The sequence below is a fragment of the Mixophyes fleayi genome, chromosome 3, assembly GCF_038048845.1.
Source record: "Mixophyes fleayi isolate aMixFle1 chromosome 3, aMixFle1.hap1, whole genome shotgun sequence".
Lineage (NCBI taxonomy): Eukaryota > Metazoa > Chordata > Amphibia > Anura > Limnodynastidae > Mixophyes > Mixophyes fleayi.
In genome coordinates, this window is record NC_134404.1 from 340,970,615 (window position 1) to 341,219,452 (window position 248,838).

General features: G+C 43.5%; 1 protein-coding gene across 4 annotated transcripts; it reads left to right on the forward strand.

Annotated features, from left to right (window-relative positions):
• Positions 1 to 23,909: 23,909 nt before the first annotated feature.
• DAAM2 (dishevelled associated activator of morphogenesis 2) lies at positions 23,910 to 230,092 on the forward strand. 4 transcript variants are annotated; one of them, XM_075204422.1, is made up of 26 exons: positions 23,910 to 24,122; positions 70,541 to 70,743; positions 92,939 to 93,028; positions 126,476 to 126,550; positions 134,892 to 134,986; positions 149,263 to 149,596; positions 164,557 to 164,667; positions 169,854 to 169,957; positions 170,541 to 170,607; positions 172,559 to 172,676; positions 173,408 to 173,546; positions 175,181 to 175,239; positions 175,386 to 175,570; positions 175,854 to 176,150; positions 183,336 to 183,443; positions 184,885 to 184,914; positions 187,560 to 187,666; positions 197,885 to 197,969; positions 202,571 to 202,677; positions 203,501 to 203,589; positions 204,581 to 204,749; positions 205,048 to 205,155; positions 205,834 to 205,894; positions 213,135 to 213,266; positions 222,190 to 222,360; positions 225,445 to 230,092. In XM_075204422.1, exons 2-26 carry the CDS (start codon positions 70,570 to 70,572, stop codon positions 225,658 to 225,660), a joined length of 3,231 nt encoding a protein of 1,076 aa, XP_075060523.1. In that variant the 5' UTR covers positions 23,910 to 24,122; positions 70,541 to 70,569; the 3' UTR covers positions 225,661 to 230,092. The 4 variants fall into 4 exon arrangements, with proteins under 4 accessions (XP_075060523.1, XP_075060527.1, XP_075060526.1 ...); XM_075204425.1 differs by lacking the exon at positions 23,910 to 24,122 and adding an exon at positions 42,199 to 42,324; XM_075204424.1 differs by lacking the exon at positions 23,910 to 24,122 and adding an exon at positions 47,641 to 47,994.
• Positions 230,093 to 248,838: the final 18,746 nt, after the last annotated feature.

Here is a 248,838-nt window from a genome sequence, read left to right on the forward strand (position 1 = left end):
GAGCCAAAGAGAGGTGTGAGTAAAAAGGAAAGTACTGAAAACAAATAAGCAGTATAGAGATCTGTAACATCACACTAAACAGACTGAGCTATGTACTGAGAACAGTGTGAGAGGAGAGAAAATAGAGAGGTCTGTGAATACACACAAAAGAGACTGTGTAATACAAAAGATCATCAGCTTATTTGGCGTGAAAAAGTAATTTATGGGCCCCAACCACGTGCAGCACTTCTACTAAATTCCTGTGCACAGTTCAACCCAGGACTGAGTGTAAACTATGGTAACGTTACCAAGATAATATTGGTGCACCAAATGTTTTAGTTGAATATTAATGTTAAGTGATTTACCTGAAAATTGATTTATTATTATATGTTAAATGCTATTGTGCTCTATGTTGATCAAATGAGTGTTTTGTCATTGCCATTGAGTTGAAGGGGTCAGTGGCGCGGTGGATTACCAAAATTATCTTTACCGCATTATTATTAAGCCCAAGTTATTTGACCAATCCTTGTCCCTCTCATTGAAGTATTTATCTCCTGACCACCGGATGTCCGAATAAAAAAGAACCTGACTCGTGTCTGGAGGACAAGGTAAGGGAAGGGAATCCCATTATACTCGGCCACCACACACCTCTGCCTCACAGCGCTGGGGTCATTGGTTCAATCCCTGACCAGGACCTATCTGTGTTGAAGGTTATATGTTTGAACTTGAGGAACGTGGTAGGAGATGACATTCTAAGTACTGTTGTCTCTTAACAAATTAAATTAACAAATTAAAAACATATAGATACACCCCAGGGTACTCAGATTTTGGGGCACCACAGGTGCATATATAATTGCTAGCATAATACACAGAGTGTGGTTCCAATTTAATAAGGAAATGTCCTATGCATAACACCTGATAATGTCAGAGACATAGTAGAAATCCCCTATATTACCGCACTGATCACATCCACCTCTAGGAAGTTGGCGTCTCAGACTATACTCAGCCCCCCAAACTAGTGAACGATGATTAGGTTGTCCAGGTCCGCAGGCAAATGGGGTTTCCAGTGATACATAGAAAAGTGCTGTAAATATTTCAGTTCATGAAAGAAAGCAGCAACCACTCGTCTGTACTGTAAAACAAAGCTGTGTATCCTCACGACGTCTCCTAACAATGACACAGCTGAGAGCTGCACTTTATCTACGCGTTTTCCCACGCGCCAATTGCAGATGTAACAATCATTATGTTGCATTTTGTTTACTAAACTGCAATACTGGACTTTCTGTCAGACCAGGGAAAATGTTTTGCCAAAGGTGAGAAGAATTGTTCGTGTTTCCCCAACCGAGTCCATTGTTTGTATCAATAAATTCTCCCCGTCATCTTGTGTCACATGACTCGCGTCTTTAGGTTCCCGCATTAGTCATTTACACACTGTATTATTAGAGTGCTAGGTAGAAGTTAGTGAGTACACAAAATGTGTCAACACCAAATATATTTAGAGTCCACGATGTCGGGTGCCAAAGTGCTTGGAAGTACGCACAGCCAAACACTGCGGTGATGTTCAGCGACACATCAAGCAGAATTGTATCACCAGAGCGATATTGGCAATCTTACCACCTCAACTCGCTAGTCTCTGTAGCCGGCAGATGCCCAGTGGAAATAAAATCCCAGATTTGAGCCTTTGCTCCCGCCAAGAAAATAAAACAATAAACAATTTGTAAGAAAAATAGTCCTATAGAGACAAAGGGGCATATTTAACTACTAGTGAAGTAACACTTTTGGACACTTACCGTAAAATTGCGCATCGGTTTTCAGATATCATGGAGATCTGCTGCTTTGCATTCTGCTTCGTTTTTTTGGGAGCAGTCACCATTCTACAGTATGGTGACTGCTCCCTCTCGCAATCCAACAAGTTCCGAAATATATTTTTTTTCGGTAACTGGCTGGCGTACATTAACATAATTGAAAAATGTCAGTGCTGTCAGCTCTGCTCCAAAGAGCGCATCTGTGGAGGGATCACATGATCCCTCCCTGTCACTCACCGCTCGCTCTCTGCAACTATAGTTGCAGAGACAGAGCGGAGATGTTTGTGCACATGTCCAGGTCTTCAAACTTCACATGCGCAATTGCAGTATGAAGGAAAACAAAGAGGATGAGGAAGAGATCCGGAGACAGCGCATTCCGAAGAGGAGAGGTAAGTATGATTTTTTTATCACAGAAACAGTACTTTATCGGAACTGCTGTTTCTGTGTTGGGTTCTTCATAAATTTGAGAAATAGTTCAATCCTTATCAATGCGATAAGGATTGAAAACAATTTTTCACTTTATGCAAACATTGATAAATGTGTCCCATAATATGAAAGAAATAAAGCATTCTCTCAATCATTTTCATGTGTTATGACCCTCCTGAGATGCCACGTTTTTGTTAAACAGACAAAGGCATCTCTCTCACCGGCGGTAACAATTTGGTATATTGGATGACGCAGAATAAAGTCCTGTTGTCAGTGTCCTGTTTTTGCCGCAAACAGAGCGAGTTTCTACATGATAGAGCACATTGTACCGTAGAGCAAGGACAGAACCTGACAATAGCCGCATGCTGCATGTTATCTGACACTACAAAAACAGGGATACCAACAGTCCCTCATTTACAGGAACAGCCCCGGATTTTACAGACCTGCCCCTGAAGAGTTTTTACCTCTTTGTTTTTCAGTATTCACCAACTGCACAATGTACGCTGGACAGTCACAGTAACTCTCTTTATATGTCCTAATCCATGGACTTTGTCATTTAATATGTATTAAAAGGAATATTGTGATGCCAAATGATATAATGCTGTAACCAAGCGTAGTAGTCGTGCCGTGCTGGGAACTGTAGTCCTCCAAAGTTCTTCTGGATGGCACCGTATGTGACAGACTCACCTTAGCCGTCATTGCCGTATCTCCCAGAATGTCACAGATTAGCGAAAAACGCACATACATCGAGTATACGCTCGTCCGTATCCAACAAGCAGCGGATCTGAAGATACATCTGGTGATGAATACGGGTCTAGGTCCGCTCTGCTCTTACAGACAACACACTGCAGGATACGTCCAATACATATGTGGAATATTAAGTCACAAAAAAAAACACAGATAAAAAAAACTATTCAATTAATGTCACCTGTTAATAATATAGGGCCTGATTCATTAAGGATCTTAAATTAAGAAGTTTCTTATTTCAGTCTCCTGAATAAAACCATGTTACAATGCAAGGGGTGCTGTTTTTTCACGTAGCACACAAATACTTGATAGCTTATTTGTACACTGAAACTTAAAGTTGATATTTGTGTGCTACATGAAAAAACAGTCAGTATTTAACTTATGTGCAAAACAGAATACTAATTTGCACCCCTTGCATTGTAACATGGTTTTATTCAGGAGACTGAAATAAGAAACTCCTTAATTTAAGATCCTTAATGAATCAGGCCCATAGTCGAAAAAAACATTAAAAAAATTCAAATAATTGTTTTTTTCATCATTCACCCCCCCCCCCCCCCCCCCATAATATACATGTATATTATATACATGTATATTATGGGATGTTATTAATGTCTACTGTATATAAAATACATTGTTACAGTTGCTCCTGATTACAAACACATGTTCTAGCTGTATACACAGCCGTCATCACTAGTAATCAGCACTTACACCTGACCTGTAACTGGTGCCATTGATACGGCAGAAAATCACGTTCCTTAGAGATGCCCAAAGCTTGAATCAGACGCTGTTGCATGCGTTCGTGCTTGGCACGTCCTACCTGCACACTAACTACGGGCATACGCCCAGTCTCCTCCCCGATCCGCCCCTGAAATCATAGGCTGTAATAAGGGTCCTTTGTGCTCAAAGATGAATTGGACGTTGCTGCGTTCTCTGGCGTACTGTCCGGTCCTAGGGATGTGCAGAGCGATTTTGCACTAAATAAGGCTCATATTGGCATTTACGTTCCTTAATGAATCAGAGCCCGAGTGAGCAGGGGTCAGGGGAGCAATGACATCATTAGCGTTATCATATACTTTATCCCGATCGCTCGATGACAAAAATATCATCCTCAAATCACACCCAGCTCTTCCTTTTATACCTGACCCAGATTTGGGGAACTAAAAGGGGGCAATTATCTCATACTGCAATAAGAGATACACATGTAACAATATTTATTTACTAAGAACCATTCCCTTCTCCACCATCGGGATCCTCCGGACAGTCTCAGGATCTCCATTCTGTCGGCACAGCCAGAGGGGAGTCCCGGTGCCCAGCACTAGTCAGGTGACTTCTAGTAGAGTGTCAGCCCCTCAGGCAGCCCCGGGTACACCGTACACCGCTGTATATTCTGGCAGACACCACAGGAAGCAGCTGCGTGAGGTGTGAGCAGGTGAGTCAGTGTTATTCTATCAAACAGAACCTGATGTGTCTACGAGGAGCATTTAGCAGAACAGCAAAAAATAATTACAATGTAATCCCTGCAGACTATCACATCCTGGACAGGACCAAGCTGCAGCATATCCCGACCGACTAACCTCTCGGTGCTGAGACGCTTCCGTGTGACAGTGATGCACTATTTTATGTCCCATGTGCATTCTGTAATAATAAGAAGCTTCTCACTCACAGTATCATTCACACATTGGGGTCATTTCAGAAGAGACCGAACTAATGCGCCCCATGGTTTGCAAAAGTAACTAAAACATCCCGCAGTATCGCCTGCTCGCACTGTGGGGCCACCCGATGGTTAAATTGAACATTTTCTGATTTCTTCCAATGTACAGGGGCCTGATTCATTAAGGATCTTAAATGAAGAGGTATCTTATTTCAGTCTCCTGGACAAAACCATGTAACAATGCAAGGGGTGCAAATTAGTATTCTGTTTTGCACATAAGTTAAATACTGACTGTTTTTTCATGTAACACACAAATATCAACTTTAAATTTCAGTGTACAAATAAGCTATCAAGTATTTGTGTGCTACATGAAAAAACAGTCAGTATTTAACTTATGTGCAAAACAGAATACTAATTTGCACCCCTTGCATTGTAACATGGTTTTGTCCAGGAGACTGAAATAAGATACCTCTTCATTTAAGATCCATAATGAATCAGGCCCCAGGTTCTTACACTTTCGAAATTGGATTAGAAAAAAGTTTCAATAATAAGGGAACAGAGTCTCACTGTCTTTATCTCAAATGTCAGATTTGTGTTGTTTAAACAGTGAAATATATTGCTATTTTAGTGCCTTAATGCAGGATTGTGTGCCTGGACTAAGCAAACAAAACTATGGAGAAAAAGTTGTTCCTCGTCTTAGAAATCAGAAAATTCCTTTACATTTGCCTTAAAGAGAATCTGTCACCTTTGAGTATATTTGTCTTTTTTAAACAGCGTTGTGCATTAAGAGGCAAAACAACCATGTAAGCAGAGGGTTCAGCTGCTAAGGGGCCTGAAGTCAAAGCCCCACGTAGAAGCAGTTTAACTTTATACAATTTCTCACCTCCTCCGGCTTACTGAAGCTCCCTCTAATGATCATGTCGTGGCTGCTGTCACGGTAAACAAAACAAAGCCTCTGATTGGTTTAGAGTGTCGTGTGTTTCCTATTGGTAACAGCAGCCATGGACTGATCAGTACAGGGAGCTTCAGTAAGCCACAGGAGGTGAGAAATTGTCTACTTCATCAGCATGGGTGCCAATAAAATATTTTGTTTTGGGCCAACAAACATCAAATCACACCCCGGTATGCATAATATATGTGTAAAAGAAAACCCAGGGTTTATCTATGTCCCGTTCACTTCAGGGAGACAACAGAAAAGCAGATCTTACGGTAAGTGCCCACTCTGCTTGAGAGGTGGGTAAATCTGTTCTCACTCCCAGGTTACTCTACCCCATGTGTACTGCCATGGCAGGGGAGATACAACATAGGAAGACTGCTGTCCAGGAGACAAAATAATTTAGAATTCAGCCCCACTCTCAAGCCGAGTTAGGACTTTTGCACTCAGCATGCGGAAAAAGCAATCTGGGTTTTTAACACTTACATAACGCACAAGAAACTGCGTAATAACGAATGTGCTTCAACGTGACAGGCTCCCTTGATGTATCTTATTGCTCCAATTTGGGTGCTGAGACATAATTGCAGCTAATTAGTTATCCATACAATGATCTCTATCTCCTTATCCTATCAACCTGAGAAGAAAGAGAATACTTGTCACCGTTACTCCTTTCCCCTCTGGGCGGTCACAAGGGGAAGGTCAAGCGGCTCTGTGACTGGCGTAAGAACAGTTTGCAAATTATCTTCCATGTTGCTCTGAGCGTATATCAGCAGTAAGACAGGATTGTCCGAGCAAACTTCTCCTAAGTCTATAGTAAAAATTCTGCCTCATGTCACCTGGTGAAACATGCTCTGTGCCCAAACCATTTATCAGGATAGAAATAGGTAATTGATGTTTAAAAACATCCTACCAGTAAATTAATCCATCCAGCCTAGATAACTGCAATATAAATGTGTGGGAAGTTCTGGAGCAGAGCATGTTGTACAGGGTAGAAGGCGCAGAGCATGTTGTACTGGGTAGAAGGCGCAGAGCATGCTGTGTTAGGTAGAAGGTGCAGAGCATGTTGTACTGGGGAGAAGGCGCAGAGCATGTTGTACTAGATAGAAGGTGCAGAGCTTGTTGTACTGGGTAGAAGGTTTACTAGGTCTTCACCAAGGCTCCTTGACCGCAGGTCAATATGTGGCACAATTTCGGACCTTAGCCTCCGAGCTTCGCTGGAATAATGAGGCTCTAGTAGCCACCTTTTGGCAGGGGCTTAATGAACGCATCAAAGATGATCTGGCCTCTAGTGACCTTCCAGGTAGTCTGGCCGATTTAATCTCCCTTTGCATTAAGGTGGATATACGTCACCGGGAACGCTCCCAGGAGAAGAAACACAGTTTCAGTCACCAATTACACCCCTTGAGGAAACCATGCAATTAGGTCACTCTCGTTTCTCAGGAGGAACATGACAGACATATTTGAAACCGACTTTGTGTTTATTGTGGAGAATCCGGTCACATTCTTTCTTCATGCTCCAAGAGACCGGGAAACGCCCCATCCTAGGCGATGATAGGAGGGTCGTCCTAAGATCCAGGTCCATTACATCCTACTCTTCTAAAGACTCCGAATTTCTTATGCCAGCATTTCTTTTTTCTCCAGATGGCCCTCAGCTATTGTCAGTCTTCGTGGATTCTGGATCCACTGGAAAATTCATATCCGCCGAGTTGGCTACCAAGCTCCATCTCTCCATCCAACATTTGCCACAGCCTTTGGCCCTGACTGCGATTGATGGTAATCATGTCGCCAACGGCTCCATCGGTCACATTACCAGTTCCTTGTGGCTGTCGGTAGGCGCTCTCCACTCTGAATAGATACGTTTTCTAATTATTCCTCAGTCCATCAATCCGCTGATTTTGGGTCTGCCTTGGCTTAGGGCACATTTTCCACAGTTCGATTGGCTCTGTGCTCAAGTCATCTCTTGGGGACCTACCTGCAAACATAAATGTCTATCCCCAGTACTTACTGTTACGGCATCGGTCTCTTGCCTGGCTTCCACTCCCCAGCTTAGTCTTTCGGAGGACTATACTGAATTCCTGGATGTCTTTAGCAAAGCAGCCGCTGAGTTCTTGCCGCCTCACTGATCCTGGGATTGTCCCATCGATCTTATTCTCGGTAAGAGGATTCCTGGGGCAGAGTGTTTCCTCTTTCCTTACCAGAGACTCAGGCTATGACTGAATATATTTCTGAAAACCTTGAATGCGGGTTTATCTGTAAATCTAATTCCTGCACTGGGGCTGGATTCTTTTTGTCAAGAAGAAAGACGGATCTCTCAGGCCTTTGTACTGATTACCGTAATTTGAATGTCATTAGTGTTAAGATCCGCTATTCCCTTCCTCTTATAACGGAACTTTTTGATCGTATCAGTGGTGCCCAAATTTTTACCAAATTGGACCTCAGGGGTGCCTACAACTTGATTCGGAGTGGCCAGTGTGACGAATGAAAGACCACCTTCAAAACCAGGGATGGGTTCTACGAGTACCTTGTCATGCCCTTTGTACTCTGCAATGCCCGGGCGGTCTTCCAGGAGTTTATTAATGACATTTTTCGACACTTGTTATATTCATCAGTGGTGGTTTACCTCAAAAACATCTTGGTCTTTTCTCAAGATCTTCCCCCACATCGTAAGCATGTCAAGACAGTACTATCCCTTCTCCAAGAGAACCACTTGTATTGTAAGTTGGAAAAATGTTTGTTTGAGCAATCTCAAGTACCTTTCCTCGAATACTGGTGTGGGGTTGCAGATGGATCCCAAAAAAGTGAGGGCTATTCTTGATTGGCCTCAACCCTCCGGCCTCAAAGTCACTCAACGTTTCATCGGTTTCTAAAATTATTACCGGCAGTTCATCAAGAACTTTTACTCCTTAATTGCACCGCAAGTGGGGACATGCTAAAGACTGGCCTCAAGAAGCTATCGCCGCCTTTATAGCCTGGAAGGAAACCTTTCGAGATGCCCCTATTCTGAGACAACAGGATCATCTTCAATCGTTTTTTCTTGAAGTGGACGCTTCCTCTGTGGGGGTGGGGGCCGTCCTTTCCACTGGCACCTTCCTCTCCAAGAAATGTTCTCTTTGCGAGGCTAACTATGGCATCGGACATAAGAAACTTCTCGCTATCAAGGTAGCTTTGGAGGAGTGGCGGTATCTTCTGGAAGGAGCCCTCCATCCTATTACGGTTTTTACGGATCCTAAGAATCTCAAGTATTTACAGTCAGCGAAATGTCTGAATCCTCGGAAGACCCGTTGGTCACTTTTTTTCTCCAGATTCCAACTAAACTTGACCTTTCGTGCGGGGTCCAAGAATGCCAGGGCTGATGCCCTTTCTAGGTCCTTTGATCCGTCCGATTCCTGCCCTCCAGAGCCTACATCTATTATCAGCCCACTCAAGATCCTAGCTTTGACCAAGTCCTCCCCGAAGACTCCTCCTGTTGGGCGTTCCTTTGTGGATGTTCACCTTCACCCCTGTCACTCACCGGACTGTGAGTGCTTCTTCCCGGACATTCAGGAACCGTGGCCGTCCTCCATCCTGAGGGTCTGCGCATGCGCAGCCCTTTCAAACCCTTCAGTACATGTTCCTTTAACTTAATTGGCAGATCAGGCAACACTCCCTATATTAAGCACCTGTGGTCAATACCACGTTGCCTGATCTTGGAGTCTCATTCCCCATGAGTCTCTGAAGGTGTTCCTGTGTTTCCTCGTGTATTCAGCGCTGCTGATTCCTGTGGTTTCCAAACCACTTCTACCTCTGTGGTTTCCAAACCACTTCTACTCCTGTGGTTTCCATACCACTTCTACCCTCCTGTGTATCATCGTGACTGTTAGCTGATTCCTATCCGCTGCCTCCGTGCACTACAGTCTTCAAGCCACTTCAACTCTACTATATATCATTGTGACTGTTAGCTGATTCCTATCCGCTGCCTCCGTGCACTACAGTCTTCAATCTACATCAACTCACCTGTGCATCATCCTGACTGTTAGCTGATTCCTATCCGCTGCCTCCGTGCACTACAGTCTTCAACCTTCAACTCGTCTGTGTTTCATCGTGACTGTTTGGCTGATTCCTATCCGCTGCCTCTGTGCGCTTCAGTCTTCAGCCCATCTCAACTCTCCCGTGTTTCCTCGAGACTGCTACAACTATTCCTATCCGCTACTCTCCGTGATCAACAGTTCCAGCTCAGCTCTGCTCTCTCGTGTTCCATCGTTACTGCACCTGCTGGTTGCTATTGGCTACCTCCGTGTGTCTGCAGAGTCCTGCTGCTGCTACTCCTCAGCTCTACTCGTCCTTCAACAGCTGATCCGCTCTCCATGCTTTCCTGTGTTCCCGCTGGTCTCTACACGCCTGTCAGCATCGGATCTGCGCCTCACTACTTTCCTCTCAGCTAGACCATCGCTACTCTTCAGGGTCCTCCAGGAGTCCAGTTCTACATACTACTGCTTCCTGAGTATTTGTTCCCCTGCTGGTCTACCTACCTGTGCGCTGCACCTACTTGACTACCGCTTCACCCATCCAGGGACTTCGCATCATGCCGGCCTCCAGCCGTTCAGGTATCTCTGCACTCCTGTCTGACAGCCTGCTTCTGAACCACGGTATGCATACTTCTCATTGACTGTGCTGGTGTATTGCATATCTTGCTGGACTGTGTTGGTTCTCCTCTGGAGTTTGCTATCCGCTGAGTCTATTGCCATCATTGACTGTGTTATCTTGTGCCGGATTACCTCAAGTGACTTTCTATTATTGCAGTGCTGTTCAGTCATTTATATATTGTGCATATTATTGTGGATCAAGTTTAAGGTGCCCGTGTATCTCCTGTATTGCAGTCTCTCCCCGTGCTCCTCCTCACATATATATTCAGTGGTACAACTTGCTAGAGGCAGACCACTGATCCCTGTTTCCTGTGTCACCTGTTCCAGTATCCTCTCACATAGCAGTGGTGCAACTTGCTAACGCAGACCACTGACTCCCCGGATACCTTCACCTGGATCTCATTCCTTCACCCAGACAGCGGTACAACTTGCTATCCGCAGACCGCTGACTCTCATCACCTCCTCGTTTCTGTTGGACATTCCTCCTCACTATAGCAGTGGTACAACTTGCTACCGCAGACCACTGACTACCTTCACTTGTCCTTTGTCCATACAGTTCCTCGTGTATTACTACCTCCATATTACCAGTGCTGCTAGTCATAGACTTTCCTGAGCATCTCATCATCTGCTATTTCCTGTTCCGTGATCACCCTGCTACCAGAGTACCATATTACCACCTATACTGCTCTGGTAAGCCTATCACCTGGTGATCCCTGGGTAAAGACTCCTAGTGCCCGTGACAGTAAGATCAGGCCATGACAGACCCAGATACGGAACCTACAGCCAAAGAGATGCTGCAGCATCTGGTCACCCGTGTGGAGCAACAGGATGCTCGCCAACAGCTGTTACTTCAATGTTACCAATCGTTAACCTCCCAAGGAACATCTGGACAGACTGTTACAGCTAATATTGAAGCTCCTGTGCTTTCCTCCGTTTCCCCAGTGCCATCCCAGGTGTCTACAGCTCCCACGCTTCACCTGCCTACTCCGTCAAAATACGATGGAGATCCCAAAACTTGTAGGGGTTTTCTTAACCAATGCTCAGTTCATTTTGAGCTCCAACCTCAAAATTTTTCTACCCATCGTTCCAGAGTGGCCTATCTTATCTCATTGTTCTCTGGACAAGCTCTGGCTTGGGCCTCCCCTCTGTGGGAGAGAAACGATCCTATACTACAAGATAGTGCCAAATTCATTTCTACGTTCCGAAGTGTGTTCGATGAACCAGGTCGTGTGACCTCCGCTGCTTCCAGCATTCTTCGTTTACGACAAGGTTCTCATACAGTAGGCCAGTACGTCATTCAATTTAGGATTTTAGCCTCTGAACTTCAGTGGAACACTGAAGCATTAATTGCCGCCTTCTGGCAGGGGCTCTCCGATAAAATTAAAGATGCACTGACTACCCAAGAGCTTCCTTCGTCACTAGAAGATTTGATCTCTCTTTGCCATCGTGTAGACATGAGATTTCGTGAAAGAGAATCTGAGAAAACAACTTCTGTTAAAGCACCTCTTTGTTCAACCCCTCAATTTCGTCCAACTTCACCTTCTGTGATTCCCATGGAGATAGGACGTTCCAAATTATCTTTAGAAGAGAGGAAACGAAGAGTAAAGAATAGACTCTGTATCTATTGTGCTGATTCCACACATATGCTCAGTTCTTGCCCTAAGAAATCGGAAAATGCCAGGCCCTAACTAGTTCTGGAGAGGTGAAGTTAGGGTCCCTGGAGTCCTCTCCATCTTCTATGAAATTAAAAGTCTGCGCTTTTGATGTTACGATTTCCTTTGCTACCAAATCCTTTGAGTCACAGGCATTGATTGATTCTGGAGCAGCAGGAAATTTCATTTCTAAATCCCTAGTAAATCAATGGTCCCTACCAGTGATTACTTTAAAAACACCGATTACTGTGACTGCTATAGATGGATCACGTCTCATCAATGGTCTCATCACCCAGAGTACGTCTCCAGTAACACTTCAGATTGGTGTGCTGCACCATGAAGAAATTTCGTTTTTAATTCTTCCAGTTACGACAAGTCCGATTGTCTTAGGCCTTCCATGGCTTCAGTGTCACTCTCCCCAGATTGACTGGCGCACTCCTCAAGTTACGTCTTGGGGAGCTGAATGTCATCATCGTTGCCTTTCCCAAGTCATTCCTCTTAAAGTACAGCAATCTTCCATCTCATCTTCCTCACCGGGACTCCCTCCTCAGTATGCTTCATTTGCCGATGTGTTTGATAAAGCTCAGTCTGAACGTCTTCCTCCTCATCGTTCTTGGGATTGTCCGATCGATCTTCTACCAGGCAAGACTCCTCCCAGGGGTCGGGTCTATCCACTTTCGTTACCTGAAACTCAAGCCACATCTGAGTACATACAGGAGAATCTCCAGCGAGGGTTTATTCGACCTTCCACCTCTCCCGCTGGAGCCGGGTTCTTCTTCGTTAAAAAGTAGGATGGATCACTACGCCCCTGTATAGATTTTCGTGGACTCAACGCCATTACTATTAAGAATCGGTATCCCATTCCGCTGATCACTGAGTTATTTGATCGCATCAAGGGAGCTCGGATCTTTACAATGTTGGATCTTCGCGGTGCCTACAATTTAATTAGAATCCGTTCCGGTGACGAATGGAAGACAGCGTTCAACACCAGAGATGGGCATTATGAATATCTAGTAATGCCTTTCGGGTTGTGCAATGCCCCCGCTGTTTTCCAAGGCTTCATTAATGAGATCTTTCGGGACTTATTATATGTATGTGTCGTTGTCTACCTGGACGACATATTGATCTTTTCACAGGACCTGCCTTCTCATCACCAACATGTGGCAGAGGTCCTCTCCAGACTCCGGAAAAATTCATTGTTCTGTAAATTAGAAAAATGTTCATTCGAGTTGCCCCAGATTCCATTCTTGGGGTATATAGTTTCCGGAGTTGGCCTGAAGATGGATCCAGACAAGGTGAATGCTGTATTACATTGGCCCCAGCCAACTACTCTTCGTGCTATCCAGCGTTTTTTAGGTTTCGCCAATTACTATAGACGCTTCATTCAAGACTTCTCATCCATTGCATCTCCTATTGTGGCCCTGACTCGTAAAGGGGCTAATACTAAGCAATGGTCATCTGAGGCTCTCCAAGCCTTTCAAATTCTTAAAGAGTCCTTCTCCTCTGCTCCCATTCTTCGACAGCCTGATGTGACACTTCCCTTCTTCCTAGAAGTAGATGCCTCTAATGTGGGCTTAGGAGCCATTCTCTCCCAACGCTCGGAGCAACAAAAATTCCATCCTTGTGCCTTCTACTCTCGGGGTCTCCTGCCTGCAGAGAAAAATTATACGATCGGGGACAAGGAGTTGCTGGCTATCAAAGTTGCATTAGAGGAGTGGAGATACTTATTGGAAGGAGCTCGTCATCCGGTGACGATTTTCACGGATCATAAGAACCTGTCATATCTACAATCTGCCCAATGCTTGAATCCTCGTCAAGCAAGATGGTCTCTTTTCTTTTCCCGTTTTGAATTAATTATAACCTTCAAACCAGCTGCCAAGAACAAAAAAGCTGACGCTCTATCTCGAGCTTTTGTGACGTCCTCTGACGTTGAAGAGGTTCCCAACCATTCTATTCTAGACCCCAAATGTATCTCGCTGGCTGCTTCGTCCACCAAAATGCTACCATTTGGGAAGACCCTCGTGCCTCCTACTCTGAGGAGGAAAATCCTTACGTGGTTCCATGCCTCTCGTTTTTCTGGACACGCTGGTGAACGCAAGACCTTTGAGATTCTCTCTCGAAGTTACTGGTGGCCTTCGATGAGGAGAGACGTCAAAGAGTTTATTGCTTCCTGTGATTTATGTTCTCAGTTTAAATCCTCCCGCAGAACTCCAGCAGGGTTGCTGCGACCACTACCCATTCCGTCCAAGCCCTGGACCCATATTAGTATGGATTTCGTTACTGATTTGCCACCTAGTAAGAATTATAATACTATTTGGGTAGTGGTAGACAGATTTTCGAAGATGGCTCATTTTGTCCCTTTGTCTGGTTTGCCTTCCTCGTCTACTCTGGCTGAACATTTCATTAAAGAAATCTTTCGTATCCATGGATGTCCATCTGAGATTGTGTCAGATAGAGGAGTACAATTCGTTTCCAGATTCTGGCGGGCCCTTTGTAAAACCTTGGGCATACGATTAGCACTCTCATCTTCTTACCATCCGCAATCTAACGGACAAACTGAACGGGTCAATCAAGATCTCGAGACCTTTATAAGGATGTTCTCATCAGCCAATCAAGACAACTGGGTAGAATTGCTTCCTTGGGCTGAATTCGCCCATAACAACATGTACCATGAGTCATCATCAAAAACTCCATTCTTTGTGGTTTACGGTCACCATCCGTCTTTTCCGGAATTTCCTGCCCTCCCTCCCACCCAAGTTCCTGCTGTGGAGACTGCTTGTCAGACCTTCAAAAATATCTGGTCTCAGGTCAAAACCTGTTTAAAGAAGACATCTAACAAATATAAGTCTTTCGCAGATAAGAAGAGGCGGGCTATTCCACCACTAAAAATTGGAGATCGTGTCTGGTTATCTACCAAAAATATTCGTTTGAAGGTCCCATCTATGAAATTCGCTCCTCGTTTTATTGGTCCATATAGGATCATTCAAGTAATCAATCCAGTGTGTGTTAAACTTCTACTCCCTAAGAATCTTCGTATTTCCAATGCCTTCCATGTGTCCTTGCTCAAACCTCTCATCATCAACCGTTTCTCGACTCCTCCTTCAGCACCTCAGCCAGTTCAAGTTCATTAGGAGGAAGATTTCGAGATTACTGAGGTATTGGATGCAAAAATTTCGCGAGGAGTTCTCCGTTTCCTCGTTCATTGGAAGGGCTTTGGTCCTGAAGAGCGTTCATGGATCAAAGCTGAAGATCTCAACGGCCCAGCTCTTCTGAAGAAGTTTTATTCCAAAAATCCGGACAAGCCCGGTTCCAGGCGTTCTGTGCCCACCTTTAAAAGGGGGGGTACTGTCACTCACCGGACTGTGAGTGCTTCTTCCCGGACATTCAGGAACCGTGGCCGTCCTCCATCCTAAGGGTCTGCGCATGCGCAGCCCTTTCAAACCCTTCAGTACATGTTCCTTTAACTTAATTGGCAGATCAGGCAACACTCCCTATATTAAGCACCTGTGGTCAATACCACGTTGCCTGATCTTGGAGTCTCATTCCCCATGAGTCTCTGAAGGTGTTCCTGTGTTTCCTCGTGTATTCAGCGCTGCTGATTCCTGTGGTTTCCAAACCACTTCTACCTCTGTGGTTTCCAAACCACTTCTACTCCTGTGGTTTCCATACCACTTCTACCCTCCTGTGTATCATCGTGACTGTTAGCTGATTCCTATCCGCTGCCTCCGTGCACTACAGTCTTCAAGCCACTTCAACTCTACTATATATCATTGTGACTGTTAGCTGATTCCTATCCGCTGCCTCCGTGCACTACAGTCTTCAATCTACATCAATTCACCTGTGCATCATCCTGACTGTTAGCTGATTCCTATCCGCTGCCTCCGTGCACTACAGTCTTCAACCTTCAACTCGTCTGTGTTTCATCGTGACTGTTTGGCTGATTCCTATCCGTTGCCTCTGTGCGCTTCAGTCTTCAGCCCATCTCAACTCTCCCGTGTTTCCTCGAGACTGCTACAACTATTCCTATCCGCTACTCTCCGTGATCAACAGTTCCAGCTCAGCTCTGCTCTCTCGTGTTCCATCGTTACTGCACCTGCTGGTTGCTATTGGCTACCTCCGTGTGTCTGCAGAGTCCTGCTGCTGCTACTCCTCAGCTCTACTCGTCCTTCAACAGCTGATCCGCTCTCCATGCTTTCCTGTGTTCCCGCTGGTCTCTACACGCCTGTCAGCATCGGATCTGCGCCTCACTACTTTCCTCTCAGCTAGACCATCGCTACTCTTTAGGGTCCTCCAGGAGTCCAGTTCTACATACTACTGCTTCCTGAGTATTTGTTCCCCTGCTGGTCTACCTACCTGTGCGCTGCACCTACTTGACTACCGCTTCACCCATCCAGGGACTTCGCATCCTGCCGGCCTCCAGCCGTTCAGGTATCTCTGCACTCCTGTCTGACAGCCTGCTTCTGAACCACGGTATGCATACTTCTCATTGACTGTGCTGGTGTATTGCATATCTTGCTGGACTGTGTTGGTTCTCCTCTGGAGTTTGCTATCCGCTGAGTCTATTGCCATCATTGACTGTGTTATCTTGTGCCGGATTACCTCAAGTGACTTTCTATTATTGCAGTGCTGTTCAGTCATTTATATATTGTGCATATTATTGTGGATCAAGTTTAAGGTGCCCGTGTATCTCCTGTATTGCAGTCTCTCCCCGTGCTCCTCCTCACATATATATTCAGTGGTACAACTTGCTAGAGGCAGACCACTGATCCCTGTTTCCTGTGTCACCTGTTCCAGTATCCTCTCACATAGCAGTGGTGCAACTTGCTAACGCAGACCACTGACTCCCCGGATACCTCCACTTGGATTCCATTCCTTCACTCAGACAGCGGTACAACTTGCTATCCGCAGACCGCTGACTCTCATCACCTCCTCGTTTCTGTTGGACATTCCTCCTCACTATAGCAGTGGTACAACTTGCTACCGCAGACCACTGACTACCTTCACTTGTCCTTTGTCCATACAGTTCCTCGTGTATTACTACCTCCATATTACCAGTGCTGCTAGTCATAGACTTTCCTGAGCATCTCATCATCTGCTATTTCCTGTTCCGTGATCACCCTGCTACCAGAGTACCATATTACCACCTATACTGCTCTGGTAAGCCTATCACCTGGTGATCCCTGGGTAAAGACTCCTAGTGCCCGTGACAACCCCAAACTTTTAGCCTGGGCCCATGACTCCAAATATGCCGGTCACGCTGGAACCAGGAAAACTATTGCTCTTCTATCCCGCAATTATTGATGGCCTTCCTTAAGCTCTGATTTTCATAAGTTTGTAGCTGTTTGTGACATTTGTGCACGCCATAAGAACCCCAGGCGGTCCCTTGCCAGTCTTCTTCTACCCCTTCCGGTTCCAGAATCACAATGGACCAGTATCTCTATGGACTTTATTACGGACCTTCCTTATAGTCATGGTTTTAACGCTATTTGGGTGATAGTGGACCACTTTTCTAAATAGGCACACTTCATCCCTCTTAAGAAGTTACCTTCTGCTTCAGAACTTGCTCTTCTTGTCATCAAGAAGAGCTTCCGTCTTCATGGTTGCCCAGGAGATCATTTCTGATTGGGGTGTACAATTTATCTCCAAGTTTTGGAGATCCTTTTGTGGTTATCTTGGGATCCAGTTAAAATTCTCTTCATAATACCATCCACAGACCAATGGTCAAACCGTGCGGGTAAACCAGGATTTGTAGAACTTTCTTTGTTGTTAGTGCTCCGACCACCAAGCCTCTTGGAGGGATCACCTCCCTTGGGCGGAATTTTCACATAATAACCATCAGCACGAATCCACCGGAGAATCTCCGTCCTTTACCATTTTTTTCAGACACCCTATTTTACATACCCTCTCTGACGAATCCAGGTTATCCATACCTGCAGTTCAAGAAGTAATCCATGACTTCTCCAAGATTTGGACTGAGGTACAGGATAAATTACTACAAGCTTCGAACCGGCACAAACACTTTGCGGATCGCCATCGCAGAATTCAGCCGGTTTTACATGTAGGGGACAAGGTGTGATTGTCTACCCATAACTTCAAACTCAGGGTTCGGTTCCATCTATGAAGTTTACACCACGCTACATTGATCCTTTCAGCATCTCGCAGGTTATCAACCCAGTCACTTACAAATTTCGGCTGCCTTACTCTTTTCATGTGCACAACTCCTTTCATCTCTTTACTCAAACCTTTGGTTCTCAACGAGTTCTCCAAAGATCATATTCCACCTCCCCCATTAAGACGTTCCTGGGTGACGAGTATAAGGTAGATCGTATCCTGGATTCTCGTATTCTCGTTCTATCCGTGGCAGAGAACAGTTCTTTGTCCATTGGAAGGGTTACGGCCCAGAGGAGAGATCTTGGGTGGACAAAAAGGACTTACATGCACCTCGTCTTCTTTCCAGGTTTCTCAAGGACCTGTCCACTCTTCCTTCTACTCCAGAAAGTAGGGAGGGGGGTACTGTCATGCGGCGTCTCCGCACTGCCTCTCCTGCTGGAGGCGGCCACCCGACTCTCCTCGATCACTGCGTCCCGATGCAGAGCAACGCTTCCGGCTCCACGTATCGTCTCATGCTGCGCACACATGCCCAGTGAAGCCTTGCTCCTGTTACTAGGCAATGTGACCCCTCACCTGTCGGCGGCCTGTTAGGCTCTATTTGTAGTTGCCTCTAGCACCACTACGGTGCCAGAGTACCGGTTCCTACCTGCTCCAGAAACTTGTTGTCTCAGTGTCTGTTCCTGTTGTGACCCGGCTTTTCTCCTCGGACCTCCCTTATGAATTCCGTTTTGTACCTCACTACCTGTTCTGGTTCCTGACTCCAGACTTGCCTTTGACCATTCTTCAGATCTTCCCTTGTTCTACATTTGGTTCCGACCCTGCTTGATTGACTATGCACCGTCCACTCCGTAACTACGCTGGTGGCTGACTTGGAGAACCGCGAACTGCGCACCCATTTGCAGCGAAGTCTAAACTCCCTTGCGGGGGTCCCTGGTGAACACTGGGGGTGCGTTAGACTCCACGCCTCCCTTCTCAGCAGCGCATATACCAGCTAGTACCTATCCCACAGCTTGTGACAGCGTGACAGTAGACCACTATGGCTCCCTGCCCCCCATCCCCCAGACCCTGCGTCTCAAGGAGTAGTAAGTTGGCAGCAGAGCATTTTGTATCAGATGAAAGGTGTCATGCTTGAGGGAGGTCAATTGAGTAGCAGAGCTTATTGTATATGACATATAGGTAGCTTAATTGGCTACCAGCTTAAATGGACAATAGTGTGTGGCGTGGAATTTAGATTGTAATCTCCAGAGGGACAGGGACTGATTAATTGGCGCTATATACATATACGATAATATCTTTATCCCTCCTGTTCTGTCTGCTTGTCCGGAGTAATATTTCGGGATTGTACAACGGTGATTCCTGTACATTATTTATATCTATTTTCCATACAGCATTTTATCTACATTGCCACAAATCAGGTAAGATGTAAGGCGGAACATACAGCGGACGTAGGTGGGAAAGTGTAGAATCGACTATGACACTTAATTTACAAGGATCTGACAAATTCCCTTTAATTAACAATTAGTTACGATACACTCAGAATGCCCGTAACATTGTATCAGTGCCGAATCACTTCTTAATATTTAATTTGACTCATTTGTCTCTTTAATATTTAATCAGCTAAATCTTCTTTCACCGCTGTGTCCTTCGTGGAGAATTTACACCCAGCTCTCACTGGAGGAAACTCTACAATGTTGGTAATTTCAAGGTGTCCAGTGCGCCATATGTTAAATTGAACGCTCTACCTAAAATATTCTCCTTCTGCCAAGTCCATTTTTTTTTACACTCTACAATCTCCAAATATTGTGGAACTACAAATCCCAGCATGATACAACTTATACAATAGCTGGGGAACCACATGATGACCCAGCAGGTGCAAAACAGTTTATTGCGGGCCCATAGCTAAATTTAGGTAAGAACCCAGGCTTTGCCACTTTAGCCAATATGACCCCCTCTACTCTCAAAAGACAGTGCAGAGGCACTGTGTGGTACGGGGTGTGGAGAAATGCCCAGGCGACGAGGCGGCCGAGAGGAAGGAGAAGGAAGACGCTACTCACCATTCCAGCGGTGGGTATTCCTTCCTCCCTGCAGGTCCCGACGCCAGAGCCAATCATGGCTCACTTACCGCTGCTGGCCAATGGATGGCCAGATCGGCAAGCCGATCCTGGCTCGCCTCCGGCCATTTGAACTACTGGGCGCCGACATGCGGGCAGTCTGGCGGCGGAGAGGAAGAAGGAGGACGTCTCCAGATGTCCAGCAGCGGCGGAAGCGGCAGGGAGCCCTTGTAAGGGCTGTGAGCTACCCTGCCGCCCGAAGACTGCAAGAAAGACGCCGGTGAGGATATCGTCGGCGGGGAGTCCTTGTAAGGGCTAAGAGCGCCCCCGCCAAGCAGCCTTCAGTAGCGCAAACAGGAGAAGAGGCGCCGGTGGCTGGAGAGCCTGGAAGACCCAAAGACGGCGAGTCAAGCTGAGTTTCCTGCACGGAGCAGGTGAGTACAAATTACTCTTTTAGGACGGGCACAAGGCCCGGGGGCACCGTTCAGGCACTAGACCTGTGGCACAGGTAGCTGTGGCCATTGTAGGTGTTTAGTGGGCACAAGGCCCCCAGAGTTTTCTGATTAGGGCACAAGGCCCTTAGTTAGGCACAGGGCACAAGGTCCTTAGAGAGTCTCTGGTTTTAGGCCTGAGTAGGTAGGAGCTTGCCTTCCCCGCAGGGCACAAGGCCCTTAAGTAAGCCCGGGCGCAAGGCCCTGAGGTGTAGTTGGGCGCAAGGCCCTGAGCTGTAGATGTGCGCAAGGCCCTGAGCTGTAGGAGGGCGCAAGGTCCTGATCTGTAGGAGGGCGCAAGGCCCTGAGCTGTAGTTGGGCACAAGGCCCTGAGCTGTAGGGGGGCGCAAGGCCCTAATCTGTAGGTGGGCGCAAGGCCCTGAGCTGTAGGAGGGCGCAAGGCCCTTTAGTGCAGAGTGGCACAGGCCTCTGGTTAAGGGAAGCGATAGGCTTCCGTGAGCGTAGCAGGGCGGCTGCCGTGTAGCGTAGCAGGACTCTGGGTCCTTGCTGGTAGAGGGACGTAAGGTCCCTGATGGTGAGTGGGCAGTAGGCCCTTATAGGTGGAAGTGGGCATTTGGCCCAGATCTAGCAGGACGCTATGTCCTGACATAGAGTAGGGAACACTCGGTTCCTAAGTAGGCACTAATTCGAGTCCTGGAGCAGTTTATAGAACCCCTCCATCCGTCCGGAAGGGCATCTAAGTTCTGAGCCCCAGGACAAAGCGGGCTTAAAGGCCGGGGCTCGGGCCGTGGGCGAAGGCCTGTGGGGTACAGCGTCTCAGGACGTTAGAGTGGTCTGTGTGAGGGGAAGTACGGTGTGGTGAGTACCATAGCGGTCCCTTGGGATTGAGTAAGTATCAGGGGTGTTGGGAAGGGTTGTCTTTGTGCTGTCTCTCGTCTTACAGGTGCTGATCGGAAGACAAGGTATGTGGAAGGAGCAAAGGGGGCACCATCGCAGAGTCGCGTACGTGACTATAGCCGCGGCGAGGGCTGTCCCCTTGGTGCACTCACCTTGTGGAGCTGTCCTTCCCCTGCGCCGTTTGGGGCGCTCGAACATCCCCCATCCCTCCCCCTGTGGGCACCTCACAGGGGGACTTGGCCCACCAGATCTTCCACGTCCCCCTTACCTCCAGGTCCCGTAAAAGCCTCAGTCCCTGCAGTGACGTTAGTCTGCCACTGTGACTAGGTGTATAGGATGCCCATGTGGCATGCTGGGCCTGACAGTCCTCCAACAACTGGACAGTCACAAGTTTGCCAAGCCAGCCAGGATGTGCTGGCACTTGTAGTTCCACCATTGCTGGAATGTCACTGGTTGCCTCATTCTATCGTACGGATACTGACACTACCCAGGAATAAGTCATCCCAATCTCCTGTTAATTGGTGGTTTCTTTAACCTGATTTTGTACCAGAAGCTGCCATAAAAGAATATTATACCGAACGGTTGTATATCTAACTCCTGGAGAAGACAACCAGCCGATAGACTCAACACTCAGACAGTATAACACATTCCTGCAGAATATAACATTGTTCCACATCTGCCCTAGAGCCATCCATTCATCCCACCAGGATCTATGTTTAGCATGAAGATCTAATACCAGAGGATGTGACATCATCCCTGACACTTTCAATGTCACATACATGTACTTTCCACAAGCACAGAGCATTAGTGACATTAATACACAACATGGCTCTTAAGAAACAGCTGGACCCAGAATAGCGTCAGGAAGTGAAATATCATTAGTCAGGTATGTTGGCCACAGTTTCCTTTTCTGCTGAGTTCTGAGCATTATTAAATTATTTTGTTACAAATGTTGATATTTTTATTATACTGTTGCAAGTGAGTAACCGCTTTCTTTATGCTAAAAATAAACACTATTCATTCTCTCCATTATGTACAAAGAGGCATGAGATGAAGAATATCATAATATAACTATCTCTTCTTTAATGCTGCAAGACTCACATTACAGGAGAAGGTACTGAGAATTTCATTCAGCAAACTGAGAAGTGGTACTGTGCAGTTCTCCATACCTGCATGATAACAACATGTACTAAGGAGACCATCAATATGCATCCCTGCAAATACTTTACTGCTTCACCAGCGAATGGAGAAGGTGCTGAGCGCACAGCGATTCCCTGTTGAGTGATCCGCTGGATCCCACTGAGAAAGACCTGAGATTGTGTTACTTTGCTAATAAATTAACAAACGCTGCTGTTTCTAAAGATGTCTATGGGGACAGTCGTAAGCTCCTATAATGAGGTTAATGCCGGAGAAATCAGAAATGAACCCTTTAATAAATAACAAAATGCAGTGAAAATGCCTTTGCAGCATTTATACTGGTATTTGGCTCATCACCACTTCTTCAATAGACCCCTAAGGGGGGTATTCAATTGTTAGCGTTAACGGAAAAAAACGAGCGCTCAAAAAATATTACCGTTTATACGGTAATATTGCGCGAGAAAAGCGTTAATACGGTAGTTTACTCGGGGAATTTCAGCTCGCCGCTCAGGGAGCGGCGAGCTGAAATTCCGCGAGTAATTACCGTATTAACGCTAAGATTTTTTGAGCACTCGTTTTTTTTCCGCTAACAATTGAATACCCCCCTAAGAATGATATTCACTACGCTGCCAGAGAAGTGGTACTGTGCAGTTACATACATAACATCACGAACAAGAAAACAACAATAAAATTACACGTAGGACAAGTTGCTGGTTCTGCGCTCATGAGAACATGATAAGAACAGATACTGAGAATTACATCCAACATACAGGACAAGGAAAGTGCTACTGTGCAGGTAACAGTGCATACAGAAAAAGAAACTGTACACAACATACAGGACATGGTACTGTGCAGGCGCCAATACACGCACAATAGCATGATAAGAACAAATACTGAGAATTACTTCCAACATACAGGACAAGGGAAGTGCTACTGTGCAGATGTCAGTGCATGCAGAATAAGAAACTGCATACAGAACATGGTACTGTGAATGTGCTAATACACGGATGATAGCATAAGAACAGATACTGAGAATTACATCCAACATACAGGACTTGGGAAGTGCTACTGTGCAGGTAACAGTGCATACAACATACTGTGCAGGTGACCCAGGCTGGGAATAGTGTGATACTCAGCATAGAGCCGAGTGACCCTGTGACAACATGCAACACGGGAAAGGTCGGGGCTATATTTGGCATTACACATATTAGACGTATTAACCCTCCCAGCATCATGCTACCAGGGGATTACTGCATTACACAGACTTAACTGCATTTTGGTGGCAGTAAAGTGAATTATTGAGAGAGGAACAGAACACACCATCTAATCTGAGCTGGTGACTACTAGTAATAAGGCTATAATCCAGCTGGTGTGTGCTGGGAACTGTGCCTTTAAGGATTGCAGCACAGTAGCTGCAGGAATAGCCCAGCCTACCAGAGAGACTCCTCGCTGGGCTCAGGAATGGCAAACAGTTCCTGAAGGGATCTGCAGCAACACACACACACCCTGAGCTCTGAGATGGAGCCACTGCCAGCCTGAGATCACCCAGCACCACTGGTGAGACCCACAGACCCCCAGCCTGGGCTGTGCCCCCCTCTGCTCCTGTCTCTGGCTTGTTTGTTCCTGTTATCCTGAAAACACAACAGCTGCATAAACAAGTAAGGAGACACTTGCACCCCTCTGGGGCTGGGGGGGTTGTGAGGACCTGTCCTGTGGTATTAACCCTCCAGCATCTGGCTGGTATCGTGCATGGCAGGTCCGGGCATTTGATGGGTAACATTTGCAGGGCTTGGAAGGTCTTGGCATGTCATGAGCTGTGCCTGCTTCTCATGTAAGAGGGAGAAGCTGGGGACATGTTCTGTCATACTGCTTGTAAATGGCAATATTTGGTGTTATCAGTGCCCCTGATGTACTGTGATGCTGCTGCCCAATATCACATCTTACCCCCCCCCCCCCTCCCCCCGTATCAGTGACCCTCGGGGGGGGGCAATACTAAGCTGCTGATGTGCTGCATTCAGATATCTGTACTGTGTCACATATTCTGCCCCTGAGGAGACTGACACAAGGGATGTTTGTACATCTCCATTGTAACTTGTCACTGAAAGGAGAGAAGAATATAATATTTATTGTATATTTGGTACCCATGTGTAGGGGGGAGATGAGCAAACTATGAACCACTTGAAACTCTAGATAAGAATCAAAATGCTGGTTTGTTATCTGAAACAAAAATAAATGTAACCCTTTCACTGCTGTCATGAACTGCTCTTATCAAAGGGTTAACTTGCTGTTTTGTTACATTATATAAAATAACTTTGTTTTTATATAGAACTGATGTCTTTACCGTTACTGATTATTACATAGACTATAAATGACATGAAAGCTGTGGTGATATGTGACTTGGTGAAGCGTTAACAACCCCACAGAGAGACCAGCTCAGTGTGATAGTTGTGCAGGTGCTTGTGATTTTGGCAGTGAGGGATGTGCACAGTTGCACAATATATAGGTTTGCAGCAGAGATGTATTCGACCATCTGTGAAAGTAGCAGAGTACAGGTGACCCCGGCACAGAAGGTGTTAACGCAGCAGAAAGTTTCTGCAGAGCAGAGGTGGGCAAGCTGTGGTAGGCTGGCACCTTGGTACTCCTAGTACCACAGCTGGCGAGCCACAGCTTGTCCTGAGCCTGCTATAGATAAACCAGAGTCTATTTGTATATTCTATCACGGGCGTTTTATTTTGGAAGAGCTGGAAGCATTTCCTCTGTAATTGCACTGTTTAGATTTTTATGTTGTCCAGAAGAGAATGTGGTTGTCAGAGGCAGTACCCGATCAGTCAGGTAGGGGGCGCTGCTGCCTCATGCTGCTGAGTGCAGGGAGCCCCATCTGAGCTCACAGAACAGTGACAAGAGGCTGCCCCATGGGGCACTTAGAGAGTTGGCTTAATCCATAAACTTTTCCCCATGATTCCTTCTGGGTGTTGGTTCTAGGATCCTGTTCTGTGATTCTGCTCTCCAGCTGCTTGTGATTGTCAGTGGTAAAACCAGAACTGTCCTAGAAAACCAGGACTCCTGGAAGCCCAGAAAGTGGGACATTGCTTGTATCTTAGGGAGGTGACGTCTTAGGGTGCACATTGCTCTGTGTACATATATCTGAGAGGGGGGCTTGGTGAGACTGATAATGCAGATTTTTGGTGTTACATAGTGAGTGCGGATGTGGAGGGGCCACAGTGAGTGAGGGGGACACAGTGAGTGCGGAGGGGGCACAGTGAGTGCAGATGGGATGGAGCACAGTAAGTGCGGATGTGGAGGGGGCACAGTGAGTGCAGATGGGATGGAGCACAGTGAGTGCGGATGTGGAGGGGGCACAGTGAGTGCAGATGGGATGGAGCACAGTGAGTGCGGATGTGGAGGGGGCACAGTGAGTGCAGATGGGATGGAGCACAGTGAGTGCGGATGTGGAGGGGGCACAGTGAGTGCAGATGGGATGGAGCACAGTGAGTGCGGATGTGGATGGAGCACAGTGAGTGCGAATGTGGAGGGGGCGCAGTGAGTGAGGGGGGCACAGTGAGTACGGATGCGGAGGGGGCACAGTGAGTGCGGATGTGGATGGAGCACAGTGAGTGCAGATGGGATGGAGCACAGTGAGTGCGGATGTGAAGGGGGCACAGTGAGTATGGATGGGGAGGGGGCACAGTGAGTGCGGATGTGGATGGAGCACAGTTAGTGCAGATGCGGAGGGGGCACAGTGAGTGCAGATGGAATGGAGCACAGTGAGTGCGGATGTGGAGGGGGCACAGTGAGTGAGGGGGGGGCACAGTGAGTGAGGGGGGGGCACAGTGAGTATGGATGTGGAGGGGGCACAGTGAGTGCAGATGGGATGGAGCACAGTGAGTGCGGATATGGAGGGGGGCACAGTGAGTGCGGATGTGGATGGAGCACAGTGAGTGCGGATGCGGAGGGGGCACAGTGAGTGCAGATGGGATGGAGCACAGTGAGTGCGGATGTGGATGGAGCACAGTGAGTGCGGATGTGAAGGGGGCGCAGTGAGTGAGGGGGGCACAGTGAGTACGGATGCGGAGGGGGCACAGTGAGTGCGGATGTGGATGGAGCACAGTGAGTGCAGATGGGATGGAGCACAGTGAGTGCGGATGTGAAGGGGGCACAGTGAGTATGGATGGGGAGGGGGCACAGTGAGTGCAGATGCGGAGGGGGCACAGTGAGTGCAGATGTGGATGGAGCACAGTGAGTGCGGATGTGGAGGGGGCACAGTGAGTGAGGGGGGCACAGTGAGTATGGATGCGGAGGGGGCACAGTGAGTGCAGATGTGGATGGAGCACAGTGAGTGCAGATGGGATGGAGCACAGTGAGTGCGGATGGAGCACAGTGAGTGCGGATGTGGAGGGGGCACAGTGAGTGAGGGGGGCACAGTGAGTGCGGATGTGGATTGAGCACAGTGAGTGTGGATGTGGAGGGGGCACAGTGAGTGAGGAGGGCACAGTGAGTACGGATGTGGATGGAGCACAGTGAGTACGGATGTGGATGGAGCACAGTGCGTACGGATGTGGAGAGGGCTCAGTGATGGTGAATGGCACTTATTTAATTCAGGTGGTGAGAATGGCGCAGGGGGCATACTGAGCACACAGATGTTATTTGCAGATGAGAGGGGAGTGCAGGACATGCGGGACTAATATAATCTGGGGGTAGGGGGTGCAGATGTTATGGGGACACATACAGTCATTAGATACAGCTTTACATATGGAGAGAATGACATAACCTAGAGGGGAGGCGAGCAATGTATAATTAGAGGTGGGTGTGGCTTGGTGACTTCATTTGCATCATCAAGTAGGTGGGGCAAGTCTTCATGTAGATACTCAGTGTTCCTTTGGGATGGGCGGAGCTTGAAGACATGATTTGCATCATGCAGCACGGTGGCTCAGTGGTAAGCACTTCTGCCTCAGCGCTGGGGTCATGAGTTCAATTCACGACCATGGCCTTATCTGTGAGGAGTTCTCTCTCTGTCTCTGTCTCTGTCTCTGTCTCTGTCTCTGTCTCTCTCTCTCTCTCTCTCTGTCTCTCTCTCCTTCCTGTAAGCTCCAATTAGGCAGGGACTGATGTGAATGAGTTCTCTGTACAGCGCTGCGGAATTATATTATAAATAGGTGTTTTTAGGGAAGGGGGCTGGGGACATTGCAATGCTTCTAAAGCCGAAAGCACCACCCTCAGGGGTGTGACATGCACCCCATTGTCATGTGATCCCAACACTTCTATTGTGACTGCGCCAATTTGTTGTACAACTCATTGCGGGCTCCACAGTCTCTAATCCTCCATCTTTGGCGCTGGGAGGTAACTGTGATGGTAACTGAAATAGCAGAAGCTGAATCTGGGAAATTCTGATTCTCTCACTGATTTTCTGTGTAGACACGAGCCATGAACGGACAGTGTGTAGACGGAGTCCATGGACCTTGTGTCATGTGGCCGTTTGTATATATATATAGATGATCTTCCACACAGGAGGGTTTATTTACTGATTTCTGTATCTAATAGAATGTATCAGACCACGTGTTTCTGGCTTTTATAGGTAATTAATTGTGGTATTAAACATCATTGAACAGAATTCTACTTTACTGACCGTTCAGAATCCTGAGGCACCGGGATTAACAGATTCTCTCCATAACTTAGTGCACTTGGCAACCGACGGGAATACTGGGAAGCTGTACAGGATGCTTGGCATACACTGCTGAAAAATCAGCTTATATTACAGCTCGAGCAATCATCATCATCATCATTTATTTAGATAGCGCCACTAATTCCGCAGAAGTGTACAGAGAACTCACTCACATCAGTCCCTGCCCCATGGAGCTTACAGTCTAAATTCCCTAACATTAGTAGCACCAATGCCATTACTGAATAAATTCGGCACCATTGGCGGCACCTGTTCTCCGCTGCTCTGACATGACACATACCTCCCAAACTTCCGACCCACGGGACAAAGCTGTCCCAATTGAGCTGGCGAGACAGAACCCTCAAATTGAGACTGTCTCCCCTATATCAGGAGGTATGGCTGTGCGCCTACACTACTGGGATCATTCAGAGACCATGTGATAAAAGTTGATGATGTTAACGGATGTTTCTCAGGAGCACACTGAGCGCGCTCCCGTCAGTACACAGACCACGCCCACTCATTATTACTCATGAATATTCAGAGCTGCCCAGAACTCTGGCTCCGTGCAGACATGTAGAGAGCTGCATGTAGAAGAAACTATACATATGTAACACACACAATGTAACGTGTTTTGTTCTGTGTTAACTTTTCACATATATGTTTAAGATACAAGTTACAGGTCAGCTTTAACTGGTGGAGAAAACAGGTTTTGGAGAAATGATGTTGCTTCATTTTTGATACGAGTGCATCAATATTGGGGCATTTTGATGTCAGAGCAATTTGGATACAGTCTTCAGCGTCCAATCGATTTCTCTGCTTTGCTTTTATGTTCGTTAGAGTGGAAAATCCTTGTTCGCAAAGTTAGGTTGTTGCAAAAGGCAGCAACTTTTTGACTGCCTCCTCATGTGCAATTTTGATGCCTTTGCAGCTGTTGACATCCAAAAATATGACCGATCTGCTTTGTTTTCAAATGCAATACGTGCTTCATTATTGCATCGAGGCTCAAGAAGTGCCTCTGCCAACCCTTGAGGCTCTTCTGGTACAACAGCAATTTAAAGGGGTCTACAATCCAACTGACAGCATGTGAATCGGCAGCATTACCCCCAGGAATTTCATTTTTACCCCATTTGAGGTAATTTACCCCTGTTTCCTGACCACTGGTCTATATGTAGCAGCCCCCAGTGCTCCGGTACTTCTGTATACAGCTCTGTATTGCTGACTCGTACTATGATATATAAAATCACACACATCAGAAGTATAATGTTCCAGTTACTGACATGATATAGACAGACGGTGGGGGATATCAGGAAAGCTTGTCGCAGTGAGGGTATAGCTGTCATTGCTTTGTGCTCTGCAGATCTGGGACTGAAACGCTGATTGTACGTTCCTGCTACAGGAGTGATACAGGTCTGTGTACTGTGTGTTCCATGTGAGATGGCTCCCAGCCTGTCATGTTCAGACTGCACGGACATGCGTGTGTGGATATGGTATATAGTCTACGCTCTGATTTCACAGCTATGCATGAATTGATTCCACGGAGCAGGTTCGTCCCGGTGTCTGTTCCTGATCACTAATGACGTTTCTAATTAGGACATTTGGCAGTGGATAACATGCAACGGATCAGTCTTGTTTCAGCATGTGCATGTTATGACTGGGGGAGATATTGTCTATTACTGAGATGTACAGGGACTGCCAAGTGGGATCAGCTTGGAAGAAATGAAACAACCACTTTCTTTTATACAGTTGTAGATTGTGGGGCTGTTTTTGGCAATGTTTGGACAGTGAGAAAAATGGATATAAGTAATTACATTCCTGGATGCAGAGACAAGAATAACCTATATGGTATATATCAGAACTGGTCTCTGTGCTGTCCTGCGGTATATATCAGAACTGGTCTCTGTGCCGTCCTGCAGTATATATCAGTGCTGGTCTCTGTGCTGTCCTGCAGTATATATCAGAACTGGTCTCTGTGCTGTCCTGCAGTATATGTCAGAACTGGTCTCTTTGCCGTCCTGCAGTATATATCAGAACTGGTCTCTGTGCTGTCCTGCGGTATATATCAGAACTGGTCTCTGTGCTGTCCTGCAGTATATATCAGAACTGGTCTCTGCTGTCCTGCAGTATATATCAGAACTGGTCTCTGTGCTGTCCTGCGGTATATATCAGAACTGGTCTCTGTGCTGTCCTGCGGTATATATCAGAACTGGTCTCTGTGCTGTCCTGTGGTATATATCAGAACTGGTCTCTGCTGTCCTGCAGTATATATCAGAACTGGTCTCTGCTGTCCTGCAGTATATATCAGAACTGGTCTCTGCTGTCCTGCAGTATATATCAGAACTGGTCTCTGTGCTGTCCTGCGGTATATATCAGAACTGGTCTCTGTGCTGTCCTGCGGTATATATCAGAACTGGTCTCTGTGCTGTCCTGCGGTATATATCAGAACTGGTCTCTGTGCTGTCCTGCAGTATATATCAGAACTGGTCTCTGTGCAGTCCTGCGGTATATATCAGAACTGGTCTCTGTGCGGTCCTGCGGTATATATCAGAACTGGTCTCTGTGCGGTCCTGCGGTATATATCAGAACTGGTCTCTGCTGTCCTGCGGTATATATCAGAGCTGGTCTCTGTGCGGTCCTGCGGTATATATCAGAGCTGGTCTCTCTGCGGTCCTGCGGTATATATCAGAGCTGGTCTCTGTGCGGTCCTGCGGTATATATCAGAACTGGTCTCTGTGCTGTCCTGCGGTATATATCAGAACTGGTCTCTGTGCTGTCCTGCGGTATATATCAGAACTGGTCTCTGTGCTGTCCTGCGGTATATATCAGTGCTGGTCTCTGTGCTGTCCTGCGGTATATATCAGAACTGGTCTCTGTGCTGTCCTGCAGTATATATCAGAGCTGGTCTCTCTGCGGTCCTGCGGTATATATCAGAGCTGGTCTCTCTGCGGTCCTGCGGTATATATCAGAGCTGGTCTCTCTGCGGTCCTGCGGTATATATCAGAGCTGGTCTCTCTGCGGTCCTGCGGTATATATCAGAACTGGTCTCTGTGCTGTCCTGCGGTATATATCAGAGCTGGTCTCTGTGCTGTCCTGCGGTATATATCAGAACTGGTCTCTGTGCTGTCCTGCGGTATATATCAGAACTGGTCTCTGTGCTGTCCTGCGGTATATATCAGAACTGGTCTCTGTGCTGTCCTGCGGTATATATCAGAACTGGTCTCTGTGCTGTCCTGCGGTATATATCAGAACTGGTCTCTGTGCTGTCCTGCAGTATATATCAGTGCTGGTCTTTGTGCTGTCCTGCGGTATATATCAGAACTGGTCTCTGTGCTGTCCTGCAGTATATATCAGTGCTGGTCTCTGTGCTGTCCTGCGGTATATATCAGAACTGGTCTCTGTGCCGTCCTGCAGTATATATCAGAACTGGTCTCTGTGCTGTCCTGCGGTATATATCAGAGCTGGTCTCTGTGCTGTCCTGCAGTATATATCAGAACTGGTCTCTGTGCTGTCCTGCGGTATATATCAGAGCTGGTCTCTGTGCTGTCCTGCAGTATATATCAGAACTGGTCTCTGTGCTGTCCTGCGGTATATATCAGAACTGGTCTCTGTGCTGTCCTGCGGTATATATCAGAACTGGTCTCTGTGCTGTCCTGCGGTATATATCAGAACTGGTCTCTGTGCTGTCCTGCGGTATATATCAGAACTGGTCTCTGTGCTGTCCTGCGGTATATATCAGAACTGGTCTCTGTGCTGTCCTGCAGTATATATCAGTGCTGGTCTTTGTGCTGTCCTGCGGTATATATCAGAACTGGTCTCTGTGCTGTCCTGCAGTATATATCAGTGCTGGTCTCTGTGCTGTCCTGCGGTATATATCAGAACTGGTCTCTGTGCCGTCCTGCAGTATATATCAGAACTGGTCTCTGTGCTGTCCTGCGGTATATATCAGAGCTGGTCTCTGTGCTGTCCTGCAGTATATATCAGAACTGGTCTCTGTGCTGTCCTGCGGTATATATCAGAACTGGTCTCTGTGCTGTCCTGCGGTATATATCAGTGCTGGTCTCTGTGCTGTCCTGCGGTATATATCAGAACTGGTCTCTGTGCTGTCCTGCAGTATATATCAGTGCTGGTCTCTGTGCGGTATATATCAGAACTGGTCTCTGTGCTGTCCTGCGGTATATATCAGAACTGGTCTCTGTGCTGTCCTGCGGTATATATCAGAACTGGTCTCTGTGCTGTCCTGCGGTATATATCAGAACTGGTCTCTGTGCTGTCCTGCGGTATATATCAGAACTGGTCTCTGTGCTGTCCTGCGGTATATATCAGTGCTGGTCTCTGTGCGGTATATATCAGAACTGGTCTCTGTGCTGTCCTGCGGTATATATCAGAACTGGTCTCTGTGCTGTCCTGCGGTATATATCAGAACTGGTCTCTCTGCGGTCCTGCAGTATATATCAGAACTGGTCTCTCTGCGGTCCTGCAGTATATATCAGAACTGGTCTCTGTGCTGTCCTGCAGTATATATCAGAACTGGTCTCTGTGCTGTCCTGCGGTATATATCAGAACTGGTCTCTGTGCTGTCCTGCGGTATATATCAGAACTGGTCTCTGTGCTGTCCTGCGGTATATATCAGAACTGGTCTCTGTGCTGTCCTGCGGTATATATCAGAACTGGTCTTTGTGCTGTCCTGCGGTATATATCAGAACTGGTCTCTGTGCTGTCCTGCGGTATATATCAGAACTGGTCTCTCTGCGGTCCTGCAGTATATATCAGAACTGGTCTCTCTGCGGTCCTGCAGTATATATCAGAACTGGTCTCTGTGCTGTCCTGCAGTATATATCAGAACTGGTCTCTGTGCTGTCCTGCGGTATATATCAGAACTGGTCTCTGTGCTGTCCTGCGGTATATATCAGAACTGGTCTCTGTGCTGTCCTGCGGTATATATCAGAACTGGTCTCTGTGCTGTCCTGCGGTATATATCAGAACTGGTCTTTGTGCTGTCCTGCGGTATATATCAGTGCTGGTCTCTGTGCTGTCCTGCGGTATATATCAGAACTGGTCTCTGTGCTGTCCTGCGGTATATATCAGTGCTGGTCTCTGTGCTGTCCTGCGGTATATATCAGAACTGGTCTCTGTGCTGTCCTGCGGTATATATCAGAACTGGTCTCTGTGCTGTCCTGCAGTATATATCAGTGCTGGTCTCTGTGCGGTATATATCAGAACTGGTCTCTGTGCTGTCCTGCAGTATGGAGGACTCTGACCGGGCCGTTCGCGTGGAGAATGTCAATCTGTTGTCACAGAAAATTCAGCTCAGCGTCAGACACTGAGATCCACCACGGGGCTTAGACAGACATCATCCATGTAAACATTGGTTGGATAATCAATAATCGTGACACCACGCGTTTCACAGGACATTCTTGGACCTCTGTCTTTTACAATCCTACATATATTGTCAGAAGATGTTTCCAGACATTAGAACCAGACACTACATTGAGGAAACCAGTCACCACAGGACTGGGGGTAACACAAAGAGAAGATGGGGGAAAAGAAGAGCCGACCGCAGACCCCTTGGAGTATAGAGCCCCCTGTGCTTCCAGCCTGTGGGAGGGATGTGCTTCGCACCCTCGCTCCTTACAGTAACACTATCTGCCCCCTTCAGTATACCCCGGGCAAGTGGCAGCAGGTGAATATCAACCAGTGGCTGCACAGCACTCACTCTACCATTGATCAGTAAGCTGCTCACTGGATACAATTGTATCCAATAAGAATACTGTATTATATCACATGGCCGCAATAATAACACGTCTGGCTGGCGATATTATCACGTGGCTAAAAATTGCATTTATACAAAAAAACTGTGTATTTCATAACAGTTGCAGGAAGTTAAATACACCTGTAGGTAGAAACCCCACTTTAAAAAGATGGAAATATCAGTAAAATATACTTAAAATGAATGATTGAAATAACCTAATAATCTCCATTGCTCGCCCTCTGAGCTGTGTATGATGACTGTGCTGGAAATAGAGCTGTACTAAGTATTACAGGATGGTTTGTGGCCTGAGTGAGCCAGAGAGCGTCTGTCTCATGTCCTCAATGTCCTGAGAGTCACAATCCCAGGGTCTGTGCGGACCACAAACCAGCTGCCTAAATATAGCATTAATAGAGTTATTGTTCCTTCGTTTAGAAAAACAGACTGGGGAGGTTGGAGCTAGTTCAGGACATGTTGTATGACACATACTGGGGAGGTTGGGGTCTGTATATGACATGTTGTATGACACAGACTGCGGAGGTTGGGGTCTGTATATGACATGTTGTATGACACAGACTGGGGAGGTTGGGGCCTGTATATGACATGTTGTATGACACAGACTGGGGAGGATGGAGCCTGTATATGACATGTTGTATGACACAGACTGCGGAGGTTGGGGTCTGTATATGACATGTTGTATGACACAGACTGGGGAGGATGGAGCCTGTATATGACATGTTGTATGACACAGACTGGGGAGGTTGGGGCCTGTATATGACATGTTGTATGACACAGACTGGGGAGGATGGAGCCTGTATATGACATGTTGTATGACACAGACTGGGGAGGTTGGGGCCTGTATATGACATGTTGTATGACACAGACTGCGGAGGTTGGGGCCTGTATATGACATGTTGTATGACACAGACTGGGGAGGTTGGGGCCTGTATATGACATGTTGTATGACACAGACTGCGGAGGATGGAGCCTGTATATGACATGTTGTATGACACAGACTGGGGAGGTTGGGGCCTGTATATGACATGTTGTATGACACAGACTGGGGAGGTTGGGGCCTGTATATGACATGTTGTATGACACATACTGGGGAGGTTGGGGTCTGTATATGACATGTTGTATGACACAGACTGCGGAGGTTGGGGTCTGTATATGACATGTTGTATGACACAGACTGGGGAGGTTGGGGTCTGTATATGACATGTTGTATGACACAGACTGCGGAGGTTGGGGTCTGTATATGACATGTTGTATGACACAGACTGGGGAGGTTGGGGCCTGTATATGACATGTTGTATGACACAGACTGGGGAGGTTGGGGCCTGTATATGACATGTTGTATGACACATACTGGGGAGGATGGAGCCTGTATATGACATGTTGTATGACACAGACTGCGGAGGTTGGGGTCTGTATATGACATGTTGTATGACACAGACTGGGGAGGTTGGGGCCTGTATATGACATGTTGTATGACACATACTGGGGAGGTTGGGGCCTGTATATGACATGTTGTATGACACATACTGGGGAGGTTGGGGTCTGTATATGACATGTTGTATGACACATACTGGGGAGGTTGGGGTCTGTATATGACATGTTGTATGACACAGACTGGGGAGGATGGAGCCTGTATATGACATGTTGTATGACACAGACTGGGGAGGATGGAGCCTGTATATGACATGTTGTATGACACAGACTGGGGAGGATGGAGCCTGTATATGACATGTTGTATGACACAGACTGGGGAGGTTGGGGCCTGTATATGACATGTTGTATGACACAGACTGGGGAGGTTGGGGCCTGTATATGACATGTTGTATGACACAGACTGCGGAGGTTGGAGCCTGTATATGACATGTTGTATGACACAGACTGGGGAGGTTGGGGCCTGTATATGACATGTTGTATGACACATACTGGGGAGGTTGGGGTCTGTATATGACATGTTGTATGACACAGACTGGGGAGGATGGAGCCTGTATATGACATGTTGTATGACACAGACTGGGGAGGTTGGGGCCTGTATATGACATGTTGTATGACACATACTGGGGAGGTTGGGGTCTGTATATGACATGTTGTATGACACAGACTGCGGAGGTTGGGGTCTGTATATGACATGTTGTATGACACAGACTGGGGAGGATGGAGCCTGTATATGACATGTTGTATGACACAGACTGCGGAGGTTGGGGCCTGTATATGACATGTTGTATGACACAGACTGCGGAGGTTGGGGCCTGTCTATGACATGTTGTATGACACAGACTGCGGAGGTTGGAGCCTGTATATGACATGTTGTATGACACAGACTGGGGAGGTTGGGTCTGTATATGACATGTTGTATGACACATACTGGGGAGGTTGGAGCCTGTATATGACATGTTGTATGACAGACTGCGGAGGTTGGAGCCTGTATATGACATGTTGTATGACACAGACTGGGGAGGTTGGGTCTGTATATGACATGTTGTATGACACATACTGGGGAGGTTGGAGCCTGTATATGACATGTTGTATGACAGACTGCGGAAGGAGGGGCCTGTATATGACATGTTGTATGACACAGACTGCGGAGGTTGGGGCCTGTATATGACATGTTGTATGACACAGACTGGGGAGGATGGAGCCTGTATATGACATGTTGTATGACAGACTGCGGAAGGAGGGGCCTGTATATGACATGTTGTATGACACAGACTGCGGAGGTTGGAGCCTGTATATGACATGTTGTATGACACAGACTGGGGAGGTTGGGTCTGTATATGACATGTTGTATGACACAGACTGGGGAGGTTGGGTCTGTATATGACATGTTGTATGACACAGACTGCGGAGGTTGGGGCCTGTATATAACATGTTTCTATGACATGGTCAGTTGGTTCTCACCCATATATCCTCCCCCCATGTCTGAGGTGATTTCCCACCTTTCTCAGCAGTGTTTCAGGGATGTTGAGGGTGACGTGAGATTTGTCCTCATCTCGGTTACATTGGTGACTCGTACATTTGGGAAACGTCACAGTTGCAGGTTGTGTTTATTGATCTCTCCTCTTGTTCTGGTTCCTATGTGTCCGTCCTACTGTTTATTATTATACCAGGAAAGATAAAGTCATCCGGTGCCTACAATGAGGGGACCACCCCTCTAATCACTGCCCCCCATATAGAGCAGTTAACCTAGTAATTAATACTCCATGCCAAGTATTCCAAACCCGTTGCCTCCAAATCTGGGATAAGGACTATTTCCCCATCGTGCTGGTGACCCGGGGTCCTGGGAGCCTGCTCCATTCCAGAGACACAATGTCATCCAGATGGGGAGGCTGAGCAGCCGCTCGGTGGGATCCTTACATCATGGAAACTACTCTCACTCCAATGACTTACAAGCTGGAATTTCACTAATGCAACTTAATGTGCTCCGCTTCCATGTAAGGCTGTGCCCTATCATCTATACCCCTCGCCTTAACCCCTCCGCTGCCAGACAAGGGCTCATCCTTACAGAAACATGAGATTATCACTTGCAAGAAAATTATTTATTGTAAGAGTCTTGTATCAGAAAGGCCGAGCTGTTGTTGGACCTGGGCCGCGGTCCGAGACCTGGGCAAACATGAATCTAACTCTGCTCTGGGTAACAGAGAGTTAAATCCTTTACAGTCTGAACAACATGGCTCCTCAGTGGGTCTCTGGGCTTATGTGACTTAGATCTTAAGGCTTAGGGCCTAGGCAGCTGTGCCTCGCCGTAACAGCATATAACCGTATGCTTGGACTTGTGGTTCCACAACAGTTGGCGAGCCATGGCTTACCTGACTTTAGACTACGCTATGTCTTAGAATTGCTAATGGCAGTACCTGCGCTCACATTATTAGCAAAACAAATAGCACTGCTATTAAGGCTATCTGTGAGCCACAGCTACATACATTTTATGTACAATCAAAACATGACGAGTATTGTGCTTACACCCTGGATCAGAACTACAGAGTTTTGTAAATTACTTTATTAGATGTTGTTGGATCTTCAGTATGAACAGAGGTATTTATTTATATTGACAATGAGATCAGGAATTTGGCATTTAAAGGCAGAACCCCCTGTATAATGAGGTGTTTTTCTTTAAAACAAATCACTTTGGTTACCTATAAGGCTATTTTTCCCCTGCAGGCTTGTGTCAGCAGATTATTATTATTAATTTTTATTTATAAGGCGTCCGCAGCGCCGTACAGAGACAAACAAATTACAATACAATGGGAGTCAGCACAGTACAGTAAACACAGCAACTCAGTAAGCTCAATGCACAGCTAGAGAGGGCGGGGAAGGGGGAGGGAGGATCCGCAAACGACGGGGCCCAAGAAGGAGGGCGCGGAAGACAGGGAGACCCCCAGGGGGGAGGAGGGAGCGAGAGTGGACGTGGGGTGGAGGACCCTCGAGGAAGAGGGCTAAGTAGCTGGAGAGCAGAGTTAGAAGTGATGGAAACAGGAGGAGAGATGGCCCTGCTCAGAGGAGCGTACAATCTAAGGGATTGTAATCTAAGATTATGATGGCAAATCACAGTCACTTGAGACATAATGTAGTAAGCAGAGAGGTTTTGGAACAATCATAGCATAAAACATGACTCCTCCTTTCTCTGCATCATGTGACTAACTCGGAGCTTCCTGACTGACTGGCTCAGACTAAGAGATCTGATTACAGTCCTGGGAATAGGCCTGTACCAAATGTTTCCTTGAGAGAGAGATTTTTTTCAAAGGGAACTCTGGTAAGGTACAAAACATGTCAATATATGCACCTGTAGAAGAAATTAAATGCTGAACAAACCTATGCACCAGCACATGTGTCTTCCTGAGTTAAATACGTGGGTGAACATTTAATATTTATTTATATATCTATTATTTGTTTGCTGTCCTAATGCAATAAGTGTCTATATTTTAAAAGCTAAACAATTTTGTTTTGGGTGAAATTAAGTAAAATAAGATAAGCAAGAAAATCTTAGTTATCTGCGTTCTCTAGGGGCCCTGCGTTACCTCCAGTGGTCCTAGGTAGAAGGTCCTCATCCTTGGTGGACTTTTTCCACAATACCGATTTAGATCAGAGGGACACAGAAAAATTAGATTTTCTTGTGTAACCTCATTCGCCTACTTCAACCCAAATACATAGAGCCCCTGTGCTCCGTTTTTGAAGTAGAACAACGTCATCTGTAACGTTTAATTCAGTTAATTTATACATTTATATAAAGACACTTTACAAGTAATTATCTCTCATAAATGCATGAAGACAATTTTGTCCATACACCCATAAGACCACTGGTTGATGAACCTGAGTCTGGTGACATAATAGACACACAAGCGATGACTCTATGTTCATCTGGGTTCCTCGGATCTCTCCTGACGCTGTGAACATCTGATAGTGGTTTTCACACTTCAGCCGGCACAGTTATGGTTTAGCGGTGGTGAAAGAACTGACAGATTAGAGGAACTTGATTAGATACTTTACAGGCTGCACCGCTGGGATTTCGTCTAATCACAGAGCTACAGAATAAGTTCATTCAAGTCAACGCTGCAAATAGTTCATATCCGACCAGGAGTGAAATTCAAAAGAGGCATAAACTGTATTCTAGATGTTTTCTAAGGTAACTGGAATATGATCAGAATAAAGGACAATAGCTGGCCTATTATATTTCTCTGCTGACATTACTCAGCGTCGCTGGTCTATTACACACTCTTTGGGACATATGTGTTAAGCCATAAATCACGCGAAAGCCCCTTTTTCTATATGGTTTAGGCATTTTTAAGTGTCACTTAAATCTAACAAAAGCGTAACGTAGACATCTCTCCTGCATTAGGCTAAATTTCGCATTAATCCGCAGTCCTCATAATTTTCAATGGGAACCGTGGTTTGGACCAACAAAACAAGCCCCAAAAAGCCTAGCTTTTCGGAGCTTGAGCCCGGTGGTTAACGCCATTTGAAGTTGGTGTTGGCTGTTCTACTCTATGTGATAAGGGATGATATTTAATCGGGGCATATATGTGGCCATTAATGAATAGGCCCCTTTGTTTGTCCTGAGAGAATAAATTGCAATCTGTAGGTGATGGGGCAAGCAATGGAGACACGTGTACACTGATGACCTCACACACAACGCGTACGTGATGTCCACCGCTAGTGACTTTAGATTGTCCTGTTGAGTGGCGGCGTGCGCTTACACTCTCGGGAGATGAGTCCGCAGACTGGGAGCACAGAGGAGGCAGGAAAATCAGAAGCAGTTCACCGTGCAAAAGTGTTCTCTACATTAAAGTTTTGTTAAATGGCTTCATCCTTAGGTGGACAGGAGGTCAAAAATAGCGAACCAAGAATGTTCAAAGCAGCGGTTTCTTCCACACGTGCGGCTAACGGGATAAACAGTCAAATAATATCCTATTGTGGTTATGGATATTCTGTGCGACCTACTTGCTTATGACTTGTGACCTGCCTGTGTCTGTAGAGGGGAGCAGACATCTGTTCCCAGTTCTAGACCATAAATTGGTTCATTGGTTCATCGAATGGGAATCGCGGCCATGATCTGCATATTGGAATTGATGACGTACAAATAACGTTAGAACTGAATATTAAATGGTGAAATTCGTTGAGGTTGCTGTTTGCTCAGAAACCTGAGTACTATTAGTAAGGTTATAAAACGAGAGATGATAATTGGGGCGGGTTTATTGCACCTCAGTTACCCTAAGAGGAGAATGATTGTGGGGATACATCTATCAGAAGCTTCAGTGATGGAGACGGGTAAGAGAGCTGCAGCTTCAACAGTAACATCGTTCACCAAGGGGCCTATTTATAGCCGCATATTCCCTCCATTAAATATCATCTCTTATCACAATGATTAGAGATGATATTCTGTGCCCCTGTATTAAGAAATCATCCCGGGACAGCGCGTCTGATTGGATGCTGTGCCGGCTATAACTTTCCTTCCGAAGGTCCCCTACTTGTAGTGCTCAACCCATAGGGTAGAAGGACTAACGAGAGGGCGTTGGACATCAGGATCAAGCTTCAAAAAGCTTGTTAAATTGACCCAGACCGCAGTAACCATTAGAAAATGTGGAGAGTGCGGTTTTAATGCGAAATTTAGTCTAATGCAGGAGATATCTATGATATTGTTAGATAGAAGTGATACTTATCATCATCATCATCATCATCATTTATTTATATAGCGCCACTAATTCCGCAGCGCTGTACAGAGAACTCGCATCCTGCCCTATTGGAGCTTACAGTCTAAATAATACTAATAATACTTATAAATGCTGTTTACGCATAGTTTATGGCTTGATACATAGGCCCCCAAGGGTCACAGCAATTTTTGACCTTGACCTTTGTCATGATTCATGGGTACGGGTGAAAGGCCCTCAACCCATAGAGCTTGCAATCATAAACACATAATGAATGGCATGCACGGCAGCTATATATATTTATTGCTCATTCTGGGTTGAACTCAGTGAATAAAAAATGTGAAATTGTGTGCCGTGCAGAGATAAATATCATTTGTAAAAGTTCCGCAGGTATTTGTCTGCTAAATTTTTGCTAAATTTTCCGCGTTTTACCGGCGGAATTTGACCTTAAATGATCCCAGTCCTGCCGCCACTGCGCCGCGCAGCGGGATGAACTGACCGTACCGGTTCTCTTTGTTCCACAAAATGCAAATTTAATTCTGTGTTCAATTCGTTTTGTCAAATGACCTCTGTAGATTTTAGTTTATGTTTAGCAAATAGTTGCAAGTTGTTTTTAAATTTTAAGAAAGTTTATTATTGAGGGTTTGAGCAGTCTGTGTACATTGCAACTATTGTTTACATGTAAATTGTAGTAGAAAACTTTCTTGTCTGTAAAGGGTCACGGTGGTCTATTTATTTCTAAAAATAGTGACAATATTGTAAATAGAAAAATAACCTAGTGGTGTGTTTTCCTTTCCTGTGCACCATTCAGTGTGTTATTTAGATCCAAAACTTCATTTTGCATCAAGAATTGAAAAAATGAGAAACATGACAGGCAATCCGTCCGCCCCCGAGCGAAGGCCGTGTACACGGCTTACACACATGTTGTTGTTTAATAATAGAAACATCTTTCATGGACTTGTAGTTCAGCGGGTGGGAATGTGCAGGACGATGTGGTCCCTCTGCCCCTCGCACAGATCTATGGTGTCTGTAAAACGCAGGGTCAGAGGGAGCTGGGATATTTGGGCTGTGGAATGCTCAGCATGCTGGGGGGGGGGGGGGGGTGAGACCACAGATCAGTGACATTACTGTGAAATCAGCCCCTCTCTGTCCCACTCGCTGCCTCTACGCAAACAGCTTGTGGGGATCAGTGCGTTTCATAAAGGACATGGTTTCATAGATGTGTGTAGGGGCCCCGGGCTCCTGGGAGCAGATTCATTAACTTGTGATGTTACTCACTGATGTTGTCAGCTAATTTATACAAGGTAAGGACCCCGGTATATTCGTATCTATCTATCTATCTATCTATCTATCTATCTATCTATCTATCTATCTATCGTATTGCAATGTGTACAATCCCTGGAATCAGAGGCACTGTGTAGGTGGTAGAAGGGGCAGTTTGTAGGTGGTAGAAGGGGCAGTTTGTAGGTGGTAGAAGGGGCAGTTGGTAGCTATGTACATGTCCTGCCTGCAGTCAGCATTAAAGGACAAATATATCAACCTCTGATGACCTCTTACATGTTCTGTGGGGGGGTCATAGATTTGGAGGTGTTTGTGCTCCTTCTATAGCACTGACCTAAATGCACCTTATCATTGTTTGCACCTGTCAAACAGCTGTGATACAATACTATATAATGTGATATACAGTGATACAATGTGATACAAAGTGATACAATGCTATATAATGTGATACACAGTGATATACTGTGATACAAAGTGATACAATGTAATACAATGCTATATAATGTAATACACAGTGATACAATGTGACACAATACTATATAATGTGATACAATGCTATATAATGTTATACAAGTGATACAATACTATATAATGTGATACAATGCTATATAATGTTATACAAGTGATACAATACTATATAATGTGACACAATACTATATAATGTTATACAAGTGATACAATACTATATAATGTTATACAATGTGACACAATACTATATATTGTTATACAATGTGACACAATACTATATAATGTTATACAAGTGATACAATGCTATATAATGTTATACAATGTGATACAATACTATATAATGTTATACAAGTGATACAATGCTATATAATGTTATACAATGTGATACAATACTATATAATGTGACACAATACTATATAATGTTATACAATGTGACACAATACTATATAATGTGATACAATGCTATATAATGTTATACAATGTGACACATTACTATATAATGTTATACAATGTGACACAATACTATATAATGTTATACAATGTGACACAATACTATATAATGTTATACAATGTGACACATTACTATATAATGTTATACAATGTGATACAATGCTATATAATGTTATACAATGTGATACAATACTATATAATGTTATACAAGTGATACAATGCTATATAATGTTATACAATGTGATACAATACTATATAATGTGACACAATACTATATAATGTTATACAATGTGACACAATACTATATAATGTTATACAATGTGACACAATACTATATAATGTTATACAATGTGACACAATACTATATAATGTTATACAAGTGATACAATGCTATATAATGTTATACAATGTGATACAATACTATATAATGTGACACAATACTATATAATGTTATACAATGTGACACAATACTATATAATGTGATACAATGCTATATAATGTTATACAATGTGACACATTACTATATAATGTTATACAATGTGACACAATACTATATAATGTTATACAATGTGACACAATACTATATAATGTTATACAATGTGACACAATACTATATAATGTTATACAAGTGATACAATGCTTCCTGTGATATGGAGACATCAGTGAGAACAGTCTCAGCAGTTGCTGTTTCCCATGACCAGATCCTGCGCTCTGTGTTCTACAGATAGAGGCAGCCATACTGGGATGTGATATAGTGACATTATGTGAGGCACCGAGGTGAATCCTATAGAGCAGATAAATCTCCTAGATCAGCCTGTGTGAGGCTGGGGCAGCAGGTTTAGCAGCCAAGTGGGGAACAATAGCCGTCCGTGGGCCGCACAGATCTGCATCTGCCTACACAGCATCAGTAATCCGGACCAGTAACTATTTGCTGCCGCTGCAGAAAGCTGCAGCCCAGAGAAAGGGGTCTTGTTGTATGTGTGATACAAGCCAGAGCTGGTACCGCTCGTTGGCACTGACACTGGAAACATTCTGAGATACACAATGATCAGAGCTGTGGAGCAATGTCCACTGGTTACTGAATTATCTCTCTCAGAAATATCCACATGTATCTTATATCCCAATTATAGTGATGGATGGTTGGTGATGAAGGGTTAATTATAGAAGATGAGAGGTTTATGAGAGTGATAATGATGGAGGATGAATAGTTCACGGTGGAGGGTTAGTGATGGAGAATGAGGGGTTGATGAAGGGTTAATGATGGGGATGAGGGGTTGATGAAGGGTTAATGATGGGGATGAGGGGTTGATGAAGGGTTAATGATGGGGATGAGGGGTTGATGAAGGGTTAATGATGGGGATGAGGGATTGTTGATTAAGGGTTAATGATGGGGATGAGGGATTGTTGATGAAGGGTTAATGATGGAAAGTGAGGGATTGTTGATGAAGGGTTAATGAGGGGTTGATGAAGAGTTAATGATGGGGGATGAGGGGTTGTTGATGAAGGGTTAATGATGGAAAGTGAGGGATTGTTGATGAAGGGTTAATGGGGGATGACGGGTTGATGATGAAGGGTTAATGATGGGGGATGAGGGGTTGATGATGGGGGATGAGGGGTTGATGATGAAGGGTTAATGATGGGGGATGAGGGGTTAATGATGGAGGATGAGGGGTTGATGATGGGAGATAAGGGGTTGATGATGAAGGGTTAATGATGGAGGATGAGGGGTTGATGATGGGAGATAAGGGGTTGATGATGAAGGGTTAATGATGAGGGATTGATGATGAAGGGTTAATGATGGAGGATGAGGGGTTGATGATGGGAGATAAGGGGTTGATGATGAAGGGTTAATGATGGGGGATGAGGGGTTGATGATGGGGGATGAGGGGTTGATGATGGGGGATGACGGGTTGATGATGGGGGATGAGGGGTTGTTGATGAAGGGTTAATCATGGGGGATCAGTGGTTGATGAAGGGTTAATGATGGGAGATGTGGGGTTGATGATGAAGGGTTAATGATGGGGATGAGGGGTTGATGAAGGGTTAATGATGGGAGATGTGGGGTTAATGATGAGGGGTTGATGATGAAGGGTTAATGATGGGGGATGAGGGGTTGATTGATAGCAAAATGTTTGCTTATGTGTATTTGGTCCTAATATACTATATATACATTAATGAAACATAATATATAGAGAATCTGTGCAGTTTTTACCTTATTAGAGCAGTAGATGCTCTGAGTGACATTGATCAAATAGTATTATTGCTTTTTTTTTGTCATTTTTCTTTTGTATTGTGCATTTTTTGATTGAAGAAGGACACACAGACTCTGATGTGCATTAGTTATATGCAGCTGATACATTAGAATAAGTGGAATGAGCCCCCGGGTTTACAGTGCACTAGATGCATTTATTTACTATACTTATCCGGGGACGTAAACAGCTGGGACGTACTCTGGAAACGTCCGTCCGTTCAGCCAGCATTTATAATATACACAGAGGTCAATGTCAATGGCTGAACGGCAGCAGTGACAGAGCCGTACAGCTGGGAGAGTTTATGTTACACAATCCCTTGAAATAAAACAGTATATAACATGTGCAGCAGCCACAGTACATTCTCTGCAACGTGCTGTGCTGGTAACATGCCCCACGGATGGGGGACATATGACGCCAATAGATTTAGAATTCTTAGACAAAATGTTTTTCCTCTGCATTGTTATATGTCCAAGTTCTCTCTAAACACCAAGGGGTAGATGTATCAAACCTTCTATATAGGAGAAGTGGAGGTGTGGCCATAGCAACCAATCAGATTCTAGCCATCATTTATCAAGTACATTTTATAAAATAATAGCTAGAGTCTGATTGGTTGCTGTGGCCAACACCTCCACTTCTCCTTTCTAGAAGGCTTTATAAATCTACCTGCAACATGGAAATTTTTAGATATGAAAAATACATTGTTCATACTCTATTAAAGACTGCCACATCCTTAGCTCTGTGTCTTAATGGAACCTGACATTTTGAATTTCTGTGACTGGCCCTGTTTTGAACGACCAAGGCATATACATATCCGCAAAGCACGTCTGTCCAAGTGTCAGTCAATCTGTGTCTGCTGTGTTAGATACCTCCTTCTGAACATCATACTTTCTGACTTTTTGATGATCCCCTCCGGGAACATGGTGGGGGGTGTGGAAAGAGGGGGCGAGGCTTGAAGAATAGCGTCTTTTTGGCCCCGCCTCCGTGAAGTAACGACACGTAATGTTACCATGGGGGTGAGTTGACAGGTATGACTAACATGTCAATCTGCTGCAGAGGAGTGAAACATATCTAGTACAAATGCTCTGTATTTAGGACCGTAACAGCCTTTTACATATATCAATGTCAAACTTGCTCTTTATTTGCTCTTAGAAGAGAAGGTTATTTACTAATACTGCACTGAAACCATAACAGCCAATCAGCGAGTAGATTTTATCTGCCTAGGACCAGTTTGACAATGAAAGCAAATGTCTGATTGGTTGCTCTGAATGCAGTGGCTGCCAGTTGAATGACACCAGGTAAGAAGTGTGTTATAGTGTTATAATACACTGCATTATAGGACTGACACTAAATGATGTTGGCTGCATCACAATGCGGCGTGGCCACGCCCTCCGGGGGCTACCTAGCGCTTCGTAAGTAGTGAGCTGTCCTCAGCCACTTTTCCTCCACCAAATATACCCTTATCCTGGTACACTTACCGGTGGCACACCATCACGGGACATACCCCTACATTCCTAGTAGTCAGGACCAATGTCCTGGCTGTTGGGGGAGCAGGACAGCATGCCAAAAATAGGGACTGTTTGGGCATTTTACAGCAAATGAAGCATATAACATTATAGGATAATGTATGATATTATTATTATTATTGTTAATTAATGATCATAATAATATACACTATTATAGAATATACAAAATATTAATAATATGAGATATTGCGCTCCCTACTGTAAATTCTATGTGTATTGCAGTTATTGTGGAGTAGTTTTATATAAGTCACAGTAATCTAATATGTTATAATTTACAGTGGGTGTGTATTATTCCTCTTAATACACATTTTCCTAATTAAGAAGCATTTTTTTCATCACTTGTATTATAATAATAATAATAATAATAATAATAGGAACAAATACTAATAGTAGTATAATAATAGAATAACAATGCATGTAATGCCCATTTCAGTTCATACTTTCTAGGGGTTCAGCCTTTATTGCAGCTGGTATGCCCGCCTTGTGAGATGCCAGTGGAGCTGCAGATGCCAGGCAATGTCTGCATTAGAGCTCAGACAGTTGCAGCCTTTGTCTCTCTCTCTCTCTCTGCACCTCTAAGTGTCATGTTCCTATAACAGAAATCTCCATTCATGTCTGCCAGCCTCCTTCTTCCAGCGAGCAGCGGCAGCTCTTGTTGGCACAAGGGGGTAGAGTGGCACAGCCTGTCTTTCATAGTGAGGCGTCTTCTGGTGGAAGCTGGCGCGGAGGTTTCTGTGCAGATATTCTGCAGATGTCTCCAGACCCCCAGACCCTGGGGCAGGAATCGCCGGCCTTCCCTTGAAGTGCTGCCAGGAAGAAGGTCTCCCAGACCTGGGGGCAGCATTGGGGCATCGTCCTCCTCTATAGGATCCATCGTCCTCATGGACATTAGGGGTACAGTGCATGGTATCTGCAGGATAGATCCGGCTGAAGCTCTTATGTGAGATGTATAGTGTAACCCTCAGATGTCACTGATCTGTGGTCACTGAGGAACAAGGAGGTAAGAGAAAGAATCACATTATGTTTGTAACTGTCAGTATCAATATTCTGGACAGATTTCAGTTGTATCTTGTGTTCAATTTGTGACACTTTGGTGGTAATTTGAGCTGTAGAAGCTGATAAATCCTCATATTCAGCATGTTTGTATCTGTGTATTGAGCCGTCCGTGTGTGTGTGTGTGTGTGTGTATGTGTGTGTATGTATGTATGTATGTATGTGTATGTGTATATATATGTGTGTGTATATATATATATATATATATATATATATATATATATATATATATATATATATATATATATATATATATATATATATATATATATATTGTGTATATATATATATATATTGTATATGTATGTCTGACTGGTATTCTGTAATTAACCAAATCTTTATTATGCATAATCAGATTGAATGGGTTAAACTGATTTCGAATCTATTATGTTTTACTGTACAAATACATTTATTACTTGTTATTAGGTCTGTCTGACTAGGATCTGAGTATCTTATTTTAGCAATTATTTGTTTCCTGCTAATCCAGGATGTCCCCAGCTTTGAGGTAGGTGGAGTTAGAATGACCAGGGTGAATTAGACTATCAGTGTGCTCACGGCATCGCAGAATATTTCAGGATATAAGTGAACTGACTTTGTGGTAGTAGTGCCCTGATCTCTCCCGTGATTACATTAGTGAGGACAGGACTGCATGTGACAGGGGCAGTGACATGATGTGAGGAGGGGAATGGAGACAGCAGGAAGCCACAGACTGAGACTTATATAGTGTAAGGAGCAGGATGCTCCAACAACACAGTGTAGTGATGTGAGGCTCCTATCACACTGATACAAGGTTGTTGTGTTAAATGCACCACTATATGAAACATATTTCATATATACAACCTGTATTTATATAGCTCCAACCTAGTCTATAGTTCTGTACAAAATCAGAGAATGTTTATTCTTTCACATCAGTCACTGCCCCTTAAGAGCTTACAATCTAATTTCCCTACAACAGGAACCCATTTCTACGTGTACAAATTGTTTAAAAATGTTCGTCTGGGCCATCTTGGAGCATTAATATATGTAAGACAGCACAAAGCGTTTCACTTGAGTATTTAACTGGTCATGAGACCTCGCCCCCTCCGTAGTCCACGTGCCAGAAGCTAGGAGTTTACAGATTACCTGCTCTAAATTCACCAATAGCCAAAAATTCCAATTCTCCAGTGCACAGCCCTCCATTCAGATGGATGACATCATCCACTAGTCACTTGGCTAATAGCCAGGTGAGTGATCAGATTACCGGGGAGAGAGAGGAGGCTGGGACTGTGCGAGTAATCCCCTCTATTGTAACATTATATATATATATATATATATATATATATATATATATATATATATATATATATATATATATATATATATATATATATATATATTATATATATGTGTGTTAACCCGTGCATGATACTCATGCATTCTAGTCAAATCAAGCTACTTAAGGTGTTAAAAAGGTTCTTGTCATGCATTTGGGGCTAGGCCAGGCCTCCTCAGGGGAAGAGCGTTACTTCCCGACATAAGCGCCCTTTTTTAACGTGGTTTTGTCCACATGTCACCACCTCATCATTCTTCTCCATCACCTCATCCTTTATCTTCATCGCCACATCCTTAATCTCCATCGTCTTACTGTTCTAAAACCTCTCGATACACAACGTTTCTGCTAAACACCTTATCGCTGTGCTCAATCAGTCTTCCTTGAAGGGCAGTATTCATAACCTGCACTTTCACATCACTGCTTCTCCGTACTCGTGAAAATGCGACATACAATTGTCCATGACCAAACACAGGCTCTGGTAAATAAATACCCACACGGTCAAGAGTTTGAGCCCTCAACTTGTAAATTTAGCCTTTAGTACCCTTCCCACGGGGGGAAGGGGGGATGATGGAAGTTAACTGACTTCACTATTATAATTTTTTTGTCAAATAATGTCAGTATACCAAATTTCAGGGCAATTGGATGAGCCCTTTCTGAGAAAATAGTTTTTTACACACACACACACTAACACAAGTCGCTAGGCTTATATATATATATATATATATATATATATATATATATATATATATATATATATATATATATATATATAAAATCTTTACTGCATATCACTAATATCAATTCCCATATTTAAAGATTGGGTTCCAGAAATAAGCTACAATTGAAACGGATAATGAAGATTAGAAAGAACCCGATCATTGGGCCAGTTACACGATAAACGGCCATCAGGTCCGATTTTGCGTTGGGGTGCACGCTCCCACGATCATGTTTTATCGTACCAAAGCACATCGTATCGTTTCATTTGATTTTATAACCAGACAAAAAATACCTCCATAAAGGATGGACCGATGTCGTTCCAATTCTGCAGTGTGTCTGCACTCAGGACCGGCAGTGTCCATAGATCTCTATGGGATGTGCAGAGTCAGGATCTTTTCAGCCGATGGTTATAACAGATGAAGAGCACAGGTCTGAAGGTAAATCATGTAAAACGTGTATAGTGTGTACACAGGAATCGGCTGCTGATCGGGACTTTCAGTCGTTGGTAAAATCGTTAATGATATCGCATCGGGAGAAATTTTCTGTAGTATGTGCCCAGCTTTAGATGTTAAAGGAAATGTATGAAAACTGGTGCTCTAGAAATTGGTGGTGTTGCCCCTAGCAACCAGATACTGCCTTTCCAGCGTGAAAACTATTGTGTGACAGGCAGCTATAGGTAGCAGTCCTTAATCGTACTTTAAGTAACTAGCGAGACGACTCCTATGACCCATTATTCCAGCTCTCTGTCTCAGGAATCCAACCTGCAGATTTTTTATCCCGCAATCTCTCTGGGCCACATCTGTTGGTCCAATGCTGACTGAGTGACACGGACGTGAGATTGCAAATGTACTGTTTTTTGTATTGTAAATGTGTTTATTTCTGAGACACTAAGCCAGTTTGGAGGAAATTTGTTTTTTGTAACCTTGATGAAGGCAGGAAGTCCAGCTACAAAGATGAGTTCATCTAAGAGTGACCAAAAGACTTAATTAGATTGGGATTTTCTTTAGAAGAGTTACTAAAACAAATTTCCCCCAACATAGCATACTGCCTCAGATATCAATACATCTACAATACAATACATATGCAATAATATACAATGACACGCTGTGCCACTAATTGAAATAAATGTATACAATAAGTTATTTCTAAGTGATCCATCCACAATCAGTGTTTCACTGTTGGCTTCATTCCTATCCAAAGATGAGGTGATCTGAGGATGAAAGTAACTAGTTTGTTAACGTTTAGCATTTTATTTTAAACGCTGAATTCCTCACCTACACTCTGTGAAACGCTGCATTCAGCCCTCCCTAATGAATGTTGTGTTCCGCTAATTCAGTCTCTGACATTTTGAGAATTCCTCAATTTTTAACACGACAAACAAAATGCGCGATACGTCAGGTGACCCAGCCATTTTCCGCAAATCAGACATATATCATAGGTTACTGATTTGTAGATTTCAAACACAAAGCGATTCTTTCTTGTATATAATTAAGGATGTAACACTTTTGTGTTACAATAAATCAGACTAACTTTCAGGGATTGTAGCAAGTTTTAAAGATTTCTCTCTGGCAATGTCCTCGTATTTGAATACAACTCATTGTTCTTTGAATGCTAAATGCAATTCTTACCAGCATTTTCTGAGCTTTATAAGTTAATATAGGAGGATTATTTAAAATGCACAAATTATGCTTGAAGTAAAGATAGTAAATTTATAATGATTAAGATTGTAGATCTTGGAGGTTATTACGGAGCGCGGTGTGCATGGAGACCGTTTAGAACGCTGATTATTCAGGCTATTAATATGCAGCCTGTCAGGCGGATTGTTCTCCTGATTTCCTGCCTCCAAGGATGAACTATGGTGGACTGAGGTGTTCACAGAAGGGAATGTCTTATTGGAGCCAACATCACACAGGGACACTGGGACATCCTGCTCCGGCTCCAGCCTGCGGCCTACTCTCATTGTGTGACCGGACAGGGCACATTATGTACGAGGTATAGGACGTAAATCTTCTTTTATTTCCTTTTATGGGAGAGAATTGAGCTTTGAAAGCCCCTCGGCTTCTCCAGTGACATAAAAGTGTCTGATTGCCGGGGGTCCTGGAGTGATTAGTGTCCCCCACTAGTTCCCAGGCTGGCCCGGCACTGAACCTCCTCCATAGCTCATTAGTCACTGCGGTGGGTAACGCTTGTGCAGCCAAATATGTTTCATCGTCCAGACGTAAACCGTAGTATAATGTGCCAGCTCTCAGTGAGATGAGACAGGACTCCCCTGGTAACTAGAGGGACGGAAACTTTTAGTTTTTCTATGATCGACTAATTCACACAGTTAAATAATTTTCAGATATTTCAAATTTAGTTTTGCATTGTGTTCAAAAATTACCTTTTGCTTTACTGATTCGTTCTTTCTCAATATCAAATTTATCTTAGTCAGACATTACATAGCTCAAACCTACACAGAACTACCCCTGTACCCAACCTGCCCTAGCCCCTCCCCCATGGAGCATTCTGTCACCTTACCCCATGCTAGCACCTCCCACATGCAGCATTCTGTCACCTGACCCCATCCTAGCACCTCCCACTTGCAGCATTCTGTCACCTGACCCCATCCTAGCCCCTCTCACATACAGCATTCTGTCACCTGACCCCATCCTAGCCCCTCTCCCATGCAGCATTCTGTCACCTGACCCAACCACAAGCCCTCCCCCATGAAGCATTCTGTCACCTGACCCAACCACAAGCCCTCCCCCTTGGAGCATTCTTTCACCTGACCCAACCACAACCCCTCCCCATGCAGCATTCTGTCACCTGACCCAACCACAACCCCTCCCCCATGCAGCATTCTGTCACCTGACCCAACCACAACCCCTCTCCCATGCAGCATTCTGTCACCTGACCCAACCACAACCCCTCCCCCATGAAGCATTCTGTCACCTGACCCAACCACAACTCCTCTCCCATGCAGCATTCTGTCACCTGACCCAACCACAACCCCTCTCCCATGCAGCATTCTGTCACCTGACCCAACCACAACCCCTCCCCCATGAAGCATTCTGTCACCTGACCCAACCACAACCCCTCCCCCTTGGAGCATTCTTTCACCTGACCCAACCACAACCCCTCCCCCATGAAGCATTCTGTCACCTGACCCCATCCTAGCCCCTCTCCCATGCAGCATTCTGTCACCTGACCCAACCACAAGCCCTCCCCCTTGGAGCATTCTTTCACCTGACCCAACCACAACCCCTCCCCATGCAGCATTCTGTCACCTGACCCAACCACAACCCCTCCCCCATGAAGCATTCTGTCACCTGATGCAACCACAACCCCTCTCCCATGAAGCATTCTGTCACCTGACCCAACCACAACCCCTCCCCCATGAAGCATTCTGTCACCTGACCCCATCCTAGCACCTTCCCCATGCAGCATTCTGTCACCTGACTCAACCACAACCCCTCCCCCATGAAGCATTCTGTCACCTGACCCAACCGCAATCCATCTCCCATGAAGCATTCTGTCACCTGACCCAACCACAACCCCTCCCCCATGAAGCATTCTGTCACCTGACCCAACCACAACCCCTCCCCCATGAAGCATTCTGTCACCTGATCCAACCACAACCCCTCCCCCATGAAGCATTCTGTCACCTGACCCAACCACAACCCCTCAGTGTGGTTAGATGCTGAGCACTAGAGCCTTGTTCCTGGATGTACTAATGTCGTCTGGTTTACGCTGTTTATACAGTTCCCTGATCGGCCAACACTTTGCAATACTCCATGATACTGTCACACGGTCTGCGTGACGTTACTCAGAGCTGCAATGCGTTACTTATAGTACATACGTCATGTGACCCTACACATGGAAGAGATGGGCGGCACTGGCTTCATAGCCGCCCGCCACCTATAGGAAATATACTGCGTTATATCTCTTCCTTCCTTTAGCGGCTTTCACCAAAGTCTATAGGTAATAGGTAGAGGTAGCAGCATCCAGTGGAACGTGCTGTTTCGGTGTAGCAGCATCCAGTGGAACGTGCTGTTTCGGTGTAGCAGCATCCAGTGGAACGTGCTGTTTCGGTGTAGTAGCATCCAGTAGAATGTGCTGTTTCGGTGTAGTAGCATCCAGTGGAACGTGCTGTTTCGGTGTAGTAGCATCCAGTGGAACGTGCTGGCCAAGGATGTGTTATGGAATCATCTGGTCAAGGATGGCTCCATCGATGGAACCTGCTGGTCCACATGATCTCCAATAGAATATACTGGTCTAGAATGGTATTATCCAGTGTTACCTGGTATTATCCAATGGAAGCCACTGGTCTTTGTTGCTATCCAATAGATATCACTGGTTTAGGCTGATCATACTTACACTCAGATTCAAATCATAAAGGATCTTGAGATACACTTGGATTTTAATACGGTCGGAAAGACACACAAGTTGCGCGCTCTTTTTAAACATGCAATTTAAGTGCAAGTTTCAATCGGACATGAATCGGGCCCTTAGTTGTCAACACAAACCAGGTATCGTTCAGCTAATCTCCATTTGAGACATGACCATCTCACTGTAGACGCCACAATGACTTCCGGCACAGACCGTCTGCTTACTTTGAATTTGAGAACAGGGACCATTCTTATCCGTCAGGCACCTGTATACAGGAAATATCTGCTGTCCAAGAATGGAGGATGTAATGTTCTCCTCAGGTGCCTGTGTGTACGTAACAATAAATCAACATTGACGTTAGTAGTCCAAGTAGCCTAGGGAAACCTCTCTAGGTCTATGAGTTGTCTTCCTGATGTCGAGCTGACCAGAATCGCACAAAGTTTCTGGTTCACTGCGCTCCAGACAAGCGTTGGGCCTCAGCTTAATAAAGTGGATCTTGCAGGAGAAAGCCGATCTTTGCACCGCCGCCTCAGGTCCTGCCCCTGCGTTGATAAATGGTTTCCCTGTGTTCAAATATTTAGAAACCTGATCAAGGAGAACATTTCTCAGGCACTTGTTCTAATTCTTAAAGACGTAGATAAAACGGTTCACTGAAAGGCACACAATTTATGGCATAGGCGTGTGTCCACGCTTCTGCGTTGACTGCAATAGTTGTATCCTCTCTGTGAAGCGTGTAAATTCCCCTCGTCTCCCAGACATGTGTAAAACTCGTGCAAAAACACAGTTTAGTTCCCAAGCGTGCGAGAGCCACTGCTAGGTAGTAACAGAGTTTTTTTCCAGCTAGGATTTCTATGGAGAACCAAAAACTCAGGCGCCAGGAGTTCTCCATCTGTAAATCCAGAGAAAGGTTTCAGAGACAAGTAGCTGTGTGTAGAAACGCCTATGGTTAAATAAATATTTGGTGATGTCAATCGGCAAAACTGATATTTCAATTCATGTTTTTCTATTCTCGCTCCGTATATCAGACCAGTTCCCAATGCTCAGCGACTAAGGGGATGTACATTACATTTTGTTATTATCGAGTGTGATTAAGGAATTTCTATACTTTTATTCTGTAGGCGTCCTTAGTACATAGTAACTTGTAGGAATAGTTTGTGTACAGCTATAGCGCAAGGATTGGAATCGCTAAAATTCCTGTAATATGAATGAGCAAACCACAACAATACAGGCTGACTCTGCACCAGTGGAGCATACAATCTAATTCCCCTGCCAGAGACTCGCACCAGACAACGGGGTCAATTCAATCAGGAGACAATTAACCCCACAGACTGTTATTGGAGTGTGGGAGGAAACCGGAGCCCAGATAGTATCTTGGTTGAAATAAAACCCAGTGACCTGGACAGTAATACTAACCACCGTGCCTGACATTGGTGGGTAAACAGAGGGATATAGCTGTATGAAATAAACATATAGCTATTAGGGTGACTTCTCTGGCTGAGCCGCAAAATAACAAAACATTTTCTCTCTTCAAAAGTAATTTTTATTATTTAGTTTGATGGGTCTACATTGGTATTGGCTCAAGAAACAATATAATAGGCTAAAAGTATTTTATTTAAACAATTTGGAGGGATTTTTGTATGTGTGTTTTTTTTATGCTTTTTAATGACTTTATGGTTTGTGCCTTGAAGCAAATATTTAATTTAACTTTTTTTTGTTACTAATAAATGTTTTTCATGTGAATTGTTGTCCAGGTTGATATGCAGTATTTTCTATACTGACGTAGTGACAGGATGAGCTGGTCTGATTGTTGTTTGGGTTCATTTAGTGCCAGTAACGTACCAGAACTGGACGCTTCTACTGGTGGTGATTAAACCACCAGACACGGGGAGTGTCTGGTGGTCAATCAGTTGGGGAAACTGTAAGTGCTAACTGTGCCCCGACGTGCTTCACCTGTAGGAATGGTAGTGACTGCCACCAGCAGACTCCTTCACTGGCTCCTAAGTGTAGTATCCTATCCTGTATGGTGTATCACCCAGTGCCTTGTGTGTGTGCCGGATGTAGTATCCTATCCTGTATGGTGTATCACCCAGTGCCTTGTGTGTGTGCCGGATGTAGTATCCTATCCTGTATGGTGTATCACCCAGTGCCTTGTGTGTGTGCCGGATGTAGTATCCTATCCTGTATGGTGTATCACCCAGTGCCTTGTGTGTGTGCCGGATGTAGTATCCTATCCTGTATGGTGTATCACCCAGTGCCTTGTGTGTGTGTGCCGGATGTAGAATCCTATCCTGTATGGTGTATCACCCAGTGCCTTGTGTGTGTGTGCCAGATGTAGTATCCTATCCTGTATGGTGTATCACCCAGTGCCTTGTGTGTGTGCCGGATGTAGTATCCTATCCTGTATGGTGTATCACCCAGTGCCTTGTGTGTGTGCCGGATGTAGTATCCTATCCTGTATGGTGTATCACCCAGTGCCTTGTGTGTGTGTGCCAAGTGTAGTATCCTATCCTGTATGGTGTATCACCCAGTGCCTTGTGTGTGTGCCAGATGTAGTATCCTATCCTGTATGGTGTATCACCCAGTGCCTTGTGTGTGTGCCAGATGTAGTATCCTATCCTGTATGGTGTATCACCCAGTGCCTTGTGTGTGTGCCGGATGTAGTATCCTATCCTGTATGGTGTATCACCCAGTGCCTTGTGTGTGTGTGACAGATGTAGTATCCTATCCTGTATGGTGTATCACCCAGTGCCTTGTGTGTGTGCCAAGTGTAGTATCCTATCCTGTATGGTGTATCACCCAGTGCCTTGTGTGTGTGCCGGATGTAGTATCCTATCCTGTATGGTGTATCACCCAGTGCCTTGTGTGTGTGCCAGATGTAGTATCCTATCCTGTATGGTGTATCACCCAGTGCCTTGTGTGTGTGCCAGATGTAGTATCCTATCCTGTATGGTGTATCACCCAGTGCCTTGTGTGTGTGCCGGATGTAGTATCCTATCCTGTATGGTGTATGACCCAGTGCCTTGTGTGTGTGCCGGATGTAGTATCCTATCCTGTATGGTGTATCACCCAGTGCCTTGTGTGTGTGCCGGATGTAGTATCCTATCCTGTATGGTGTATCACCCAGTGCCTTGTGTGTGTGCCGGATGTAGTATCCTATCCTGTATGGTGTATGACCCAGTGCCTTGTGTGTGTGCCGGATGTAGTATCCTATCCTGTATGGTGTATCACCCAGTGCCTTGTGTGTGTGCCGGATGTAGTATCCTATCCTGTATGGTGTATCACCCAGTGCCTTGTGTGTGTGCCGGATGTAGTATCCTATCCTGTATGGTGTATCACCCAGTGCCTTGTGTGTGTGCCGGATGTAGTATCCTATCCTGTATGGTGTATGACCCAGTGCCTTGTGTGTGTGCCGGATGTAGTATCCTATCCTGTATGGTGTATCACCCAGTGCCTTGTGTGTGTGCCGGATGTAGTATCCTATCCTGTATGGTGTATCACCCAGTGCCTTGTGTGTGTGCCAGATGTAGTATCCTATCCTGTATGGTGTATCACCCAGTGCCTTGTGTGTGTGCCGGATGTAGCATCCTATCCTGTATGGTGTATCACCCAGTGCCTTGTGTGTGTGCCGGATGTAGTATCCTATCCTGTATGGTGTATCACCCAGTGCCTTGTGTGTGTGCCGGATGTAGCATCCTATCCTGTATGGTGTATCACCCAGTGCCTTGTGTGTGTGCCGGATGTAGTATCCTATCCTGTATGGTGTATCACCCAGTGCCTTGTGTGTGTGCCGGATGTAGTATCCTATCCTGTATGGTGTATCACCCAGTGCCTTGTGTGTGTGCCGGATGTAGTATCCTATCCTGTATGGTGTATCACCCAGTGCCTTGTGTGTGTGTGCCAGATGTAGTATCCTATCCTGTATGTTGTATCACCCAGTGCCTTGTGTGTGTGCCAGATGTAGCATCCTATCCTGTATGGTGTATCACCCAGTGCCTTGTGTGTGTGCCAGATGTAATATCCTATCCTGTATGGTGTATCACCCAGTGCCTTGTGTGTGTGCCAGATGTAGCATCCTATCCTGTATGGTGTATCACCCAGTGCCTTGTGTGTGTGCCAGATGTAGCATCCTATCCTGTATGGTGTATCACCCAGTGCCTTGTGTGTGTGCCGGATGTAGTATCCTATCCTGTATGGTGTATCACCCAGTGCCTTGTGTGTGTGCCGGATGTAGTATCCTATCCTGTATGGTGTATCACCCAGTGCCTTGTGTGTGTGCCGGATGTAGTATCCTATCCTGTATGGTGTATCGCCCAGTGCCTTGTGTGTGTGCCGGATGTAGTATCCTATCCTGTATGGTGTATCGCCCAGTGCCTTGTGTGTGTGCCGGATGTAGTATCCTATCCTGTATGGTGTATCGCCCAGTGCCTTGTGTGTGTGCCGGATGTAGTATCCTATCCTGTATGGTGTATCGCCCAGTGCCTTGTGTGTGTGCCGGATGTAGTATCCTATCCTGTATGGTGTATCGCCCAGTGCCTTGTGTGTGTGCCGGATGTAGTATCCTATCCTGTATGGTGTATCGCCCAGTGCCTTGTGTGTGTGCCGGATGTAGCATCCTATCCTGTATGGTGTATCGCCCAGTGCCTTGTGTGTGTGCCAGATGTAGTATCCTATCCTGTATGGTGTATCACCCAGTGCCTTGTGTGTGTGCCGGATGTAGTATCCTATCCTGTATGGTGTATCACCCAGTGCCTTGTGTGTGTGCCGGATGTAGTATCCTATCCTGTATGGTGTATCACCCAGTGCCTTGTGTGTGTGCCGGATGTAGTATCCTATCCTGTATGGTGTATCACCCAGTGCCTTGTGTGTGTGCCGGATGTAGTATCCTATCCTGTATGTTGTATCACCCAGTGCTTGTGTGTGTGCCGGATGTTGTATCCTATCCTGTATGGTGTATCACCCAGTGCCTTGTGTGTGTGCCGGATGTAGCATCCTATCCTGTATGGTGTATCACCCAGTGCCTTGTGTGTGTGCCGGATGTAGTATCCTATCCTGTATGGTGTATCACCCAGTGCCTTGTGTGTGTGCCAAGTGTAGAATCCTATCCTGTATGTTGTATGATCCTACCTCCCAGGTGTAATATTATATCCGTGTGAACGGACCCCCTCATCTCACAAGTGTTCAGCAGATGAGTAAATCACTTGAGACTACTTAGGACCACAGACCACGCACGTCTCCTGCTGCGTCACGGGAAACGTAGCGGTCAGACAGGTGTAGTGTATTTGGTTTATACCGACGATGAAATTGGAATTTTAACTGTCTGTGAAATGTGGAATCCTATTTATTGACACGTCTGTACAGTTAGGAGTAAATGGGTCACAGAATGTCCTCATAAAGTGCAAATAACTGTCTATTAATCAGGTTATTCCTTAAGTCAGTCTGCTCTGTACCTCCAAAGATGTGTGTTCTGCATGTGGCTGGATATCCCCTTCACTATATACTTTTATTCTTGGTGCAGACAATTGTCACAGTTTTGGCGTTTCTATAATATTGCAGATTATTGGCTATATATTGTTCATTAAACGGACAATAAATCTATGCGCATTTGAATACCAGCATCACTGAATAACAATAGTAGATAATTATATATTTTGTATCTTCTGTGTTATTATTGTTGCAGTTAATTATTGGTTAATTAGCTAAGTGCCGCATTCATCACAATAGTGCCTGTTTCTTGGGAAGCAGATTGCAATGTATTCGAACGTACCGTAATTAGAATTTCTGAAATGTTTAACTTAATATGCCTTTTATTTGATTAAAAATAAACAGATAGTAGTAATAGGGTTACATAAAGTAGAAGGGGAGAGGGGAACTTATATCCAGATTCAAATGGAAATGTTTCTTGATGCAAATGTGTGTACCAGTTATGTGCGTGTTTTTAACGCAGTTTGTGTTCGAAGTTGAATCAGTCCCATTATATTTAGTTTCTGTAATGAAACCCTTGATATATAGTGAGTACTGTACATCTAAATAATTATTGAACGCTGCGTTTATTACGTATTTACAAACTAACGGGGAAATGGTTCTGTTCCTGATATGTCAAACACGTTTTTTACAGTTCTACAAATCTACATAAAAAACAGACCGTAAATCCTGCAAAGTCCCAGTGTGGATATGAACATGAAATAGGGTCTGGAGCCGGCGTATCCAGTGACCGAAGCCCAGATGGGCATCCAGTGGTGAGGTGATAAAACGGATCATTTACTCCCTTATAGTAAATTCCCGTCGGCCTAGTAAACCGCATTCTCTCCGCACATGTCTGTCAGCTGAGCCGCGTAGGACAACGTGATATGGCGATTATAGGGAATTAGATGTGTGCAGAATGGGCACTCGGCGACCCAGCCGGAGAATCCCCCAAAGAATTTCTCATAATGAGTCTGAATTCTGCTTTTCTGGGAGAGATCCTTGTGCTGGGACCACACAGGATTCCAGTAACCTCCAGCCTCTGTTTTGTAAACCTTTTATACCTCAGGGTAACCTCATAGGGTAACCTCACAGGCCATCCCTGCGTCTGTTATATTATATTTACTCCAGGTCTCTGCAGAACAGTTTCCTTTTCCCTCACTGGAAGCCTCATTGGTGCCAATGTAAACTCTGTGCCTGGCACATTGCGCTGACCAGTGGGTAGAAAAATCTTCATTCCTTTCAGTTAATTTGTCCTGTTTAAGGGGCTGTCCTCCTTTACTGGCTTCTATGCGCCCTCCCGCAACTTTTGGTATATCTGTATATGTGGGGGGAGGAAGGGGGGTTCTGTGCATTTCAGCTGTGTATTTGTATAATCAGGCAAACTTCTTAGTCTTTAATCCAGTGATGGACAACAGGTGCGGCCCTCCTGAGCCTTCATCCATGCCCCCCCCCCCCCCTCCAGCACCTTCCTACAATACTGACACTTTTATTATAGCATGTAACACATGTGTTAAATGCCTGCTGATGGGTTACAACATATATGTGTCTCTTTCTCTGATTAAATCTATTGTTTTCTACTGAGATTAAGGATTATGTTCGGGCCCTTTGCAGGTTAAAGGGCCGCCCCTGTGGCCCCCGCAGTGTATCAGGTTCCCTATCCCTGCTATAATCTGAGCACAGTAAGTATTAAAGAGTGTCATTCTTACGCTCTATTATAGGCGCTACTAGGTTATAGCTCACTGACGGCTGCATTCATATACTCTGTGGCTATAGTGTTATTATATAGATCACTTTTACTGTGAAATTATACGTATGGAAGAATATTAGGCTTTGGAGTAATGTTGGTGTGTATCCCTTTAAGATGCCGCCTCATTTGGAGGTATTCAGTTCCCCAGCATCAGCTGCCGGTCATCACAGCGATGTCCGGCTGCGCTCATTGGGGCCTATTTATCAAACGTTTCCCCCCTGTAAAATCCCCAAAAAATAAATACTAAATTGGTATTTATGATTGTAGCATCGCAGCAGATATAGATATCTGCTGCTTTGCATCTCCTATCGTTTTACTGAGCACTCCCCATAACAGTGTATGCGGAGTGCACAGTAACGCTATTTAATAATAACTGAAATAAACTTTTCAATCATGTTAATGTAAGTTTCAGTGCTGTCAGCTCTGCTCCGAAGAGCAGAGCTGGACAGCGCATGTGTGGAGGGATCACATGATCCCTCCCTGTCACTGATCACATGATCCCTCCCTGTCACTGATCACATGATCCCTCCCTGTCACTCACCGCTCGCTCTCTGCAACTATAATTGCGCAGAGAGAGCATAGATGTCTGTGCGCATGCCCGAGGGTTTCACTCGGCGCATGCGCACTGCAGTCAGCAGAGGAGCCCCGTGGAACGCATGCTGCTTCGGGAACAAAGAGGCCGTGGTAAGTATGTTTTCCACTTCACAACTGCTGTTCCTGTGTTGCTTTTCTAATACATATGAGAAATCGTTCAATCCTTATCAATGCGATAAGGATGGAAAACTATTTTTCATATTTTGTGAGTGTTGATAAATGTGCCCCATTACCAGGTACTAAGGTATCTGAACCTCACGGATTTTCCTGCACACCTCGATGGGGTGCGAGTAAAGATCTGCGATGTTACATAACCGCGGTGTGAGTGTTCCGGAGGCACCGCGCGGCTCAGACCGAGGAATTCAATTCCCCCCTTTGTCCGCTGTGAGATGAATCCTGCAGCAAATGTTTCCTGGCTAAATTGTAAATAGCGCTCATTCATCCCGGATCTCGCTGGTGATGCTGATTTTCTCTCTGTCCAGCTACACCCCCAGCTCTGTAAATCCGAACATCTTCCGTACATTATTTCCCATGAATACTCCGCACAGCCATTGGCAGAGATTGGACTTTATTAAAATATGAGCTTGAAGACGGAGACTTGATGTGAATATAAGAGCAGAATTAATTATTGTTCTGGGAGGGGAGGTGGGGTCTTAGCTCATATATATCTATATCTATCTCTCCTAGGAGCATTACATGGCGTTAGAGTGGGTGTCACTTTAACCCCTTCAGGGCTGGGGGTGGTTATGATGTACACGTGATGATTTTGCCCTGCAGACTGGGGCAATAGTAACAGAACAAAGCTCTGCACTCAGTGTAACAGAAGCACTAGACAGATATTCAGGGGGTGGATATGGGGGGGGGAAGGGTTTGATATAAATGCAAATATTTAATTTTGCTGTTAACTTTTTTGTTCAGTAATAGGGGAATGGTCAGGAGCTTAGTTAACGTAACAAATTATTGACAGGAATGGAGGTCTGTTAAGAATTGTAAATGCTAACAAAGCAATCTAGCAAACACCCAAAATGCTAGAACGTTTGCCTATGGTGCACTAGCTCACATGCTAGTGTACTACCTTTTACGCTGGCGCATTGGGATAGGTTCTTCTCACATACACACCCACCACTTGCTCTAGGTTCTTGTAGTCTAGACGAGTCCCCTCTTCTCTGTTTCGTGCTCTGTGAGGTTTAGGAGAGGCCATCTGCCCCCCCGGGCCGGTCCCATAGTTGGCTACCTGGGGCTGGGTCTCTGGACCACATGCATTTTTTTCCCTTTAAAATGTTCTTAATAGGCTGCAGAGCCGAGTCCTGCCCCCCAGCTAACATTTGCCAGCCCTCCCCTGGGGATGACACAGGTGTAGTACAAAATACAGATGTTAGAAGAATGGGCGCCAGACCACCTCTTACTGAAATTACATTTATTGAGTCCTCCAGGACGTCACTTAGCTGCACAGGTTTCCCTCTGAGCTGACACTCATTCCCTGGGGGATTGTCAGAGCACTTGTCCTTGGCATCTAGAGGCCAGCGGGCAGGATGAGCTTGGCACTGCACTACCTCTCATGACGGCGTAGTTCTAACATATACAGACAGAGCACCTTTCTTGTAGACATTTGGGGCACTCTAACAAACCCTGAAAAGAGGAAGTTGCGCCAAATTGCAGCAATAACGCGACACACTGCGGTGTACATCAATCATAGTGGGACGTGGTTACGTCTTAATCTAAATGGCCCTGACTTGAACTAAATCGATATTCTTTCTTACAAGACCTGCAATGTGCCGACATTTTATTTTGTTTCTTACTTCAAAAACATCTGCAGTTTGTAAAGGAATTCAGTTCCTACGAACATTTTATAGCAGGAACTGTGGTGCTGCCTCATTGAAATGCACAGAGGCCTCTCTTACTTACACAGCTGTCTCTGACATTAGTACCTAACGGATATAAAAATATAGAGAAGTTTTATGACGCAATGACAGAGTTTCTGGGAATGGTATCAGGCATTAGTAAAGTACTGAGTTCACTTACATTGTATGAATCCCGTCCCTTGTAGCTTATACTATAACCATCTACCTTGGTAGTTCTGTATGTCCAGGTATCACCTTGTCATGAACTGTGTACAATGCAGCCTCTTCATATCACCAGACTGTATGCTGGTTCCGGGAAGGATGGGATCATGTAATTCTATATTATGTTATTCTAAAGGGCTCTATCCTAGATGGTCTCTGATTTACGATTCAGGTAATTACAATAAGACAGTCACGTCTTAAATCTCTCAGGTGTGAAAGTACAAAGTCTTTGATGATTTAAAGTTCCAGTTCTAAATGAAAACTCAACTGGAAGCTTTCAGACTTGTTGAAAGCTGAGATTTTTTTTGGGGGGGGGGATTGCCCTCAATTTAGATTCACTGTGGAAGGCTGCGGAGATTGGCACGTTTAGGTTACAGTATCGGAGCTGGGGTTACACGAATACAGATAATGCTTTCACTCTTTTTACATTATAATATTTTTATTATTATTACCATTTATTTATATAAAGCCTCTAATTCCGCAGCGCTGTACAGAGAACTCACTCACATCAGTCCCTGCCCCATTGGGGCTTACAGTCTAAATTCCCCAACACACACAGACACACAGACTAGGGTCAATTTGTTAGCAGCCAATTAACCTACCAGTATGTTTTTGGAGGGTGGGAGGAAACCGGAGCACCCGGAGGAAACCCACGCAAACACGGGGAGAACATACAAACTCCACACAGATAAGGCCATGGCCGGGAATTAAACTCATGACCCCAGTGCTGTGAGGCAGAAGTGCTGACCACTGAGCCACCGTGCTGCCCACGGAACTCTGTACAGATTTAAAAAGAAATAATCCTAGAAATTGAAAATGAGACGATTTGTTATTAGTTGAAACGTTTTTTTAATTAACAAATATGTAGATGTTAAAGTTGTTTCTAACCTATTTACTGGTGAGCTGAATATTTCGCCTGATCTTTATCAAAGAACAATTCTCTGAGCTATTCAGTCCCCCTTCCTTCCTTATTCACTGCAATAGAACATTGCAGGCAGTCGGTTACTGTTAGTTGTTTTTGTATTGTTGAAACATTATTGCTGCAGTCTAAACAATTATTAACACTTAGGGGTCTATTTTAGTGGCTCTTTCACAGCGTTTTATTGTTTAAACATCTCAGGATGGCGCTACTTGTCTTGCTCAATCGGATCCAAATTTGTCGAGTGGAACGTCATAGACTGATTGAGCAAATCCAGATATTTTGGACAAAATATCCGGGATTGATAAAGTTACTGTTTTTCTTCAGTAGTTTGTGACAAATAGAAATGACAGAGGGTTAAGTAACAGAAAGTGAATAGCTCCCTCCTCGTTGGTATCGCTTACTGGCCGTGTCTGTATGTGTTTCCATCTGCAGCCGGAGCTGGCTGGCACTTATTGTGTAGTGCGATGGTTTAACAAGCCCCTCTGTTCCCATGATATGTGTGGAATGAACATGTTTGTGGAATCACTATGCTAAGCAGCCCTTTAAAAGATTCTGTAAATGTCAGATATGAATTCGGAGACTGTGAGCAGCGCAGGGCTTGGAGTAATGTCACGGCCATCGTTACATCCCAGGCAGAGAGTGTTACCCCGTACCTCTCCGCATCCTAATATTTACATTGTCTTTGGTTCTATTCCTATTCAATATCACCTTGAGAGGAATCTGCTTAATAAGCCATTTGCTAATGACCCCAGAGAGAGAAGCCCGACATCTGGTGGTTTCTATCCCTCGCATATTATAAGTCTCCTCTAGACCCCAACTGCTGGTTGTCCATGATCCTCATGATACCGAAACCTGGGAGGAACCAGACACATTCTGATAACTACAGGCCTGAGTCACTTTTACATGTTGATAGAATAATGTATTTCTACTCTTAATTCTTACTGATTAAATATGATTTGCCCCTGGTCAAGAAAATAGTTCCATGTGAGCTATCAACACCAGGTCAACATCGTCATAACCCTCTCATTAGATGCATGGTGACTCCATTTCCGATCAGTTAGAATCCAGGATAATGGCCCCTTGTCAGAGAATCCCAGATAACAAATGGTACCAGGTTGGGTTATCCTTTATCCCCTAAATTTTGTTTTTTCTCCTTGAAACTTTTGGTGGCTTCCAATCATTAAAGAACAGAAATTCCTGCCATCTAGGTGGGGTCTAGACACTATAATCTGGCTTTTCATGTCGACCATCTTTTGCTGTTTATCTCCTAACCCTTCTTATTCCTACTTGTTCTATTGAAACTTCTCTATCAATTTAGCAAACTGTCACTTTAAAATAAACTGTTTCAAATTGGAAGCCCTGAAGCTCCGTCAACTCCAAGCCCTGAAACTGGATTCTAAGTTCCATTGGAAGGCCGGCAATATTAAATACCTTGGAGTTTTCTTCCCATGTAGCCCAACAGATATTTTGAGGCTAAACTACAACCCAAATGTACAGCAGCTTCAAAGAGATGTAAATTCCTGTGGGGGTTAATGTATTAAAGAGCAATTTTTGCAAATTGCCGATATTCGATGACTTTGACAGCTTAATTTAAAACGGCCATGTGTTTAAAGGCAAATGTTGTTGATTTTTTTTTATTTGCTTTAACCCTGATTTTCTACCTGGTTTGCAGAAGGAAATGTTCACCAGTGTAATAACCCTGACTCTTGTATTTATCACTTTATCTCTGGTTCTGGAATTGTACATTCCAAGACTTGAAATAAGACTTAAACCTCCCATTAGGTCCATAGAAGATAGGTCAGAGCATTTCCTCTGAACATGGGGTGACTATATAAATGCCTAACGCTAAGTTCCTGCAGTATACATATCCTAGAAATTAACTATAATATCTTGGTAAGGTTGGGTCATACCCTGCTATCTCTTAGGTGGGCTCGGCCGGGACTCCTCCAATTCTCTGGTGCTGCTGAGTTACCGCTCATTGTTTCCTATAGTCCTGCCCTGTTGTTCTCCTTACTGGTAAATACCTTATAAATATTCCATGTAGATTAAGATTCAAAAACACATCTAATACATAACAACTCTCTTCCTATCGCTAAGTACAAGTGGTCTCTAATTAAACATCTGGTTTAAGGACTTTGCCGAGACACAGACTATTGAAGAAAGGTTTCATGACTGGTTTGGCCAATAGGAGAAATATTAGAGCTTTGGTTGCTCTGCTTATAATTCACTGAAACACAGGAGTATAAGTCTATAATATATACTATATATACTATATGGGGAGATGAGTTACAGATGTATTTTACGTACCTGACAGATATACCGATGATGAGTTGTATGATCTACATTGGTCATGTCAGTTTTTCATCCCTCCCCCCTCTTCTCTCCCTGTTTCCTGGAGTTGTGGTGTGGTAACACGCCGCAAAGTCAATCCACGGTACCGCAATAATGTGGATTTTCGTGCGCACTCCATAGGGTTGCGTAGGAAAATCTGCGTATTACCGTCAATACTGCACACTTTCCGCGGTAACGCGCCATACCGTGGACCGGAAACCTAATTAAATATGCCGCCATCATCATCATCATCATCATCATTTATATAGCGCCAACATATTCCATAGCGCTTTACAATTGGGGTCAAACATAGCAAACTAATAAACAAACTGGGTAAAACAGACAAAGAGGTGAGAAGGCCCTGCTCGCAGGCTTACAATCTTGTCTTTAAGTTATTTTTTTAGGTAACACTTTATGTTAAGTACCTTAGATGGGATGCGACGACTATAAATATTTCAGTTAGGCTGTTACTACTGTTTCTCTATACTTGTATGTTTTCTTTATTTGTCTGTTAAAACTCCCTAATAAAGAGGGACTTCGTAACCGACCCCCCCAGCACCTTATAACCCCCCATGTTATTGTTTTGTTAATATTGTCTAAACACAACACATTGGTATAAGTGCCTACAGCACTGCCCAGATAACAAACTAATGCTGATCTGCGCCCCCCCCCCCCCCTGCCGATGCAGAGAGGGGGGGGGTGAGGGTCACACGAAATCATCTGATAAGTCAGGGAATTTAGGACAGCTAGGTGCAGTCACTGAGCCGAGTGCATTGCAGCAGATCACGTCTTTGCTGTCAGCTCAGTGAATGTCTCCAGCATTTACCTCCTGCTGGGGGACGAGCGGCTTCACCTAACATTCTAACATTAACTGTTCTATCAGCCCCTCACACTGACAGTATGATCACTCTTCACTTAAAGGAACCCTGAACCTAACATGTAACCTGCGCTCCATCAATGACCCCCAGCGGAGGGGGACGTTCTGTTGTCTGAACCAATTCTATGTTCTCTGTACAGCGCTGCGCAATATGGTGGCGCTATATAAATACACAATAATAAATAAATAATATTCATCAGCATGCGGCCTACGGATTGGCAGTGACATTATTGGGGCATGACGCGCCTTCAGGCAGTGTCACGTCAATGTAAAATACAAATTGGATTACCCAGAATTCCCATTCCTATCACTCAGAATGGATGAAGCTCTAGGTGGGCAGACAGTGAGTGAGGGTCTCAGTGGTCTCTTGTCTTTATAATGGAGTTATCTTATGCACACGTGATATGAGTTAGCTGAGCAGCAGATCACAGGCCGGAGCGCAGCTTCCACAGGAGCCTCCGTTCACTGACAGGAGGATGTGTGGAAGGGGCCTCTGTCTGCTGGTAGGGGCTGCACGCTCCAGTGTCTAGCACAGTAATCATTCATGACAGAGGGGTCCGTCTCTGCACGCAGACCCTCATCCAGGCCGATGCTATTAAGTAACCTGTGTCCCATGTCCTAGGTCAGGCCGCCGCATCGCTGTGGGTGTGGCGTTCAATTCACTCAACAATTATTTTTTTTTAGCAAAATCTGTGTCAATTTTATTATTGACACTGAGGGTTATATTTACTAAACTGCAGGTTTGAACAAGTGGAGATGTTGCCCATAGCCCGTGATAGTACCTTGTAGCTATAACTGTTACTGAAATCATTTGGCGCTCGGAAGAATTTAAACACTGCCGGCGTTCAGCGGTGTTACCCCCAAAATGGTGCCGCTATCGGCCTTCTTGCATTGTTTCTTCATGGCCATTAAATGAAAAGTAATCGCTGCAGCATAAAAATCATATATATAAGTTGGTTTTTTTGCATTGTTCTAAAATCAAACATTTGGAAATTCCACATAGAGGTCTTACGTTTCTGGTAAGAGCAGCGCAATGGTGATAGCAGAGATTGAGGAACGTCTCTTAGTGATCTTATCTGTGCACTTCGCATAGTGGACAGCGATGCTCATTCACTAACCAATCATCTCCTTTGTCCTGTCTGTGTCTGACAAGTGGGGGTGACCGGTATTTAGTTGAGGAAGATACTTAGTAGCGCCCCCTAGATCTTGTCAGTAGAGCTGCAGTACACCCCTATATACTTTGTATTTGTTGATGAATATAATATTCAGTATAGTAGTTTGGGACTCAGACAGTGGGTGGACTGGTCTATTAGTGTATATCAGATGAACAGAGGGGGAGATCGATTATAACCTGAATCTGGGCCTTGTATGACCAGTGTAAAGCTATAAGTTGTGAGGAGAGTTGGAGCTGTCATAAAAACTCTTTATGTACGTAACCATTTCAAAGCCATATTAACTGCTTGGTAGAGACGCTGTTGTTAGTTTATTGTATTAAATGTTTTATTTATAGTTGCGATACTGCAATGTTATTACCAATTTTGATTATATAATCTTTGCCGATTGACAGTTTTCAGAACTTTTATACATATAACCATTATGATTTTTAACCATCATTTATTATGTATTATTTTAATTAATTGTTTTGTTTTGTCTTATACTATTATTTTATCCTTTTGCTAAATCTGCACTATTTATTTATCTACACGATGGTTACCCCTAATCTGAAAGGGAACCCCTGTATCACATTGCATTTTATCACACATGTATCCGTTTGTTGGATAGGAGGTGGCGGAGAACCACTGTAACTGAATAATTAGCAGGGTCCTCTTACCTCTCTGTCTGTATGTATTACCCAGTATTGTTTTGTTACTGTTTGTTCCCAATTGTAAAGCGCTACGGAATCTGCTGGCGCTATATAAATAAATGTTGATGATGAATAGCTATTATTGTCAACGCATTTCGCACCCAAAAGACGGCAAGAGTTGGCATTTACTGAGCGAGCTTCACCTGGTGGGATTGTCCCCATTTCGGGAGCTGATTGTGCTGTTGGGAGGGGGTTATAGAATGAAGGAACTAAGTGTGTCTCTGCTTTTCTCCAGATCATGATCAGCAGATAGCGCCGTACAGGATGACCATGGCTCCCCGGAAAAGAAGTCGTCATGCGTTGGGTTTCCTGTGCTGCTTTGGGAGCAGCGAACACCCTGAAATTAATCTCAAGGACAACAATCCGCTCCAGTTCCTGGAGTTTGCGGGGCCCATACCGTCTCCGGAGGAGCTTAACGCCAGGTTCTCCGAGCTGGTGGTAAGTTAAGGCTCTTTATCATACTGGTTCCTAAATATAAATATGATTTATAAAATTGTTGCACGGTGTCATATGAAACAGTTTCACGTAGAATTTAATCTAAGATTATTCCTGTCCTCTTGGTGCCCATCGTTCCTCTGCCAAACATCCCCGATGTCCCCTAATGCCCCTGAGCTTAATAAAAATCCCCCCTGTATGGTATAACTCCATCTGAAGCTGATAATTCTCTTTTATGTGGGGTGACTAAAGTTATACATTGATCCACTACATTACTTACCTGAGTATTGGCATTCCACCCTATCCAGCGGCCCCCTATGTCTGCCGAGGCCCGGGGACGCTCCTTACCCCTACTGGATGGACGATCTCTATGGAAAATCCTGGGAGTGAGGAGAACGTCACCGGAACTGGACAGACATTGGGTTCTGGGGTAGAGGTCGTAGTGGAAATTTAGTGGCAGTATGGAAATTGTAATGGGAATGTAAGTGATTGGAATGTGATAGTGTTACAATGTAGCAGTAGGAGAAGTGGTGGTATTACATACCCCGTATACCCACCACTTCCACCACTGTATATATAATATATAATGTAAGTGACTGTAATGTGTTAGTGTTACAATGTAGCAGTAGGAGAAGTGGTGGTGTTACATACCCCGTATACCCACCACTTCCACCACTGTATATATAATATATAATGTAAGTGATTGGCATGTGATAGTGTTACAATGTAGCAGTAGTGACGGTATGACGTACCCCTCACTTCCACCTCTGGTATTTAGTAATTAACCTGTGTTTCTATTTATCTTTTTGTTTTTCAAACCTATGAACTGATCGTCTGTTGTACAGGCCATTGCCCGGCCTGTGTCGGTGCTCCTTCAGTATTTCGATGTCACGTGAATTATAAGGGTCCCGCATTCACTGTTATTTCCATTAACATTACCTAATACCTTGTTTTCTGCTTTAAAAATAAACTGTATTTAGGACATTGAGTAGACCACCTGGGTAATACAGAGCACTTGTTTTGTATCACTCGTTAGGCTGCAATTTGTGCTGAAACCTGATTCATGTAGAACACAGTTTTGTACATTTTCAGCATATTTCGGTGGGCGAGGAACTTGCGGCGGTCGCCAAGAGACACTGAAACCGAATCCGCAGCTCTACCCGTGTCTATACGGGATAAGGGCTCATCAGGAGAACGATTTGGGAGTCCGTTCCTGGGAGGTTCCTTCTGTGTGGCTGATTTCAGCAAACCACTTTCTAAGGAGGACGTCTGATTGAGTTTCCTGACGAAATGAGAAAATCAGGCAGCTCTCCGTAAAGCCGTCGTTTCCAAAGAATGCAATAATCGTTTTTACCTTTACACAACCTTAGTTCTTTAGAACATTCTTTTTGGCTTTTCAAAATACTTGATTACTGTCCTTATGGATTAAATCAGGTATTTCTCAGTATCCGTTTCTCAGTTTTTGAATGGGCCTATTAGAACCATTTATACTGAAAAGCCCATTAACAGCTGATAATTAGACGTCACAAAACTCCTCAGACAAGCAGCTACTGTATAATTAGTAAAAGTTCCACAATTGGAGGACATTTGCCGGAATTTCTCTCTCCTTTCAGCATGAAGCGGTCCTGGCAGAATGTAGGATGCTTTCATCATCATCATCATCATCATTTATTTATATAGCGCCACTAATTCCACAGCGCTGTACAGAGGACTTACAGTCTAAATTCCCTAACATACACACAGAGAGAGAGAGAGAGACAGAGACTAGGGTTCATTTTTGATTGCAGCCAATTAACCTACTAGTATGGTTGTGGAGTGTGGGAGGAAACCGGAGCACCCAAAGGAAACCCACGCAAACACGGGGAGAACATACAAACTCCACACAGATAAGACCATGGTCGGGATTTGAACTCATGACCCCAGTGCTGTAAGGCAGAAGTGCTAACCACTGAGCCACCCTGCTGCCCATGTTTTCAGAATATAGCTCAGATTAGGAGAGTCCTGGGTCCTATTGGTTAATGGCTGATGATCACAGTGCAGTGTTTTTACTCACTTCACAGCTGGGCTGTATTATCCCATTAATCTGCTGTTTGGGATTTAATGGCCCCGCTTTCCCCCATCTCAGAGTTCAGCAGTGAGCGCTGACTAATGGCTGTGACAGCTCCATCTGTTAGCTGCAGCTCTCTGCGTGTCTGTCTCTCACACAGGAACAATACTGGTGTTATTAGATGGTGGCTGGCACCGACGCCCGTCGCTGGCTGTGTACGGCGGACGAGGGCTCTGCAGCTCATACATACAAAGGGCACCCGGGATTACTGTGTAATGACACCAATGTCACTGTGAATGGACCCTAGGTGTGACTGGACTCAGCGCTTATAGAGACTGGCATTACCAGCCTGTCCTGGGCACTGCTTGTATAGTTGTAGGTGCGCCCCCTGTAGTTACTACCCTCCGTGACATAAATACTCCCAGACCCGGAGCCTCCACTGCTTCCTGATAGCGGGCAGCCCCTCAGTAACAAACACTTACTGCTGAAGTCACACAAGCAAGCACAGAGCTTGTATACACAATATATGTTATGGGTTCTGCAGGCTTAATGAGGTTACACCTGCTGCTATAATGACTGCTGCTATAATGAGGTAATGATGCTGGTGTAATGAGGTAATGATATGACGTGGGCACTGTAATATGACGTGTGATCTATAATATGACGTGGGCACTATAATATGACGTGGGCACTGTAATATGACATGATGTGGGTACTATAATATGATGTGGGCACTATAATATAATATGATGTGGGTACTATAATATGACGTGGGCACTATAATATGATGTGGGCACTATAATATAATATGATGTGGGTACTATAATATGACGTGGGCACTATAATATGACGTGGGCACTATAATATAATATGATGTGGGTACTATAATATGACGTGGGCACTATAATATGATGTGGGCACTATAATATAATATGACGTGGGCACTACATGTGACCAGGTCTAGAACCACCACCGGCTCTTGTCTGACATTCCTTCGTCACTCCGCTCAGTGACTGGATGAATGGAAGAAATGCTGAGAGACGGCCAAACCATAACAATCATTGGTGAGATTCCTCTCCCAGCATCTGACACTGGAACAATTCCTCGTCTGTCTCCGTAGCCCACCCGGCATTCTGGAGAGGACTCTACGGCAGGATTGGAAACTATTATCCATTAACACATTGTTCTAAGGCAGCCAAGGAGAGAGGATCGTACCAGTGTCATTAAACCATCAAATAAGGAATAAGGATCAGTCTGGACTCAGCATTCTGGACTCACAGCACATAGGTTTGGTTTCTCACTGTTCCACCTATCAGGACCTCTCAACGCATTTCATGGTGCAGGACTGACTTCCAGCCACTGGAGACATCTCCACAAGAAAGCTGAGCGTCTAGGGTCACAGGAAGAATGGAGTACACCATCTGATCACTTCAGTACCGCACCTCATTAAATTATACTTGTCAGTGCTTCTCCTAAAATGCAGCTTTGGTTTAGCCTTATTAATGGCTTGGTGTAATTGTGAGAGTGGTGGGACCCCGGGACGGTCTATACTGCATGCAGCACTTTTGTGTGTTTGAAGCTGCACAAAACAAATTCTCATTTTTGCACAGCTCCCCATGCTGACACATGGAACAGCTCCTCCATCGGACAGGGAAAACTTTTTGCTCGTCTTCAACTTTTGCCATGTTACGTTTTGCGTTCTGTAGACCCACGCGCTTCTGTGCAAATCGAGGCACAGTTGTAATAACAATAATAATAGACAATTGTAATAGTAATAGAGGATTTCACACTGCAGTCATAAATTACTTTCTGTTGAGTTTTATTGTAGTTGCTGAAGCTACAGCGTCAGAGCTCATCTTTCTTTTTAGCCTACTTGATTTGCTGCTCAGTTTATCTCCTCTCTTTCTATTGCCTGCTAGAGCCACTTATATTAAGCAGGAAATACCAGAAAGAAGGGGAAGATCAGCATCATTGTTTATTTATAAGGCGCCACAAATTCCTCAGCGACGTACGCCAATCAATACACAACAAAATACATACAGTTGTCATACGTAAGAGCAGTAATATTAGCATACAGCAAATACGCGTAGCTAACAGAGTACATAGCACAACACAGAGTACCATATCCAGCCTTCAATATAAACACAGATATACAGACAAGGCGGACGTACAGGAGACAAAGGGTAGAGAAGACCTTGTCCCCAAGAACTTACATTCTAAAAGGCTAATAATATATAACTAAATGATCTGTTACGAATAAAGAGCAGCTATAAAATTGCATCTAAGTAGATTTCTACACACTGTTCAATCAGTAACTATACTGTATCATGATGACAGGTGATCTTTACTCTGATTTTAAGTGTAACTCATTTTTTATTATGTTCCCCAGTTGACAATAGAGAATAGTTGAATATGTTCCAGTGATATTATCCACTTGACAATTATATTATTTTTTCTGCTGTTTTATGGTTAAAAACGACATTTAAACGGATCCGTCTCTCTGCAGCCCGTTCACATGAGCTGATCCACACTGAGGCTGTTTTGAAATTGCTGCGAAAGTTTAGAAAATTAGGGTTTAATGACCATTCAGTCCCTCCGTGGGGTCAGCCCTCAGCATTCACAGCGACGTCTTATTGTGTGTATGACCCTAAGGGTTGACGGTTTTTGTAGAGTGCAGCCACAATGTTGCAACAAAGTTAAAAGAAAACCTAAAAGTATTCCTGGCTGGCGGCAGGAGTGAATAAGGAAAGTAGAGCTCAGACTATTGTCTTTTCAAACTTATTTGATACTTGTCAGTGCTTAATTTCAAGCAAAAGTTTTAAGAATAATGTAGAGAACTCTTCAGTTCATTGGTCGAGCAAGAGTCATAGACTCAGCTAAGTAATTTATTGCTGATGAATGGATAGGCCACCTATTGGTTAAGCCTACAAAATATCTGTCATCACTGTGCCTGATTAATCAACAGCAAGGGTGTGCCAAGCTGGAGTGCACACAGCAGCGTCCGATTCAGGCTTTGAGCATCTCTGTTACTTGTATTTTAGCCGTATCACTGGCACCAGCTACAGGTCAGGTGTAAGTGCTGATTACTAGTGATGACGGCTGTGTATACAGCTAGAACATGTGTCTGTAATCAGGAGCAACTGTAAATATGATTTTATGTACAGTAGACATAAATAACATCCCAATAAATGCATTTCATGGAAAAACAAAACAAACAAAAGTTTTTTTTTTTTTTTTAATGGTTTGTCATTAACTTGCGGCCTTAATTGAATAGTGTTCTTTTCTGTGGCTTTATATCCCACATATGTATTGGACATATCCTGCAGTGTATTGTCTGTTATAGCAGAGCGGACCTAGACTCGTGTTCATCACCAGACGTATCGTCAGATCCGCTGCTTGTTGAATACGGACGTGCGTGTACCCGATGTACATGCATGTTTTATAAAACGCACATTACGTTCATTTTGCGAATGTTAATGAATCGGGCTCTCTGTGTGTAGGTGACGTGCACTGTAAGGAGTAGTAACGTCCCTAGGCTGGGTTACAGCGTTACTATTAGTGGACAAGTGTAGGATTCTGGATACAGAGAGTAAGATCTTTCCTATTAACAGGTCTCTGGAATCCCGGGATCTTGCTGTGTAGGGATCAGAAGAGCCCAGCCACAGAGCTGACGTTTTGGCATTCATGATCCGTGCTTCGTTCTGTTGACTGATTAATAGATTTATACGCTGCTGTCAAACAGCATTTCCATCTAGAGAGACCCTTGGCAAATATCTGACTGTTTCCTGCAAGCGCTAAACTCCCCTGTTATCCGATGCGAGACGCTAGTGCCAGATGTATAGTTTATTTATTTTTCGTTTCAAATAAATGTTCCTTCTAGATTCCTGATGATTCAGCTGTCAGCAGAAGTTCGTACAGATAGATCCGTGTATCTCTTTTATTTACTCATTGTAAAGATCGGTTTAGAGCAGAGTTGTCCAAACCCAGAGCTCCAGAGATACCAACAGGTCATGTTCTCAGGATTTCTGTCTGTAGAAACAGGTGGAAGAATTACGACCCTAGAAAAATAATCTCACCTGTGCTCGAGTAAAGAATTCTTGAAAACATGATCCGCTGGCAGCTCCTGAGGACTGAGTTTGAGCTCTTCTGGTTTAGAGTATAGAGCCGAACGTTTGTGTTAACATAATTATTACAGGTTAAGACAAACGTTTAAAATTTAAATACAGGTTTGTTTGTTTATTTTAGAAAGTGTCGCTAATTATAGTATGAAATTAAACAATGTATATTTGTTTTAGGTGTTTTATTTGACAGGTTTACGGATGATCTACAGACTTAGGAAAAGGATTTGAAAGGCAGATAACAGACTGGTCTAGCTATTAACAAATGGCGCGACCAATGTTTTTTTTTGTCAGCGCGAAAAAAAATCTATTATTGATGCAATTTGTCAATAAATATCCACACCAGGCAGCTATATAATGAGTGGTAATGATTATCTTGTCCCTTCGCTGGGCTAGCTTCGGTAGATTTGCCACTGAATAAAGCCACATTGTTTACGCCAGGGCGCCGGATGTCCACCGAATGCATTTTATGGTGACTCTCCACGGTCTTTGGAAGCAGCATTTTCCCGGTGTTCTCCTGCACACACAGTGGTGTGTTCACTGCTTACACAATCTGCTCTGTGTCGTTCTCCTTATTGCAGACAGCTGGGAATTATTACCCTCTATTTTCAGGGTAAAGTACTTTAGACAGCTGCTGTGTATATACATTTTTATATGAATAAATCCATACATATAATTACATTTATTAATATTTTATACTGTGGCAGCTACACGGCGTCTAGACATAGTAACAAGCGTGATTATAAATTATAGCACCATTAAATCCATATGGGTCCTGCAGGAGAAGACGGATGTTAATTAGGATAAAGATGGTCACACTGTTCGACTGTAAGAAATGGTTTAACTAAGCAGAGGTTATTCTGTGGCCAATGGTAACATTGTTCTTTAATAATAATAATCTTAATAAGATCTGAGTGTCAGCTTCTCTGGCGAGACCGCTATTCTTACCGCGCACTTGCTCCGCTTCACATGTCATTCATAATTCATTGTAAGCAAACACAATTTGATTACAGCTTACCCAATTTAAGCTTAATCGATCTTCGTAATAAATGATATGTATGCAAATGATTACATCTTTTTCAAGAAATCAACTTGTTTGAATAAAACGCTTCATATGCTCATAAAACAAACGACTTAACATAATTAACCATTTTCTGATTTGCCCCACTAGACAACGGGTAAGTAATATCATTGAACTTAAACATTTTTAACGCATTTTACTAATTATATATACCTGACGCGCTTCGCTAATCAACATACATTAAAACGTCCATTACGTATGGGATGTGGGATAAGGGGGGGCCAGACGCATGATTTTTTTTAGAAACACATTTTTAATTTTGACGGTGTTGTATTTAGTTTTAGATCCTAACAATGGCTCCACGCTGGCATTGACACATAGTGAGGCTGTGTACCAAGGGGTTAATTTCATTAGCACAGAAATCCGGCCACACGGCTCCATTATTTTCTTTTAATGTTCTCCTTTTGCTTTTTTGGGCATTTCTGCTAAGCCCGACACCCTGAAACACACGGCCTAATTATTAGAATAACACACAAAAAAATGAATACAGCCTGATTTCTCTCAGTATTAAAAATTCATTAATCTGGAGTTCAGAGAGGACCAGCGCTTGTAGATTTCAGACAAGGTCCTGGCAAATATTTTCATTGGGTGCCGGTCAAAACGGGCCCTTTGTACTGAAATCCCCCGGTGCCAGAGTCCGCGCAGACTGCTGGAAAAATCAGGGGAAGGCGCGTGGTGATATTGTGTGCTGTTTTCTTACCCTCAGCGTCGGCCAGATGTACAGAGAGACCTGTGGTCCAGGCCAAGTGGTTGCAGTGTAATAATCCAACGCTGCTTCTGAGTGATCTAATGCAGACATCGCTGCGTTATCAGCGGGGAGGCCCGGTGCACGCAGATCAATTACTCAACCTGTGATTAGGAGCAATATAGTGTTACACGGGGTCTCTCCTTACATGTATGTAAATGGAAGAAAATAGATATTTCTGTATTACAAGTCATCCACCCAATGATGTGAGAGACTTTTTTTTTTAAGTTAACGGCACAATCCTATCCCCATTCACAGGCGTCAGACCAACTCCTGCGTTATATTACTATACCAAGCGTCATTTCAGATTCTGCTACTTTATAATATCCCGTCTAACCTGTTACTGTAGCTTCTACTGATAGTTACTTCTAATAATTATTATTATTATGACTTTTTTAATTAAAACTAAAATTATTATAAATGTTTTCCCAATATTCTTCTACTAAGATCCTATTTGCCAGTAGTTTAATGCTGCTCTCCTGGCATTTCTCTAGTTCCGTGTTAGATGTAACCCACAAAACAAACAAGATGTATTGAATTGCATCGAAAACATAAATTTCTTGAACGTTAAACAAGTCGAAACTATATTGGACATTTTGGATATATATATATATATATAGCAAACTCAAAAAAGCCGTTGGTGGTATATACAGTATATATTTATATATACGTACAGTGGATATGAAAAGTCTACACACACTTCAAATTGATCTTCCTTTTCTGAAACCAATCCTTGGTTGACCCTGGTAAGTGCTTTGGATCATTATCATGTTGGACGGGGAAATTCTTCTTCGTCTTCATGAGACCATCAGGTTTAATGCCGACATATCTTGATTTTGGAGCTGTTCACTATGCCCTGTATTCTGACTAAAAGCCCCTGTCCCAGCTGAAGAGAAGTAGCCCCCAAAGCATGACGATGCCAGCGCTATGCCCCTCAGTCGGTGTGGCGCTCTTTGGGTGATGACCAATGTTGTCTTTGTGCCAAAAATATTTTGTAGAATTAAGGTCGAAAAAGTTCAACTTTGGCCCTTTCAGACCATAAGACATTTGCCCGTATGGTTTGGGGCGAGTTCATTTTTTTTGCTGCAAAATTTAGACAGTCTTCCATGCTTCTGTGCTGCCAACCTGCCCTATAGCCTGGTCATGTGTAGAATACGGGAGATTGTTGTCCAGGGAGCGACCAGTTCCTGCCAGACTCCTGCAACTCCTGTAATATTACCGTAGACCTCTCAATAGCTCCCTGATCAGTTTTTTCCTCGTCCTGTTATCGTGTTTGGAAGGACGTCTTGATCTTGGCAATGTCCCTGATGTGCCACATTCTTTCCACTTATTGATTACAGTCCTCACAGTGCTCCATGGTACAGGTAATGCCTTATACCCCTCTCCTGATTGGTACCTTTCAGCAATGAGATCACGTAGAGGTATTGGATGCTCCTCATGAATCCAGGCTATCCCAGTAGGATGCATCCAAGAAAACTGAAAGGACATCCTACAGGAACAGCTGATCTTTATTGGGGATTAATCACAATTATATTCATTGCTGACAGGTATACGCTAACTACCTATGAACATCCTTTGGAATGTGATTGTTTACCTCCAAACACAGCTACAGCCCCATTATGAAAGGGTGTGTACACTTAAGCAACATCGGATTGTAGGTTTGTTTTCCCCCTAATATTGTCTATTTAAGTTTATTTGAATTTTGTTGGCTGCAAGGTCACATTAAAGGTGGAAAACGGTTTGACGTGATGTAACTTGATTTTAACATCACAAACACCTTCAATCTCCATAACGGTATGTAGACTTATTATATCCACTGTATGTAATATAATGTGGGACATTTTCTTTGGGACACTCTGGCGTATATTTATGAAAGCTTCTAACAATGAGAAGTGGAGGTGTTGCCCATAGCAACCAGTACATTCTAGAAAGTGATTGTTATCTGATCGGTTGCTATGGGCAACACCTCCACTTTTCCTTGTTAAAAGCTTTAATAAATATACTCCTCTGTGTGATGTGTACGCACGCTCAGCAGCAAATTGTCTTTTGCAATTTTGTAAATCTCAATGGATTCTCCTCTTAATACTCCTAAAAGGTCAGACCAGCTCCAGGATTTCTGTTCACGGCTCCTGAATTCTTCCTTATTTTGACCATGATTCTTTAAAAACATTTTTCAAAGTCTTCTTTTAAAATGACATTACAGTGAGTAAGCCCAGGCCTTTATGTTTAAAGTATCTCGTGCAGACAGTGCATGCCATGCTGTCCAGCTGTTACACTACAACTCCCAGCATGCTCAGTCAGCAGCTTGGAATAATGTTTCTGTTTTCCGTGTGGGGTTTACATGTCCATTCACTTGTGTTCTGTGGACGGGCTCAGCTCTGAGCTGTGTTTGAGCAGGAAGTTATCAGTGTGGTGGACGCCTGTGTACTTTGGCAAGGGCCGGGCTGCAAATTGCTTCAGCAAAGAGAAAAAAAAAGAAAAAAGAAATAGCCTCTTTTTCAGACGCCTGCTCTGCAGCTGAGCAGCGCCTTAGAGTGGCAGGAAAGGAAAGGTAGTGTGAGCTTACTTAGCAGTTTCCTCTTAACCTTTCCCACACCTTGCTTCCCATTCACTTCCAGGACTGATGGGCTGTGACACTAAATATTCCCTGGAGATGCCACAGGGGAAGGGCGAGGTCTGGGCAGAGCACAGCCGGCATACAGAAGGAGTCTTAGAGGCACATTGTGCCTCGGCACGCAGCAAGCAGCCCGGGGCATATTGCAAGTTGCCCTGTGTGGCCGTCAGAGCTACCAAAGTTTTAAAATAATTTCCACTTGCTGCACCTTAGGCCGCCGCGTACAGTCCTGATTATTCGTACCATGCTGTGCAACGTTAACTGATTATGTTTTATTTTTATATTCAATATAACACCTGGCTCCCAACTGTTCCGATTTAGTTGTTACAGTCCCGATTTGTCACCATTGCACCGTACCAGTCTCAGTGACATTGCTCAGTGACATTGCTCACACAGAAACAGGAGGGGTAGCAGTGTTCTTGTCACTCTCCAGTCTCCAGTGACATTGCTCAGTGACATTGCTCACACAGAAACAGGAGGGGTAGCCGTGTTCTTGTCACTCTCCAGTCTCCAGTGACATTGCTCACACAGAAACAGGGATAGCAGTGTTCTTGTCACTCTCCAGTCTCCAGTGACATTGCTCAGTGTCATTGCTCACACAGAAACAGGAGGGATAGCAGTGTTCTTGTCACTGGATAAAAATTGACTGGAAATGACTGGAAATTAATGTTATTGAGGGTAATAATAATGTATGAACAAAATAAGAGCCAAATGATGTGATTTTAGTAAAATAAATAGGGATTTTAGAAAAAAATAGGGATCCAAAACCAAAACACCCGAGGTTGGTTTTGCAAAAAAACCAAAACCAAAACATGGGGGTCAGTGAACATCTCTAAATTATACCCCTTTGCAGTGAGGTCCTACTGGATTGTCACAAAAATCTGGATTGAGATAAAAGGGAATTTCAAATTCCTAAAGGTTCCCAGGTTAGGGATATTGGCAGAAACCCATTATCAGGGCATTTGTGCTGTTATAGTTAATAGGTGTCAGCGTCGTTGGTGGTAGATGTTAAACCACAAGAAGCACAAGAAGCTTTTAGACTTAACCAATTTGATGGTTTTATATCAGAACTTGTTGTAACAATTGATTTATACATATACACAGTTACTCACAGTTGATACTGACTGCAACAGACAGGCAGTATGACAAACTTATGTAGTTAATCTACTTAACACTTTTATAGTGCATTCACATATGCAGGAGGTAAGCTTGTATTGTGGGCAATATTAGAGAAAAGGTTGCTCATATATATTTTGCGCCTCCGCTCACTTTATATATCTATATATAACATACTTACCAACTTTTTTAAGTTGGTGTCCGGGAGACTCTCTGTAGCAGGTGGGCGTGCGGGGGGCGGGGTGCCGAAATCGCGTCATTTTGGCCCCGCCCCCGCGACATAATGACGCAAATCGTGTCATTTGACAGTGGGGGCGGGGCTAAACGCTGCAATTCATCGGGAATCGCGGCGTTTGGGATCTAATTCTGCCCACTTCACTAGGAAGTGGGGCACTTCCTAGTGAAGTGGGCAGAAATCGGGAGATTGTCACACTCGCCCGGGAGTCCGGGAGACTCTCGCAAAATGCGGGAGTCTCCCGGACATTCCGGGAGAGTTGGCAAGTATGATATATAAGTATGTTTACACAAACAGGATGCAGCTCCAGTTATATACATCTTACAGTTCATCTGTCACTGGAAGAACAGCTAGGAGTGAACTTCCCGTCTGTACATGCTCAGTAGAGCGATGCAGAGGGCTGGAGGCTGCCCTACTTCCTGTCTTCACTAGATCACAGGGGACACCACCACCACCAAGATGGGAGATGGAGCGTAGTGCTCCATATTAACAAGGGAGAGGCGAAACCTCCCAGGAGAGTGGTCCATTGTCCTGGATTCACCTTCCAGGTAGGCGAACACATGCCATGATGACGGGAACAATATAAAGCCCCACCCAGATCTGCGAAAGCCAAGTGGGCAGAGGTGTGATGGCGCGACTAAGGTCGTCATACGCTTTTCTACGCCCACTTTTATGAGAGTGATGTCATCAAATCACACCCAACTCCTGGCATACAGTATATGTATTCTTGTGTACGGAGTCTTATGTCTAGTCTGGGAAACAGAAATATAGGGGCAAATTAAAGCGACCGAGATGTGTCTCCGGAACAGTCCGCAGAGACACATGGCAGCAGAGATATTAATAAAATCTCCGCTCTTTTTCCATCGCATGTCTATGGTATGCGAGGAAAAATTAGGTGCCCTCATCGGCACCTCGCGGCTAATTGAATCCGCTCCATAGAACATTCCTAACCTGCGCAGTGTCACACAATTGGACCTGTTTCTTGAGTGCATTTAGATGTATGCGACGTGATGCGAATCTCAGTCTTTGGCTTTCTTAGATTTATAGAGTAGAACATAAATTTGCACTCTCCAGCGCCTCTCTGTTGCTGTCATAGCACAGTCTCCGCACTCTGAGATTCATTCGCACGTAGCACAGTGAATTCCTTCCTGGAACGGGCCGCAGCCATCGCTGGAATCCGTGACAGGATATAGCACTCTCCACCCTGCCCCTGTTGCCGGGCAACACCATTTCCCAAATAAACAGATGAGTAGAATTATTTAGGAACTTGCAGCTTGGAAAATATGCAGAGATCTCAATTAAGAGATTGCTGATGTGAACTTCTGTGGTTTTATTTTTGGCCGGAACACGTTTCTTTTCTGCATATTTTCATACTGAGCGTGGAGGATTTTAGCGCTGAGTTCTAAAACCGTGTCAAACTAAATATTCGTTCTTTTTTTTTTTTTCTACAAGGCTACCAATTATTTTTAACTATTGGTTATAAGTGCAGGAGTCCACTTGTTCACCTATTCCTTTTCGAGTAGTATTTTAATATTTGACATGAGTTCTGTGGCTGGAGAGACGACCCAGTTATGAGAAAACATTTGCCTGAGCTGCTATTTCCTGTCCTTTGACTGAGTTACTCTGAGCTCAGTTTATCATTTGATATAGAACAAAACTTTTAAAGAGGAACTCCAAAACTAAAAATGTAGTATTGGCTTTGAATGAGTTAATATAAAAAATGATATTGTACTTGAGCCGTTCGCCAGATGCGCTTGGGTCTCCGATGGGTTTAGCGGTCCCATGCCCCATTACTATCACTACTCACCCTTTTTCAAGTGGGTCAGATGGTTGTTAATAACAACAGTCTCCCTTAACGACATCCCATTCACATGAAAGGGAAGTTCAGAGGAGAACGGCCTTCGTCAGCCTCTCGGCCGAGCAGTTGGAAGACAGAAGAGTAAAACAGGGACTACAACGCCCAACGGGAACCTCAGCCCCTAGGGCTAACGTCACCCACGGATTCGCATGTTAATCACCTTGGCGGCTACAAAATAGAATTGTGATTTATAATAATGAAATCGACACTTTCACATTTATTAGTAGAAACCTCTAATATATTTCCACATATTTGCATTTTGTTGTTGCCCGTAAAAGCATGTCAGTGGGTATTGTAATGGAACCTATCGGTCCCAGTGATCTCATACCCACCTCAGCCTCCATCTGTGGTCTGGAGCGGACCCCTGCTCTATTCACTCGCACGCACTGCAAGGGGTTCAAAAAAGCAACTTCCATTTTTTATTTTATTTTACATGAAATGCATAAATCTGGATGTTCTTAATGTGTATTTTACATAAAATGCATTTTTATAGTCTCACTTGCAAACAGATGTGATAGCATGCACACATGTCATCACTATCAGTCAGCACTTACACCTGCCATGTATCTGCATTCTCTGGTGTATGGTCCGTTCTGGCGCATGCGCAGAGTTTTTTTACATAAAATACGGCACGCATCTGGACTTACGACTGAACATGAATCAGGCCTTATATGCTGGTCACTATATGCTGATGCTGAGAGATATTTATCAATATATGCTAATGATAGAGATATGGTTACTTACTATATACTGGTCACTATATGCGGATATTAGGGATATTGGAGCTAGTCATTATATAGTAGTGTTAGAGATATTGGAGCTGGTCACTATATGCTGACATAAGAAATATTGGAGCGTGTTGCTATATACGCTGATCACTGCATACTCTTCATCTGCTTCTAATCTACATGGTTGTGGGGATGTTCTAGGAAGGAAGGTTCTGAACGGTACATGACAAGTTTCCCTGAACGATGAAGGTATATTTGCAGTATTGAATTGTGGCCTTTAATGGAAGTGGGTTTTTTGTTGAGTTACTTTTGCTGGAAATGGATTTCGCTAATTCAATGTGAGAATTTCTCTGCGTAGTATTTTCATGCTGTCTGTTGTAGAGATGCTCAGGCACCTTTTTCTGAAAACTGAACCCACACGAACTTAGGGGATCCGAGTAGGCTCGCGAGCCGGCTCGGTACTTTTGTGCGTCCTCGGATCTGAATCGAGGCAAAACGTCATTGTTGCATTGACGGATCTTGTGGGTTTTGGATTCCATAAGTACTTCCCTCCCCAGGAGATCCAGTGCCATTGCTCACACAGAACCAGGGGTAGCAGTGTTCTTGTCACTCTCCAGTCTCCAGTGCCATTGCTCACACAGAAACAGGAGAGGTGGCAGTGTTCTTGTCACTCTCCAGTGCCATTGCTCACACAGAAACAGGAGGGGTGGCAGTGTTCTTGTCACTCTCCAGTCTCCAGTGCCATTGCTCACACAGAAACAGGAGGGGTAGCAGTGTTCTTGTCACTTGACAAAAATTGTCTGGAAATGACTGGAAAGTAGTGTTATTGAGGTTAATAATAATGTAGGAACAAATAAAAGAGCCAAATCATGTGATTTTAGCAAAAAAATATATAGGGATTTTAGAAAAAAAATAGGGATCCAAAACATGCGAGGGTGGTTTTGAAGAAACCAAAACACTAAGTTAATTCAGATCCAAAACCAAATCACGGGGGTCAGTGAACATCTCTAGTCTGATATAGTTGACAGTTCTGAATGTTCTAATCCTCTATAAGGAATTATGTGTTTAGCTTTCCCTACATCATAGCTGCTAACACACGTACATCACTGAGTAACATAAGATTATAGTAGGTACTCTCACCTCACTGAACCTATAGGTACTCTCACCTCACTGATTGTCAAGGAAGATATCGGTCACTTGTGTTTCCAGTCTCACTAACTATGTAACTAATGTCACAGAAACTGAAGGGATCAAAGTTCTCGGTAGTAAATACCTTGTATAACCCTCAGCTCGCTGCCGGTGACAGGTGTAAATCCTCTTTGATTGACATGTCTGCAGGCAGTTGAGGGTTATACCAGAGGTGTAGGGCCACACAATGCCACAATTTTAGTATAAAACAACAACACACTTGTTCTATAATTGTATTTTTAAATATAAAACTGCTGACACAGAGTATCTGCAATATCTGCCTTTTGCATTTGGGTCCTTTGTCCATTTCCTAGACTTTGGCTCCTTTCTCTCTAGAGCTGGCTGGATGTGTCTAACGGGTGCCAGGGACACAGGACCTTAGAATAAAAGCTGCATTAATGTTGTCTTAAGATCCTGCCACACATCAAGCTGAAGGTTGTCCAAGACTCCGCGCTCTCCTGCTGCCCACAATCTGAGAAGTGGATTACCGCTTTATTAACTTTTCTAGCAGCGTGATGACAAATTTATGCTCCAACAGCCTTGGACCGGTGAACCCAGGAACCGAGGGACATCTGCCAGTTCTCTGCGTACCTTGTTGGATTAGCTGCTGGCTAGGGGGCCCTCTCCATCTCCGCTTTTCCATAGTGACATTTAAGAAAAATGAATCAATGTCATTGCTAAATAGACAATATACAGATAAATGACTATAAAAACAGCGCATGGTTTACTGACTAGACAGCTCACATGTCTGGGATATACCTTGTTTAAAGATTGTGGCTGACTAGAAAATGCAAGTATTAGTAATAGTTCATGATAACTTGGCCACAAGGGGGCACAGTTTCATTAAAACATAGACTTCTGAATGTGCAAAAGATAAAACACCTATATCTTTATTTAAGTCTTAAATGAATCATGTATGAGGGGAAATAAAGAGGTTTTTTTATTTTTTTATTATGGGTTTATATAAATTTATTTATTATGTCTACACACCTCCCAACACTGAGACTTGGAGAATTGGGATACAAAACAGCCTCAGCCAATTTGCCTTAACCCCACTTTAATCCACAAAAGCTCCGCCCAGTTTATCTCCCAAAATGCCCACTTTTAGGTGAAAGGCCGCCCATTTCATCTTATCCCCAAATCTTGTTTTTCTATGTAGGTACCAAAATAGTCTGAGAGCTTACGCCACAGCCGGCAGGCGACGGCCTCGATCCGCTCATCTCCTCCTGTCAACAATGCAAAATGTCACTCTCCCGCGGATGTGACCATCCTGCGCCACAAATCCGTGTCCTCCATCTGCTGGCGTGTGCTGGTACTAAGGGCGCAGGTAAAAACCAAGGTGTGCAACACATGTGTGTCGTTGCCTGCTCACCACTGCCACCTACAGCTCAGTATAACACAGCACGTTATAATATGAGCCATTAGTGGTAACTACTCACACGTTATTTATAGAGATGCTCCGGCTTGGTGTACTAGAAACCGAACCCACCCGAACTTAGGGGATCTGAGGAGGCTTGTGAGCCGGCTCGGTACTTTCGCACGTCCTCGGATCTGAATCGAGGCAAAACGTCATTGTTGCATTGTCAGATCTCACGGGTTTTGGATTCCATAAGTTCTTCCCTCCCCAGGACATCCAGCGCCATTGCTCAAACTCTCCAGTCTCCAGTGACATTGCTCACACTCTCCAGTGACATTGCTCAGTGCCATTGCTCACACAGAAACAGGGGTAGCAGTGTTCTTGTCACTCTCCAGTCTCCAGTGCCATTGCTCAGTGCCATTGCTCACACAGAAACAGGGGTAGCAGTGTTCTTGTCACTCTCCAGTCTCCAGTGACATTGCTCAGTGCCATTGCTCACACAGAAACAGGGGTAGCAGTGTTCTTGTCACTCTCCAGTCTCCAGTGACATTGCTCAGTGCCATTGCTCACACAGAAATAGGGGTTGCAGTGTTCTTATCACTTGACAAAAATTTACTGGCAATTACAGGATATTAATGTTATTGAAGATAATGATAATGTAGGAACAAAAAAAGATCTTAATTGTGTGATTTTAGACAAAAATAGGGATCCAGAACCAAAACAGGCGAGGGCGGTTTTTGCCAAAACCAAGACTAAAACACATGGATCAGTGAACATCTCTAATTATTTATATTCACTGGAACTTCACCCCAGGCAGTGGCTGGATCACTTTTGCTAGAATAAAGATAAAATCATAAACCCACAAATAAATAGGATATAGCTTTATAGTAGTAAACATGACCCCAAACATATTGTAAATCTAGATTCTCCCGATAACTTGAAGCTAAATATTTGGCACATTTTGGTAAATGAAATAACGGCGAGCTCTGTGACCAGGAGCAGGAATCAGGAGGAATGAATGCACAGAACGTGAATTATGATGAAAATATGCCCGCACACCACCTCTACTTGGCATGGAGCGCTGTGGCCAATGTCTGCGCCCAACTCAGGAGATTTCATTACTGTCTAATGCAGGAAAATAAAATCCTGGTGTTCAGTTTGTGTCTAGACTCTGTGCTCGGAGCAGTTCTGTGTCATACAGAGTTGGCACCAAGTCTGGTGATGTGTGGGCAGCACCCTGTGTAAAGACCAGCGCCCCCACCCTACTGTCCTGAGCCCTCCGGAACATCCCTATCAGGGAGAGTGCTGACATACCTGACGCAGGCCTGCAAATTAATAATAAACCGCCCAGCACTAAGCAGCCGGCTCAGGATTACTACTAATAAACTCTAACACTTTATTACAGCAGAGAAAGAACAACTTCACCAGGGCAAAGTGTGGAGCACAATTATCATAGTTCCCAACATTCTAAAATTGTTTCCAGGTTAATGTTGCCGCTAAACTTCCACGTAGGATACTCGGGCTACTGTCTCGGCAAAACCATGGAGCACTACAATTCCCAGCGTGCCATGTTTACTACATGTGATAATAGTGCCCTTTTCCTTGCATTTAAATTACTCCTTTTCCTTAAGTGTTTGTTTCTAAAGCCTGGAGAGTAAGGATAGATGGTAAGAATTCTATGTAACGTGCAGAAAAATGGGGGTCAAATTATGCACTTGGTCAAAAATGAAAAACAGGGACAGCAACACAATTCCCAGGGACAGCTATGGAAAGTCTGGGACTGTCCCTGGCTATTAAGGACAGTTGGCGTGTTTTCCATTTGGATTGCAGTGATTTTAGTTCTGTAATGTTTATTGCTGCGCTATGTTACTCGTCCTTTGCAGATAAGTTATTATTACACCACTAGTGTTGGATATGTGTTTATTTTGGCACATTAGTATAAGACAATAGCTTCTGACCTGTGCTGGAAACAGACTATAATGTGTTTTATAGCACTGATTAAAACCTTAGAACCGCTTTGCCGCGTCGAGTGCTCAGAAGCTGCGTCTCACTCATCGCCTGAGGCTCAGAGGATTGTTTAAAAATCAATGAAAAAGTAGTAAAGTTATTTGTGATCCCCCCTCACAGTGACATGAGACCACAGAGGCGCTAAAGGTCATTTACTAAAATGCAAAAGGCGATCGCACGACGCAGATCTTCAGCGGGAGATCCCAAAGGAGAGGTCCAAGGAGCGTGCGCAGGGGGCGTGAAGGCGCCATTTGTGACATCATGGCCCTGCCCCCGCTGTGCAATGATGACATCTACACAATCGTACAGTGGTGATTAAATTTTCATAATCAGGCCCCGCCCACCACTGTGTGATGACGCCCACTTCAAAAAGAAAGGCCTACTCTCCTGGGAGCTTGGGGGGACTCCCTGGAATTCAGGAGAGTAGACCAGTATAATGTCATACCTCTCAACATGCAAGTCCCTGGCAGCGGGGCATGGTCATGCCAGAGTGGGGGCGTGGTCACATCACACTAGGGGTGTGGTTACATCACGCCCGCAGTGGGCTGCCTAGCACTGTAAAGCGATAGGCTACCTGTTATATATCTCCCTTCCCTCAACATTTCCACCCTCAGGTCAAACATGTCTCCGGTGGACAGAGCCCTAAATTCGGGACTGTCCCACTGGAATGATAACTTTACCATTCACCTGTCCGTACACAGATGGAGGCAGCCATTTTGTCAACTGAACCAATGGCTATGGATTCATGAGGCACAAGTAATATCGCTGAGGTTCTTAGCGATGCCACCGGTGCCTCATGAATGATCGGCTGCAGTCTCACTGATGTCAGTATGTACTGGGGTGTCCTTATGAATGGTGGCTCATCCCACAAAATGGCGGCCTCCATTATCACTCTGTATATTTTTCACAATTTATATATAAGCAGCAGATCATCATTCTTCCCAAACCACACACATTGTTACAGCAGCTTTGTGCTGCGCAACAATTACTGTGAAGCTACAACTCTCATGATCCGAGATGATAGGGATCGCAGTCCAGCAGCAGCGTAGCCCTGTGGCAGGTTGTCTGAGAGGCTTCTACGGGCTGAATATCTAAACATCAGCAAACAAATTGCATGTCGGTTGCCTTCCATGTCTCCTTCCCTCTAAGCCCCCTGTCACCCCCCACCCAACCCCGCTTTACAAGCTCCCTGACCTCAGACAGCATTCCTTGGCTTATTTTTAGATCTGGAATTTCACTCTGGGCCCAGTAATCCTATGTAACATGGGTATAGCTCTTGTTTCACTCGTCTGCCCCGTAAGTTTGGGAAACCATCCTTTAAACATTTCCACATGTTTTGCTCGCTCGGCCGCAGCTAACTCTCACAAACCCTCTCTGCAAAACGCTTTAGGTTGGCAACGCTCTGCCCCGTGATTCTGTGGGATTCTTGTGTAGTCTCGCCCTGAGGGTCCCTGGGGTTGGGGGGGTTTAAGTTTGTCAACAGCTACTACCTGGCTCAGAAACTTTATCCTCTGATTTTCACCAGATTATACAACTGTCACCGACCAATGTCAGAGACTCTTTGTTCCCGGGTAATATAATGCACCCAGTAATAAAATCAACGTGAGTAACATTAGGAAGTGACTTCTCCGACATTTTCACCCACCCTTGACATTTTTATTATTACAATCTTTTATTTATAAGACGCCATAAAGGATCCGAAGCGCCGTCCATATTTACCGTGTAACACAGAGAACATTGTAGATTGTTCCTCTAGATCAGTATAACCTAAGTATTTATTTTTGTGTTGTCACTTTGTATCTCTGCAATAAAACGATTGTTAGGTATAATAATGATTTCTGGTGCTAGTACAGTGGCTCAGTGGTTAGCACTTCTGCCTCACAGTGCTGAGGTCATGAGTTCGATTCCCGACCATGGCCTTATGTGTGTGGAGTTTGTATGTTCTCCCCGTGTTTGCGTGGGTTTCCTCCGGGTGCTCCGGTTTCCTTCCAGACTCCAAAAACATACTGGTAGGTTAATTGGCTGCTATTAAAAAATTGCCCTTATTGTCTCCGGGTCTGTGTGTGTGTGTGTGTGTTAGGGAATTTAGACTGTAAGCTCCAATGGGGCAGGGACTGATATGAATGAGTTCTCTGTGTAGCGCTGCGGAATTAGTGGTGCTATATAAATAACTGATGATGATGACAGTGTGTGAGTCCGGCTGTATTATTTCTCAGTGATTGGGTAACTGTGGCACCGCCTACAGCGACATATCACACCCTCCCTCTAACAAGTTTATTCTGCAAATATAATCGCATCACAGCAACTATTATATCCAACCTTACGCCCCTTGTTGTAGTCGGAGTATAACGCAAAGGACGCAAGGCAGTTATTCACATACCGCTACTCACAATTCCTGGGTACCGGTGGTTTCCTCTATATTTTTATTTGATATATAAATAGCTTGCAGTGTTTTTACTATACTTTGTTTATAAATAAAATAATTAGTTTTTTTTTAGAGTTCATAAATCTAAATCCTACTTTGTCTACTACTAAAACTGTCACTTGGTTATTATAACACAAAGCAAAAATTCTGTAATGTGTCTTGACATGTAACAAGTGTGATATTTACAGTTATAAACAGTTATATCACTCTGCTCCTCTGCAAGATTTTATTAATAAATGATGGCGATGAGCAATTAGCGGCGATATAAAATAATCGCCGCCGCTGTACATTGATAAATAGACCTGTTGGTTTTGATCAGTCTGGTTCGATAGTGAAAGGGGACGTGTGATTAGTTGCTGTCTGCTACTGAACGTTTGCAGGATGGTATTAAATAACCGCCAACGTCTACAATGGAGACTGAGGGCTAGATTTACTAAGCTGCGGGTTTGAAAAAGTGGGGATGTTGCCTAAAGCAACCAATCAGATTCTAGCTTTCATTTATTTAGTACCTTCTACAAAATGACAGCTAGAATCTGATTGGTTGCTATAGGCAACATCCCCACTTTTTCAAACCCGTCCCTTAGTAAATCTAGCCCTGAGTATCTTGTATGTGTTCTTAACCCTTCGCCATAGAGGGCAGCGTTTTCCTCATCACTGACTCTTCTCTTTTGATTGACAGGATGAATTGGATCTCACAGACAAGAACAGAGAGGCCATGTTTGCGCTCCCTCCGGAGAAGAAATGGCAGATCTATTGCAGCAAGAAAAAGGTAATGACCCCCCCCATCTCACCCCCCACCCTTCCATCATGTCACAGGACTGCTGTGAGCTGCAAACTCTCGTTGTACAGAGAGAACACAGAATATTTGTGGTCTGAATTGTACTTGTTTTAGGCGGTCACGGTTAATGAATACAGTGCTCTCTGGACTAATCTTTGTGCTTGGGTAATAAATGTGCAATTCCAAGTATTCAGCATCTTATAATCAAAGTTACAGGGTCACTGAACCTAAGTTAAAATCTCCATATATAAAAGAAATATCGGCAACATTCACAAATATATTGGTAAAACTTATATCTGCACTCGAAGGTGAATTGAACGCCGCTGCGTTCTGTGGCCGGTTCTGGCCATGCGCAGAGTAATTGTGCATATTATTAGTTATGCCCCTTAATGAATCAGGCCCTTGATGTCCAAACTGAATCTGTTTCAGATGAGGCTGTGTTCTTTGGTGACAGATTGTCTTCCTATGACCACCAAAGTTCCTGTTTTGTACAATAAATTGAAGTTAGTCATAGAAGTCACAATGGCTGCGGTCACCATTTTGTCAGAGGGACAGGTGCCCACATGTGATATCATGAGTGGAGGGGCGGTGTGCCACGTCACATCACTGGCATCCATGCCCCGCTCTACGTTGATGGCTGTTATATTGGGGAGTGGAAGCTATTAATTGGAGTCCCAGTTTTTCCACGTCCTTCAGTTCCATCTAGAACCACCCGATGAACTTGTGCGCTCTGTGAAAGTTTCATATAGCGCACAAGTTCATCTCTGATTATGGACTATAAATTCCTGGAAATACACGATTTACAAACCCTCTTCAGTATAGCGAAGCAAACGCAGAACTCTGAAATTGTGGCACACCTCTGCGAAGCTGCTTCTTCCATCGTAAACTTGGAATAGCCATAAAACCACCAAATGTGCGTATGTCACTTGTAGCCCCCACATCCTTGTTAAATATAGTTGCACAAAAAGCAGGACTGTTGGGCAGTGTGCAATATTTAGCAATTTTTTTTTGAGAGGCCTAAACCTGTACAGGAACATTCGTCGAAAACAATCTGTACAAGTGGAACGGTGCGGTTCTGGATGATGCACGTTTATTGCTTGATATATTCACCAAAAGTTTTACTTCTTACCGTGTCCTCTCCAGAAATTAGAGAAATGAATTCTAATAGAAGCGGTTGCCGCATCTGCATAGTGTGAATGGTCCAGACTAGATTTCTTCTGTCAGACGTCCTGTACTTGGGAGCTGCACTGACACAGGTCAGACAAGTAGAACATTTCCTCTCTGCCCCAGCAATATGCTTCTATCTGCTGCCATGACAATACAACCATCTGGTATTCCAGGCTGCCAGCCAAGGGACAGAGCTGGCAAAACTCCTCTGTCATCACTGATTATGCCCCATACGTGACATTCTAATATCTTTCCATCGTGCTCATTACTTCCTGCTCTCAGCACCAGAGTCCACACTTATCACTGACGGTGCTGGAGACAAAGAACGGGCATCTGCCCATCACAGCAGGAGTCAGCCATTACCTTACCTCTCACAAAGCTCTCTGCGTGCCAGTCTCATGCCAACTAAAGCTGATGGGCAGAGACTTTTTGTTTTTCATTTTGCTATATATCGTACATTCACCACATTGACCACATTGACTCTATGTCTAAATCATGTTACATACATCTAAAAACATTTCCAGAATTCGCACATATCTTACACAAGACACTGCAAAAACCTTAATTCATGCACTTATCATCTCCCGCATTGACTATTGCAATTCCCTCCTTACTGGTCTTCCCCAAAACAGACTCAAATCCCTACAATCTATTTTGTATGCAGCGGCAAGATTGATTTTCCTTGCAAATCGTTATTCCTCTGTTGAATCACTCTGTCAGTCTCTACACTGGTTGCCTGTTTTCTACACAATCCAATATAAAATACATTTACTAACCTACAAGGCCATCAACAAAGCTGCACCAACATACATCTCCTCTCTTGTCTCAAAATATCTCCCAACTCGGCAACTCCGTTCTGCACAAGATCTGTGTCTCTGATCCACCCTCATTACATCCTCCCATTCCCGATTTACAGGACTTTTTTCGGGCTGCACCCACTCTATGGAATTCTACAAACTTTCAAGCGTTCTCTGAAAACATACTTCTTCAGACAAGCTTATAATATTCCTCAACCACCCTCTTAACCTCACTACCTTACCCTATTACCACCTGTTACACAAATTCACACACGACAACTACCCCCTGACCAACATTGTTGTGTGACGGGATCATTTAGCTTATGAGTCACTTTTACCTTTGCAGTCTGGCTGGGCCGAAATGGAAAATGTAGACTTAGCCTCATGTGCAGGGCCTTCTCACCTTCTTTGTCTGTTTTACCCAGTTTGTTTATTAGTTTACTGTGTTTGTCCCCAATTGTAAAGCGCTACGGAATATGTTGGCGCTATATAAATAAATGATGATGATGATGATCGTATTCTAAGTTGTCAATTAATAGGTAGGTTAAAAATAGTCATCCTTTGTAGCAGAGAGCTGGTACAGTGCAGACACGGACAGCGGATATTAGGGTGATGTGAGAGATGACTAAGAAGAAGAATATCTGGTCAATGGGTGGATAGACATAATAAATATTTAAGAGTCAAATGGAAACCTCTAGAGGGGGTGATGGTGACAACGCCATGTTTGTGGGTCACAAGTTGAGCGGTCAGTAGACCAATCGTTGACAAAGAACCATGAAGTTGAAGGACCTTGTTCTAGAATGTTGTATGCGCCAGGTCTTAGTTGTGGTAGGGAAGTCTTTGAGGAGAAGATAACAGAACCAATAGTATATGTAGACATCGGAATGACAGAGGTGAGGAACAGTTGCAGGCTACCTCTAAGGTGAGTACAACCTATATCATGAGATTTATGTGGAGGATCAGGAGGCACGTAAAGGGTGCGGCAGAGAAGAAGAATGGGATTTTTTTGTACAAAGGTGACAAGATTACAGAGAGTAATCATTTATTTTAAGAGGAATTAATTGAGTCTGAAATCTAAAAAAACTAAATTGTACTTACTATAGGTACGACAGTCATTGTATTCGCCAGGGCTCCTGATGGCTGTTAGAGTCCCACTAATAGACTCTTCTTTCCTCTTACCACTGGGCCTGTCTCATATACACGGAGAGGCTGGTGATGTCCCCTTCTCCCAGTGTGTGGCCGTAAGGACAGATTAGTTGTTTATCTCATTAAACTCCACCCAACACAAAGTTAAATATGTGTTAGTATTATGTACTAGAAGGCACAGTCTGGTCATGAAGTGAGTGGGTTACTTGATGAGCCAGTGTTCATATCCAGAGCAATGTAACAGTGTTATGGTGTTTAGTCTCTGGGGCATCTCTGTGAGGGTCAGATAAGCACATATCTGGCATTACTTAGATATAGTTTCTTTAATACGGGGGCAGATCCTTATAGATGGATACATATTCTGTCTTGTATACCCACCAGAGATTTGGGGGTCGATATTATATACCCACCAGAGATTTGGGGGTCTGTCTTGTATACCCACCAGAGATTTGAGGGCCTGTATTATATACCCACCAGAGATTTGAGGGCCTGTATTATATACCCACCAGAGATTTGGGGGTCGATATTATATACCCACCAGAGATTTCAGGGTCTGTCTTGTATACCCACCAGAGATTTGAGGGCCTGTATTATATACCCACCAGAGATTTGAGGGCCTGTATTATATACCCACCAGAGATTTGAGGGTCTGTATTATATACCCACCAGTGATTTGGGGGTCGGTATCATATACCCACCAGAGATTTGGGGGTCGGTATCATATACCCACCAGAGATTTCAGGGTCTGTCTTGTATACCCACCAGAGATTTGGGGGTCGATATTATATACCCACCAGAGATTTCAGGGTCTGTCTTGTATACCCACCAGAGATTTGAGGGCCTGTATTATATACCCACCAGAGATTTGAGGGTCTGTATTATATACCCACCAGTGATTTGGGGGTCGGTATCATATACCCACCAGAGATTTGGGGGTCGGTATCATATACCCACCAGAGATTTCAGGGTCTGTCTTGTATACCCACCAGAGATTTGGGGGTCGATATTATATACCCACCAGAGATTTCAGGGTCTGTCTTGTATACCCACCAGAGATTTGAGGGCCTGTATTATATACCCACCAGAGATTTGGGGGTCTGTATTATATACCCACCAGAGATTTGAGGGTCTGTATTATATACCCACCAGAGATTTGGGGGTCTGTATTATATACCCACCAGAGATTTGGGGGTCTGTATTATATACCCACCAGAGATTTGAGGGTCTGTATTATATACCCACCAGAGATTTCAGGGTCTGTCTTGTATACCCACCAGAGATTTAATCCATGTGCCTCAGTTATTTCCTTATGCTTCTGAGATGTCACTGGTTCCTTGTAAAGTGTCTGTTGATGTTGCCCCCTCCAGACTCTCAGCAGGACTCTCCTGTGTGGTTTTATAGGATTGAACTGATTATTAATAATGAATATGGAGTGGTGCTATTGTATGTGTGTAGTTACATGTATAGGGGCTAGCAGCACATACAGGATCTGTGCTCCGTTCAGGCTACTGATAGGAATGTACTCCAGGAACCAGTGGTTTGGATCCAGACCAGATGCCTGCCTGTGACCGGACCCCCTTCCCAAGTGGTTAATCACAGGCTTAATAAACGTAAAACATCCAAGGGCCTCCTGTTATTGGCTTCTGGCAGCGCCTCTTACTGTTAATTAACTTGGCAAGATCTCCCGGCGTTGCCTGTATACTTTGTGTCTTGCTAAGGGCTGTCCCCAGGCCAGAAGATGACTATCACCAAGAACTCTCCAGCTTTATTGCATATGGTAAAACGTTTGTCTTTTGTATCCTTCCAAATTCCAGGGACGAGTTCATTAGCCTCCGTTCGACCCCTGTCACTGCGCCTGAAATAAACCAAGCCTGGAGAACGTAGTGTATTGGCAGACTCAGCAGTAATGAGGAGAGCGATTCTATGGAGCTGGAGAATAGATCGTTACTGATGCAGTATAATGCTTGGAGATAATACCTGAGATACGGTCCTTGTGATGTTATATAGATTTATACTGCTCTCCTCTATGGGAAGCAGGGATGTCACATGTGTCATATGCTTGGTGTGAACGTCATCTGAGTATATATAACTGTACATACAGGTTCTTCTGTTTCATATGTAAATCTGTGTATTCTAAGGAATGCTGTTTCCTTACTGTAAGTTATAAATCACCAAGGAGACCATGATCTGTATAAGTAGTTGTACAGTGGACTTGTGCTAATATTTAGCCTTGGACCTTTCTGGTGACTTTTAATATGAATATTATTTGCAGAAGGGGTTAATAATTCTCTATGTGCTTCTCCAATGTTCTGTAATTTATAGAAATACCCAGGATATGCACCTGTATTTGAGTGCTTGTAGTTACGATGAAGGACTGTAATTCTTAGTGCTACTCTTCCAGATCCTGCTTCTCTTTCTTGAGAAATGGGCGGGGCCTTGATAATGTGATTGGCTGCGAAACGCGTCACCATGGGCCGTGTCCCCGCCGCATATCAATGCAAACTGCGGCATTGTGCAGCAGGTGAGGAAGCCCTGGTGATGTGATTTACATTGTCACATCCCTCACACTTGGCCCTTGGACCTCCCCACCAAGATCCCCCCATGGGGGGGCTCGGGGTATAACATGTAGGCAAGTATCCTTTACTGATTGAACTCACACACAGGAAGTCCTGACACAATAGAGGGGGATCTCCCAGAGAAAGTGTCTTTTATTTACTCTTGCGTGACGTTGTATTGCAAGAGAGACGTATATGCATACTTCCCAACTGTAAAGCTCTACGGAATATGTTGGCGCTATATAAATAAATGATACTTGCCAACTCTCCCTGAATGTCAGGGAGACTCCCTGAAATAGGGGTGATCTCCCTCACTCCCTGAAGAGTCTGGCATTCTCCCTGATGCTGAGCCAGTACAAGACGTGGTTGGCTTCGCCATCTGTGGCATGATGACACAGTTCAGAAATTGTGTCCTATGTCCATGTATTGATGCCTATGGAGGTGGCCATTTTCATGGAGACCAAGATTTAATCAAAAATTGAGAGGTTAGACAACATGACTTCAGTAATGGAGACAGAAATGTAAAAGACATTTCAGTCTCTAGAGACTCATTAGCTGCTTTTCTTCAACGCATAGTTGCCTATTCTCCCGGAATGTCCGGGAGACTTCCGCATTTCTGGGAGACCTCCCGGGAGCGCAGGGCAACCTCTCGGTTCTCGCCCCCGCAATGGATAAGTGGTGGGGGCGGGGCTTCATTTTGCAAATATCGAGTCATCTTAGCCCCGCCTCCTGTTGTAATTGGCCAAAATTGTGACAACCATTTAGGGGGTGGGGCCAAAATGATGAGATTCATCAAGCCCCACCCCCACACGCCCTACTCCCCCGGGATCTCCCTGAAGCCAACAAGTAAAAGTTGGCAAGTATGGGTATATGTCTAGAGATATATCTTGATGTCTCCACTGCAGTCTCCTTCAGTGAAAATCAACATGTGTAATTGTCATGTGTGGTAGATAGTAAGTTCTTTTCGCTAGCTGAAGACTGAGGTCCATTAGAACCTGTTTGCATTTCTCATGGAAAAAACAAATGAAAACATTCTGGTCCAATCCAGCTATGGTAGCCGGTCACTTTGTGGCTGACACCATAGGCAAACCGAGGGGCACTGTATAATTGAGGTGGCTGGACCCTGCCCCCGCTTCACACGTCTCTGCTTGAAAAGGGAGGTCTGCGTGCACCTAACAGTAGTGCATACAGCATTGTCCATGTATATTATGATGATAGGAAGTGTTGGAGAGCAGCCAATCACTGTCTAATATTATAGCCACGCCCCCATGCATGCTGGGGGTCACGCCCACTGGCGGCGTGGTGGGGAAACCTCCCTCTACAAAGTCTGCGTTTGCCCCTGGACCCAAAAGATGAGCTTCGAGGACCCATATATATACTGCAGTTGATATCCATTTCGTAACTACAGGAAATATTTAATTTCCTGTGTCTAGTTTATTATAAAAGTCAGTTCTAGACCTAAGGACATAAGAGTATATTTATCAAGATAAGACTTAGTGGTGCTAAGCGTTACAGAATTCGCCAGCGCTATATAAATGTTGATGATTGGTGTGATAAAACATTCACTTATCGCACTTTAACAATAATTTATCTTGATACTCATCTGCCACAACCAAAAATATCCACAGCTATAAGGATTACTGATCGCTCACTTAAAATTTGATTGAAAAGCGGCGGCATATGAGAATTCCATAGTCACGATTATTATATTTGAGGTTTGCACCCTCTTTGGTGAAGTGAGGACCTGGCAATTTGCTGTGTCTAGTGCCCCCTACTGTTGGGACACATGTATTGGAAGGCTGTAGTAGGGCAGATAAACCATTTGGATACAAGCAATTGAGAAACATTTCTGATTGAGATGATGGATATAAACCTTCACCATCTGATAAATAATATGAAGGGGTCATTACATCATATGCCATTAATGTAACGCAGCACAGGAAGGGATACAAACCCGGACTGAAGACATGTCCTCCGCACACGGCCTGAGATGATACTATCTGCATTTAAATACTTTCAAAGTTATTTAAGAGACGGGGTCAACAAAACAGGGACTTTAAATCTTTCCACTTGTTATGTTGTACTCTTGGCTTTCTGGGATGACAAATTGAGATTTTGATAAAATGCAGAATAATGTTGAACAGCAGAATGTTCTAATGTTCGAAGAAGCTACTTGGGGTCAGAGGAGAGAACACATTATTCTTGGAAAGAAGAAGGACAACTAGGAAAACAACATTTTTGGATATATTTTTGTTCTCATTCCTGGCTATTAAAAATTGTCACAGTATGTAAAACAGCTTTCTGTCATTAAAAGAAATATAAAGTCTACTTATAATGGGGCTTGCTTCCATCTCCGTGTTTCTGAAGTATCCTGATGCAGGACAATAGTCCAGTTGAGACCAGATCATTATCGGACATTAGGGATGAGCGCGCTCGGATTTCTGAAATCCGAGCCCACCCGAACGTTGCGGATCCGAGTCGGATCCGAGACAGATCCGGGTATTGGCGCCAAATTCAAAAGTGAAACTGAGGCTCTGACTCATAATCCCGTTGTCGGATCTCGCGATACTCGGATCCTATAAATTCCCCGCTAGTCGCCGCCATCTTCACTCGGGCATTGATCAGGGTAGAGGGAGGGTGTGTTAGGTGGTCCTCTGTGCTGTTTAGTTCTGTGCTGTTTAGTTCTGTGCTGTTTAGTGCTGTGCTGTGCTGTGCTGTGCTGTGCTGTGCTGTGCTGTGTTCTGCAGTATCAGTCCAGTGGTGCTGTGTGCTGTGCTCTGTCCTTCTGAGGTCAGTGGTGCTGCTGGGTCCTGTGCTGTGTCCTGTTCAGTCCAGTGGTGCTGTGTCCTGTGCTCTGTGCTTCTAAGGGCATAGTTATTTCCCCAATATTCCCCTGTGTTTAAAAAAATAAAAAAAAGTTTTTTTTATAAAATACCAAAAACTACTTTAATATTTTTTAATTACCACAAAATTTTCACAACCAATCCTGCAGTATAAGCCCATTGGTACTGCAATATTACCAAGTTCACACATTCAGCAGTAAAAGTCCAGTGGTACTGCAATATTACAAAGTTTACACATTCTGCAGTATCAGTCCAGTGGTGCTGTGTCCTGTGCTCTGTCCTGCTGAGTTCCGTAGTGCTGCTGGGTCCTGTGCCGTGTCCTGTTCAGTCCAGTGGTGCTGTGTCCTGTGCTCTGTGCTTCTAAGGGCATAGTTATTTCCCCATTATTCCCAAGTTTGTAAAAAATAAAAAAAAAGTAAAAAAAAATAAAAAATTAAAAAAAAAAAAAAATATATAATAATTATAACCAAATTTGCAAAACCAATCCAGCATTATAAGCCCATTGGTACTGCAATATTACCAAGTTCACACATTCAGCAGTAAAAGTCCAGTGGTACTGCAATATTACAAAGTTTACACATTCTGCAGTATCAGTCCAGTGGTGCTGTGTCCTGTGCTCTGTCCTGCTGAGTTCCGTAGTGCTTCTGGGTCCTGTGCCGTGTCCTGTTCAGTCCAGTGGTGCTGTGTCCTGTGCTCTGTGCTTCTAAGGGCATAGTTATTTCCCCATTATTCCCAAGTTTGTAAAAAATAAAAAAAAAGTAAAAAAAAATAAAAAATTAAAAAAAAAAAAAAAATATAATAATTATAACCAAATTTGCAAAACCAATCCAGCATTATAAGTCCATTGGTACTGCAATATTACCAAGTTCACACATTCTGCAGTATCTTGTGCTACATATAATGGAGAGCAAAAATTTGGAGGATAAAGTAGGGAAAGATCAAGACCCACTTCCTCCTAATGCTGAAGCTGCTGCCACTAGTCATGACATAGACGATGAAATGCCATCAACGTCGTCTGGCAAGCACGATGCCCAATCTCCTAGTACAGGGCATGTAAAATCCAAAAAGCCCAAGTTCTCAAAAAACAGCAAAAAAAGAAACTTAAAATCATCTGAGGAGAAACGTAAAGTTGGCAATATGCCAATTACGACAAGTAGTGGCAAGGAACGGCTTAGGCCCTGTCCCGTGTTCATGACTAGTGGTCCAACTTCACCCAAGGATCAAAGCCCTCCTCCCCCCCCCTACAAAAAATTTAAGAGAGTTATGCTGTCAGCAACAACAACAAAACAGCAAAGAACTCTGCCTTCTAAACAGATGACATCACAAATCCCCAAGGCGAGTCCAAGGGTGTTGTTGGTTGTGAACCCTGACCTTCCCATCACTGTACGGGAAGAGGTGACTCCATCCAGCATTTGCAGCACGCCCTCTGCATATGCTGGAAGGATCACCCACAGTCCAGTTACAGATTTGGCTAATGAAGGTGTGAATGTTGTGCACTGGGAGGAGGATATTGATGTAGCTGGCGCTGAGGAGGATGTTGATGATTATGATGCAGACAGATACCAAATTGCATTTCTCAATTTCTATTTATATTCTAGATTATATAACGGCTGAAAAGTTTTCTGTTTTACTCCTAGTGGAGAGGGGATCTGATGCAGACAGATATCAAACTGCCTTTGTCCATTTCTTTGTATATTTGAATTGCTAGTTCTACAGTCTATGCAGGCTGCTTTATTTATATTCAACTACAAGTGTAGGGCGGGGGGGGGGGGGGCATAGATAGCCACCAAAGTAACGTGGTCCATTTAATTTCACTTTCTAGCTCCACAGTCTGTGCAGCCTGCTTTTTTTTATCTTCAAAGTATTTATATTTACAAGCCTTGCAATCTAAATTAACTAGAGGTAGTGACGTGGTAGAACTCCAAAAGGCAGTTTGGAAGCCCCTGTACAAACTGGCTCTATTTTTTAACTGAGTTGTCCCCCCTCCAGTGTGTACTCGGAAAGAGTTTTTAGTGCAGCGGGGAACCTGGTCAGTGAGCGGCGAAGGAGGTTGCTTCCTCACAACGTTGAAAAAATGATGTTTATAAAAATGAATAATCAATTCCTCAATGAAGTACAGCACTGCCCTCCAGACAGTACAGAGGGACTGTGGTTGTGGAGTCCAGCGGGGACGAATTGATAATGTGTGAGGAGGAGGAAGTACACACTGTAGGGGGAGAGGAATCAGAGGTTGAGGATAAGGACGACATCTTTCCTCAGTAGAGCCTGTTTAGTTTGTACAGGGAGAGATGAATTGTTTTATTGGTGTGGGGGCCCAAACAAACCAATCATTTCAGCCACAGTTGTTTGGTAGGCCCTGTCGCTGAAATGATTGGTTTGTTAAAGTGTGCATGTCCTATTTCAACAACATAAGGGTGGGTGGGAGGACCCAAGGACAATTCCATCTTGCACCTTTTTTTTTGGCATTATGTGACCATTCAACAGTCGTTTGCCATGTTCAAAAAGTAAAAGAAAATGCCAACAAATTCAATAAATTAAATCAAAAGTTAAATGCCCTGTCATTATTTAAAACAAGAGGTTTTGACGTGCTAGAATTAGTGTAGTGTTAAGATGTTATAAACACTACACTTGGAAATTGGAGGAGGTAATGTGGCCCCGGTATCAAATTGGGTACCGGGGCCACCCCACTATGCAGTCCAGATACTTGTTTGGTGGAATTCCGACACGTGGAGGGTTTTTAAATTATATTGTGGCCTCGGTACCAAATTGTGTACCGGGGCCACCACACTACGCAGTCAAGATACTTGTTTGGTGGAATTCAGACCAGTTGAGGGTTTTATTATTATATTGTGTGGACCACTCTATCTATACCACACTACAACTCTATACCACTCTATTTCCTACTTTAATTCTATTTAATTCTATTTCCTACTTTAATTCTATTACTAATTAATTACCATAAAGAGGAACAAAAAAAACCAATTTTACCAAAAGTATAATATGACTTAGACTTACAAACACTACACTTGAAAGATCGTGCCTTTAAATGAAAAAGTCAGTCTTCATTGCACGACTATGTGCAAGTGCAACAGGGACATTTTTTTGGGTTTACAAAGTCAAACAATAACACTACGACCCTGTCTGTCTGGGGTCTGTCAATGACGAATTGTCTGGAGCATGTTTTGAGGAGGTATTGTGGCCCCGGTATCAAATTGGGTACCGGGGCCACCCCACTATGCAGTCCAGATACTTGTTTGGTGGAATTCCGACACGTGGAGGGTTTTTAAATTATATTGTGGCCTCGGTACCAAATTGTGTACCGGGGCCACCACACTACGCAGTCAAGATACTTGTTTGGTGGAATTCAGACCAGTTGAGGGTTTTATTATTATATTGTGTGGACCACTCTATCTATACCACACTACAACTCTATACCACTCTATTTCCTACTTTAATTCTATTTAATTCTATTTCCTACTTTAATTCTATTACTAATTAATTAACATAAAGAGTGTAACAGATTCTGGATACTATATTACTAATCTTGATTAGCGCTGGCTTACCTGAGGTGCGGAGTCTAACGATCTCCCCGGTGTTCACCAAGAACCGCCGCAAGGCGGGGTGGGCTTCGCTGCCAGGAGTCGCAGGTCGCGGTCCCCAGGTTCGCCTCAAGATGTAGTACAGCGGAGTGAAGCGGTGGTAGCGGAGTCAACGAGCCGGTTCGGTACACAGGAATGGAGTCAGGCAGAATCAGAAGGCAACTCGGAATCAACAAGCCAGGTTCGGTACACGGGTCACAAGAATAGGAGAATGGTCAGCAAGCCGGGTCGGTACACAGGGAATAGAGAGCCAGGGAAGTCAAACAGGCAGAGATCAGCACACAGGAGACACAGGAACAGGAAGACACTGCAATCCACGAAGAGCAGGAGCCAGGAACAGGTAAGTGTTGCTCTGACACTCAGCGAGTGTCAGAGTGAGGTTTTTATACAGAAGGGGATTCAAAATCCCCGCCTCTAGGTTGTGGTCATGTGACCGCCTCCGGGTGCGGTCACATGGTCCTGAATGCGGAAGTGCGGCTGGACGGAGCGGCGGGGATAAGGTAAGTCCGTAACAGTACCCCCTGCCATAAAGGTGGACTCCGAACACCTAATAGGGTTTCAAAGGAAATTTTTTATGGAAGGATTTAAGTAGACGGGGAGCATGTAGGTCAATGGCTCTTACCCATGAGCGCTCCTCAGGGCCGTAACCCTTCCAATCCACCAAGAACTGTATGGCACCTTGAACTTTACGAGAATCTAGGATAGTTTTAATCTCGTATTCCACTTGATCCCGATCCACAGCAGGAGGAGGAGTTCTGGATGAGGTGGAGAATCTGTTGGTTACCATCGGTTTTAACAAGGAGACATGGAAGACATTGGGTATGCGTAAGGAGGGAGGCAGACTCAATCTAAAGGCTACGGGATTAATAATCTCAGATATAGCAAATGGGCCAATAAACTTGGGAGCAAATTTTTTACTGGGAACCTTTAAACGAATGTTCTGGGTGGATAGCCATACCCTGTCACCAACTGCAAAACTTGGAGTCATTCTTCTCCTTTTATCGTAGAATTTTTTGGAACGAGTAGTTGCTTGTTTTAAGTTTGTCTTGGTTTGTTCCCAAATATCAGAGAAGTTACGAACCAGAGAGTCCACTGCTGGAACTTCAGAAGATGAGACTTGAGAGAAGGTGGGTAGTCTAGGATGGCAGCCATACAGAACAAAAAAGGGGGAGTTAGAGATGGCCTCATGAAAATGGTTGTTATGGGCGAACTCGGCCCAAGGGAGAAGGTCCACCCAGTTGTCTTGGTTACTAGAGATAAATATTCTGAGAAACTTCTCTAATTCTTGGTTGGTTCTCTCAGTAGCCCCATTGGACTGGGGATGATATGCGGAAGAGAAGTCAAGCTTGATCCCGGATTTATTGCAAAAAGACCGCCAAAATTTTGATATGAATTGTGATCCCCTATCGGAGACAATATGTTGAGGACAGCCATGGAGGCGAAATATTTCTTTAATAAAAATATCGGCTAAGGAGGAGGAAGAAGGAAGGCCTTTGAGAGCAATAAAGTGGGCTGTTTTAGAGAAGCGATCCGTGACCACAAGCACTACAGTACAGGATTTGGAAGGGGGAAGGTCCGTGATAAAATCCATGGAGATCTGTGACCAAGGGTAATCAGGAATGGGTAATGGGAGCAAGCATCCATAAGGCTTCTTCCTAGAGGTCTTGTGTTGAGCACATTTGGAACAAGCAGCAACAAATCTCTTCACGTCCTCCAGCAAGGAAGGCCACCAGTAGCTTCGGGACAATAAGTCCCAGGTCTTGCGAATGCCAGCATGCCCAGAGAAGAGTGAGTGATGAGCCCAGTGAAGGAGCCGGGTGCGTAGATGTGGCAAGATGAATGTTTTGCCTGGAGGACAACCCTTTTTCAGGTGTGTAGCTGCCAATACTTGACATGGATTTACAATGAATTTCTTATCTTCCGAGGATTCCATGTCAGCTGGATCAAAAGAGCGAGATAAGGCGTCTGCCTTCGTGTTCTTAGATCCTGAGTGAAAAGTGATGTTGAAATCAAAGCGTGAGAAGAATAAGGACCACCTTGCTTGACGAGGATTTAGACATCGGGCAGTGCGTAAGTAAAGCAAATTCTTATGGTCGGTATATATGGTGATAGGGAATTGCGCTCCTTCTAGTAAATGTCTCCATTCGGAGAGAGCCAATTTGATGGCCAGGAGCTCTTTGTCGCCAATCCCATAATTCCTCTCAGCAGGTAAAAAGCGACGGGAAAAGAATCCGCAGGGATGAAGTTTTCCAGAAGGACCTCGCTGTGATAGTACGGCTCCTGTGCCAACAGAAGAGGCGTCTACCTCCAGGACAAAGGGACGAGAACAATCTGGCTGTTGAAGAATGGGTGCGGATGAAAAGAGAGACTTTAATAATGTAAAGGCTTGGATAGCCTCAGAGGACCAAATACCAGCATCAGCAGATTTGCGGGTCAATGCTGTGATGGGAGCCACGAGAGAGGAGTACCCCTTGATAAATTGACGATAATAGTTGGAGAATCCTAGGAAGCGTTGAGTGGCTTTAAGGCCTGAAGGTTGGGGCCAGTCAAGTATGGCTTTCAATTTTGTGGGATCCATCTGTAGACCGGTGCCCGAAATAATATATCCCAGGAAGGGAATTTGTCTCTGCTCGAAGGTGCATTTCTCCAATTTGCAAAATAACTGATTTCTTCGGATACGAGAGAGGACCTCCAATACATGAGTACGATGAGATGCTAGATCTTGAGAAAAGATGAGAATGTCGTCCAAGTAGATGACTACAGATTGGTACAAGAGGTCTTGAAACAGCTCATTCATAAAGCTCTGAAATATGGCTGGGGCATTGCATAGCCCGAAAGGCATGACCAGATATTCAAAGTGGCCGTCTCGGGTGTTAAACGCCGTCTTCCATTCATCCCCCTCCTTAATGCGTATAAGGTTATACGCTCCTCTGAGGTCAAGTTTAGAAAAGATGGTGGCACCCTTGATCCGGTCGAATAGTTCAGAAATCAGTGGCAGTGGATACCGATTTTTAACGGTAATGGCATTCAGGCCTCTGTAATCAATGCAAGGGCGGAGGCCCCCATCTTTCTTTTTTACGAAGAAGAAGCCAGCCCCAGCTGGGGAGGCAGACTTGCGGATGAAGCCCCTGTTTAGATTTTCTTGGATGTACTCCTCCATAGCCTTAGATTCCGGGAGGGAAAGGGGGTAAACACGGCCCCTGGGAATGGGTTTACCAGGTATCAGATCAATGCCACAGTCCCAGATTCTGTGAGGGGGAAGTCTAGTGGCCTCTTGTTGACAGAAAACATCAGAGAAGGTTTGGTATGGCTCAGGCAGGAGAGTCACAGGAAATTCTTGGGTACGTCTGGGACTATTCGGGGGAACCACTCTCTGTAGGCAGCGAGAGAAGCAGGACTGTCCCCAGGACAATATGTGACCAGATTTCCAGTCCAAGGTGGGAGAGTGGGCACGAAACCAAGGAAGTCCTAGGATGACTGGGTTGGTAGATCTTTGTATTACTAAAAAAGAAATCTTCTCCCGATGAAGTGCTCCTATCTGAAGTAGAAGAGGAATAGTGCGTACCAGGATGGACCCCTCAGGGATTCTTCCTCCATCAATGGCCATCAGAGAGATGGGTTGTTCCAAGGCTTGTGTGGGAATAGCGAATTGTTTAACCACTGTGGCGGAAATGAAATTTCCTGCGGCTCCGGAATCTAGAAGAGCCGACTGCGGGAAGGTCTTTTGTCCTAACTGAAGGGAAATGGGAATAGACAGGCAATCATTACTATTGGGAACTGACTGACACTGAGAAAAGAGGCCCAACGACACAGCTCCAGAACTCGTTAGGCCCTGTCGTTTCCCGAGCGTTTGGGACAAGAACTCAGAAGATGGTCACTCTCTCCACAATATAAACACAGCTTGTTCCGAAATCTCCTCTCCCTCTCTTCGGCTGATAAGCGGGTCCTCCCAAGTTGCATGGGCTCTTCAGGGGGAAGAACAGGGGTTTGGAAGTTGGGGGCCAAGCGAATCATGCTACGCCGCGACTGTTCCTTCTCAGAATTACGTTCCTTGAAACGCAAATCAACTTTGACACAGAGGGAGATAATGTCGTCCAAAGACGTAGGGAGTTCCTGGGATACCAACTCGTCTTTGATTCGGTCTGAAAGGCCCTGCCAGAATGTAGCTACTAGAGCCTCATCGTTCCAGCGAAGTTCAGAGGCCATGGTTCTGAAGAGGACCGCATACTGCCCCACAGACTGGTTTCCCTGGCGGAGACGTAGTAAGCCGGAAGCGGCATTGGACACCCTTCCTGGCTCATCAAATATTTTCTTGAAGGTGGACAAGAAGAGGTTGAAGTTATGTAGAATGGGGTCGTCCCTCTCCCACAAGGGGGAAGCCCACGCCAAAGCTTGACCGGACAATAACGAAATCACATAGGCCACTTTCGTTTTTCCGGAGGGGAAGTTCCCAGGTAGAAGCTCGAATTGTATGGAGCATTGATTTAAAAAACCTCTGCAATTTTTAGGGTCTCCATCGAACTTAGGTGGGTTAGGCAACCGTAGCTGCGAGGAAGAAGCTGCTGCTGCGGCCTGAGGTACAGGGGCCACTGCCGGCCCAGGTGATCCACCAGCCACTAGGGTGTTCTGGACAACATCCAAGCGAGTGGATAGACTATTGAGGAATTTTAAAAGTTGCTCTTGGTTAGCTTCTTGTTTATCCATCCTTCCTACTAAATGCTCCAACAGATCTTTAGCTGTGGTATCCATGGTCAGAGCAAACTGTAACAGATTCTGGATACTATATTACTAATCTTGATTAGCGCTGGCTTACCTGAGGTGCGGAGTCTAACGATCTCCCCGGTGTTCACCAAGAACTGCCGCAAGGCGGGGTGGGCTTCGCTGCCAGGAGTCGCAGGTCGCGGTCCCCAGGTTCACCTCAAGATGTAGTACAGCAGAGTGAAGCGGTGGTAGCGGAGTCAACGAGCCGGTTCGGTACACAGGAATGGAGTCAGGCAGAATCAGAAGGCAACTTGGAATCAACAAGCCAGGTTCGGTACACGGGTCACAAGAATAGGAGAATGGTCAGCAAGCCGGGTCGGTACACAGGGAATAGAGAGCCAGGGAAGTCAAACAGGCAGAGATCAGCACACAGGAGACACAGGAACAGGAAGACACTGCAATCCACGAAGAGCAGGAGCCAGGAACAGGTAAGTGTTGCTCTGACACTCAGCGAGTGTCAGAGTGAGGTTTTTATACAGAAGGGGATTCAAAATCCCCGCCTCTAGGTTGTGGTCATGTGACCGCCTCCGGGTGCGGTCACATGGTCCTGAATGCGGAAGTGCGGCTGGACGGAGCGGCGGGGATAAGGTAAGTCCGTAACAAAGAGGAACAAAAAAAACCAATTTTACCAAAAGTATAATATGACTTAGACTTACAAACACTACACTTGAAAGATCGTGCCTTTAAATGAAAAAGTAAGTCTTCATTGCACGACTATGTGCAACAGGGACAGTTTTTTTCTTTACAAAGTCAACTAATAACACTTGGACCCTGTCTGTCTTTAACATACTTAATGGGATCTCAATGACGAATTGTCTGTAGCATGTTTGGAGGAGGTATTGTGGCCCCGGTATCAAGTTGGGTACCGGGGCCACCCCACTACGCAGTCCAGATACTTGTTTGGTGGAATTCTGACACGTGGAGGGTGTATTTATTTTATTGTGGCCCCGGTATCAAGTTGGGTACCGGGGCCACCCCACTACGCAGTCCAGATACTTGTTTGGTGGAATTCTGACACGTGGAGGGTGTATTTATTTTATTGTGGCCCCGGTATCAAGTTGGGTACCGGGGCCACCCCACTACGCAGTCCAGATACTTGTTTGGTGGAATTCTGACACGTGGAGGGTGTATTTATTTTATTGTGGCCCCGGTATCAAGTTGGGTACCGGGGCCACCCCACTACGCAGTCCAGATACTTGTTTGGTGGAATTCTGACACGTGGAGGGTGTATTTATTTTATTGTGGCCCCGGTATCAAGTTGGGTACCGGGGCCACCCCACTACGCAGTCCAGATACTTGTTTGGTGGAATTCTGACACGTGGAGGGTGTATTTATTTTATTGTGGCCCCGGTATCAAGTTGGGTACCGGGGCCACCCCACTACGCAGTCCAGATACTTGTTTGGTGGAATTCTGACACGTGGAGGGTGTATTTATTTTATTGTGGCCCCGGTATCAAGTTGGGTACCGGGGCCACCCCACTACGCAGTCCAGATACTTGTTTGGTGGAATTCTGACACGTGGAGGGTTTTTTAATTATATTGTGGCCTCGGTACCAAATTGTGTACCGGGGCCACCACACTACGCAGTCAAGATAGATAGATGCGTATCATAGATAAAGTACATTCAGTGGTGTGGGGCAAATTGAAAAATATTCAAAATGCACTGACATTATCAAAAACAAGAGGTTGTCACACGCTAAAACTCCAACATGTATATGATGGAGAGGATGGAGGAGCAGCCGTATGTGTAGTGTAATGCAGACCTGTTGAAGGTTTTTTATATATTTTATTGTGGTGCCCAGTGCCCACTCCTCTACGCAGTCCAGGTACATTTATTGGTGCGATTCATAAAAGTTCAGGATTTTTAATATATTGTGGTGACCCACTCCTCTACGCAGTCCAGGTACATTTATTGGTGCGATTCATAAAAGTTCAGGGTTTTTAATATATTGTGGTGACCCACTCCTCTACGCAGTCCAGGTACATTTATTGGTGCGATTCATAAAAGTTCAGGGTTTTTAATATATTGTGGTGACCCACTCCTCTACGCAGTCCAGGTACATTTATTGGTGCGAATCAAACAAGTTGATGGTTTTCTTATTATATATATTGTGGTGACCCACTCCTCTACGCAGTCCAGGTACATTTATTGGTGCGATTCATAAAAGTTCAGGGTTTTTAATATATTGTGGTGACCCACTCCTCTACGCAGTCCAGGTACATTTATTGGTGCGATTCATAAAAGTTCAGGGTTTTTAATATATTGTGGTGACCCACTCCTCTACGCAGTCCAGGTACAATTATTGGTGCGAATCATAAAAGTTCAGGGTTTTTAATATATATTGTGGTGACCCACTCCTCTACGCAGTCCAGGTACATTTATTGGTGCGAATCAAACAAGTTGATGGTTTTCTTATTATATATATTGTGGTGACCCACTCCTCTACGCAGTCCAGGTACATTTATTGGTGCGATTCATAAAAGTTCAGGGTTTTTAATATATTGTGGTGACCCACTCCTCTACGCAGTCCAGGTACATTTATTGGTGCGATTCATAAAAGTTCAGGGTTTTTAATATATTGTGGTGACCCACTCCTCTACGCAGTCCAGGTACAATTATTGGTGCGAATCATAAAAGTTCAGGGTTTTTAATATATATTGTGGTGACCCACTCCTCTACGCAGTCCAGGTACATTTATTGGTGCGAATCAAACAAGTTGATGGTTTTCTTATTATATATATTGTGGTGACCCACTCCTCTACGCAGTCCAGGTACATTTATTGGTGCGATTCATAAAAGTTCAGGGTTTTTAATATATTGTGGTGACCCACTCCTCTACGCAGTCCAGGTACATTTATTGGTGCGATTCATAAAAGTTCAGGGTTTTTAATATATTGTGGTGACCCACTCCTCTACGCAGTCCAGGTACATTTATTGGTGCGATTCATAAAAGTTCAGGGTTTTTAATATATTGTGGTGACCCACTCCTCTACGCAGTCCAGGTACAATTATTGGTGCGAATCATAAAAGTTCAGGGTTTTTAATATATATTGTGGTGACCCACTCCTCTACGCAGTCCAGGTACATTTATTGGTGCGAATCAAACAAGTTGATGGTTTTCTTATTATATATATTGTGGTGACCCACTCCTCTACGCAGTCCAGGTACATTTATTGGTGCGATTCATAAAAGTTCAGGGTTTTTAATATATTGTGGTGACCCACTCCTCTACGCAGTCCAGGTACATTTATTGGTGCGATTCATAAAAGTTCAGGGTTTTTAATATATTGTGGTGACCCACTCCTCTACGCAGTCCAGGTACATTTATTGGTGCGATTCATAAAAGTTCAGGGTTTTTAATATATTGTGGTGACCCACTCCTCTACGCAGTCCAGGTACAATTATTGGTGCGAATCATAAAAGTTCAGGGTTTTTAATATATATTGTGGTGACCCACTCCTCTACGCAGTCCAGAAAGATACCTTGTTGCAACGTTTTGGACTAATAACTATATTGTGAGGTGTTCAGAATACACTGTAAATTAGTGGAAATGCTTGTTATTGAATGTTATTGAGGTTAATAATAGCCTAGGAGTGAAAATAAGCCCAAAAACTTGATTTTTAAACTTTTTATGTTTTTTTCAAAAAAAATCCGAATCCAATACCTTAAATCCGAACCGAGACCTTTCGTCAAGTGTTTTGCGAGACAAATCCGAACCTCAAAAATAACGAAAATCCGGATCCAAAACACAAAACACGAGACCTCAAAAGTCGCCGGTGCACATCCCTATCGGACATGTATGTAAATATGACTGGGTGATAACCGCTGTATGCCGGCTCTCATCGTGTCCATTCCACTGCTTGTCCTTGTGGAGTTTCAGGGACTTTGTGTAGTAAGACTTAGGGCAATTGAGAATCAGATGGACTTAATCACAACGCTACTAAAAGCACCAGAATACAGCGTGGGAGCACCTAGTTCTCCAATTCTCCAATTCTCCTATTACTTCTTGCAAATTTTACTAAATTTTACTAAATGCATCCTGCTGTGCCTTACAGCCATGCATTTTGATCGTCAGAGTTGTTTATTCTCATTGTTTCTCTGCCTTCTACACAGTAGTATCCACAGCAGCTCTGTGACTTACGGCAATGACAATAAACAGCTCGCCCTGATGATATAAAGACAGGGATAAAGAGTGCAGAGGGAAGCCCTAACAATAGAATAAAAATTTGCAAGAAGATGTGCACAAGCCAGTACATTAAAGTCATCTGTAGGTGGACAAAACCCTTTCACTTGTACTAGAAATAGCACTGTAGCTTTGTAAATATGGCTTCCAGTCTAAAAGGCTCCGTCTGCAAATTTTTCCTTAAACCACAACAGCCAATGAGACTCCTGCTTTCTTTGTATAACTACCACTAGATAGGCGAATGCTAATTGCTGATTGGTTGCATACATCCAGCATGCTTATAGGAGCAGATTTGATTCCTCTCTGGTGGCATCACCAGGGCCCCCAATATTTTGCTTTAGGGCCCCGTACTGGACCCTAAAGCCCCCCCCCCCCCCCCACACACACACACACACTTGTGTCCCTCTATCTATGTCTCCAGACGGCTGTGAATTAAAATAGAATGTAATTATTAAATGTTTATCTTCAGTAAATTCTGTGGTAGGACAGTGAGGATTGTACTCTGTACATAGAATAAGAGGAATCAGGACTCTAAGACTTACAAGGAAAAATCCTAAAACCTGGGACTAATTAATGACCGTTACACAGTAACCCACTGGCTCGTTGTTATTAATAAAATGAACCCAATTCCCCTGATCTCACATATCTGTCCCTTCATCCTCCTCCACGTTCTTACATTAGCACAGTCATGTTTTTCTGTGTCTTATATAACAACATAATAACATTATAACAGAACAGCCCTAAGATAAAGTATCTTCATCCGTCCATTCTTCTGACCGGGTTTATAAAGCCGCGGGATTCAGCCATATTACATTTAGAAAACAAATGAAACAGATAATTTGCTAGTGTCAGACTGCTCGACGGGTTTATATTTCTCATGTGACTCTATAATTCTAAATATTATTGTACAAGTTCAGGCCGTTACCTCTGAGATTCGAGCAAAACCTTCTAATGTGATGGTGTTTGCTATTATAACTTTTTTTTATTTTTATAACTTTTATAAACCGCTATCATAACACACACAAATGTCAGCTGTGTACCCCAAACTGGATTCTGTTTGAGACATATCTATAACAAACTAAACTGAAGTATTACTAAGTCGGAAGAGTGGAAACACTTATTCTAAGACCATGTAAGAAGCATCGATATGTAAATGTGAAAGTGATAAATGACTATTTTTCTTACTAACGTACATATTGTATTATCTGTCTCTCTTCGCTGGGAGCTGCCACCAAGATGTGTCTGGAAGTAGCCGACTCAGTGTTTATAGGGCGCAGGGAGGATTCTGTGTCTGTGAAAATACTATTTTCTATTTGTTTTCTTTTTTTTGTAGCCGTTTCCTGCCTGCAAATTAATTTGGTCCGTCAGCCCTGCTTTTCTATTTATAACAAGTGATGTGCTTGATTTTTTGTTTTGTAAAAAAATATTTTATTTTCATTTTTTTTTTATTTTTTATTAACGGTTGATAAGAATGACTCGCTTTGACGTTGTCCACTTTTTTTGTGAGATTCGTTCTAGGGGGAAAATGTCACCGGAGGGTTGGTAAATATAGTAGGGCAGCACGATGGCTCAGTGGTTAGCACTTCTGCCTCACAGCACTGGGGTCATGAGTTCGATTCTTGACTATGGCCTTATCTGTGTGGAGTTTGTATGTTCTCCCCGTGTTTGCGTGGGTTTCCTCCGGGTGCTCCGGTTTCCTCCCACAATCCAAAAACATACTGGTAGGTTAATTGGCTGCTAACAAATTGACCCTAGTCTGTGTGTGTGTATATTAGGGAATTTAGACTGTAAGCTCCAATGGGGCAGGGACTGATGTGAATGAGTTCTCTGTACAGCGCTGCGGAATCAGTGGCGCTATATAAACAAATGATGATGATATAGTGCACAAGAAAAAAAAATATTTAGACAACTTCCATTACAAAATAGTTAAGATGACAGAGTAGGAAGCAAATGTCAGGACTCCTCCCCCAACGCAGCCTGCTGACAATTTCCATCGCGGTTACTATTGGCGCTGGCACATTCGTGTTTCTTCCCATTGGTCACTGAAGAGGCTTATTGATGCCTCAGGGGGTCAGACACGCCAATCATCTTCTTGTGACAGCTGAGGCAATTTTTATAAGTTATAATTAAGTTTAAAAGCTGGAATGTTCTTTTACATCAATGACTTGGGATATGGGATAAACTGCTTCATAAATATGGCAGCGTGCAGTAACCAACTTGGTTAGAATGGTTTTCTGAGCACACAGAGCTAACATTCCATGGAAAGGTTACACAGCGCAGTTCATCTTCTCTACAATAAATGTAAATAATGTTTGTTTTAGTTTGGTTTCACTTTAGGAATAGGCCTAGAAAACTTCTGAAGATAATGATCTTGGCTGCAGGCCCAACATCCCAGAATAGTAAATCCGAGTGCTTTAATAACCATAGAACAGTTCACTTTCTAGGTCTCCGCTCTCTGCCAATTTAACGGGCTGTTAAGATTTTCTTCTTCAATGTTTCAAATAATCCCTTAGTGTCAACTCATGTAGATTGCACTAAATATCGAGAGCCAGACGGCCGTGCACCGCATGTTCTAGATGTAAAACGAGAGATTAAATTCTGTAGATAAGGGAGGGTTATACCAGTTATGAAGTAGTTTTATATACCTTCATTATTTTATGAATGTTTAGTAAAACGTATCAACATTCTGCACAAATGGTGAAAAACTCTGCAAACCTAGGAGAGGTTTGTTCTACGTTTGTGTGAATGTTTATTTTTTGGGTAAGGAATTCTTATTTATGGAAAATCAGTTTTTGCAAATCCTGTATTACTGGAACCACAGCTGAGGACACAATGCTTCATTTATTGATGTGGTACGAGGTCTTGTAGCATTCCAGGTAAACGGTGTCCATTAAGTAAGCACGATGGCTCAGTGGTTAGCACTTCTGCCTCACAGCACTGGGGTCATGAGTTCAATTCACAACCAAGGCCTTATCTGTGTGGAGTTTGTATGTTCTCCCTGTGTTTGCGTGGGTTTCCTCCGGGTGCTCCGGTTTCCTCCCACACTCAAAAAAACATACTGGTAGGCTAATTGGCTGCTAACAAATTGGCCCTAGTGTGTGTATGTCTGTCTGTCTGTGTTAGGGAATTTAGACTGTAAGCCCAAAGGGGCAGGGACTGATGTGAATGAGTTCTCTGTACAGCGCTGCGGAATTAGTGGCGCTAGATAAATAAATGGTGATGATGATGATACATCTATAGACAGGTATAAATATAAGTGAGAATGGGTATAAGGTATTAAGGGGCCTATTTATCAAGCCTTAAATATATACAGATTACTTTATTTTAATTTACTATCAATTTAGCAAAAGCCTCCCACTAGAGATATTTTTGATACTGCTAAAACACATGGCGGGCATGAGGGCGGACGAGCAACCGGCATAACCAGCAACACTCCACAACGTTAGTGACGCCAGCATTAGTGCTACGAGAGAGGTGCTGGGCCGTAACTTGGGCTGTGAGAGAGGGGCAACTGCCCAGTGCCCGAATTTGCTTAGAGTTGACGGCAGTCGGGGGTCGTTTCTATGTTTTGCCTCAGGCGTTAAAATTTCTTCTTACAGGGTCTTTATCCAGCTCAGTTACAGCGTTCAGATACCTGTAGCTGGGGTGCACCATCCTGCAATATATTAATTTCTCTAGTGGAGAAATCCTCCTGGAAAATATGCCGTACACCACCAGCACAACATCAATGCCACCCGCAGCTGTGGTCACCGGCAGAACATGTTCATTGACAGCAGTTGCAAAATTGCGCCCCCTGGAGGCTATTAAAGCAGTTTGTCTAAACTACCTGGAGGCCCATCATAGCAGACCCTTCAAGAAACTAAAGGCGCAATTGTAATTCTGGAATTGTAACGGGCCTGATTCATAAAGGAAAGCAAAAGAAAAGGAGTACATTTGCACCTGCGCAAAACCATGTTGCATTGGAGGGGGAGGTAAATTAAATATGTACTGGCAGATTTATAGTTGGGGTAGGGCATGTACTAGATCAACTATAATTTTCAGAGTACAAATAAAGCTATCAAGTATTTGTGTGCTACATGAAACAGCCAGTATTTTTAACGTATGTACAAAATAATTAATTATAACTATAAATAAATAAGTTATAAACTTCCCCAGTTTCTGGATTGTTCTCTATGGTTGTCCTTCTCCGACCTGGGTGTCCCGGTCACTGGGAGGGGGAGGGGGGGCTCTGCCCTCTGTCAGGAAGGACCAGTTCTCAGCATAAAGGATTGAGTGGGGTCCTCAGACAAAGATCAGGGTTAGATGCGGCTGACACCAAATTGAGAAGTGAAAATACAATTAAGATAAATCTTCCTCCAGGGATGGGGGGGGGGGGCCTGGAATCTGCACGTCTAGGTCATGCCAACACGATGATCATTAACAACACGCAAGTTTATTAAATGATGTCTCCCTGGAGCATCGAGAGAGCAGATCAATGTGCAACAATAACAAGGCAACAATACGCTCGCTTAACCCTTCGTACCCAGTAATGCTGCAATAATTGAGGGTTTACATTATAACGTACAGGATAATGCATTCCCTACAGTAAAATAGGGATATTAGAAGTCACGGAGTGACTGAGTGCTTCTATACAGGTCAAAATAACCCCAGGTGGCTTCTAACACCCATATTAATTTATGGTAAAGGTGCATTATAGTCATTATAATATACAAGTGTTCCTAATAAATACTATGTGATAACATCAGAACTCACTGTTTATACAGATATTATATACAGGAGTCTATACCTATATACATGACGTGTACATAGGGGGCCTGATCCATTAAGGCCGGCAAAGGGAACTACAAGCGGTTCTGAAGAACGGTCTCTTGTTGAATGTGGGACTAGGTCCGCACTGCTTATACGGCACTTAATGTATTGAGACAGACGCAACACACTGCTAGGTACGTACAATACATATGTTCAGTATAAAGTCCCATCAGAACACACAGAAAAAATACAGTCAATTAATGTCACCTGTTAGTAATATATATAGTCATTAATGACAAAACATTACAAAAAATTATTTTTTTGTTCTTTTTTTTCCCCATGAAATACATTATTATTAATGTCTACTTTACATAAACTACATTGTTACAGTTGCTCCTGATTGCAAACACATGTTCTAGCTGTATACACAGCTGTCATCACTAGTAATCAGCACTTACACCTGACCTGTAGCTGCTGCCAGTGATACGACAGAAACACGCATACCTTAGAGATGCCCAAAGCTTGAATCAGACGTTGCTATGTGCGCGCCCTTACTGTACAATGACTACGTGCGTACGCTCATTCCCCCCCTCAAATCGTAGCCTGTAGTTTGGGCTCAAGGATGAATTGGGCATAGTTAGGTTCACCGGCGTATGGTCCGGTTGTGGGCATTGCGCAGAGAGGTTTTAGGCAAAATACGGCAAGTATCGGCATTTAGGCTCCTTAATAAATCAGACCCAGTAAGCATTATAGCCTCAACTAGAATGCAGGAATCCAGCGTTCCATACACAGGATTTATCTGCCTGATAACTGGGTACTTACCCTATAGGTAGTTATATGGGGGCAGCCTACAGGAACATCCGTCACAGTACAAGAAAGTTCACTGAGTGTTTTTGATAGTTGGTATCACACAAACATTTTATCAGAGTGTCAGCAGTAGATCCAGAACGTGGGAAAATCTTCTATTAACTAGACGCAAATTTATTCACGAGGGTCTACGTCAAGTATGTCCTAAGGGGCACTGAGCAATATCACTCAACTGCCGGGCAGTAATGCCCGAGGGCGCTAAGGGCTTACGTACGGCTTTGCTGTGCCAGGCTCCGATATGTACCGGATTTGGTCATTCACATACACTTGGTTAAAAAGAAATAAACAAAAAGAAAACTACTACAACAACAAAAGCAAAAACACCTCAATTTAAAGTAAACATGAATAAAATTTATGTAAAAAATATTAAAAAAAAATGTAATGTTTACTTTTCACATTAATGGTTTTGTTATGTCATTGCCGACAGAACAGGTTTCTCTTCAGTACAATACAATTCTTGGGGGTACGTGGACTTGGATGGGAATAAAAATGACATCTATATTTTCACTGATGTGAAGCATCTCCTACAAGAATGAACGTAGGTTACATAGTGCTGGCTGTACCAATAGAGATCACAGATTATCCATATCATATTCGTGAATAGGCGCAACGAGCAGGGCTCCATAGGCATCACCAGATCCATGGCAAAGAAAAGGTTTAGACCTTCAGTAGGATAATTCAACTCTACGATAGATCATACTCCTCCTAATATGTAACCGTACAATATTTAAAGTGTCCTGCGTGGCCGCTGTTTTATGGGCCTAACCAAAAATCGTGAGAATGCAGCGTGTCCCTCTACTGGGAAATTCATGCCTCGTGCCTCACTGGTGCCTCAGTCATGTCTCACAGTGAAATGATGGGCTGCAGAAAGCCACAAAAATGTGCGTAGGTGACGGAAGGTTTTAATTAATGACAGCGAGACTGACACACGCTGGAAACGGCACGCTCCTCTCCTGGTTCCTGTCTGTTTCTTTTACACCAGATATACGGCAGCTGTTTTCACGTTATTTATTAATGTATTGAGTGATATTTCATCATCTCTTCCCCAACAGTTACAATGTGTCTGTTATATATTACTCTCAGAGGACGCGTTGTATCTTTTCCTGACATAGTAAAGGCTGCGCACACATGGGTGTTATTATGTGCTGATTATTGCAGGTTATGTTTCCACTGCGTTTTTTAACTTTATTATAAACGCATCCTAAATTCATAATTGTACCTCCAGTGTGTATGTAGCCCAAGCTCTTATTGCTCCTTGTCAGTATTGCTAAATACACACTAAATACTTTGTAACCTTTGCATTCTAGCTGGACAAATATTCAATGTGATGTAGCACTTACTCTTTTGTATCAAACCATTGTCCCATAGATTGTAGGCTTGCGCGCAGGGCCCCCTTACCTCTGTATGTATGTATTACCCAGTATTGTTTTATTACTGTTTGTTCCCAATTGTAAAGCGCTACGGAATCTGCTGGCGCTATATCAATAAATGTTGATGATGATAACGCTCACGCCGCTATAGGGGCCATTTTCACTAATGACCGCCTAAGTACAGAGGGTCTCATCATACAAATTTCAGGCCTGATTCGTTAAGGAACGCAAAACAAACGTAAAAAACAATGCACATAATTCAGCGAAGCCTGATTCACTAGGGACATACGTCCCTAGTGAGTCAGGCCCCTGATGTTTGTGTGTTGGTTACATAATTCATATATTACCATATTGTCACGAGTGGGAACGACAGAGTGGGTTCCTTTTCCTTAAGACCTTTTTATATAATTTTCAGAAATGTTATTATTCCATTTTGAATTTGCTTTTTGGAAACAAATTACATTTGATTTCATATGTTCAGGATAACAAATGAGAGCGACTCTCTTTCCTCTTGTGTAACTGGATGTTGTCAGCGGGATCTGAGCCAGGCTGCGGTGTCTGGCGCTCGGTCCTAGCGCACCTTTACGTATTCCGAATCAGTGTGAAAGCCCAGATGTCAGGGGGATGCCAATTGGAAGAAACCTGTAAAAGTGTCATTCCAGTGAGATTAAGGAGAACAAAAGGTTCCAAACTCAGATATATCCATACGAGAGTGCTTTATATTCTGAGGGTCTTTAACTGTTTGTATCACCTGATATGTTGGTTGCGAATAGCTGATACAATTATGGCTCGTTCACACATATCCGCCGGTAAAATGGCTAAACGCACATGAAAACTGACGCACTTTACATGCGTCTTTGTCATACGTTTGGAATGCGTGATCCAGCGCATTGTACTGTAGCATTATTGACAAATAGTGCTGTGTTCTACAATTTGAAATGCAGCATTAGAATTTTAGAACACAACAGTGTGAATGACATCGATTGTTGTTGCCCAATGCACTTTTCATGTGTTTATTAAAAATCCAACATATGTTGGATGTATGTGTTCAGATTGCCAGCATGGATGTCGTGACCCGCGGACTGTGGTATATATTATACAGATGAACAGGAAGTGTGAGTGGAAAATGCAAATATTTCCCAGACTTGAGCATTCCTTTACCACGTAGACAGTCACTTCCATTTAAGTGCACTTTATGTGAATTAACGTTTGCTGTGAGAGCTGCTTGGTAAGGTTGTGCCAGACAGGCACTTACTCCACCTTGTACAGCTCCAGGAACGCAGTGTATGTCCTCCTCTTATACCTGCACATTGCAGGCGGTGTACACACTGGGGTCCTGTCACATTACTGGGGATACGCCCTATGAATGCTGACTGCAGTTAGCGCCCAGATCTGTTAGGTTACTGTTTTGTTCGCCCATTTGTGAATGTGATCCTTCCACACAAAGAGCTTTTGTCAAGTCCACATAAACCTAGGTCCAAATGCAACATTAGTTGGAGGTTACAGCGCTATCTGGCCTCCTTGATAACTTTGGTTGCTGAGAGTAACTCTGCTGTCCCCTGCGTAAGGAGGTCTAACGCACCCAGTCCTACGTCGCAGCTCATTCTGTGTTACCTTCTCAGCAGAATTCATACCCCACCTGGTCCGTCCAGGATACAGCCAGCTTGGTGGTGATCTAAGGTGACAGATACTGCTTAGTGCTACTGCAATGCATTAAGGTAGATGTAGTTTTCTGCCACAATCATTGCGCATAGAGCTCTGCTTTCACCACCAGGATTCCTTTTTGAAAAGATACAAAACCGGAAAATGGTTAATGATAGAAAGAGCATCTACTAAATGTATTTCTGGGTTCAGAATAAAAATAAAGTAAAAAACAGACACATGAATCTGACATATATTAGCGTTATTACAGAGAATATTTATAGATGGAATTTACGTCTATTTAATCACATTACTAATGTAACATAAATAAGTCATAAAACAATGAAACATCCAATCAGAGCCTCGATTCTGTGGTGGTGTTTGGGTCACGAAGTGTCGCCTGGGTCTCGTCTGATTTAGATGAATTATAATAAGTGCGGGTGAACCACAGGTGACAGGATACCAGTGTACCCCGATCCTCCTCAAAAGCTTGTGTTCCGTACCTGGATACACTGTATCCAAAACAGCCTTACTCTGTCCATCAGTAAAACAGAGGTACTCCCATTACCTCTGGCAGCAAAACGGACATTTCAAACCACTAAGCGACTTTATTACTGTTCAATAAGTTCCTAGTATCTGCAGCTCTGCTATTGCCGGGTTTATCGCACACAGATTCTTGCGGTTTTACTCGTAAAGAGTCATAAAACTTGTGGTGCAGAGAAGAAAGCCTTTTTCCGCTTTTAGTGCAGTGTAGACTCTTAGTATAATGTATAATGACAAATCCGCTGGCTGGGATAAAGATCTCCAAATAAAGAGGAATAAAGCGTAGAAGAGGTGACGAGCGAGAGAAGTGAGATTGCATCGTTGTGACCCCTGGGTGCGCTCTCAGATACAGGGGTGTGAACCGTAACCATGTAACCAAAGCCAGAAACAGTAATCTGCACAATATTTGAAATTTGCTGGACCTAATCCTTGGCCTGTACGGCTAACGAGGCACATGGAATAATCATTGTTGTATTAGAATGTCGGAGCCTGGCAGCTCGTACTGCAGCTCGTTCTCTTGTAGGCAACGTCTCCTGTTTTACTCTCAGCGGTGATTTATAAACGGCAAAATGTGAGCCCACCAATCGCATGTCCCGATCTAGGGGGGCCTATTTCTAAAAAAAACGTGGAGATAATGATGATATTTTTTATCCCCCCCCCCCCAATATCTCTCTCGGCCGTGTTGGAAATACAGGCCCAGAGATGCTTACCGCTGGGCCAGTCTCCAGCTTCTGCGCGAAGCACAGTTGAAAAGTCCAGGCTTTCAGATCTACTCTGTGAACAAAAAAAAGGAAAGCGTTTAAAGTAGATTAAAAAATAAAAATATATTTTAAAAAAATGTAAACATTGAACAAATGCTATATTTATAGAACAGCCCGTTGATAATTCTACCCCTCAATCTATAATTTAAAGCTTTTTCTATCAGTGCGCCCTCCTGCAAACACCCCTATCAGTGCGCCCTCCTGCAAACACCCCTATCAGTGCGCCCTCCTGCATACACCCCTATCAGTGCGCCCTCCTGCATACACCCCTATCAGTGCGCCCTCCTGCATACACCCCTATCAGTGCGCCCTCCTGCATACACCCCTATCAGTGCGCCCTCCTGCAAACACCCCTATCACTGCGCCCTCCTGCAAACACCCCTATCAGTGCGCCCTCCTGCATACACCCCTATCAGTGCGCCCTCCTGCATACACCCCTATCAGTGCGCCCTCCTGCATACACCCCTATCAGTGCGCCCTCCTGCATACACCCCTATCAGTGCGCTCTCTTCACCATTTCATCTTATTTACTTAAACCTGTCCTGTAATGTAACATCTCATTTCTATAGTGTGAAAGAAAGGAACACTCGTGCGCCCAATCCACACTTGGGGAGCTGACCTTGGCCTGCACATCCCCATTAGAAGTAGGCGCACACTTGTACAATAACAGCCACGTGACATCATAAACCAGCATTTGTGCTGCAGTTTTATACTATTGCCACAGATTAACGACCTTCTCTGTATCTCTGCTGTCGGCATCTAAAGCAGCGTTTCTAGGGGAATGTACGTTTGTGGTTCAGGTGTTGAAATAACCGTCTCCTGACCCCAAAAACTGATGACTCTGTTACGTACTGAATAAAGATGGGTTTAAATCATAACTTCACAGTGAAGGAATGCAGTGACGTACCCCATGAGCACACACTCTAATACTTAACCACCGCTTGCTGCTTTTTATCATTATTCAGACATTTATGTTCAATAATTTAAAGGTTTAATTAAAGAATAGATTACTGTTCCTTCAAACCATGTTAATAAACAAGACTTAACCTTATTTTGATTATATTTCCTTTGTTTTTTTTGTTATGGAAATGCTATGGGGTGAATGTATAATAAGATTCCTATTGCAGTTATTTACCTACCTTCTGTAAAGGTGTTACTAATTCTAGCCATACATATGCAGACCTGGTTGGCTAGTTTTGTCCCTTTTTTCACAGACATTATATGGGAGTACCCCCTAAATAATTCTATTGGATTTTACTGCTAAGAAGAGGTCATGCCTCTTGTGTATGTTTGGGATCATGGGCCAATCAGGAAGCCAGCTTACCATGCACTACAGAGCCATTGATTCAGTCATTGTCCATTAATTCCTTACACCCCTGCCCCCAAACCCTCTTCTTAGTATTATTCATGCTTGATAATCGTCTGACAGTAGAACAGTTTGGTGTGTCCTATTGTAGGGTAGGATCAGCTTTTATTCATGGTGTAGTTGATGTTCATGAGCTAAAAACACATTATAGACACATAAAATGAGACGCTAGAAAAGAACCGTTCGGCCCATCTAGTCTGCCTATTTTCTAACCTATGGTAATCTCAAATATTATTTGATCCTTCGTTCTTTGTAAGGATAACCTTATGTCTGTCCCAAGCATGTTTATATTGCTCTACTGTATTATCCACTGCTGCCTCTGATGGGAGCTATTCCACTCATCCACTACCCTTTAAATAAATGTATCCTAGAAGTTGAAATAATGCAGTGTGTTTCCCCCGGTACAGATTATGCTTTGTATTAGAAGCCAATCATTGGAAGGAGAAGATTATTCTCTTTAAAACAAGGGGCCTGATTAATTAAGGATCTTAAATTAAGAAGTTTCTTATTTCAGTCTCCTGGACAAAACCATGTTACAATACAAGGGGTGCAAACTAGTATTCTGTTTTGCACATAAGTTAAATGCTAACTGTTTTTTCATGTAACACACAAATACTTGATAGCTTATTTGTACACTGAAATTTAAAGTTGATATTTGTGTGCTACATGAAAAAACAGAAAACTCATTTGCACCCCTTGTATTGTAACATGGTTTTGTCCAGGAGACTGAAATAAGAAACTTCTTAATTTAAGATCCTTAATTATTCAGATCCAAGGAGTCTCTTCTCATCCTCAATTACCAGGGGGTCTGAGGCATAATCTCTTTTAGGTCCCTATCTATTACTGGGAGTGTAATGGTGTGCGCCCAGAGCGGAGGCCTCCTTTGTCCCTACGTTGGGAGCTTGGCCAGGTGGGAGAACAGACTATGGGGCTAGACACAAATAAGTTAACAGTATTGAGGCCTGTAGTGATTTACAATCAGTACAAGACGAAAATAAAGAGTAAACCGTGTACTGTAGACTGTAGAATATTAATGTATTTGCAGTTTCTTCTGGAATGTTTCTCACCTAATCTTTATATTTTTTGCAGGAACAAGAAGATCCCAACAAGTTGGCGACCAGTTGGCCAGATTATTATATCGACCGGATCAACTCCATGGCAGCAGTAAGTGAATTATCATTTAACATGACATGAAGGCGTGTGCACACAGACTTTATGCCGGGATAAACCTGTTCATTTCAATAAATGTGAACATCATTCAATAAACCTGAACTGAAACAACTGGCCCTCAAATACAGCGGAGGAGATTGCCAATAATCTACAAGTTTCTCCAGATTGCCAAGTAAGATATCCCTTGACAACCATCTATTTTGTCCAGTTGTCAGCTCCGCCCCTTTATACGGTAATGCAGTTTTCTCAGCCAGGAAAGCCGTTCACAAAACAGTCAGGAAGGGAGGTGGAGCTTAATGAACTGCACCATTTAGACCAGTGATTCCCAACCAGCGTGTCAGGACACACGTGTGTGTAACAGTGCTCATATGTGTGTGTCACAAGCATTCAGGTGTGATAGGTCATAAAACAGAAAAGTAAAAAAACAGTTTGTTGTGTTTTTTTCCTATTTCAGTTTTATTCATAAAATTATTTTGATGCAAATGTTGCCACAAAAATAAACTTCAAGGCGGGTGTGTCACAGTATTTGAAAGGTTGGGAAGTCAGAGATGTCAGAAGCCGTGATAGGTACATTATTCTGCAGTCGTGTATTGCAAAGTAGAAGGGGAGAATTGTGGTTGTATGTCAAAACTAAGATATGTTGCTGTAAAGCATAAATTGTGGCCGCTCAAGCTGTCGTGGGACTACAAGTCCCAGCAGGCCCCTCCAGCCGCCTTGTAGTTTGCCAAGAGCTGTTTGCCCAAGCCTGCCATAATAAAGAAATGTGTAAGGTGATTTAGTGTCTGGATGTTGCCGGACATGCGATAGCCAGGGCACCGTCTTTATACCGCGTGGTGATTTATGGACCTATTGTGCTGTTAGATGTTGGCTCAGACCATTTACCTTAATAAATGAGTGTATAGCGGAAGTAGATAATGAGATCGGTAATTGCTTTTCTTTCATCTGGCTCTTAATAAAAAAATCCTCTTCTGCCAGGGAACCCACAGATCTCTCTGTGCCCCCATTATATTACCTCCAGCTTCCTCATCCACCTAATGGGGGGGACGGTCACATCTGACGAGGGCCGTATGAGGGTCAGAGGAGGTGAATCACTCAATTACCAAAGACCTGTTCAGCATGATGATCACACCCGCACCTCTCTATCGGAGATGTGGGATCAGTGACATTCAGCATTTCAGGTGCTGCTTTATGTAGGAATTCCCTCCTGTTCTTTGTTAGTATCTTACAGTTTTGAGTCCGCGCTGCAGATGTCTGTGCTGAGTTTTTAGGCCTCACCCCTGCGTTGTTCATGTGCTCTGACTATAGCAGAAGAAGCCACAGGTATTGTTATGTAACCTGTTTATCTTGTAATGTTTTGGAATTGTCTTTGTTTTCACTTCTTTGTTTGCATCCAAAATGCATGAAAACCAACTGAAGCGACTTATTGCAGAATATCGTCCTTAGCGCTTTATAGCCACCCATAATGTATATTACATAGCGGTTCTTGGGGGCACATTTATCATCACTCGCAAAATATGAAAAATAGTTTTCACTCCTTATCGCATTGATAAGGATTGAACTATTTCTCATATTTATTAAAAAAGCAACACAGGAACAGAAGTTCCGAAGAACTGCTGTTCCTGTGAAGTGGAAATCATACTTACCACAGCTGCTTCGTTCCCGAAGCAGTATGTGGTCAATGGGGGGTCCTGTTCTGACTCCAGTGCGCATGTGCTGAGTGAAGCCCTCGTGCATGTGCACAGACATCTCTGCTCTCTCTCGGCAGTTAGAGTTTGCAGAGAGCGAGCGGTGAGTGACAGGGAGGGATCATGTGATCAGTGACAGGGAGGGATCATGTGATCAGTGACAGGGAGGGATCATGTGATCCCTCCACACATGCGCTGTCCAGCTCTGCTCTTCGGAGCAGATCTGACAGCACTGAAACTTTTCATTAATGGCGTACATTAACATGTTTGAAAAGTTAATTACATTTATTGTTAAATAGCGTTACTGAGCACTCCCTATACATTGTTATGGGGGATGCTCAGTAAACTGATAGGAGATGCAAAGCAGCAGATATCTATGATATCTGCTGCGATGCTACTATTATAAATACCAATTTAGTGTTTAATCCCCGTTCGGGGATTTTACAGGGGGAAAACCTTTAATAAATAGGCCCCTTGGAGCGGAGCAACCTCAGAGTAGTTATCAATAGATTACTGGGAGAAACATTAGGACCCGGGGAGCTTTCTTGTCCAAAAGCCATAAGTAGTCTAAATATATTGCTCTATTTTTGGTCTGTTTTGGTGCTTGGATAAAAGTACAGTTCGTACTGACACAACGTTCCTGTAGTGATCAATAGATAAGGTCCGTTTGAACTGTATCCAACATCCAGTTTAAGTGAAATGCTAATCCTTCTGAACGAGGCCCAGACTTCCCATAGTAAACAACCAAATAGCCATGAAAGTCTACGATAATTTGTTGGATTACCGTGGTCCTGTTTGTGAGGAAAGATAGTGCATTATGGGTAGATGCAGAGGTACCTGAGTAAGTGTGTCACACCTGTGATTTACTAGCAGTGCTTGATGTATCTGTAAAAAGCTGAAGATGTACTGTCAGCTCCTATCACTCATGTCTATAGAATCTGCTGTTTGCTGACGCACAGTGGGCCTCATCCAAAATTTTACGCATTTTACACTTTGAACGTATGCTTAAAGATTCTGTTCTGAAAAAAGTGTATTTATGTCTGCACTGCCAGTCACACATCTCTGCAGATAAATCATACCAGTTTCATGCTCTTTCCCTCCGGCATATCCCTACAGGGAGGTGGGGCGTGAGGACGAAGGGTAAGCTTTTCAGAGCTTTGTCCCCGATGGCTAACGCTATCTGAAGATGGCGATAGCTGCACAACGCTATGGAGAGAGCATCGCAGGAGAGGGAGCTCCGCCAGAGTTGCTGCTCTGCGCTGTTTACTGCAAACGGCAGCTGCGCATGGGCGACCCTAAGTTGTGAATGCGCAGTAAAGGCTCCGGGTCAGTGATAGAGCCAGACTCTTTCGCTATTCACAGGACGACACAGGGAGGTCAGAATCCGCAAATACAGCTGCTACCGGCTGTTTATTAATCTCTATTTATTAATCTCTTCTCCAGTTATAATAGTTAAGTGCTGAGAATAAAATGATTTGTGGACAAAAGCGGGAGTCTTCATTAGACAAAAGTCATCTCCTGCACACCGTCCTATGGGACGTGCTGTCCCGACGTGACTTGTTTATTAAATTGCCCCGAAAGTCACTTGTTATTGTTGTGATGACAGATGATACTTAGGGGCCTATTTATCAAAGATCTCCCCCCTGTAATTTAGAGGTAAATCCCCGAAAACTGCTGTTTTCGAGGATTTACCACTAAATTACTATGTATTATTCCAGCATCGCAGCAGATATCTGGTGCTTTGCTTCTTTCATCGTTTTACTGAGCACTCCCCATAATAATGTATGGGAAGTGCTCAGTAACGCTATGTATCAATGACTGATACTTATGTAACGCCCCCTAGTGGCGTTTTAGTAAAACCTAGACCTCAGTGAATACAGGAGGGGTCACCTAGAGGGTAAGCTAGAAGTTTATAGCCTGTGAGACTAAGTGAGAGGAAGGAGGGGCTGTCAGAAAGGGGGAAAAGAGATAGAGAGAGATAAGATAGGAGAGAAGAGAAGAGATGTAGCTGGGGACCTGGGAGAGAGTGGGGTGGAAGCTCCAGGATCCCCCAGTATTGCCTGGAAGTCTGAGCGTGGTGACTGAGCCAGGGCAAGGAATGTGTGCCCTGGATGAGGGGGAGAACTCCATGTCACTATAGATAACCCAAGAGAGAGGGGACACTTCACATGGAAGAGACCCTGGAGGAGGGTTGCTACAAGAGACATGGTAGCTGTATTGTCTGAGGCTGAGAGTACACAGAGTGAAGTGTCAGAGCCCACAGGAGACATCATCCCCGCAGAGGAGGGGTGAGCTGCAGTTGAGAGGTACACAGAGTGTGTCAGAGCTGCATGGAGAAGAAGTTGCCTGCCTGTAAGCATCCATGTGAGTGCCCCTGCAGAGGAGGGATGAGCTGCAGTTGAGAGGTACACAGAGTGTGTCAGAGCTGCATGGAGAAGAAGTTGCCTGCCTGTAAGCATCCATGTGAGTGCCCCTGCAGAGGAGGGATGAGCTGCAGTTGAGAGGTACACAGAGTGTGTCAGAGCTGCATGGAGGAGAAGCTGCCTGCCTGTTAGCATCCATGTGAGTGCCCCTGCAGAGGAGGGTGATCTGCAGTGAGTATGGAGTGTAAGAGACCTATGATTTATGTTATTTAACATCTGGATAACATTAAGAACTGTGCTGGAGAGAGTGAGGAGCTGTACATATATTTCTTTATTGCTGCAACCATTATGATTATCGTGCTGGAGGAAGAGGAGTGTAAATAAAGAGTTCAGTTTGTTATAGAGATGGTCTGGTGCCCAAATTATTGTGACTTTTACACTGCATTACAAAGTGACATTACCTGTGTCCCACTAATTACAGAGAAACACCTGCATGTGCAGGGACCCCCTGATCATTTACACCCATGCCCATCAGCTAGCCAGGGCTTGAGAAGGAGGTGCACTGTGTACCCTTTGCACCCCACACTACACACAGTGACAGGGGGTTACACTTAGTTTTCAATCATGTGAATGTACGCCCTCTGAAGCTGGCGCCCTCTGAAGCTGGCGCCCTCTGAAGCTGGCATACATTACCATGATTGAAAAGTTTCACTGAAAACTGCTCAGCTCCAAAGAGCAGAGCTGCACAGCGCATGTGTGGAGGGATCACATGATCCCTCCCTGTCACATGCCTCAGGTTCCTTCATTCGGGGATCTCTGTGCACTGCCTGAGGTTACCGGTCGGCGCATGCGCACAGGAATTGAAAGAGGGGCGAACAGCACCGCACAGGGAGGAGAAGAAAAGACTTCAGTGAAAGGTAAGTGTTACACTGCACAGGAGCAGCCGTTTATCGGAACGGCTGTTCCTGTGTTGATTTTTTAATACATATGAGAAACTTTTCAATCCGCATCTATGCGATGAGGATTAAAAAGTTTCATTCATATTCTGCGGTCATTGGTAAATAGACCCCTTAATGGGGGTAAAAACCCGATAATTATTAAATAGGCCCCTAAATGACATACATTTTATCACGCTTACCCCTATTTTCTGTTTCGTCATCCTTGCTCTGCGACGGAGCACCTCCGCAGGTAGCGCAGACACTGCGCAGTGCTCTGCAGCTGTCACTGTACCATGTGCTTTTAGGACATTTCTATAGCACACTGCGTTACTATTAAAAATGTTGATGGTAATTTTCACTATGTGTCTCGATACCAGACAGGAGCTGTCGCACTAGTTGTGTAATTGTTGCCTTTAGCGCATACACAGTGTATATTGTAACAGTAAATGTCTGTTGCCATAGACAGATCCCTAAGTGTAATAATCAACAACAGGTGGAGGACTGAAGCCTGGACTGCAGTACAGTGAGCTGTACCCCTACACGGGGAAAGACGGGGGACATCTGGAACCACCATCTGCGCTCATAGAGGACAGGACCCGCACACACATAGATACATACATCATACGTGCTGTTTATTCTGTGCAGACAGACACATATTTATATCCTTCCTGAAATGTTTTTGTGAAACTCAAGCTGCTTTTTTACTTTGACTGATATTTTCCAATCCATCCCGTCTCCGCGTTACGTCAGCTGTTCCATCTGTGCTGGACGTGGGAGAGAGTGATCGTTATTACAGCGTCCGCAGAATCATTTCGGCTGTCAGACCTTGGTATGAAGACTGAAAACAGAGCGTGGAGACCCCGACTCGTGTCTCTCAGCCAACAATTATATATTTCATACGTTTGTGTCTTCACTTCATATCTTTGTAATGTTCCAATCCATTTTGGCATCCAGGAATACCGCAGGTTGCGTTAGGCCACACCGCTTACAATCTAATGTCGTTGCCATAGACACGCTGGCAAGACTTAGCCGATCTGTATTTCTAACACACAGTGAAGTTGCCAGGAACTAATGAGATAATTATATGTTACATTGTTATTCATTTTGTTGCTACTTACACAATGGTGGCTTCTGTTGTCCGCTGGTGATTGGCGCAGTCTGACGTCTATTTATCAATGGTCAAAGAACGCTATTACTGGCAAAAATGGGTGTTTTCAGCTGTGATGGGGCTCGTTATGGCATTGCCCAATAGAGGAAAATGGTTACATTTTAGGATGTCCTGAATCCACAGTTGGAATCTTTAGGATGTTGTTTATTTCACTATGAATTTATCGCACAATACACCTGGGGATAAATGTATCAAGCTGAGAGTTTTCCAGCTGGTTTGAAAAGTGGAGATGTTGCCTATAGCAACCAGTTAGATTCTAGCTGTCATTTTGTAGAATGTACTAAATAAATGACAGCTAGAATCTGATTGGTTTTTCAAACCCGCCGAAAAACTCTCAGCTTGATACATTTACCCCCTGGGGTTAACAGCAGCCAGATTCTACCTCTAATTTCTTTTTTCTAATAATGTAATGATAATGAAAACTATTTGCTCCGGCTTCTTACACCTTTTAACTTGCGCATCAATCTTTAGGAGCGGCTCCCTGTGTGCTAAAGGACTCTCGTTTTTCATGACTGCAGATAAAAGATTAACAGATGTTTTTAATCTAAAAAGTGTTTTTCTCCGTTTCACATTTTCATTCTTTAAATACTGATGCAGGTTTCATAGAAAACCCCTGAGATCCTCTCACCCGGCCGGGCGACTCTGCCGCGTCCAGGTCTAGTGTTTGATTGAGTCGATTGGTGACCTGGTGTTGGTACCAGACTGTTTTACTATTCACAAGAGGGCAGAGGAAGGTTGGAATCCGCAAATACAGCTGCTACCGTCCGGCTCTCCTGTTTATTAAGCTCTTCCCCAGTCATAATAGTTTAGTATTGAGAGTAAAATGATTTGTGGACAGAACTGGGCCGTTCAATCATCTCACAGCTGCGTTCCTGGTAGATTAGGCAGGGACGAGCTTTGAATAATTCAACAGGTTTTGCGTTCAGTTGACGAGTGATTCAGGGAACCTCTGGCGTGGCAGCTGTTCTCATTGGTATTCAGGGGCTAGAGCTGGCATGTGACGTGTCCAAGGTTTCACCACTTCCCAGGGCATCTGGAAGACATTGCCAAGGCGATAGTGCAAGCAGCTGCCGGTATTTAACCCATCTTGTGATAGAGTCAAACGTTCTTCTGTTTTACCAGCTGATACACAACAGTCCAATATATGGAGCACGCTGTGTAAATAAACCTGAACTGAATCTTAATATGCAACTCCTCCGGCCAAGCACACAGATAGTACACTACCCTATTATGTGTGAGTACGGCCGATTCCCACCACTAGATCCCCAATAATGATAACATCACTGCGCGTATCGCATTAATCTGTTTATTGCAGGGCGACAACCCTCTCCACTCGCCCTGGCGAAAAAGGGTTTGGTGAAATCCTATTTGACAAGGATGGCAGTGGTACAAGTTGAAAATCATTGCAAAAAATACTTTATTGTTTAAATAAAGCACTTTTTCAATACTTTTATAATCGCGCAGCCACGGTGCATTGTGGCTTGGCCTTGCCCTCCAGAAGGCAGCTGTAAAGTGTTAACCTGCCCACTTTAAATACCTCCCTTCCTCCATCATTCCCACCTGCAGGACTAACATGTCCCTGTGCGTGACTGCAGGGCAGAGCCCAAAAATCGGGACTGTCCCACTGAAATTGAGACAGTTGGCAGGTGTGAGATTTTATTGATAAATTATGGTGATAGGTGAATATTTATCGCCGCACTAAAGAATTATCCCTATGGCCGTGTATTAATAAATAGACCTGGAAACCTAATGTTTCACAAATCGCAGAAGCAAGAGAATAAGTGTGTTCTTCTTTAAGAGTCTGGTATGTTGGTGTGACACTATTACTCTCCTGGTTTCAGCTGTGAACCTTTACATGTAACACACACTGAGATTGTCCCATACATCATCGATTCACATGTCAGAAGCATCTTTTTGTTTTTCTTGCACTGCCAGAAAGCCTGCTGAATCCACCTTGTCCCATTCATTCGCATAAAAGGGCGCTGGCATTAGTCAGGTATAGGAATGAAATAAAGATGCATTCTCTGTGCAACAAATGCTGCGCTGCCGCTTGTGAAGCTCTGTACAGATAATGTGTGTGACAACATAGTCAGCAATATCCTCTTTGTATCTGATGTAGACCTTTGATAGGACACAGTTGTTCTGCAGAGCCCGTAGTCATGTGATCTTGTGTCCCCGCAGATGCAGACGCTGTACGCCTTTGACGAAGAAGATACCGAGATGAGGAATAAGATTGTGGAAGACTTGAAGACAGCGCTACGGACTCAGCCAATGAGGTGCATTCATGTTGTGCAATATTCTATATTATGCTCTTGTCCCACAGCGGTCACGTTACCAGGTGGAGCTCTTCCTCTGGTCCTAAGCGCCAATGTGGTAACATGTTATCACGGTAGACCCGTTTCTTATCCCGCCTCGAATGAGGGTAACATTAATTTTGTACCTCAAATAAAACCAATTGGGTTTAAATGGAACTTTAACTACAGGTGGAGCGGATTTTATTGCGCACACTATGGTGCCAGGTAATGCTCATGTATTAGGTGCCACAGGCTATAACCACTGTTCTTCACTAGGCAAATAAGGAATTATCTCAGAGTCAGAGGATTTGAAACTGTTTCAGCTAACAGGATACTGTGACTGTCTTCATTTCCATACCTCCAAATTGCCCTAATTTTGGTGGTATAGTCCCAAATCTCGGACCCTTAAAAAGGGTGGAGCTTACACAAAAGTGGTAGATTTGGGAGGATCTGGGGTAGGGTTGGATGGATCAGTGTTGGGGGTTATTTAGTCCGTATTCGGCAGTGATGGGAGGTATGCGTTTCATGTGTCACTGTTAGATTTTTTTTATGTATTTAATCCACAGGTAGAACTGCGTCACTAAATGCGATTTCTGGCATCAAATTTGCCTGCTTTGCACAGAAGGTGCCCAGTAAACGTAGAGACTGAGTCTGATTACTGGCACCTTCGGGGTGGTATAATATCAGGTTATTTTGCAGAGAGAAAGAAACTCTGTCGCAGTGTAAGGCCTAATAAACAGGTTCAAACCCATATTTGCACTGCAGAGCTTGTAAATGGTCCATAGAGTCTTGGTTGGATATGACAGGCTGTTGTGTGGGCCAGTGCTTTAGTCCATATTTGTGGTTCTTGTACTGTGACACTTTCTCGGTCTCCGATGTGATATAATTACATGCACAAAACCGTGATTGTCCCATAGATCATGTAACATTGTGTTCTGCCCGTGTTTTATACCATGTCACGTGTCAGGATATCCTGCCTAAACACCGTCATCTGTTCTCCGTCTGTCGCTCCTGGTCCAGCTGTAACTTGGGATATTTGTTGTGTATTTTACGCTGTAGCTGAAGGTATTAAGTTATTGTAACTACATCGTTCTGTAAACTTTGCAGTGAGTTCCCCCTCAGGTGTATCGGATTACAGACAGGTATATAGCGGGACTGTACAGCACAGAGATGCATGTGGTATGACAGTGCAGTAGTTACCGGGATATGATATCAGACTTCAACATGACATTGTTGCACGGGTGACCATTTGTAAGGATCGTGTTGCTCCAACCGTAATTGCGCCCGAAGCGTCACTAGACCGTGGTAGAAAACAACGTTTATGTGAATAAAATGGTTCTTACCAGGGAATATTGTGTGAGAAGAGACAGGAAAAACACAGTCAATGGCATTAGATTCATACAAGATTTATGACTAATTTGACGAATTACCCTCTGGGGCCGATAAATAGACCCTTTTGTGGATGGAATTCCTCTCTCATTATCATCTACATCGGACCGTTCGCTGTTTTCTGGGTCATTAACCCTAATAACAGGATAAATGGCTACAAAACATTCCCACACTGTTTAATTTTAACAACACTCGATAAGTTTTAATTCCAGCCTTCATTAACTGCTGTAGTGCTGGAGAAACTCAACGCTAGCCCTCGAATATCATTTCCCTAAAGGAGCGACTAGAACTTCTAGAGATGTATTATTAGTATATGACGAGAGGCGCAGGTTATCTACTCTGTGGGTTCTAAGAGCGCTCGCTACACGAGAGTAATCCGTGTATCTGACGCAGTTCTGCTTCTCGTCCGGCTGAGGTGTCGCACGTCGGAGATATAGGGCCGCCCGTCTGAGCGCAGGTATTATTGTTAGGTTCCAGGAAAGTGGGGACATTACCACTGTGTCCACCCTAGAGCTGACTGGTAGCAAATGTAGTACCCTGGTGGTTTAGGGGAAATATTAGTTTCTTTGTACCAGGATGCCCGCGGTCTGGGAAAAACTGGAGAGGAAGCAGAAAGAGCCTCACTTCTCCTGCCGCTGACTGAGGACTATATTAGATGATAGAGCTGCAAGAAAACATTTCTGCAACGCGTTTCACAATCCGGACACTGAGTCCTTGCTAAGGTTCACTCCTTGGGCATCCTGCCCCTTCTTACATTGTATATTGTTGCTGTCTCACCAACACGGTAAAACGACATCAACCTTTGTTCAGGTCGTGATCGAGCAGTTGCGCATGGATGGGACGTAGTCACAGATACGGCTCAACAAGCAGTTTTATTTGCGAGTGATCAGGGGCAGATGTAATAGAGGATGAGGATGAGATCACCCGAACTTGGGAATTGCTTGTAAGTAGAGGTTTGTTCATTATTGGCAGACAATTATTGAGACTTTAGTAGTGGCTCGGCCATAGATTTGGGTTTGCCGAGACCGTTGAAAGAAACACGAGCTGCCAATCAACACAGTAAGACTATGGTTGGTCAGATTGTCCCAGCATTGTACGGTCTGTGATTCCAACCTAAGCATTCGATAGAGAAGTGTTGCTTGTTGGACTGTGGACATGGTAAATTAGGGGTGTAGCTGCTGGATCAGGGTGTGGTCTGGTGGGATCAGTTATGTGTCCAATTTTCCAATTTATTTTATTAGAAACTTTGGCAGTAATGAGGTGTCGGCTTTTACCAGGATACATTGCGCTATAAAACAGATAACGGATACAGCACGCTTCCTGTAAATCATAAGTATATTAGAGTTCACGTAGGAGTTCTGTCACCATGGAATGCCACAATTCGAGGCTGAGGGTTTTAACCATACCAACTTTTCGTTACTCACCTCGGGGCACATTTATCATTTAACGTTAAAATAGAGAAATGGTTATCAATCCTTATCGGACGGATAAGTATTGATTCATTTCTCAAATTTATCAAAACCGGAGTACAGAAACAGCAGTCCCGATAATCTGTTGTTTCTGTGAAAAAAAAAATCATACTTACCTGCCTCTTCGGAAGCGCTGTCTTCGGGTCTTCTCCTTACTCTTCAATTGCGCATGCGCACACAGATCCCCTCTCTGTCTCTGCAACGATAGTTGCAGAGAGAGAGCTGTGAGTGACAGGGAGGGATCATGTGATCCCTCCACACATGCGCTGTCCAGCTCTGCTCTCCGGAGCAGAGCTGACAGCATTAGATTTCCTCATGTACGCCAGCTGCAAGTTCCCGAAAAAAATGTTTTTTCGGGACTTGTTAGATTGCGGCCAGGAGCAGTCATCATTCTGTTGAATGGTGACTGCTCCCAAAAACGAAGAGGAGTGCAAAGCAGCAGATATCCATGATATCTGCTGCGATGCCCCCTTTATAAATTTGCGGAGGACACTGTGGGACCTTAATTATCCATTAAAAGCACTATCGTGCTTTATTAAATATGCCCCCAAGTTTGGTGACGGGGCGTAGTGATGCTATTGTGTCATCATGGCCACGCCCCCTGCCTTGCAGCGCCTCGTAACTGGGGTGGGACCACGATGAAACCAATCACGTCATTAAGTGCCGTCTCTGCTCGGGATCCAGGATGATTCCCGTTCTACCCGGGAGGGTCCACGTAATTTGTGGGCCTCCCAGGGGAGTAGGAAATGTGTTTTTTTTTTGCAGGTCACGGAAATCTGAGATGACTTCTAATATAAGTTATAATTTGCAGTAGGTGGCGTGTTATGTGTTATAATACACAAGTCCTTCTAATGACCTGTGAGGTATTACATGTATACAGTAATATGGATATTATTTATAGGAGCATCTCCATCCATCAGTATCTCTTCTGTATCATGGTATTATTTTCAGTTTATAACTATTATTTACCGGCCTGCCCTGACTGCACCAGCCCACTTCTGCTCATGGAAACGTGTTAAAGAAATAACTTAACAGAAGCTTTTATTTATTCGACAGTCCCTGTACCACTTATCCTGCTTCTGCCAAGCTAAATTTGAAGTCTCCAGAGGAGCGGTGTAGTCTTATCTTAATTACACCAGGCATAATGCGAGTTAATCAGTTCAAAGTGACAAATAAAATGTGTTTATGAGTTGGCACAGGAACCGTGTAGGAACACTCCCCCCCGCTTGGAAGGCGGCCATGTAAGTACCCGTGTTCGCTGGCAGCCGTTGCATGTATATGGAAATGCCGTCAGCTGCAGAAACCGACGGCTTTTCGAGGGTCTATCAGGAGAGCATTTACCAACGTAGGACTTCATCACCTCGAGTCAGGGAGCGCAGCCAAGACGAGTCTATCCGGCGTGCAGAGGGATAAGCTGTTGCAGCTGTGTTCATCTGATGAACTGGAATCGTCTCATCTGTTAATAATCACAATAAGTATCAGCTCCGCATCGCAAGCTCTTCACTCCGTTTTCAGCTAAACTCTTCTTTTAAGCCTTTGGCACGAACTTAAAACCTTTTTAATAGCTGGAAGCAGCCAAGTTTCTCGTTAAAGGCCTGTGTCTCAACTAATTTCTAAAGACTCAACTCGTTGGCTGCCAAGTGGGACTGCGTCCAGCGGCCGGACGGGAGCCAATTCTTAAAGGCTAATGGAAATAGTGCAGGCGAGCTGTGTAATATTAAAAGACCCTTCATCTAAGGACCCAGCACGACAATGTGTATAAATAAAACATAGGCCATGGGAAGGTGATGTTATAGATGTTGAGCGAAGCTTGAGTCTGAAGTGAATTAGCTGTGTAACGTTATATACTGCAGTCGTCTCCGTGTGCCATGTCTAGTGAGTCGGTGTCAAGAGATTATACGTGTTGTCTGCGCTTATTATATACTGATTAGTAACACGGTATCGTAAAAAGAAGGGCATTTACTGACACAGTGCCAAGCTGCGGTTACCCATAGGGGCTTATTCAGAGATGGATGCAATTAGATGGTATTTATGGAAAAGATACATATGAAAAATGCATATTGATATAGATGCGTCTATCTCAAATACAGCTGCATATGTACTAGATGTACAGTACATCAAGCGTAAAAAGTGTGTATCGTTACGCCCAACAATGGCGTAGAGAGAGCGCAGAGAGTGTTAGTAATAACTGCTAAAGTCGCATTACGCTATTTGCTGTTTGTACACTATAAAAATGTAATGACTGGTCACATACAGAAGTGAGACTACTGTGTGGATAGGTATTAGAGAGTCGCATTTTTAATATACAATGTGATTAAATACAAGCACAAAAATACAAGTATATATACACATTAAATTTAAATACAAACCTCTATTTTTGGTAACCTTCATTACTGCATTTGTCCAAATGGAAATGAGTTATGTAATCTGAATAGGCAACAGCGACGTCATGTAATATCACTGAGCGGTTATATTATGATTTCAGTACTATAAGCTGGGGCAGCCGATATGCAGTTGGAAGCAGCTAGTCTCCTGTAGTTACTGAGAATAAGCAGACACGGGGGCAGCTTTTATATCAGATGACGTTATTATTTAATTTCATTTGATATGTTGGTTTTCTGCACGTTGCGTACTAGCCCACACACGGATATTATGTAGCCTGGTGCATCTATTGCTCAGGTCCGCCATCATCCCAGCAGAGGGTACCCGCTCTGCAGTGGGCACCGTTTGTGCTTTCCTGGTGCCACAGTGGCGTTTGCGGTCCTCCTGACGTTCTGGAATAACGCTCAGGATCTGACGATATGATGCAGAGTTTTATATCTCAGATTTTATGGCCCAAGTGCCCGGTTCCATCAGCCCCGGACCAACTTCCTTTCTGCTATAACCGTCGCCTATGCTGTGTGGTGTTAGTTACCGTCAGTTGTCAGACACTTGTATCACATGACTTATTTATTGTGAAAACACCTACACCACATCCCTTCTGCAATATAAAGAAAATGGGACTAATTAGGCGACAGGCCCGACCAACCCAGACTACTCCCACACCCCGTCCAGGCCACACCCACAATCCATTTCACCACACACATAATCGACCAGTCACTCCCATTTTCCTGTGACGATGCTCAGAACTCATCCTTTTTGCTCATGAGAACTCGGGACAGATGGAAGTGCGGCTTGTATAGGCATATTGTATTAAAGTGTACTAGTTGCCTGCGTACAGGCATGACCGCCATTTTGTGAGCTGAATTGCTATTCAGCCTATCTGTTCTCAAGGAATCGGTGACATCACTGAGGGAGACGACACAGTGATGTCACTGGCTTCTAGTACATTGATAGGCTGAATTCTCATGTATATTGATCCAACGCACAAAATGGCCACCTAACAGACAACATGTACTTTTTAAACCACCTGCCCACAGGTCTTCCTCACCATCAGCAACACCACAATCTCCTCAGTCTCCCAATTCCGCTACCTTGGTGTCACCCTCTGCTTTATTCCTCCAACTTCGAAATATTGCCAGAATACGCCCTTTTCTTACCCAGATGTAACCAAACTCTTATGTTTTGGTTACATCTCCCCATCATCTCCCACCTTGACTACTGTAACCTCCTCTTATCTCGCATTCCCCTCAACCACCAATCCCTGTTTCAATCCCCTCCATACACACTGGCTCTCCGTGTCCTCCAGAATCCAATTTTGAGTTTTCCCCACTGTCCAGCAGTGTCTAATATAAACATTAATACATGAAGTTATAAAATGTTTTATTTGTGTCAGAGAGCGGATAAAGATGTACAAGATCCAGCACAGAGGTACAACATCAAACTGTAAGTTCAGGAAATTGTTCAGGTTGTGTCTGCAGATATGTAATAAAGCTTTTCTGATGTTAGTATCTAGATACAGAGACAGATTGGAGGCAGGTCCACCAGTAAATCTAGTTTAAAACTGTGATCCTTGTTTATCTTTAGTCGTTCCTGGCCACAGATTTACCACAAACTCCTTCAACTGGTCCTCTGGCCTTTATTAAGACCACTCTTCATGAAAGTCCAGTTTTCTCTCTTTGACCCTCTTGAACATACCCTGATCCTCTGATATCTTGAACTTACCTGGAACCTACCTACTGAAGTTACCAGGACTTGTGGGCAGTGAATATCCATCTTCCAGCCCTTCATGGTCTGTTCAGTCTGTTGTCCCTGGTATCGTACTCATTGATGTTTTACTGAGACTTGTTTTATCTTGTTGCTAACACTGTTGTGTTGCATTGTATTTAGATGCTTCATGTATCTATCTCTCAACATTATCAGTCTGCAGATTGTTACAGTGTAACTAATTTAATCCACCTCATGTCCTACTGTCTGTCATGCTGTCTTTCTTCTTTCCCCTTCCTTGCACCCTTCACCCACTTATTTTCAAGTCCATTCTCTCCCCTTCTATTCTTTCTCTGCCTACCCCCTTAGTCTTTCACCATGTCTCCTTCTTTCCCTCTAATACCCATTATCACCCCCCTGCCCTCATCTCCGTCCCAGATCCAGCCCACTCCTACGCACTGGCAACCCCCAATCTACCCTTACTGGATGAAGTTTTGTTGCTCCTGATCCTGCTATTTTGGCCTCTTCCCTTGAAACTCTCCTCTCCCCTCCACCCTGACCTGCCTCAACCAGACGACCTCTCTCTACAACTACACCCTCACCACACCTCTATACTCTGCTGCCCTGTCTCATCTGTCCATCTTCGCCACTCTAAGCCCCAACCTTCGCTCTCCAAATTTACCCAGTTCCTTCAAAATTACACACGTACCGCCGAACGGCATTGGAGGAAATCTCGTTCCTTGGAAGATTTTCTTCATGTCGAGTTGATCCCCTCATCCTACTTTTCCGCCCTCTCCCTCATTAAACAATCCTTCTTCAAGTTTCTCATCTCTTCACAGTTCTCCAGTCCCTCATCTATACTTAATCCTGCAGCTTGACTTATCTTCCTCTCTCCCTGCTCCTCCTCTGCCTCCCCTCTCTGCCAAATCTTACACCGGCTCCCCTTCCCCTACAGAATCCTCTTTAAACTCCTCATCCAAGGAGTTTAAAGAGGATTCTCTCCAACTCCACTGCTCCCTACATCTCCAACCTCATCTCCATACATGCTCCCTCACACCCTTTCTCATAGACATTCCTTCCCTCTGGTAACCACATATCACTCCCTGTATTCATGATATCTCCTGCACCCTCCTCCACCCCTGGACAGATCCCTTTTGTTCTATCAGACTATCCCAGAGCCTGTAGACGTCAAATGGTCATTGAAAACTCACCTGTTTATAAAACCCTACCAGCCCTCCACTCAAGGTCATCTTTCCGACTGGGCACGATGGGTAGGTGCCCGGCAGCCCAGTGGAGAAGGGGGCCCGATGAAGGACTCCTGAAGAAAAACAAAACAAAACCTTACCTTTTGCGGTCACCTCAGGTGGCGATCCGGCTGCCTCCCTGGTCCCCTCTTCCGTGCTGCGCTCTCAGTGAATGTCGGGCATGATGACATCATCATGCTCGACATCCACTGCGAGAACAGCGCGGAAGTGCGCAGGCAGCGACAACGACGAAGAAGAGAAGGGGATCGAACTCAGAGAACAAGGTGATTGAAAGGTAAGTTAAGGGGGATTTGAAAAAAAAAGTGATATATATATATTATAGGGGCCCCAGTGCACTGCTTTGCCCGGTGGCCCATAATGTTGTCATGTACTGTCTTCTTGTAATAATAATAGAATAATAGTCATAATATATTTCATGTAGAATGCCCCTTTCGGTACATTATTGCATATAACGTACAATACCTGGCTAATAGATTTGACAAATCAGACAAAAACAAAGTCACCGTTCCCACGTTTTCCCTGTTTCAAACATTGTTAAAGTTCTCACTAAGATTTGGGGTTAACAAGATGAGATCCTGTGTATAAAAGTGCTCTCAGCTGGTTCTATCCCCGTCCGCGTGTGATGTGGCATGTTTGTGTTATAACAAGGTCATGTTCCCTCTGAACATCGCTTGCTGTTTTTGGCTATTGCCGGCTACAAGTGCCGGCAATTCTTGAATTAATCGACGTCCGCCTCCTTGGTTGCTATGACAGTGTCCTGGTTTATAGCAACAATTGCTTGAAGGTGTCTGCTAACTCCTGTTTTTCCTCTAGCACCAGATTAAACAGTACCAGCTTCCAGATGTTCAGAATTTAAGGAGCAGGATGCAGTCACCAAAACTAATTATATACGCAAGTGATCCTCGCCTGAACCTCAAGTGCTGGTACCAGTGCAGAGATGGGGGGTGGTTTTTGCAAATACGTTTTCCAAGAACAAATTTGTACTCTGCTTTCTGAATAACAACTTAAATATACTGCATGAAAGGCCGTGTCCGAGAGACGTTCACAAGTTCATGTTTCGCTGTTCCGGCTGCTCCGTTCATCCAACTGGAAAATAAATTTGATGTCTCGTGGCTGGTTTTCATTACACAGTAAGCTCTATCTGCGGACAGCTGCCAGTGTCGCTATGAAATACTTACCTGAGTACATCACTTAGTGTCAGGATAGGGCCAGATGTTTTGTATCCACAGAATGTGGTTCAAAAAGCCTTCTTTTCTCTTTCTTTCTTTTTTTTTTTGCAAAAAGCAAGACTTGGAAACATAAAACAAAAGCGATTCTGTGTGAATACAATATACAGCCAGACAGAGAGAAGACCCCATTTGGTTGATAAAAGGATTTGTAGGCGGGGGGATTGGAGACATTCCTAACGGATTAGACAAATTAGTTTTACATCCACATGCAAAAAAAAAAATGTATTCCCCAAAAAAGGACTTGAGGATGACGGACAAGTGTAGGCCAAGCACATAAGGGCACATGCATTTATGTGCAACGAAATTAGCGTTGACCTATCCTTGGATACGTCTTAGGAGGCAGAGCTCTTGCGGGTGCTGGAGGGTTGCGAGTTGACGCAACGATACGTCATAATGATGACGACGGCGACCATCGTCACTATCTCGTCGCATCTGATGGGATGAAGTCGCAGCCATCTATTTGCATTACTTAGTTGACATTTCCATGTGGACCGCAGAAGAAAAGAAGATTCTTATTTTGATTTCGAAGGAGAAAACAACATTTCATTTCATTTACTTGTTTATATTTAATTACATTTTATATAGAAAGTGCGACTTTTGCATTTATTAATAATACTACCCAGCCTTATTTTTATGCTCTCTCTGCGTCATCTCTACACTATTGTGTTACGTAAGTATGGATGCTGGTGCATCTGATGTGTCTGGACCTACTGTATTACAACTGGACCTTGAGGTGCGTCCGACTGAACATACGGACGTTTGCTTTCATGCAGCTTTTTCTACGTACATTTTGGCCACAAATGCATCTGCCTCTAAGTGATCCCTGTTTTGTCCTATGAACCCCCACTCCGGTACCCCAGCAGTGGCCTGCGCTGGGAACACATGGACGGAGCGATCAATGGACTCTTGTCTAAGTTCTTCTTTCATCACCACTGTTGTGCTCCCTGTAACCGGTCTGTTATGCTGCACTGCTCCTCTTAGGTCCCATTAATCAACACTCTGATCTGATGCTATCATAAGCATTGGATACTTCTAATGAACAATAGAATCAACAGTGTCACCGCGTACTCACCTCCGTTCCCAAACTGCTGCAGGGACCAAAATTCAGGTTGGATCCGCAGCTGCCTCTATCCAAAATGTATACAGCTGACCTATGAGCTTAGGCTCGTATCACCATTTACAAGGCGATCAGCTTTCTACGCACTACCAGACTACTAAACCTGTGGAACCTGGCTAACCGCAGTTGTTGCTTTTAGAAGCCCCCTGTCCCTTAGAGATGAACGTGCCCGTCGATACTCAGCTGATCTTGCGCAGTAAGACTTTCCTCTAGTCTTCAAACCTACAAGCGTTCTCTAGAAACCCACCTCTTCAGACAAGCTTATGATATTCCTCAACCACCCTCTTAATCTCCCTAGATTACCCTATTACCACCCTCTACACAGCTAACACAAGACAACAACCCTCTGACCATGATTGCCACACACACAGCCCACTCAATACTTTTACCTTTGCATTCCAGCTGGTACAATGTGTAATATGATGTAGCACATGCCCTTCTGTTTCAAACTCCCATTCTCCCATAGATTGTAAGCTTGCGAGCAGGGTTCTCTTACCTCTCTGTCTGTATGTACTACCCAGTATTGTTTATTAATGTTTGCTCCCAATTGTAAAGTGCTACGGAATTTGCTGGCGCTATATAAATAAATGTTGATGATGATGATCCCAGTTCTTGTCTATGCAGCAGTAGAGTCTATTATAGGATAGTCCTAGTTGGCGAAATCCCAGTCAGTAGAACACCCCTGTGCTGTCCATGATCATATTAAAAGCTCCTGTTTATATGTACACTATCTATGTCTGTGCTCCAGTTCTGAGTTTAAATACTTATACTGCCCCCCCCCCCCCCCCCACTAATTCTCTGCATATTTCTTAATGCGGCCATTTCCCTAAATTTCCCACTCGTCCCAGGACAGCAAAAGAGGGATAAACATTAACTGGACCTTTACCGTGTAACATTGATTACAGGACACGCTAAAACACACGTGTAGGTGACTGCAGCTATTTTTAGACCAAGTAAAAACACAACTCTCGGGTTATTCTTGGAAAGCAACCAAAATAAACCTCTGACCGTACATTATAGTCTACTGTGAGCATAAACAGTCCTTGATTCATTGCAGAAACTGGTTGTTTTAATGTCGTCTCCAGTTCAGTTCAATTGTTGGTCACTGTGGGTCGTCTTTCCCAAACTTGCTTTTTAAGGAGATGTATGAGTTTTATCTGGGGTTACTTACAATACTGTATGGTGTGAAAATATATGCATGTTAGGCTGTGCTACAAACTGCTCTCTCTTTCTCGTAATGTCCCTTCTCTAGTCCCTTAGTGGGAGCTGGAGGACTGATCAAATCAAATCCCTACACTGGCTCCCTGTGTCCTCCAGAATCCAATTCACTTTACTCACCCTTACCTACAAAGCCCTCAACAACACTACCCCTGCATACATCTCATTTCTAAATACCCTCCCTCCCGCCCTCTTAGCTCTACCTCTGACCTGCACCTTGTCTCGTCTCTGGTACCCACCTCTCACTCCCGCCTACAAGACTTCTCCCGTGCTGCCCCCCACTTATGAAATTCCCTACCACACCCGAACAGACTTTCCCACAGCCTTCAAATCTTTAGATGCTCTTTGATCACCCATCTCTTTTTTTAGAGGTGACCTTATCCTCAATATCACTATTCACACTAATGCACCCTCACAACTATCCCAATCACCACTCTGAGCCACACTCGCTCCTCTTGTTTCAGCTGTGCCCTCTTCCCCTTAGAATGTAAGCTCTCTAATGAGCAGGGTCCTTCGTACCCTTTGTTTTCATGTCTGCATTTATTTTGTCTACCTTGTATGTCCCTGTTTTATCTATGTCCTGTTTTCCCTACTGTACGGAGCACTGTGGTGCCTCACAAATCTATGATAATAATAATAATAATAATAATAATAATAATATTAAGAGACTGTTTAAACCACACCTGCAATTGCAAATGAAGGACAAAAAGCGAGACTGTTGGTGTATACTGACAAACTATATCTGGTTTTCTAATTAATTCACAGAAGTTAGCTATTACTAATGAAATAAATTAGTCAGTTACAAGATGTATTAAATAGTGTTAAAAAAAACCAACATATTGACATGTCTTTAGCAGCTCTTTAGAGATGTATCGGTGGCTGTAACACCCAACAGGTCAAGTGATGCCTCTGATTTATGTCTAGACTTAGAGTACACATGCAATAAAAGTCCTTATACTGCCAATACTAACCTGATGCTTGGGGATACTATAGAGTGAGGGAGGAGAGGCTGTTTTAGCAGCGAGCCTGGATAATTGGAATATTCTGTGGTTTTAATAAACAATAATTAGAAAAATGATCAGTTTAACAACGCACTTGGCATAGTTCAGTGTAGTTTCTCTGACAGTTTCTGCTTTACATGGAATAAAGTTGAAGTTTGCATTTTCCTGGCAGTTTGTAAAGACTCTCCGGTTTCCAGTAAGATAAACCAGTTTGCTATAAGTGACTGAGTAAGTCTCCTCTAATCTAAACGTAATGCTGGGATTGTTAGAGAGCTGTCTCTCCTGTCTACATTCCAGTGTGCGTGTCTCATAACACAGAGCAGGTCTCGCTGGCGAGCACTCCATCGCTGTTTCGTGAACGTTATTCTGTAAACAACCAGCTTGGCATCACAAGAAAGTCCCCTAATATGTGCGGCCTTCGTTACGCCATCTTTACACTGGATAATGGCACAGGAGCTCCGTCATGGTGACACAAGGGAGTGTTACTGGTACCGTCCTGTGACTGATCGTATTTCTGTCCTTTGGAGCTACATATACTGAGATATCCATCCGTTGTACAAATAAAGCACAATATATTTATATATTGTGTTCTTTAAGCATGCATTGGCTTTTGTGTTAACTTTACTGTACACCATTTAAAGCAGGAATTCAGTTGAAATCTCTTATTACTGAATTGGCCGGAGTCTCATTTCTGGAAAGCTCACAGCCCCCGTTTCACTTTCCTTTGGCGTCGATAATGTTCCCTTCTGCAGAGTTTGACGCCGTAATCGGTTCTAAATGCAGCGGAGAATTGCGGTCCTGTAACGGGGACTGTTAGACCTTTGCCAGTGCTTGGTTGAGGGGTGATATATTCACTGGGTTTGTGGATATAGGAGCTTAAATACGAATAAGTTTGTCCATGATAAACATTTACTACCCCAAGGGGTCCAAATATCTTTCTATTTATTTGGATATTTTTCTACACATCCCAATATTATATAATCATTTCAAATGTCCACAGAATACATACTGTAGTCTATAGACCTTTTGAAACTGATTATACTTAAAATAACGTCCTATTTATATAAATGTGGGAAGAAATCTACCAAAGAGAACATCACCCAACAATCTGCAGCATCGTAATTACAGATTTTTGGGATTAATTACATTTATTTTAGGGAGAACAAAAAATATGGAAACAATAGCCACAGAGAACTGCAGAATTTCATAATAATTCCTTATAGCTTTATCCCCCCTTGATTCATGTGATAAAAAGTGACCGGGTGATTCCTGGGATTCCAATTAGTTACATTTATCCAAAACTCGTATTCAGCAATATTCTTTAAACAAATTAGTAACAAAGGTGAAACTTTGGCCATCGCTCCTGATATTGTAACATATTTCTGTACATTGTGTTTGTTTTAGGAATTTTCTCAACAGAATTGTGTTATTATGTATCATTATTCTATGTTGTGACCTGTCCCCGCCTTTTCTCCTCTCCCCAGGTTTGTGACCCGGTTCATTGAATTAGACGGTTTGACGTGTTTGCTGAACTTCTTGAAGAGTATGGATTATGAGACATTGGAGAGCCGCATTCACACATCCGTTATAGGATGTATAAAGGCATTGATGAATAACTCGCAGGGACGAGCTCACGTCCTCGCTCACCCCGAGAGCATCAACATCATCTCCCAGAGTTTACGGACTGAGAACATCAAAACCAAGATCGCCGTCCTGGAGATACTGGGGGCGGTCTGCCTGGTGCCTGACGGACATAAGAAGGTCCTACAAGCCATGCTTCATTACCAGGTCTATGCTGCCGAGAGGACAAGGTTCCAGGTACGTACTGAGTATGGTAATGGGATTGGATCAGTTACAGTACTCACATCTACAGGTACAGTACTCACATCTACAGTTACAGAACTCACATCTACAGTTGCAGTACTCACATCTACAGTTGCAGTACTCACATCTACAGTTGCAGTACTCACATCTACAGTTGCAGTACTCACATCTACAGTTACAGTACTCACATCTACTACATATGGCATCATTGACTGTGACTATTGCCAGCATTGCCGCATTACCAGACTTTCATTGCCTCATACACAAACCGCGATGTAGGACTAACAGGACTAACTGCTGACCACACGTTGCAGGTTATCTAGATTCTAGGCCGGGCGCTAAATGTGTCTCTTCCCATCTGTTGTATGGTTTCATAGGGCAATATGGAGGGAGGTCGGTCAACATAGGAATGTATATGGCAGTATGGCATAGCAGACACATATTTTTATTTATAGTACAATCTGTGTATGGTCCAGGGCAGGCCTGACCAACCTGTGGCTCTCCAGGTGTTGTGAAACTACAAGCCCCAGCATGATTTCCCAGCTGATATCCTTCTGGGACTTGTAGTTTCACCACACCTGGAGAGCCACGAATTGGCCAGGCCTGGTTTAGACACTTTTATCACAAGTAATATGGATGCACATCACAGTGATAGTTGGTGTAAATTCTCTTTCAGTTACCCTTTTATCTGCCTTCTCTCTGTGGACAGGTTCTAATAATATAAAAAATTATATGGAGATAATGTACCCCCCAATGTAAATTATATGGGGGATAATGTACCCCCCAATGTAAATTATATGGATATTAAGTCACTGACTAGTAGTTTGCTGAATGCTTTTCTACAGGTCACAGATCTCTGGGGTGATTTATATTATCTGGGATAATTTACGGTAGTAGTAACAATTATTCCTTATAATATGGATGTTTTACTAATGAATATTTAAGTCATGACATCAGCACTCACCAATTATAAGCGATGACATCAGCGCTCACCGTTGATACAGATATTATTTATACAAGTTTATACATAGTAGTAGCATGAATTATGTATTATAAATTATTTGTTTTCTATGCTCTTATTCTTGCATGTCCCGTTGGTCAGTAAATACACATTTGTTATTTTATACTTATAGTCACCAGTGAAGTCTTGTGGGGGGGGGGGGGTGTTAGGTCCACTGTAAGCCTTCTGTCATCCTCTGTATGAGAAAACTCCGCTTATATTCACGTGGAAACAAATTAAACACAGCACTTCACACAAGCGATTAATAATTTGTTTCAGATCAGCCTAATTCCCCACAGTTATTGCAGCAATGTTGCAGTTTTCACACATAACTTGGCCATTTATGAAGCTGAGAAAGTTAATTGTTGCAGACTTGTTGAGTCTGCATTGAAAACACATTGTATATGTTGGAAACTATTTATATAGATAGTAATTTTATATTATGGTATATTACATAATTACAGCTCAAACAAAAGTTGCTTCTGTATGTTAGCATTACATACATAGCACAAACATATGTGCTAAATTTATATACAGTGGCAATAAAAAGTCTTTTCTGCTCTGGTATTTACACGTTGTAATTCCTTACATCGTGGGATAATTGATTGCATTAATATTTATGCCGTTTGCTAAAAATATTGGCACCTTTACAGTTTTTCCTAATAATGCACCATTTCTTCCACAAAATTGTTGGAATTAAAACATATTTCGCTATCCACATATGTATTTATTTGGTTTTACAATGGAATAAAAGACAAAAAAAAAAAGAAAAATGTGCTAGATTATTCCACAGAGAAATCCTTAAATGGATCCGGGCAAAATTATTGGCTCCTTTTCAAAGTAGTTAGAAATAATTAGAATTCAAGCGGCTGATGCTCCTTTACTTTGGAGCTGAACTCACCTGTGGTGAGTAGCAAGTGCCTGCAATATAAAAATCACTAGTTAAACGAGTTTCTCATTCTCCTGTTTTGTGTCGCTGTGTGTACTGTAATGAGCATGTAGAAAAGTGAGAAAGCCAGAGAACTGTCTGATGACGTCAGATAGAAGATTGCGGACAAACGTGTGGACAATCCCAAGGCTACAAATCAATCGCCAGAGACCTTGATGTTCCCGTTTCCACCGTATGTAATGTTATTAGGGAGTTTAAGGTCTATGGCACTTTAGCCAAGCTCCCTGGAAAGAGAGAACTTGATTGAAGACTGCAGCCCAGGATTGTGGATTGGTGCAGAAAGCTCCAAGATCATCTGCCAAACAGATCAAGGTGACCTTTAGACACAGGGTACGACCCTTTTAACTTGCACCAACATTCTCAGTAAAAGAAGTTTATATGGTAGGAGGCCTTGAAGCTCCACTGCCGAGAGAGACTGAAGAAATCCCGATTGGAGTTTTCCAAAACACGGCTGAACAAGCTAAATCCCTGCCGTGAGAATGTCCTGTGGACACGTGAGACCAAGTTAGAGCTTTTTGGTAAAGAACATCATTCATATGTATACAGAACGCAGAATGAATCTTTCAAAGAAAAGAAAAGAGCACCTTCCCGGCAGCCAAACATGGAGGCGTTTGAGTGATGTTTTGCTGCGTCTGGTACTGGGTGTCTGGAGATCACCAGGACATTTTGGAGGGCAATGTTGAAATCAGTGTCAGAGAGCTGTGTCTCCGTCGAAGGTCAGGGGTCTTCCACCAGGACAATGACACCAAACACACTACAGAAAGCAGCCAGGAATGGTTGAAGACAGGATGCTGGACTTTTGGCAGCGATGAGTCCAGATCTAAATCCGATGGAGAACCTGTGGAGAGGTCAGAGAATGGCAGTGGGGAGAAGATGGCTTCACATCTGGGAGAACTGGAGCAGGTTGCACAAGTACAGGGTGATTCAAAAGTCGCAGTACACCCTTTTATTTCAAAAACTCTACAGGAAATTGGGAAACCTGAATACTCCAGTAAGGTATGGGTGACGTGGTCTATCTTTTACGGTATGTACCAAACATGGGCACCATCCTGAAATCGACCCAATTCCTGTAGAGTTTTTGAAATAAAAGGGTGTACTGCGACTTTTGAATCGCCCTGTAGAGCGGATCACACTGCCAGCAGAGAGGGGCAGGTATCTGCGCTAACAAACATTACGTCTACAGTGTCAATAATTTTGTCAATTCCAATGATTTTTTATTTTGTGATTTAAAGGTCTACATAGAACCTGATTCGTTAAGGAACGTAAATCCCGATACGGGCCGTATTTTGAATATAATTGCTCTTTGCATGCCCAGATACAGACTATATGCCAGTGAACACAAGTCTATGCATTCCTCGAACGCAGATGACAAGTCTGACAGCTTATAATATAAAGAGTGGAACAGGGAGGGGACTGGGCGTATGCATGTAGTCAATGTACAGTGAGGGCGTGCCAAGGCAGAGTGCACACACATCTGTCCAATTTATGCTCTCGGTATCTCTAAGGTACGTGATTAGCCGTATCATTTGCACCAGCTACAGGTCAAGTGCTGATTACTAGTGATGACGGCTGTGTATACATGCTGGAACATGTGTTTGTAAAGAAGAGCAACTGTTAAAATGCATTATTATGTACTGTAGGCATTAATACGATCCGAATATATAAACCGAAATATATTTTTTTAAGTATTTTTATCAATGACTATATTATTAACAGGTGTTAATGTCTGTAATAATTTTTTTTCTGTGCATTCTGATAGGACGTTATATTGCACATATGCATTGTGTGTTCTGTCTGTCTGCATATGCTAAGCGCTGCATAGCCAGACTGTGCTTTTACCTAGTATTTAACTAGACGCATTGTTTCAGATCCACGTGACCTTGAATCCAGGTCTACGTGCAGCAGTTTCCCTCCAATGTTAAAAAAAAATGCAAATTGCGTTCACTTTGTGTTCCTTAGTGGATCAGACCCACAGTGTTAAATCCAGGATCAGAAGCGAAGGTTATATAATATTATCAGAGAAAGACTTGTGGAGGCCAAATAGTGGTGTTAATTTCAATTTATCTTTAGAGGCAATTTGGATTATTTGAAAAATGTGCACGGGTGGTAATATTTTTGGCCACGTCTGTACATCTAAATAAACCGTGGAGCTATAGTGGCCTTCAAAGGTCACTTAACTAATGGATTACAGCCCGTGTGTGGACAATTAACGTTCATTTGATAATAAACACATTGTCCATGAGATGCCCCACAGTCAGTTACTGAATTTTCAAATAAAAGATTCACCATGAAGATCAAAGAATTTGCAAAGCAACTCTGAGAAAAGCTTAGTGAGAAGATACGATTAGGGGAAGGATAGGTAATAATATTGAAGAACTGTGAACATGTCTAAAATAGCCCGTAATCCATAACTGAGCATCCGCGTGAGAATAGCACTTGTCAGAGAGGCCACCAAGAGCTCTATAGCCCGGACACGTCACAAATCTGCGCTTTATAGGAGGGTGACAAATATTGTTAAAAAAAACACAGATAATATCTTACCAAGAGATTGCGAGAAAGCAGATTGGAGACCCTGATACCAAGCGGAAGAAGACTTTTGGATGGATGAGACCAGAATTGAACTTTTTGGCCTTGTTGTTAGGGTGCTCTGCTTAGTGCTAGCCTAACACCATACGACGTACCAAGAACGCTATATCTACCGTCAAACATGGGAGCTTAATAACGTGGAGCATACTGCTGCATGAATGGTTATGTTCTTCAGGGCTGGAAACTTGTGAGAAATAGGGAATAAAATGGATGAAGAAGGATATAGACATCATGGAGGAAAATCTGCTGCAGTCTCCAGGTGTAGGCGCCATAAATGTCAGAACTGCTCATGCTCATATGTGTGCGCCAGAACTGCTCAAGTCTGCACATGCTCATATGTGTGCGCCAGAACTGCTCAAGTCTGCACAGGCTCATATGTGTGCGCCAGAACTGCTCAAGTCTGCACAGACTCATATGTGTGCGCCAGAACTGCTCAAGTCTGCACATGCTCATATGTGTGCGCCAGAACTGCTCAAGTCTGCACAGACTCATATGTGTGCGCCAGAACTGCTCAAGTCTGCACAGGCTCATATGTGTGCGCCAGAACTGCTCACGTCTGCACAGGCTCATATGTGTGCGCCAGAACTGCTCAAGTCTGCACAGGCTCATATGTGTGCGCCAGAACTGCTCACGTCTGCACAGGCTCATATGTGTGCGCCAGAACTGCTCAAGTCTGTACAGGCTCATATGTGTGCGCCAGAACTGCTCAAGTCTGTACAGGCTCATATGTGTGCGCCAGAACTGCTCAAGTCTGCACAAGCTCATATGTGTGCGCCAGAACTGCTCACGTCTGCACAGGCTCATATGTGTGCGCCAGAACTGCTCACGTCTGCACAGGCTCATATGTGTGCGCCAGAACTGCTCACGTCTGCACAGGCTCATATGTGTGCGCCAGAACTGCTCAAGTCTGCACAGGCTCATATGTGTGCGCCAGAACTGCTCACGTCTGCACAGGCTCATATGTGTGCGCCAGAACTGCTCACGTCTGCACAGACTCATATGTGTGCGCCAGAACTGCTCAAGTCTGCACATGCTCATATGTGTGCGCCAGAACTGCTCAAGTCTGCACAGGCTCATATGTGTGCGCCAGAACTGCTCAAGTCTGTACAGGCTCATATGTGTGCGCCCACTTTCTGGACATGCGCAGAATGATTTTATGCAAGATGTGCTATGCCATTGGTTCCCAAACTGTGCGCAGCTATCTCACAGAAGTGCCGCAGCCAGGGCCGGTGAAAAGCGTGGCAGGGGACTACTTGCTAATTATTTTGGCTTAGGGGTACCTTGAAACAATTATGGAGACCCTAAGGGTCCCTCGAACTGAGAAAGTTTGGGATCCACTACGCTGTATATAAACCAAAACTTCCCCAATCTGTGATATCAATGAATACCCATCATGGCACCACCTAGGATGGTATTACACGATGTGTATGCCCTGGCCAAGCTCTATGGTAAGCAGCATGCACTAGATCCTGCCAAGTATCAGTCACGTAGGGGTCTACACTAACCACCCCTGAAATATTTCATGGCTTGTAGGATACACGCCTGCAGCGCTCCAGCAAAAACATCACAAACTCATTAAGTTCATCCTCTGATAATGAGATGCAATCTCTCAGCCAGAGGCAACAGGAACGCAAGCTTGCTCCAGAAATGGAGAGTGGAAAATGTAATGTGATTATTACAGCGCTGGATGGAAAGTGTAAAATCACATCATGGACATCTGGACTCCTCTGGAGATTGGACACATCCTGGCTCTGGGATTGAAGGTCTCCCATCGGTCTTTAGAAGACCCTTCAAGGTGGGGGCGTCCGCAGGGCACAATATTGCAGCAACTGTCCAGGGAGAACTCTTGTTGTCGTAAATTTGGAGTAAAAAAACAAATAAAATGTAGCAGTAGCACTGAAACCATAATGACCAGTCAGGAATTTGCTTACATTGTCTAACTTGTGCTAGAGAGATGAAAGCCAGTTGCTGATTGGTTGCTTTGCTTTTAGTTCAGATTTGCACCTCCTAGTAGTGTAATAGAAAGTCCTCAATGTGTTTGCTCAATGACTCATTCAGCCATGTAACCATGTCCTCTGTGTCCTTGTTCTGTCTAGTTGAATGGACATCATGAGACATAGAGAAGAACATGGATGTACCCGAGCATATGATTGCACCAGCTGAAGAGGCAAAAGCTTCTCAAAAGTAATAAACAGCTTTAAACACACAAAAGTGCTTTATGTCCCCTGACATTTAGGACACATGTAATACAGACAGTCCCGGTGTCCCCTCACTCTCAGGACACATGTAATACAGAGAGTCCCGATGTCCCCTCACTCTCAGGACACATATAATACAGACAGTCTCGGTGTCCCCTCACTCTCAGGACACATGTAATACAGACAGTCCCAGTGTCCCCTCACTCTCAGGACACATATAATACAGACAGTCCCGGTGTTCCCTCACTCTCAGGACACATGTAATACAGACAGTCCCGGTGTCCCCTCACTCTCAGGACACATGTAATACAGACAGTCTCGGTGTCCCCTCACTCTAAGGACACATGTAATACAGACAGTCTCGGTGTCCCCTCACTCTAAGGACACATGTAATACAGACAGTCCTGATGTCCCCTCACTCTCAGGACACATGTAATACAGATAGTCCCAATGTCCCCTCACTCTCAGGACACATGTAATACAGACAGTCCCGGTGTCCCCTCACTCTCAGGACACATGTAATACAGACAGTCCAGATGTCCCCTCACTCTCAGGACACATGTAATACAGACAGTCCCGGTGTCCCCTCACTCTCAGGACACATGTAATACAGACAGTCCCGGTGTCCCCTCACTCTCAGGACACATGTAATACAGACAGTCCCGGTGTCCCCTCACTCTCAGGACACATGTAATACAGACAGTCCCGGTGTCCCCTCACTCTCAGGACACATGTAATACAGACAGTCCCGGTGTCCCCTCACTCTCAGGACACATGTAATACAGACAGTCCCGATGTCCCCTCACTCTCAGGACACATGTAATACAGACAGTCTCGGTGTCCCCTCACTCTAAGGACACATGTAATACAGACAGTCCCAGTGTCCCCTCACTCTCAGGACACATGTAATACAGACAGTCCCGATATCCTCTCACTCTCAGGACACATGTAATACAGACAGTCCCAGTGTCCCCTCACTCTCAGGACACATGTAATACAGACAGTCCCGGTGTCCCCTCACTCTCAGGACACATGTAATACAGACAGTCCCGGTGTCCCCTCACTCTCAGGACACATGTAATACACACAGTCCTGATGTCCCCTCACTCTCAGGACACATGTAATACAGACAGTCTCAGTGTCCCCTCACTCTCAGGACACATGTAATAGACAGTCTCGGTGTCCCCTCACTCTCAGGACACATGTAATACAGACAGTCCCGATGTCCTCTCACTCTCAGGACACATGTAATACAGACAGTCCCGGTGTCCCCTCACTCTCAGGACACATGTAATACAGACAGTCCCGATGTCCTCTCACTCTCAGGACACATGTAATATAGACAGTCCCGATGTCCTCTCACTCTCAGGACACATGTAATACAGACAGTCCCGATGTCCTCTCACTCTCAGGACACGTGTAATACAGACAGTCCCAGTGTCCCCTCACTCTAAGGACACATGTAATATAGACAGTCCCGATGTCCTCTCACTCTCAGGACACATGTAATACAGACAGTCCCGATGTCCCCTCACTCTCAGGACACATGTAATACAGACAGTCCCGGTGTCCCCTCACTCTCAGGACACATGTAATACAGACAGTCCCGGTGTCCCCTCACTCTCAGGACACATGTAATATAGACAGTCCCGATGTCCTCTCACTCTCAGGACACATGTAATAGACAGTCTCGGTGTCCCCTCACTCTCAGGACACATGTAATACAGACAGTCCCGATGTCCTCTCACTCTCAGGACACGTGTAATACAGACAGTCCCGGTGAGGCGGTCGTCCTCAGGTAGTAGTAGGTTAGACTTTTTGTTTGACTTCTTACTGGTTCCGTCATGCTGGCGCATCCATGGTTTCCTAAGACTGCACTTCCGCAGATTTTGCGATGACCGTTGATGCGTCATAAATACCTGAATCTTTACTCATGTTCCTGCCAGCACATGACTGGTCACTCTCTCATTCCCTCGGGATACAGATTGTTTATAGAGTTGTTACCAATCATTATGATTCAGATCATTGACGTTCTGAGGGCACGAGCAGGAAGTGTTATCTAGTGTTACATGTGTGAGGAGCGGGAGATCAGGTGAGCCCACCGGGGACAGACCCCTGGAGGAGGTGGAGAGACGGACACTTAATCAGACACATTATCCGGCTGATGGGGAACACTAACTGACTTGTTTATTTAACCCTTGTGATGTGGCGTGTGTAGGGTGGGCTGTAACACATGGATTGCATTTTACGTCTTACGTTGGAATGAAGGCCAGACAGAGGTTGTGCTACATGACGGAATCATTATTATGACAGTCCTGGGACAAGGCTAATGATATATTTTGATCTTGGTCTTGACAAGCAGGATAATATCCCCTTGCAGCAGAATGAGTTGGTCATCATTTCCCCACCCCAATTATTGTCACCTGTTAGTAATATAGGCATTTATGATAAAACATTAAAAATAAAAAAGTTTTTTTTAATTTTATATTTTTTCATGAAACACAATTTTTAGGATGTTATTAATGTCTCCTGTACATAAGATACATTTTTACAGTTGCTCCTGATTACAAACACATGTTCATTAGTAAGCGGCACTTAGACTAGACCTGTAGCCGGAGCAAGACATACGGCTGAAAAAACAGTACTTTTGAGATGCCAGAGGTTGGATTGGACGCTGCTGTGTCTCTAGATTCTCACGCCCTTACTGTACATCGACTACTGACAAACGCCCCTTCTCCGCCCCGTTCCCTGTAATCCTAGGATGTAGTAAGTGACCTTTGCACTTGAGATGAATTGAACGTTCTGTGGCTTATGACTGTATCTGTATCTCCAGAAAGTCAGATTGTTCTGCAAAATGTCATTTGTGTAAAGTTTCGCTGCGATTCCATTCATCTTTACCAGTGATTTATATATTATGCTTCAGGTCTATTGTAAGCAGCTTCGTTTGTTACAGAGGAAATGTAGAAGTGATGTATCAGTATAAAATACTCTTGTGTCGCCCTCTTAGATGACGCTCTAGAGTTATAGGGTTCTGTTTTGTTGTTGTTAATTTCATGTTAAAATGGCGCAACTACATTTATGTAATATCACATTGGTATCTTTAAAAAAAGTAACATATCCATACTAACTAATTCGTGGTAAGACCCCCTACCCCAAATAACATTGTGGTGAGGGTCTCAGGTCTGGGTCTCAAGCTGGTCGGGGGACTCCCCTGGGCAATTGTGAATTACATCACTACTGATAATCCGGTAGGACAGCCAGTTATATATTTACATTATCCTCTGCTATCAAGTATGTTTTTGGAACGTGGGAGGAAACCCACACAAACACGGGGAGAACATGCAAACTCCACACAGATAAGGCCATGGTCGGGAATCGAATTCACGACCCCAGCACTGTGAGGCAGAAGTGCTAACCAATAAGTGCTAACCATGCTACTCTTACATTTTGGGGTGTCTCACTCACTCTGTGGTTGTCTGTTCCTCCAGTGCCAGTGGCTTCATATGCAAATGAAGCGAAAGGGACAGATTCAGCAGCATTCTACAAGTTTATCAATATAAATGGTCACTATGGATAAGGGGAGATGATAGATTTATAGTTTTGATTTTAGTTATACAGAAATATAAGAAAAGACGACCACAGAGATTTATATTTGGGTTCACAGGTCCACCTTAAAGTCACTATTATTCATGGCCATGTCTACAAGTCTTAAAAGAACAATAAGCCCTAACATTAATATATTTTCAGATGAACCGTAAAGGTAAAATGCATTGCTCAGTGTTACTCTGACATTCCCCCTCAGCTCTGCTAGAAATTAAAATATCACCTCCCCGCCCCTCCACGACAGGCAGATGAAGCCCCTCCCACATCTTTAGGACAGTGTTCTAGTGGTATCTCACTAGCCCCACCTCTGTTCGTGAATCAACCAATCACAACTGTGCAATTCTGCAAGGCAAGTCTACAAAGCTGTCAGTCCCTACCTTCTGTTCAGTTAGAGACGCTCCAACCTCCTGCTTCAGAGCATTGTGGACATATTTAGTGAAGTGTAAACATTCCGGTTATTTCATGTAAAGTATTCAGCTCAGCAATAAAAAGCATTTGATATATATTAATGTCAGAGTGGAGCTGAGACAGCCGCCTCCTCTGAGTCCATCATTGTTCAAATTGCAACATTTATAACACTGAATAAAATGTAATAAACGTCTTATATACAGTATAGTTTTACTCTTCATTTTTTTTCAAATCACATTCTAGTTTCGGGAGACCCGCTGGTTCAGAGCCTGTAATAAATGTGACATGTCAGAGAGTTCGGTTTTGTATTATACGACATTCCTATCACATTGTATCATTCTATAAAGGAATTTACATATATATATTCCTCAACTCTCCACAGGAAGCTCAATCTTACTTTCCTAACAGCACAATTATTTTTCTCTAGAATGACTGATGTTGTCCCCCAAGGTGGACGTTATTGTTCCTCATTTAGAGTTTAATGCAAATTCATTTGCGCCACCTAAAAATGTAACTTTGTTGCAATATTTGTATCCATTTTTTTGTTGCACGTGGAGAGTTCAAGTTGAGTTCCAGGGAAGATCATTCATTAGGCTCTCTAGGCTCCTGCTTAGGGCCAACTGGGCACTGAGGGGCCTGAATTATTCTATGCACATTTTTATTTTTTTATTTTTGCCAAACAGAGGCTGGGAAAGTGGGCACAAAAATATTTTTCCTAGGTCCCTAAGGAGCCTTAATCAGGCTCTTTTCTGTACAGTGACGGCTGTTAGAGATGCTTCTGATTTTGACTCTTTATGCTATGCCTTTTTGGGAGTCAAATCTTTGCATGACCCGCTGCTGCATGTTTACTCGTTGGTGAGGCCGGCAACATACATCTACACGTTAGTTTTAAGTCACAATTATGTTAAGATGCATGTGACCCACACAGAACTGTGTACACACCCTTTTTTATGTTTACGCAAAAGTCACCCATTATTTGCAACAATGTATCATTCTCATTATTAACAATGTTTTAACATTTTCTTGTAAATAATATATCAGAAACGCAAACATTTAATAGGTATTAAGGATAGAGCTTGCAGTACACAGGAGCTTGCAATCTAGTGTGTTGGAAAAGTTTGTGGCAATAGTTACACGATAATCGACGGTCACTACAAAGTTCTCTAAGGTGTGTGTGTTTGTATATGTGTGTGTGTGTGTGTGTGTGTATATGTGTGTGTGTGTGTATGTATGTGTGTGTGTATGTATGTGTGTGTGTATATATATATATATATATATATATATATATATATATATATATTATTACTAATTTTCTTTTTACCTAAGCATTTATTTTACAGCAGTTTTTACAGCAGGAATTTTTCATCCAGTGTTTACAATTGAATCCATGTGTCCTCTCGATAACTTAATGTCCCTGAAGCTCAAGAATTTTACCATCGGGGAAACACATAATTAATTTCACATGAAATATAGATACATCTAAATAATGGAGATTGTCCGTATCTCTCTGTATCACAGGAGATAGGAACATGTGTTCTGCGTTTAAGTGTCAGTGTGATAGTTATGAATTCCTGTATGAAAAAATGTCCAGAAAATCAGGCAGGAGCCGGGCTGATGTCGGCCACTGACGATGTTTTTCCTTCGTACTCACACAGTGCACAGGCTGCGTTATAGAGCGTGTTTATTAGAGCGCGGTTACTGGAAGCTGCGCACAGCTGCAGTAAACCAAAACCGCTCCCCAATTCAAAGGCGCAATCCTCTCTAATACAGAAAAAACAATGTCTGGCACACGGGGACAAAAAGATTTGCTTAAATAAGTGCACATAGGACCTCATTTAGAGTCGGACGCAAAGTCTGTTTTAGGCGCATCCAACAAAAAACCACTATCGTGCATGTGCAGAAAGCACCAAATCCGCCTGCATTTTGGACACTTGCGCCTAAAACAGATTTTGTGTCCGACTCTAAATGAGGTCCATAATGTATGACCGAGCGATGGGCCATCAGCACAAGAGGAGCAAGTGCCAGGAACCATCATCCGCTATTGGTACCTGCCCCTGACCACCTGCAAATAATACGCCTTTCTCAGGCGCGTCAGCATCTCTGTCCCCGTCTGCATCTGTTCGCCATCGACCCGCGCCGTCCCGGCTATCCAGTTGCTAGCAGGCGTAAGTGGCAGAATCACGCAAATCGTCCTGGGTGCATAACCAGATTTAAACTTACAAAAATTTGGTGAGATGCTTTATGGAGTGTCGAGCTGTTATAAGGTGCCGAGTGTTTCCTGATCTCTAGATCTTTATCACCTAATCTGTCTTTCTGATCCCTACATTTGCCCCATCCTGGTCCACTGCAAGTGCCAGTTCTGCTGAATGTCCCTGTGAGCAGTCCGTGTATAGTATTCGCAGACTTCAAATACATATTTATTCAAATGTGTCAATAACAATAATTCATCACCGCAATGTATCATGAAATGTTGCCTGGGCTCAGTACTCAGATGCCCCAGTGATACTGGTCTGGGGGGTAGGAGCCAGCGTCTGAGGGTATGCGCAGTGGAGCAGGACCATTTGGGTTTTCATAAATACACCTTTTTACCAGCATTAGTGCTTTACGCCCTGTGATAAATGCGCCAATAAGGATACTATACATGTATTTAATCTGCAGCGTAGATCAGTTGCCACATGATGACTCGATCCTTAGAGAACCTGGTCCCTATATGTAATATTATTTCCCCGATCTGATGAGAATCTCATCCAGGTTCCTTCTGTCTTACTGACATCACCAAAGCAGAGGATCTAAAGATAGATCAGTAATTGTATAATGATACCCTGCTCCTTTCATCCTTATTAACAATTACCATCCCGCTAAGTGGGCCGAGTTCCTGTGTATAACGTCAGCTGGCCTCTGCACATGGCCCTCCGGATCTGTCCCCTACACAACCTCTGTCCCCTTTCTCCATCAACATCGTCATCATTTATTTATATAGCGCCGCCAATTCCGCAGCGCTGTACAGAGAATATTTGTCATTCAAAATCATTTCATCTTAATGGGGCGTATTTCTGGCAGTTTAGAGGTTAACAATCAAGTGGCGCTGTTTATAGAATTATTATTATTACATATTTACAACCTTACAGGTTGTGAGAGAGGACAGGCGACACGATCTGATCCATAACTTAACTGGTCCACCCATACCTGAGAAGGGGCACGACAATGCCCACTGTAACCTCCTGGGCCTCTCCTGAACATGCGCGGTTCAGCGGCCTCGCCCACTCTACGTGCGCGGCTCAGCGGAGGTTTGCAATATGTGCTTGTTTCATATTATTGCTCATTTAACAGTTGCAGTTTAAATGATAAAAACATATTTGATGCTTTAATTATTTTTTTTTATATATTTTGATATATGTACATTTTGGAACAAGTGATGCGTGTTGTAAAAACACCCCGAAATAAGAAACAGAGGACAAGTTGGGTATATGCATCTCAAATAGACACACGACTAGCGCGTAGCTTTTTAATGTCAAGTCATGTCTGACCTATGAATGTTTTAATTCTCTGATTGGCTACAGGTTGTGTCAGGTACACTGATCAATTACAAAGCAAAAAACAAACATTATAGGCACTCAGATGCCATTGACAGGAGACTTATCAGCAGAGTATTTGAGGAAATTATATAATAGTATAATAATAATATATAATAGTATATAATATAATAATGGGCAGCACAGTGGCTCAGTGGTTAGCACTTCTGCCTCACAGCACTGGGGTCATGAGTTCAATTCCTGACCATGGCTTTATCTGTGTGGAGTTTGTATGTTCTCCCCGTGTTTGCATGGGTTTCCTCCGGGTGCTCCGGTTTCCTCCCACACTCCAAAAACATACTGGTAGGTTAATTGGCTGCTTTCAAAAAATGACCCTAGTCTCTGTGTGTGTGTGTCTGTGTGTTAGGGAATTTAGACTGTAAGCTCCAATGGGGCAGGGACTGAGGTGAATGAGTTCTCTGTACAGCGCTGCGGAATTAGTGGCGCTATATAAATAATTGGCGATGATAATGAATAATATGACAAGCTAATACTATCACGTCGATGTCCACAAAATAACAAACATAAAAAAATTATTTTAAAAAGTAAACAAAAAACATTTTAGTTCCCTGCTTACCCCCTAAGCCCCAGCAGAGATTCAGAATTGTATTATAAAATATTATTTTCTTCTCTCGCAGACGCTGCTGAATGAGTTGGACAGAAGTATGGGGAGGTACCGAGACGAGGTGAATCTGAAAACCGCAATCATGTCCTTTATCAACGCCGTTCTAAACGCCGGCGCAGGAGAGGTGAGTTTCCAAGTCTGGAGAGATTCCCCAAACTGTTCTCCAGCCGTACGCTGGAGCGGGGCAGGAAGCGGCTAATGATTTTCGACATGAATGTGGTGGAGCATGTTGGACATTTAATTTGCTGAGAAACACAGGGGTAGAGACTGGATGTTCTCAGGCTAGAAAGCAGTGAGCTCGGAAATCCCGGGATTATGCATTGCAGGATGAAGACCATATGGATGGGCTGTGGTTTGTGAACGGCTCACTCTTTACATTCACTTATCCCGAAGTGCACAGTCCAAGCAGCCTTGGTCTGTTCTATGTCTCAGGCTGGGCCTGCAAACACTTCATAACATTACCTTCGCTTGGTTTGCATTTGCAAATACTGATCTGACTTTGATTTAAATGTTCTAGAACGGTTTATACGTTCCTTTAAAAGGCAATTTTTCTTGGTCGCTTATAGTTAGCACTGAAATGAATCTCAGGCTGGTAGCACTAAATACCTTAATGCTTTGTGACGTGATGTGATTTTCAACGCAGGGTTTGTGCGTGTGTTTCACGGCACAGATTGATTCCAGCCTGGATTACATTGTAACATGCAGCACACTGGGATGTAATCATTACTGGACAACCAAAAGTATCACTGCTTTTTTCTACACATTCCTGGAGATTTCTTTGCTTAACTTGATATCCTTTCATTGACATCAATGTGTTTTGCAAACATTGTGTTATAATTTTTGCTCTCTCGTGGTTGAAAACAAGAATGTGCCGCTTCTCTGCAGCTCTCTGGGTTAAGTGTTTTATAGGGAGTAGCAACATTGTTGCAACAAAGTTGCCTGCAAAGTTAATAAGAGAGATGAGGAGGATCGGATAGATCACACTACTCACTTCACATGTTTTCAGCTTGATTTGCTAATTTGGAAACAGATGGCAGCAGAAAAGTTGAGCAAAACAGGTATTATTATTTGGGGCGTATACATTTCCCATTGAAGTGCTGAATAACTGTCTGGTAACTAGGAAATTGGATTTTTGCTGTTGTGTGTAACAAAATTGTTTATGCATTTCAGAATGACCTCACTTATCGACATAATCGGGGTTATCTAATCATAGACTGTGCCCATTACAGTTCAATGGCCTAATTGATAGGATCCAAGCCTCTCAGTAGGATGCTAAACCTAATTTTAACATGATTTAACACATGAGATGTTACAATATTTACAAATATAAAAAGAAGAGTTACCATAACGTAGCAGAAGTTAGATTTCCACTGTCTGAGAACTTTAATTTATTGGATTGGACATGCCCACCTACTGAATGCATTGCTTTTTCCACTTTTCGTGCTTCCCAGTCATGTATAGTCATGTATGTATATTATATAATCAGGCAAAGTTATTTATTCTCATTTGCCACTGAAATATGACACAAACTGTTCTCTGGATACAGTTGTATCCAATGCAGAAATCACAGGATTACAGAAGTCTTACTGATCATATAGAAACATGGGTGAAAAAGAGAGGATAAAGCAAGGGGCACTCACAAGCCAATAAATGAAGGTCTTCTGAAGAATCCTTCAGCATTGTGACCTGTATTTAAACTCTCACTATGTAGCAGAATGTTGGCTATTTTACACCCCCAATAGCGTCACTCAGTTGATGATGTTGAATAAGAGACAAAGATCCATCAAGGGAAAATCATTCAATAATGATGACGAGCCTGATTCTGCCAGGTACAATCCTTATGGGGGTAACTTGTGGAATAATCGGAAGCACGTGACTTAGGACTTCTACCCGAAATCAGCAGTTGAGAAATCCCAACATGACTGTTGCTGCCATGTGACTGACATGTTGTGAATACCTGATACCCGTTTACAACTTATATAACCATGAAAACATGTTTTACAGATATTGCCTTTGTCAGGCATTCACAACGTGTCATTCAAAGGTCAGCAACAGCCATGTCAGGATCTCCCAACTGCTGATTTCAGGCAGAAATCCTATTTCAAGTATCAGGAGTTATTCCAGCAAGTTTGGTATCCAGCATAATGATTTTACTTAGGCAACATGATTGTTTTTAGGGGGAAGGGGGGGGAGTGAAGTTTCTATATTAACCTGGTCTGATATAGTGGATAACGTCCATAAAGGCAGCAGATAATTTAAGCTCCCAGTTGGCAAACTTTTAATTCCTGACCCCATAAGTCACAGTTAATGATGCTATTCCTGGACTAGGGTTCCTGACAAAAAGTCAGATGTACATAAATTGAAAGGCATCCGTGTAATGAATGCCGTATATTGAATATCTTTAGTTTTAATAATTTGCATAAACTTCTAGATTTCCCTGAGTCCTCACAGAATCTTCGGTGTAAGTATCTAGCTCACAAGTTAAAAGTAGAAAGACTCCAATTATATTATGACGTTACAATCTACCTAATGGGATATATACACTAAAATCACTTACCTGTTACTGACACTGAACCATCTCTGAATCTGGTGCTTCTTTTCTTCATGTACATTTTGGCATGAGCTCCCGTAGACCGGTGTCGGGGCAGTTTATATTGTGTTCAGCCCTGCTCCTGCCACTTATTGATTGTATTCATTGATTGGAGAGTCCCCAGTCTCCATCATCTGTTCGCCAAATTTAGCCAGTCCTGAGCCCGGTCTACGGGTCATCCTGACAACCAGGAGTAACAGGAAGAGAAGCATCAGCCGTCAGTACTGACGGATCGGCATTGGCAAGGACCAAAGAGACAGAGTGAGCTCAGTGATATTTAATCAACTAATCACTGGATAGATTTTATGTTATCAATATAATTGGAATGGACCTTCAAACATTTGGTTACATTTTTTTAACATTTTGGCCACAGGATAGTCCACAGTTTCTTAGCAGACCTGGACTGGCATTACCAACCTAACTGTACGGCATAGATAGAGACGTTTATGTTTCTAAGACAATAATTGAGCCCTCTGTCACATTAGGCTGAACAAAAAACAAGGTTGCGATTAGGTCGTCTACAGAAACGTTGGCCAGTGTGGTTCCTACTCCAGGGCAGCGTGATCACTGTAGCCTTGTTTCGTTGTGGCCCTGTTTCAGAGACATTTAGACAATATTTGACCACACATGGATCTGTAAATGTTCACCCCTTGTAAGCACCGAACTAAATGCCTCTAATGCGGCTCTGCACTGTGCCACACGTAATTGTCCTTTAAATAAACACCAGTAAATATATGAATCATTTTAAATCCTTGTACAGAAACTCCAGATCCATTAACAATGACGGAATAGTTTATTTGCTTAATGTTTTTCTGCTTGAGAATAAAAGGAAGAATTTATAGTGGAGATCACAGACCAGTCAACAAGCTCAACATCTTGGTAACGTTCTGTGCGGTGAGGTCATACAGTGACATCAGGGAATGAAATATTGTAGACATAAGATTGATGGATGGACTGTAAACCTCACTCCTGCTTGAAAAATGTTGACAAGTTTTAGAGAGCGATGCCAGAAGAACATATAGAATGAATGAAGGGGCTCTGTCATAAGTGTTTGCCAAAAGAAAGTCTCTCAAACTCAAGTGAATTATGCGTGGGGTGGCAGCCTCAACAAGACCTTCAGATGCGTCACCTATGTTTGCTGACGGGTGGACTGGTTTAGAGTGGCTTTTACTGTTTTGTGTCAAGTTTTTTCTTTTTGTTATATTGATTTTAAGAAAAGATTACAAAGTTGGCTTACAGTAAAGTCCGATAATGCAAAGTAAAACCCCACAACAAAAATAAACAAAACAAATATAAAATATACAAGCAGGTCTCACATAATGGGGAAGATTAAATTTGGAGCATTGTGCCTCCGGAACAGTCTGCGGAGCCCTCTGAGGCCTTGTCCGGCCTGAACTCTACTCTCATTTTTCTTTGCATTATTAGAGGTGCGCAGGAAAATGAGCGGAGATTCCTTAGCACCTGAGGCGGGTAATGTGCTCACATCATGGTGGTGTCTGACGGTATGTCACTTCAAATTGAATCTCCTATATTGTCATACTTGCCAACTCTCCCTGAATGTCAGGGAGACTCCCTGAAATAGGGGTGATCTCCCTCGCTCCCTGAAGAGTCTGGCATTCTCCCTGATGCTAAGCCAGTACAAGACGTGGTTGGCTTCGCCATCTGTGGCATGATGACACAGTTCAGAAATTGTGTCCTATGTCTATGTATTGATGCCTATGGAGGTGGCCATTTTCATGGAGACCAAGATTTAATCAAAGACTGACAGGTAAAGACAAGATGACTTCAGTAATGGAGACAGAAATGTAAAAGACACTTCAGTCTCTAGAGATTCATTAGATGCTTTTGTTTAAAGTATAGTTGCCTACTCTCCCGGAATGTCCGGGAGACTCCCGCATTTCTGGGAGACCTCCCGGGCTCCTGAGAAAACAGGGCAACCTCCCCGTTCTCTACCCCACAATAGATAAGTGGTGGGTCAGATTAGACCCCATAAGAATAGGCCAGAACCATCGTACACTCAGTAACCTATTCGGAACATTTTATAGAAAGCACATTGCCGGTAGCCCAGTTACCGAGCTGAAGGTAGCGCACTATGGGATCGGCCCAGGGGCAGATGTCCTCTTGACCCCCAGCCCGGCCAGCCCCTGATGTGTACAATATTGGTTTATGTATGAAGGTTATTCTCATTGCCCCTCCCAGCTAGCCCATCCGGGCCCCATCTAGTGCTCAGGGAAATAGTTATTCAGCTCTGCCACAGACATCTGGTATCAGGGAAGTATTCAAGTTACTCAGCAGGAAGAGTACAAAAGGATCTGGGTACCCACCAATTGAGAGGCTCTTAATTTTAATGTGACCTGCAGGACGGATGTCCTATCAGTGCCAAACAATTGCTTAATGGCAAAGTGCTATGAAGCATGATTTGGTAACACACCTCTGACGATCACCAGAACCGGGTATGAAACCTTCACGTACTATATTACTGAATTTAAAGACTTGTTGTTAAACCGTCACCAGTTCAGTTTGACTAACCCCAGGCCCCTTCACCTAAATATATTACTAATAAAAACAGTGGCAGGAGGTAGGGGTAACTAAGTACAGTACAGAGTGTGGCTTTCGATGTAAAAAGTTTTATTTTGTCTGTTTTACAAGTTTTGTTTCTTTTCCCAGAAATAATAATAATTGTTGTTTTTTCTTTTAATTTTTTTTTTTTTTTTTTAAAGGACAATCTAGAATTTCGATTGCACCTTCGATACGAGTTCCTCATGTTGGGAATCCAGCCGGTCATTGACAAGCTGAGAAGACATGAAAATGCCACGCTCGATAGGTATATATATCTACTGTGTATCCATTGCAGTGTTTGTCTCCCCCCAGCTGGTGCGGGAACAGCGTCCCAGCATGCACTGCCAGACAGCGGCCGTATTTTATGGATTTTTTCATAAAACATCTAAACCAGCCTTAGGCAGCCGTGGATCGCATACAATGCACTGTACTATAATATGTGTATGGTCATCATAAAGTTTAGCTTTGTAAACAGTGTACGTTACAGCATAAACTGCAGCTATGGCAACGAATAAGATACCGTCTAGGGACCTGATTCATTAAGGATCTTAACTTAAGAAACTTCTTTCAGTCTCCTGGACAAAACCATGTTACAATGAAAAACAGTCAGTATTTAACTTATGTGCAAAACAGAATACTAATTTGCACCCCTTGCATTGTAACATGGTTTTGTCCAGGAGACTGAAATAAGAAACTTCTTAAGTTAAGATCCTTATTGAATCAGGCCCATGGTTCCTGTATCTGAGATATCTGTAGGAGCGCGGAGAAGCACTGAGCTCAGCTGTGTTTGTGTCAGTGAAATGTTTAATTTGTGCACATTGTATCCGTGTGTTTCTCATCTGTTCCAGGCATCTAGACTTCTTTGAAATGGTGAGAAATGAGGATGAGGTGGAGCTGGCTAAAAGGTTTGACTTGGTAAGTGTCCGGGGGGGGGGGCAACTCTAGAGCTCTTCTGTAGTTCCCTACAGTTGTTATAAAGCTCCTAACTTTGTGTTAGTATTGTGTTACTCTCTGTACAGAGGAAGCGGCAGTGAGACCAGATCTAGCAGGACCTACTGGGGGACACATTTAACAATAACTGATATATTTTTTTGGCACAATCATTTTCATTCTGTATCGCAATGACAAGGAATGAAAACTTATGACCATTTATTGAAAGTCTTCTACCGGGGCAGCAGTCACCATAAACGGTTGTCCCGGTGAACACCTATCTCGTCTATGGTCACCGGTGGAGAGAGCAGGTAAGATGCGGTGAGGGATCCGAAGATCTGCCTGTCACAATGCTCTCCCCATAGGCTTCAATGGCTAACGCCATCTTCAGTTGGTTTTAGCCATTGGGCACAAGTTACAAAAATAGCTGTCCCCAAAGAAACCTGATTTTGCGTTCGGAATGGGTGAAAAAGTAGTTTATAGAGAGTTCTACGTAATTGTCCAAGTAGGAGACCCACGTGGGTGGAGGACCAAACTATTAAACCATCTGTATTTATTTTTCTTGACAGCACATTACATGGGTCCGGTAAACAAGATTTGCCAGCAGATAATGATTGGCGATGTTATATTAATAATAGATAAAAATAGCGCTCATTAATCAGTAATGGGACTTAACGTCCCCTTAGAGACATTGTTTTTATCCGATCATTATCTTGCTGTGCCTAAAATCCCTCATTGTGCTGTTCGCATTGCCCCCCTATTATATATTATACACAGAGTGACACGAGGAAGTCCACTATTTGATAAATAGGTCTATTAAGGTCCATACAATTCTCATTAGGCGTGCCTGGTGTACATTAAGAAGGAATGTACTGAATTAACAAAGTCTCCTGAAAATAATTAGGATTAATACACTACATGTTTCCAATTATTTGCAAGGCAGCCTGCGCCGGTTCTCTGGTAATTGGTTTATTTGCCTTGGTGGGGGCAGGTTGGATGCAGTATGCGATCCGTGGAGCGCTGGTCCACACGTGCGCTGGCCGGTATTTATAGGTAGATGTTATAAGTGATTCACGTGTTAGCACAATGACATCACTTAATTCTATTCATTAAAATACTATACAGTGTATTCATTATTTTTAGAACTGGCTACAGTATGTAGGAAAATATATATTTTTTTTAGTGTTTAGTAGATGATGTTGACTTAATGTTACTATTAAACAAAGTTACTGTTAAGTAATTAAAGTAGAAATGTCAACAAACTATAATTGTGAACTATTAAATATAACGGACGTTTGTCACTGGGAGAGAACAGTATGTACGGATGTGAGATGATGATTTGATGCTTAGATTCCATCCTTTTTGGCCATGGAAACCCTAAATTTACGGCAAATACTGATTTGGCAGAATGTAGTTTTGGCTGTATTCAAATCAAAGGGGTACTCAAGATACCTTTCGATTTGAATCTGGGTGTAAGTACGCTCCGCCTCAGCAGTAGGTGCTGTACGTAGATGCACAGAGCAAACTGCAGTGTACGCACACTACTGCGCTCATTGGAGTCCCCTCCGTTTCTGGGCATGCGAGATGCGCTGTGCGCTCCAGAGGTCTCGAATATCTAACCAAAGCCGGGGACGGGTAATAATATTGCTACATGTGTCCGTTTAATAACTATACTGGTGATAATTTAAATACAATGAAGTCCATGTAAGAAAACTTGCTGTCCATATTGTCTGCATGTAGGTGTGTCTTACTAGTGGGTCATGTGACATAAGTGGGCAGGGCTTATTTACTGAGGACGTACAAACAGCAGATCAGTCCAAATGCTGCTTCTCTGGTGTGACTTATATATACCTGAAAGTAAATAGAAACACAAGAGCTAGCAATCAGGTATGGGTCAGATGACGACAGTGTTATCTAAGACTTGCGCATTCCACAGGCTCACATCGACACCAAAAGCGCCACGCAGATGTTTGAGATAATAAAGAAGAAGTTGAAGCACACGGACGGCTACCCCTACTTGTTATCTATCCTGCAGCACTGTTTACAGATGCCGTGTGAGTATCTATGTTTTATTTCACTACATATTGTATGTTTGTATCTTGTTGTTTAGTAGTTGAGTCTTTTTAGTTTTGTGTTGTGAATGTTAATGCTCTGACCAATCCCCTTCTTCCTCTGTGAATGTTCTAATGCTCTGATTGGCTACAGGTTGGTCTGTCCCTGTGAATGTTCTAATGCTCTGATTGGCTACAGGTTGGTCTGTCCCTGTGAATGTTCTAATGCTCTGATTGGCTACAGGTTGGTCTAGTTCTGTGAATTTTCTAATACTCTGGCTACAGGTTGGTTTGTACCTGTGAATGTTCTAATGCTCTGATTGGCTACAGGATTGTTTGGGAGTAAAAAAAACCTCTTTAATTGTCATCACCCTGCTCACTTTAGTACACTAGATGCCCATGGTAAAGTAGACATGGATCCAGACTGAATTACAGTAATGAGTATGGTTGATATGACTCGTCTACCTATCTGCCACTATGTCCATCTATATCTCAATGAAACCAATCTGCTGACAAAATGCAAATAAGCAGTAACCCAGAGCAACCAATCAGATGTTAGCTGACCTCATTCTAGACCAGGGTTAGGTATTTTGGGGAAATAGACATATAATATCCTGCACCACTCCTGGTTCCACAACAGCCGGAGAGCGGGACTAACCCTGAACCAATACACGTTAGACTTATGACAGCTGTTTTGTTAGTGACTAATCCCCAATGTCTCCCCTCGGCCGTAGACAAGCGTAACGGCAGCAATCTCCAGCAGTGGCAGCTCCTGGACAGGATATTACAACAGATCGTTCTTCAGGACGAGAAAGGCGAAGACCCCGATGCGACTGCGTTGGAGAACTTCAACGTCAAGAACATCATTAAGATGTACGTTCCTCGGTCTCCTCTGTCTGCACGTGACCAGGGCCATCTTTTCCATTGGGCACGATGGGCAGGTGCCCCGGGGCCCCACGGGCAAGGGGGCCCCATAGGCAGGGCTCTTAATTAGAATAAATAATCCAGCAAAAGAAAAAACCTGCAAAAAAAACCTTCAAGGGTCAATGAGCAAGTATATCTATCTATCTCTATCTCTATATATGTATCTTTATACATCTATATCTATCTATATCTATCTATCTCTATCTCTATATATCTATATCTATATCTTTATACATCTCTATCTCTATCTCTATCTCTATCTCGGGGCCCCAGTGCACTGCTTTGCCCGGGGGCCCATAATGTTGTTAAGGTGGCCCTGCACGTGACTCTTATTCTCTTTATATACTTATCACTCTCTTCTCAGTATATCCTGAAGGTTTATGTCCTGATGGGGTCCCGATGTGTCTATGATTTCTCAGGGCAATCTCTTTTCTTTTCCACCAAAATTCTGTAGCTCTCAGTAATTATTTTCGCTCAAGTTAAACTTCTGGTGAATCCACATGAACAGGTTCAGTGAGAATAGCTTTGTAAAACTGTTTTACCTTATTTGAGACCTACATGAAAGTATAGGGTGCACCCTGTTTTATTGGCTGAATAAAAGACAGGTCACAAGAATGTCCCTATTTTTTATCTGGAAATGATGGGATCCCTATGCCGACAGCTTCATCGTGCTGTAACATAGTCAGATATTCACATTATTAGGGCTATATTGCGCTAAGATCTAAGACCCTGGTATTGTCCATATTAAGGGGACACGAATGAATGTGACACATGGTAAGAAAGGGGACACAATTGAAAGTTGCACACATACAGCGAAAGGTTACTAATGAATATAGGACAGCACACTGAGGGATTAGTAATGAACGTAACTCACAGAGAGCTGAGAGCGCTGAGGGGACACTAATGAGCGTAACACAGAGAGCTGAGAGCGCTGAGGGGACACTAATGAACGTAACACAGAGAGCTGAGAGTGCTGAGGGGACACTAATGAGCGTAACTGAGAGTGCTGAGGGGATACTAATGAACGTAACATACAGAGAGCTGAGAGCGCTGAGGGGACACTAATGAGTGTAACACACATAGAGCTGAGAGTGCTGAGGGGACACTAATGAGTGTAACACACAGAGAGCTGAGAGTGCTGAGGGGACACTAATGAACGTAACATACAGAGAGCTGAGAGTGCTGAGGGGACACTAATGAGCGTAACACACAGAGAGCTGAGAGCGCTGAGGGGACACTAATGAACGTAACATACAGAGAGCTGAGAGTGCTGAGGGGACACTAATGAATGTGACACAGGGAGCTAAGGGGACACTAATAGATGTAACACAGAAAGTCTGTGACTCTTGTAAAACATAGAGTAAATGACACCAACATCAGTAAGTCAGAGACTCTTAGTTTAGTATTTTGTATATAGACCCCGATTCCCTATCCTAAGATACAATCCAAGAACATGAAGGGCAGACCCCAGTTATACTCATAATGACATTACATGGAGGTAAAATGTTGTATATAAAATCCATCGGCTGTAGTCTGTCATGTAGATGTCTGACTGATGGGTTGACCAGGTCTATTCCTTGCAGGTTAGTGAACGAGAACGAGGTGAAGGAATGGCGAGAACAGGCGGAGAAATTCAGGAAAGGTAGGTGGTTCTGTGGGTCTGACACGTGCTAGGCCTGTGGACACTGGACTCCGTGTAGATAAGTAGATCACTGGCTGGTCCCAGGTGACCCTTCTTCATTTCTCCATATAGTCCGGTTATTTTTCCTCTCCTTTCCCGATCCCTAGAACACGTGGAGCTGGCCGGCCGGCTGGAGAAGAAAGAGAGGGAGTGCGACACAAAGACGCAGGAGAAGGAAGAAATGATGAAGACCTTAAACAAGATGAAGGACAAGCTTCAGAAAGAGTCGTCTGAGCTCCGGCAGGCCAAGGATCAGATGGGAGAGCTGGTGTCTCAGCTGAATGAGCTCTCGGTAAGGATCTGTCCATGAAACCTGGATTATAAGGTGGTTTCCCTGTGTCTGAACATGCCCTGAACTGGTGTCCTGCCGGTCTCAGTACCCCGGTCTGTTTTGTTTACTGGGAGGAAATGGTAATTCTATAGACCAAGTTGCTATAAGAAATATAGGATAACAATGCAAAACAAAGTAAAGTGAATTCTGCAGACACGTATCTATATTGTCTATGGTACATAGCGGTTCTGTTCCATGCTATAGATGACTATTATTATATATTCTGCTATTTTGTGTCTTCCAGAATGGTGGAACTCTACCCTTCCCTCCTCCTCCGCCCCCCGGGGGACCCTTTACTCTTCCTCCTTCTCTGCCTGAGAATTTACCACCCCCACCACCACCACCCCAACCTTTTTCCTGTTTCCCACCCCCTCCTCCTCCACCTCCACCACCAGGGGGACCCCCACCTCCACCCGGAGCCCCTCCATTCTTCAGTATGGGCATGCAGGCCCCGCCCCTCAACTCCTTCAATATGAGGAAAAAATCGATCCCCCAACCATCGCACCCACTGAAGTCTTTCAACTGGTCCAAGCTTAACGAGGTACAGTACAGAGCCCTTAATCACCCTCTATTACCTTATAATATGGAGTGACATTATATTGCAGCTAGGGGGCGATCTTTTCAGAGCATTGCATATGGGAGGTCTGATCTGCTTTATATTAGTTAAGGTGAACTAATTTATGGCCTAAAACACAGCTGACACACTGGTGGTGATCTGTGTTTAAGGTACTAACAGAGTTTGGTCTCCGGCTAAAGGTTCATATAAAACAGAGGAAATAGCACCACATACAGGTTACTGGTATGTACTGCACGCTACATATAAAAGTATAACATCCCTTCTTTTGAATTAAGTATTTTTATTTTTCAAGTCTTAAGATATAAGTACTGTTACACGTGTGCATAAGAAGTGCCTGTAAAGTAATATACAAAGAAAACCAACTCCTGCATCTTCTGTGGGCTGCGAGGAAGACAAAGACAATAAAGGGGAAATGCAGATTTCACTAAAATTATGTTTACCCAAACACTTGTACGGCCCCCAATGCTACCTCTGCTGGGTGCGCTCGGCGGTCCCTGAGTGTCAGCTGACCGCATCTTGTCCAATGAGCTGAGACCTGGTAGTGTATGGCATCTCAACTCATTCAAATGTTTGGTTCAGCTAGTTGGAGGGGGGGGGGGAGAAGGGGGGGTTGGAGTGCGTCCCTTGTGGAACTCTAATGCACTCTCAGCTCTCTGTGTGTTACATTCATTAGTGTCCCCTCAGCACTATATACATATATATATATAAATATATGCTTTATGGGGAATTCTATAGTTTTTTAGGGAATATTCTATAAATGTCATTTTAGGGGGGATTCAATAAATGTCGGTTTAGGTGGGGTATACTATCAATATAATTTTAGGAGGGTATTCTATTTATATCGATTTGGGGGGTATCATTCTAGGGAGGATCCTGTATATTTCATTTTAGGGGGGATTCTGTAAATTTAGTGTTAGGGGGTATTTTGTGAATATAATTTTAGGGAGGATTATATAAATAATGTTTTAGGGGGGTATTTTGTAAAAGGACGTATATTGTTCTTCAAAGATTGTTCAAAACAAACAAAACCGCTGTTATGTTCTACAATCTAGAGCTCATTTACTACAATTTAAGGATAATTTAATTCTACTTATACCTCCTCCGCTTCTACACCCCTCCCCCTAAAGTGATTTTTTTCATCAGAAGCCTTATTGCCATCACCCCCCCTGTTACACAGCAGGGACATTCCCAATAGTAAATGGGTCCAAATGCTGACACTCCTATCTGTTGTGAGTTATCCCCTCTAAATCCCACTCGCGCCTCTGCCATTCATTAGAGGAGTGAGCAGGACGGGTGGTCGCTTCTGTGTCACAGAAATACTGGGCTGGTTTCAAGGGGAGAGTTCTGTCTGTATTTCTCTAATTAAACAGGATGCGTCTATTGACGCACACGGAGACAGACAGAAACTAGACAGTTATATATTATAGGCAGTCACAAGCCTCTAGGCATTATGTGAGGGATTATCCAAGTGTTGGATGCTGGTGTTGAAACTTTTATTAAATCTTGCTAAATCTTTGTTTTGTTTTTCTAAATCACATATGACATTATTTTAATAACACTCAGAGAAAACCGAAATGTACTTTCTGGGGGGAAAATCAGAGAAGTTCTCAGATCTGAGAGGGATTTTCAGTTAAACTCTAGAATGAAGGATGAATTATACCAAATCAGGAGAATGGGGGTGAAGTGTTTAAAAGCCGTCTAAGGGGAATTCAGCCTATAACAGTTACAGTTTAGTATTTACTAACAGTTGTCTAAGACTTGAAAGGTCAGTGATATAAAGCTGGGTACACACCTATGTACTCTTACGTCAGATGCAATCTTCTGTAAGGATTTCATCAACGACTGAAAGTCATGATGAGCAGCAGATTCCTGTGTACACACCGGCACCATTTACCTTCAGATCTGTGATCTTCATCTCCATAATCATCTGCTGATAAGATCCTGACTCTGTACACTGTACAGATATCTGCCTACACTGCTGGTGGTGAGTGTGTGCACACTTCCACATTTACCTGACATCGTTCTATCGTTGATCGTGATTTTTTAGGAAGTTTATAAAATCAAATCAAACGATACGATGTGTTTTGGTGTGATAAAACATGAATGTGGCAGCGTACACACTAATGCAATGTCAGACCAAATAATCGTTTATTGTGTGATCTGCAGGATAATGATATCAGTGTGTACCCAGCTTGGAGCTATGTAATAGACCCTCTTGAAGAAGGGTTTTGAATATCACTCGGGGGTCTTAGGAATGGAGCAAAATATCTGACTCCAGATTTGATCTTGTACAAAGCCTCTGCTGCGAGTGTGGAATAATCTGTATTTTGCCCGGAGCAGTGTACAGGATGGAGCGGGCACAGGTACTTGTACCAATAAGGAAGAGTTTCGCTGCTTCCCCTGGATTTGCCAAGACTTTAAAGTTCCCATAAATAAAATGAATCCGTTCAGACATCATCCTGGCATTATTTGGGATTTGTCCTAGTTCTGCCCCACCTGGCACATTGCTCTAGACCAGGCCTGGCCAACCTGCAGCACTCCAGGTAGTGTGAAACTGAAAGTCCCAGCATACCCTGCCAACAATAGTCTGGCTATCTGCTGGCAAAGCATTCTGGGACTTGTAGTTTCACAATACCTGGAGAGCCACAGTTGACCAGCAGTACTCACCGCATAAGTGGGGCTTGTTGCGGCTATTGTCCTTTGTATTATCTGCATTTATATAGCACCAAAATAGTGCGTAGCGCTGTACAGAGAGCTTTATTCACAGGATTAGTGGCGTTATATAAATAGCCGCTGATGATGATGACTAGTCCTTGCCCCAGTAGAGCGTACAGTCTAATTACCACTAGTAGTGACTGAAGCCAATGCTGTGTGCTGCGAGGTTCCAGTATAGCCACTGAGCCAACGTGCTGTTTATGGAGCTGTAAAGGATATTGTGTGCAGACAATTGAAATGTAAATTTTCTTGCTCCCTGAGTACTGACAGCGAGCGGAGAGCAACTCTATCCCAAATTCTTCTTTCTCCCAGAATCCTGTTTCACGTCTCTCCCTCATTGTCTTATCCCTGATAACACTTCACTCTGTGGGGTGTGGACAGCTGTCTGAGAGTGCAGCTGATCGCTAGCGTTGGGCCTCATGTGAAGTATTTGGTATGAGCGCCCTGGGACAGGCGGTATGCAGCAAGAATGCCTTCTACTTTCATTACAAACTATTTTTATCTAAATACTAGAAGATTTTTCTAAGATTGCAATTAGGGCTTCTGGAAACGTTTTTTTTTTTTTTTTTTTTATTTGGAGGGGGGGGGGGGGGGTAAAAAAAGACACAAAAACAAATTTCGCTCCAGGTCTAACAGTTCAACAATCATTTGTCAGCTGTCAGATTTGTTATGAACGCTGCCTCCTACTGGCAGACACTAGGAATTAGTTCACTCTGATCATCTGTAAAAAAAAAAAAAAAAAAAAAAGCCCAAAAATGAAAATACAAAAGTTTAAATTATTTTGGAGCAGTTTATTTGCCTTTATTTAAATAGAAAATTTGGCTGACGTAGATAGCAAATAGTAATGAACTGAGTTTTACAAGTAGTTCTATGCCAGCTGCTCCAAAGGAAAATAATTAAGACACCCGTCCACCTTTTTATTTCAGTCAGTTACACGTACTGGTCCAGGGGCGCAAACTGTCTTGTTTTTTAAGCACATATTCTTAACCATTTTGTGATAGTGAGAATGATCCCAAATTCAGCCTCCATTAAAACTCCATAATGAAGCAGCACCCCCCAGTGGTGTCATTACCATGAAACGTGGTGTAATTGTTATGACGTTGAAGCATCTCCAGAACATCAGGATAACCTTGTTTAATTCACAGAGTATATTGGCAAACACAATAAATAATGTTTCAGGCACAAGTAAAGCCAGTGTTTGTCTTTGCTGTACAGCAAAGACTGTATTACTGAGCTAAATAGTATAATTTAAATATCTAAAGGTTTTATACGTGACTTAATATGACGTTGCTCTCCATTGCCACTATGAAGCTGCTTTTCATGTTAGGATGGAGGTGCTCCTCTGTCTGACGTGTGTGAATGACAGACTTGTAGACTTGCTTTGGGAAGCTAATGGCCAGCCAGGGCAGTAATGTCACAAGTGCTTAACTGGCCTGCTCTGCTTTGTGATAACAGCTATTTGTCCATTAAGCCCAAAGTCCTATAGATATGGGATTCTGTAAGGAGAAGACAATACTCTATTACACAAGAAATATCAGATTAACAATGAACAATGGATTGTTATTTTTTACCTTCATATATGAACATTTTAGCTTTGGGCTCTAGTGGACCATTCAATAGAATATTCATTTAATCTATCTTGGTTTGACTGTCTATATCTGCTAAAGAATGTCTAGAAGAAGTGTCTTTCCTACGTGTGAAATACTTGTAGCATTATATAAAGTACTTTTTAATCTGCTTGCGCTCTGTTGTAGGGTGATACACAAACCGAAGCTTTGATATGTAAGACTGAAAATGCAGAAATGCTTTAAATTTATTCTAGATGATTGTTTAGGCATTGTACCCAAAAAAGTAAGTTTTACCTTAGTAACTCCAAAATCAACATTAATGTATAGTAGAAATGTTTATTCTACGGCTTCATAAACTTTCATTAAATGTTTGGGAGAGAATTCTAGCTCTTTCACACCACAGCATTCTGAATAGGAATAATGCTTTTGAGGTTTCATTTGGGCAGAATGGTGGCTAAGTAGTTAGCACTTCTGCTTTACAGCACTGGGATCATGAGTTCAATTCCCGACCATGGCCTTATCTGCGAGGAGTTTGTATTAGATATTCCAATAAGTGATTGTGTTTGCGTGGGTTTCCTCCGGGTGCTCCGGTTTTCTCCCACACTTCAAAAACATACTGGTAGGTTAATTGGCTGCTAACAAATTGACCCTAGTCTGTGTGTCTATATTAGGGAATTTAGAGTGTAAGCCCCAATGGGGCAGGGACTGATGTGAATGAGTTCTCTGTACAGCGTTGCAGAATTAGTGGCGCTATATAAATAAATGGTGATGATGAGGATAATGCAGTGTGTTCTCTTTAATGGACATATTAACAGGTCAGTGAAATTAATTGCAAATGTTTGATCAACACACGAGAACATCTTCTTTGTGCTGTTCATTCGTTACATTGTAATAAAATAGGGGAAAATAATAAAAAATCTCAGATGGAAAGTCCAATAAAAACAATAATAATTGTGCAAAAATTGTTAATATTATAATATTCTTTTGTAAATGTCTTATAATTTATGAAAAAAGACAACATTTTATTTTACACCAATATTTTAGATGATTTTACTAATTTTGACAGTAAAGTATGATGGGATTTTTGTAAATACCGTGATCTATATTGTATATTATTGTGGATCTGCCCTGTCAGCGAGTCCTCTCCATATCTGAGCACACATAGTATCCGTCTGTCCTGATAGCTCAGTGATGTTTATAACCAGACATCATTCAAGGGCTGTGTTTTACTAAAACTTTCCATTGAGAGATTAGCACTCGATAAGGCAGTAACTTTATGGGGAATTTTTTTGATTGAAACATTCTTGGCCGCAGAATTGTTCTGCTACAAATCACCCACCACCTACCCAGGCAGTGAATTATTTTGCAATGCTCTTGAGGTCCGTGTACAAATATTGTTCCTCTGTGTCCATTGGACAAGCGTCTCCTTCCCCTCTCGTACACATTGATCAGCATTCCCCCATTGTTCCTATTACTGCTAAAATACTAGCATACCCTGCTACATTGTACAGAGGTTTAGGGCACTGCACAATATTTAGCTATTGATACTATGGGGGGTATTCAATTGTCTGCGGGTTCGAGCGTGGAAAAACTATTACCGTTAATACGGTAATCTCTCGCTGGATTTCAGCTCGCAGCTCGGGAGCTGCGAGCTGAAATCCAGCGAGTAAATTACCGTATTAACGTTTTTTCCGCGCAGGATTACCGTAATAACGGTCGCTGTTACTTCTACAATATTTTACTAAGATTGTTTTGTAGATATTCTCTTCAGTGATACATTTGTTGCAACTTAAAGCTGTTAAATTCACTGGTGAGAAACCTCATAAAAGATAAGCAAGATCTTTCATCTGAAAACGGGCAATAGTTGCTCATTTGAACAAACTAAATTGTTTTATAAGAGATTTTTCAGTTTATGGTTATTTGTCAGTGTAATAAACTGTAATGTGTAAAGTATTCAGCAAGTCAGTGAGTTGCTCATTTTTACGTAGTTGAATCTTACCAAATCATCATCATTTATTTATATACCAAATCCTTATACACTTAAAACGGTTTGTAGCTTCTGGTCATCCATTAGTTATTCTCATGATGTGGAGTAATTGCTGTTTGTTTACCTTCTGATAAATATGAATTGTGTAAAAAAAAAAAAAAAAAAAATTTGCAGTGCTCAGTTTACCACTGAAAATAAGGATAATAAATTATCTGAGAAATGCTCAGATAAAAGTAATCGCTTGTAATGCCATTTTACATGAACATTTAGCCTCTGGAGTCACTAATACATTTGTCTCTATTACTTCCACTCATGGTAATCCTTATTAGCATTTGCCCTTTGTATTTGTCTAATATTAAGATAATAATGTTCCAGTTGCAGAGCTTTATATGACTTCTATAAATGTATTATTGGGTTTCCTCAGTTCTACAGTGCATAGTTTAGTCTTATCATTAATTTGGTTTATTTGTTGCTCCAATCATATTACCAGTGACGGATCCAGGGGTGAAGGGGACGATCATGGCAATCACCCCCCCTTCCCTAGCACCACAAGCCTAACGGGGTAGGGCCAATCGCAGACATGGACGGGCCAACTGGCTTTAGCCAATCAGAATGAGGGAGGGCGTGATTATGCAAAATTGGCACCCCTAAAAATAAAGTCAGGGTCCGCCCTCGCATATTACGCAGCGCTGTACAGAGGCTATGTAACTTTCACATCAGTCCCTGCCCCATTGCTGACAGGTTCACTATGCAGATTAACTGACTGTTACCCAGTTTTTATGTTTCGAAAACTTTACCCATTCTGTTAGCTAACAGCCTTTGCACTCGTGTTACTATTGTTCAAGTTTTCTATTAATTCTGCTTCTATATTCATTCTAGGACAAAATCAATGGAACAATCTGGAATGAAATTGATGACATCAAAGCATTTAAAATATTAGATCTGGAGGAGTTTGAAAAAATGTTTTCTGCCTATCAGAGACACCAGGTAGGTCACATGACCTCACACACTTTATGGTTGGGGGAGGGGATTAACCGTATTGTCCTAAATTTCCATAATTGGCACTTAAATAGTTGCAAGCATGTTCAATATTCAGTTTTCATCTGTGGATAATGACACAGCACATTAACACTAAATTAAGAATCCATTTATCTGCATTAGTTGCTATCAGCTGCTGATAGACTAGTTGCATTGAAAATCCACTCAATAATTATGTTCTCTTCCTATAATTATAGTGAGTAACGTCACTTTCTAAAGTACGACTTTTCCAGCAATTGCCTCTTGAAAACTCAGATACACACTGTTGCTGTCATTTCAGAGACAGCTTGTGAGTAACTGACCATCCTCAGCAAAATATGTAACCATGAAAACAAACTATGGACTCCGCTGACTGTTTCAGTGGTTACAGATGTTGATAAGGAAGGTTAGGTATTCACAAGATAGCTGTCAAATTGCAGCAACCGTATATGTCTGAGTTTTCAACAGGCAATTTCAGATACAATCATGAAGAATTATTCCACTACCCACTCTAATGATTTTAATAAGGCAACAGCAATTTTGAGAGGTGTTATCTTTAAGCATTCCCTTATTTCCTCTGCTTTACTTGGTAGTATTCAAAACAAAAACCCTCAACAAATAAAATGAAATAAAGCCCAAATAATAATGTATTTTTGATAATACTCCATATTATTTAAACCAATTCAGGGTCTCCAGACTTGTATTACACTGGAGCATCTCAATGCTAGACTTACATTGTGTATGCGCCATATTTTTGCGAGATACTTTGCAAACTGTGGTGTCACAAAATACCTTTTACACATTTTGCTTATTTTAAATTTTTTAAATTTGGCGCAAGAATTTTTCGTTAGTTGTAGTGTTTTTTTTTAGTAGAATGAAATAACCAGTACAGTCCACAGTCTGTTTCCATGACTACATATTTTGTTGAGGAAGGTTAGTAATTCACAAGCTGTCTCTCAACTGGCAGCAACAGTGTGTATCTGAGTTTTCAAAAGGCAATTGAAGGAAAAGTTCTATTTGAAGTATTCTGGATCATTCCAGTCAAACCGAGTGTGATTTTATCATGGTAACATAATTTATGTGTGGATTTTTGAATGCAGGTTTCACAAATAGTTTATCAGCAGCTGATTGTCTAATGCAGAGAGGGGGATTATTAATACATGTTTCTAGTGTAAATGTGCTGTATTGTTTTTCAGTGGACGTTATTCTTGTATAGGTCACCAGGGCCGGGTCTGCTCCATAGTGCGCTGCTCTGTGGGTGGTTGTAGAGTCTAAACGTAGAGATACAATGACTGCATACTGTAGAGAAGGTAGAACTGCTGCAGCTGCTTCTTGTATAAACCTTGTATCTTATATTTCTGACTAATTTTTGGCATGTCTCATTCTTTCTTACCTGCGGCTGGCTGCATAGGACCTGCTAACTAACACCTCTCTGAAACAGGTGAGTAAGACCTTCATATCTGCTACAATGCTCACAACAGCATAATAAGAGATAATTATCAGTGCTCATCGTCTAGGCCAGTGACGGGGAAAACGATACACTTCAATATCCGTATGTGCGGCCCACTAACCTGGAAAAGGGCCCCACATTACCCTCAATCTCAGTGATATGATAACAGTATACATTTAATCAAAGATAAACACTTCAAATACTCTTAGAAGAGACCCCAAATGCCACTCACCCCACTCACTTGCCCCATGTGCGCTACAAAGTACCTGGACCTCTCTTGGGGCCCGTTATGGGGTGGACGAGGCGATAGGCTCATTCAAGGCCACATTTGCGCCGGATTGTGGTTGGGAGAAAGTGACCGCACAACGGAGCAGCTTACGCGTTCCCTAGGAACCAGCAGCATTACTGTGATGTCACTTTATTGTGAACAGTATCATGAATATTCGCTTAGCCCATAAAATGTCTGTATATGAAGGAGGCTGGAGCACATTAGTAACGCAGTGCGGAGATATTTACAGATACAATTTGGCCAATTCAGAAGAAAAACAACACCGGGTCCTTAACGTTGGTGTTCTGACCTCTAGTTTGGCAGACTGGTGGTGCCACATTCCACCACTGTAATTTAATGTGGAAGTGTTACAAAATAAAATGAAAAACACAACACAGAAGGAGCCAGGAGTGAGCCGGAAGCCTCTGACGATCCGGACCGCTAATAATATCCAGGTGCGGCTGCCGGCGCTCATTATCCTCTGTGGTAACTGCCGGGACCTCTACGGTAACCAGGAAGATGACTGTGTTATTACTGCTGGGTTCTGTGGTTTAATGGAGATGAAATAACCTATGAGGACAACTTGTTAATGAGAACTATGTGTGTAAAAGGAAAACACGTATGTCGCATCTGCGTGTAAGAGACATATATGTGAGACGTGGTGAATAGTAACACGCTGAAAGGGGGTGGACACCCCCGTCCACACCATAGTATATATCATCTAAAGAGGGGCAAGCCTGGCTGGAGCCCCAAGATTAGATGTTACCTGACTGGTTCACGTCTAATGCTGGGCGTCCTCTATGGTCAGATGCTGAGCGCTGCTCACCCACTGGCTATAAGAACTGTATTATATTAATAGTGGTTCTGTGGTGACTGGGGGTAGATAATGATGTCTTTCAAAGCACTGGTACTGGATTCTTTGTGCCGAGACGAAAAAATGTACAACCAGTATGATGCATTAATTGACTAGTAAAAATTTAGAACAATTTGGTAGGTAAAACATTTTTACCCTCCTCCCTGGTCAGTGACGTTTTGTGATCTCTCCCAGACATAGCGTGTCCTATACAGAGAGAGATCAGTCCAGTAAAGCCAACCTGGGACCTACCCATGATGAATGAGACCTATTCACTGGTTCCTGCTGAGCTGAAGGCTGCCTGCACCTGAGTATTGTCTCTGCCGAACTGAAAAGAAGGATTGGTGTGTGGTGCAGTGGTCACAGGGCATTGCACTTAGGAGTATCTACATCTTGCACTCCATTGCATCCTACATCCATTGCACTTAGGAGTATCTACATCCTGATCAGTGATCTTCTATGCTGCATTTATGGCGTCTTGGTCTAGTTGGGTGGAATGAGTTAGCCATCTGTCCGAGGCAATTACCACCATTCCGACACCGAGGAGTCCTACACCTAAAATCCCAATGTCTAAAAAAAAAGCGATTTTAATATATGCAGACTTGCCTCCAAACCGACGCTGTAGATATCTGATCGCAGCAGGATTCTGACTGCAAGTTATTCCGAATAGACAGGTGTCCGTTACTAGACTTTCACATCATCGCGACCTCTATCAATTTTAATTTAAAGCGGCAATGTCGGGTTAAGGACATTGACATTGCCGCTTTAAATTAAAATTGATAGTAGTCGCGATGATGTGAAAGTCTAGTGACGGACACCTGACTATTCGGAATAACTCGCGTTCGGCATCCTGCTTGGATCGGAGATCTACAGCGTCGGTTTGGAGGTAAGTCTGCTTATATTAAAATCATTTTTCAGACATTCGGATTTTAGGCGTAGGACTGCTCGGTGTCAGAATTTTCCGCACCATTAAAGCATACCCAGCCCATCTCATGTCTGGTCAGTCCTTGCTGGTAGCGGGTGTCGCCCACATATACAGCCCTGTCTTGTTTGTGTCCAACCAGGGGCGTAACTAGACATTTGCGGACACATAGCTCCTGCACCACACACTACTTTGTGTCCCACCATATCTACCATCCCAATACCCTGGTATCAAAGCTGAGTCTGCAGGCAACGATTGTTCCAGCCTGTGGGAGCGATAGACCTTTATCTGTATATAACAGCACATAACTGTCATCTACTTAGGGATGTTCCAAGAATCTATAGCTTGATTGTTGCTCTCGTTGCTGTATATTTTGTACTTTGTTGTTGTTGTTATTTTTATCTTCATACATTGTAAAACTGTTGTGTAAATTTTGGTCATTTGTACAATTATCAGACTATTACGGGTATCTGTTAGATATAGATATCTGAGCACTGTATGTAAGAATGTCTTGTTATATTCGGTATATCCTGCTCTATAATAGTCGTAGGAACACAACAGATGAAGTGACGTTGTCCAATCTCTCATGACAGAAAGAAGTGGATTCCATGGAGGATCTTTACCTGTCTACACGCAAGGTGAAGGAGCTGTCCGTGATTGACGGGCGACGGGCGCAGAACTGCGTCATTCTGCTCTCCAAGTAAGTGTTCATAGATCCCCGGACAGAGCGCATAGATCCCTCCGTCCAACGGCATTATTGTCACTGGAAACTAGACGGGTGACAATGTATCATCACTGTCATGTGATACGGTCCAGAGGTGTTTAACATCAGTCTACTAATAACAGAGTGAGCGAGAGGTACAGAGACAGTAGATGGTACAGACTGTTCTCCTTGTTATTGGCACCAGCGATACCACGGATTTGTGTTCTCACTATAAATACTAATTATCATCCAGCATAATATAACGATTCCACTGTCCTGTGACGGCGTCTCATAGGTTGTGTTAATGGGACGTTGCCGTGACTAATGTAAGAAAACACGAAACATGTGCATATGCCATTTGTGTTTATCTTTCTGTCTGATGTTTAAGCAACGTGGACAATGTTCCATCTTCTGAGACGAGGAGCTGCCCGGATTGGCTTCTTTCCTTCTTAAGTCTTTCGTAGTTCAGTCCCTACAAAAAATATGATAATTTTATGGAACGAGATTATTTAAATGACATTTAAGTGTTCCCTGTTTACCGGGGTGTGAAGAGCTTCTAATTTTTCTGCAAAAGAACTTGATTTTGACATGTTCACGTGGGTGGCACAGTGGTTAACATTGTTGCCTCAAAGAGACAGGACCACAAGCTCCTTTCCCAACTGGCCATTATCTGTGTTGTTTGTATGTTTTTGTCAGTTTACTCCCACAGTACAAAAACTATTCTGGTTGGTTAACTGGCTTTAGGCAAAATTGACCCTGGTGTTTGTGTGGTAGAGAATTTAGATTGTAAGCTCCACTGGGGCAGGAACGGATGTCAATAATTAAACATTCTGGGCCTGATTCATTAAAGAACATAAATGATGATACGTGCCATATTTTGCGTAAAATCTCTCTGTGCGTGCCCAGAAACACACCATACTCCAGAAAATGCAGTAACGTCCAATTCATCTTCGGGCGGAAAGGGCCCTTACTACAGCCTGCGATTTCATGGGCAGAACGGGGAGGGAACTCGGCGTATGCACGTAGTCAGTGTACAGTAAGTGTGCGCCAGGCTGGAGCGCACACAGCAGCACCATATTCAAGCTTTGGCCGTCTCTCAGGTACGTATTTATCTGCCGTATCACTGGCACCAGCACCAGGTCAGGTGTAAGTGCTGATTACTAGTGATGACGGCTGTGTATACAGCTAGGACATGTGTTTGCAATCAGGAGCAACTGTAACAATGTATTTTATGTACAGTAGACATTAATAACATCATGATAATTGTATTTTATTGAATAAAGAAAAATAAAAAATAACCTTTTTTTTTTTTTTTTTTTTTTTTTTTTTTAAAAAGAAAATGTTTTGTCCTTAATGGCTATATTATTAATATATATATATAGTCATCTTAATATTCACATCCGCTCCTTGTTGAATACAGATGTGCATATGCCTGATTTATGTGCGTTTTACACAAAATAAAAATGCAGGATACATGTCTGCCCATTCTCACCCCCATTCCGCTCCTCAAGTCGTAGGCAGCCAGCAGTGTCCTTTACATACAAACATGAATACCGTGCAGTTACGTTCACTGGGGCGAGTCCTGTTCTGACGCATGCGCGGAGCAGTTTCCACCAAGATACAGCGCGCACAGGGATGTTGAAGGGTGAACCAGGCCCTATGTCTGTGGTCATGCACCAAACTATACCTCCAAATACAACTAGCAGAACTGTTCCTGATGGAAATAACAGATTGTCAAGTTGTCGTCTACCTATGATCTATCTCACGTCCTCAATCTCCTCTTGAAGTAAAAGTTACAATAGTATGAACATTAAGGTGCCCACAGATGTTGGAATTCCAACAACCATATAGATGGTTTTAGACCTAATTGGCCTCAAATAATAGCCTTCATGGGCCACAACCGACAGCCCAGGCCAAACGACATCTGGACGTGATTTATACAATGTCCACTGAGACAGGTGGAAAATGTGGTTTGACTGTCCTTGCTCTATGCGGAGTTATAGTCCATCCGCAGCAATTGTGGTTATTTACCGCAAGTGTTAAACACGTGTGTCTGTCCTGTCCACACGTGTGTGGCTGAAATAGACACAGATTGCTGGACTTGACCAGACAAGCTTACTGACACCTCCAGACCAGTTTAAACAATTGATACCAATGTGTGATCTGTACAGCGGAGAGGAGGAAGGAAGCAGAAACATTTGCTCGGTCCCCTGTGTATATATCGGTTGTGCTCACCTGTGATCTGCACGTTAGTGGAGCATCATGTGGGATTGAAACCCTTAGTTACTGTGCACATAGTGGAAGACATTTAAATTGTTCACTGTGACCGTAGTAGGTGAAATAACATAATCCATCGCCAATCGCAGCATTCCTCCTATAATTAGTAAGTCACCCTAAATATTTTCGGTTGTATAAAAGTATGTAGCCGAAAAAATAATTACATTTAATTTGCAATTTAAAAATGCAATGAACACTGTACAGCAGATCTATTTGTATATATGGACAGTGCATACTAATCCTCAGCATGTGTGTAACATACAAGACAGGTCCTGGCAGCTCTGTACTATGTGTCACGTATGTTGCGGTACACGGACAGTGCATTTGTTGTGATTTTCAGCCCTGTAACATTTGTTCTACAAACACAGGCAGGAATTGTAGTAAATTAAGGCTACTAAGACAACACATTGGTTTAATTTTGAGCCCTCTATACATGGTACAGATTATGTTTCCAATTGTAAGTCGGCAGCTGGTTCTAATTGACGTGAACTTCACATAAATCTCTGTGGTTAATTCCCCCTCTATTTACCCTAAACTGACACATTTTTCATCTGAAATTGCATTTTCCATTCATTAAGATTTTTCTCCTATATATACAATGTACAGGAGCTGGGAGCGTCATGCAGAGAGCCGCTTCTCCAGCAGTGCAGGCCGCAGTCTGTTCTTACAGTATATTGTATATCGCAAATATGTACCACTACTCTATCCCCATAAATCACACCTGGATACCGCTGCTATATACCTGTATACTGTACACCTGTATACTATATACCTGTATACCATGCTATATACATTACAACAACAATACTTTGTATTCACCCTCAGGAAGTTGGAAGTTTTACTAACATTCATCTTCACAGCGCCCTCCCGAATAAGTTATCCATAAAGTCAATTACAATAAACATCTGAAAGTCGTAATTTAATAACTATTCACCCCCCTTGCTCAATAGTTTGTTAAACCACCTCTTGAAGCTGTTACAGTCTGTAGTCTTTTTGAACAAGTCTCTATTAAATTTGAACACCAAGATGGAGCAATATTTGCCTATTCCTCCTTGCAAACTGCTCCGGCTGTGTCCGGTTAGTCGGACAGCAGCGATAAACAGCCACAGATTGAGCGATTCTGAGCCGCTCCGGTGTCCCTCTTCCTTTGGATCATTGTCCTGTAGAAAGAGAACCTTTGACGTTTTTGCAGAACCTCATTGTCCAGGATCCGTCTGGAACATGTTTCATTTGTCTTCCTATGGATCCTGACAAGATTTCCAGTCTCTGCCTCTGAAAAGTTTCCCCATAACATGATGCTGTCCTCACCATAATGGGGATAATGTGACCCGGCTGGGGTGCAGTGTCAGACTGGCGCTATACATACTGTTTAGGAAATATAGTAGGCCAAAAAGTTCCACTTTCATCTCATTGGACCACAAAACGGGCTTCTTCCTACAACCCTCCCATAAAGACCCTTTTTGCGGAATGTTTTGGAGATTGTTGACCCGTGTACGTTATCTTGCATCGCAGCCATTGGTTATGATCTGAGTAGCATGAATATCTATCTCGTATCTATCTTTAAACAATCTTAAGCTAGGTACACACTGAAGAATTGTTCAGACTGACGTGCTCAAATGATTGTACCTACAACTGAAGGTCGGATTAGTCTGACGATTCATCCATACACACTGACATGATTTACCTGCAGATCTGTGCTCTTCATCTGGTCCTTCATCTGGTCCTCTAGTCTGGAGAATGACAACACAATATTCATTCATTCACTATTGTCACAATGATTAAAACCGCCTTGTTATAGCTATCCACATGTCCTAACAAATTTCATTAGCTTCTGTGACTCTGAAACAAAATATTCTGTTTCAGAACGAACAAATGAATTATTCCTTCTACAGCGCTCTCTACATTTATTCACCGGGACATTCAGTGCTAACATCGGCTGAAAGGAACCTTACTCTGTAACCTCTATGGAGATCGTCAGCTTGAGTGCATACACACTACATGATCGTTAAGTGATTGATCGGAAAACATTAAATAGTACGACCAACCAAATGAGGTGACAATCGTCCATTTGGGCAGACTCTCGACCATCGTGTCACTACACACACTGACCCGACTTTCGAACGAGCGGTCATTTGTCGGCTGGTTGAGCCGATTATTGGATAAAAACCCTGTAGTGTGTACCCAGCTTTAGCCATCCATCTAGCACCAACCTTTCAACTTGTCTTAAGTACCCAGAAAACTTCCACCACCCAACCAATTTGTACAATCTAGTTATATCGTCAATCTCCGAACCTGTGTAAACCAAACCTCTCTCCGACCAGCATCAAGCAGCCAACTTCCCTGACAGCATTTACCCAGGAAGATCCGGAAACATAGAACCCCTGGTAAATGTCCTGAGTGGACACGTCTTACCCTGAACATATTTCCGGTAAGATTCTCCTCTGCTCTGTTTGCTCTCCGGGGTTTGATACATGTAACAAGAAATAAGGCTGCCGGAAATACCACTCTAAGACCCATGGCTTTCCCGTTGCTGCAATCGTCCTGTTTGTGTGGACTGTGGCCCCGTTAGCACCATTGGAAGCTTGTAACGGCAGATCACACACTGTAAACAGATGAACTGTTTATCCATGCCTGGAATATAGATGTGTACACAGCGGACAAATCACTGACAGATGCTGTAATCGGCTGCTTGAAGCGGATCTGAGGGTTTCACTGGGAGGAAAAGGTCTAATTCAAGAATGACAAATTGAAAGAAGATTGTTACAAATGAGCGGGGTAAGAGCTCCGGGAGGGCCGAGGTTCCCAGGAACTTATTCCCATCTCCTTGTAGAACACTTCCCACGGTAATATTGTCCTTATCGCACTTTCCATCCGCTTCAGATGTCTAACATTGTACCGGCGTGGCCCGTACACCGGACAATACATTGTAATGATCTGGTGATGACATGAGAAATAGTGAGCACTAAATATCACAAACATTTATTACCTTAAGGTGCACAATGTATAATGTGTTTGATGGTGTTGGTTATATCCATGAGAAGGGGTTATTGCTCCAAGAGTGGAATCGTGGTCTTGCTGCACAGGGGCATGGACAAGACACAATTAGGCTATGCCATGTCCCCTTGGGCATGTCCAGTGCTCGCCCGTCCCTTCCCTAGTAGCACCCCTTCAATATTGCGGTTACCAGAAACAATTGTGCACAGCATTGAAGTGGTTATTACCTGCCAGTACGGCAGACTTCACAACTGTCTTCAAATCAGGACTGGTCCATCTAAAATAAACATTTTAGATTTCCTCTCCGGGAGATCCCGGTGCCAAGTGCAAGGCGTGGCCGTGCAAATCACATGACCCAGGCCCCGCCTCCCACTACACAATGCCGTGGTTCTCAGCAGTGGGCGGGATGTGTGAGGGTGCCCTGCTGTCCTGGTACCGCTCGTAGACGCATTCGGGGACAGTAGACAATATGGTGGGGTGGTATGAGGATGTCCTGATTTTTTTACTTGCGCATGCACAAGACAGTCCAGTTTATCCGGTGCAACTTGTGCAGGAACGTAAATATACGTACGGAAAAACTCTTCCTATTCTCTCCCGTACTTAATTGCATAGAAGAGCTCGTGGAACTAGCCCGGTATAAAGAGCTCATACATCCAACTTGTTTCTGTAACTTTTACAGTAAATTATTAATACTGTTTATATCAGTGGTTCCCAAATCCAGTCCTAAGAACCCTCTAATATTTCAGGTTGTGAGGATATCCATGTTTGTGCACAGGTGGTAAAATCAAATTGGTTAAGGCACCAATTAAACATGGATATCCTTAAACACTGGCCAGTTAGGGGAGCTGAAGGACCGGAGCTGGCAAACACTGATTTGCATGATCATCATCTTTGTTAATATATATATATATATATATATATATATATATATATATATATATATATATATATATAGCACCTCTAATTCCGCAGCGTTGTGCAGAGAATATTTGTCATTCACATCAGTCCCTGTCCAATTGGAGCTTACAATCTAAATTCCCTAACACACACACGTTAATTACATAATACAAAACTTGTTCAAAACCTACATATACACACAGAACATATATACTAACTTACATATATTACAGAAATGATTGTCGCCGGGGCCGGTCTCCAGGGATTAATCTGTGGGGAGGCTGCATGGCAAGGGTAATTGTAAGATTGCATAATAACATATATTGGTATATTAATGTATGTTTGGGGAAGCTTTGTTAAGCTACTTTCTTCTTTATACAGCATTTACAATGATAGATGACTTATGCAGAGTTTCTCAGAAGAGTTTTGCAGGGTTGGTAACCCAGATCCAGTTTATAAAGTACTAAAACACCGGCTGACAGACAGTGTTAATGATAAAGAGACACAGCACCCATATATATCAGAGATTTAGCTTTAATGTTACAGTTATTGGTCAGTGTAGCCCCTGTATCTCAGCCGTGCCCAAATGTTGTCATTTAGTAGACCTGGGTCTGTGCACCTGGCCGTCTGATGCTAATAATACATTCTATTGATAATAGTGATATTATGTGATTTCCAGCGATGGGATAAGTTACCACTTTCACTGTGTGATATTACCACGGTCTGCAGGACTGAGGCATTAATACTGGCCTGTAAGTGATAATATATTGGGACCCTCTTTGTCTGGTACTCCCAGGTCTGATGGATGCGGGGCAGCAAGGTGGCTCAGTGGTTAGCACTTCTGCCTTAGTTTATTGTCACATTAGGCTGCTCTTTCTCCACCTGGACTGAATTTGAAAAGATAACAAGCCATAAAACAGTTACTGTTACAAGAGTCATAAACATATAAGAAGAAACACATAGACATTTATCGGACCAAGACGAGATTCATTCCAGATGTTAGGGCCAAAGTTCTCCCAGGTCAGCTTCATAAATCACCAGCAAATTAACAATCAGGAGACACGTTCCCACCTTGTAAGTGTCACTAACTGTACTCTTTACGTTTGTATCTCGATAGAGCGTGTATCTGATACTTAGTAACTAAAGGGTATTAATTGTCCTTTGGTCTCGGTTGAGCGGTTTGGTACGTGGTCCAGCTGCCATACTCGCTCTGTGATATAGTTGTATTTCTAAATCAAGAGCAAAACCTGGAATGTGAAGTCTGAAAGGCATCAGAAAATGCTAAATCCCGTTTAATCACCTCATCCCACAGTGTATGTTTATCAGATTACTGTGTAATCGTACAAATCCCAGTGTCCCTCCCTGTTCAACCAAGGCAAATATTTGCAGCATGGAGGGGACAGTTCAGTGTTTGTTTACAGACTGAGAGTGTCCCTCCGTTAATACCCCTCCGATGGCTAATGGAGGACTCTATATCTTGATACACTGCAGTCAGGAATATCTGTTGCAGTTTCCCAAAGCCCTTCTCAGAAGTTTATGTTGGCCTTGGCCGCAGAACACGATTCCTATTTGATACTAAATATTCTCTTTTCTTTCCTTTGAACACTGTTATGGAATCTGACATCGGCCCAGAACGTGTTTCATCAGTAAAGTATTACTGTATATTTTTATATTTAATCACTTATCAACGTGTATGTTTTGTATAATCATCTGAAAGGCAGCACATTCCTGCTTTGGAGGAGGATATAATGGAACGTTCCAAGGAACGAGTTGTTCTTACATGAAGCAGAATTCTGAGACATTTTCTATACGTTCAAAGATATTTCACAGTTGTCATGTTGTCTTCTCCATAGAGGAATTTTTCTTGGCACTGTCATGGGGACCCCTTCCTTCCTCGGCACCTCTCGCATAGAGAGACAGGGGGTTTGGGTGTCATATTTGGGTAATTCCAAGGTGAGGGCTGAAAAATGCTAGTTTTCAGCTTTATTTAAGAAGTTTATAGCCCCCCCTGCCCCTTCATAATAGTATTACTTTGGTGGGGATCCAAACAGAGATGGAGAGAGATCTGCTGAGGTCCCAGCTCTGTGGGTGTGCTAAATACAGCGGATTGTGGGGATCCCTCAATTTGGGGTGACCAGAGGAAATATAGTAAATTTCTTAAATCAAGTAAAGAATCCCTTTAATGAATACCTTATTGGGTAATGTGATTTAGCATGTACTACTAAACTATAATGCTCTGTTCAGTGTTACCCTGATATTGCGCAGCAGCTCTGTTATAAAGTGTTACCTCCCAGACATCTGAAGCTCCTCCCACAACTTTAGAACAGTGTCCTGATGGGATCTCTCACAGGTCAACAAAGATGAAAATGCAGTGATTCCAGTTACCGTGATATCATTGGCCCCGCCCCTGTGCATGAATCCACCAATCGGCACAAGTCATTTCTGAGCAGCAAGTTTACAAAGCTGTCACTCAAACTCTGCCTGCTTAGTTTGAGAAGCCCCTCCCCCTAACATGACAGCCTGCTGCACATTAGGAAAAGAGTGCCTTGTGGATATATATAACTACGTATTAATACCCCAGTTATTTCGTATCTATTTTTCATCTTAGTAATACAAAGCCTTTCATCTATATTAATGTGACATAGTGGCTTCGTTTGCTGATTAAGCTACATATTTCTTGATTTAACCTTTGGATTTGCTTGTGTATAACTGTACATTTAATTTGTCATTGTGGCTTTGAAATAGATGGATGACACCACCTCTGAGATGGTGGTAACATTACGATTGTTAAAGATCCCTTAAGTGACCCCTTTAGATTGTTCGCTCCTTTGAGCAGGGCTCTCCTACCTCCTTTTTCCACCACTTTTAACTGCGCTCTCCAGCTATTCAGCTCACCTCCTCTCAGTCCCTCTGCCCTCTGTCTCCTCTCGCTTCTCTCTGTTCCTCTCAGTGGCTCTTAACCTGTCATTCGTGCCCACCATCTTGGGTTCAAGTTACCAGCCTGTACTGACTATTCCCACCCTCTCTCTCTAGCTGTGCTTTGAGCTCCCAGAGTTATAGTGCTTACTGTTATTTGTACTGTGCTGTTTCACCTTGTACTGTGCCATTGTTTGTCCTTGTACGGCGCTACGGATACTTTGTGGCGCCCTAGAAATAAAAATTAATAATAATAATAATAATAATAATAATAATAATAATAATAATACATGGGTAGATAGGTGTCCAACTTGACCGCAGACGAGTGACGTAAAATTTTACACATCTATCCAATGTGTGTTTGGATTAATGGAGTTGTATAATGACCACACACTAGCAGATCATGGTCACAGTCTGATCGCAGATTCTATAAGTCTTGATCAGCATACGACAGATCTAGATCAATCTATTGCCCAGGATCAGACAGCGTGATTGATCTCTGAGCCGCTGAGTGTTTGAGCAGCTTCAGTAATCTTGGAGAAGTGATAACGTTGTGAGTCCTTAATTAACATGTAATTCGTTAAAAATATTTTGTGGGTATTTTTTAAATGATTTGTTTTATTTTTACTCTTTGTATTTGAACTACATTAGGTTTTCTCCATGTTGACACAAGATCATTACAAATAGTCCCACATAGTTTACAAAGACAAAGTGATCTTTGGGGTTTAGCAAAATTAATAAGCAGATAACAGACAACGATGAGTTTGTTCTGATTGCTCTTAAACAAAAACAATTGCATCTCAGATCAATGTAAAGAGCCATCAATGTTGTTAGCTGAGCAGGGACACTTACATTTATACATGGTCTTAGTAAACGGACACTCAGGCGTCTTATCACAACTCCATCCTCTCAACCGTTATATATCGTCCTGGTCACATCAGAGGCACCGCGATGTCTTGGGTCACGACCTCTGAGTGTCTTCAGAGTCCTCTCAAATAGATACTTGAGTAATATCCCATCAATATATACTGTGTATATATTTTTTTAAAGGTCACATTTTCTACATTAAAGAAACAATTCTGAATGATTATTCCAAATTGTTTAGTAACCGCCCTGTTTATCTTCTCATAGACTCAAGCTGTCCAATACAGAGATCAGTAAAGCCATTATGGAGATGGATGAAGAAGAGGACCTTCCTAAAGACATGCTGGAACAGGTAGGATACCGGGTACAAGACGACTCGGCAGACTTAGTCCTCTCTTCATGTAGCTCCAAGAGACCATGTTCATTCTTTGTCTTATCGGAGACGTCCAGCTAAAGTAATGTGCATCATATATATACGTTATGTCATCACGAATCATTCTGATTACACCTAATTACCTTCCCTGTTGTGTCTTATTAATTGTACCCATCCATCCACCATAACTGCCCCATCAGCCCAGACTATCATCACTGGTTGTAGAGGAGAACCGTCTGCCAATCAGAGATCCAGATTGTGGTCTCCATCCATACCGTAGCTATGAAAGTTCAGCTTGTGTGATACAACCTTGGATCTTGTGTAATGGAAGAAGCAATAGCTCAGTGGTTGAGTTTACGGATTATATAACAATGACCCTGAGAGAGACGATGGACACCACAGCTTAAATCCCAGTGTCATGTCCTTCCATTGTTAATCATCAGTAAATATGATGTGATTTAATAATCGTACTGTGTTCTAGAGAGGGGAGAGATTGTCAGCGCAGAATGACGTATGTCCCGGCGAGTTTTGTCAGTGTATAATAACAAATTAATGAACATAAACTGTGTTTATGGTCTGGTACATTTTCCCTATAAAGGTTGTTTGAGATTAAAAATGTTATGTAATAAATGTGCATTACTAAGGTGAAAAAAACAGTGATTGATTGAAATGAGGAATGATTTGTATAATGATTGAGCTCCGCATAGCATTGAATTGCGTTTATTGTTACACAACATAAATGACAATCACGTAGGAAGAACAGCCTAAAACCTCACGTAATGCCGAATCTTCCAGCTTGGTACTGGGCAGTGTAGATCGGGAGCTCGGCCGATTCTGTCGCTGTCTCCAGGTCTGCGGTGTTCAAGCCTCAGTCCTGTCCGTCATTTAGGGATTATTTACCTTGTTTTTACGCAGATTTTGGTTAAGTGTTCAGAAGATAATTAGATACATTGGGCCAGAAGTGTAAAACTCATTGTCCTAGGACTCCAAGTGTCAGTGTGTCATTGTTCTGTGACCCCCAGTGTCAGTGTGTCATTGTTCTGTGACCCCCAGTGTCAGTGTGTCATTGTTCTGTGACCCCCAGTGTCAGTGTGTCATTGTTCTGGGAGCCCCAGTGTCAGTGTGTCATTGTCCTGGGACCCCCAGTGTCAGTGTGTCATTGTTCTGGGACCCCAAGTGTCAGTGTGTCATTGTTCTGGGACCCCAAGTGTCAGTGTGCCATTGTTCTGGGAGCCCCAGTGTCAGTGTGTCATTGTTCTGGGAGCCCCAGTGTCAGTGTGTCATTGTTATGGGAGCACCAGTGTCAGTGTGTCATTGTTCTGGGACCCCCAGTGTCAGTGTGTCATTGTCCTGGGACCCCCAGTGTCAGTGTGTCATTGTCCTGGGACCCCCAGTGTCAGTGTGTCATTGTTCTTGGACCCCAAGTGTCAGTGTGTCATTGTTCTGGGAGCCCCAGTGTCAGTGTTCTTGGACCCCAAGTGTCAGTGTGTCATTGTTCTGGGAGCCCCAGTGTCAGTGTGTCATTGTTCTGGGAGCCCCAGTGTCAGTGTGTCATTGTTCTGGGAGCCCCAGTGTCAGTGTTCTTGGACCCCAAGTGTCAGTGTGTCATTGTCCTGGCCCGGCACTCCCATTAGGCAAGGTTAGGGCGCATCAAAATTAAAAAAACAATGACTATTATAGTTTAAAACTGTGCGGCGACCGCTGAGTATACCTTAAACGCCCGCCGCACAGCTTGAGATCGATCCACGGGGAGGGGGAGGGGCTATGGATCACCACCGCCGCCCTCCCCTCCAACAGCTGATGGGGCGCTCTGTCTCCTCCCCTCCACTCATTGACTGTCGGGCATGACATCATCATCACGGCCCGACAGTGTCAGTGAGGGACGGGACCCGGCAGAGAGGAGCAGCGCCAGGGTAAGGAAAGACAGGGCGGATTTTTACATTGTGCCTAGGGAGCCGAGGACCCTAGCACCGGCCCTGGAGTCAGTGTGTCATTAATCCACAAGTGCAAAGAAAATGATTTATAAAAAGTTAAACAGATTTCCGACAGAACTTAAACATACAATATGAAGCAATTTTATATACCAGTGATATTCCAAAAATATTCAGAGTATATTCTGTTGTTTTTGTTTTATTCTGTGTAAGATTGTTTAATTTTTCATTTAATTACAGACTTGAATTTTACAAGACAAAGTGAATATGCAGTGAATAGTATGACCTTTAGTATGTAAATTGCTTTGTATTGTGTGTTTAAGTTCAGTAGGAGGATCTCTGTTTTCATTTACATGAGAAAATTAATTAAGTAAGAAAAGTAATTTCAGGTGAAATTTGTTTTATATCCTATTTAAATGAGTAATAAACACAAACTGAAAATGTATCTAGACCTATGTACAATGTGTCATTACATCTCACGCAGGGAGCATCGCACGGCTTCATATCGGAATATTGGGATTTATTCCTAGGAAGTCTTCCAGCCTTTTGGGATGAACATTGGTGGTTTTGTCTTCTAGGGCCGTCACTTCTACACTGATTCTGGCTCTGATGAGCCCGAGTCATTGATGGCAGATTGAAAGAATTATGTTTGCCTATGAAAGACACTGGATATATTTAATATACCCAGCTCTGGCCATAGAAGAGGCCATTCATTTATGTACATATATCCCCAAATATGGATGGTATCATATGTGAGATCATCGCAGTCTGGGATCTATATAACTAACCCATTATACAACATGCTGCCGGCTACAGTCATTTGTCAGAGCTCCAAGGTCATAGGGGACAGGCTCACGGCACAGGGCATCTGCGTTTTGTGAAGTCTCTTTAATTAAGAGATACAGTAGCGTTACCCTCGGGCCGCGTCTGATACATTGTATCTATGTTTTATGCCTTGTCTGTGCCGCTCATCCAGTTACAAGGATGTCTCTTCATTTCAGGGTAGCATAGAATGTGCGGAGGAATGTTCCCCGTCCTACACTCGCTGGAACAAAGTCACCATTTTCGTTTTGGCTTTATTTTAGCGTTATGTTTAGTACTGACCCCAGCTTATGTCTTGTAGCACAGGGGTTATGTGTAAAATGTTGAGCTTACTGAATATTTCAAACTGAGAATAGAAAAGGCTGCTGTCTTGGCTGGGGTGGGCTACAACCCCCTCCACTGTGACACACAGACAATAAAGGCTTAGTTAAAACTGTCTCTATTACATTCTTGTATAGTTCTTTAGGGTGAAAAAAACATACGTGGATGGAGTTGAACTTGTCATCCTCAAAAATCACTGTTGATCCAGAGAAAGGCAAAAATAACCTTAAAAAGCATAATCGAATTTGCGTAAGAAGGGAAATATTCCTCCCTGACCCCATACTGGCCATCAGAAAACATATTATGTGACTACTAATTGCAGAAGCCCAGAATAATCTGCTTAACTAAAACCATCTTTAATCCTCTTTTAAATGTATCTACATTGTCTGCTAATACTAGTTCTTGTAGGAGAGCATTCTGCAAATTCACAGCTCTTACAGTAAAGAACCCTATTTGCCGTTGAGATTAAATCTCTTTTTTGCACCCTCAAAGGATCATCATCACCATTTATTTATATACCGCCACTGATTCCGCAGCGCTGTGCAGAGAACTCGCTCACATCAGTCTGCCCCATTGGAACCTACAGTCTAAATTCCCCAACACACACAGACACACACAAACAGGCAGACAGACATAGAGACAGACTAGGGTCAATTTTGATAGCAGCCAATGAACGTACTATGTTTTTGGAGTGTGAGAGGAAACCAGAGCACCCGGAGGAAACCCACGCAAACATGGGGAGAACATACAAACTCCACACAGATAAGGCCATGGTCGGGAATCGAACTCATGACCCCAGCGCTATGAGGCAGAAGTGCTAACCACTTAGCCACTGTGCTAAGTTATGATCTCATGTCATAGGCTGTGACCTTATACTGCAATGAACAGGTTGTAAGATACTTTTCCCCCCTATGGGACATTAATATATCTATATAGAATGATCATATATATACCCCCTAATCATCTCTTCTATTCTGCAGGGTAACTAAAACTTATTGTAGTCGGTCCCCCTTATAGCTGCAGCTGTTTACTAAATACCGCTAGTATTAAACCGTTTATCCCAAGTATCATCTAAAGTGTGTTCATTTATTACAAGTACCCTCTAATGTGTACAAATGTATAGCAGGCAACCCATTATGTTTTTAAATACTACAAAATTTTTATATGCAAAAACTGTTATTTTGGAGATAATTCTAACAGCTTAAGTACTCAGGATTCTGTCTGAGGTTCTCCTGGGGTACACGTACCGCAGGTTGAGAAACCCCGGCCTAGCCTAAATTAATGTATCTTACATGGTCTTTCATTTCCACTGTTCCTTATTATTATTTATTTATCATTCCACTATTCTTAAAATCACGACAACGCTCAGAGTGAGAGAAAAAGACCAACTCAATATTACATGCATTTTGTATAGTGTCCAAAAGAGTTGTCATTGTAAGCTCAGACATCGTCTTCTTATATGTGTATATATAATACATTTAATTTATTTTTGCCTTTTCCTGTCAGCTGCTGAAATTTGTCCCTGAAAAGAGCGACATTGACCTGCTGGAGGAACATAAGCACGAGATTGACCGCATGGCGCGGGCCGACCGCTTCCTGTACGAAATGAGCAGGTGCGTTTCCGTCAAAAGATCTCCTCCGCCTTGTTGTGTGATGCAAGAAACAATTGTTATGTGTTATTTCTTATTTTGTAATAATTTGCTGACACAAACAGGATGATTCTTCCTACGGTTTGCAGAGTAAGATAAAGCGCATCAGTCAACTACACTTCGGGGCCTCATTAACAAAGCTCCGCGTAGCTCTGGTGCAGAGCCTTGTGAGTCCTTGGTGCCCTTCTGGGCCTAGATTTCTACCACATTGGTTTGTGAGCCAGGGTGGCAGTGGTTGGACTTTTAATGCAGCGTTTGCACTTTTGCACAGAAAACCTCCTGAAATTTATCGGCTTCTCCACAAACCTTGGTGCGCTTCTAGCTAGCGGAAGCGTGCACCTTGGGCAGAGGATCTAGTGGGACTGGTGTCAAACCCAAGGCATCCAGTGCACTCCATAAAATAAAGTCCTCCGTAGGCAGCCAATTTGCGAGCGGAACCAATCTGCACGAAAACGCAGCCTATGAATTCACACGGAACCAGTGACCTCACAGAGGTATGAGGCACAGTGTCGGTGAAGTGACTGGTTCCTTCTGAGTTGAAAGGCTTAATACGGGTTCTGACTCACTCTCCGCTGTGCGTAGGTTAGGGTTCCACTTTAACATCGCATCTCAGGGATACTGCTGCGTGAAGGAGAATTAGTACTATGTAAATGCTTTATTTAATCAGCACTAAATGAATTCTTGACACAGTTTAATGTAAAGCTCACAAAGACACAAGATTATATAAATGTTGCTGGATCATTCCTAGGTATCCAGAATATAATAATTGTTCTGTCCTTGTCTCCAGGATCGACCACTATCAGCAGCGGCTGCAGGCGTTGTTCTTCAAGAAGAAGCTTCCGGAGAGATTAGCGGAGTCCAAGCCCAAGGTGGAAGGTAACACGGGATGAAATATCACCATATTACATAACAAACTCCTTTACTTTACAGGAAGCAGCCAGAACATCCCCCCAGCTCATTGAAATACATCACCCACCCATCCAAGTGATGGTAATAATCACACCTGAGTTTGAGTTGCCAAGACCTGGACTACCACTCCAAGTGCCCAGGGGTGAAGACCACCGTTCACAAGTCAGCAGCTTTTCCATTGCTATTCCCAAAACATAATAAGATTTCTTGCACCAAGAAATACTCTGTACATGACTCTAAACAGCACTCCAACTGCTAGAATTACAGCAGTCAGTAAGAGATCCTTGTAGTGTAGTGAGTAGAGTTACGATGGTAATTTTTCCACTGTGGTTATGTAACCAAAATTCACAGCTTGAGAACTGCAGATATATTCCTCTAGATCTCCATTGATTCCTACACCAGCGATTTTTCCTCTAGTGACGCAAATGCTGGTGACAGAGATTTAAAACGCTCCTTGAAAATCCAGTTGCAATGGAATCGGTGTAATGATCTTTAGCAGCGGGAAATCACTCCTATATTGCTCAGCAAAATAAACAGTGACTTTCCATTGTTACCACCCTGTGTATTCTCCCAATAAGTAATGCATTGTTCGTCCTTTGATAAGGAGATAAATATGTCTTGTTTTGTCAGTATTTTAAAGAGAATCCTGCTCTTCTGACGGAGCTGGCAGGATCTCCTGTGCTGATTATAATCTCTATTCAGGGTGTCCTTTGTTTCCACCAATAATTTGCAGATTTAATTTAATGACCTCTCTATAGATCTGAAGAACATCACCCCTCCAGTTACCCTATCACTGACACACAAGTGTAGACTTGAATAACCCCAGAGCTGACGGTTTTGAGGGGTCTCCATCTGTTTCATGTGCAGACTCTGACTTTCTCCAGTGAGTGGGGTAACAGGTTATGGGTGACGGAGCTAAGAATTGGATCCTCAAACAAGTGTTTATTCTGTCTTTAAGCTCTTCTCCAGGCGTGCAAGGAACTGACACGGAGCAAGAGACTCGCACAGCTCCTGGAGGTGGTCCTGGCCTTCGGAAACTACATGAATAAAGGCCAAAGAGGAAACGCGTTCGGATTTAAAGTTGCAAGCTTAAATAAAATAATTGATACTAAATCCAGTATAGACAGGTAAGCCGGGTAACGCCGAAACCTGCTGCAGATATAAACCTATTTATCAATAACCGCCCTTCCCAGGAGATAGGAGTATGTATCTGTTATAGTCTATAAGAATCCCAGAAGTAAATGTTATATTGTTTTACAATACACTTATGGTTGTATTATGACGTTATCATGGATAATCACTATTGCCCCATCCCACCTTGTCATTTCGTTGACGTTGTTACATTTGAAAGAGGGATTATAATTAGCACAGCAGCTCGTTGTACATTTTCCTTATTAAGACAATGTTTTCTACACTTCGTTGCAGGAACATCACCCTCTTGCACTATTTAATTATGATCCTGGAGAAGACGTACCCCGATATCCTGAACATTCAGAATGAGCTTCAGCACCTCTCGGAGGCAGCTAAAGTCAAGTAAGGGGAACTAGCGCTATTTAAATGAACGTTGTGTTTTTATTTTGTTACCAGGAAAAATATCACCCAGCAAAGGTTCTGTAACTGTAGAAATAACGGTTCATATTTATTAATTGAACGTTGACTTCGCTAACTGCCCTCGCTGTTTGCTTGCCCTGACCTCGCTCGTTCTGCCAAATCAAATGTTCCTTTTTTTTGCCTTTGTAGCATTTCCACTTGTTACAGCTTCTCTTGTGATGCCAACATTGGGTTAGGTCCACAGCGCCCGCGCCAGGCTGTAATATGATCGTATATAATCTCAGTGGTGGGGCCGATGGCTGGCAGCCTGGTGCACTGTATCACAATGTCCTAAAATAATTATTATTTGCAATAATATATGTGTTGGACAGAAAAGAGTTTTGTTAATCGGAGCTAAACAACCTGCTTCTCTCCAGCTGCTGCGGACCTACAAGTATGCTCAGCCAGCCTTCCTGAGACTTGTAGTTCCACAACAACTGGCGAGACACAGCTTGACTTCCTCTGCAGTACAATGGATTTAATTATAATTCTAGCAAAACAAAAGCGTGAATATTAATCCTAGATATGTCCCCTTAAGGAATTCAGTTTTACGTTTCTTTGCTGCTCACATTTTTGGACATTTCCGTCAACTCTCTGACGTTTCTCTTACTTTGTTTCTAGTTTGGTGGAGTTGGAAAAGGAAGTGCACAACATTAAGAACGGACTAAGGGCTGTGGAGTCTGTAAGTACCTTTTACCTTTAGTCGTCTATCAGTTGCAGGGTATGTACTCACATTGTGTGTTGTCCTGCGTTGTGTTCTCCGGAACCTGCTATTGATTGGTAGATCGCTATGTTACAGTCCGCTAACATGGTGTTCTCCACCTGATGAAGGCAGCGCTTGGCAGGGCTCCCTACCGAGCCGTTGTCGCGGTTATGTTTAAGCGTCTTTTCGTAAAGCAAGATACTGAGTAACTGACCGTATTATTTATTTACTCTCTACCACGCAAGATAGGGAACGAAAAATAATTGAAGAAGTGTTGGATAAAGGCCAGGGGAAAGGAGTGCGGTCATTCTCTTATTTGGGTTTATTGTGTATAATATATATTTATGTTTCCATGGAAGGATATTGTTGTCTTCTGTTTTGTATAAATACAGACATGACTCGTTCCGCATCTTACTGTTTGTTATTATAGTTGAATGTTGACATCTCTATAGCTTTTCTCCCTCAGTCTCAAAGATCTCTTAATACACACTTGTAGTACTTCTGTTACTAACGGTATTGTCTATAGCCTAAGGCCGTCTGAGTCTGTGTACTCACAAGTGGTTGTACAGGTGTCAGTGGTCTGTATCCCGCCGCTGCGTTCATCGGATGTTGTATGCTATGTATGCGGACTTCGGACTATTGATGAGTAAATCATTGTGAGTTCTGCCCTGTGAGAACTCACTGACTTCATGTACCAGATGAACCACTGATACAACTGCACCTGATTGGCTGAATACAGTAAGAGGCATCTGCTGTGCAAGGCTCTTGTAGAGACCTGAAGGGCCTAACAAACACCAGCGGGTAAATGTATCAAGCTGCGGGTTTGAAAAAGTGGAGATGTTGCCTATAGCAACCAATCAGATTCTAGCTGTCATTTTGCATAATGTACTAAATAACTGACAGCTAGAATCTGATTGGTTGCTATAGGCAACATCTCCACTTTTTCAAACCCCCAGCTTGATACATTTACCCCCAGGACTTCGAATTAATGAAACAGAGAAAAGATATGTTATGATCCAATTACACCGACTCTCTCAGTCTTTTTGGACAACGAACGTGTTATTGCTTGTATTAAGTGACCTTCAGTTGACTTCATCATAGAACACTTTGGAATTGATTATGGTCACACAAGTGGGCGGAGGCAGCTCTCTGAGTACCTGGGACAGACAGACAGATTGGGCAAGCAACAATAAATAAATATAAAAAAAATGGAACAGCTACGAAGAAGATTGATCTAGACCCCATACCGCGCATACCTCCACGGGTCCCCTGCGGATGGCTGGTTCGGTTTGTTTGTAGCAGCCCTGGCTGACTCCCATCATGCCATTCATTCCACACATTTTATCTGCCGAGTTACAGTAACAACCTTGAATATTAATTAGTGTTCCCCACGGATCGTTCCCAGTAAGGTAGGAACGTGACATGCCAGATATCTGTTATAATAACAACGTGAGAGAGAATTAAATGTTCTCCTTGTAGTGTAGCGTGTGGAATGTTCCTCACATAATGGAGACTAACAAGTTGGGTTATTGGAGCTTAGGCGTACCCTAAATTACATTTAGTATGACGAGGAAAGAAAATATTGTGCATGTATGACTCTGTATTGTGCTCAGAGCTCTCGTCGTCAAATCACTATTCCCAGCATGCTTTGCTGTTCTCTAGTCAGTGGTTCTAAAGCATTATAAGTCAATATTGTTCAATCAGTTTTATGGATCCACAAGAGCCTGGTTCAGCAGTCACGGCTCACCTGACGGTATCTCTTTCTTCTTGCTTAGTTTGGGTACAGACAAATGTTCCCAGTGGACCCTATGTTCAAATAATACCAGTGATTTATTGAGTGGCAATAGAAGCAAACAACAATTAAGCGATTACTTCCTATATATACTTAGCTTCAGAAGTATAAACAGTGATCACAGTTCAGGGAGCCCCTCTGTCATTTCAACACCTGAATTCTTTAGGGAGAAGTCTTCTTGACACGGTCATTACAGTCTGGTCTCAGTGCGAGGCTGCTTTATTCTTGTAGAATTAATTCTTATATAGAAGTGATTTGGTCAGTGGCTCCCTGGACTGTGACCATATGGGCAGCATAGTGGCTCAGTGGTTAGCACTTCTGCCTCACAGCACTGGGGTCATGAGTTTCATTCCAGACCATGGCCTTATCTGTGTGGAGTTTGTATGTTCTCCCCGTGTTTGCGGGAAGAACTAGTATGTTCTTGTCTCCAAAAACATACTAGAAGGTTAATTGGCTGCTATCAAAATTGACCTTAATGTGTGTGTGTGTTAGGGAAATTAGACTGTAAGCTCCAATGGGGCAGGGACTGATGTGAGTGAGTTTTCTGTACAGCGCTGCGGAATTAGTGGCGCTATATAAATAGCTGATGATGATGATATAAGGTAATAATGTAAATGTACACCTATAATTCGCTTAGCACAGCATACAAGCCATGGTTACGTAATCCAAGCAAAAACAACAGCATCATCCGCTACTTACTGAAAAACAGCTAAATGTTAAGGAGAAAGGCTACTTGAATAACAACTGCAGATCCAGATATTATAGACATGTTTTATTACCATACAAACGACTATACCGTCTCATGCCGTGTCTAAGACTCCTAGAAGTTTGGCTACATAGAAACTCGCTGCTTGCGCTGTCTGACTCCCAGCTGAGGGTAATGATGGCAGAAGTCAGGAAATATTACGTATAGTACATGGGATTCGGCTGCAATTTGCATTGAGCACATTACAGGGCAATTGTAACGTAAAAACCAAAATCCACATATAAAGACTTTTGAGAAACTATCCCTCACTTTGTCAACACCGGGTAGAATTGGTTACTAACCGTGTTATGGGCACCGGTGCCACGTGGGCATTTTGCCCTCCTTATCATTAGTTAGGTATGACCTATCATAGAGCTACACATTCTTGTGTAATATTCCATCATAGATCCTCATTTTGGAACTGAAAGCTGAATCTCACTTGACAAAGTCTTTGATCGCCAGTTTTCAGAACATTTAGAACTGTTTAAACACAACTTGTGGATTTAATCCAGTTGTGGCCACATAAATTATGATCAGGATACGTAGATTATTATTCTATACCTGCCAAGATGTGACTTAGAAGCCGTCCAGCTGCTCGATGGGAGCCGGGAGACGTCTTCTGAAAACAAATATTGCAATTGCGTATAATACCCCAGTTGTTGTCGAATTGTCTTATTGAATCCACAGTCGCCCCGTGAACTATCTGCTGGAATCGCAGGATCTTGCGGTGGACCTCATCGTTTAGTCAGAAATACGACAACGATATCATTAACAAACCACAATGACGGCAAAGGCTTGAAACCGTATCGAGTGTTATTACAGAAATATTCTGGGAGAACGTAAATTGCACAAAGGATGAGATTTAAGGGGGAAAAAAATAACAATGTGTTTTTATTCTACTGTTAACTCTGTAAAATAGACATCTGTGGGGTATTTCTGGGCGTAAGGAGAGCGCTAGGAAGGTGCGTTCTGTGATCAGCACATACAGAATTTCTTGCACCAGAATGAGGTGGATCAGTGGCCCCATCCACAGAGCACATGTGGTCAACCAATGGTTTGATGAACATGACACTAATGATGATGTCACAGCCTTCTCATCCGCCAAACCCATCCCAGCGTTTATTGAATATTCAGGAACGAAGTTTAACCAGCATCAGATGAGTAACGTTCTTTTGGAAGATGACGCTGCGTCCTTTCTGCGCAATTCCAGTCTTTGGTGAACCACCACTGCATGCGGGCCTCGTCACCCTATCAAGTGACTTTATATCCTTGTTTACATTTATTGTACCTGTATTTTAGGTTTAAATTTCCCTAACAATAGAACTAAACCCAAAATATAAAAAAGTTTTATTAAAATGTCACATAATCTGTATTTAGCAATGTGTTTTCACGCTCATTCCGCATTCTTAGACATTGCTGAGTGGGCGCTGCCATACTGGACGCTTTCATTGGCACAATGTCTTACCCCTGTACTTTAAAGATTTATCTCTTCCCAGGCCCCTCGGACTTTGAATGTGGTGACTCCCAGTGGTGGGAAGCCCCGGCCGCTCCAGCTGTGTAACTGAGCATCATTGTAATCCCAGGCAGGAAGAATGAAGTTATTGTAACCGGCCGTCCACAGAAAAGCCTAAGAGCTAAATGTATCAGACATTACAGCAATAACAGCGTAGAACGGTGACAGGGAAGCACTGACTTCCCTTAATTGAATTATAACGGCTGGTTAAAAGCCATTGTGGGCTGCAGCAGAAATGAATGACTTCATTGGAGCTGCGAGTCCGAGCTGAGCAGGCACCAGACCAATTAATGAGCCATTAGGGCGTGTGGTTTCCAACACTGAGAAGCCGAAATGTACAGGAAACAGAAGCAAATTAAAGGAGCATTAGGCCCACCTAGACTGTGTATACATCATTCATTCACACTGACCCCACACAACCCCCCAAATCCAGCTTCCCTGTAACATAGCGGCTCCATTCTTCTCTCCATAAACATCTCCTTTATTTCACTGCAAAACTGCCACATGTGCTGGAAGCAGCTTTCAGTATTGTCCCTCCGCTTTGTGACGCACATTTACAGCTCTGTACCAGTTCTGCCTTTGTGATCCCATCGCTTTGTAACTTTGTTACATTATCCCATAACAATGTTAAAGGTTATCTCAAGTTATCCTAACCCAGCTCCCCGGGAGATACAGTGTCAGAGATAACATCTATGAGACAAGGAGATATCTTTGGTTAGAGAATTTCTCCCCGTACCAGATCGTTCAGTTGTCGGCTCTATACTGTAGTGTCAGAGGTCAGGGGTAGGATCAGAGGTCAGGGGTAGGATCAGGATTTCAGACAACAGGGAAATCGAAGGATTTTCATCCATTCTTACTTTTTGGAAAATTACAAATCCTTTTTTTTTTTATATATCTGCATAGCATACATATAATATAAAAAGAGGGTATGTATATGAATGATTGCCTGGTATAGTCTGACATAAACTACATTATACAGTACAATAAATATACTGCATTGATTGAATGGAAGTTAATTTTGCTTCTAAACTTTTTTAGCATCTCATGGCCAATGTCTCTGGGGGCGCCTCTAATCCCCCGTAAACACATCAGTGTTGAATGATTCCACGTTTTGTAGTTGTCCAGATTAAATAACGCACAGTGATCATTAATGCCTCTGTTCACACAGGTACGTTACCAGGGGCTGGCTGGGCAGTTTTAGCTCGGATATTGCTTAGCAGCCTACTAGAGACATTTTAAAGGACAAAAAAAATAAATAATGTAGGTGGCCCAGTGACTCAGCCCAAAGTAGCCCCCCACCCCAGCCAGCCTCTGTACATTACATACTTACCAACATTGTTCCACTCCCCCCATAGAGATCTCTGTAGGTCCGGGGGGTGTGACGACACAATTCTGTAATAAAGGCCCTGCCCCCGCCGTGTAATGCTGCCCCCGCCGTGTAATGCCTCTGTGAGGGGCGGGTTAAGGAGGGTGGGCTGTTATGGCGTCCAGGGAAACTTTTTGAAATTGGGAAGTCTCACAGACTCATTTTACCACCAGATGCGGGGTGGGCTCAAAATCTGCCCACTTCACTAGGAAGTGGGCTGATGTGTGATAATTGCCAGCTCTCCCAAGAGTCCGGGAGACCTACTCGGAATTCGGGAGTCTCCTGAACATTCCGGGAGAGTTGGCAAGCATGTGATATGATATTGTACATATGAACATGTGAATAAGCCTCTGTACGTAGGAATATCTTACTATCTCTGCCTCCAACTGTCCTGGTTATTGACACTGGAATTTTTTTCTGATGGACAAACAGGATAAGAGGGAATAATTGTTTCTTATAATATTGTATTCTAATATAACCGTGTTCTCCGCAAACGTCAGAGGGTCGGACCACCTCTTTATAATGTTTTGCCTCCTGTTCGCCTGTGTGTTGTCAGCTTTAAAGTGAGCGAGCGCAGAATAACTTGTCGTCAATCCAGCCCTCAAAATCGTCACAGCAGCACAAATGATTTCAGGAGTCGAGTGAGGTTCTTCCGACATCTCACGGAAACGTCTCTGTACACGTTTATACATTTTGGATTATAGAGAATATAGCGAAAATTCCCTGATATTCCTGAAAATCGTTCCTGGCTTCACGGACCACGTTATGGAAATTGTATCTGTTGTCTGTCAGTACAAGGTCCTCGTCCTGAATTAAATTAAAATGTACTTGTGAGTTCATTAGGGAAGGTAATCCACAAAGTGTTATTTCATCTGTGCCCAAACCAATGATATCATTTCATTACAATCACACAGAACTCCTGGCCGGGGTTTAATTTGACTTTAATTAAATCAGCGTGAAACACGTGTGAGTCGTATTGGAAAGTGGAATAAAAAGTCAACAACAGGCAGGGGATACGTTCAAGTGAACATGGAGATGTAGAGTTTAAAGTGGCGTTTGAGAGTCGTATTGCTGTCATCGCGTCCCTGGTGCTGGAGATGTGCATTAAGTGATATACAGGGCGTTACAAGTCTGCTCTCCAAGGAGTTATCTTATATTTCTATTTCTCCTGTTTTTACTTTGTTTTAATTGAACAGTAAAACATATGTTTGTATTATATCATGTATAGCTCACATATCGCGTATGGCTTTTGTATGAGTAGTAACTTTATTAATTCACAAAATGCAAATATATTGACAGAAACAAAGACCTGAATTCTGGAAACCAACAAACAGCAAATGATTTGTAATAATCCAAAGAATCTGTATTATTACAGACAGAAAGCCCAGTCTGCAACAGGCAAGCCTACAGTTGTTTGGGTGACCTGAGTCATCATTGATAAGGTGACATTAGATCCCTGACACATTTGCTGTGTCCTGGTTTCCTGTAATATGACAAGAATCGCACAATGGTGAGCATTGCACCACTGGGATCGCGTTGTTGGTGGAAAACCCTGTTCTTTGAATCCTGCAGAGCTCCTCACACTGCGAGACTAGATCATTAACCGGCTGCTCTTTGCTTATCAGGTTCAGCATCCATTCTAAAAGTTTGTGAATAAGTGAAACTATGATAAATGAAGAGGCAGTGTATCCCTGTTCTAATAGACGCGATAAAACCTATTAACGCTATAGACAGTTGGAAGTGTTTGTAAATCCGTATTAATGCATGTTCAGTGTCGGCATTAATCTCTTCTTCCTTCCTTAGGAGTTGGAGTATCAGAAGCGTCAGTACAGGGAGCCCGGAGACCGTTTTGTGCCAGTAATGAGCGACTTCATAACGGTGGCTAGTTTCAGTTTCTCGGAGCTGGAGGACCTTCTAAGTGAGGCTCAGGATAAGGTATGAAACATTAGGGATCTAAGCGGACCGCTGACTGCACCATCTAGGTCACTGTATCGTTTGTAGAGCTTGTAGAACAGCACTTTGCTTGCGGCCTCTATATGCCAGAGCTCCTCCTGGACCCTCAGTTCCCCTGCACATGTTGGCTACCTCGCCTTTAATGATCTGCGTCGGCAGAAGGGTTGTGACTTCCCTCTAACACCAGTTTATCAGCAGTGCTGAATGCAACAAGATCTCACAGTCTGGACACTGATATGGCAACTGTTTTAAATGGTTAAATAGGACCTATAGCAAAACTACTAGTTTAAACCACACTTTGATATAAACCCCTAACAGGATATAACTGCATTACGAATTTAGACTCGGCAGTTGCTGGTGCCTGCTTCTATAAAACCTGACACCAGCAACTAGGTAGTCAGAATTGTAAAGTCTGGTACATCATCGGTGATGAGCATCTGAGTTCATAGCAAAGACTAATTTATATTTCCAGGTGAGATCGTAATGACTGCTTTCAAATATTTATGATTTTGCTGCAATTAAATATATAATTAGTTTGTTTATCTCCATGATAGTTCTCCTTTAAGAACTTAATATTTCTCACTGTCTCCATAGGATGGATCCTTTTAATTCTGTTTTTTGCAGAAGACAGGCACCGATTCCCCTCAGTCCTCTCACTAAGGCCTCTGTCTGTTAAATAGGGGGATTGTTTAGCTATTAAGATCTATTCCAACTTGTCAGTTCAAAGAGTCTTGTGTCAAAGCGGCTTTGATTCTATAAATGGCACAATTAGGGGGAAACCAGCGGAGGGGAACAGTTTCACAGTCTCTGGGTGTATCAGGGGAAGGAGCTAGAACTATAAGAATAACAATCTATTATTCAGGAATATAAACCATTGCGGGATTGAATGACGGTTATGTTGGAACCGTAGACACAGGTTGTGTTTTACAATTTATCTGGAAACGTCCAGTTATGTTACAGATTGTCAGGGTCATTTACTAATCAAGGTGTAAATTGTTCTGGCAGTGAAACAATTTTACTGACACATCGTCACACTGATGAAAATCCCATTTGTTCCACTTCTGTGTGTATTATTATTGCTCTGACAGGATGGTGTATAAATTGTTTTGCAACTTTCTCGTTGATGTGTGAAAATGTGCAAAAATTGAAAGGTTTTTCTTCCTGACTGTTGATAAATTTGCTGACAGCTGTCATCTCTGACATGGAAACTTTGGAGCAAAGGTAGAAAGCTGTTTGGGGTAGACATACGTCTTTCCTGAGCATTGGACAGGAATATGTTTATGTTTCTTTTATCTGGATAATGTATTTTACAAAACCATTGTTGGATACCTTTTAAATACAATTCATTCTGAATATTGTTTCTTTTATTCAAGCAAGAAATTGTGTAGTAGAGAGAATATAGAGCTTTGTAGATTGGGGGTTTACAAGGAAAAAACATCAACAATCAGGATAAATGTACATCTATGACTGAGGATATTAGTAATTGGAACGTAGATATTTAAGGGTCCACTGTATGTACCTGAACGTCAGGAATTGCTCAGAACCTTAATGTCAGATACTGTTTTACCTCCATAATTCACACAGAGCAGCTTCTATATAAAGGAATAACATCCCCTCTTAGTCTGACAACGGCAGGGCCTGGTTGTATTTGTACTGACACAGTTCATGTAACAAACTAAATCATTGCTCATCAGTTTCCCACCAATTCTCCGGAGCGCAGGGGGATTCGCTGGCAGAACGTTTTGGGGATGATCTCACCATTCACTCCTCTGGCAAGTTGTTCTCAGCTGCTGTATATGTTAGCAGCCATGCCGACTGAGTCTGGGAGCTGTTACGTTTTTTTTCTCATTTGTTGATAGAACATAAAATACACATCATTAAAAAAAAACAACAACATCTATCTCCAGCTAAAAGTTTAGTAAGAACCTGGCAGATTGTATAGACCAGACCTGGCTAACTTGTGGCTCTCCAGGTGTTATGTAACCATAAGTCCCAGAATGCTTTGCCAGTGGATAGCCAGCCGATAGCAGACAGTATGCTGGGACTTGTAGTGTCACAACACCTGGAGAGCCACAGGTTGGCCAGGCCTAGTATAGAGTGTGAACATGCTTCCCTTTGGCTAGATTAAAGAAATTTTGAATAATAAAATGATATCGTAGCATTAGAGAAACACAGGGTGCAACAAAGGATTATCACACTGGAGGGTGCAAGTAGCACACCCGGAAGCAAATCGGACAAGAACTTGTAAAAGTAGGAACGTTCAAATAGGAATTGACAGGGTCAAAGATGGCTGCTGACAATGGAATCCCACAACAAAGATGGCCGCTGACGGAATCCCACAGCAAAGATGGCCGCTGACAATGGAATCCCACAACAGAGATGGCCGCAGGGAGTGTGAGAGAGTAGATTGAAGTTTTGACCATTTCTGTGGAGCTTCACGGACACTATGGTCACATACATTATTCGCGCAAATTAACCATGAACTTGCCCGATTGGGGCGTGCAGCTCTGGGCCAGTAACAATATGCGCATAATGGGCCTCATTTTGAGTCGGACATATTTGCACTCTGAATGTAAGCAGAAAATTATGTCTGCAATAAAAGACTTCTGTGTGTTGTGTTAAGTCCGACGTATCTCAAAGTACAAGTGCGTATACTTACGTACACCTAATAACGACGTAGAGATGTGATCTGTCAGTGTTAGTAGTAAATTCTACAGTCCCATTACCCTATCTGTACACAATATAATAATATGAGGGCAAAAAGGGAGAAGAAGAACTGGTATTACCGAGTGCACCAAATCTTCATTATCTGTCACTTGGCAAAAGCCGTTGGAGCCCATATAGAATATTTAAACTTAACCTTTATTTGTTAAAACTAAAATAATTGGATAAAAACAGTGAAATATAAGTGAATAAATGTGAAATAGTGTCAAAAGTGAAATAAAAACTCTGAAAATAAAAGACTGTGTGTAGTTCCTTATTATCCAATATGAGATTACTCGCTGCACTTGTGGTGAAGCAATCTGAGGAAGTTGATATCAATTGCAATTGAGGAGTCAAAAGCAATATTTTCATGGTAAAGCTCCGTTCAGAATAAAAAGTTAAACCCTCTGCGGTTGTGGGATAATCAGTGGATATAGAGCCGTATGATGTCTGTGCCTCCCTGTGCTTTAGCTGATAGGGTGAATTATCCGCTGCCTATAGATATCTAATTCTCTGGGTTTGGGCATACGCTACTAAAATGCTCTCAGTAAGCCCACGCGGTTTGCGATTCGTACTCTAATTGAGACTATAAAAGGAGGAAAAACACACAGCTTAGACAACAACACGCGTTTCGCTGTGCTAGGCTTTTTCAAGGCAAACACAGGGAGACACAGACATTATACAGCTAAGTTTTAATATTCTATATGGGCTCCAATGACTTTTGCCAAGTGACAAATAATGAAGATTTAATGCACTCGGTTATACCAGTAATAACACTAGTGCAACAATACAAATACTTTCACAATATAATTATGTAATGAAGTGTTATGTACACAAGAGAAAATGTTGTCTTGTCTGTTACTAATAAATGTGAAAGTAATTTTTTCTATAAAAAAAATATCTAAATACGAACACCCCACATTCGTTGTTTTACCCCTTCAGAAAACCAATAGGAATCTTATTTCTTGCAGTAGTCCAAACGGAAGTAATGTGAGAAGGCGGTCGCGCGCTAAAGCGGAAGAGGTCAATATGCAGTCGGCCAATCAGAAGCGGTTACATAATGCCGGGCAGCACAGTGGTTAAGTGGTTAGCACTTCTGCCTTACAGCACTGGGGTCATGAGTTCAATTCCTGACCATGACCTTATCTGTGAGGAGTTTGTATGTTCTCCCCGTGTTTGCGTGGGTTTCCTCCGTGTGCTCCGGTTTCCTCCCACACTCCAGAAACATACTGGTAGATTAATTGGCTGCTATCAAAATTGACCCTAGTCTCTTTCTCTGTCTGTCTGTGTGTGTATGTTAGAGAATTTAGACTGTAAGCCCAATGGGGCAGGGACGGATGTGAGTGAGTTCTCTGTACAGAGCTGCGGAATTAGTGTTGCTATATAAATAAATGGTAATAATAAAAATAATAATAATGATGGTCATCATCATCATCATTGCACCAGTGTCTTTGCACCAGTGCTCTGGTACCACATATCGCTGTGTCGCACTTACATCAACACGCCCTTACTATAATCGGCCTACGCTTGTCCGCCCCTGTCCCACCTCTCCTTAAATGAGGCCATGCAAGTCACAATACGCAAAAATTAAGATACAGATGCATTTTGAGTGCGTATGCGAAGTGCAGAAATGTGTACATAACGCAGGCAACAATTGGCATCACCAAAACTCCAAATGCTTTTGCAGACTAAATGACCCCAAATAATTTTTATTTCCCTTTTTTGCCATCATATAGAGTGCCCTAAATCCATGTGTCTTCACATGTAAGGAAGCGTGACCCTAAATAGGGCTTTGACAGAAGAGTCAGTGTAGATGTAAATGTTAAAGTGCACTTACACGATGGAGCTATATAAACATAGGAATCCATTAAATGTCTATTTATGAAATAAAACTTGCAGATCCCCGTCTACCAGTCTCGTAAAATAACAGAGTCTGCTGACCCAGGCTGGGAGCTCTAATAAAAGTGCTCTGCAGCCCTCACTCCAGCCAATTAGGAAATAACAGACCTATAAAGGCTCTTTACAGTACTAACCTGAGCCAATCAGGATGTTGCAGCGTTATTGTGTTCTGCAGTGTCAGCCAATCAGGAAGTAGGTGGCTTTAAATAGAGGTGTGAAATACGATTCTGCAGCCAGTTAGCGATCAGGTCAGTTGTGAAATGTTCTTCTTACTGTTTGGTGAAGAAATAAGGACTATGAGCCAATGATAACTTGGAAAAACTGAGATAACAATAAATAAAGTATCTGCTCCGTATGGAAATATTCTGCACACAATAAAACCCAGAATCGTGATGGTTATTTTCTGCTTCTTCTTTTCATATTTTCCTTTTGAATTTTTTTCCTTTTTTCATTGACGTTCAAAACCTTAAAAGGCCAATATAATATCTCGTTTTATATAAATCTGCTCCAACCATCTGCAGACTGTACTTTTCCTCTTTCTGCCTGTGAGGTACGTTATAAAGAGGGGAAAAACACATATTGGGCAGGTCCAAGTCCCACGTTCTGAGAGTCTGTCTGCACGATGTAGTATTATGTGATGGGAGTGAGACGTGCACGTTTCTGAATATAAAATGTACCCTGTTCAGCAAAAGTCTTTTTCTTTGCTGTCAGCAGATGATTCTACTGTCAAACCAGTGTCCTATCTATATTAGGCCCAAGCTTTTCCACTTCAAACTCCATTCTGTGTTGCCTTCTCGGCAGGCGTTAACTCTTAGTAGTATAATGATACCAGTAGACTGCTGCTGAGATTTAAAAGTCACAGATCTCCAGGGCAAATATAACAAAATGTATCTATTACACTTCTGTGTTGCTCCTTAGTGATGAAGCTCCATATACACTGAAATCCCACCCGTTATAGATCCCGATAACCTACCCTTCTGGCTGTGTGACTTTCTGACTACCTAATTAGATTGTAAGCCTGTCGGGCCAGAGTCCACTTTTCTTTTGTGTTGTGTATAGTCCTACATTGGCCTCAGACAAAACAATACAGTTTGTGTCATCAGACATATATTTTATGGTCATAGTGCAAAGATACTTTAGGATGTATCATCATCAGATATATATATATATATATATATATATATATATATATATATATATATATATATATATATATATATATACATATATAGCGCCACCAATTCTGCAGCGCTGTTCAGAGAATATTTGTCAATCACATTGGAGCTTACAGTCTAAATTCCCTAACACACACAGACAGACAGACAGATTAGGGTCAATCTGATAGCAGCCAATTAACCTACCAGTATGTTTTTGGAGTGTGGGAGGAAACCGGAGCACCCGGAGGAAACCCACACAAACACGGGGAGAACATACAAACTCCACACAGATAAGGCCATGGTCGGGAATTGAACTTATGACCCCAGTGCTGTGAGGCAGAAGTGCTAACCACTGAGCCACCATGTGCTGCCCAATACTCCATGTAATAGATTAAAACCTGCACCAACACTGATAGATTGGGCTGGTTAGCGCTAGTTTGGTGAACAGCCATCTTGGCCCTTCACCCTGCAGAATAAACAACCAGGTCCAAGCTAGTCAGCACGGGCTGAATTCCCAAAAGAATCGCGCTGGTAAGAAAAAAATGTCGTTCCCGCCCCATGTGGAATACCAGCCCTGTACTGATAGCACCGAGGCATTCCATGTGGGTGCCATAATCAGTGATAAAACATGAATTATTATGTGGCACTACAAGTCCCAGCAAGCCCTTGCAGCCATTAAATGCTTGGATGTGATTGGAGCTTGTAGAACTACAAGTGCCAGTAAGCCACGGCCACCAGAGAATCCTGGGACTTGAAGAACGTTGGTTTTTTTTTCTGTTCAGGTCCCAAAATAACATTCTGCTGTACAGCGCTACGGAATTTGCTGGCGCTATATAAATAAATGTTGATGATGAGTGTTGATGAAATGAGGCCCAATATGTCACTAGGACTGTTTCCCTGAATGTCATTATGTGCGTAAAATATTTTGACCAACGTTTCTCTAAACCTATCTTTCTGTTTCGATCCAATATAATTACTGTAATGTTAAAATGTAAATATTTTTGGATTCACTACACAAAAGAAAAGATGTGAAAAATAAATAAAATCCTCATTGGAGAACAGAGGTAAAGTCAGGAAACGTTTAAGTTAAAACAAAACTTTTTTCAAATAAAAAATTCCCGAAATTCTTCTGTTGTTTCTTTTTGGTGCCGTTTCTGTCCCCCTTTGACTACTGTACGTTGAGTGTAATGACAGACGTTGTAACTTACTGCAGACTGGGGGCCACGTTCTAATAGGGGATATGTGTTACAGGTCATCTGCAATAATTAATGACAGTCAGGTTAAGGAGGAAAGCAGACCCTTGTGTTTACATTGGGCTACTTAACAGTCTGAGAATCCAGATGAGATAAGGGAATTTACACAGGAGATTTACTTTGGGGATCCGGGGCAGATTTAGTGCATAAAATGCACCCGTTGAGCAAAGCAGCCGTATATTTTCCTTCTACCCCAATAAAAATGAGTCTATAGAGATCACTCGCCCTGGAGCAGGATCCTGGTATTTCAGCACTTTGTGTTTGCCACTAAAAACACTGATGATAATTCAAACACAATCGCCAGCCAAGTGGATATAGATTTCAGTAAAATATTTACTGTGGAACACAAGTGGAAGGAATCGTACATCAATAGGTGTGAGTAATGCAGCCGCTGCCTCATAAAACAGTCATAGAGAGAAGAGATGAGCCCAGCGGACACATCTCGGGTCCTTAATCACAGGCAGTCCTGTACTTCATTTAAGGATCAGTCATGGAGGAAGCGGGAAGGGGTCCAGGCCTCTGGACATAGTTCATCTTATAGCAATGGAAACTAGGCTAGCATAGAACTGATAATCCATAATCTTCGGACAACTGCATAGTACCACTTCTACTGAATCTGTTGTGATTCTGAGACAGCTGCACCTATATGTTGGTTTTATGCTGTTCAGCGAGAGTAGTTAAAATGCAGCAAAGAGCACTTGGTCCTCCCCAGTGGTGTATGTGGGCGTGAGAAGGTTGGGGGGGGGGGGGGGGTAGTTATAATAAAGGGGCAAAAAGGACATGAGGGTAGATATCATTATAATTGAGCCTGGATTACAGAGTCTATGAAACAATTTCTATATTTCCCCCCGCCCATGGCAAGAGGGCAGGAGGGGCGGGGTGCAGTCAATCGCATCATTTTGGTCCTGCCCCCCGCGACGAAAATGGTGTTTTGTCTCCGGTGGCGAGGCCAAGATGAAGCAATTCACCTCAAATCGCATCATTTTGGCCAGGGATTTGTGGGATGGGGGAGACTTGCCTGCTCTCCCGGGAGTCCAGGAGACCGAACTGGATTTCGGGAGTTTCCCGGACATTCCGGTAGAGTTGGCAAGTATGCTATTTACTGGTAAGACTTGCTCAACCTGGTGAGCTACAGACGTCTGCTGCTAGAGGGCGCCACTTGCTGGTTTATGTAAATATAAAGGGCCTGAGTAAGGGGGAAAAAAAATAAGTTTTCTCCTGGACAAACCATGTTACAATACAAGGGGTGCAAATTTTAGTATTTTGTACATAAGATAAATACTGGCTGTTTTTTCATGTAGCACAAATACCTGATAGCTTTATTGTTACACTGAAATGTAAAGTTGATCTAGGACATTCCCCAACTATAAATCTGTCCCCACATTTTAAATTTACCCCCCCCCCCTCCAATACAACATGGTTTTGCACAGGCACAAAGTTACTCCTTTGTTTCGCTTTCCTTTCCTTAATGAATCAGGAACAATATCTGTATAATCAGTGAATTCTGATGTTATTATCTGAACAGACAATCGTATTATTAGGAATAGTGTACCCCTTACTGTAAGTTACATCGGAGGGTGACGCTGCCCCATTGTGACCTCCTCCGTCACCTCTCTGCGGTTCCAGCGTCCCCAGCCGTATGAGGCGGGGGGGCACTACCTCTCCCATTAGTGATCAGATGGTTTGTACTTGGCAGCATATAACGCAGTGAACGTCCGCTAATAATCAGACATTTCTCAGACATAGTTACATTATTCCTGTCTCTCTGTTGGGTATTGTGCCCAGTGCTGTACATGTACTATGTATGTATTCTATACAGTATACGGCACAGTGTGGCCGCAGTTAACCTCACCTTACTGTTAGTGACCAGCCCCGTTGTTTCCATTCTCTTAGTTCGCCAAGGCCATGAAGCATTTTGGGGAGTGTGAGGGCAAAATGCAGCCGGATGAGTTCTTTGGCATTTTCGATACCTTCCTGCAGTCGTTCTCTGAGGCCAAGCAGGACCTGGAGAACATGAGGAAGAAGAAGGAGGAGGAGGAACGTCGGGCTCGTATGGAGGCCATGGTGAGTGTCTACATCACTACAATATCCGTTATCACATTGAGGCTTTTTAGGGGTTATATATACCTGTCCTACCCATACACAGAGCACTTACCTGTCCTATCCGTACACAGAGCACCTACCTGTCCTATTCATACACAGAGCACTTACCTGTCCTATCCATACACAGAGCACTTACCTGTCCTATCCATACACAGAGCACTTACCTGTCCTATCTATACACAGAGCACTTACCTGTCCTATCCATACACAGAGCACTTACCTGTCCTATCTATACACAGAGCACTTACCTGTCCTATCTAAACACAGAGTACTTACCTGTCTTATCACTACACATAGCACTTACCTGTCCTATCCCTACACATAGCACTTACCTGTCATATCCCTACACATAGCACTTACCTGTCCTATCCCTACACAGATCACTTACCTGTCCTATCCATACACAGAGCACTTACATGTCCTATCCATACACAGAGCACTTACCTGTCCTATCCCTACACAGAGCACTTACCTGTCCTATCTATACACAGAGCACTTACCTGTCCTATCCGTACACAGAGCACTTACCTGCATTCTCAGTGATGTCACTGGTTCCTAGTGAATGGATAGGCTGCACACTCAGTGATGTCACTGGTTCCTACTGAATGGATAGGCTGCACTCTCAGTGATGTCACTGGTTCCCAGTGACTGGATAGGTTGCACACTCAGTGATGTCACTGGTTCCTACTGAATGGATAGGCTGCACTCTCAGTGATGTCACTGGTTCCTAGTGACTGGATAGGCTGCACTCTCAGTGATGTCACTGGTTCCTAGTGAATGGATAGGCTGCACACTCAGTGATGTCACTGGTTCCTACTGAATGGATAGGCTGCACTCTCAGTGATATCACTAGTTCCTAGTGACTGGATAGGCTGCACTCTCAGTGATGTCACTGGTTCCTAGTGACTGGATAGGCTGCACTCTCAGTGATGTCACTGGTTCCTAGTGACTGGATAGGCTGCACTCTCAGTGATGTCACTGGTTCCAAGTGAACGGATAGGCTGCACTCTCAGTGATGTCACTGGTTCCTAGTGACTGGATAGGCTGCACTCTCAGTGATATCACTAGTTCCTAGTGACTGGATAGGCTGCACTCTCAGTGATGTCACTGGTTCCTAGTGACTGGATAGGCTGCATTCTCAGTGATGTCACTGGTTCCTAGAGACTGGATAGGCTGCATTCTCAGTGATGTCACTGGTTCCTAGTAACTGGATAGGCTGCATTCTCAGTGATGTCACTGGTTCCTAGTGACTGGATAGGCTGCATTCTCAGTGATGTCACTGGTTCCTAGTGACTGGATAGGTTGCACTCTCAGTGATGTCACTGGTTCCTAGTGACTGGATAGGCTGCACTCTCAGTGATGTCACTGGTTCCTAGTGACTGGATAGGCTGCATTCTCAGTGATGTCACTGGTTCCTAGTGACTGGATAGGCTGCACTCTCAGTGATGTCACTGGTTCCTAGTGAAATGATTTCCTATAAAATGGCTGCCCCTCCCCCTCCACCAAGTGCAGTTCAGCTCACAATATAGCAGCCTGTAAGAGAGTTACACTTTAAGCCTACATGTGTTTGATGACTGGTTATTCTAAGGATAACATGTGACAGGGATAATTGGTAAGTTAGTTCCTCTCTGCATTCAGCGTCTCTGTACTGTAATAAAAGCTGCTAAAACCACTTTGTCTCTGCATGATGTAATGTTGGGGGACCCCTCGGGGGTGATGAGCGATTAATACCTCAGCTCTCCGAGTCATTTGCTCTATTCCCCAGTGATTCATGGGAAATAACCTCTCTGGAAGGTTTAACATTTTCCCAAAGACCCGGTTAGTGTTACAGCGTGTTGTATACATCAGTCTCCTTCCATTAACTCTCTCCCTCCTGGGGGAGCACTTCTCACAGGCCGGGGTAGTGAGAGGAAGTCTCTGATCTAGAGAGCGGCGTTGTCAGGAATCCTCATCTCTTTACATGTCTGCGCTGGGATAAGAGGTCACGTTTCATTCTCTTCTTTCATCACCAAAACCGGCACCTGGAAACCGGAGACCCTGAGAAGTCTGCCTAGTGGTGACATCGGCAGATTATCTGGAGGAATTATAAGACATTGGGGGTTATTTACTAACGAAGATTTGCCTGGGTTGGACTAATGCACCAGGACTATCCCCAGTAACATAATACAGAGAGAGACACCTAATTGCCAAAAATTGTATACCTCAGACTGCCCCCATTACCAGTCTAATATTACACAGATACCTCATGTGCCAGCTGGACATTGTACATAGAAATCCCCCCCCCCCTGTGTCAGCTGTACATTGTGCACAGATACCCCCTTCCCCCCCACTGCCAGCTGTATATTGTGCCCAGGTACCCCCCCCCACTGCCAGCTGTACATTGTGCCCAGGTACCCCCCCAGTGCCAGCTCTACATTGTGCACAGATAATCCCCCCCCCCCCAATGCCAGCTGTACATTGTGCACAGATACCCCCCACCAGTGCCAGCTGTACATTGTGCCCAGGTACCTCCCCCCAGTGCCAGCTGTACATTGTGCACAGATACCCCCCCCCAATGCCAGCTGTACATTGTGCCCAGGTACCCCACCCCCCAGTGCCAGCTGTACATTGTGCACAGATACCCCCAGTGCCAGCTGTATATTGTACACAGATATCCCCCCCCCAGTGCCAGCAGTACTTTGTACACAGATACCCCCCCCCCAGGGCCAGCTGTATATTGTACACAGATACCCCCCCCAGTGCCAGTAGTACTTTGTACACAGATACCCCCCCCCCCCCAGTGCCAGCTGGACTTTGTACATAGATACCCCCCCCCCCCAGTGCCAGCAGTACTTTGTACACAGATACCCCCATAGAATGTAACAGATTGTTCTAAAATGTGAGCTTCTCCAGGAACACCTCTGAGATCTGAGATATGTGGGGTAGTACAGTTTGCCCTCCTGTGGTCACGTTGTCATTATCAATATAAAGACTACCACAGGTGGCCACGTGTGTGCCAAACCCAGATATAGGACCATACAAACTCATTTTTTTTTGTATTTTCAGCTGAAGGAACAACGCGAGAAGGAAAGAAGACTGAAGAAGTCGAAGGCTGGGAGTACATCAGAAGAAGGTGGGGAGTTCGATGACCTGGTGTCTGCACTACGATCTGGAGAGGTGTTTGACAAGGACTTATCCAAACTTAAGAGGAACCGTAAGCGCTCGGGAAACCAAATTTTGGACACTAGCCGAGAGAGAGCGGTGACTAAGTTAAATTATTAGGAACCAAACAGTAGAGGCAGCGGAACAGAGACAACGCGTGGAAGACGACTCGAGGTTACTGGAAAGAATATGTTTCCTTGTGGAACAAATAAAACTTTACCTCTGTGTGACTGAAATCGTTCCCAATATCGCTTGGAAATCAAGCTTCTCGAAGTGCCTCAGCGGAGCGATTATATGCCTGAATAATGCACGAGGTCCGTGTCTATAAGCGTCTGAGAAGACCTGCGGCCGAAAACATGGTGGGGAGAGCGAGTCACGTCCTGCCGTCTCGCTTTACAAGTGCCAGATCTTTCTTTTGCACTGTGTAACATTTCAGAAGTAACGGTAATTTGTACAGTATCTGCCCAAGGTCACCGGCTTTGTGAATAATAAAAAAACAAACAAACTGACGTCCCCGAAAGAAGAGATGGCGGGCCCATTTGGCGGTCAGACATGGATGTATATAACGACAAGTACTTCATATCCAGGACACGGTTGAGAATTCAGGTTTGCAAAACAGAAAAGTCGGACATTTCTAGTAAAGTTTCTTTTTATAATAAATTCAAGATCCCCAGATGCAAGTTATATAAATGGGTATTTTTTCAGATCTGTCTAAATTTGAGCCCTGTACAGGACATTGCACAAACTTACGCACTCTTTGTGATTCCAGGACTGTCTCCAATTTCTGAAACTGAACATAAAAACCAATGTATTTTTGCAACTTTTCATGCACTTTTCACCTCCTCATGTGTTGCCATCGTTAACATTGGCTTAAAAGATGCTGCCACATCGAGGCCAAATTGTTCACATTCGAGCTGGCTCCACAAAAGCACAACGTTTCGTAACCAGTGGGAAAGTGATGCGTCATCGGGTCTGGATTCCTGACAGCCGGCACTTATGAGGTCTTTTGAGCGGACACGTGGGAGTGCCAAAAAAAACCCTTTATCTCCAGTTGAAGCACATTGGAACTAATGTTATGTCTGAAGTTCGTCCAACATCAGAATTGATCTCGGTGGATAAGCCGGGCAGCTACTGATCCGAATGCGAGGGAAAGCTGCTTTGTAGTACTTAGCAGCGAGTCTCCGAGTCGGCATTTGGAGAGTTTAGACAGCCATGAAGGCCAATGGCTCGCGGTTGAAGTAGAGAAACCTCCGATGGTTGTGTTTCATCCAGAAGTTGTGGAGTGTGGGTGGCAGGAGGCACCACAATCGTTGTACGTGCCACCTTTGGGTTTGTCGACCTCCCAGTGCAGGCCGTAGTCTTTGGCTTTCATCTTTTAAACCGTTTTTGTCCTTATTTAATCAATGCCAAGCCCTGTATCTCCATCTAATGAACTGTATCCGCTCAAGGTGGCTCCTGATCAGCTGATCCACGCCAACCAATGAAAAGTGACGTTGTGGCAATACCATTCTCCAACGTCCAACTCATTTTTATAGAACTTCATTAACCGTCACAGTGAACTTGAGCACTTAACGCCGGTGTCTTGTTGGTGATATGGGACATGGTACATTCTGTGGCAATAATAGATACGTAGGTGAAAATGATTCATTTGTCGGTGTAATTTTCTTATCTAGTGCGTTCCTGAAAGAAGAGATTATTAACACTATGGGGAATTCAGAAGGAATAGATGATGGTAAATGAACGGAACAGTATATAATAACAACATTCTGTCATCTGATTTCTCCTTTTAAAAGATATGCAATGCATTACGCCACACTAAAGTCAATTATTTTTGTACATTTCGTTTCACTATTCATTGATGTTGTCAACATTGATATAAAAATCGGGATCACTGAAGACACGAAAGTGATTTAAAAAAAATCAGGAATGGCCCTTTTCTTCCTAGCTGTTATTTAGCGAATTATCTGTTATACATAGTGGTAGTAGCTAAAGAGTGAGCAGAATCAATGTCCATTAGAATGCATTAAATCGCTGAGGTGTGAGGCACTGAGAAGGATGTGGTCGTAGTTTGTGAAATTGAGGCATCTACGCGTACCTCAGTGAACGGTTAATGCTGGATAATAGGAGAGGTCTACAAGAGAGGGGGTGACAAGATCTGCAGCAGAAGACAATTTAGGAAGATTGTCACATATATTTGTACCGTGTCTGGCCGGTCTGAAGACACCAGAATATCCCAGACACAGCAGGTGAACTCTGGGGTACAAACTTATATAAGTAACAAATGTCTGTTGGGTCTTGAAGTTTTGTGGCTCAGTAATGTCGCTAGTTCCTTGTGGAATATTCTGTATTCCCATGAACATTGGTTCAGCCTCCACTATGTATAAGGAACAGGCACTTTACACTGGTCAGTCGGTGGGTGACGGAGAGATCTGTTCAGAACAAATACTATGATCGGACTAATGTCGTTCTACAAGGAGGATTCAGGGGAGGTTGAGGACTGCGCGTCTTTCTAACCCTGCAGAAGATACAGTGTCTGCCTATATGTTTTACCCTGTCATTAAACATCTGAACGATCCATGTAAATTGTTATAGTGAGGAAACAGGTTGTCCGTAATTCAGTGTTGTAAATAAGAGATGTGGGCGTTCTGTCTCGAAAGGTACAAAGCCCTAATAGTGATGCCCGCAATGCGGAGAATTTGCACTAGATTATACATTTTTACCTTCCCTGGTGCCTCTGCAGCTAATCAGGAAACGACCCGTTCAGTATTAATTATTAAAGGAAAATAAATCCTGTTCTGTGAAAATCACTGCAAGTCTCTACCAGCCGGGAGAGGTGACACGTTGCACAGACCCAATATCTTATGTCGCACACAGAGGATTCTGCAGCTTGTCACAATGTGTCATCGGCTACACCCGTTGTCCGGCAATGGGATACGTGTGTGTCGTTCCTCTCATTAATAGGCTGCAGAGTCAAATGATGCACAATATGCAGCTTCGTATGTAGTCTAACAGTGACCGCTAACAATGCATCTATAACCATATAGAACACAGATAACAAACTATAAGTTCCTGCTCGATCCCTCCCTAGTAATCAGTCAGTGGGGGGGGGGATGTGGCTGCAAAGTTGGGAATCGGATCGATGTCCAGAAGGTGCTGACTGGTGATTCCAGCTCAGGATCACAGTTTTACTAATCCACAGTAGAACAATGTTTTGTTTGAGACGCGAGTACGTTCGTCTTTCATATAAGTAGAGGTAGATTGAGTATGTGAGGTTGTTCTTCCATGTGTACATGTGAGATGGGAACATACATTTCCATATTGTGTTGTGTCAGTGATGATGATGATAGTGATCACGATATTGTAGGTTTATTTCGTGTTGAAAACTTAAGTTTGTCGTTGAGTTGGCGCTGCCTTGGGCATTGTGAGTGGATACACCCTTTAGCTGGGTACACACTACAGAAAATTTCTCCTGATACGACATCTTTAACGATTTTACCAACGACAGAAAACAAAAAGTACAAGTTTTACCGTCAGATCTGTGCTCTTCATCTGTCATAACCATCGGCTGAAAAGATGGTGACTCTGCACACTGCATAGAGATCTATGGACACTGGCGGTCCTGAGTACATACACACTGCAGGATTGGAGCAACATTGTTACATCATAGAACAAGAGTTTTAACCCATTTATAACATCAAATAATACAATATAATGTGGTTTGGAACGATAATCGCTCATCGTTGGAGCGTACACACTAATACAACTTCTGGCTGAACATTTATTGTGTTATCGGCCAAGGTGAAAAGCTTGTAGTGTGTACCTGGCCTTGTAGTGCATTTTTGCCTGCTTTAATATATATATATATATATATATATATATATATATATATATATATATATAGAAGAGGTGGGAGTGGCTTCATGAAATCATTGATTCAATTTGCATAATGACAACAGGTCCCCGCCCATGTTTAAAGCCAGTGAGCACCTTTCTGGGAGCATAGTCTCTCTCCTGGGAGTCCAGGAGGTCTTTCAACAATTTTGGAGTCTCCTTGATACCCCAGGAGAGCAGACAACTATAAGAATCTATAGACTCACATGTCCTCCTATCACAGTTTAATCTGGAATACTTATAATAAATGTAACACATTGTTGTAGTAAAGATTCTATAACAGCCTCTTGCCCTCCGTCTTCACCTAACCTTCCTACTTTAGTTTATCTGAACCATCCGTTCCATAAGGTAAATAACTATGTAACAAATTACTTCTATCACTCATCCCCAAAGAGAGCAAATAAAGAATTATGTTTAATGAATAATTCATGACTTGCTGTTCTCCAATCAGAGACATTGATGAAGTCACTGACTGGTGTCTTTCATTTACACTTTTGATAAGGAAGATTGCTAGTTCTTCTGCCAAGCAGCATATCTACGCCTAACAAGTGGGACTTGTTCACCTGCAGAAGACTGGGGTAGAAATAAGATGTAAATGTGGAATTATGTAACAATATCTAGATCCCAAGAAATAAAACATATTTTTGTTGGCTTTATTAAAGGTGGATGTGATTTATTTATTTTTTACTTTTTTTTAAACTTAATTTCAATTTCTTAAAGTCGGCAAAATACTTACAAAATAAAATAATTATCAGGATACATAGATGACAATGGAAAGTCCCTCTCGACTCCGAGAGCCAAATGTCACTCATAGTTTATCCTGAAATTGAGAGATTTAGAAGGTACTTTTGCAAGATATTACATTGCCTTATGAGTAGTTAAGGTGTACCTCTTACATGCACACACAAGGGGGCGCCATTATGTTGCCTGACCATTTATCCAGCCTATCTGTTCATAAGATTGTTGGGTCAGGAGCCTTAAGAGCTACATTGGATAAACTCAGTAAGATCACTATTTACATTAAGATATAACATGATGTTTTCAAACCATACATGACAATTGCCTTACATTGTCTGTAATGTATTTGTAAAATATTTTAAGGTGTGTTTGAGTAGGGTGCCCAGACAGAGGAAAAACCTGTAGCCAATCAAGTCATCAGAATTACCAAAGCAGCACAGATTATTTCAGGAGATGACTGTGCTAATCTTACAATGGTTGTATTATTCTGTGTGATTGTTAGTGAGGACAGGGCTGCATGTGACAGGGGCAGTGACATGATGTGAGGAGGGGAATGGAGGCAGCAGGAAGCCACAGACTGAGAGTTATATAGTGGAAGGAGCAGGGTCCCCCAGCAGCACAGAGTATATCAGCGATGTGTTAGTGAGGACAGAGCTGCATGTGACAGGGGCAGTAACATGATGTGAGGAGGGGAATGGAGGCACCAGGAAGCCACAGACTGAGAGTTATATAGTGGAAGGAGCAGGGTCCCCAGCAGCACAGAGTATATCAGGAGATGAGTGATGTGTTAGTGAGGACAGGGCTGCATGTAACAGGGGCAGGGACATGATGTGAGGAGGGGAATGGAGGCAGCAGGAAGCCACAGACTGAGAGTTATATAGTGGAAGGAGCAGGGTCTCCCAGCAGCACAGAGTATATCAGGAGATGAGTGATGTGTTAGTGAGGACAGGGCTGCATGTGACAGGAGCAGTGACATGATGTGAGGAGAGGAATAGAAGCAGCAGACTGAGAGATAGTGTAAGCAGCACAGAGTAGTAATGTGAGGCTCCTGTCACACTGAAACATAAAGATCATATTTTCACATTGTTCTGGAATTTCCAGGAGACCCCTGAATTCTGGGTAGGTCTCCCGTACTCCCGGGAGAGCAGCATTTTCACACATTCTGCCACTTCCTAGTGCAATGGGTGTAATGGGGACCTCAAGCTCGTAATTCACCGGAAATTGCAGCGTTTTAGCCCTCCCTGCTGTGAATGGGTGCGATTGCTTCGAGGGGGCGGGGCCAAAATAACAAAATTTGTGGTACGTGTGTGAAAATTTTGATATGCAGCCAAGTTCATACATGGACATTGCTTGAGTCCAGAGAATATACTATATGCTGAATACTACGAGAATCGATAAAATTAAAGAAGAAACTTTGATTTTCCAATGTAAACTGTTTCAACTTGCAATAGTAAAAAAAATCCTTAAACGGTTTATTGCAGATCATTAAACATACACAGCACATTCATATGTTTTTTTTCTCAATTGGAAGGTTGTATTAATGCAAAGTTGTGTCCATTAACCAATCATAGCAACTTCTCTTGCAAATCTCGCTAGATATAGTCGTTTCTGTAAGTCATGTTATATGTCCGTTGGGTTTATTGAATTCAATGTTTAATATAATAAAAGTATAAAGACCTTCGTGGATTCAGCAATGGCTGATTATATACATTTGGGATATCAGTTGTGTTGATGGAGTTTGACTTTGCAGGTAAAGGCCGGGTTGTGGATGTGTCAGTTCTCATCTTTACTGGAAGGTTTGTAGAACGCGGGAGAGAATATTTATTAAGGGATTCTCATAAACAGATCGTTCTCAGACACCCTCATTTTATAGGCGATGTAATGATCTAATAGCACAAGATCTATATATCTATGTATTAAGAATTAAACGGGCTATGTACCTTACAGAATTGTATTATTTCAGTGTCCTAATGCTAATCATTAATGTACTAATGATACATTTAGGTGCAAAATGAGCACTACAGTACCCAATGAGATGCTTGCTTGCATTGCCTGACTTGCCTCCGATAGATAAACGCTTATTTCTGATTGGCAGCTGTGGCTCAGTGCAGACTTTACATTAGACTTTCCCTGCTGCGTTAGTCAGGTGTAGAGTTTCCTAACCATGGTTGTGGATGGATTCTACAGATAACGATTTTACAGATCACCCCAAAACTTGCGCCAACAATTTCCACGTTCCACTTCCTCTTAGGCATGAAATGAAATATTTTCAATGTTACAACTGCAGAACCATTGATGATCATCTGCAATTATGAGGTTCATTTCAACCATTATCATATATAATAACCGCTCAACGACTCGGCTCAGCCAAGACTGAACAACTAATGACCAGGATAAAACTGCAACAGTTTTAATAAAATTGCACTTTTTATGGCTTTATTTAAAAACGTACAAAATAAATAAATAAAATACCTGAAAATACGTGTCAGTATTATTAAAAAAAAAATAGGAAGCCAGGAGTTTTGTTAATAACCTGTATATTTTTGTACCATGCATTTCATAATATATGTTTAAAAATGTAGAGGGCGCTATTGTACTAAAAGTAATTAAAAACTGCTGCAAAATTTCAGCGTCATAAATTGCAATTGTGTCGTAACACGAGACGCCATCTTGCCTCCAGACAAATCTTTTTTTGGGGGGGGGGGGGTCCTTTTTTGGAGTAATGCTTTACGTGTCCTCATTCGTTGGTCAGTTTAATTATATAAATGACTTAAATTAATAGTGTACTTTTTATTTGCACCTTTTTATTAGAATATACTGTCTTACTAGAGAAAATTAAACTTTTATATATATATATATATATATATATATATATATTTCCCTCACTTCTGTGTCTGTGTATATGTTCTGGGGTTTTTCGTATAGCAAACCTTTAAATGTGAGAACATTGCCATAAATCTACCTGTTTTGGTAACATAACTTCAGTTGCTTGTTCACTTACAATGAAATCTATCTTACGTTATAATGATTAATTGTACTCAGTTTTAACTGGAACTTTTGTCATTATGGAACACTTGGGATTGTCATGTGATTGGGGTGGGGCCTATCTACTGGGTGCACACAAACAATAGGTTTATTGTGATATCATTATAGGGTCCAGCAAACAAAAACAAATATAAAAAAAAATATTTAAAATCAGAGCAGCATTAACACTTTGCAAAAGTTAAGGGACCCCCGGTCAGTTCTAATTATTAGAATAATGTATTAATGTATTTTTTATTTTCAGTTTGACTTTTTCTTTAAATGTCAAATGTAAATAATTTTTTTTTTGCATAAATCTAAGGTTCCAGATGAGCAGATGTGGGGAAGTGACTGGTAGGGAATACAGACGTAAATAAAGTAGGGATCACAGATCACGCTGAATACACAAATCCAGCACTGATCCAAAGACGTAGCGAGTGTAATACCTGTAGATACAAAACGCTGCCTGCACAATCCCTAAAACAATCACTGTATTGTATCATCAATGTGTCTGTCTCAAAGTACTCAATACAAGTATTAATGAATCGGTAATATTAAATTCAATAAAAGCAATAATCATGATTCAAAAAAAATATTTGCCATTAACTTAATTTTACTTTTAAACCTGTTTTGCAGTTGCTACAACTTTTTTTTTTTTTTCTATTTCAGCGTCAATAAAGAAAATATATTTACTATTTTTTTTATAACCATCGGATGTTAATTTTGAAGGGTAATTTTATTTTTTACTATAATTAATACTATTTTAGTAGCTCTCCATTTTGTATACTAATTGCTCTTTGTTCTTGTTTTGCTGCCTGCAAATGTCCTGTTGTGGTTCTGTAATCATATAATGTAATTAGCTATAATCTGAAGCTGTATAATGTCTCCATTACTTGTGTATTACACCTCATCCTGTCCGGCACGCTCTGCCATGCACCCACTCCGTCTGCACCTGTTCTATTTTCCCCACACAAGTGACTTCCCGATAAAGCGCTTCCTGCTGGGTTGTGATATCCGTTCGGCCTTCTGACCAGCTGGGTTTAATTCTGGAAGCTCGTCTCTATCTAGGGGCATCTTTTTTCACTGGAATGTGATTCTACAGACAAATAAACAGCCCATGTTCAGAGCTGGAGAAATCCGAATAACCACACGGCCAATCAGGCCCATGTCAGGCTCTGCTTATTGTCAGCATTCTGCAGACATACAGAAATCTTCTTACGTGTTGCCAGTTATAGTCGTCTTTTGATTGACGTGGGCCCTACGTATGCTCTCAGTGGATTGATGCCATGAACGTACTTCCTAGTGATTGGATAGGCTGGATATTGGTTCATCCCACAAAATGCTACCTCCGCTGTGTCCGCTTTAAGGGACTGAGTACAGCAGAATTCTCATTATCAACGTTTACAAATGACCATTGTTATCAGAACATATGATGTGATTTGGTGTCAGTGCAGTTAAGTGGCGGGTGGCCTGGGATTCCAATTAGCTTAATTTATTCTCCACAACACACTATCAATAACAAATGCAATCTATGTAACAGCCGACTAATGAAATATCTCAGGTGCTACAGCGTTATAAATCCATTAGTTAATTGCTGGAGTATTATATTATTACGCAACACTTGCATCTCTGGGGTAGCTGACGGAGGGCTGCCTTCCCTGACAAAACCGAGTGGAGTTTATCGTCATTCAGTGGGACACAGGGGCCCTTACAAAATTACATTTACAGAACCCTCTTATTACTTAGTTTGTTACCTAAAATGATCAAATATTTTCCCATAGTCACCATCTAACTGGCTGAGCTGTGTGGAGGTCTGTACTCACCAGCACGTGCAGCCCCCCAGCCACTGTACGGCAAGAGGTCAGGTCCCTCAAACACCACCATGCCATTAGGACCTTGCCTTGGAGGTACCTTCCCGTACCACCAAACATTATTACCAATGAAGAGATAACCCACATAAACCAAGACCCTCCAGTACCCCCATACACCAAGAAGATTTGACCCCTCAAATCTGTGCCACACACCCACCGCTCTCTCCAACCCTTTTGAGATCCCCACATGCCATATATCCAGGCATTAATGCCAACGTTTTAATTAAATATGTCTGACGACTACGCCCCAGTAGTCAGCCACAAACTTTGGTATCAACAGGTTCATTTTTATAGTGGTCTGATCCACACTTAGTCTGCCCCCAGCACCTCCTTGCCACCATCTCTGATCACACCAATATCGTATTGGTAAGCAGTAGCCATAACCACAAAAGATCCTCCTTAACTTTATTGATTAAATCCCTCATAAGCACCAGTCCCAAACCATATAATGACATAAAACAGAAGGTAAAGTAGGAAAACGATCTTAGTGGAGGAAATACGTGATCCGTAAAGTAGCGGAAAAACAATTGTAGCTGTTGATAATACAGCCACAGTGCTAGTTCTGGACTCCAGACAGATGGTGGATACAGGTTCTGTGCTAGTTCTTAGCTCCAGATAATTAGTGGATACAGGTCCTGTGCTAGTTCTTAGCTCCAGGTAATTAGTGGATACAGGTCCTGTGCTAGTTCTTAGCTCCAGGTAATTAGTGGATACAGGTTCTGTGCTAGTTCTTAGCTCCAGGCAATTAGTGGATACAGGTTCTGTGGTAGTTCCTGTCTCTGGGCAGCTGGTGGATACAGACACTGTGCTGGGACCTGGGCAGAATGTTAGGGGGTGATACTAAAGTGACATTAGTGTGGAGTCACCCTCCACCATGCATATTACCACTTGTACCTGCTATTCTGCAAAACTAGATGTAGATTGACTTTCTGTGGACAGTCTTGAACACCAGGATGTGGGTATAAACCTATGAATGTGCTGGGTGCAAAGTTAAGGGGCATTTTTTTTAAAATTCCAATAGAAAACGGTAAAAAATGTGCAGCAGCGATGCCCTGAGGAACATGGCGGCTCATTGAATCTCCTCGATGACTCTATGAGTTGCTTGTTTGGATCAGAGAGTTGTGGTGAATCGTTCTTCTCACTTGAGTAATGACGACGCCGTACGGCACACTGGCAGCCGCATGGCCAGCACATTACATGGCTGGCAACGTTGTTGTGACCCCACAGGGCTTTGGGCCTTCGGGAGCAGCATGGCTGAATTCTTAAAAAGAATTCAGACACACAAGATTACAGTTACAGTAATAGCCATAAGGGCCAGTCAGCCCCCCCCAACATGGTGCCCCCCCTCTTTCCCCCACATGGGCAGCCCTCACAGGAGGCTTTGTCCTAGTTCATGCAGTTCAGTTGCAGCCAAGTTGGAGAGCAGTGCGTTGCCCACCTTCATAACACCGAGCGGTATCCTATATTGGATCACTGTACTGTCAGCTAATATGAAGCCTAGGGGTGATCAGTCCAGAAACCGCTTGCATGGTTCACTGATTTAGAGAGCAAGACCCTCAGACCTTCATATTACCCAAAACAGCCACCTCCTCTGAACTTGTGTAAGATAACATTAATATGTGGACTTGACACGTCCACAACATTTTTTAGAGGCCCTTATTTCCCTATAAATACTTTATTTCATGTATAGGTGAATTGCTGGTTTGGAAGGTGACTTTAAATGGTCTTTCAGGAATTTTCGTAATGTGCTGCTCAACTCCACTGAAACTCACCCCTGCCCATGTGCGCTGTACATAGAAAGCCAGATGCATTTAGGCAGATATGTGATTTTGTGGTCTTTAGAAAACAATTATAGATCGTGTTCTATAAAGCATCCATACATCATGCGGTACTTACAGCGCTAGCTCCAACCTCAACTCATTTATTCCCGTCCATAAAACCCAACCGTACACTTCTCAGACATCACCCTCATGTTCTTTCAGGATATTGTTATTTACAGACACTTGGCAGCAGCGGATAACTTTCTATCCCCTGGCACCAGTAACCCGACAGGGAAATCCGACATCTAAAACACACGGACTGTACCGTGATTTACACCAGTTTGTACAATCAGGGAATGTGCAAGACATATAAACACTCGAGCCGCTAAGAAAAGCGCTTGGATGGTGGAACACACCAGAAATTAGCCAGTTCTGCTGGAGCTGTGAGCTGGATTTTGTCTGTCCACAGAGAAGATGAAATTTTAATTAACTAATACATCATTAGGTATCATTAATACTTATAGATTTATTAGAAACATGTTTTTAATTATGATGTTTGCGCAAATAGGTTATAGAGAGAATAATGTCTAATTAATAAAGATGAAAGTAGCATTAACAATGTTAGAAAAAAATGAAGTAAAACCTCCACACATAATCCATATTAAATAGTCATTGTGCTTCCTGCAGCTGTCCATATGGAAAGAGCAATTAACCCCTTGAGTGCTAAGGACGAGTGGCATGTGCCCTCTACGTCACCACCTAAAGTCCCATGCTGAATGTAAGGGGTTAAAAAACTCCACAGACCATTTCTCACCATAATCCATGGGTTCTCTGATACTTGTTGGAGAAAAGAATCCTTTCCGGCATTGGAAACATGAATGCTGTGTGGGTACCAGCACGCAGCGTGTTAAAGTCTACGGGAAAGCCAGGGATAGGAGAAAGCAAATTGTACAGCTCCATATTGGCCTAAGTCACCTCTCATTCCCATTCAGCACCTCTGTAGGAGCTGTAGGTCATGGAATATAACTCCACCGATCTTCCAGAACTAATCCTAAAGCATTTGTGTATTAGTACTTAGTAAAGTAAATTGGTCAATACTTGTTTGTTCCTTGCATCATGCATCTACATAAAATGCTGTTTTTTTAAAGCACAAATTGAACATGTTCTATTGCAAAATGCAACAAATCTGTCACAGAAAGCTCATACCTCTCAATGTCTAAGGATTACACTACAATTCCATATGCGTCCTACTAATGTTTAGTGAAGTTGATTTGCAAAAATCCAATCAGGCTTCTCCTCCATGATGACCTCATCCTGTGGTGGTTCCTCCTCCACCAATTCCTCCTGTGGTTTCTCCTCCTCCACCACCTCCTCCTGTGGTTTCTCCTCCACCACCTCCTCCTATGGTTCCTCCTCCTCCACCACCTCCTCCTGTGGTTCCTCGTCCACCACCTCCTCCTGTGGTTTCTCCTCCACCTCCTCCTCCTATGGTTGCTCCTCCTCCACCACCTCCTCCTGTGGTTCCTCCTCCATCACCTCCTCCTGTGGTTTCTCCTCCACCACCTCCTCCTATGGTTGCTCCTCCTCCACCACCTCCTCCTGTGGTTCCTCCTCCATCACCTCCTCCTGTGGTTTCTCCTCCACCACCTCCTCCTGTGGTGGTTCCTCCTCCACCATCTAATCCTATGGTTCCTCCTCCTCCTGTGGTGGTTCCTCCTCCTCCACCTCCTCCTGTGGTGGTCCCTCATCCACCATCAATCCTATGGTTCCTCCTCCACCTCCTCCTGTGGTGGTTCCTCCTCCTCCACCTCCTCCTGTGGTGGTTCCTCCTCCGCCACCTCCTCCTGTGGTGGTCCCTCATCCACCATCTAATCCTATGGTTCCTCCTCCTCCACCTCCTCCTGTGGTGGTTCCTCCTCCTCCACCTCCTCCTGTGGTGGTTCCTCCTCCTCCACCTCCTCCTGTGGTGGTTCCTCCACCACCTCCTCCTGTGGTTGCTTCTTCACCACCTCCTCCTGTGGTTGCTTCTTCACCACCTCCTCCTGTGGTGGTTCCTCCTCCACCACCTCCTCCTGTGGTTGCTGCTCCTCCACCACCTCCTCCTGTGGTTGCTCCTCCTCCACCACCTCCTCCTGTGGTGGTCCCTCATCCACCATCTAATACTATGGTTCCTCCTCCACCACCTCCTCCTGTGGTGGTCCCTCATCCACCATCTAATCCTATGGTTCCTCCTCCACCACCTCCTCCTGTGGTTGCTTCTTCACCACTTCCTCCTGTGGTTCCTCCTCCACCACCTCCTCCTGTGGTGGTTCCTCCTCCACGATGACCTCATCCTGTGGTGGTCCCTCATCCACCATGACCTCCTCTTCTGTTGGCTACTCCATCATGCTGTAAAATATAATATAACCATTTTTAGCTTTTATGTAATATGTGATATAGTTTATATAATCATGTTACATCCAAATGCAGTAGTACATTTTAGACAGAATGCGAAAATAATGATATTATTTGTTTAGGAAACTCTGGAATGAAATGGGGAACTACTAGCATTAGCAGGGGGTACAGCTGTTATGGGGTCCGCAGCAGGCAGTGAAGGGGGGGCTGCCTCCTCTGTCAAAGCTCCATTGTGTAAGGGAGTTATTTCTACTCTCAGGCAGTACATGGGGGCCACAAAGGTTTAGTTACACCCCTGTCTGCAATATTGAAATCTGATTCCTAAACATAATCATGAGGTTCTTCTGTAATATAGGTAAATAAAGGTGACGGTATGAGGGTACTCTGATGGGTAACTGCAGTATTAATTGTCACTATAGGAAGCAGCCAATTGTGTAATTCTAGTCAAAGTTAGGTGTAATAATAAATTCCCTCTTTAAATCTAAATGTTTTGGAAATATGTGTAAATATCCAAACCATATTTATATCATACCCACTGAGTCACAAGTCTGTGAGTGCGCCCCCTACTGTAACGTACAGTACGAAAAATGCAAATCTAGTGCAAAAAACAGACATACGTCGTCCACTTGTGAAGGAGCCCTATTTGCAGTCTGCATCTTACATTCTCCTCTTCACTGTCTATCACAGCAATAATTTACAGTTTGGATTTATCAAAGAAGAGTCTGTTCTATAACAAAGGATCTGTAACAATAGTAAGTAAAAGCAGAATATAATGTATGCAGGTCAGCAACTTAGAGGTAAGAAATAAATGATATTGTGACCGAGTTACACAGTAAAAAAAATTTGGAGAAAGAGGGCAGCAAAACTTCTTTTCACAGTTTTAAAACTGTATAACTTGGTCATGTGTGTCGGGAGAATTTGTCTTTTGAGACTTTACATACTTGCCGACTTTCTTCAGCTCTCTTCCGGGAGCCAGCCAGTGGAGGGGGGCGTGAGGGGGGCGGAACGGCCAAAATTGGCCCCTGTGACGTCATGACGCATCCGCGTCATTTGACAGCGGGGGGCGGGGCCAAACACCGCGATTCACCGGGAATCGCAGCGTTTGGGATCTAATTCTGCCCACTTCACTAGGAAGTGGGGCACTTCCTAGTGAAGTGGGCAGAATTCAGGAGATTGCCACACTCGCCCGGAGTCCGGGAGACTCTCGCAAAATGCGGGAGTCTCCCGGACATTCCGGGAGAGTTGGCAAGTATGGACTTTTACATACACCCTATATTTCCTGATTTTCTGGATCCTGAAAGGGGTGGTGCTTATTGGAAAGTGGGTGTGGCTTCTCTGTAATGTGGGCTTGGCTGTACAGATCAGGGCAGATTTGGGTGGGTCGGGTGTGGTTTTGTTTGTCCAGATGTTGCTTTTCCGAATGTTGGGATCTGAGACTCGGAGCACATTCTGTATCTCACCTTCTTTATGGAAACATACTTTATATTCAAATCCAGTAGTTGAAAAGCTGATTTTTGCAGAGCAGTCCAGATTTTGGGGTGTCATAATGGGTGTGGCCTACTTAAAAATGGGCGTGGCATTTCTAGCATTAGTCACGGGGTATAGGTGAATGATTGAACAACTTGAGATGATCCACAATTGTATATGACAGGTCGGCCGACTGACCTCAGGGATTCAGCAGAGAATTATGTACCATGGTGTGGTGGAAAATGTGTACAGACCCCCTGTAATCACCAACGTTGCGGTGATTGCGGGATATTAAACTGTACATGAGACATAATATATCTGGTCCAGTAATTTAGATCAGAGATTATTAAGTGCACTGAGCACCACAATAGTCAGCTGAAGCATCCGGGGTAATTTATGAAACAGAGAATCACAGAAACACGTTGGGAATATATTGGTGGATATTGGGCAGACTGTGTACGATGTCAGATAACAGAGGTCAGGGCCGGTGAGATGCATCCTTCCTACTGAAGTGTGTACAAGCTCCTCTTCTCCATACCCCAGTGCTTATTCCAATCCTATTCTGTTCAAAGCAAGGGCTCGGATGTTAAGGGCAGGCGCCAACATCCAAAAATATTTTTTTCCCCTTTTGTTGTTGGGGCGCCCCCTTGCCACGCTTACCTGGCTTACTGTGTTCCGGCAGCCATAACCGCGTTATACTGTATTTCATTTGATTTTGCACATGAGGATTTTACACCCTCTATAGAATCCATAGTTGGAATCACTCTGCTGTAAACGTGACGCGTTTTGAGCCATCTAACCGCTTTATGCTGAGTACATTATAATGTATCATCCAATAATATTATAAGATGTAACTCGTTGAATGTCCTGATGTCCCCTTACCGTCATGAGTTATGTAGAACTTAATGTTTGAACAAGCAGTATTTTAGGAGACAAACAGCATGATCCGAATGTGTTAGTCCTCGGAATGTCTGCTATAAGAATAAGGGGCCTATTTATCAAAGATCTCACCCCTGTAATTTAGAGGTGAATCCCTGAAAACAACAGTTTCTGGGGATTAACCGCTAAATTACTGTGTATTATTCTAGCATATCTGAGATATCTGCTGCTTTGCATTTCTCATCGTTTTACTGAGCACTCCCCATAACAGTCTACGGGAAGTGCTCAGTAACGCTATGTATTAAAGTCTAACTAGAGAAAAATTTCTCTTTTTCTACATGTTAATGTACGCCATCTGAAGCTGGTGCCATCTGAAGCTGGAGCCATCTGAACCTGGTGCCATCTGAACCTGGTGCCATCTGAAGCTGGAGCCGTCTGAAGCTGGAGCCGTCTGAACCTGGCGCCATCTGAAGCTGGAGCCATCTGAAGCTGGAGCCATCTGAACCTGGCGCCATCTGAAGCTGGAGCCATCTGAAGCTGGTGCCATCTGAAGCTGGTGCCATCTGAAGCTGGAGCCATCTGAAGCTGGAGCCATCTGAAGCTGGTGCCATCTGAAGCTGGCGCACATTAACATATCTGAAAACTTTCACCAAGTTTTCGGTCGGTGCATGCGCACTAACAAAAAGAAGAAGAAGAAAAAAAGAGAAGATCATCGCAGCTTTCAAAATTGATAAGACTGCGATGATCAGGTGAGTCACTTCTCAGGGACAGCAGGTTATCGGCCCCCTCAGGGACAGCAGGTTATCGGCACTGCTGTCCCTGAGAAGATTTTTAATACATAGCCGTTACTTTTTAATCCTTATCAAGGAGATAAGGATTGAAAAGTATCAAGTGAAAAAAACGAAGGGTCATAAATAGACCCCTCTGTGAGACCAGTTCTCCTTTTAATTTATGACCTGTTAGACCTGACTCTTAGGGGGGATATTCAGTTGTGCCGAATAATCCGGCTGTGCAGTTTTTGGGGCCCTATGGTAACCCAGCCTTGCAGGTTTTCCTGCGCATCTCTATGGGGTGTTGTTAGGAGCCCCGCGGCAACGGGCACCACCGCGACTTGTCTATTACCTCGCTGAGCGTCCTGGCCATCTCCTTGGTAACTGGGGCGGCACTTCCGCCAGCAGGTCCGACCGTTGCCAGGACAACGGCCAGACACCGATTCCCTGCACAGCGCGCCCCGGCACATAGGACAGCCGGGTGCAGGCACTGAAATATCCTCAGCCTGTGGACTGATTTATGTGGCCTTATTTAATCAGTCCTGGCATGTGTATTGTTACAGGGCTTAGCCCTGATTGGTTGCTCTGTGTATTTAAGGCAGTGAGGACTGAGCCTCCCTGACGGTTATAGCGCTTCTGACCCAGTCTTGCTGACCTGCTCCTGTTTGTTATACCCTGTCCTGTGGATACTCTGTTGGATTCCCTGTGTATGACCCCTGCCTGGACTTTGCCTGTTTGCTCGTGACCCTGACCCTTTGGCCTGTACCTTGGATTCTGCTACCTTGCCTGTGACCCCGACTTTTGGTGTGTTTATTAACTACCCCTGCTTGCCTGTGACCCTTGACCTCGGCTACCGTTTGACTATCCGCTGCCTACTACCCAGTCTCCTGGCCTGCCGCTGTGGTCCTGTAACCCACACTACACCTGGAGCTAAGTCCTGGGGGCATCTGAGTACCGGTGAGCGCGTCAAGCTCTAAGGGAAAGGTGGCTGCTATAGTTGAATATCTCCGCCATCTAGTTCTGTGGGTTGGGGATCAGACCAGCAGCCTAACAGGTGTGAGGAGAAATCCGCAATGTTATGCTAAAGAAATGCCTAAAAACTGAGCTGCTAGTTAGACAGGTGCGGAAAACAAGGACCCCCTGAGGGCGAGAGAGGACTCCCTGAGGGCGAGAGAGGACCCCCTGAGGGGGAGAGAGGACTCCCTGAGGGCGAGAGAGGACTCCCTGAGGGGGAGAGGGGACCCCCTGAGGGCGAGAGGGGACCCCCTGAGGGCGAGAGAGGACCCCCTGAGGGCGAGAGAGGACCCCCTGAGGGCGAGAGAGGACTCCCTGAGAGGGTCCTGCCTCGCCGCATGTGGGAAAAAGAAACACATATGACATTGTAAAGAGAGGAATAAAATGTCTGGATATTCCCTTAATGATGCTTTCAGCATTTTCGTAAACAGTTCTTAGGACTTGCCCACCCCACACAACCCCTTAAATATGACACCTATGAGAACCCCACACCGCCCCCAATGTAGATTTGCTATTTCTGTCTATCTAAGTGATAACAAATTTTGTATCGGGCAGTTTATTAAGAAAATGTCATCGGGGCAGCTTGGCGATGCCGGTGGTACCAGCTGGCAGCAGTAAGGGGAGTCTTACAGGTCGCCATGCCAGTCCTGGGACCCTCTGCACGTACTTGACCTGGCTTGGACATGCCAAATGGAACTGGAAGTTCACACTACCAAAATAAAAATTAATAAAGTTTTAAAAAAATAAATAAGTAAAGATAACACCTCCCCCCAGAAATATAGGCTTTATTTTAATAATAGAGCATTTTCCTTGTGCTCACCTCTGGCTAACCATCCTGAGACGGCGTTAGCAATCTGAGGACAGCGGCTGTACTCGTACAGCTTTGCGCGAGGAAGCAGGAGACGCCCAGCGATGGATGCCCACCTGCGATAGACTTTACCGTCTGGGGGTTTTGGTAAATGGGGAGAAATCCTGCAAAAAAAAAACCACCCTTTAATAAATAGATCTCCCAGCAGGCACTATGTCTCTGATAAGACTGTACGTTACTGCTTACGTAACCTCAAAATATCACACAAAGCGACTGCGCAGATGGACATAAAATACGGATTGTGTCCCAGCGCTGAGCACCCGACTTGGTTATAAACATAAAAAAACATTTCCAGCCGTTTCGGAAAAATTGTTTTACCTGGGATTGCTGATCAATGATGAGATAATAGATTAATGCCATAAAAAATTGCCACATTTTCATCCATACTGCACAGCGATACTCTCCAATATCACTGACGTTACATTTCACCGTCTAGAGCGTACATTGATATTAGGCCTTTAGTTGAACAAAGGTCACCGTGTCTCAGCTCGCCTTGTTAACACTTGATCAAGTGCTTGTGGGTTTGGGCTTGAAAACATTATTAATCACTATCTGCAAATAATTTGAACAGTATTTTCTCCGTCTGGCTGTAAGAGAAGGAAAATCATATGAAAAAACCCACTGAACCCAGACAGAATGGCCTTAGGGGCAGAATTCCTCCTATAACCACAGGCCTCCGTTACCACTAATGTATTCAGCAGGGGAAGCGATGGAAAGCCTAAAGAAACTCTGAACCTTCCCAACATCACACGGACCGGACTGCGCCACTTCAGCACTATTGATACAATCTCAGCGCAATACTATCACTTAGGAGTTCATCCAGCTGTTCCTCTATTGGACCCAAGTCCCCAACCACCTTCGTATAGCGCTGCGTGAGAAATACGCTCTATTGGCTTCCATAAATATCTGCGTAGCTCCTACATCTATCTGCATTGGATGCTAGTACGCGTTTTGCAGAGGAGAGCAAAATTGTGCCACGGTACCGCGGAGCAGCAGAGGAGCGAATTTCAACCTTTGAGATCTACCTTTGTTTTTCCATTCTGCGTTGTACTTGTACAATTGCATTTTGCTGAATTAATAGTCGAAGGATAGCGCTAGTACATCAACGGGTCACTTCATACTACTGCGTGGAGGGGTTGGGGTAGTAAATAGAACACGCAAAGCCAAATTCTGCTGGCAAAACATGTACAAAATTTGAACAAAAGCGGAGCACGGTGAATATTTTGTGGAGCGGTTTTGAAAGTCGCAGTGTATATGTGGGGCTTTGTGCGCATTTGAAGCTGTGTTTCGTAAACAACGTTTTATGATATTTTGCAGAGTCTCTGAGTATCTGTGAATGCAGGGAGGAGAATAGGAAATAAAGGAGCAGAAGAGTTCAAATGCTCCGACCATATATTTTGTTTGCGGTGTCGGATAGGAGTGCTGTTTTGGCTTCTCCTTCAGACCGTGTGCCCAGGTAGGTCAGGACGGATTGCTAGCAGTGTGTCAACTGCGTTCGACAGTGGCGTAACCATACATTTTGGTGCCCTGGGCGAGACAGGGCACCGGCGCCCCCCATCTAAGGAGGGGGAGGAGGGAGAGGGAGGAGAGAGCGAGAGAGAGATTAACTTACCAGAGTTTGATGCTTGTCCTTAACTGAGTGAAGCATCAAACTCTGGTAAGTTAATCTCTCTCTCTTCTTCAGCTCTTAAGCGGAACTTAAGGGCTGAAGGTATGGAGGCAGGTAGCTGCGCCCACTTGGCTTTGCGCCCTGGGCGACGGCACCGCCCGCACCACCCTCGTTGGGGCCCTGACCCTCAGCAACTGGTCCAATCTCTGAGAATCCTACTGTTCTGATGTTCCCAAATGTCAAATTGTTGATTATCCTTAAATATGTCTCCAACCCCCCTCCCTTTTAATGCATGCCATCTATATCTGGTTTATGTTTTTATTCTGTATAGTGTCTTTACTATATATTAACAATATAAATGCTCAAATCTTTGATATTATTGAATGTAACTCCTATACACTGTTATGTCATACTTGCCAACTCTTGCGGAATGTCCGGGAGACTCCCAAAATTCGGGTCGGTCTCACGGACTCCTGGGAGTGCAGGCAAGTCTCCCGCATCCCACAATCCTGCCCAAACGCCATTCGCAGTGAATTTCCTCTATTCTCATGAAACCCTCTTCACTATTACTCTCTAACACTACAGCCACATTTCTCTGCTAACATCTGCTTTTAAAAGTCTTGAATGACTTGTCCTCAACCATATCACCCACTTTCTCTTCTCCAACTTTCCTATTGGCTCTCTTCTCTCTTCCAAAACTGCCCTCACCAAAGTGACCAATGAACTACATTTAGCCAGAGGGCCTCTTCTCCCTTCTCATACGCTTTGACATTTCTGCTGCTTTCAACACTGTTGATCACTCTCTTCTCCTTCACACTCTTCACTACTTTGGCCGTCAGGGGACAGTCCTCTCCTGGTTCTCCTCCTCTCAGGTCACTCCTTCAATGTATCTACTTCCAACTCTTGCTCCTCTCCTCTTCCTCTCTCTATTGTTGTACCCAAATGCTCTGTTCCTGGCCCTCCGCGCTTCTCTATCTACACTTCCTCTCTCGGCAAACTCATACATTCCTTTGACTTCCGCTATCACTTTTACGCAGATAATACTCAAATTACTTTTCCTCCCCTAACCTCTCCCCCTCCTTTCAATCCTGTGCGTCCAATTGTCTCTCCATCCGGATGAACCAACACTTCCTCAAACGTAACATGTTCAAATATGAGCTTATGTTTCCTGTTTCTAATGCCACTAATCCTCCCCACATCTCCCTCAGTCTACGTCACTTTCTCCTCTGTCCGGCACACGCTGCCTCTGTGTCATCCTGGAATCCGCTCACAGCTTCACCCATCACATCCAGTCACGTCTCAGTCTTGAGATCTCCTCCTCTGCAACATTGACAAAATACGCCCCTTCCTAAAGCCCTGATCCACTCTTCATTACTTGCCACCTTGACTGCAGTAACCTCCTCCTAACTGATGTTCCCTTCACCCATTGTTCCCCTCTACAATCCATCCAGAATGCTGTGTCTAGCCTGTTATCTCTCTCCCACAGCTCCTCATCTGCTGCTCCGCTCTGTAACCCCTCACTGGCTCCCCATTGCTCCCAGAATTTAGCTCAAGCTACTAGTCCTCACGTACAAGGCCCTCACGCTGCCCCTTGTCACGAGATACATCCCAGCTTGACTACACCTCTCTGACCTTCAACTCTCTTCCCCTCTTATAACCTCCTCCCACTCTCATCTCCAAAACTTCTCCCGTGCTGCTCCCCCCTATGGCCTGTGTCCTTCTCCTACTAGAATCTCCCCCAACTTCCAAATCTTCAAAGGATCCCTCAAAACTCCCCTCTTCATGTTTGTCTACCCTACTCCCTCCTAGACCCCAATGTCCACTGCACTCACTCAAGTCTTATCTGCACCATCTCATTACCCCCTCCCGGGCCCCTATACCTTATGTTTGTCTACCTTGTAGGTCCATCATGAATCTTCTTCTTTTCTTTCACTCACACACCTGGAATTCACATCAATATTTGTACAAGCTTTAATTGCTAGCTCATGACTAATCATGTATGTCATGTGTGTAAGAGACCGGTCCAGCACTACAGAATCTGTGACCTCTTATAAATAAACGATGATCAGAAAAAACAGGATTTGTCCTGCAAATTGTTGCTTCATAAATGACCCTTCTGAGATCGTCACTGGCTTATTTATGTATTTCCTGGTAGTAACAAGGCATGTATGCTTCAGTGCCGCCGACAGGTCAAGGTGATCATTATGAAATTTTTTTTTAGTGGGTGCAATAATGGGAATTTCAGTCGATGTATGGTAAAACTGTGACACACAAGCATCAAGTTTTCTTGTTTCGCAATGAATGAATCCTGGTTCCCTGGTACTGCAGCCGAAGGGTTAACGCACTCGTCAGCGACATTTTGAGACAGCCGCAGTTTTTCATGCCCGCAGACCGACTTTCAGATATCTTATTTCAGCAACATAAAACGTCAGATGGTTCCATAAAAATAGTATTGGTTGGAAAAATGCTTTTTTAATTTTTTGCCCCTCAAGTGATGTTGGTAGAAATCACTATTTAAATATAATAATTTATTTACCTTTGCTATTAAAATACTTCTGTAACCATAAATGAATGTTTGGCTCTGTAGTGCTGGTCCCAGAAATGTGCATTGTCTACCAGCCAAATCTCACATGATACAGAAACCTTAATCACATATTAGCCAGTTAATATATTACACATAGAAGACAACACCATTCCTAGATAAAATATAATAAAATAAATTAACAATGTAAAATAAATGTATTTATTTAGTTTCTAATATGTTTAGTGTTACATATAGTTTTGGTGTGAATGGTCTGTTCACATTTCGATGTGACGGACCAATGTTACCGTATATATTCCGGTCAGACATTTCTGACAATTAGCGCAGAGGAAAACAGCGCTGTTGCCAACAGCAACCAGCGGGTCGCTTTTATTTTCTAAACTGCACTGCAAAGATGACAGTTGCAATCTAATCGGTTCCTATGGGTAACACCGCATTTTCCTGCACTTTGTCTCGATATTCTTGGGGATATTC

Excerpts from the sequence above, each read along its gene's own strand:
- DAAM2 (XM_075204422.1), top strand. The coding sequence starts at position 70,570 with ATGACCATGGCTCCCCGGAAAAGAAGTCGTCATGCGTTGGGTTTCCTG. Across the intron at positions 70,744-92,938 it reads CCAGGTTCTCCGAGCTGGTG|GATGAATTGGATCTCACAGA; the intron begins GTAAGTTAAGGC and ends TTTGATTGACAG. Across the intron at positions 202,678-203,500 it reads TTCCTGTACGAAATGAGCAG|GATCGACCACTATCAGCAGC; the intron begins GTGCGTTTCCGT and ends CCTTGTCTCCAG.